Raw genomic sequence first — 288,358 nt, 5'->3', positions numbered from 1 at the left:
TCTAAACTTCCATGCTTGGAAGTTGTTCTTGTCAAGCTTTTCAGTGACAATCTGTGAAAGAGAATCAGACACCATTACAGAACACTGCAAACAATTCTGTCACTGCAAAAAACATAGCTTCACCCTCACAAGGGCAAATCTGCAAAACTGGCGAAAGTGGTATTTGACTACACAGTCACTTCCTAGTGAAGATTTTTCTTAAATAGGAAACAAGGATGATTCTGTAACTCCCAATGTCTCTGCGCACAGGCATACGATGTAATTTCTATAGTAACTTTTCACCGACCTATAGAACAGTGGTCGCATAGCATAAAATTGGGCCTTTTCTTGAGTGCCTGCAGAAAACTTCCGCCTCCAAAACGGGCCCCAAAATGGCCTCAAATAAAAAAAACAGAGCAACCAAAGGCTAAAGCCCTTTCCTGCAGCATATAGTGCCCTCCTGCTACACCGCGAAGGGTGTCTCAATCTGAGACAATGCACTCTTGCACCCTCCGGCTATGCTACCTGCAGAGATTTGCTCCCAAAACAGAAAAATGAAAGCAACACTGGTCCTCTTACCAGAACACCACAAACTGGGCTTGCTTTCTTGATCTCCTTACCACGAACAAGGCTCTGATACCATGTCAAGATTGTGGGAGAGAAGGAAGGAGTCTCACTTGTAGCTTTCTTGCTTGCACAATGGGGGAATACACACAGAGGTGGAGGCTGAAAACAGTTTTCTTCTTCTTAGTTGTGTAAGCCAAAAGAACTCTAGTACATAGAAATAGAAGAACCATATATATGGGTCTCAAACCAAACTCAACTGACTAAGGTGGCATACTAACTGAGCCACGAACTAGAGTAGATAATGATAGCTGTCATCTAGCTATTATTCATGGGCGGTGTACCAACCGCATCTGCAACTGACAAGTCAGTGACATGAATGCACAACGGTCACCCTGGCATATCACGAGTGGAGCTCGATATCTCAACAAGGTGCGGTGTGTGTAGCTTAGGGTGACAGGTCTAACCATAGGCGAGTGTTACCTCCCTAGGTATGTTCTGCCCTTGAGGTGCCCTAAGCATGAAGTGGGGAGTCCAAAAGGGCTAGGGGGTTAGGAAGGGAGCCGGCTGATCGAGGCCACCGAACATGCCTAACTTGAGGACCCCTAGGTGTAGTGACTGTGAACTATGTGCTGCGAATTGTGTTTGGACATGTCGTGTGTTCCTTTCATTGTTATTTGTTTGTTGTCTTTGTGTTTGGCCTTCTCTTTTCTTTTTTCTTTTTTTTTTTGGTTACTAAGTTACATAATTTGGGCAATAGCTAATTGCTAGTTATCATCATCATAATGTGGTGGGGAAGGGGATTTAATAGAGTGACTCAAAACTTTCCAGCTCTGCATGTAACCCTTAAGGTTTAAGTGGACATGGAGAGAGGTGGTGGAGAGGAATGGGTGGTTACATCGGGTGAATTGGCCATCACTCCTATCCTCGAGAATATCTAGGCAGAAGGAAGGTAGAAGGATGGCTCACATCATTAGGCGGGTCATTGCCCAACGATCTATGGTGTTAGGATAAAAAAAGAGTGGGGGGATACCACGTTCTACTGAGGTGGGATCCTGCTTAAGTAAGATTTTTAATAGCCTAAGGTAGTTGCATGTGGTAATGAAGGCGAGATTGGGACGATAGGAGGAGAAGTCAGCAATGAAGCATTCATGGTAGCATCTAGGTTGTCTAAGGTGAAAGTGACGGCTTGTGCTAAGGTAGTAGTACAGGGGTTATATATGATGGGAAAGTCGTAGTGACCATGGGTGTTTGTATCAATATCTAATCCTACCTTACGAGGATACGCAATGAAGGTGGGTTTGTTTCTCTCAGAGGGGAGGGTATTACAAAAAGTCATCTAGGAGAACACATTGTCATTGCAAATGTGTCTCCGCCACAGTGGTTGGCACTCGTATCTGGGCACAGACTGAGGCACTTCAAAAACCTTATTTTTCCAATACTTTGCATCCTCGATGTCCCAGAGAGTGGGATTTTTCTCTCTTTCTTCCAGCCATTGTTGGCCTAACCAGCTTCCAAGGCCAATTATCTCTTCCACTACTTTAAGGGGAAGGACTCAGCACAAGCCGTTGAGGAGGAGGAAGCTGAATTTAAAAGGCAATTTCTCTTCTTCTTGTCTCTCCCAGACTACGAGTTTTGCATGTAAGCTGACTGATAGGTCACCTAGGCATGGTGAAAGAGGTGCGAATGGTTGTGCCATAGGTTTGTCCCTCAATCTATGTCTGGATTCTTCCACCATTTTTTTTCTCTTTTCTCTTAGGGTGGTTTTTCTTTCCGTAGATGTGTCTATTGTGACTGCTACTATTCTTCAAAGTGGGGTGAAGGGGGTTATGGGATCACTTCTTCTTCGAATCTGCCCCTGTCAAATTGTAGTTCAGCTTCACCCCTTTGTGATCTTCTTGTTGTACCTCCTCTACAAACCCCAGTGCATCAGTCTCCTCAAGGGTTAGGCTAGCCAATAATAGGTACTTGTGTTGTTCATCAAAGCTCAAACCAACTGCAATGGGTTGTGGTGGCATGTGTAGCTCAGCTTGCAGAGCTCTACATGCTATGCTCAGCTTCTTCTTTACCACCTCAAGGGACTTCCCTTCCTCCGTGTGAGTGGCATCCATCAGAGTATTTAAGAAATCTTGTTGTTGAGTATTGAAGCCCACTTGGGCTGCCTCTGCTCTGCTTTCTTCTAGGACTTTCTCTTTTTCCATGAGAGCTAGGCAATGTGCCAAGGAGTTCACTCTTCATTCATTTTGGCCTGCCCACTCTTCGGCTCTCTTTTTAATCTCCTCCATACTTTCTCATTGTCTTTCTACCAGGGCCATGAGTCTTTTCTCCTCCTGGTTTTCCAATTTCCTATTCGTTCTCCCCTGATCTTTTCTTTCAAGGCTCAACTTTTCGGTCATGGTTTCCATCTCTTTGTGGTGTTGCTCCTCTTCTTGCTTCCTTTTTTCTTCCCTTGCAGTAAACTCTTCCATGCCTCATTCGATCCGATCTGTTTTTGCTGCTAAATCCTCATGTTGCATGATTAAAAGTTTATATCCTCTCTGCATTTTCACTAGCTCTTGATTTTCATCTTTGAGCCGTTGCCGCCTGTTTTCCTCCTTGTCATCTTTGGCCTTTAGTTCCTGTTTTAGATAAAAGATCTCCTTTTGTTGCATAGCTATTTGCCTTGTCTTTTCAAGCTGGAAGGTTGCCACCAACTCCTTTTCTGCGCTTCCAACTCAGCCACTGCTATCTTTCTTTCCTCCTTTGCCTTCTCTAGCTAAAAGAGAAGTTCAACAACATATTCATCATAGTTTGCTAGTGGCATCAAAGTAGTAGGGTTTGGAGAGGTTGAAGATTCCACCTTTTGGCATTTTGGATCCTACCTAGACTCGGCATCTGTGGCCGATCTTTTCTGCCTAGTGGCCATAGTCTCCACACTCTTTCCTTGGGCGAGTTCCTTATTAATGAAGTACTGCATCCAGGCCACAAAATTGTTTACATTGGCACTGGCCAGGATATTGGAGTGAGAGTGGTTGTTTCGCTGGTGGGCACCAAGAGGGGCGAGATGGGATGGATGGGAGCCTTGCCCTTGCCTTCCTCGTCCCCAGGTGGATTTAAAGCCCCTAGGTCATCGAGTCAACTTTGTCATTCTATGGATCGGCAAGTTGCTTCGGCCATGTCTTCCTCCTTTCTCCTCAACTCCTCCTTTTCCATAGCTCTTGTCTCTCTCTCTTCCTCTGTTTTCATTGATTCTTCTGCCAACTTTTCAGCTTCTTCCTCTCTTCACCCTCTTTTTTCAACTTCTTCTTGGCTTTTTTGGCTTCCTCTTTCAACTCCTCTGCCTCTTACTTTTTCTTCTTCTCCCTCTCTTTAGCCTCTCTTGGGGATCCCCTTTTGGCTCTCTTTAGATCTTCTTTTTCCTTCTTCCTTTCCTCATCCCGTTTCTTCTTCTGAGTCGTCTTTTTAGTGGACTTCTTTTCTTTTTTCCTTCTGATTTGAGCCTCTTGATCCTCCTTCTCTATCTCAATTTCTATCTTGTCATTCCATGGTCTTTCTCCTAGTGGATCGGTGACCTACTTGGAGTCTCATCCTCTCCTTCTCCTTGTTGAGCTTCTTTAACAGCCTCTTGGATTATGGCTATCAACACACTTCCATATCCGATGAAAGAGACTTTCGAGGAAGGTTTCTTTCTCTCGGTACTTTTAGAGACTCTGGGGACTCTCCGCCTGCTATCTACTGCCCCCAGAGCTAGTGCTTTGGCTGCTTGGTCTATAGTCTTGCGCACGTAGCCGTTCTAGTCTACCTCATCCAAGGTGTGGGTTGCCACATTCTGTAGCACAGGCACATTGATTCGGTGCATGAGGGAGTTAAAGCGCTGGCTGGAGAAGAGTGTGTATCAATTTTGCATACATGCAAACCTTAGCATCGGGGATATCCTATATGTTGATGCCTTCATTTGTCCAAACAACCTCTCTCTTTATCTTTAACATAGCATACACATCTCTCTTATGTTTCTTCTCCACCTTAGGTTCCAACACCATTGTCTTATCCACCAAGGCCTAGTTCAATGGCACCTGCACCTGTTTTAGCGTTCTCCTCTCTTTCCATAGTCACTGTTCCGCATTCTTGATCGGGGTTGTAGGCTCTCAGAAATTCCACACACTTTGTGTGGTCAAGCTCCTGTGCAAACTTCTCTAGGTACCTTGAGAGGTTACACTGTTCCACCACTCTCCTTGTGGTAGGGGATGGGGTAGAGGCCTAGGAGGGCAGGCCCAAGAACCAATCATATGTTGGACTTGCAGTCACCTAGGACACATCTCATCATGCTGTCCTGAAAGGGAGCAACAAAATAGAGACAAGGCTTGTTAGATATGCTCAATGCCCCACCCTCATAAGGTGCCACCAATGATCCATGGTGCTCAAAGTTGAAAGGCCCCCATTATGAGGAGAAGCCAAATGTGAGCCTGGACATTGGTTGAGTCCTAACTTGTATATCAGATGAGGTGTTAACCCTCAAACGAACAAGGTGGAAAAGTTAAAAAAATCTAAAGCAAAAAACAAGGCCAAGGCAAAAGTGAAATAGAAGATGAAGGCGCACTAAGAAGAATCTAGAAACACAAGAAGTGCAGAGAAGTCCTAAATCAAGGAAAAAGGTGCATGAGAAAAAGGCGAGTCTATACTATTGTAAAAAAGAACAAGGTGCACCATGATTTATTTAGAGTGCCGGGCTCTCACTCGTGCAATTTGTAAATGTAGATGGGTGGTGGAAAGTAAGCTAGGAAGATAGAAGGAAAATGGGAAAAAGGGCCTAGGCTATGGCCGGCCATGTAAAAAAAGGGACAAGGGGATGGCCGCCCAAAAGGGATTTAGGATTTTGTATATAAAGTTGAAAAGTGAATGAGAAGCTCATTCTTGTGTGTGGCCAAAAGGGGCTCTCTTCTTCTTCTCCTTCTTCTTGTTCTTGCTTGCTTGAGCTTGTGCTTGAGAGAGGGAGTGTGAGAGTGTGAGGGAGTGAGTGTGTAAGGGTGAGGGACCAGGGAGGAGAAGCTCTCCATCTTCTCCTCTCTTTTTCTCTTCTCTTCTCTTCTCTTGCTCGCAGCAATGGAGCTTGGAGCATGGAGCTTGAGGATGGAGCTTGCTTGAAGCTTGCACTTGGATCGTGTAGCTACCGGAGTGCACGGGAGAGGAGGTAACTCAATCGGCATGGAGGTAAGCTCACTACACCTGTAGATATGGATGGTTCGCCACAGCTATGTGAGAGGTAGCCATTAGTGCTTGGCTTGGAACGTTTGAAGCAATGAGCGGTCCGTGGGTCTTGGCAATTGAGCGAAGGCTCTAACATTTTGGTTCCATTGCATCGGGACCAATGGATTCAAGCTTGAGCCCTCACACGCCTCATATTGAGCATGAAGTAAGGGATCCATCCCCGAACCAAAGCTTGAGGTAGCTAGGAAGTTGGGCTTTTGATCTTTGAAACAAGTAAGTAATTTGGGTTATTTTGTTGGTTTGATGATTGGAAAAGATGGAGAAATCATTTTAGTTTTTTGCCTTCGATTATTGTTGCATTTAGAGTAAGTTAGGATTCGAAAATCGGATAGGAAAAGCGTAGGGTTTGTTGCTGTAAAATAGGGTAAAATAGAGCACAAGTCATGCAAAAATGGGAAAAAAAGAGCATTTGGGATGTTAATGTCGGTAAGTGAGTGATTGGGGACATTGAAAACTTACCCGAGAAGGGATTTAAGAGCCAAGGTGACAGGGAAGAGCTTATTTCATGCCCTGACATTGAGAGAGAGTGAGAGAGAGCAAGAGTGTATTTCCAACATTGATTTGATTTGATCTTGCCATTGAGGAGTTCGCCGCACGATTTAGGTACGTTAGGACCTCCTTGCTATGTATTTGTTGTGATCTAGAAGGAGGCATGCTACAACATCAGCAGAGAATCCACATTTGGTCGTGTAGTTGGGGACTCAAGGGCATTTGTTTGAAGGCTTAAATTTATAATCCAAGACACGGAAGATGAAGACATAGTACCTCTTGCTTATCTTAGGGTCAAACTCATTGCGAAAAGAGAGTACACTATCGATGCTCTGATTGATGAAGGAGAAGATTTTAATATCTTGACCTATGAAGCATGGACCCTACTAGGCCAACCAGAGCTCACACCAACTAATGCAACTCTTAGTCCTTACGGGGGACACCCACAAGCACTTATAGGGAAGTGCAAAATCTTGGTGACAATTGAAACTGAAAGCTTGCCTAACCTATTTCATGTTTCTCCAAATAGTGCTGATTGTGGAAAGGAAACCCTCCTAGGAAGACCCTTCAAAAGGGCGACTAAGTGTGAGGCTGACTATATAGCATAGAGAATACACTTGACACTACCAGGTGTGAGGATAATCACAATCTTTAGCAAGGGTGATCTCATCAAACCTCGAGGGAAAGGCAAGGAAGGTGCTGACATAACGGGCAAGCCTAGTAACGAGAGCAAGGACCTGTTAAAAGAGTTGATAAAAGCACATGTCGAACAAAGAGAACCAGTGAGCGAGGCCATGCTTGAAATAAGAAGGTCAGGAGGCAATGCCAAGGATAGGCTTTGGACTTACAAATATTGTAGAAGACCACAAAAGAATCCCAAGCCTTATAGACAAAGGTATCGATGGAGAGCCAGCACAACGTTGCGATGGATATCCAAAGCATTGCTATGTGCTCAAGGGTATTACACAGGTAATCGTTGGATTTGGGTACCAAAACCCCCTGCTAAACCTCCTTTGTCAGTCAAAGGCCAGGACGTATCAAAAGAAAAGAAGCGTAGAAGGAAGTCTAAATGAAAAACCAAGTCTCGAGTCAAGAATATTGGAGTGATCAGGCCCCTCATGATCAAAATCATGAAACCAAATGGGAATAATAGATCCTCAACCTAGCGTGCTTGATAAGTAGATATCAGATGTAATCATTGAGGATACTCAAAAGCCACAAGTGCCCAAGAAGCCTTTGATTTCCCAAGTGGATAACAAGCATCATAGGGACAACATTGCTCAAGGCAAGGCTAAATGCTCAACAAAGCAAATGGAAGAACCATCCAACAGACCACGAGCAAAGCTTCCAGCCAATGTCAAAGCCACTTAGGAGTCCCAAGTCTCCTACAGCCTCTTTCCCAAAAACGGACACAGGAAGCACAACAACAGCTGTCAAACCAAGTGCAGTTGCTCAATCCCAACCTCTATCTCCATTTAAGCTTCTAGATGTCCAAGAGGTGAGACATGACACCACTTGTAGCTCTCGGCCCAAGGATATGCCTGTGCAACCTAATGTGACTAGATCGGCTGATGTTCAATCCACACAAGTGAATGCTCAAAGAGCAACGAAAGACATGACCACTTTTGATTTGTCTAAGGACTTGACATCGAAATCCACCAATAGTAGCCAGCCCATTGAACTAGATGCTACTACTCCCAATCAGGCATCATAGCAGTCACAACCCTTGGCTGTGACAACGCCCCTTGCAGAACATATCCTTAGCAGTTCACCTATGGAGGAGGTGCTGAAACCAGATCCTTGACAACTCCAGCATTTCCAAAGCACCTAAAGCTTAGGCTTGAGGAGCTAAACAGAGGGAAATTAGCTGAAGAGATAGACTCTCTAAAAAGAGAGGCAGTTGTACCCTCACAACCTAGCATGGTTGTTTAGCAGGCCGCAGCTATGTCCCATGAGGACACACTAGAGAAAGAGAATGCTGAGGCCCAACCAAGCACATCAACGATTGACCTAGTTCAAGGTCCCAAGTCTTCTAGGGATACACCTCAATTGCCTAAGAAAGAGAAGAGAAAACAACGAAAACAACAACGGCAGTTGCAAGTGATTGTAGACTCCAAGAAGATTGAGATCAAGAGTGTTGAAGAGCCAAGGAATAAAGCAACGAGTCCACCCATGAATGAACCCACTACCATACTCCTAACAGCGGTGAAACCTCAGACACATCCATGTGCTCTGAAAAATCAAAGCAACCATTACCATCAATGGCTGCTTGCAACACTCAATCCACCAACAACAGAACTCACATTGACCAATCAAGAGTGGATACAACATTGTCACAATAGGATGACAAGACTATACCGGTCACATCCAAGGAGAACCATGACACAAAAGCAGCAAGGCCTCAAGAGAAACATGGAAACTCTGAGAGCATAAGCAATCCTAGCGTTGACCAATCTTGCTCATCTAGGCTCAAGCCCCGAGCTATGCTAAAGCCTAGGAAACTCCTAGAACCTTGCATGAGATAGCAACTGAGCAAGCCCTCATTGAACATAGAAGTGTCACAAAATGCTTAACTGAGTTGGATGCTAAACTCAAAGTATTCACATGTGTTTACATCCTTGCAGACATGGGCGCATTCCCTAGGGAGTAGCTTGAAGAATACTTGCCATTTCCCCTATCCTGAGAAGAGCAAGAACATCTTGACAAGCACTATGATAGCCTCCTGCATGAACGCATGCGACTCACCTCTGACAAGGAAGCCGACGAACTACACTTAACTGTAACATTCAATTATGTGTTCTGCCAACCAAATCTCTTAGAGATAGAGCAACTAAAGCGACAATCAGAGGGTCGAAGCTGATTTGAAAAACGTTGGTTTGAAAACCACGTTGCAATGGCCGAAGTAGGAGCCCAAATTATGATAGTCTCAAAGGAGTGATTCGCTAAATGGCGGTCTCAAAGAGACCCAATCTATGTGGCGTCAACTTCCTTTTGAGTACTGATTGCCATTCAGGGTATGGACTTAGCAGGAACTAGCCAAGAGAACTCTCTAGCTGATAAGGTTCTCGTTGAGGAGGAGTTACATGTTGCCAGTAGGCTCAGACAAGGTACCATGCTACTCAATGTTGCAAAATATCTATAGTTATTGAGCAAGCTGTCGTGAGTACTGGATGCATGTCCCACACTCCTTGAGTTCTACAATTGGTTTTTATCCTCGCGAAGTGACTTGGATTTGTAAATATGTACATAAATAAACAATGAGTTTTGTGGCCTTGTATAGATAATATCAACACACACAAGTAATGATTGTCAAGCGCAAGGAGAAGAGTTGAGTTTCACAGGTTGAGCTCCCCAAGCCCTCCTCTTACCACACATCTAGAGGACCATTTTGGCCTCTAGGTGGAGGGTATACAATTCTCAATACCACCATAGGAAGCCTTGACCAACACCTCTGCGGGCATAGACAGGGCACCGTCCCTTTCTATAGGCCTTTCCCCTGTTTTCAATTTGTCCTTCTCCAGGGACGAGTTTTGCTCCACTCCATGACAACCAATCCATGTAACTTAGCATAAGCTAGGATCTGCTAATGGCTGGAATACACCCTTTAGTCCAAGAAAGACAAATATCATCATGGGGGCCATCCCTCTACAACAAACATTGCATGCCTCACCTCGCCCCTCCTCCTCCTATACGCTTGATAAACCACTGTTTAATCCCTCACATGCAAATAATTCTACCCTGCCTCAAAGCCTAACCTTGGTTCACATTTTGCAAGTTCCTCTATAGTAGTCATCATGGAGCACCCAGTACAGCTGGCTTGCAAGGACGCTATCCGCCATCGGAGGGAGCATGTGGCACTAGCGCCTCCACCAAAATGCTATGTGCCTACTCTATAGAGGTACATGCCGAAAAGAGGCCCCAAATGACACCACCCAGGACATAGGACAAAAACTCCCCAAGCCAAGAGGACGGAGGCTCAGGGGAGCACATGGGGTGTGGCAACACCGGCCATGCAGGCCTCCACCAAACGCTCGGGTACCAGGTACTTGAAAGACGAGAAGGCAGCTATAGACAAGCGGGAATTTGATGAATTATTCAAAAGCATTCTTGAAATAGCTGCAGCCAGGCAGTGCATAAGCGACTACACTAATCGACTAGCACTACATCTTTGCTAGTTGTAGGTAGGTGTAACAAACTGAATATAATAAGTGATAAATTAGTGGCCATGTGAGTATCATAATGACCACCAACGTGCTAAGTGTAGACATGCGGACTCATCTAGCTAGGCGGTCCATCATCAATGTCCGCACATTTTGAGCTTGCCGTCTCAACAGTGCTTAGGCAGCATCCGACACTATGGAAAGACTTGAAGTAGTGGGTTGAAGGATCATGAGAGCAAGTTGCTGCAGACCTAAAAGAATATGATGCAAATATGCAAATACCAAGGTTGACATTGCACTCCGTGCCTAAGTCCTTGCACGTTAATAATTTTTGGGAAGGCATCAAGATGCATTTGGTCTTACCGGTCTTAGCCCTAGGCGACACAATGAGGAAAGGGATTGTAGACACAGGGGTGGGAGTTAGTGTATTGAGCCACACAATGCTCCAGACTTGGGGCAACCCACCTGTTGAGACTGCTAGGTTCAATGTCACATTAGCTAACGGAATGAAAGTGAAACCATTTGGGGTGCTAAAAATTTGGCCAATGAAAATCGCAGGAGTCCAAATCTCGGTTGACTTTATAGTCATGAAGGGAGTGGACTATGATATCCTATTGGGCCGACCCTAGATGCACAATGCCAGAGTGATCAAAGATTGGGGGAATGGTCTCATCTTCCTAGGCAATAAAACAGAAGTTGTAAGGGTAGAAATGGACTCCTAAAAGACTACACCACTCGACCTTGACATCATTTATGCAATGCTTAAGGGTGATGCTCATATCAAGAATTCCTACGGGCCCCTGACTAAGTATATCCCATGTCCTAAAGACGAGTGAGATTGGATGTATGTCCTTGCTGCCATCGACCTATTGTTCTTGGACAATGAGAAGTACGAACAGACCATTAAAATGATCAGTAAGCCCAAGGGTACACCCTCGGTACCAGTCTACATGATGGCAGGAAATCTTTGCAGAAGACCCAACCCTGTCACTTTCCAAGTGCCAAACAACAACAGGGTACTCCAGAAGATTTTAGAGTATTTTATCAGCAAGCTAGCTGGCAATCCAGCAACAATTTCAAGCCACTCCAAGATCTCTTAGATGAACCAAGGTGGCAATGGACTAGGGTGCATGACCTAAACCTCATGTACAATTGGACCCTAGTCCCCGACCAAAGACACAAGACATACCAAGACCTAGGAGACAACGAGCAGTTAGACGAAGATGCTTCCAATGACGAATACAAAGATTGTCGCTCCTTCAGTGACAAGAGTGAGGGTAAGATAGATACCTTAGAATATGACACTAAAGGACAAGAGATAGAAAAAATACTAGAGAAATAACACCTTCAGGATAGAGCGAGGGGTCATGCACGTGGAGGATTGTGACCGCGCTTGGTTAGAACATATAGGAGGCATAAACTTTGAAGAAGTAGGCCTAATCCAACCAGGTGCCATGCCAGTGCTTAGAACAGAGTCACCCTCTGAGCTGCGACCACTGGGAGAGACTACCTCTTCTAATGAGGATGGGGAATTTGATTCTGAGTAGGAAGTGAGTTTAGAGAGCAACCCAAAAATACCTAGGCCTTCCAAGACTAGACGTACCAAAGGGGACCTACCCATCCACTTGAGGCATAGACGGTTAAAGGAAAAAAGGGAAAAATAGTCTAAGGGCACACGAGCAGAAGAAAAACAAAAACCATAAGACCTTGCTAAGAGATTTACAAAGTTCAAGAAGGGTGATAGGGTAGTGATCCTACTAGGTGCCAAACATCAAGGGCAAGCAAGTGAACCCATCGAGGGACCTACCAAAATCAAGGACATGAACCTAGCCTAGGAAGGGGAGACACCCCGGCCTATTTTTATTGCTGATGACTTGACGGAGGAAGAGGAGACAAGTCTTGTTTCTCTCTTGTGAGAGAGAAACAAGACTTGCGAGAGTATATAGGCGTATTCGCTTGGTCCTTAGAAGAGCTTAAGGGGGTAGATCCAAGTGTAGTGACTCATAACAATACATCTATATAGTCTTGCGAGAGTATATAGACGTATTCGCTTGGTCCTTGGAAGAGCTTAAGGGGATAGATCCAAGTGTAGTGACTCATAACATGCCCATAACGCTAGACGCAATGCTTATCAAGCAGCGATCATACCCTATGAATCCAAAACACGCTCATGCGGTCAAGGAAGAGATTGACAAGCTAATGAGAGAAAGATTCATCTACGAAATTGAGCACACAGACTGGGTGTCACCCATAGTGATTGTAATGAAGAAAAATGAAAAGATTAGAGTGTGCATCAATTACAAGAAGGTGAATGTTGCCACTAAGAGGGACAACTACCCATTGCCATACATTGAGCACATGCTCAAGAGAGAGGTGGGCAAAGAGGCCTACAATTTTCTAGAGGGCTTCTCTGGATACAATCAGGTGCAGGTGCATCCTAATGATAGACATAAGACTACATTCGCCACCACTGATTCGCCACCGAGTGGGGTGTCTTTGCCTACATAGTCATGCCCTTTGGGTTAACTAATGCTCTAGCCACCTTTCAATGCCTTATGTGCACTATATTTAAAGACGTGCTCAGGAAAGAGTTAGAAGTCTTCATAGATGACTTGTGTGTTCACTCAATCTGGAGAGAACACTTAAACTCTGAGCAATCTTTGAATAGTGTCACCTATATCGTGTCTCTCTGAATCCCTTAGTGCAAGTTTTGGGGGTAAAGCATGGATGCATCCTAGGGCACGTGATGTCAAAGAATGGCATTGCTGTGGACTTTTCGAAATTCAAGGTCATTGTTGATCTTCCACCCCCAACCAACTATAAGGGAGTTCAATGCTTCTTAGGTCATACACGGTATTATCGGTAGTTTGTGCTGAATTATGCATCGATTGCTAGACCTCTATACAAACTGTTGATTATATTCGAATGGACTGAAGAATGCCAACATGCATATAAGAAATTGAAAAAGGCTTTGACCACATCACCGATTCTATGAGCCCCAAATTGGACCATTATCTTCCACATGCATATTAATGCTTCGAAATTCGATGTGGAGCAGTGTTGTGCCAACTTGGTGAACACAATCTTGACTATATAGTGAGCTTTGCTAGCAGACAACTCATTGAGACCAAGATGAACTACTCGACGATAGAAAGAGAAGGTCTCGCATGGTATTTGTCGTGAAGAAATTTTGGCATTATTTATTAGCCAAACCTTTCACTTTCTTTGTAGACCATCAAGTCTTGCTATATTTAGTAAAAAAACCTTATACTACATGATGCATAGCTCAATGGATCCTTTTGCTTTTAGAATTCGACTTCTCCGTGGTTGTATGAAAGGAAAAGCAGCACTACATGGCCGATCACATGTCACGTATTCCCATGGGAGAGGCCGCCGGACAAGCCATCGCCGATGAGTTGCCAGATGTGCACTTGTTTAGTCTATCCAATGAGAGATTTATTTCGAGCCAACTTAACACCATATTGGGCAGATGACATAGTCTAAGTGCTTGAGCATGGACTACCTGAACGACCGATGGAGAAAGCCTAGACTAATGCAACTTATCCTCAAGATCCAACCCTATCGATTGATAGCATGTGAGCTATATAGGCTAGGGCAAGACAGATTGTTGGCTAGATGTGTATGCGAGCATGAGATGCATGATGCGCTCTCAGAGGTGCACAACGGAATTGTTGGAGGACACTTTAGCAGAGATACGACAGCCTGCAAGGTGCTACAACCTCAATTGTGGTGGCCCATGCTTTTTCATGATGTGGCACAATTAGTTAAGCATTGTGACGAGTGTCAATGGACAAAGGTCCCAATTCACAAGGATCAAATGGAGCTAACACAATAATTGCACGACAACCCTTCAAAAAAATGGGTAATTGACTTCATAGGATCCATTAGTCCTGTGGCACAATACTCCCAAGCCAAGTACATCATTGTAGCCACCACTAACTATCTAACGAAATGGGAAAAAGCAAGAGCTACGAGAAAGAATGATTGCCAAGTTCCTATGGGAGTAGATAATCTCACGATTTGGTTGCCCCATCGAACTGGTTAGTGACTAGGGCACACACTTCATTAATGAAGTGATTGCGAATCTTCTATCCACCTTTCTAATTATCCATCGAAAATCCTCGCCATACTATCCTCAAGAAAATGGCTAGGAAAAATCCACAAAGAAAATTTTAGTAAACGTCCTCACCAAGGTAGTCTCTACTTCACGCAATGACTAGGATAACAAGTTGATGTCAGCCTTATGGGCTTATCGCACAGCCTATAAAATGGTTGTAGACCAGACGCCTTTTAGATTAACCTATGGAATTGAGAAAATTCTACCTATAGAGTTCTTCGTTCCTAGCCTGAGGATCGCACTTCACAAACGATGGGAAGGGAAGGAGGCATGGATGGAATGTCTAGTTGAACTCGAACACCTCTCGAAAACTTGACTTCTAGCTACCCATGTGCTCATATGCGAGAAAGCACAACACAAAAGCTGGTTTGACAAGCATATCAAGTAGTGCAAATTTGGACAGGGAGACATAGTGCTCTTGTACTTCATTAAGGGGCATAAATAGAAAATGAAGTTTAAAGGTCTAGGGCCTTTCAAGGTTCATGCCATCAACAGAACTGGTAATGTCAAACTCGAGACTCTAGAAGGAGAGGGCATAGGCTGTTGAGATATCGAGCTCCACTCGTGATACGCCAGGGTGACCGTTGTGTATTTATGTCACCGACTTGTCAGTTGCAGATGCGGTTGGTACACCGCCCATGAATAATAGCTACATGATAGCTATCCTTATCTACTCTAGTTCGTGGCTCAGTTAGTATGCCACCTTAGTTAGTTGAGTTTGGTTTGAGACCCATATATAGGGTTCTTCTATTTCTTTGTACTAGAGTTCTTTTGGCTTACACAACTAAGAAGAGGAAAACTGTTTTCAGCCTCCACCCTTGTGTGTCTTCCCCCATTGTGCAAGCAAGAAAGCTTCAAGCGAGACTCCTTCCTTCTCTCCCACAATCTTGACATGGTATCAGAGCCTTGTTCGTGGTAAGGAGCTCAAGAAAGCAAGCCAAGCTCGCGGTGTTCTGGTAAGAGGAGCAGTGTTGCTTTCATTTTCTATTTTGAGAGCAGATCTTTGCAGGTAGCACAGTCGGAAAGTGCAGGAGTGCATTGTCTCAGGTTGAGACGCCCTTCGCGGTGAAGCAAGAGGGCAGTATATGCTGCGGTATAAGGGCTTTAGCCCTTGGCGACCTTATTTTTTTGATTTGACGCCATTTCGGGGCCTGTTTTGGAGGCGGAAGTTTTCTGCACGCACTCAGGAAAAGGCCCAGTTTTATGCTGTGCAGCCACTGTTCTACAGGTCGGTGAAAAGTTACTGTAGAAATTGCATCGTATGCTTGTGCGCAGAGATATTAGGAGTTACAGAATCATCCCTGTTGCCTGTTGATGCAAAATCGTCACTAGGAAGTGACTGTGTGGTCAAATACCACTTTCGCCAGTTTTGCAGATTTTCCCTTGTGAGGGTGAAGCTGTGTTTTTTGCAGTGACAGAATTTTTTGCAGTGTTCTATAATGGCATCTGATTCTCTTTCACAGATTGTCACTGAAAAGCTTGACAAGAACAACTTCCAAGCATGGAAGTTTAGAATGACGAATTTCCTTATGGGAAAAGGATATTGGGAATTTGTTGCAGGAAATGAAGAAGAACTAGTTCTTCCTGATGTTCCCAATCAACAGCAAATGCAGGCATTTAAAGCATGGCATGAGAGAGCCAGGAAAGTTATGTACTGGCTGTCTATCAGCATTTCAGACTCTATGATTGTGCATATTCAGGATGCAAGTACGCCAAAGGAGGCATGGGATACTTTGTCAAAAATGTATAGCACAAATACGCAAGCTAGGAAAATGCAGCTCAAGCAAGAGTTACATAATGTGCAAAGAGAAAATATGAGCATCAATGACTACCACATGAAGGTGAAGAAGATTGCAAATGCACTTGCTTCCATTGGGTCGCCAGTGGAAGATGATGATTTAGTTTCTGTGACCTTGAATGGTCTAGGAAAGGATTATGCACAGTTTCGGACATCCATTTCAGTTCGTGAAAGATTTCCTGATTTTGAGGAGCAAAGAAATGGTGGTGCATCTTCTTCAGGAGGAACTTCAAAAGAAGCTGTCTTCTACTCAAATGCTGGAAGAGGTAGAGGCAGAGGTAGAGGAGGCCGATTTGGAGGCCGTGGTAGAAATCAGAATATGCAGCAAACTCAAGAAAACCAGTCCTATGCGTGGTAACTCTAGAGGCAGGGGGAGCCAAAGAGGTCGTGGTGGATGACAAAGAGGCCAAAATGCAAACAGTAATGTTGAATGCTACTATTGTGGTAAAATGGGTCATATGGCTAAAGACTGCTATAAAAAGCAGAATGACATCATGCATGGAAAACTGCAACAAGAAAATTATGCATCTTCTAGTAGACAGGGTGATGACAGAAATGAGCATCTGTTTATGGTGCAGCACATAAACAATTCTGTGACAAGTGTAGAAGAAAGCAACGATGTATGGTATGTTGACTCAGGTGCATCAAACCACATGACAGGTCATGCAAAATGGATGGAGGATGCAAGGAAAATGGAAAAACCAGGATTTGTGGAGACTGGTGATGATACTGCACATCCTATTGTGCAGATTGGAAAAATTCCTTTGTCTATGCAAGATGGGAAAAAGAAATACCTGTCCGATGTATTTCATGTTCCCAATATCACCAAGAATCTAGTTTCTGTTGGTCAAATGGTTGAGCAGGGCTTGCAGGTCAGATTTAATCCTCATGGATGCTTTGTTGAGGATATGAAAAATAAAGGTCGCTTGATAGCAAAAGGAAAGAAGAAGGGCAGAATGTTTACATTGGATGCAGACATGCCTGAATTGAGTGCAGCAATGTTTGCACATGGGACTGGTGTAGTTGCAGATATTGATATCTGGCATAAACGCATTGGTCATGTTAATGTACAGCGACTTAAATCAATGTAGGCCCAAAATATTGTTGCAGGATTGCCCAAATTCAAGGTTGCAAAAATGCATAAGGTATGTGAAGCCTGTCAGTTTGGAAAACAGGCAAGGAAACCATTTCCTAGACATGTTCAAGAGAGTAAGAAGCCATTGGAATTAATCCACTCTGATGTGTGGACTACTAAAGCTACATCTCTTGGAGGCTGTCATTATTTTGTCAGTTTTATTGATGACTATAGCAAAAAAGTTTGGGTGTATTTTATGAAAAAGAAAAGTGAAGTTTTTGGGCATTTCAAAACTCTTAAAGCTATGGTTGAAAAAGAAATAGGCCTGCAAATAAAATGCCTAAGGTCAGATGGAGGGGGAAAGTACCTCTCAAATGAGTTTGCAAGGTTCCTGTAGGAGCATGGCATAAAGCAGCAATATTCATGCAGTCATACCCCACAACAAAATGGAATTGCAGAAAGGAAAAACAGGTATATTGGAGAGGTATCTCGTGCCATGCTCAATGAAAAAGACTTGCCAGATTTTTATTGGGCTGAAGTAGTTGCTACAGCAGTCTACATAATGAACAGGACTCCCACTGCAGCAATACATGGAATGACTCCAGAGGAGAGGTATACTGGTAGGAAACCAGATATTTCTCATTTTAAATTTTTTGGTTGCATTGCCTATGTACATGTGCCAGATGAGTTGAGATCCAAGTTGGATCCAAAAGCTGAGAAGTGCATCTTTATTGGTTACTCTCTGCAGCAAAAAGGGTATAGATGCTATAACCCTTCTACTTGTAAGTTTACAGTGAGCAGAGATGTTGTTTTTGATGAGATGAGTAGCTGGTATAAACCAGTAAATGTGATTGATGATGTAGATGCACAAAATGGTAATGCTGCACAGAATTCACAGCAGCAGTCACAAAAAATTAGTGGACCTGGAGCGTCCTCTAGTAGTGGTTCACATTTTTCGCCATGGACAGGCAGATTGAATCAGGAGAATCTTCTCAAAGTAATGCAGATAGTGGTATGCAGGTATCACGAAAAGGAAAAGAGAAGGTTGATCAGCCCATGTTTGATGTGAATGCAGGTCACTCTTATGTGGATGGTGAATCTAGTGGCTCAGAACAGAGCATTGATGATGAGTTGGGTATTCCTTCTATTGTTACACCTGGAGTAAGGAAGACCAGGGATGTTTTGAGAGCACCTGGGAGTGAACCTACTTTGCGCAGGTCTACGAGAGCTAGGTATCCCGTGTATAGGCTGAAATATGATGGATTTAAAGCCATTCACTATGCATATATGGTTAAAGTGATACAGGAACCAGAACCCACTTCTTTTGAGGAAGCCATGGGAAAAGAAAAATGGGAGAAAGCCATGGATGAAGAAATGGATGCCTTGGAAACAAATGCTACATGGGAATTGGTACCTTTGCCTAAAGGTAAAAATGCAATAGGCTGTAAGTGGGTTTATAAGGTGAAGGACAATGCAGATGGTTCTGTGAATAGATACAAGGCAAGATTAGTAGTCAAGGGGTATGCACAAACATATGGCATTGACTATGAAGAAACATTCGGTCCGGTTGCAAGGATGGCAACCGTAAGAGCAGTCATTGCTATGGCTGCATCAAAGGGATGGTCTTTACATCAGATGGATGTAAAGAATGCCTTCTTGCATGGTGATTTGCAAGAAGAGGTCTATATGGAGCAGCCACCATGTTATGTGCATGCTGTTCATCCTGAGTTTGTTTGCAGGTTGAAGAAAGCCTTGTATGGCTTGAAGCAAGCACCTAGAGCATGGTCTGACAAGATAGGACAGTATCTTGTCACTATTGGCTTTCAGATTTCCAAGGCAGATTTCTCACTTTATGTGAGAAAAACAGAGAAAGGTATTATGCTACTTGTCATTTATGTTGATGATTTGATTATGACAGGTGACAGTGATGAAGATATCCTTCATGTGAAAATGCTATTGAAGCAGAAGTTTGAGATGAAGGATTTGGGAGAGCTGCGTTATTTCTTGGGCATTGAGGTGATTAGATCACCAAGTGGGATACAGCTCTTGCAGAGGCAGTATGGATTGGACATGCTGTCCAAATATGGGATGAGAGGCTGTAAGCCTATTTCAGTTCCTTTGGAGCATAATGTGAAGCTGAGCACAGATGCAGGTGAGCTTCTAGAAGACCCTACTATGTACAGACGCATAGTAGGAAGTTTGATTTATATGACTATTACCAGGCCAGATTTGAGCTATGCTGTTGGATTGGTAAGTCAGTTTATGCAGGCTCTAAGGAAACCACATTTGGATGCGGCTAGACGCATACTCAGGTATGTGAAGTCCACATTGCAGTATGGACTATTTTATGAGACTGGGGTTCAGATACAGTTGCATGGATACACTAATGCTGATTGGGTTGGTAGTATTTCTGATAGACGATCTACCAGTGGATATATATTCTCTTTTGGGAGTGCTGCAGTCACTTGGAGCAGCAAGAAACAGCCTACAGTTGCCTTGTCGAGCACAGAGACTGAGTACAGGGGTGCAGCAATGGCTGCATGTGAGGTAGCTTGGTTGCATAAGCTACTTTATGATATGCATCAGTCTACAGATGGGCCAGTTGTCATTTATTGTGACAACATGAGTAGTATACACTTGGCAAATAACCCAGTCTATCATGCTAGAACAAAGCACATTGAGGTGCATTATCACTATGTGCGAGAGAGGGTTTTACTAGGTCTTATTGATCTAGTTTATGTCAGCACAGAGGATCAGGTAGCTGACATATTCACGAATGCATTAGGCACAGAGAAGCTGCGCAAGTTTAGAGACCTGCTTGGTGTGCAAGAATTGGGATTGAGCTCGAGGGGGAGTGTTGAGATATCGAGCTCCACTCGTGATACGCTAGGGTGACCGTTGTGTATTTATGTCACTGACTTGTTAGTTTGCAGACGCGGTTGGTACACTGCCCATGAATAATAGCTACATGATAGCTATCCTTATCTACTCTAGTTCGTGGCTCAGTTAGTATGCCACCTTAGTTAGTTGAGTTTGGTTTGAGACCCATATATAGGGTTCTTCTATTTCTTTGTACTAGAGTTCTTTTGGCTTACACAACTAAGAAGAGGAAAACTGTTTTCAGCCTCCACCCTTGTGTGTCTTCCCCCATTGTGCAAGCAAGAAAGCTTCAAGCGAGACTCCTTCCTTCTCTCCCACAACGCTTCTTCAATGGTAGTCGAATTATATTGCGGAATTTCAGCTGATTATAAGCACGGTTTTCTAAGATGATGCCATATTGCGTCCTCTTCTCCTCCATGAAAGGGAGTCGATGGAGCACGATCTTGTTGCGACATCTTTCATTCCTGTCATAAACCATGATTCCCATTAGTGCTTTCAAAACAATTATTTGCTGAAAAGAAAGACTTCATGTTTGTTGAATGAAAACATTTAAGCTCCAAAATAAACTTTCCTTTCAAAAATTTCACCCTTTATTTCAAAAATTTTGTGACATTTTTCCTCAATCACAAGTTAACATGTTTCTTTCCTTTCTTTGTTTAAGTGTAGACTGAGGCTTTCATGATGATGTGCTTTTTCTTATATGTTTATGCATTTGCTTGATTTTGATTGGTTCTGATTTGACTCACCTTACCCCCTCCGATTCAGTGTATGGGTCGAGTGTTTACCTTCGCATGAGCCAAGCATAGAAATCTGGATTGTACTCCAACTGAGCTTTGCAGTCCAGATTGAAGGGTTGCCTACGTGTGTGATGTTAGTAAGGACATCTGTTAGGAAGTCACCAGAATCAACATGGCTAGCAATATGTAACCCTTTCTCGGTTAGGAGGCGATCAAGGTAAGGGTGTCCTTTGATGTGCTCTTCCATGGGTCAGCCATAAATAGTTGTTAACACCCTATATGAGGTTGGAGAGACATAAGTTGGGTCATACTCCGATGTCTTGATTGCATGTCCCTGCTCAACATTGGTCATTATTTGGCATCCTTTGAGTTTCCATTGCAATTGAAGAGCGTACCAGCTCCGTAAGAACGAGTATTTGGTTTCAGCAAGCTGTTTCAACTCCTCAATTTCTTGGTTAGTGATAGCAGAAGTAGCTCGCTTATCGTATGATGTAATGAGATGTTGTTTGATGGATTGCTTTCTAGATATCTCAGTGTTCAGCAACTCTGCAGGCTGAGTGGGGTGCTTTGACAAATGTGAATTCGAATGTGTCCCATGAATAATGCATCGTACAAAATTAAGTTGCTAAGGGATTTTGCAATAGGTCCAAGTCCAAGTGGTCATAGCTCAGCCCATCGACATGAATGTGGCATCTAAGCATCTAAGGCAAGGAATCACATCATCCCCTATGTCTTTGGCTAGATCTGTAGTGGCCAATGTCAATAATGATTTCGCTCATAGGAGGGTCTAAGGCATGTGGATGGTTGGGGTTTGATAGAACTAGAGAATTGGCAGTAGATGGTTACGGTTTTGGTTGTTCTTGAGATTGCGATTGGGTCCCTTGCACAATGGGTTGGGATTGGACTACTAATGGGGCACTGCTACTTGAAGATGTGGCTTCTTGAGTCTTGGTAGAGTTACAGGTTTGGAATTAGCAAGCTGAGATTTTGGTTGATAGACTTGGTCCATCTTCATGGGCATAATCAGTTGTGAGTCTATGGGCTTGGTGTCTTGAGGCTTATGCAGCTTTAGGCCTTGACACGTTGTATGGTTGGGTATGGTTAAGCGTGAGGGTAGCATTTGATCAGTGCCTTTGGCTATTTTGGACGTAGGATCCATATCTAGGCATTACCCTCATAATAGCCTTGCGCTTGCAATAGGGTCTTAGGAACCCATCGTGGTGTGACCGTACGTTGATGTCTGTAGCTTTGTCTTGGCCTCCTAGGTTTTGAGGTTGCATTCTTAGCCTTGCAAAGGTGTGGCCGATTGCTTCTCGGTGGCAAGCTCTAATGTTTAGGTACCCATCTAAATTGGGATTTATGAGCATTGGCTTTGGCCTTAACGGGTTGCTGGCGTAGAGGCTTGACAGGTTGTAACAAGTCACAACCCCTCTCCTTAGACTTGGCTATAGATGTTTCTACCAGTGGCTTTGTGGATCTCATAGGAGTTGCGTAGCCCTTGTTGAAAGTTGCTACTATGCAGACATTGCCAATGGCTAGGTGGATATGCTGTGACTCATAATCGACGTTGCAGTGAGCTTGCTTTTTAAATGTTCAACCTAGTAGTGACTCTGTGCCTACATCTTTAGTGTTTGGCAACACATAAAAGATCATTGGTATGCTCTCAGACGCAATAGAAGTTGCGGCCCTACACTTCCCTAGGAGTGCTTATGATTCGCTTCCATATGGGCTTAGTTTGGCGGCAGTGGGCTATAATTGTGGTTTTCCAATGTGGGTCCAATGATCGTGGGTTAAGACATTGAAGTCTACTCCCTCATCGATCAAGGCATTGAAAGTGCATGTTTGCTTGGCAGTGACCATGATGTAGATGTAAGCAGGTTCTACAGCTTCCTCATTTTCATTGTCAATCTCTGTGATTGTGGCTACTTGTATCTTGACAAGGGGTTCTAACATTGGTGGTTTATGCAGAGGATGCGTGGGCCCTTGAGGAGGTGGTATCCAAGGAGCAAGATAAATTTATGTGTACAGCTTAAATATTTTGTGTAAGTAGAAAACTAAAATTGCCCAACCGAGGGAAGCAAGCGGGCATGATTCTTGATGAACTCACCCTAAGGAAAGTTGGTTTCAGTAAGCCAAGAGCTTCTTTACAAATTTGACACATTAGAATATAGGAAATATTAACCCATAAAATCAATTAGAACCTTGACTCCGTATCATTTTAGGAGAATGGAGTGAGACTATGCCTTACCGGTTGAGGACTCAACGTACTCATACTTTCCATCATTTCTCATTCTCTTTGAACCATGTGATGTTATTTGGCTTTGATTTTGGAAAATCTAGAACAAGTAGTTGCTCGAAGACCGATGGTAGTTAACATAAATAGGAGACCTTAGTTTACTTAGAAACCAAAAATTCAGGTCGATTCTCATGGGAATGGCCAAGACCTTTCATTGAGAACTTCCATTGTAAAGTGGGCTTGAGAGAGTCTAGGCAGCAAACCTCCTATTATTTGAAAGAGTACCCATTAACATCACCTAGAAAATCATCTCGGTGGACTACTAAATCCTACTACTAAGGATGTCTCAAGCGAGCAAGTTGTAGAACCATAAGTATGTCTTGATCTAAGAGGCACGTGTAGTGCTAATTTGGACGTGGATATGTTGCAAAGTGCACATTATAAAGCATTTATGGAAGCAGAGCACCTTGCCAACATTGCGAAGACTAGAAGGAAATTTTTTATATGGAGGGACAAGCAGCTCTAGTCAAAAGTTGATTGATCTGACACATGTAGTGCTCTTGCGGAGGTAGGTGTGCAATCACGAAAGATGTTCAAATCACAACAAGAAACATAAAGCATTATAAGGAAAAGGGGTAATGTAGACCCAAGAGCGATTTTGCCGATAGATAGCCATAGACCTGCATATGTCTGATGTTTTCCTACCTTTTTCCTTCTTCTACTCTCTGTTGGCTTTTTCTCTTCCTCCTCTTTGGAGTCAAATTCTTCACTACTGGATTCTATTTCCAGGTCAGAATCAAAAGTAGAATCACTACTATCCTCATTTTGATACTTTGGAGTGGATTTACTAGATTTCTTCCCTTTGCCTGATTTTTCTTTTGATAGAAACTATCTAACCAAAGAGTTTACTTATAGAATGGATCAATGTTGTTACCTAATAAATCATGAGAAGCAAATGATTTTTGAATGGGTTTATTTAAACCTTGAGTGCATAGAGGCTGTTCAATATTTCATCTTTTGGTTGAGCATTGGGATCAATTCAACTACTATAAGAATAGTGATTTGGTTGTGCACGCTTGGACAAATCAATCACCCTGCCTAATTTGGTGGAGTATTTCAAGTTTCTAGATATCTGTTTGATCTAGTTGAAATTGGATATGGAAAGTGGTGAGTGAGTTATTCCATGATGGCCAACCATCTTCTACCGCTAGCCAACTCATAGCCATTTTTTGCATCAAGGATTGGAATACAGTGATCTTATGAGCCTCATTGACTTGGCCAACGTAGTTGATTGTGGATGGCACATCAAATTGGTGGATAAAGGCATCTAATATTTATTAGAAGATCTAGAGAGATTTGGAAAGAAGATAGTGTGTGAGTGAGCCATTGAGATCAAAAGAGATGGTGGGTTTTGGGCTATTGAGAAGATACCAACTTGGTTGAGTGAAGCCAAGAAATGGCTTGTTAGGTTCAATGGGGTAGTGGGAGGAATTATGCAAAGATTAGATTTGTTACCAATTGGAGGAGTGGAATGAAAATGAAACTTTTGGAGTTCTAAAGAAGATTCTTACACTTTGGTGGACAACATGTCACTGAGGATTGAGAAAGCCTCAAGAGGTGGTATTATTTGGCACTTTCTAGAGGACTGTGTGAATGCGTATTATTAATGCAAGGATAAAAAATGATTGTGGTTGCCATGCATAATAGGGTTTGAGCACTACCACCATAGGATAGAGGATGGACATACTTAGAACCGATCCAAGTGGACACAAACAACACACTCGATAGTTAGCATTCTAGAGTGCAGAGCTAGGCATATTCATAGTATTGGGATCAAATACCAAGTATACTCAAAAGATCACCAACATATATTGCTAAAATAAGAATAATACATCTATTTGATACATGAAATAGTAGCAACACAAGACTTGGGAATGGATAATGCCGAATCATAGAATCATCATGAATACAAGACAAGTGCAAGATATAAGACAATGGCAATACTATTGCTTGATGTGGAGACCGTGAACAATACAAGAGTAGCTTTGTTGTGATAGAGAGTACTCATGATACTAATCAAGAGAGAATAGCTAAAGGGACTCACGAAAGGTTTAATAGTCCCTACTAGAAACAAATCTGCATCATAGAGGTCTAGATTATCTTGTATCTTTTCTTCACTTTGAGGAATCTATGATAGATGGTTAATCAAGACATATGAATGACAAGGTTTAGCAACCACTTCAAGATAAAATCCTAGAGTAGAAAGAGCCATCTCATCATTCTACCTTTCACAACTATCTTATTAATCAGGAAGGATAGAGGTTTATGATCCATATAAAACCTGAAATGTCTTGACAAAAGGTAATATGAAAACTTCTCTAGAGTAAAAATCATCTCCAAGCACTCTAATTCTATCACTGTACAGTTTCTCTCTTGATTAGTGGCTTTTTGGCACTTGTATAATAAATGGGATGGCCTAGCTTTAAGGAGCCATTTTGACACAGAACTGTTCCTAGCCATGAGGGGAGCTTTGAGGTCTTGAAAATGCCCTGTAAGCAATCCTAGAGACAGAAAACATTTGAGGAAATAAAATCGTTTTCTATATTTTAAAAACTTTTATATTTTGATAAGTATATCAAAAATTGTTAATAAGTCATTGTCGTAATATTCTTGTGGTTTGTGATGTGCATACGTAGTCATTTAGTGCTATGTTCACTTTAGAAACATTGGAGGTAGTCCTCAATAAGATGGCTAATGGAAAATCATGTGATACTTTGCAGTTGAATGCGGAGATGTTGAAATGGACAACAAAGTAGACAAGATTGTTTATGTTGCATGTGATACATCATACTTTTGCATATCGTTTTCCCCAAGAATGGCAGGAGAATTGGATACAACCATTGTATAAGGGAGGAGATCGCAATTTGCTCACAAACTACCGCATGATTATGGTCAATTCAACCATTGCAAAGCTATTCCTGGAAATGCAATTGAGTAAATGGACAGAAAGTAATAAAAAATGATCTTATGGACAATAACATTTTTGCCTTGGTCAAAACACCATATACCATTTGGTTACTTTGCGTGTGCTTATGGATGAGAGTTGGCTTGATTGAGCAACCTTGTATTACTGTTTTGTGGATTTTAAAGAAGGCTTTTGACACCGTACCAAGGGTTGGCTTATGGCAACAAATGCAAAAATTAGGGGTCCCAAATGATCCATGCATGGGAATTTACAAGATATATCAATGAGTGGTGTGCCACCTTAGAGGTTGCAACAGGCTGTCACAAGTATTTGAGAGTAATATGTGAGTCCACTCTCCCCTACATTTATTTGCTTTATGCATTGATAAGCTAGAGGAAATACTTCTCACAGCAATGAATGAAGAGGAAGCCAAAAGCCTGCATATTGGTATGCTTTCCATCTTGCTTTTGCTTTATGCAGATAATGTGGTCTTCTTTACATATAATGGGGAACATATGTAGTAGTTAATGGGGATTCTTGAATGGTTTTGTCAAGATAGTGGTTTGACGGTGAATGTATAAAAAACAAAGCTAATGGCTATGCACACCAAGAAATCAAAGACCCTACCAAAAGTACATTATGTGGGACATTCTATAGAGGTAGTCTACTTTCAAATACTTGGGGATTGAGATACCTGCAGACCACAGATGGCATTGATGGGGCCAAATACGGGTTGGCACTGGCTATGGCACTAGTCGGACCTCATGCATACAACAGACACCCCCACCACCACCCAGCCTCGTGGGCCAGGAGTGTCTGTAATAATTAAATGCACACTAGATACATCTAATATTGTGTTTGTAGCTGAATAAGAGTCCAACAGCACCTTCCCCAAAACCCCTCAAAGGGGATATCCCACACACATATTGGCAATAAGTACCACATATCACAGACACAGGAGGAACCCCACCAGCTGATTGTCGTGACCTCATTGCAACTCTTCTACATCTTGGGGATTGGCCCCTTGATGTGCTGCTTTTACATATAAACACATTCGCACAAGACTCCTCTCTTTGTTAGCGAGATCCAAGAGATACCACGTTTCCTCACCAATAATCTTCCCCAAAAAAGGAACGGCTAACCTACGGCAAGGGGAATCTCACCCTCTCAAGCATGGGGCAACTATAATTCAAACAATTGCTATGCATTTCCAAGAGTTGATACAACATGTATGATAAATGCAATAGTGGATGTCTCATCATGCACAAATAGTTATGTTTCAAAATCAGCCTACGTGCTAGTAAGCAAACAATCTTTCCATGAATTTCAACTAGTATGTATATGCTTCGTTGCATAGGTGTACAGAGATTATTTTGTCATGGTTGAACATATAAAGTGATAAATCACACATTGTGACAAAAAGATAAGGCAAAATAAGGCCAAACCTCATGCTTTGCCCCACCATACATCCACAATCACTTATTATATTTTTATGTATTTTTCTAAGGCATATTGTTATTTTTCTCTTATTTTCTTCCAATTTTCTCTATTTTTCTCTATTTTTCCAATTGAAAATTGATATATTTTTAGATCTATGGCTCTTGATTCTTAGAACAATAGAAATATAGATTTTATTAGCATTTTATCCCATGTGTATTGGTTTATCCCACCCAAAAACACCAAAAATCCCATTTTTCTCATAAAAACCATGTTTTACGGGTTTCTAAAAATTCTTTTCAGCATTTTGACTTTATTTTTTTAATTTTTTCATCATGCAAGCATAGAAAAAATAGTTTAAAAAATTTCTACTAATTTTTACTCCATAAGAATAACATTGGCTCAATCAAATGTAAAAAGCAAGCAATTTTCCTTTGTAAAATAGAATTACCTGTTTTTTTCCTTCTTTGCAGGTTTTAAAATCTGATGCAGGACTATAGATCAGCCCTCATTCAAGGCTCAACCCACCTCCAAACATCAAAATCTAGCCCTCCACCAATCCGGGAGTGATCCAGTACCATGTTGGACAAGCGGTCTTTAATTGGTCTTCAATCCTCTTCATGGGCATGAACTGCCTCTTAATTAGGGGAGAGAGAGGGAGGAGAGAGAAATATTGGTTTTCTATCGTAGAAATTGGGCAGCCATTGGAGGAGTGGAGACAAATGATAGGAAGCAGGAAAGTCATGCATCAGGTTAGTTGGGGGGGTTGCTTTTAAGCTCTCCAACCCCCCTCCTCATCAAAACAATTCCATGGCACCTTCATGTCTGCACGTGATCGAGAAAAACTGCCCCCCCATGAAAATCAAGAAGTTAGGGGCCCCCCAAAAGGCACACCCCTTTGGACCTCTCAAGTCTATTTCCACTTGGCCATTTTGGCCTTGGCCTCCCGAGCACTCCCAATCGATTGTCCAGCCTTCGATTCGACTATTGAAAAATCCTAGGCATTCGTCTTGAAGTCCCACACAGTTGAGCATCTCCCAGAGTCTCATTCGACATGCCAAAAAATTATGAAAATTCACCAAACACCGTCCAGTGGGTCTTTAAAGCACTTTTGGGCATTGCTGCTTAAAATCGTACCGATTGCAGCTGCCGCCTTCAACAAAGTCTATTTTCCCTTTGAAATTCAAAAATTTTGGCTATTTGTAATCACTTCTCGATGTCAAATATCATCTGTCATTGGAGACCACGGGATTGGACGACTTAGCCCGTCGAATCCCACAAACAGATCTACACATACACAACCAAAGGAAGCATCAAGATGATACAAAAGAGAGACACATCAAAACACATCACAGCTCTCACCCTATCCCCTGAAAAAACCAAGGCATGAAGTCCATGAGGAGTAGGTCTAGCAGAATCTGACAAAAAGCCCAAAGCTAGTCACTAACCGACTGCTCCAACATAGCCAAGCTAAAAAGAACTATCAGAGAGCTCATCCTAAGTGGTGGTCTAAACTACCTACCTAACTAAGGACAACTCAACTAGGAGCTCCTACTAGGTGAGAACTCCTATAGCCCGATCAACAAATATTATCTGTTTGCACATTGGTCCTTTACCTTCTAATTTTCCATACTTGGGCGTGTAAAAAGGAGGGAGCTGAGTGTAGTGACCCAAGGAGAACAAGGCATTGGCCTCAGGTCCTGTCTTGGTACCCAAGAACATACCAAGCCCTCGTGAGGTGACATCTAATCCTTTTCTAATGCTCACTTTTATTTTCACTCCAACCTTATGTTATTTTTATTTTTCTAGATAGATGCCACCCCTAGGAAGACAAGGCATTGGCCCTGGGGAGACTCGTTCCTAGGAACCTACAAAGCCTTTGCAAGGTGATCAACAATTACTCAAGGATTTTTCTTTCTTCTTTACTGATATAGGGGTTAGAACTCCTTTTTACACACCTCTGTATATTCATATATTTTCTTTCAGATATTGAGGGTTTTCCCTTATTTTGGTTATTGTTAGCAGGCTTCTCTAAGTGCCTCACAACTAACAGGAACTCCTAGAAAAGCTGCCTAGCAGGTCGGTAGAACAGGGTCACTGGGACTCCCATCTAAAATAGGCCTTTCTAAGCCTTACAATGCCTTTACAGGAGCCAATGACTACTCAGACCTCCCACGGACATATCAAACCTAAACCTAAGACTTCATGCCTTGATCATCAGTCCCCAACAACCAAAAAGAAAGTAACCCCTACAACACATATATCATTATTTTCTTTAAGGAAAAAAACTTGGAAAGGGGACGAAACCACTTAGAATGGCCACAAGAAGCTCCTCCATAGCAAAGATGACTTTCTGTCACACACGACGACATCTTTCCTTCAATGGAATTGTATGGACAGCGAGGCTGAGAGGAATGCCCTTAAGTTCATTGTAACTCCAAGCAAAAATATCACGGAACTCTTGGATCAAACTGACATAATCCTCTTAATCCTTCGCACTAAGCATGGAACCTAGCTTTATTGGCCACTCATCATCTGGCGTACCAAGGTCTAGCTCGATAACATCAGCGTCGCTTATTCTAGCTTGAGCTTCTAATGGCTCATTCAGCTTTACTTGATAGACGTCTTCTGTGGTCGATCCCTCTTTGGATTCTTGAATCGACGATGCCTCACTTGCAGACACATCTTCCATTGTCTCTAACTCTGTAGAAGATAGGGGAGCTTGCTCACTTTGAGATGATTCAGGATATGCATCAACTAGCACACGTCTAGCATCTCTGCCAAATATCAATCTACCAGCGGGTATATCTACTTGACAATTTGCTTGTAAAATCCAAGGTTGACCAAGTAGTACTTGGTAACTCAGACGTCCTGCAAATCAGATTACCCTAAAGTCCAATAGGAATTCTACATTGGCAACTGTCATGTGGACTTAGTAATGTAGCCCTCCGGCTGTCTCAGACTATCATCCCATTTGAAGGATTGATCTTTTTGAATCGCAAGACCCAACCACTCCATTAATTCAGATGTCATAATATTATCTGAGGATCCTGTGTCGACGATAGCATTATCCACTAGAATCCTATCAACATAGGCTGCAACCCTTGGGCAGTGCTTTTTGGCATGTTCAAACCAGTCATCCCCTACCCGCGCTATTCCCAACGGTTCTACGATATAACCCGTACGCAAGATCTTTTTAAATTCTTTGTGTACTCCTGGGGACAACTTGATTAGCTGCAAGAGATTCACGTCTTGTTTAACATCACAAAGGGAGCTAGCTTAATCAAATTCGTGATAATTCGCTAAAGCTCGCTTCTCGCGCCAAACCATCTGCTCTTTAGAATGCTACACTGGCTTTATTGCCTCTTTTTTAACTCTCACCTTCTTTCTTGATACCTCTTAATCTCTTTTAGCATCAACCTTACTTTCTATGGGCTTCAGAGGTCCCCCTTCCTTGTCAAAATTTAGAACTTGCATTCCTTTATCATCCTACCTAGGGTTTTCGTCGACAAGTTTTACATTATCTCTGTCGCCTTCTCTATATTTTTGACCTCTTGTTATGGCACGTAGCTAGAAGCTTTAGTGCCATTAACCTGCATAGCCATCCTCGATGAGACTCACCCCATTTTCGCCTAGTAGTTCCTCGATAGTAGCCTTACCTCTTTGGAGTATTTGCTTTGGCCCATCATCATGCTGAATTTTTTTTCCTTGCGCATGATGATTAACAGGCCCTGGTTGCCGACTACCTTGCTGGAGGAAACTGATCTTGCTCCAACATGTGGTTGCTAAATGACCAGACTTCCCACAAATGTTGCACTTGACATTTGGGTAATTACGTGGATAATGTTGCCCACCACACCATTTGTAGCTGAATCTAGAGGGTGCACCCTCTTCGGGGCATTGACTCCCTATCAGATTCTGTTGTTTCTTTGGGAAATTAACATCAACGGCTATTTGCCGATATTGTTCAGAGATCATATCTGAGTAATGCTTCATCATGTCCTTGACTTTGCTAAGGACATTCAACGAACTCGACTCATAGCCCTGATCATCTACCCGTCGGTCCCTTGGACACACAATTTGATTAGGCATTGGTTGCATTGGTTGCTGACCCACAGGAACGATGTTAGGGTTTGCTGCTTGGCCTCCCACATTTGGACGCATCTGACTAGCCATTGGTATAGTCACACTAGGTGGAGCTGGCAATAAAGGCACATTTAACACCACATTCCCTCTCTCGTTAGGTTTGGCCATCCCCATCCCTTGGCTTCCACTACCATTGATCAGTTGGCGACACTAGACTCATGTTGGGATTGATTCAAGAAGCATACGCCACTTGCAGTCGGGATTTTGTTTCTTGTGCTCACCTAATGGCAGTGTCTATATCCGCCAAGATGACACTACTTAGCTACACCTGGATGTTAAAATCAAGACCATGCAAGAAGTATTGTAACTAGGCAGCAGGTGGGATCCGGATAAAGGTATCCAATTTATGGAAAACCTCTTTTATCTTCTTGGCATATGCTCGTATATCCTCATGCAGTTCTTGGCATGTCAAATTCAACACACGTAGCCAATATTGGCTACCTCTCTCAGGGGCCAACTCCCTTTAGAAGGCTTCATAAAATAAATCCACGGTGGTTATGGTTCCGATCTCAAGGCCCCTTCCCTTCAGGGTCATATTAAAGAACATCATTAGATGCCTGTCCTCTTGGGTGCAACAATTAAACATCAATTTTGGAACTCCCTTATATGAAGCTCTGCATCCTCTTCCACTAACCCATTAAAAATGGGTAGGGGGAAACCTAAGGCTGGAAAATCCGCCATTCCCGCAAGGATTGTGATAGGTTGCGGCATGGAAATGATTGGATTTGCTAACGGAATCGGGACAAGCAAAGTTGTCATACCACTTAAAGTGGGAAAATTAATTAGGGGGGGAAGTACTAGAACTTCCACCTCTTGACGGACTTTGATTCAGGCTAAGGTTACTAAGACCCCGCCCTTGAATAGGTTTAGGGGGGGGGGGGGAAGTACTAGAACTTCCACCTCTTGACGGACTTTGATTCAGGCTAAGGTTACTAAGACCCTGCCCTTGAATAGGTTTAGAACTACACCTTTTAGGAGAATAACACCTATTGATTTCAGCCCTCCGTCTAGCCCTCTTGGTTCTCTCCTGTTTTTGGAGTTCGCCTTGATGGATCTCTTCAAAGGACATCAACTAACAAGTAGGTTCCAAGAGACCCTAGATTTGAAAACCACCACTTTGAGGCAGCTCTCGGCAGATGTACCACTGATGGGACCAAAAATGGGCCGGCACTGGCTATGACACTAGCTGGACGTCATGCATACAATAGACACCTCCACTACCACCCGGCCTCACGGGCCAGGAGCATCTGTAATAATTAAATGCACACTAGATACATCTGATATTGCATTTGTAGCTGAATAAGAGTCCAACGGCACCTTCCCCGAAACCCCTCAAAAGGGGTATCCCACACATATTGTCAATAAGTACCATGTATCACAGACACAGGAGGCACCCCACCGACGACTGATTGCCATGACCCCACTGGAGCTCTCCTACATCTTGGGGATTGGCCCCTCGATGCACTGCTTTTATATAGAAATACATTCGCATAAAACTCCTCTCTTTGTCAGTGAGATCTAGGGATACCACGTTTCCTCACCAATAATCTTCCCTGGGAAACAAACGGCTAACCTATGGCAAGGGGAATCTCACCCTCTCAAGCGTGGGTCAACTATAATTCAAACAATTGCTATGCATTTCCAGGAGTTGATACCACATGTATGATCAATGCAATAGTGGATGTCTCATCGTGCACAAATAGTTATGTTTTGAAATCAGCCTACGTGCTAGTAGGCAAACAATCTTTCCATGAATTCCAACTAATACGTATATGCTTTGTTGCATAGGTGTACAGAGATTATTTTATCATGGTTGAACATATAAAAAGTGATAAATCACATACTATGGCAAAACGATAACACAAACTGAGGCCAAACCTCATGCTTTGCCCCACCATACATCCACAACCACTTATTATATTTTTTCGTATTTTTCTAAGGCATATTCTTATTTTTCCTCTTATTTTCTCTCATTTTTCTCTATTTTCCTCTATTTTCCAATTGAAATTGATATAATTTCAGAGCTATGGCTCTTGATTCTTAGAACAATAGAAATATGGATTTTATTAGCATTTTATCCCATGTGTATTGGTTTATCCCACCCAAAAACACCAAAAACCCCATTTTCATCATAAAAATCGTGTTTTACGGGTTTCTAAAAATTATTTCCAGCATTTTGACTTTATATTTTCTAATTTTCTCATCATGTAAGCATAGAACAAATAGTAAACAACATTTCTACCAATTTTCACTCCATAAGAATAACATTGGCTCAATCAAATGTAAAAAAACAAGGAATTTTCCTTTGTAAAATAGAATTACTTGTTTTTTCCCTTCTTTGTGGGTTTTAAAATCTGATGCGAGACTATAGATCAGCCCTCATTCAAGGCTCATCCCACCTCCGAACAGCAAACTCTAGCCCTCCACCAATCCGGGAGTGATCCGGTACCATGTTGGACAAGCGGTCTTCAATCCTCTTCATGGGCATGAATTGCCAGAGAGGAGGAGAGAGAAACACTGGTTTTCTATCTCAGCAATCGGGCAGCCATTGGAGGAGTGGAGACAAGCGATAGGAAGTGTAAGAAGCAGGAAGATCATGCATCAGATCAGTTGGGGGGTTGCTTTTAAGCTCTCCAACCCCCCTCCTCATCAAAATGATTCCATGGTGCCTTCATGTCTACACATGGCCAAAAAAAACGCCCCCCCCCCCCCCCCCCCCAATGAAAATAAAGAAGTTAGGGGGGCCCAAAGGGAGCCCCCAAAAGGCACACCCCTTTGGACCTCTCAAGTCTATTTCCACTTGGCCATTTTGGCTTGGCCTCCCGAGCACTCCCAATCAATCGTCTGGCCTTTGATTCAGCCCACTGAAAAATCTTGGGCATTCATCTTGAAGTCCCGCACTACCGAGCATCTCCCAAAGTCTCATTTGACATGCCAAAAAATTATGAAAATTCACCAACTGCCATCCAGTGGGTCTTAAAGCACTTTTGGGCATTGCCGCTTAAAATTGTACCAATTGCAGCTGCCGCCTTCAATGAAGTCTATTTTTCCCCAGAAATTCAAAAATTTTTGCTATTTTTAAGCACTTCTCAATGTCAAAAATCATGTGTTAGACATACATGTGTGGAGCGGCAATTAGCGCAGGGAAAAACAAGTATTATCACTTTGAAAACAACTGCAACCATACTGATACTAAATGCTGGAAAATACGGTGTATGATTTTTGATGCATATGTTCTACAGATGGTATTATATGGAGTGGAAGTGTGGGGGGGGGGGGGGGGAGAGAATCTCCTCATTTGCATGGAACGACATTGAGAAGCTGCAAAAGCTTTTATTCATAGACATTCAAGCATCAAAAGCACCACACCATATGTACTTATGCTTTTGGAAATTGGCTGTCAGCCAATTGAAGTACATGCTATGATCCGAGTACTGAGATATGCCACCTGAGTATGTCAAATGGAAGATATTATGCTCTCCAAACGGGCATGAGATGCTAGCACACACTTACAAAAACGTGAAAAAGTAAAGTGCTTTCAACAAGATGGGTGTTGGATATGCGAAAATGGTTTAAAGGGTGGGGAGTGGATAGATATCTAGATATGGCATTCGAAGATATATGCATGGACACATTTCAATCAGAACTCTTACGAGCGTATAAAGAAAAACATCAAAGCAAGGGAGAAAATGGCAAACTTGCTTACTACAGTATTCATATCTATCCTTCATGTTGGGAATCATACATGCAGGCAGAGGCACACACACAACCATACATAGACAACCCGCTCTCAGTGGTATTTAGACAGAGTATTTCATAACTTCGAACTCGATCACACACTTTATTGATCAAGACATGTGCATGGAGTGGACATGCAAGAGAGACGAGGTTATGCAAGCTATATAGACTACAGAGCGTAGAATCAGAGGAGCACATGATTATGGCATGCCCACCATATGCACACATATGGGCTGACTTTGACATCCCTTTATAGGCCTCTCATCACCCACATGTTGCACTTTTGAGAGAACCACGCTACATAGATTGTTCTTTCACCATAGCTACCCTTTCCTACCATGGGGGAGGATAATCATTGTATATTTGGAAAGGTCCCATGGGTCATAATTTGGCCTTTCGTGGGACAATAATAAACTACTCTACTCTACTCTCTTTCTCTCTCTCTCTCTCTCTCATTATTGTCAAAGGTATGATGCAAATAAACATATATAGTTTTGGAATGAAGAATCAAATCCATTTTTGTCACATTGAAGTTTGCGTTGTCAATTATGATACTAATGGTGATATGAGATGTGAGCCATAGGAGGTGCAAGTTTGAAAATATCCTTTACCTTTGTTTCTTTATTAGGTGTAGGTCATGAAGGTAAAATATGAAGGTTGAATAAATATGAGAGAGAGAGAGAGAGAGAGAGAGAGAGAGAGAGAGAGAGAGAGAGAGAGAGAGAGAGAGAGAGAGAGAGAGAGAGAGAGAGCTATGTAATCAAGAGCACACATGTGCATGCTATTTTTTCTATAAATAATGTACTAAGATATGATGGTAGAGGTGCCCTAAAGGTGCGGATTGGTGCTTCAATGATTACCTTAGGTTTCACGAGAAATGATTGATCGTGAGTGAAGTGAAACCAACATATATGTGCATGATATATTACTTCACTTACGAAAATCCCTTACAAAGTTCCAATGTTTAAACAAATCCACTAATGAATAAGCTACTTACATGCACACTCCCACCAAGGAGTTGTATCCAGTGAGCACTAAGGAAGTGATACTGGAAACCTTGATCATATGGTTGGATGTGTATGTACTTAGGCTCCTTGATCATAGCACCCTTGATTTTCATACATATCTGATTGACTCAAATTCTTGCTAACTAATGTGGCAGTCATGGTGTGAGGAAGTGATGTTGGAGTGAGCAATCAAGCATCTTGGTTATTTTGTCCCTAGGGCATGGTAATTGTGAAACCATTTTTCTGGCACTTAAACATGAAACACCTAAAATAGTTGAAATGTTTCATTGAAATGTGAAATGACATAAGTGAAATGACTGACTGAAACATGATTTTTAAATGGGAAATTTTGGGTTTTTCTTGCTTTTCTTAGGGTTTTTGCACATGATGTTTATAGAATATTGTTCTTATTGATCTTGTGTATCCAAAAAACGACACCATTTGTTCAAAGATATAACTCCTTTATGCTGAATAGTATGTTGGATGTCATCCCCAATACAAACATGTCCATATGAACTTGCAACCATCTCATCAAACCATTCTCCATGGGGTGTCATATGATTTGAAGCCTCTGAATCAATGTGCCATCTCTCATCTCTGTTCTGCCTAGATGCATTCTTAGAGACATGGTGCATGGCAAACAACTTTTAACCCTAATCATCAAGAACTCCGCTAGATGAAGCATAATTTTCATGATGTCTACCCTTGGCTTTCATGTTAGCATGCTTCTTATGACAATCTTTGGCTATATGACCATATCTACCGCAATAATGACAGTCCTTGTCCCTATTGGATTGATAATTTGATTGCCACAATCCTTCTCTACCTCTAGGGAATCTCCCCCTGCCTCAAAAATTGCAAGATCCACATTGGCCATGTGTATTTGTGCCATGCCATGCATTCTGCTACTGCTGTCCATAAATGTTTTGATTGTCTCCTCGACCTCGAAAAGAGCCACGGTCTCTGCCGCCTCTGCCATGCTGGCTAGAGTAAAGAACAGTGTCTCTCCTTTGAGACATACTAGAACCTGTATTCAGCCCAAGCTTAACTTCCTCATGCAGTAGCAAAGCAATCAGCTCATCCCAATCAAGGGATTCAGCTCTCACAGAAATAGACATATCAAATGTTTTATACTCTTTACCAAGTCCATTCAATGTCATTGCAATCATATCATCCTCAGACACTGAAGATCCAATGGTGGCAAGCTGAACCGCTATGTTCTTGGTCTCTATAGTGTAGGCTTGAATGCTTCTTCCATTCCTAGACATGTTATTAAATTGTTGCTTCAGCTGAATCTTTCTTGCATGTGTTACATTTCCATAATTCTTCATGAGAATGTCCCATACATCCTTTGGGGAACTACATCCAGTAATCTGTATTATCATAGCATCTAATACACATAAGGAAAACCAATATAACACCTTGTATGATCTCTCATTCCATAGCTTATGAGCCCTTTTCTGATCATTTTCCAAATTCCTTTCAGGCATTTTGGATTTACCCTCACCTCCTGTACATAAGTCCCAATAACCTTTGCCAACCAAAAACATTCTTTATACGGAACTTCTATAAAGCAAAATTTTTGTTGTCCAGCTTTTCTCCCACAATTTGAGTGATATTGTCAGTGCCTTGAGCATTTGTCATAGTTGCATCTTAGGTATTCAGTGATGTATACAATCTGTAAGTATCTGAATCATTTTCCTACAATTTAGAACCAATTTCCTGCTATTCATGATAGTTTTCTGCAATTAAGGACAGTTTCTTGCATATCATGACAATTTTCTGAAATTCAAGATAGTTTCATGCAATAATTTTATATATCAAAGAAACAAGGTATTTCATCCCTTTACAACCTCAGAAACATCCACAAGCATGTGGGATAACCCATAGGTATTTTAGTCAATACATAGACTTTGCAAGTACTGTATCTCTGTCTCATGTATTCTTATTGTAGTGAAGAGGATATGCAGTCTAAAACCTGCAACCCGACATTCAGGTACCTTCCTGACATTTAGGAAATCAACTCCTTTGAGATCCTGAGTGATAAATGATGCTATTTTCTTCAAGAGTGTAGAGAGGCAATGTCATACACTACAATTACTATAAATGACCAGCCAAGTAGATGTCAAGGCATTTGTTTCATCTTCATATTTCAATCCTCAATTGCATCCGAATTCTATCATCCCATGGACAGCTTTCCATTTGATCTGGGTAGCACTCATGATTCTCATTCTTATCTGGGTAGCACTCATGATTCTCATTCTTATGGATGGATTTCCATTTGATCTGGGTAGCACTCATGATTCTCATTCTTATTTATGTGCTATTTCACATTATGCATGGATGGGATGCAAAGAAAAAAGTACACTTAGACTCAACAGTTTCGTTAATGGTAAGGTTGTACATGTTTTAGTAGATCGGGGTAGCACTCATAGCTTCATTAACACCAAATATTTGAATGGGATGAAGTTGCTACCCATTGACATGGAATCATCCTTGCGGGTAATACAAGTTGCCAATGGTGCATATGAGTCAAATAAAGAAGTGTGTCCATGTACTTTGATTAAATTGTCACCTTCTTGCACAATACAAGTGGATTTGATCACTTTGGACATGGGGCCTATCGACATTGTTATTAATCGTAATTGGTTGAAAACCCTTGGAAAATTTACTTTAGATTTTTGAAACAAATGCAAATGGAATTTAATTAGCAAGGACAACACATAGAATTGAAAGGCATAGACCACAAGCATATAGAACACATCTCCATGAAGAAATTGTAAAAGGAAATCAATGTCAAGTCATGCATTTTCACTCTTTTTCTTTGTGAAAGTAGATGAAGAGCAGTCATCAAATCAGCCATCTTCTTCTATAAAGAAAAGGGGTCCAATATTGTAATGTGTCCCCCTGTCCACTTGTAGGACACATCTTAGCAGCCCATCGGGAAGAGAGTCCAGAAGGCGCCGCCTGGCACTCCCATGGAATTTCACGGGGTTTGCGATCTAGGTCTTCTCGAGTCTGCCACATGAAGTGGAAGCATTCGAGCCGTCCCCACTTAGGACCGACCTGAATCAGGGTTTTCCTAATGGTCAAGCTCTTAGAAGGTAACTAGCATCAAGCCCCAGACAAACTACTTTACGCAAAAACATCAGGGTCGAAGCGGATTTATACTGCACTTGGTTCAAGGAGAATGGGAAATGAGAGGGATGCAAAGCACGATCTCTCTGCCCATAAGGCATAGTCCCATTCCATTCCCCTAAAACAACAAAATCGGGACTCTAGCTCTAAAGATTCTAGGCCATCGTTTACCTTGCTATCAATTTCTTTGATAAAATTTCCCGGCCAACCGGGACCACCCTTCTGTAGGATGGACCCAGTGTCACATCCACTGCACTTTCCTCATGTTGCTTTAGTTATCTAATTACCTACCACATTTAGTTTGACAAGCAAAAACAGCTTCTTTAATTAGCCAATAAGTCACCGGTTCCTTCACGTAACTTAGGCACTGACATAGAAAAACAATGTCAAACAAGTTTCTTTTCAACATTTGATCTTTATTTATCAGTCTTTGGAATACATCATATAATCTGCCCGAAGGCTAATCCATAATCCGCCCGAAGGCAATTCCAGCAATCCTCAGGGATCGCTATTTCAAGTTTTCGCCCCCGTTGACTAGTATGCGGGCCTCGAGATCCAATCTCGAGTCACGTCAGCCTCTTTTGCATGACTTGGAGGCAAGGGATTTATGGCCAGAGCCCCCCTGGCACCCAAGCATCCTCCTACTCCAAGTAGCACCCACGGAGAGACCTCTCGCAGCGGGTTTGGTTCACGTACCCAGCACGGCTAACAACCCCCTTGGATAGGGTCAGGCAGACATTTGAGAGTAACTGATGCTGCCTCTCCCTCTAGGCTTTCAACCTGAAGCATTAGTTATTTTCCAGTATTAGTTCCTTAAGCAATGAAGAACAAATAGTGCTCCTAAGTGTACAAACACAAGCACTCCAGTAGTCGTTTATACGGCCAACTACTAAGGTATAATTCCTTCTCTCTGAATACATCTAGCATTCAATCCAGGATCAATTTCAACTTGGCAAGATCCCAAGGGTTTCGTAAGCTACGCTGCTTGTTTACCCTTTTATCCTTGGGTTAGGGTTTATGCCCTGTTTGTCAAGATTGTGGGAGAGAAGGAAGGAGTCTCACTTGTAGCTTTATCGCTTGCATAATGGGGGAATACACACAAGGGTGGAGGCTGAAAATAGTTTTCCTCTTCTTAGTTGTGGAAGCCAAAAGAACTCAAGTACAAAGAAATAGAAGAACCCTATATATGGGTCTCAAACCAAACTCAACTAACTAAAGTAGCATACTAACTGAGCCACGAACTAGAGTAGATAAGGATAGCTGTCATGTAGCTATTATTCATGGGCGGTGTACCAACCGCGTCTGCAAGTGACAAGTCGGTGACATAAATACACAACGATCACCCTGGCGTATCACGAGTGGAGCTCGATATCTCAACACTCCCCCTCGAGCTCAATCCCAATTCCTGCACACCAAGCAGGTCTCTGAACTTGCGCAGCTTCTTTGCGCCCAATGCCTTCGTGAATATGTCAGCTACCTGATCCTCTGTGCTGACATAAACTAGATCAATAAGACCTAGTAAAACCCTCTCTCGCACATAGTGATAATGCACCTCAATGTGCTTTGTTCTAGCATGATAGACTAGGTTATTTGCCAAGTGTATACTACTCATGTTGTCACAATAAATGACAACTGGCCCATCTGTAGACTGATGCATATTATAAAGTAGCTTATGCAACCAAGCTACTTCACATGCAGCCATTGCTGCACCCCTGTACTCAGCCTTTGTGCTCGACAAGGCAACTGTAGGCTATTTCTTGCTGCTCCAAGTGACTGCAGCACTCCCAAAAGAGAACATATATCCACTGGTAGATCGTCTATCAGAAATACTACCAGGCCAATCAGCATCAGTGTATCCATGCAACTGTATCTGAACCCCAGTCTCATAAAATAGTCCATACTGCAATGTGGACTTCACATACTTAAGTATGCATCTAGCCGCATCCAAATGTGGCTTCCTTGGAGCCTGCATAAACTGACTTACCAATCAAACAGCATAGCTCAAATCTGGCCTGGTAATAGTCATATAAATCAAACTTCCTACTATGCGTCTGTACATAGTAGGGTCTTCTAGAAGCTCACCTGCATCTGTGCTCAGCTTCACATTCTGCTCCAAAGGAAGTGAAATAGGCTTATAGCCTCTCATCCCACATTTGGACAGCATGTCCAATCCATACTACCTCTGCAAGAGCTGTATCCCACTTGGTGATCTAATCACCTCAATGCCCAAGAAATAACGCAGCTCTCCCAAATCCTTCATCTCAAACTTCTGCTTCAATAGCATTTTCACATGAAGGATATCTTCATCACTGTCACCTGTCATAATCAAATCATCAACATAAATGACAAGTAGCATAATACCTTTCTCTGTTTTTCTCACATAAAGTGAGAAATCTGCCTTGGAAATCTGAAAGCCAATAGTGACACGATACTGTCCTATCTTGTCAGACCATGCTCTAGGTGCTTGCTTCAAGCCATACAAGGCTTTCTTCAACCTGCAAACAAACTCAGGATGAACAGCATACACATAACCTGGTGGCTGCTCCATATAGACCTCTTCTTGCAAATCACCATGCAAGAAGGCATTCTTTACATCCATCTGATGTAAAGACCATCCCTTTGATGCAGCCATAATAATGACTGCTCTTACGGTTGCCATCCTTGCAACCGGACTGAATGTTTCTTCATAGTCAATGCCATATGTTTGTGCATACCCCTTGACTACTAATCTTGCCTTGTATCTATTCACAGAACCATCTGCATTGTGCTTCACCTTATAAACCCACTTACAGCCAATTGCATTTTTACCTTTAGGCAAAGGTACCAATTCCCATGTAGCATTTGCTTCCAAGGCATCCATTTCTTCATCCATGGCTTTCTCCCATTTTTCTTTTCCCATGGCTTGCTCAAAAGAAGTGGGTTCTGGTTCCTGTATCACTTTGACCATATATGCATAGTGAATGGCTGTAAATCCATCATATTTCAGCCTATCCACAGGATACCTAGCTCTCGTAGACCTGCGCAAAGTAGGTTCACTCCCAGGTGCTCTCAAAACATCCCTGGTCTTCCTTACTCCAGGTGTAACAATAGAAGGAATACCCAACTCATCATCAATGCTCTGTTCTGAGCCACTGGATTCACCATCCACATAAGAGTGACCTGCATTCACATCAAACATGGGCTGATCAACCTTCTCTTTTCCTTTTTGTGATACCTGCATACCACTATCTGTATTACTTTGAGAAGATTCTCCTGATCTCAATCTGCCTGTCCATGGCGAAGAATGTGAACCACTGCTAGAGGACGCTCCAGGTCCACTAATATTTTGTGACTGCTGCTGTGAATTCTGTGCAGCATTACCATTTTGTGCATCTACATCATCAATCACATTTACTGGTTTATACCAGCTACTCATCTCATAAAAAACAACATCTCTGCTCACTGTAAACTTACGAGTAGAAGGGTTATAGCATCTATACCCTTTTTGCTGCAGAGAGTAACCAATAAAGATGCGCTTCTCAGCTTTTGGATCCAACTTGGATCTCAACTCATCTGGCACATGTACATAGGCAATGCAACCAAAAATTTTCAAATGAGAAATATCTGGTTTCTTACCAGTATACCTCTTCTCTGGAGTCATTCCATGTATTGCTGCAGTGGGAGTCCTGTTCATTATGTAGACTGTTGTAGCAACTGCTTCAGCACAATAAAAATATGGCAAGTCTTTTTCATTGAGCATGGCACGAGATACCTCTCCAATATGCATGTTTTTCCTTTCTGCAATTCCATTTTGTTGTGGGGTATGACTGCATGAATATTGCTGCTTTGTGCCATGCTCCTGCAGGAACCTTGCAAACTCATTTGAGAGGTACTCTCCCCCTCCATCTGACCTTAGGCATTTTATCTGCAGGCCTGTTTCTTTTTCAACCATAGCTTTAAGAGTTTTGAAATGCCCAAAAACTTCACTTTTTTTTTCATAAAATACACCCAAACTTTTCTGCTATAGTCATCAACAAAAGTGACAAAATAATGACAGCCTCCAAGAGATACAGCTTTAGTAGTCCACACATCAGAGTGGATTAATTCCAATGGCTTCTCACTCTCTTGAACATGTCTAGGAAATGGTTTCCTTGCCTGTTTTCCAAACTGACAGGCTTCACATACCTTATGCATTTTTACAACCTTGAATTTAGGCAAACCTGCAACAATATTTTGGGCCTGCATTGATTTAAGTCGCTGTACATTAACATGACCAATGCGTTTATGCCAGATATCAATATCTGCAACTACACCGGTCCCATGTGCAAACATTGCTGCACTCAATTCAGACATGTCTGCATCCAATGTAAACATTCTGCCCTTCTTCTTTTCTTTTGCTATCAAGTGGCCTTTATTTTTCATATCCTCAACAAAGCATCCATGAGGATTAAATCTGACCTGCAAGCCCTGCTCAACCATTTGACCAACAGAAACCAGATTCTTAGTGATATTCGGGACATGAAATACATCGGACAGGTATTTCGTTTTCCCATCCTGCATAGACAAATGAATTTTTCAAATCTGCACAATAGGATGTGCAGTATCATCACCAGTCTCCACAAATCCTGGTTTTTCCATTTTCCTTGCATCCTCCATCCATTCTGCATGACCTGTCATGTGGTTTGATGCACCTGAGTCAACATACCATACATCATTGCTTTCTACTGCACTTGTCACAGAATTGTTCATGTGCTACACCATAAACAAGTGCTCATTTCTGTCATCACCCTGTCTACTAGAAGATGCATAATTTCCTTGTTGCACTTTTCCATTCATGATGTCATTCTGCTTTTTATAGCAGTCTTTAGCCATATGACCCATTTTACCATAGTAGTAGCATTCAACATTACTGTTTGCATTTTGGCCTCTTTGCGATCCACCACGACCTCTTTGTCTCCCCCTGCCTCTAGAGTTACCACATCCTCCTCCATAGGACTGGTTTTCTTGAGTTTGCTGCATATTCTGATTTCTACCACGGCCTCCAAATTGGCCTCCTCTACCTCTGCCTCTACCTCTTCCAGCATTTGAATAGAAGACAACTTCTTTTGAAGTTCCTCCTGAAGAATATGCACCACCATTTCTCTATTCCTCAGAAATTAGAAGAGCAATCAACTCCTCAAAATCAGGAAATCTTTCACGAACTGAAACGAATGTCCGAAACTGTGCATAATCCTTTCCTAGACCATTCAAGGTCACAGAAACTAAATCATCATCTTCCACTGGCGACCCAATGGAAGCAAGTGCATCTGCAATCTTCTTCACCTTCATGTGGTAGTCATTGATACTCATACTTTCTCTTTGCACATTATGCAACTCTTGCTTGAGCTGCATTTTCCTGGCTTGCGTATTTGTGCTATACATTTTTGACAAAGTGTTCCATGCCTCCTTTGGTGTACTTGCATCCTGAATATGCACAATCATAGAGTCTGAAATGCTGATAGACAGCCAGTACATAACTTTCCTGGCTCTCTCATGCCATGCTTTAAATGCCTGCATTTGCTGTTGATTGGGAACATCGGGAAGAACTGGTTCTTCTTCATTTCCTGCAACAAATTCCCAATATCCTTTTCCCATAAGGAAATTCGTCATTCTAAACTTCCATGCTTGGAAGTTGTTCTTGTCAAGCTTTTCAGTGACAATCTGTGAAAGAGAATCAGATGCCATTACAGAACACTACAAAAAAATTATGTCACTGCAAAAAACACAGCTTCACCCTCACAAGGGAAAATCTGCAAAACTGGCGAAAGTGGTATTTGACCACACAGTCACTTCCTAGTGAAGATTTTGCATCAACATGCAACAGGGATGATTCTGTAACTCCCAATGTCTGTGCGCACAAGCATACGATGCAATTTCTACAGTAACTTTTCACCGACCTGTAGAACAGTGGTTGCACAGCATAAAACTGGGCCTTTTCCTGAGTGCGTGCAGAAAACTTCCACCTCCAAAACAGGCCCCGAAATGGCCTCAAATCAAAAAAATAAGGTCTCCAAGGGCTAAAGCCCTTTACCGCAGCATATACTGTCCTCTTGCTTCACCACGAAGGGCGTCTCAACCTGAGACAATGCACTCTTGCAATTTCGGGCTGTGCTACCTGCAGAGATCTGCTCCCAAAACGGAAAATGAAAGCAACACTGCTCCTCTTACCAGAACACCGCGAGCTTGGCTTGCTTCCTTAAGCTCCTTACCACGAACAAGGCTCTGATACCATGTCAAGATTGTGGGAGAGAAGGAAGGAGTCTCACTTGTAGCTTTCTTGCTTGCACAATGGGGGAATACACACAAGGGTGGAGGCTGAAAATAGTTTTTCTCTTCTTAGTTGTGGAAGCCAAAAGAACTCAAGTACAAAGAAATAAAAGAACCCTATATATGGGTCTCAAACCAAACTCAACTAACTAAGGTGGCATACTAACTGAGCCACGAACTAGAGTAGATAAGGATAGCTGTCATGTAGCTATTATTCATGGGCGGTGTACCAACCGCGTCTGCAACTGATAAGTCAGTGACATAAATACACAACGGTCACCCTGGTGTATCACGAGTGGAGCTCGATATCTCAACACTGTTAACCCAAATTGTCAATACCTTAGTTTTCCTTAGATTAAGGTCAATACATCCTGGGCAACCTCATCGCCCTATCTTTGTTGGTCAACTGCTTCCTTGGCAAATTCATAACTTCCCTAACTTGGCAAATCAGCCCAAGGAAGGGTGATGTAGCAGGATGACTACTCATCCTCTGGAAAATTAGACTTGTACTTAGAACTCGCCAAACTTGTTCTAAGGAGTGGCAATACTACTTTGTGAATTAGACACAAAACCATGCGACATTGCAACTCGTGGCATGAGATAGGCATCAGTGCCTAACTTGTGGGGATTATATCTTTCTTTGTATGGTCTTCCTTGATCAAGAATACCCTTGATCAAGATGAGGGCTTGGGAGTCTTCTTGACCCAACCCAACCCTAACCCTACTAGTCTGATAATGTCTTGGCCCTAGGGTTCCTAATTCCCTTGCGGAAGTCTAGACTTTGGTGAATTGACCCTTAGGGTGGGAACCCTAGATCATTCTTGCATGGACGTTTAGCTAACCCTAACATTCCGTGAATGTGGGTAGGATCTTTGGGATTGAAAGTCTTAAATCGGCATCCCAAGTGCAATACTAGGCAGAATTTTAGCGTAACTCAACCCTACCTAGCACTTTGAGGTGATCATCATATACAATCTAATCGTACCTTTATGATTTTCATGTGAGCTACTTAACTATACGTGAATTACTTAGTCGATCCAACCAACCCATGATTTAAGATGATCTTTACTTTTAAAGATGCAAATACTTCATTCCAAACTTGCAAGTGCTTTCCCCTGAAAGATGTAGGTAACTAGGTGATGCATCATTCCATGCGAGTATGCAACTTCTAAAGATGCAAATACTTCATTCCAAACTTGCAAGTTCTTTCCCCTAAAAGATGATTTAGTTGCATGATGTGAATTTGAAATTGCTTGCACTTCCAAGTTGCAATCCTAAACGCATATTGCATAGGCTAAAAATATGGATTGGTCTAAATGCATCCTTGATTGCCTCGCGAAAAGAATAGTGCATAATGCACTTAGGTAATAATTTCCTAGCTGTGATTCGCATATAAAATCATCGTAGATGCACATTAAATGATGTTCGAATAGTTACAATGCATGGAAATGATTTATCTACCTTGCAAATTGCATGCGATGATTGTTCATTTTGGGTCCGGATAAGTGCTAGAGGAAGGATTAATTTAATGATGGACTCATGGTATTCGCTCATCCACGGAGTCCTTTTATCAAAAAATTTGAATGCATCTTCATTAAAAATATTAAAGCTTTGATTTCATTGCATCAACATAGTATAGGGCAAGGAAAAGAATGATCTCTAAGTTGCATCAAAACCGAAGGTCTATGGGTTGAAGTTGCATACTCGCATGGAATGATGCATCTCACCTAGATTAAAATTTCCAAATGTGATTAAACTTGCCTACGAGAATTGGACATGCCTAGTGCATTCTTTTCATGTGGAATCAATTTTTAAGAACCTGGGCGTTGAGGTTCGGGGTGTTATCCACACGCGAACTCGGAGTGGAAGCTTCCACATGTGCACTCGCGTCTTTAGCTTCGTAGCCATTTATGCAGTATCTTTTGTCACAACAACTTCCCCTTGGATTACTCGTGTGTCCCAAAGTCTCACAGTCTGCGATCTCCCTCTCCCGCGTAGGACATGGTCCTTGGAGACTTGGGTTTAAAATCTCAGGAAAGGCATGCAGGAACAGGGCTTAAGGAAGCTTAAAATTAGAAGCTTCCAAAGAAGCTTCTAAGCTTCTGTCAGGAGCTTACGTGGAGAGAGAAGATGATTGGGAGAGGGGGGGAAGATGACGATGAGCACAAAGATGATGATGATAATGATTATGATGATGATGGTGCAGGTGAAGGCGAGGCGGCCTGGCGCAGTAGCATCCCGTGATGTGGTGGTCCTGGCGATGATGGCGGCAGTGGCTTGCACAATCCTCCCTCTCTCTCTCCCCTCCCTCTAGCTTGGGGGGGATTCTTATCGGCTTTGAAGGGGGGGGTTAGCCACACACGTGGAGGGTGGCACGATCCCCTCCCCATGCTCCTCTCTACTCCACTTAGCTTATACTCCCTCTCACACTCCTCTCCCTCGCCATGCAATGGTGGAAGGGGAGGGGAGTTTTAAAAAATTTTGCTCTAATTTATTATCTTTTTGCCCCAAGAAGGGTGTTCCCGCGTGGAACTTTGGGTCTTTAGCCATGGTCTCTTATGCGCAACGCGGGCTAGAGTTTGATTGATGCACGTGGAGGGAGCACTTCGCCATCGACTTTTATCATTGCAGGAGATTGCTTTAAGTTGCTCTTGTGCGGGATGTGTGGGGTCTAGGATCATTAATATTTCATGTGAAAATATTACACTAATCGAGATGTCCTCATCTCGAGAAGAACTGGGGGTATTGTTGGATGAGAGTACTTTCATCCATCCAAGTGGCATCCTCTTTGGGATAATCTTTCCACTGGACAAGGTATTCTCTCAAGGTCCTGGATCTCAATTGCCTCTCCCTAACATCTAAGATCCTGTCAGGCCGTAGCTCAAGGACTCCTTGGCTAGGCATCACAACTTGTTGATCATCAAGCACGTGACTAGGGTTAGGTACATACTTTTTCAATAGACTGATATGAAATACATTATGAACTTTTAGGTTCTCAGGGAGTTGAAGTCTGTAAGCATTAGGCCCTAGGCACTTGAGAATCTTGTAGGGTCCACAATACCTTAGACTTAGCTTTTTGCATTCACCCAAGGATAGGGAACTCTTCTTTGGGCGTACGCGAATGAAGACCATATTACCTTCAACGAAGGATATGTCCTTACACTTCAAGTCTGCATAAACCTTCTGTCTGTCCTTGGCAGCTTGGATGTCCTGTCTTATTGACTTGATTTGGTCATCCATGTCTTCCAGCATCTGCCTTGAAGCTTCAACCCTCAAGGTTGGATTCAAAAAGTTTAAAGGACTATGACAATCGTGCCCATACAATGCTTGAAAACAGGTCATTGAAATGCTTTGTTGGTAAGAAGAATTGTAGGCAAAGTCAACCAGTGGCAAATATTGAATCCACTTTTTGGGTTTGCAACAGCAGTGTGCCCTAAGCATATCCTCAATGACTTGGTTGACTCACTCCGTTTGACCATCGGTTTGGGGATGGTAAGCTGTATTGAAACAGAGTTGAGTCCCAATGGACTCAAAGATAGCCCTCCAGAAGTGTGATGTGAAGAGAGAGTCATGATCACTAATGATTCTTCTGGGTAACCCATGTAATTTGAAAATCTCCTTGATGAATAACCTTGTGATGTCTAAGGCTTTATAGTTTGTCTTAATAGGGATAAGATGTGCAGCCTTGGTAAGCATATCTACCACAACCATAATGGAGTTGTATCCTCCCTGAACTTGGGGCAAGCCAATAACAAAATCCATACTAATGAGTTCCCATTTCATTTGGGGAATGTCAAGTGGTTGCAATTTTCCTGGCATTTTAACATGTTCTGCCTTAATACATTGTCAAGACAAAAATTCCGTGACATATTTGAGAACATCACCTTTGAGCCTCTCCCAATAATAGCTCTTCCTGACTGCATTAAGGGTCTTGGCATAGCTAGGATGTCTTATGAAAGGGGAGTCATGGGCTTCCCAAAGTATCTTTTATTTGAGTGACTGGCTTGCCGGTATACATAATCTCGTCCTATAGTAGACAAGTCCACTATTGATAGAGAATTCTTGATACTTTGTTTGTAGCTTTGGGTCTTGATCCTTGATGGGGATCTCCCTTAGCATCTTCTGATAGGTTGGGCCATGGCATGCCTCTGCTCTAGCTAGCTCAAGAATTGGTTTGTTTGGCATGGATACCTTTGTGGCTAGAGATCTTGCTGTTGATGGATCTTGCAAAATTAGAGATTTCAGAAATGCCTTGCGACTGAGTGCATCGGCAACTACATTCTCCTTTTCGGGCCGGTATTTGATTTCAAAGTCATATTCTTCCAGCACTTCAATCCATCGAGGTTGCCTGACATTCTGGGTAAAAATCTATTTAAGAATCTTGTGGTCCGTTACTAAGGTAAATTTGTTACAGAACAAGTAGTGTCTCCAAAGTTTGAGAGCATGGATGATAGCTAATAGCTCCAGATCATGGTGGGTAGCATAGTTCCTTTCATGGCTCTTTAGTTTCCTCGAAGAGTATGCTATAGGATGACCTTCTTGCATAAGCACACATCCTAAGGCAAGTGTGGTAGCATCAGTTATCACTTCAAACTTCTTACTAAGATCTAGAAGTTTCAGGATGGGTGTTGATACCAAGCTTTGCTTTAGTTTGTCAAAGCTGGACTGTTCAGCAAAAGTGACCATACAATTGATGCTTGCTTCTTCAGTAGGTTCGTCAAAGGTGCTGCAATCAAAGTATAGTTTTTGATAAAAACCCTGTACCATCCTATCAATCCAAGAAAACTACGTATTTCTTTGACAGTTGTTGGAGTTGGCCATTCTAGAACGTCTCTGACCTTGGCCGGGATCTACTAAAATTCCTTCCACTGATACAATGAATCCCAGATATTCAATCTGTCGCTTGAAAAATGCACACTTCTTCTTCTTGGCATAAAGCTTGTGTGCCCTCATTATCTCAAGGACAATGTGAAGTTGGGGTTCATGATCTTCTTCCTGTTTGGAGAAGACTAAGGTATCGTCGAACAAGACGAGTACGAAGTCATGAAGATATGGTCTAAAGATATCTTGCATTAGCCTGTTGAAGGTAGCATGAGCATTTGTCAGCCCGAATGACATGACTAGGAATTCAAAGTGTCCATACCTTGTACTGAATGCCATCTTTGGGATATCTTCTTCCTTGATCCTTATCTGATAATACCCAGACCTGAGATCAATCTTGGAGAAGATCTTCACACCTTGAAGACGGTCAAGAAGTTCATCTATTCTTGGAATGGGATATTTGTTCTTAATGGTTGATTGATTCAACCCTCTGTAGTCAATACATAACTGAAGTGTTCCATCTTTCTTCTTCTGGAACAGCACTGGAGCTCCCCATGGCGAACTGCTGGGATGAATGTAGCCTTGGTCTAACAGTTGCCTGAGTTGCTCCTTCAGCTGAATCGCTTCTGGGATGGACATCCTATATGGTCTCTTTGCGATTGGTGCAACTCCTGGCGCTAGCTTGATTTCGTGATCGACTTTCCTTTGAGAAGAAAATTTTGTTAGCTCTTCAGGAAATATATATGCGTATTCCTTTAGCCATGAGGGTTCTTCTCTAGACTCCTGATTCTGATCTAGCTTATTTAGCTTAATCACATAGACAGGTAGCCCCTTTCTAACTCCTTTTATTATCCAAGATGATTTGGCCAGTTGAATTTTTGGAATACCAACCTCTCCTTGACTTGTAACTAGTTCCACAATGAATTTTGAAAGGAGACTTGGCCCTTTCCACAATGAATGTGGGCATCATTGGGTATTAGCCAATCCATACCGAGCAAACATTCGTAAACACCTAGGTTCATTACCTTGAATCTGACCGAAGTTGACTTTCCACCTAGTAAGAATTTCACCTTAGTAGTTTGCCTAGTACAAGAGATGTCACGACCATTTGCTAATTCCACAAGTAAGGTAGGTGCATCATTTGTGGCTATTCCTAATCTTCTTGCACATAGTGGTGAAATGAAGGAATGTGTACTGCCACAATCAATCAAGGTTTTGAAGCTTTTACCTTGGTAATTCGATGGAGTTTGAATTATCGAGAATTGGTGATTCGGGCCTCTCATATGAAGAGCGGCATGTATTGTTGCCCTCTCAAAGTTAGCTTCCATGGTTGGATCTTGTTCATCACAGAGCTCCTTGTTGGCAACACTAGCAGTTCTTCCTCTGGCCCAGGTGGTGGCTCCTTGGCCACAGACGGTCCTTGGAATGGTCCTTGATGTTGTCCTCCGTTAAGCTTGGGACACTGCCTTTTAAAGTGACCAGGCTCATTGCAATGGAAGCAACAGAGATTTCGGCCATTACCTTGGGTAGGAATGAAATTATTGACAGTCTTGGTCCAAGCTTTCTTCCTTAGTTCCTGACTTTGGCCATGAGTTCTCTTGGCCTGAGACCTATACACTCCCTTGTTCTTACCCTTGTAAGACCAAGTCCTGTTATTTCTTGGCTTGGTCCGCACCTCCTGTATTATCAGTGCAACTCGAATGAGTGCATCCTGTAGATCTGTTGGGCGCATTGATTCTAGGCGGGTGTTTATGGGCGGATTTAATCTGGCACAAAACTTTGACACCTGTTGTGTCATATCCATTTGTGGCGTGTACTTCAAAAGAGAGATGAACTTTGAATAGTATTCATCAAGGGATAGACCAAGCTACTTCAGTTCATAGAATTCATTCATCTTCTGCGTGCGGTAGGCAGGTGGTAGATATCTCCCTCGCATAGCTCTTTTAAGCTTCTCCCAAGTAACTGACCCTTCCAAGATCCCTTGGTCTCTGCACCATTGCTTCCATCAAAGCCTTGCTTCGCTGGTAACCTTCAGTTTGGCGAGCATCGCTTGGTTAGCGGGTGCAGTACCTACTGCTTCAAAATAATCCTCCATGGATTCGATCCAGATCTCGGCATCAGTTTGGACGGTCCTCCCCTTACCATCGAATTCAGGTGGTTTGATCTGCTTGAGAAGAAACTTCTTCTCTTGAATTACAACCATACTTGGTGTAGGGGTTGGACTAGGAATCTGCACTTGAGGTTGTGCCTGGGCATGAAAATTCTTTACGTTAAAAATTTGCTAAACGTTTCTCACATTACATTTACATGCCTAGTTCAGCTTCTAGCCAAGTGACCTAATCACTTAACTCTGTACCAACACTTACAGCCAAGACAGTCATTGATTAAAAAAAGTCTATTTCATTCATATGGGCATAGCCCTTCTAAGTACAATTATTTGGGAAGGTAGAGTAAGCTGATACATTAATTTGGGGAGAATAAGATTGTGTTACATTCGGCTACGGGAACTAAGTAATAATATGGATTGGGCTCATGGATTTTCAGGAATCGATAGGTCATAGGAAGCTTGGGGTATCCTTTCCTTTGATACCCATTCTTCTCATAACGTCCCAACACCTTGATTCTATCAGTAGGGATTATTTGAGTCACTTCCTCATACACATACTTGTTCTACTTGACCTTTCGACCACCAACATGTAGGGTTGCATTTGCATGAGCCTCAACAAAGATGAATAGCTTTACGATCTTTAAGTCCTCCATCCACTTGATTATCTTCAAGTTGGTCCGAAGGTATGCAAGTTGGTGGGAAGCTATGTAATAGATTCCTGAATCACCCATCCATCTCCGTTCCACATACAGGGGTGAAGGATTGTAGATGCGGTCTAGGATATTCATCATACCTAGCCTCTACCAATAATCTGAAGCACGCATTACAATCATAAACATAACCTGGAACACCAAGAATTTGTTCCATGCTTCGCAACTGTGCAGGCCAGCATTGACAAGTAAGTAAGAAAATGTTCTTAACAACAACATTTTCTCTATTTCCCCTCATTAAGTTTCCTTGTAAATATTATATTCCATTGGTTCGCTCTGATACCAACTGTAACATGACACGTCTTAGCAGCCCATCGGGAAGAGAGTCCAGAAGGCACCACCCTGCACTCCATGGAATGTCACGGGGTTTGCGATCTAGGTCTTCCCGAGTTTGCCACAAAGCGGAAGCATTCCGGCCATTTCCACTTAGGACTGACCTAAATCAAGGTTTTCCTAATGGTCAAGCTCCTAGAAGGTAACTACCGTCGAGCCCCAGACTACTTTACACAGAAACATCAGGGTCGAAGTGGATTTATACTACACTTGGTTCAAGGAGAATGGGAAATGAGAGGGATGCCCCACTCAACCTCTCTACCCGTAAGGCGTAGTCCCATTCCGTTCCCCTAAAATAGCACAAATCGGGACTCTAGCTCTAAAGATTCTAGGTCATCGTTTACCTTGCTGTCAATTTCTTTGAGAAAAGTTCCCGGCCAATCGAGAACATCCTTCTGTAGGACGGACCCAAGGTCACATCCACCACACTTTCCTCAGGTTGCTTTAGTTATCTAGCTACCTACCACATTTAGTTTAACAAGCAAAAACAACTTCCTTAATTACCCAATTAGTCACCGCTTCCTTCATGTAACTTAAACACTGACATAGAAAAACAATGTCAAACAAGTTCCTTTTCAACATTTGATATTTATTTATCAGTCTTTGGAATACATCATATAATCTGCCCGAAGGCTAATCCATAATCCGCCCGAAGGCAATTCCATAATCTGCCCGAAGGCAATTCTAGCAAACCTCAGGGATTGCTATTCCAAGTTTTCGCCTGTTTACTAGTATGCGGGCCTCGAGATCCAATCTCGAGTCACGTTGGCCTCTTGTGTGGGACCCGGAGGAAAGGGATTTAGGCCAGAGCCCCCCTGGCACCCAAGCGTCCTCCTACTCCAAGTAGCACCCACGGAGAGACCTCTCGCAGTGGGTTCGGTCCACGTACCCGACGCGGCTAACAACCCCCTTGGAGATAGGGTCAGGCAGACAGCCGGGGGTAACTGATGCTGCCTCTTCCTCTAGGATTTCAACCTAAAGCATTAGTTATTTTCTAGTATTAGTTCCTTGAGCAAAGAAGAACAAACAGTGCTCCTAAGTATACAAACACAAGCACTCTAGTGGTCGTTTATACGGCCAACTACTAAGGTATAATTCCTTCTCTTCGAATACATCTAGCATTCGATCCAAGATCAATTTCAACTTGGCAAGATCCCAAGGGTTTTGTAAGCTAAGCTGCTTGTGTACCCTTTTATCCTTGGGTTAGGGTTTATACCCTGTTAACCCAAATTATCAATACCTTAGTTTTCCTTGGATTAAGGTCAATACATCATGGGCAACCTCGTCGCCCTATCTTGGTTGGTTAACTGCTTCCTTGGCAAATTCATAACTCCCCTAACTTGGAAAATCAGCCCAAGGAATGGTGATATTGTAGGATGACTACTCATCCTCTAGAAAATTAGACTTGTACTTAGAACTCGCCAACCTTGTTCTAAGGAGTGGCAATACTACTTTGTGAATTAGACATAACCATGCGACATTGCAACTTGTGGCATGAGATAGGCGTCAGCGCCTAACTTGTGGGGATTATATCTTTCTTCGTACGGTCTTCCTTGATCAAGAATACCCTTGATCAAGACGAGGGCTTGGGAGTCTTCTTGACCCAACCTAACCCTAACCCTACTAGGCTGATAATGTCTTGGCCCTAGGGTTCCTAATTCCCTTGCAGAAGTCTAGCCTTTGGTCAATTGACCCTTAGGGTGGGAACCCTAGATCATTCTTTCATGGGTGTTTAGCTAACCCTAACATTCCGTGAATGTGGGTAGGATCTTTGAGATTGAAAGTCTTAAATCGGCATCCCAAGTGCGATACTAGGCAGAATTTTAGCGTAACTTAACCCTACCTAGCACTTTGAGGTGATCGTCATATACAATCTAATCATACCTTTATGATTTTCATGTGAGCTACTTAACTATACGCGAATTACTTAGTTGATCCAACCAACCCATGATTTAAGATGATCTTTACTTTTAAAGATGCAAATACTTCATTCCAAACTTTCAAGTGCTTTCCCCTAAAAGATGTAGGTAACTAGGTGAGATGCATCATTCCATGCGAGTATGCAACTTCAACCCATAGACCTTCGGTTTTAATGCAACTTAGAGATCATTCTTTTCCTTGCCCTATACTACGTTGATGCAACGAAATCAAAGCTTTAATATTTTTAGTGAAGATGCATTCAAACTTTTTGATAAAAGGACTCCATGGATGAGCGATCACCATGAGTCCATCATTAAATTAATCCTTCCTCTAGCACTTAAACCGATCCAAAATGAACTATCATCTCATGCGATTTGCAAGGTACATAAATCATTTCCATGCATTGTAACTATTCAGACATCATTTAATGGGTGTCTACGATGATTTTATATACGAATCACAGCTAGGAAGTTATTACCTAAGTGCATTATGCGATGTTCTTTTCGTGAGGCAATCAAGGATGCATTTAGACCAATCCATCTTTTTAGCCTATGCAATATGCGTTTAGGATTGTAACTTGGAAGTGCAAGCAATTTCAAATGCACATCATGAAGATAAATCTTATAAATCGGCGAGCAATTAAAATTTCCAAATGTGATTAAACTTGCCTACGAGAATTGGACATGCCTAGTGCATTCTTTTCATGCCGAATCAATTTTTAAGAACCTGGGCATTGAGGTTCGGGGTATTATCCAAACGCGAACTCGGAGTGGAAGCCCCCGCATATGTGCCTCACATCTTTAGCTTTGGAGCCATTTATGCAGTGTCTTTTGTTGCAGCAACTTCCCCTTGGATTAGTCACGTGTCCCGAAGTCTCACAGTCTACGATCTCCCTCTCCCGTGCAGGACATGGTCCTTGGAGACTTGGGTTTAAAATCCCGGGAAAGGCACGGGGGAACAAGGCTTAAGGAAGCTTAAAGTTAGAAGCTTCCAAAGAAGCTTCTAAGCTTCTGTCAGGAGCTTACATGGAGAGAGAAGATGATTGGGAGAGGGGGGAAGATGACGATGATCATGAAGATGATGATGATAATGATTATGATGATGATGATGCAGGTGGAGGTGAGATGGCTTGCGCAGCAGCATCCCGTGATGTGGCGGTCTTGGCAATGATGGCGGCAGCGGCCTGCACGATCCTCCCTCTCTCTCCCCCCTCCCTCTAGCTTGGGGGGGATTCTTATAGGCTTTGAAGGGGGGGGGGGGGGGGGGGTAGCCACACACGTGGAGGGTGGCATGATCCCCTCCCCATGCTCGTCTCTACTCCACTTAGCTTTTATTCCCTCTCACACTCCTCTCCCCCACCATGCAATGGTTGAAGGGGAGGGGAGTTTTAAAAAAAATTTGCACTAATTTATTATCTTTTTGCCCCAAGAAGGGTGTTCCCGCGTGGAACTTTGGGTCTTTAGCCATGGTCTCTTATGCACAACGCGGGCTGGAGTTTGATTGATGCACGCGGAGGGAGCACTTAGCCATCGACTTTTATCGTTGCGGGAGATTGCTTTAAGTTGCTCTTGCGCAGGATGTGCAGGGTCTGGGATCATTAATATTTCGTGCGGAAATATTACAAAGATTGAAAGAGTTATTAGAGGAATACAAGGAATTATTTTAGACACCATCATCTTTGCCTCCAAAGCGAGAGGTTGACCATCCTATCAACTTGTTGCCCAATACAAAGCCTATAAAAAAAACTCCCTATTTCTTGTCCAAGTTTGATAGGGAAGAGGTGGAGCGACAAGTGAAACAATTTTTGCAAATGGTTTTAATTCAACCTAGCCAATCACCATTTATTTCTCTTGTGCTCTTAGTCAAGAAGAAGGATGGATCATTTTGTATGTGTGGGATTTGAAAAAGTTAATGGTCAAGAATAGGTATCCTATTCCCCGAATTGATGATATTTTAGATGAACTTAAAGATGCAAAGGTCTTTACCAAAATAGATCTTAGTTTGGGTTATCATAAAATTTGAATGAAGGAAGGAGATGAGCTCAAAACATCTTTTAGGATTGAAAGGGGATTATATCACTTCTTGGTTATGCCATTTGGGCTTTCCAATGCGCTCGCTACTTTTCAAGCTCTCATGAATAAAATATTAGAACACTTGTTCAAAACAATTCTTGTTTTCTTTGATGTTATCCTTATTTATAGCAAGTCCAAGGATGAGCATTTGAAGCATATACAAGAGGTCTTTGATACATTACAAAGACACACGCTCTTTGTGCCAAGATGAAAAAGTGTTCATTCATGGAAGATGAAGTGGAATACTTAGGTCATATTGTGGAAGAGCAAGGCATTCAAGTGGATTCCAACAAGATGAAATTTGTTAAATAATGGCCTACTCCTACAAATGTGACCTCTTTAAGAGGATTCCTTGGGTTATCATCATTCTATAGGAGGTTCATCAAGAATTATGCTCATGTGGTGGCTCCATTGATGGATAGACTTAAAAAAGAGACTTTCTTTTAGGACTCTATGTAGCTGATAAAAGTTTCAATGTGCTGAAATCTCTCTTAATTTTAGCCCCTATCCTTGTATGCCCAAATTTCTCTAAGGAGTTTTTCATATGTGCGGATGCTAGTGGAAAAGGAATTGGGGCTGTTTTATATCAAGATCATGGGTTCACAACTTATGAAAGCTGAAATATTGATTATGAAAAGGAGTATCAATTACATGTTTATGAGCAAGAGATATTGGCAATATTGCATGCTATTAAAAAGTGGCATCATTACATCTATGGCAGTCATTTCAAGGTCAAAAGCAATCATTGTGTGTTGAAATACTTCCTTTCATAACCAAATTTATCCCCCAAGCAAAAAAGATGGTTAGCTACTCTTCAAGGATATGACTTTGAGATATATTATATGGCTGGAAAAGATAATGTGGTAGTGAATGCCTTATCAAGAATGTGGGCATGTTCCATTTATACCATTTCAAGTGTGCATAAGGATTTGATCCATGACATTCAAAGAAGAGTATTTGCTTGATGAGCAAGCATCCAAAAGGATGAAGGAATTGCAGCAAGTCAGAGGAGAAGAGTATCCAAATTATAAATGATACAATGGTCTGTTATGGTATCAAGGACAAGTTTTCTTGACTCCTCAATCATCTTTCAAAGACTAGATTTGGCAAGAGATGCACTCTTCACATATAGTGGGACATCATGGTTTGCTCAAAACATTTGATAATATCCATAAGAGCTTTTATTGGAAGGGTATTTGGAGAGATGTTAAAGACTATGTCATGAGTTGTCTTTCATGTCAACAAAATAAGGATTCCGCACTTCTATCCAATGGTTTGCTTCAGCCACTACCTATTCCTCATGGAAAATATACTGACATTAGCATGGATTTCATAACGGGATTTCCTACAATAAAACAGGAGTGGAAGAGCATTTATGTGGTAGATCGGTAGACTAAATTAGCCCATTGCATTGCAAAGCAAGTGGTTGATCAATTTATGGAATGTGTCTTTAAGCTTCATGAAATGCTAATGAAGATTGTGTCGAATTGTGATACTAAATTTATGAGCGGCTTCTTTTGGAGGAGTTTGTTCTCTTCTATGGGGACTATTTTGACTCCTAGTATGGCTTATCATCCACAAATGGATGGGCAAACTAAAAGGGTCAACAAATGGCTAGAGGTTTACTTGTGTCATTTTTGCCATGATACACAAAATGCATGGGACCATTGGCTGCATCTTGCATAATTTTGTTATAATAACACTCATCACATGAGTATTGGAATGTCTCCGTTTGAAGCATTATATGGCTATAAGGTTCAAGTGCCTTCTACATTGTTTCATGATAATGTGAATCCTAATGCTCATGAAGAGTTAGAGAAGATGGAGCCTCTTATAAAGCAATGCAAGGATAACATTGGAAAAGCTCAAGAGACAATGAAGGCCTATGCGGATGAGAAAAGAAGACGTGGAGTTTGTCAAAGGTGAATGGGTTTTCTTGAAGGTTCCAAAATCCCGGTATGCTTCTCTTAAGGGAGGACATAATAAAGATGCTCATGTATGGAAGAGTCCTCTTGGCAACATGCTTTGTATTTGGAACAATTTCCATGGCTTCTTCAAGAGGATAGTTCACTCACTAAACAGTAACCAAGTTGCTGTAATAAATTTATGTACTGAAGCTAATTGCTTTATCTTCATCAAAATTTGATATTGATAGCATGGCTTGATACTACATATTTTCCTCTACATTTCTATAGCTTGCATATAGAAATTGGAATACTTCTTGGCTAAATTTATAGTGTAGCCTATTTTAGATAACTGTGAGAGCAATTTCTAGAGACCTGTCAAGCGCAGATTATTGCAAATTTTATGCAGGAATTTAAAGTCGATGGAAGTAGAACCTGAAGATTCAACAATTTTAGAGACCAAGAAAGACAGAAATGCAAAATTTTGGCTGTTGCAATGGTTGCGAATTTTTAGTAATTTTTTTGATTAGCCAGATGGAAGAAAGGGTACTTCCTAGCCGTTTGAGATGTTGAGTCAGTTGTCAGATAGGATTTTTCAGATCTGAATTCGGGCGTTGATCGAATTCAAATCTAAATTTGAACGAGATGTGCATAGCCAAACATTGGAAATGTTAAAATGTTAAGAGATTTGAAAATTTAGGCATGGCCCTTTGAAGGGGCCAATGGCCCCTTTAAAAATTGTAATTTGGGGGGAGGGGGGCATCGTTTTGAAACAACGCCATTCAAAACATGCCGCCCCCCTTGTGCTGATTTGATGGACGAGATGGCTATGGGGGCTAAAAAGCAAGCACTCAATCAGAGCAAGGCAATGGATTCTTCCAATTTTTCACTTCCCGTTTGCCAGTTACTGATTGAGAAATGGCTGCCTAGCGATGGATGTGTAAATCTAGTCTCTCTCTCCTCCCTCCTCTCTCCTCTTAAGACCTGGTCATACGCATGAATCTATGGAAGAACGGGAAGGAGTTGGATGCGAGATGCTGATGGAATAATTGTACACACGAGTGGAGTAGATCGTAGATCAGAGGTGGAGAGAGCATCAGCGCCTCCAAACCGGATTTCTATGTGTAAGTAATAGATTTATTTGTTTCATTATAAATGTTTGATGAAATTGTTTGTAAATGGATTCCTTTGATTGAAAATGTTGAAATTTATCAGAAATCTTAAAGAAAACCAAAAAATTTAGTCGTTTAATAACTTGCATCAAAACATGCAAAACCCACAACTATGAGATTTTTATGAAAATGATAAATTTTGGGGGTTTTGTTGTGTTTTTGGGATTCATATGGAGTAGAAATGAATATAAAAACAATATTTAGTAATTGTGATCTATCCTCCCAACCCATAAATCAAAAATATCATAATTTTCATTTAAGAAAATGGAAAAAATAGTGAAAAACCTAAAAAAATAGTTTTTTGCTCTAGAAAATTAAGGAAAAATATGCTTTATGTTCGTGAGTGTATGGCATGGCTATATCATGAGGGATAATCCTCATTTTAATTGTTTCTTCATGTTAAAGTTTGTTTTTACCACTTTTTCCAAGAAAAACACATGAAAACCCACTCTTTACACCTATCAACATCGCATAACCTAAACGATAGGGGGAAGAGGGGTTTTGATGCTGATTATTTACTGAGAAAATTGAAAATTATAATCTATTTGTTTATGCATATCATATAAGACGTTTATAGATTAAGTTTAAAGGGGTTAAGCAATACGAGGATGCTCAAGGCGGTGGACCCTTAGCAATGAAGCATGACGTGTAGGCTGAAATCATGGAAAGATATGTTTGTTGCACTTCACAATGTTGATTTATGAATCATAAAATATTTGAGTACTATGGCATTCACAATTGCATTGCGCATATCACATGGTAACTCCTAGATGCATTACAATTGGTTTCTTATACTTAGGACCCACATTGAGTTATGAGACACCTAAGAAAGCTGTAGGTTTAGGCATTCGGGTTCTTTGGAAAATTGTCAAGTGAGAAAATATCTCCTAGATCATTCTAAAATAAGAGTGGAGTTTGTGATGCTTGTGTTATTTGTGTTAGCGACGCACAAGGGGCCACAAGGGGCCAATCCCCGAGGTGTAGGAGAGCCATAGTGGGACCACGGCATTCAGTCGGAGGGGTGCCTTCTTTTGTTTGTGCTTACAAGGTATTTTATACTGATCTATGTGTAGGGACTCCCTCTGAGGACTATGGGGCTTAATTGTTGGACAACAATTCAAAAAAAATGTAAAATTTACGATAGAAGTTAGGTGAGGGCAGTGTGTCCCCATACACTCCTGGCTCCCATGAGGCCAAGGGGTTATGTTCTTTGAGCATTCAGAGGCCCGCCTAGTGCTTAGAGCCAGTGTCGGTGGACCTGTTTTAGGTCTCGATAGGTGGTGTATTTGCCAAGAGCTGCTAATAAGTGGCAGTTTTTGAATCTCAATCAATTGGGACCAATTCATTAATGTATGTCAAAAATAAGTGAGATAGACTCACAAGACCTTCAAGCCGAGCTTCAAAAGTAAGAAAGAGCTAATTGAGCTAGATAGCAGGCCAAAATAAATAGAAGATATTCTCCGCAAAGGAGTGTTCCAATATCCTTACAAGGGTGGGGTCTTAGTAACCCTAGCTCAACGCATAGTCCATTAAGGGGAAGGAAGCTCTAGTACTTTTCCCCTTTTTCAAATTGTCTATCCACTTCGAGTGGAGCGATAGTTCTAATTGTTCGATCTCCTTTAGCAAATTGGGTTGTTACCACGGCGGTGCAACCCATTGCAATTCCTGCTGGAATGACAGATTTGCTAGCCTTAGGGTTTTCTCTACCCATTTTTAATGGGTTAGCAAAGGAAGATGCAAATTCGCATATCAATGAATTCCAAAAGTTAATGTTTAACTGTTGAAATCAAGATGAGGGACACTTTATGATGTTCTTCAACATGACTCTAAAAGGATGAGCTGTAGTGTGGTATCATAACTTAGACTCTGGAACCATAACCATGATCAACTTATTCTTTGCGGCCTTTTGAAGAGAGTTTGTTGCTGAAAGGGGAGGTTTGTATTGGCTATGTGTCCTCAATGTTACACATCAAGAACCTCACGAGAATTTTCGTGGGTATGCCAAGAAACTGAAGGAGGTATTTCAGAAGTTGCAAACCTATATTCCTATTCTAGCTATGCTACTCAGTTGCAATATTTTCTGAATGGGCTCGACTTTAACATTCGAGTGCAATTGAGCATTGTTGCTCTTGTTGACATTGATATGACTATTACACTTGCAAAAGAGGTAGAATGACGATTACAATTGGCATGCCTCTAGGTCAAACTAGAATCTATGTTTAGGATTTGGAAATACTTTAGTGCTAACAAATGGAGGTTAGGGGATGTGCATGAGTCCTCCTAATGGGAGAGGAAGCATAATTCCAAATGTGCCCATGTTGCTAGCTCCTCCTTGTGTGACCATGCCTATGGCTAGTCAAATGGCTCCACTGACTATTGGAAGCCCAATGATAAATCCTATTGTTGTTCCAGGGAATCAACATCCGATCCCTAATTAAGTTGTTAGGCCAATAGAATGACACGTAGATGATCATGGCTCTTAGTCAAGTGCCTCAAATTTCCTTGCAAATTTACGGATATGATGAAGCACTATACTAATATGATTAGCAAACAATATAGACAAATAGACAGTTGATGTGAATTTCCTTAAGAAGCGGCAGACAAATACCCGTTGATGTGAATTTCCTTAAGAAACAACATGATTTGATAGTAGGGAGTCGACACCTTGAAGAAGGTGGCCCCTCAAGATTCAGCTATAAGTGGTGTGGTGGCCAACATTTCCCTAAGAATTATCCAAATGTTAAATGTGACATATGTGGGAAGTTCGACCATTTAGCTAGTACCTATTGGAGTAAGATTAGCTCTCTCCAACAAGGAAGTAAATAGCCAGGTTCAGTTAATCATCGAGTACAAGGGAACAATCTCCAACAACATGAAGGACCAAAGCAAATATTACAAAGAGGGAAAGTTATGGTAGAGGAGCTACCTAGTGGCAGTGGAGTTAGCCTTATAGAAGTTGTTTGTGTCAATGGTGGCACTAAAGCTTCTAATCTACATGTTATTACAAGAGGTCAAAAAGGTAAAGAGGTCGACGAAGCCAAGGCAAAACCTGTCAACAAGGGAAACCCCAAGCAAGATGATAAGGGGATGCAAGCCCTTAATCCCAACATGGAAGGTGGACCTCTCAAGGCCATAGATGATAGAGTCAACCCCAAGAAGGATAAGGAGTCACCAAAGAAGAAGGCAAAAGCCAAGAAAGAAGCACCAAAGCTGATTCAAAGACCAAGCAAGAGAATGGTTTGGTGAGAAAAGTGAGCTTTTGCTAGCTATCATGAATTTGATTTAGTGTGTTCTCTTTGTGATGCTAAGCCAGATGTAAATCTTCTACAACTGATTAAGTTATCTCCAGGAGTGCACAAGGAATTTAAGAAGATTCTACGCATAGTGTATATCATTGAGCCCTTGGGAATAGCGCGAGTAAAAGATGATTTGTTTGAGCATGCTGAAAAGCATTGCCCAAGGGTAGCAGTATATACTAATGGAATATTAGAGGACCACACTATTGTGGACACAGGATCCTCTGTCAACATTATGAGTTTGGAATTGATGGAGAGACTAGGATTAGAAATAAAAAAAGATGCATCCACGATCCTCTGAATGGCTCATGACAGTTTAAGGCAACCTGAAGGTTGCATTACTAAAGTCCATGTGCCCATTGCCAATGTAGAATGCATTCTAGACTTTAGGGTCATTAGGTTTGCAGGGCAGCCTAGCTATCAAGTATTGCTAGGCAGGCCATGGATCTTAGAAAAAGCAAATTGTCAAGTTGATATACATGTTGGGCGATTAATCTTTGGTCAAGGTGCTAGATGTGTAGTAGTAGATGCTTATCCTAAATTTCCTTAGAGTGAGAGAGTTCCTTTATCTTCGTCAAAGCTTGATATGCTAGATGCTCCAACTGCTAGTGAGACGTCCTCAAGTGACAAATCCAATGAGGGGTCCACTACAAAGGATATCTATCGAGTGACTTTGAATGAGCTAATAGAGGCTCACAAGGATAAGGGATGCGGATGTAATCCAGCTTGACCTTGGTACGATGAATGATTCACGGCTAATTAAATTAGGGTCCATGCTCAGTTTGGAAGAAAGGAAGGACTATGTGTCCTTAATGCAAGAATTTCGTATATCTTTGCTTGGATTTATGATGAGCTGAGAAGCATTCCTCACAACCTTGGTTGTTCATACAATTCCTTTGAAGTAAGGTAGCCACCCTCAGCAGAAAGTAAGGCGTATTCCTTTCAAATTAAGGGATGGACTATTCGAAGAATTGACAAAGCTACGAAAGGCTAGTATGATATTTCTAGTTCGACATATAGAATGGTGTTGACCATTTGTTATCAAGAAGAAGAAGAAGAAGAAATTCGGCTTTGCATAGATTTCAAAGAGCTTAATAAGTAGACGGTCAAGGATTTCTACCAGTTGCCATTCATTAACCAAATTTTGGATCAATTAGCGGGTAGGGAAATCTATTTGTTTATGGATTGCTTTGCTGGATATAACGAGATGGCTATTGAGGAGGAAGACAAATGGAAAATGACATTTATTATTATCTTTGGTACATTTGCATATCATGTGATGGCCTTTGGTCTATGCAATGTGCCTGGGTCTTGGCAACAAACAATTGATAAGACCTTTGGTGATATTTCCCTAGAGGAGTTAAAAGTCTTTATTGACAATCTAGGAGCAACCACCATAAGGAAGCGATAATTGATTATTCTTAGGAAATGTTTTGAGCATTGTAGACAATTTTGCATTGCTCTTAACCCTAAAAGTGAGTATTTGGAGTACCCTATGGGTTATTACTCAACCATGTGGTTAGTTCAGTTGGTATTGTGATTGACCTTGAAAAGATAAAGGTTATCATCTCTATGGGGTCACCCCGTACTCCAAACGAGGTGCATATCTTTCTGTCTCATCAGTGGGGTATTATCAAAGATTTATCAATGCATTGGCGAAAAGAGCATTGCCATTGACAAATCTCCTATCTTTTAATTGTATGTTTGAGTGGAATGAAGCCTCTCAAGTATTCTTTGAGGATGTGAAGCAGGAATTAGCAAAAGTGCCAATCCTAAAAGCACCTGAAAGGGGTGAAGTTTTTTATATATTTTTAGCAGCCACAATGCATAGTATCAATTGTTGTTGTTTAGCTCAAATTTGGGAGGAGAAATGGTATCATCCAATTGTGCATTTTTGTCATGAAGGAAAAATACAACATTAATATTTGCACCTTGGATTAATTCCAGCCTTTGTAAATTCAGCCCTAGCCTATGTGTACATGTGTGAACAACCCTTTAAGTTTGGAAAGAGGGTTAGAATAAAAGAGACTAGAGGCCAAAGGCAAGACATCTTTTGATCATTCAATGATCTTGGCTTTTCCATCTTCTTGAAGATAGCTTCTTCTTAGCCTATGAAGCACTCAGCCATGGCCGTCATGTATTCTTGAATTCCCAACCATTAATACATGATGAGGATGTCTTGGTGCAATAGATTTGTTAATTCTTTGTTGTAGCTTAGTTAATTTTCAATTTCAGTTAGATTTCATTCCATGGTTGATTGTTTTCATTACATTGGTATCAGAGCCTTGCTTTGATCCAAGGCAGGCTTTAATTCCATCATTTTCATGATTATGATTTGGCTGGGGAGGTCATTTTCATGGAATATCTAGTTACAGGAATCATTTCTGTGTAACTGGAGTTGAAGGCATAGTTCTTGGACTTGATTTCTTCTTGACAGTGACTAGTCAGGCTTTACTACTTCAACTGTGATTATGTTAGAGCTTTTTGACAGAGACATGGTGGCAAGATGGAGATCAAGCTACACCAAAATCCACAGTCGAACGAAGAGCTTCTCAGGCATTTGGCGTTGAGAAACGCGGAACGTTCACGAGGGGAGCTGATCTTCAGCAGATTCAAGAGGAACCGAACGAAGAGCTTCTCGTGCGTTTGGCGTTGAGAAACGCGGAATGTTCATGAGGGGAGCTGATCTTCAGCAGATTCAGGAGGAACTGGCCAAGACCAAAGAGCAGCTGGCTATAGCAGAGAAGTCGAAATCCAATCTGATGCACGACCTGTATCGGTCCAAGAAAAATGTGGAGGAGTTGACTGCCAAGCTCCATGAGGCTAATGAGACTTGCAAGAAGGACAGGATGCGTGCCGAACAGATGGAACATGCCACCTTCACTGCCGCTGAAGTAGGAACCAATAATGGAGGTAGGACATCTAAACGAGGACTAATTGCCCATACTCCATGACCAAATGTTCAAAACCAGTCTGCAGACCACCAGGTCTAGCAATGGGCCTTTGAGCCTTCTTCTTTCCCTCTTGGCTATGGCAGTTTGGGACAGCATCAAAGATTCCTGAAAATTTTGAAGCAAATCATGGGGCTTTTGTGGGCAAAGCATCTCTGAAGCTTCCTCAACCGTTTCCCCTCAAGAATTCATCAACATTGGACCGACATTGAAGGAGATTGAAGCCAATGGAGGTCTAGGTATTCAATGGACAGCATGAAGCTTTTATGCCATTAAATTTTTGCATTCCCTCTCAAATTTCAGGATCTCTTGGACACATTGAAGCCCTCTCTATTACCTATTGCAACCTACTTTAAGTAGAGAAGGTAATCGGTCTTCATCAACCCTCATTTGGAGCATTCATGGAGTCATGGAGCTTTCATGGGATTAATGAAGCTGAAGCTTTTCAAGGAATGGATTATTCTTGAAGATTGAAGATCTCTTGGACTAATTTTAGAAGGATTATCAAGCTGAACTCACCTATGTCAAGCATTATGGATTGAAGGTCATTCCATCATCAATGCTCTTCTCCAATCAATCAAATGAGGTACTCTAATCACTCTTAATTTCTCTTTACATCCAATGGCTGATCTCATTTCCAATTGTTGAAGAGAAATAAGAGGATTAATGAAGCTTTCATTCTAAGCTTAATGCATTACATGAAGCCTATAGGTTATGTCAGTCATTGTCTTTACTAAACCTCTTCAATTTACTGAAATGGCCATCTCTAAATGTCTCAAACTCTTCCATAATGAATGAGCATTACCCATCTACTTTCATTTACTGAAATCAGTAATTTCTTGATCTTCATTACTCAATCTTTATTGCCTAACCCTGACATGAAATTGATTGCCTATTTTGCCTCTTGATCATAAGAAAATCGTTACCCAATTGGTAAGTGAGAAAATCTTTGTAAGCAGTGAGTCACTGCTGAGGTAAATACCTCTCCATTTCTTATTTACATTTCAGCCTTTTCAATTCCAATCTTGCATACCATGAAAGGGCAAATGAAAGGCAATTGTATTTCCTTCCTATTCCATGCATATCATACTGATTTTTAGAGCTAGAATTCACTTGCCATGTACATTCCCACGAGGAAAAGTGGATGCCGGGCGAGTCGATAGGACAAAAGAGAGGTGACCCTCCCCTACCGATGAGGACCCTGAAGGGGAGCGCAACCCAGCTCGAGAGGGAACTTTACAAACCCCTCGGATCTCGGATCCCACGCATTTTCAAGTTTAGGTGTAGGTACAACTCTCAAAGGTACTTGAAATCAGCCTACAGCATGAGTTTATGGGTAGTGAGTTCTTGAGATATTGGCAAATGTATGGTACTCATGAATCTATGGCAAATGTATGAAGATATATGGCTATAGTAAAATGTATGCATCCTATGGTAAAGACACTATGGTTCAGCATTAAAGTTTGGGACAGAGTATGTATGCATACCCTCATTAAAGATTGCAGTCTACATTGAGTTAGACAGCCATTTTACTGGTTACAGAGGTCATTTTCAGTATGGCAGATGTATGAGACTCTCCTATAGGGTTATGAAGTTGGTACATGCTTGGTATTGATGGTACAAGCCATTAATTGACTAGAACAGGGTATTCACTGCCTACAGGAACTTTCAGACAGTAACAGAAAATCCCTTACAGAAATTTCTATACTCATCCATTTTCTGCACTTGATAGATCGTTGGATAGAGGGCTCTTCAAGCTTCGAACAGAGCCAAAGACCTTGTAATTTGGAGCTCTAGAAGTGAAGATAATCAAGTTTTTCTACTGCAGGAAATTCAGGACAGAAATCAACCCATGGCTAGGAATAAGAAGAGAGACCCTGCTTTGGATACTATCAATGAAGAATTGAAGGAATATCAACAGGAAAGGGGTGAACATCAACAGGAAAGGGGTAAACATGACGCTTCTCAAGATGCCATTTACCGAATGCATTATGAGAACGAAGAGGTCGATGCAAGTTCCACCCACTCCCCTACCAATCAACCCATAGAGATGTCTCATATCTCAATGAATTCAAACAGTTTTCAACAATTGTCAAATGACATAAAGGATATGAAATTAGGTTTTGAGGGTATGAGGTTGGGTATTGACAAGCTTGTAGCACTTCTTGGTGAGAAAATGTTGCCTACAGCTGGTCTTAATGTCCCATATTCTCATAGGGCTGAAGAACCACCTAAACCACCTACTCCTAAGGTGGTAGGTCAATTTGAAGTTGGAGAGTCATCTAAAGCTAAGGATTTTGTTTAGCCCACTTCACTTCAGCCACAATTCCATCAACAAAAGGGTCACTTTCAGCCACATGGGCAGGATCCTCAAGAGAGAGTGCAAACAAACTCAAAGCATGATGAAGACATCCATGGGTGCAATTCTTTCTACAAGCAATTTTACCCTCAAGCAAATGTTGGTGGCTATGAGCAAGGGCAAGTTAATTCAGCCCCAAACTCTTATGGGCAGCCACATGGACATGTGAATTTAGCCCCAAATGCTTTTGGACAGCCACAACATAATTTCTCTACTCAAGTGCAGCCCAATAGGCCAAGTCCCATGTCAAATCATGGTTGGAATCGGCAAAATAATGGGCAGCAACCACCTTTCAACTCACTTATGCATGGACAACCTCAAGGGAACCATGGACAACCTCCCAATGTGAGCAACACATACTTTCAGCCTCAAGGACATTGTTTCCAGCCACAAAGTCATGGTATGCATTATGGACAGCAAACTCCTTATGCACAAGGGCATGGAAATAATGAATATCCTAGGCAAGGACCTTTTGGCAATTCTTTTGGGCCACAACACCATAGTAGGCAGCAGCACCATAATGGACAACCTCCTCAATACGAGAGAGAGTACAAGGAGAAAATAATTATCTCAAACTTCAAGGGAGAGAACCCTTCACCCACGGAGTTGGAGGAGTGGTTTGACAAGTTAGAGATGTATTTTTCCCTTTACCCAAGGCCCGAGAATGCCAAAGTAAAATTTGCAGCCCTTCATCTAGAAGGCTATGCTCACACTTGGTGGAGATATATGGCGAGGATGGGACATGACTTCTTGTCTTGGGATGCATTGAAAAATGCTATGATTGAAGTCTTTGTTTCCCCTATTGAAAAAGAGCGGTTAGAGAAGAAGTGGTATGCACTTGAGCAACGTGGTCTCTCAGTTAGAGAGTACTCAAATCAGTTTTTGAACCTTTCGATGTATGTTCATGGGGTCTCCGATAGTGCCAAGTTGAATAAATACATATTTGGTTTGGAACCTACTCTTTCTTCCGAAGTTGGAGCCATGAATCCTACATCTCTACAAGCTGCTATTCAATTGGCTGAACGTTATGGGCAGAAATACAAGGGTTTTCAGCCAAAAATAGGGCATTCTTTTCAGCCTACGCAGTTCCCAAGGACATCAGGCCATTATGGGCATGCTAAAACTGATTTTCAGCATATTGGGAAGCCATCAAATACTTTCAGCAATACCTACAGCAAGATACCCACTTTTCCTATTGCTTTTGGGTCAAAACAAAGCAGTAATTTCAAACCTAATGCTGAAAATAGATTTGATGGAAAGAGAACTGATATAAGTTCCAAAACTTCAGCCCCTACTCAAGGCAAACATGTATCGAATGACAAGCTCAAAGATATGTATGCTAAAGAACTATGCTTCAAATGTGGAGAGAAATGGTCACCCGATCATAAGTCCAAATGCAAGGCCAAAAATATGAAGATTAGCATGATCATCGAGGATGATTCCGATGTTGAATCTATTGAAGGAAGCTTGGCTCAGCTTGATGTCACAACAACTCAAGAAGAGGCACATGAAAATGAAGAGAATGTCCATGATGAGTTCTATGATCCGATGGATGGGTTTCCTTTCAACCCGGGCGGTCATTATTTGGATGATTCATGGACTGATTTACATCCATCGCTATGTGCCATATCAAATGATGCATGGAGTGGTTCAAGAGGGGATAATACCCTATGCCTTAAAGGTCAAATCAAGGGAAGGACTGCTCATATACTCATTGATACGGGAAGTACACATAGCTTCATTAATGCTAAGTCACTCAATGGGCTGAAATTGAATACGCATGTAATGGCTACATCACTCAAAATCCAAGTGGCAAATGGAAAATTTGAGAAGAGCAATCAATGCTGTCCAAATGTACCTATCACCCTTTCCCCATTGTGCACTGCATCGGTGAGCCTAATTGCATTAGAAATGGGTCCCATTGATATAATACTTGGCTGCAATTGGCTGAAATCTTTGGGCAGATTTACCATGGATCTCAACAACATGGAAATGGAGTTTAAATGGTGTGGACAACAAGTAACACTACATGGAGTTGAAAAGAAAAGAATGGAGATGATCAGCCCCAAGAAGGTTAAGAAAGAGATAAATGCAAAGGCATGTATGTTCACCATTCTTCTTTCCAAGATTGAAGAGAATCAGCCCTCTTCTCCTACCAACAATATGGACCCATGTCTTTGTAAATTGCTGAAAGAATATGATGATATTTTTCAGCCACCTACCTCTCTTCCTCCCAAAAGAGAAGTGGATCATCCCATTGACTTGCTGCCCAATACAAAGCCCATCAACAAACCACCATATCGCCTCTCCAAAGTGGAAAGAGAAGAGGTAGAATGCCAAGTCAAAGAGCTTTTGGAAATGGGTCTCATCAAGGCAAGCCAATCACCTTTTGCTTCTCCAGTCCTTCTTGTGAAGAAGAAAGATGGCTCCTTTCGAATGTGCATTGATTACCGCGATCTCAACAAGGTCACTATCAAAAATAGGTATCCAATACCTAGAATAGATGATCTCTTAGATGAATTGAAGGATGCCAAGGTGTTCTCCAAAATTGACTTGAGATCGGGATATCATCAAATACGCATGAAGGAAGGGGATGAATTTAAAACATCCTTCAGGACGGAGAGGGGTCTTTACCAGTTTATGGTTATGCCTTTTGGGTTATCAAATGCTCCAGCCACATTCCAGTCTCTCATGAATAAGATACTTCAGCCATTGCTCTTTAAAACAGTTTTGGTATTCTTTGATGACATTTTGATCTATAGCAAGAATAAAGAAGACCATTTGCACATGTAAAAGAAGTCTTTGACATATTGAGGATACACAAACTGTTTGCCAAGGCCACTAAATGCTCTTTTATGACAAATGAAGTTGAGTACTTGGGTCATATAGTGGGAGAAGATGGAATCAAAGTGGATCCTAAGAAGGTTCAGTGCGTCAAAGAATGGCCTACGCCAACCAATGCCACTTCATTAAGAGGTTTCCTTGGTTTGTCATCCTTTTACCGAAGGTTTATGAAGAACTATGCTCATGTTGCAGCTCCTCTTACCAATCGGCTGAAAAAGAAGGCCTTCTTCTGGGATGAGATCGCTAACAAGAGCTTTAATGAGCTGAAGCAATTGCTTGTTTCAACACCCATACTAGTTTGCCCTGACTTCTCCAAGACTTTTACCATTTATGCAGATGCTAGTGGTAGAGGTTTGGGGGCAGTTTTGGTACAGGAGCATGGTGTCATTGCACTTGAGAGCAGAAAATTTGATGACAAAGAGAGAGAGATGCATGTTTATGAGCAGGAGATGCTTGCTATCTTACATGCAATCAAGAAATGGCACCACTACCTCTGTGGGACACACTTAAAAGTCAAAAGCGATCATAGGGTCTTGAGATATTTTCTCTCGCAGCCCAATCTTTCTCCCAAGCAAAAGAGATGGTTGGCCACTTTGCAATCATATGATTTTGAAATATCATACATGACTGGCAAGGATAATGTGGTGGCTGATGCGTTATCAAGAATGTGGGCATGTAGTCTATCTACTGTGTCTACCATCTATAAGGATTGGATTGAAGACATTCAAGAGGAATATGTGCTTGATGAGCATGCTACCCATATTTTACAGAAATTACAGCAAGGGTCTGATGCTGAATTTCCTAATTTTAAAGTGCATAATGGCCTCTTATGGTTTAAGGGTAAAGTGTACTTGATTCCCAGCAGTAAATTCAAGCTGAAGGTGCTTCAAGAGATGCATTCATCGCCAATGGCTGGTCACTTGGGCCTTTTCAAGACGTTTGATAGAGTTCATCAAAGCTTCTATTGGAAAGGTCTATGGAAAGAAGTTAAAGAGTATGTATCTCAGTGCTTGGAGTGTCAGCAAAATAAGGATTCCACTCTATTACCAGCCGGCTTACTTCAGCCTTTACCATACCTACGGGCAAATGGATAGATATTTCCATGGATTTCATAACGGGATTTCCTACTACCAGTCATGGATGGAACAGTATCTATGTGGTAGTTGATAGATTGACCAAATCAGCCCACTTTATCCCAACTAAAGTCCAATTTTCAGCAAGGCAAGTCACCGAGCAATTTATGGAAGGTGTGTTCAAACTACATGGTATGCCTATGAGAATAGTATCAGATCGTGATTCGAAGTTTATGGGCAAATTCTGAAAAAGTCTATTCTCATCTATGGGTACTTTCCTCACTCCTAGCACGGCCTATCACCCTCAGACTGATGGGCAAACGGAGAGAGTTAATCATTGGGTGGAAGTGTACCTTAGGCATTATTGTCATGACACACAAGCTTCATGGGATCGTTGGATCCACCTTGCTGAATTTTGCTATAATAACACGCACCACATGAGCATTGGGATGTCTCCGTTTGAAGCTCTTTATGGGTATAAAGTCCAACTTCCATCAGTTTTATTCCACGAAGATATCAACCCACAAGCAAAGGAAGAGTTGGAAAGAATGGAGTTGCTCATGAGGCAATGCAAGGATGGCATAAGGAAAGCACAAGAGGTAATGAAGGTCTATGCAGATGAGAAAAGAAGACATTTAGACTTCAAGGTTGGAGATTGGGTATTTCTCAAAGTGCCCAAGACGCATTATGCTTCATTAAAGGGTGGGAACAATAAGCTTGCTCATAGGTTTTATGGGCCATATTTGATCTTGGACAAAATTGGAGAGCTTGTTTATAAACTTCAGCTACCATCTTCTACTAGAATACATGATGTATTCCATGTTTCACAGCTGAAGAAGTATGTTGGGCCCGATGTACAAGTATTGGAAGAGTTACCACCATTGGATGAGGCAAGACTGATCATATATGAACCTGAAAGCATTATTGGAAAGAGAGAGAAAGTTCTCAGAAATCGTACTCTCATTGAGTATCTCATTAAGTGGAAGAATTTGCCCATTGAAGAGTCTTCTTGGCAACCATCCACTTATGTCAGTAACTTTCCTTGGTTATTACAGGATGATATATGATGCAGTATGCAGTGACTGTGCAGAGATAGCTTGCTGTATGAAATTTTTGCAAACAATAAAATTGTCATGACTTCATTAGAATTCGATTTTGATGTTATGGGGTGATGCTTGGGAGTGTATACTTCGTTTCTACACCTCATACACCTCATTTGGATCAATATATCAGAAGTTATGGCAGTTTTAGTGAATCAGCCCTGTTTGGACAGCAACCAGTTTTCTCACAGTTTGGCATGCAAAAAGGTCTTCTTTTCATGGACAGTGCTTTCTTATCACTTGGAAGATGAATGGGCATGATTACTATCATCCTTGACTTGGATTTAGTCCATTACTTCTTGGTTTTGAGGACAAAACCATCTTCAGGACGGGATGGTTTGTCATGAAGGAAAAATACAACATTAATATTTGCACCTTGGATTAATTCCAGCCTTTGTAAATTCAGCCCTAGCCTATGTGTACATGTGTGAATAGCCCTTTAAGTTTGGAAAGAGGGTTAGAATAAAAGGGACTAGAGGCCAAAGGCAAGACATCTTTTGATCATTCAATAATCTTGGCTTTTCCATCTTCTTGAAGTTAGCTTCTTCTTAGCCTATGAAGCACTCAGCCATGGCCGTCATGTATTCTTGAATTCCCAACCATTAATACATGATGAGGATGTCTTGGTGCAATAGATTTGTTAATTCTTTGTTGTAGTTTAGTTAATTTTCAATTTCAGTTAGATTTCATTCCATGGTTGATTGCTTTCATTACATTTTTCTAGTAGGAAATTGGCTCGAAATTGGGGATATTTGAAGTTAATTATACATACATGGAGAAATTGTGACTTGGAATAGTCTTTGCAACAAAGAAATTTAGGCATTATATTCTCTATGAGAAGGTGGTACTCTTTATGAAGGCCAAAGGACTCAGATTTTTGCTGAAAAAGTTGTGGCCACCTGACCGTTTAAGCAAAGTGGTTAATCACTTTGTAGGAGTTTGATTATGAGATTAGGAGTAAGCCACCAAAGCTATAAGGTATTGTGGGATATCTTGTGGATTTTGGGGAGCCAAAGGAAATTCTGGCTGAGGGAAGTGATATTGAAGGTCTATTTAAAATCGATACATCTTCCATCCCTTCGTGGTATGCAGCTATGATGCATTATTTATCTACAAGAGGATTCGGGGCTGCTTTATCAAAGTTTGAAAAGAGAAAGATCAAGCAACAAGCATTATGATTTTTTATTATGGCAGGTGTCTTGTATCGGAGAGGAGTAGATGATATCTATCATCATTGTGTAGTACTTGATGAGGTACCATTTATTCTTGAGGAGTGCCATGATTCAGCATGTGAGGGACATTTTGCTGGCTGACTGACCACCCAAAAAGCTCTCCGTGTTGGATATTGGTGGCCATTGATTTTCCAAGATGCTTTCAATTATGTTAATCCATGTGATGTCTATCAAAGACATGATGCAAGATAGAATTGTAGGTGACCTCTAAATCCCATTTTGGTTACATTACCCTTTGAAAAATGGGGTATTGATTTTGTGGGAACAATATACCCTTCATCAACTATGCAAAAGTAGTATATTATTGTTGAAAGGGAAGTGGAACCCAAGAGGAAGAAGCTTGGCGGTGAGAGCTATAGCGGATGGAGAGCAAGAGCAAGAGAGAGTGTGTGAAACTCAAAGTGGGAACTCCAACAACCACAATGTGTGGCCAGACCTTTCTTTATTCAAACTGTCACTAAAAGAATAAAAAATAAGTGACTGTGACTGGTACTCGCCACTTGCAGTGTGCAGTGGTAGGTACTGTCAGTGTAATAATACACGGGTGGCTAGGTGGAGGCTCCTTTACCCCTAACAATCTCCCACTTAAAGGTGAATCTTCCCCAGTGAGAGATAAAAAAGAAAAGATAGTACAACATGTACACATGTACAACACGATGAGGAAAAAGATGTCATATCATCCAATGCCCATAAATCTCCTGAGGAAGGCAAAGCACTCGGTAGTGAGGCTCAAGTCTGCAGGATTTTGCTCAGTCAGAATCTTGACAAGGTCAACATACATGTCCTCAATGACCTCACGAATGAAGTGATACCTCATCTCAATATGTTTTGCCTTCACATGGAAGACCATATTCTTGGCCAATTGAATGGCACTCATAGAATTCGAATGCAGTGTAAGCATAGTATCTATCATAGCAAGGTCTGCAATCAAACGGCCCAACCAAATAGTCTCCTTGCAAGCCTATGTGGCTGCATATACTCGGCCTCTATAGTAGAAAGGGCCATACACTTCTACGCCTTGGACATCCAAGAGATGGCCCCTCCAGCATAAGTGAACACATAGCCAGAAGTGGACTTCCTACTATCTGCACGTCCTGCATAATCAGAGTCAATGTACCCCACGACTTTTGTATCTTGGATGTCATAGCAAAGACGCATATATCTGTTGTGCCTTTCATGTACCTAATGATACTTCACGACATCCCAATGTTCCTTGCCAGGTGTAGCCATATAACGTGCCACAACCCCAACTGCAAAAGTAATATCTAGACGGGTGGCTATCATGGCATACATAAGACTGCCCACGGCTGATGCATAGGGAATCTTGGCCATCTCGGCCCTCTACTCATCTGTCTATGGACATTCGGCCTGTGAAACCTTCACATGAGAAGGTAATGGATAGCCAATAGGCTTAACATCCTGTATATGGAAGTGCTCAAGGACTTTATGAATGTACTCCCTCTATGACAGTTAGAGTAGTCCCTAAGATCTATCATGCGTAATGCACATACCAAGTATATGATAGGCCTATCCTAGATCTTTCATCTCAAATCTCTTCTTGATTTGAGCCTTAAGGGCATCTAGCTCCTCATGAGCTGTCCCTGCTAAAAGCATGTAGCCCTGTGACTACATGAATGCATCAAACTTATGGTACCATTCCCTAGGTGCCTACTTCAAGCCATATAGACTCTTCTTTAGCTTGCACACTAGGTGTTTCCTACCAGGGTCTACAATGCCCTTAGGCTGCCCCATGTAAATCTCATCATGCAAGTCCCCATGTAAAAAAGCCGTTTCAACATCCATCTAGTACAAGTCCAGGTCAAGATGTGCAACCAAGGCCAAGACTAAGCGTAGGGTGTTCATCTTGACCATAGGAGAAAAGACTTCATCAAAGTCAACACCATGCTCCTGCTTAAAACCCTTAGCAACCAATCAAGCCTTGTATGCTAGCTTGGGGTATCCAGCGGTACTTTTCAGCTTGTACACCCAATTGCATGGCAAAGCCTTCTTACCCTGAGGCAAGGAAACCAAATCCCAAGTCTGATTCTTATGCAATGAGTCAATCTCAGACTACATAGCCCTCTCCTAAGAGTGACAATCACCCATGTGCATAGCCTCATCATAAGTGAGAGGCTTTCCTACATCTGTAACCAGTGCATAATCCATAGAGGGTGCAAAATGGTCAGGAGGTCGTCTATCTCTAGTAGAACGCCTCAACCTAGGCTTTGATGCCTGACCGACATCCTGTCTAACATCAGCATATCTAACATCTGGGCTATGAGCATCAGGTGATGTTGCACGCTGTCTAGCTGGCCTTAGAGCGGGCTGAATGGGAGCAGGAGGCTCCTCCTAAAAGATAACTCTACGTACCTCAACCACTTTCTCAAGCTGTACATGCATTTTCTCCTCATGAAAGATGACATCATGGCTGCAGATCACTTTCTGTGCCTACAGATCCCATAGACAGTAACCCATCTCTCTTGCATCTCCATAGCCAATGAAAATGCATTTGACACTTTTAGGATCCAGCTTATTTTGTTTGTCCTTGGGCACATGGCAGAATGCCTCACATCCAAAAACAACAACCCTTGCATTTATTACCAGAGTTTTTATGTGTATTTTTAGTCTGCCTACCATACAAGCAATGATGACAAGAATCAAAATGTGAAGAGTCAAAAGGTGGAAGATATTGCAAAGCACCGAGCATTTTCATTCCTTTAAGAGAAATATGCCCCAAATGAGCATGCCAAAGGGATACATTGGGAATAGAACCCATAGACAAAACATAATCCAATGTAGCTCCAGATACAAGTAAGGGATAGAGGCTGCCAAACTTGGCACCTCTTGCAAGCACAAGCCTGCAACGAGTAATCCTCCATGCACAGTCTCCAAAAGACACAAAATATCCTACATCATCAAGCTGTCCAGAGGACATAAGGCTGCAAGTCAACGCAGGTACATGGCGTACATCATGCAAAATAAAAGAACTGCCAGAAGGAAACTGCAGCTTAACATCTCCAATGCCCACAATGTCAAGAGACCTGTCATCACCAAGATGCACAGAACCAGACATGGTATGATAGGTATGAAACCAATCTCTATAGGGTGTCACATGAAATGATGCACCCGAATCCAAGAGCCAGCACTGTGCAGACATAGAATGTATCTCATAAGCCTGTAAGGTATCGCATGAAGAAGTTGCACGTATGTAATCATCATCTAAATTAGTGGCGTGCATGACATTAACCTCTTCTATCTTCACACTGGACTTTGCAAGTACAATACCACGCTCAAAAGACTTTCCCGCACTTTCTCTTTTCCCTTTTCCTTGCTCTTGTCATCGCGTATCTTATGGAAATCCGGCCTAATATGTCCTAATTTCCCGCAATAATGACAGGTAAGATCAGACTTCCGTCCACGGGACTTATTGCGACCACATGACTTTGACCTGGACTTCTGAGAGTCCCTGCCCTTATGATCATTATCATACCTGCCATGTTTGCCACCTCTAACGGTCAATGCATGTGAAGAGCGGGAAGCATCATTGTTTCTCCTGTTGATTTCCTTAGTCAATAAAGCACTCTCAGCATCTTTGATTTTTAGTTCATCAAGCTTGTTCGTGAATATGTCAGTACGGAAGACATCCCACGATTCAGGCAAGGTGCCAAGCAGAAACAATGAGTGCAAGTTGTCTTTGAACTCAATACCCTGTGACAACAGACTCTTCATGATAGCATGAAACTAACTGAAATGAGATGAAAGGGAGGTCCCCTTCTTCATGCAAAGTTTATTAACTACTTTAGCCAATACATCTGTGATGTAGGACTCTACTGCGCATAAAGCTCCTGAATCTTCTCCCATAAATCCCATGCACTCTTATTTTCATCTTCAGCAACATTATGATGGACCTGTTTTGAGAGTGACAAGATAATGGCAAACCTGCATAGCTCATCAACTTCCATCTAAACATCATAATCCATATCATCGAGTTTACCACCCCTGAAATGCAAGAGTTTAATCTGCAACTTCTGGACCAAAACCTGCCATATTTGGGACTTCCAATACCAATAGTTGGTACCATCCAACTTGGCAATGTTAAAGAGAGTTGTGTCTTTTAAATGACCAGCCCCATATTGTCCCAAATCAAAGCAAAAAAAGTAAAATTGCAGGTTGCTGTAATTAGCAGAAAATGCACTAAAACCACTCCTAAAACAGGCTGAAAGAGTGGTGACAATAGGCATAGACCGGTCCAAAGCATGCCAACTAAAGCCAAATACCAGTGAATAATGACCAAGTCAAAGCCTAATCCAAGCTCAAAAGCATTCTGGAACCAAAAAGAAGCATTTGATAATCTCAAAATACATCAATATGATCATTCAAACCTCCAGTAAGCACCCTGTATCCAAGAACCAATGTATACACCAAGTAAATGAGCTTCAGTCCACTGTATTATAACAACATATTTACTATTAAATGAATCTCAAACAGTGCCCAAATTTGCTTGAAATCAATCTCAAAGCATAGACATAGCATCCCATAACATCTGCTCATCGTCGGGCATCAATAGGCATCAAACGGGCAAGTATCAAACAGTAAATGCCAAGTGCTGCCATGTTTTAACAGTCCTGGGATTGTGTATACAGCAATGGCTGAAGGGCGAAACACTCAAATCAATCACCGAGAGGCAAGCACTAATGTTGGGGAGTCCAACAATGATCAGGAAGGTTGCCAAGAGTGCCAGGAAGCCGGCGGGGAAGAGGCGGGAAATGCCAGGAGCAGGTTAGCGCAGCCCCCTTAAAATGCGCCACATTTTGTGCTGGCTATTCTTAGGGGTTGGGGTATTTAACAGTGCTCAGGAGCACTTGGCAATGTCGAGGGGGCTCCAATGCAGCTGTGGAAGATGCCAATGAAGGTCCGGAAGCTCGGGGAGGAGGCGGGAGATCAAAACATACCTGCAAATGAAGGTGCCATGGCTTCCATTGAAGCTCGAGTTAAAGCTCTTCAAATCCGAGCTTAAGAGAATGCCGAGCAAGCTCCAATGTCTTTTCTTTGATACCACTTGAAAGGGAAGTGGAACCGAGGAGGAAGAAGCTTGGCAGTGAGAGCTATGGTGGATGGAGAGCAAGAGCAAGAGAGAGAGAGTGAAACTCAAAGTGGGAACTCCAAAACCACAATATGTGGCTGGGCCTTCTTTTATTCAAACTATCACTAAGAGAATAAAGAATAAGTGATTGTGACGGGCACCCACCACCTGCAGTGTGCAATGGCGAGTACTGTCAGTGTAGTAATATGCGGGCGGCTAGGCGAAGGCATCTTTACCCCCAATAATTGTAGCAACAGAATACTTTATAAAGTGGTTTGAAGCTTGAGCAACGGTGAAGGACAATGCTGAGGAGACAGCAAGTTTCATTATGGAGAAAATCATTTGCCATTTTGATCCACTGAAGGAGAATGTGTCTGATCAAGGGACACACTTCTTGAACAAGGTTATAGTGGCTCTAACTGAAGCTTTTAAGATTAAGCACAACAAGACTACCCCATATAATCCTCAAGAAAACGGTCATGTTGAGAGTACAAATAAACAATTGGTGGGAATCTTGTCTAAGATCATATTAGAAAGTAAGCATGATTGGGATAAGAAATTATACGTGGAAATCTGGGCTTACAACACGACATTCAAGAGAGACACATGCCACACCCTGTTCAAGCTAGTGTATGGGGAGGAGTGCATTTTGTCATTAGAAATCAAGATCCCAACTGTGCATTTTTCCCTCAATCATTTGTTGGGAGAGGAACAAGCATTACAGGAACGGTATACTTCTCTGGCACATCTTAATGAGATTCAGTTTGCAGACTTTACTACATCAAGAAGTAGAAAAGAGGAGAATGAAAGCCCTTCATGATCTTCGGGCTAAGAAGTACAAATTTGCGAAAGTTCAGTTAGTGTTGTATTACGATGCTTATCGAGAGATCTTTCTAAGAAAATTAGAACCCAAATGGGATGGACCATACAAGATTGTATGTTTAGGAAAGAATGGCTGTACGAACCTTCTAGTAGATTTGCAAGGGGTAAAGTTTAAGACTAAAGTTAACTTTAATAAACTGAAGCCTTACCATATGTAAGGGCTGATGTTGGGCTTGGTGCTTGTGCAGGTCCTTCAGGATTTAGCTTTAACGTGCAATAAGTACCAAGACGAGCAGATGAGATGCATCATTCCCTATTAAGAGCATCCGTACCTTGTACAATGTTACCACCAAGGTTGAGTGATCTGGTGGAGCAAAGGGTATCAAGTTACTGAGTGGCAAGAGGATCCTTTACATGGGAAATTAAGGTCTACTACCACCATTGTCAATGACTTCTAACTAGCATTCCTATCGAGTTTAGAGAGGAAGGAGGGATTGTGCATGTTATACATCCTCTCTCTCGGCTTGATTTCGATTATCATAAGTATGAGTGAGCTGATTATTATGGCATGGCCTATCAATGAAGCCCAAGTTTATACTCTATATTTTGATGGAGCTTCTAGAGGGCCTACTAAACATGCGAGCATTGGTGTGGTCATTAAAGATCCATGACATAGGGTTTTCATGAATATGGGAGTCTATTTAGGACCCTCTTTTACTAATAATATTGCAAAATACAAGGCCTTGAGCATGGGTTTGAATGTAGCCTGATGTGGTCGGATCCATCGATTATTGGTTAAACATGACTCAAAGTTAGTAATCAATTAGCTAAATGGGACTTAGAGTGTGCGTGATCCCATCTTACGGATGTATCGTCGTGCAACCTTGGATATGTTGCATATCTTTGAGATGGTGACTTGTCATTTAGTTCCTTGACAATGGAATCGCTTTGCAGATTTCATGGCTAACTATGCTTTTGCGGAAGATGTTTTTTTCAATTGTGGTCCAAGGAGCTATTACAATTACCTCCTAACATTAGCCCAAGACTACTTTGGGGTCTTCTTGTGCTGACACGTTATATTTCGGCCCACCAATGGTTAGTTTGGGTTATGAGTCAGGTGTAGCAAGTGAGCACCTTCCTACTTTGTCATGGACACATAGAATTGTGTATCGTCATATTCGTCAGACACCCCTTGCTATTTATGCATATGGCGGGTTAGCTAATAACCTAATGCACTTAGTGTAGGGCTGAAGAGGCCTTATCCTTGGTCGGTTTTTTGCTTTAGTCAGTAATGAAAAGACCAAGGGATTGTTTTCCGCAGTACACTGTGTTGAATGATATTAAATTTTTTTATTTCATAAGGCCAAGAGGGCTGTTTATGTCGAGTTCTAATGTTTTATTTCATAAGGCCAAGAGGGCTAGTTTTGTTGGTTGTGAAATGTTATATCTCTTTAGGCCAAGAGGGCCAAATGTCTATTTGGTGTAGGTACGTTTAATGGTTTCTTGTCTTAGTGATTGCATCACACTGGTTGGAGGAAGTGCTTGGAGGGAGCCTTTGTTGCATCGCGGGAGCTTCTTGTGGCTGTTCCAAGTGGTGTCATCACCTTTCGGAGTCTTTCCCTTAAGAGAATAATGTTATATGTGTATGTGGGGGTTGTTTTCTTTTTGTTCATGGGGATCGGCAATCAAGGCATGAAGTCCTAGGGTTTGGTTAGGTATATCTGGGGGAGATTTTAGTAGCCGTCTACCTCCTATTAGAATATTGTCAAGCCTTAAAGATCTATGATAGAGGGTAGTTATTATGACCCTGTCCTTCTTGTTTGCTAGGTGGCTATCCTAGGAATCCCTGCTAGTGTGAGGCAGTTAGAGAAGCTTGCCAAAATATCAAAGAAGAGCAAGTACTGATTATATCTAAAGATAGAAGTTATAGAGGTGTGTAAAAAGGGGTTCTAATCCCTCAAAAGTTAAAGAAAATGAAAAAAAAAGAAGAAACTTCCTACAAGCAGTTGATTATCACCTTGCGAAGACCTAGTAGGTTCCTAGGGACGAGTATGCCTTGTCTTTCTAGGGGCAGCAACTACGCAAAAAGAAAAGAAAGGAAGGTTAGAGCAAAAATAGAAGTGAGTGAAACAAAAAATGATTAAGTGTCACCTCGCGAGAGCTTGGTAGGTTCTTGAGTACCGAGTCAGGAGTTGAGGTCGATGCCTTGTTCTCCTTGGGTCACTCTACGCTCAACTCTCTCCTTTTTACATGCCCTAGTATGAAACCTTGAAAGAAAATGTGCTATAAGAAGAACATATGATGACTAGGCTATAGGAGTCCTCGCCTAAGGAGGGTCCTGATCCAATTGTCCTAAGTTGGGTAGGCAATTCAGACCACCACTAAGATGACCTCTTTGTTAGGCTTTTTAGCCAATCTGTGTTAGAGTAGTTGATTAGCAACTTGCTTTGGACTTTTGTCAAATTATGCTAGGCCCATCCCTTGTGGATTTTCATGCCTTGGTTCTATCATGAGGTAGGGTGAGAGTTGTTCTTGTGCTTTGTTGAGTAAATTTCTTGTGGCAGCTTGATGCTTTCTTTGGTTGTTATTTGTGCATATCAGTTCATGGGATTTGACGAGCTGAGTTGCCCTATCCCTTGGTCGCCAATGAGAGTTGTTTTTAGAGACATGTAAAGTGCAGATTAGGAGCAAATTAGTGTAAATTTTAGGCAGAAATTTAAAGTTGACAAAAGCGGAACCTAAAGATATGACAAATTTAGAGACCAAGGAAGACATAAATGCAAAATTTCTATTGTTACGGTGGTTGCAGATTTTTAATATTTTTTTCAATAGCTGGATTGAATAGAGAGTGCTTCCCAAACATTTGAGATGTCAAGTCGGTCAGGCAGGATTTTTCGGATCTGAATTCGAGCATTGGACGGACGAGATGCGTGCAGCTAGACATTAGCAAGGTTAAAATGGCAAGAGATTTGAAAATTTGGGCATGGCCCTTTGGAGGGGTCAATGGCCCCTTAAAAAATCATGATTTGAGGGGGAGGGGGGGGGGGGGGGGATGCCATTTTGAAACGATGCCTTTCATAGCATGCTGCCCCCCTTTGCGCCGATTTGATGGAGGAGATGGCTATGGGGGCTAAAATGCAAGCACTCAATTAGAGCAGGGCAATGGATTCCTCCAATTTTTCACTTACTATCATTGGTTTACTGATCGACAATGGCTGCCTAGTGATGGATCTACAAATCTAGTATTTCTCTCTCCTCTCTCCTCTCTTCTCTTGAGGATTGTTCACATGCATTAATCTATGGAAGAAAGGGAAGGAGTTGGATGCGAGATGTTGATGGAATAATTGCATCAGAGCAAAGTAGATCGTAGATCAGATTTGGAGAGAGTGTCAGCGGCTATAAATGAGCATCATCGGCCTCCCAACCATTAAATACACGCCTTTAAAACCGGGTTTCTATGGGTAAGTAATAGATTTATTTGTTTCATGATAAATGTTCGATGAATTTTTTTGTAAATGGATTCCTTTGATTGAAAATGCTGAAATTTATTAAAAATATTGAAGAAAACCAAAAAAAATATTCATTTAATAACTTACTTAAAAACCCGCAATTATGCAACTTTTATGAAAATGATAAATTTTGGGGTTTTGTTGTGATTTTGAGGTTCATATGGAGTAGAAATGAATATAAAAATAATATTCAATAATTGTAATATAAAATCAAAAATATTATAATTTTCATTTAAATAAATAAAGAAAAATAGTTTAAAATGAGAAAATTTAGTTTTTTGCACTAGAAAATTAAGGAAATATATGCTTTATGTCCGTGACTATATGGCATGGTTGTAGCATGAAGGATAAGCCTCATTTTAGTCATGTCTTCATGTTAAAGATTGTTTTTACCATATTTTACAAGAAAAATACATGAAAGGCTGCTCTTTACACCTATCAACAACACATAATCTAAACGGTAGGGGGAAGAGGGGTTTTGATGCTAATTAGTTACTAAGAACATTAGAAATTATAATCTATTTGTTTTTGCATATCATATAAGACATTTATAAATTAAGTTTAAAGGGGTTAAGTAGCATGAGGATGCTCGAGGCTGACCCTTAGCAATGAAGCATGATGTGTAGGCTGAAATCATGGAAAGGAATGTTTGTTGCACTTCACAATGTTGATTTATGAATCATAAAATGTTTGAGCACTGTGGCATTCACAGTTGCATTGCACATATCACATGGTAACTCTTGGATGCATTGCAATTGGTTTCTTATGCTTATGACCTATGCTAAGTTGTGAGACACCTAAGTTGTAGGTTTAGGCATTTGGGTTCTTTGGGAAACTATTAAGTGAGGAAATATTTTATCTCTTAGATGATTCTAAAATAAGAGTGGATTTTGGAACGTTTGTGTCATTTGTGTTAGTGATGCACGAGGAGCCAATCCTCGAGGTGCAAGAGAGCCATAGTGGGTTCACATCATTCAGCCAGATGGGTGCCTCCTTTTGTTTGTGCTTATGAGGTATTTTATACTGATCTATGTGTAGGAACTCCCTCTGAGGAGTGTGGGGCTTAATCGTTGGACTAAAATTCAAAACAAACACAAAATTTACAATAGAAGTTAGGTGAGGGTAGTGTGTCCCTTATACGCTCTTGGTGGGAGGCCGAGGGGTTGTGTTCTTTGAGGGTAGAGAGGCATGGCTAGTGCTTAGAGCTGGTGTCAGGCCCGTTTTAGGTCCCGACAATAGCTTACAGTAGTGTGTTCCACTTACATGGTCCTTCTTCATCGACTTATTTGGTATTTTTCAGTATGATTTCATCTATTTCAAGCTATCCTTATACTTATCCTTGTATCTTGTCCGAAATTCAGCTTTGAGGACAAAGCTTTTCTAGGCCAAGATGGATTGTAATAGAGTAAAAATGGCTTAATGTCTTAGCCAATATTTAACCTACTAGGGTTAAGTATAAAAGGCTAAGTTGTAAATAGCAAGGATGTTTTTGCCATTTTTAATATTTCATATTTGAGGTCTCAACCTCCCACCATCTAAAAGGGTGCATACTCTTGGCCACCATAGCTTGGGGTTTATATCATGCTGTAGCTTCTCATCGACTGATTCTTAGCCATTAATGGTAATATAATTTCATCCTAGCCACCTTGGCTATGGTTTCTTGGAAAATTGGTCTATTTCTTTGTATTTCTACTTTAATTATTTCATGTGGGAATTAGCTTCTTTACATCCTCAAAGATTGAAGGCCTTCTCATGTATGTTATCATAGTTAGAATAAAATCCAAATTAGAATGGCTAACCACTTTGAGCTCTTAGATCATGAACACTCAAGGTATGAGCCTTAAGCCTCATTCTAATTCTTGTAGCCATTGTGACCAAAACAATAGAGAATACAAACATTGTCTCCCCACAAGAGTCAAATAGGTTGAGCTCAAAGACAAAATATAGTACAAACATTGACCCTAAGATTCATCAACATGTCAATGTGCAATGATGAATGAACAAAGATATTTTGGTCCACCTATAAAGCTGTCAATTGAAAAGTACTCAAAAAGAAAAACTTTAACATGAAAAGCCAAAAGAAATCATAGGATCCTTGAAGTACTTCATTGAGCTCAAGATGGGAGATTGGATCATTATGATGCTTGGCACAAAGAGGCAAAGTTAATCCAACAAAACCATCAATGGATCTGCAAGGGTCGAGGAGATGAACTTTGCTGAAGAAGGAAAGACATCGAGGCACATGTATATCGATAAGGACCTCACAAAGAATGATTAACACAATCTCATACCATGCTCAAGGAGTTTTGAGATGGTTTTGTTGACAACTACACTATTCTCAAAGTAGTTCCATCTCACGTAATAACCTAGATTGCATTAATATGAATATGAGATTCATATAATTTGGAAAATACAAGACTACTATACAATGACTCCCAGAAATATGGAGTATAGTACAATAGAGACATGTCAACAAAAATAATTCTTTCATCCAAGATATTATTTTTCTACAAAATATTAATTTATGAAAAAATAATTTCATACAAAAAGATATTTCCCTACAAAAATGCAAATTACATCATTCATGCCATGTCTGATTGTCTTTGTAATCAAGGAACTATGAAAACATAGTTAAAGAATAACTTACTTATTCATTTACTTAAGTTATTTATCAAAACATATTTTCTAAGAGGTCCTTAAGCTAAATTGTATACTTAAAATATTAAAGCAACTTATAATTAGCTTTAAATAGTTAAGTAAAATAAATTTAAGTTATATTTTAACTAAACTACATAAATTTAGTTTAATAGTTTTAAAACAATCAATCTTTGCATGGAGAAGCAAGGGAATAAAGATCGACTACCATTTCCCTTCAACACCTCTTTCCTAGTGGAGGAGAGATTCAAGTAGCACCTAAAAGAGATGGGTAGAAGCCTCCAAAAGAGATGTCTAGAGTGCAATGGGGATGCAATATCATAGTTAGAGATGACAATATTTTGTTTGTGGCTCTTGCTAATAATCCTAATGATTTGTTTTGGGATCAGCTTCTCAAAGGAGTTGAGTGTTTCATTGAGGATCAATAAAGATATAAAGTTGAAGCTACAAAAGTCTTAGAGAAGGAAATATGGCATTTTTTGGGAGATACCCTAACAAGTTTCTTTTTTAGTTCCTTGAAGAAAAAAATAAAGTGGGAGTTCATCCCATTGATAAAAGATAAGGGTGATAATGGGAATCAATTGATGAGAGGTTGCAACATGGTATGCACCCTCTTAGATGGTGGGAGGTTGAGACCTCAAATATGAAATGTTAGAAATGGCAAAAAGATCCTTGGCTAGTTACAACTTATCCTTTTATACTTAACCCTAGTAGGTTAAATATTGGCTAAGACATTAAGCCATTTTTACTCTATTATAGAGGGAGTTGGCTTTGTATTTTCTCAATGGCTCTTCCATGTATATCATAGTCAATGGATTGAGTCAACACTCATATTTCAATAACTCATCATTTGATTTGCTACATTCTTCTATATTAGAGTCTTCTACAGTGTTTAAGGATGCTACAATGTTGATTTGATAATCAAATAGCATCTTGTGCCACTTGGTCCACTGCCAATTGGGTCTCTCTAACAAGTTTTTGAAAATCAACAGATTCACTTGGGATTAGCCTTGGCACATCATTACCATTATGTGAGAATATTTCAGAGCTCGAGTTTATAGAGGGCATGCAAAACCCTTTCATTTTAGATTGCTATGCTAGTTTGGGATATATTGTGAATATCAGTACTAAGAATGTATCCATGCTAGGTTTGATAATGTGTATAATGATCTGTTTCATCCTCATTTGACTCATTCTCTTGTGACCCTCTCGATAATCTCTCTCTTCTATGAATGGAAGGTTCACAATTGCAAAGATGTGCATCCAATCATACTCATTCTTAGGGCCAGGGATGTATTTATTAAGTGGTTGAGATAGAGGAGCACAATTTGAATGTCATCTCAACATGCTCAAAATTGTATCTAAATTGACCAATACAGTTTCCTAGCTCTTCATATTTATGCACATTGCTTCCTCTAGTTGCCTAAGAAAATTAGATTGTTACCTCTATCTTTAATCAATATTGTGTTCTATATCCAAGGACTTCCAAGCAAGCTGATCATAGTCTACTTTTTTCTTAAGCACAAAATTGATAGAAAACTTCACACCCACAATCTTAATCTGTCAATATTTTAACATGCCTAATGGGTGGACTTTAAATCCATTAGCTACTATCAAATTGAAGTGCATTGTCAGTGGGTGGGTTCCTAAGCTTTAAGAACTCATGATACTAACTCTTGCTCTAGCATCAATTATTCATCTTTGTATGAAGTCTCTAGAGCTTCCACTAGGAGGACAACATGACACTCATCTCCTTCCAAAAACATGTTAATATCTAGTGCCCCTAATGTTAGAGTTGGGATCAAGATTGCACCCATTCTCATGAGTAGTGTATTGATCACATGCATTTGTACTTATAGCTTTGATTGCTACTTGGTTCAATCTATGACATTGATTCTTGTGAGTACTTTGTTGGCCACATATTCCTACTTGTAGCATACTGAAGTTATTGAGCAACTTCCTTGCACCAAATTTGTCAAGGAATTGTTAGAAAAATAATGCCAATCTTGTGTTTAGGATGAGTCTCTAATGTCATTCACTTCCTATTGCATCACATCTCTCTCTTGTTGTGCAGCTATATCTAAATCCATAAGTTTGTTTGAGACTAATTTTTCTTTAATCCTCAAGCATTGATATCATTGTCCTAGATCTAGTTTGCATCAATTGACTAGGGTATAATTTCATTACAACATGGAAGTTGTATAGGTACTAGTGCAATTCTTGAGGGGCATTTCCAAAGTATTTTTCCTTCTCCATGATGTGGACTTTATATATTAAGTGTGTTCTATTCCACGAGTCAAATAACTCTTTTAATGAGAGACATTGGAGTGTTCTCAATATTGAGTTATCTTAAAGTATGCTTGGGCTTTGGAGATTTGTCACCCTTGGGAGTTAAAATTTCCACATCATTGCACAAGTGCATACACTTGAACATTGAGTAGCCTAATCAATTGCTATCACCCATTTGTAAGTTCCAAGCAAGTTCTCAAGGTGCATGCTGGTTTTTTCAAGTTTGTTTAGATTCTTAAGAGCTTGATTATGTTTCTTGTTTTGGTAGGTGTAGTGTATCTATATCATCTTTCCTTCTTTTGTTTCTTTGTTGCTTGATTCTTGTGTGTCTATAGTTTGTTGTCTCATTTAGTTAACATGGTTTCTTGGGTGTTGGTCCAAATGAGTTTGCTTTTAGGATTTGTTATTCTTGCACCTATCATTATTGAATTATGATTTGTAGGCATGGTCTAATAGTTTTTGTGTTTTGGGTCATTGCTTTGGCTTGGAATATTTGTTACATTTGGGTAAATAAATGTAATATAGTTTGGCACTTATCATTTCAATGACTTTATAACTCAATTTGAAGTGTTGTTCAAGTTTCTCTAAAGCCCTAATTTAAATGTTGACATGTGCACTACATAGACAACTATAACAACATTTCAACAATGGCAACACATTGTGAAAATTTTGATCATATGGATCACATGACCAACATGGTTAAAATTGGTTCAAACGCTCAAATGTGCCTAACTTGTCTGTTGGGCAAGCTCTTAATAAAATTTAAAGGGCAAAAAGATTAGTAAGAGGGAGAATCAAGCCCTCCATTGCAAGTTGGTTTGTAGAGGGAATAAACTTCATATCCATATCCTTGAAAAGATAAGGAATTTGAAAATAAGAGATTAATTTTTTCATTTTAGAATCATGTATTGAAAGGATCCTTTGTATTTTCGGCAAGCATGTTATTTAATAGAGAACCACTTATCACTTCTATCTCATCACCATAAAATCTCCCACTCTAAGTGTTGAAATAAGTGACATGCCTATTTATCATGAAGAATCTACCACATTTGCAAGTGCCAAGAAGATGAGAGGGCATCCAAGTATTAATTGAGAATGTAAGAGAATGATATTTTCAAGAAGAACAAGATGGGAGCAATTCCACAAAGCTGCATGGACATTGAATATTTCTATGGACAACCCTTTGAGCTAAACTTCTGATTGTAATCCAATCTTGTACTAAAGATATGAGTCAATAACATCTCTTGAGTTGTGGGTTTTGTTCTAAGAAATCTTTGTATGTATTCGTTAATCTCAAATTTCTTATCACTTTATAGAAGTTAGAGCTACTAGTCCCTCACAAACTAGTAAGACATCTCCATTAGTCATGGAAAGCTCAAGTGTAGATGTCATAGAATATTTGTAGACTTTTAAAATGTGCATCAAGGTTTGAGGATTATGCCACTCAAATAAATTTTATTTCTTTGGAGGTTTTGGTGAGTGCATTCTTAGTTTGTGATGATTATTTATGCATCGTATGTGTGTACATGCACATATGGGTGCATGTAAGTGCATATATGTAAACATACACACACATGTGCATACACACATGAATGAATGAATGGACTTATGAATGCATGTGTGTGTGCACATGCACATGCATCTGTGCTCTTGTATTTACACATCTATATTAATATGTCCTTCCATGTATGTGCATTTCACATTTTGGACCTAGTTTTCACTTATTAGCCCCACCATAAAGAGTGTCTAGAGAGCTCTTAGAAGTGTAATATAATTGAATGCCATACAAGGCTACTTAAGAACATGTGGTTTTGCAAGTGGTGGCTTAGCAATAGGTCTCAGCTTTGACCTTTCCCCCTCCTTTGTAAGGTGACTATTGACCCAAATAATAGTTGGGTCGCAGTAACTCTAGAAGACGAAGAGGTATGGGTAGTTGCCTTAGTCTATGCTCCTCTTGCAAGGCCTCAGCTTCAGGGGCTGACACCTGGAGATTGCTTAAATCAATTCACTACCCTTTGATACTCACAAGGGACTTCAATATGGTTGAAATAATCTTAAATAGATTCGAGACTAGAGGGACCATTCTAGGGGGGCAGAGAGAAAGGAATGGGATAGCCTTTTAGGGTTCCATGACCTAGTGGACACAAGCCAACATACCTGGTTTACTTGGTCCAACAAGACACCCCCTCTATATCAGGAAAGCCAGGTTGGATAGTTGCTATGCCTTGTCAGGACTCCTAGCATCTCTTATGAACTTTCAGTAAAAGGTTTCCACACTCTAGTCATGTTAGACCACAAACCCTTGACGACCACCTTCTCACAAGAACTCTCATCCTCTTCCAAGGCAGGGTGGTTCCATGCTAATCCAAAATTGTTCAATTTTCGGTATGTCCAATAGGGAATTAAGAACATGTGGGATAGAAACTTCCCCTTGAGGGGGATATCCCTACTAAATAATGGTCTGTAGCCACCAAGGAGATCCAAAAAATTCTAAGCAAGGCAAAACAAACCTTGATGAGAGTTAGGTAGGAGCATAGAGCCCATATCTATCAAGAAATCACCTTGATGGAAGTCAAAATTAATAAGAAAGAATCTGAGCTTCTAAGTCGATTGCTTTTCAAAAAATCCTCTCTAAGAAAGGAAGAGGAAATCAAAGCCCATAGCCTCCACATCTATTACCGTGATTGGTGGATGAACAAATCCGACTCCCCTAGCAAAGACAATTTCAAAATCCTTAAAGCCAAGCAAGCTAAATATATAGTTCCCCTCATCACATAAGCAAATGGAACCCTAGCTTCCAACCAAGAGGAGAATCTGTGTATCACTTGTGAACACTTCTTTAACATCTTTGGTAGCATCAAATAGGCATTTGAAGAAGAGATAACATCTAAGGCTGGAGTTTCATAGTGTAGAAAGAGAGTACTTCCTCCCGAGCTAGTACAACTGTTCGATATGGACTTCTCTCTAGTAGAAATCTCAAACACAAAAGAATCCTTAGCTAAAGGCAAATCCCTTGGGTTGATGGTCTCCCAAACAAATTCTTCCATCACTTCAAAACTGCATGATCTCCCTAGTTCTTATAGTTTGGAAAGTCCAAAGAGCTGTCCACTATTGTGTCCTCCCCCTCTCCATAAATGAGGGAGTGGTAAAAATGATACACAAAAAAGGAGATAGAGACCTTCTCTATAACTGGTGACCTAGCACCTATGTTAACTCAACCTATAAAATATTTGCCAAAGCCCTATCTTGTAGGCTAACCCATCATCTCCACTCCTAGATTAGAAGGGAATAGAAAGGCTTCATCAAAGAAAGATATATACTAGATGCAATCATAAGCTTGTGGAAAGGTTTTGAATATGTTGAGAAGCACAACCAAGACTTTGTATTTCTTAAGATTGACTTTGACAAAGCATATGATAAACTAGAATGGTATTTTATTTTACAATATCTAGTTGATATGGGGTTGGGAAGGAGATTTGTCAAACTTATCTCTCTTCTCTTTGGGAACACCACTACCTCAATTGTAGTCACTAGGAACTCACTACCCCATTCAAACTAAGGAGGTCCATAAGACAAGGCTACCTCTTGGCCCCCCTCCTATTCACAATCATGGCGCACGAAAAGACTAGGATGGTTGGTAGATGACCAAATCCAGTAGGGCAAAATTAGAGGCATAAGACTCCCCAATGCTATAGACATGATCCTTAACCTCTTCGTGGATGACACTAATGGCACACTAAATAATGGCAATGAGTCCTTAGAAACATTTTGGGAATGTCTAAAAACCTTCTATCTAGCATCTTGCTCCCAAATCAACCATGCGAAAATGGGCATTAGAACCATGGTTCAAGACCCACCCCAATGGATCCTTGAGGTAGGGTGCAAGTCATCCTGGAGAGGGGAAAGCCTTCAAGATACTTGGTATTCCAATGGGCTTTGGAGTTACCCTTAAACAGAGATGGTGCTAGATAATTGAAAAATTCCAAAGCAAGTTGGAAAGATGGAAGGGATTCCATAAAAGTATGGCATATCATTCCATGGTAATAAAGCACATCCTCATCCCTATTTGCATCTACCTCCTTGCATGCTAGAGATCACCCAAAGGGGCTCTCAAACAACTAGAAACTCTATACATGAATTTTATATTTGGGGGGGGGGGGGGGGGGGGGACCCCAAGAATTTTAAATCCCCCAAGGTATCCTGGTCTACTTGCACACTTCCTAAAGATAAAGGTGGACTAGGGATTATTCATTTGAGCTCTATGGCGGATGAGCTGGCAGCAAAATGGATCATCATGTGCTTGCTAAATGAGGAAGAAGATTGGGCCATTCTCATCCTCGCACAAATCAAGACATTCAGAGTGGAAGGCCACTCATGTTTTGGCAATGTCCCCATCCACCATAATTCTCTTTGACACCAAGTTTAAACCAATACAAGCCTCTCTGATTTTAAGGTAGATGTGGGAAGCCTAGCAAAACTATAAACCCCTCGTCTCTCTACACAAAACCTAAATGTGCTTTGTATTGGATGAGCAAGGACTTAGTGTGGTTGAGCGATTCCCTCCCCCCCATTGATAAGACCCACTTTGAAGCTAGAGCCAAATGCAACTAAAAGGGAGTACGAGTTTGGGTAGATCTATGGGACAAGACTAGTAAAATATGGTTAGGTTATGATGAATTGAAAATTTCCTTTAAGCTCAACCAAGATGACTTAAGGCTAATTCAGGAAAGGAAAAATGAGTGGTCTAACACTAACCCTTTTATGACTCCACATGATGGAGTCTAGATCTTAGACTATGGTTGGGAAGATAAACCCTCCCTCACCCTATTGCCTACTCTCCTCTTGAGAGACACAACACTAATGTTATTGCTAACCTGAACTGCAGATTGCTACTTAGTGGGAACCCTTATCAATGGGAATATCTATTTCAACAGGTTTGGGCCTATTACATCCCCCCAAAATATCAGTCCTTCTTTGGTTGATCTTACACAAGGTGGTTTGGATATATATACAAGCACAGGCACTTGGACTAGTGTAACGTGTCCACTTGTTATCTTTAGGAACGCGTCTTAGCAGTCCATCGGAAAGGATGTCTAGAAAGCTCCGCCTAGCACTCCCATGGAATGTTACGGGGTTTGTGATCTAGGACTTTCCATGTCTGCCACGTAGCAGAAGTATTCTGACTGTTCCCACTTAGGATCGACCTGAATTAGGGTTTTTCCTATTGGTCATTTCCTAATTGCAACTAGCATCGAACCCGAGCGAACTACTTTACGCGAAAATGCCAGGTCCGAAGCGGATTCACGCTGCAGTTGGTTCAAGGAGAATGGGAAACGAGAGGGATGCAAAGCTCAACCTCTCTACCATAAGGCATAGTCACATTCCGTTCCCCTAAAACAGCGTAAATCAAGATCATTTCTAACTTAGACTCTAGGTCAACGCTCTTGCTGTTCATGTTCTTTGAACGATCTTCCTGCTGTTCATTTTAATTGAGAAAAGTTCCCCGCCAACTGGGACCACCCATCTGTAGGACGGACCTATGGCCACATCCTCCACACTTTCCTCAGGTTGTTTTAGTTATTTAATTACCTAACACATTTAGTTGTACATGTAACAATCAGCTTCCTTAATTAGCCCGTTAGGCACTGGTTCCTTCACGTAATAATGGCACTTGACATAGAAAGGCGATGTCAAACAAGTTCCTTTTCAACAGGTTATCATATTTATCTTTCAAATACATAAAGTTCAGCCCATAGGCTTATCCATAATCCCCCCCCCCCCCCCCCCGAAGGCTATCCAGCAATCCACAGGGATCACTAATCTAAGATTCCGCCGGTAGACTAGTATGCGGGCCTCGAGATCCAATCCCGAGTCATGTTTGCCTCTTGTGAAAGGCCCGGAAGGCGAGGGATTTATGACCAGAGCCCCCTCTGGCACCCAAGCATCCTCCTGCTCCAAGAAGCCCTCAACAGAGAGACCTCTCGCGGCGGGTTCGGTCCACCTTCCCAGCGCGGTTAACAACCCCCTTGATTAGGGTCAGGTAGGTAGTCGGGGCTAACTGAAGCTACCTCTCCCTTCAGGCCTTAAACCTGAAGCATTAGATATCTATTTATCCTTTAATTCTTTGAGCAAACAAAGCAAAACAGTGCTCTTAAAACTGTTACAAGCACAAACAATTCCATTGCTCGTTATTTTTGGCCAACTGCTAAGGAGTGAATCCTTCTTTTTGAATGCATCCAGCACTCGATCCGAGATCAATTGCAACTTGGCAAGATCCCCTATATCCTGGGTTAGGGTCGTACCCTATTAACCCGACTTGATCAATACCTTAAGTTCATATGTTATTCCAATTTATTGATTGGTCTTTTGCTTCCAAGCAATTATCTTTACCCAAGAAAGGTACTAAATCAGGACGATTATTCATCCTCTTGCAAGATAAACTTGCGTAAGAATCTGCCAATCTCATTCCGAGGAATTGGCCATTCCCTTGTGATCAAATCACAAGATCATGCGACTCTGCAACTTGTTGCAGAAGTATCGCATCAAATTATGGGACTATTCTACCCATCAACGGTGTCTTCTAATTACGATATCATGATTAGATATAACAATCCGTTCCTGATTGCATTAGGCTGACATTGTCTGTCCTAGGGTCCTGAGTTTCATCTTTTTTTTTTTCAGTGAGAGTTCTTAGGAAAACCCTAGATCACTTCTCGCAAGTATGTTCCAATGTCCCTACATTACGTGAATGTGGGCAAGTCTTTAGGGTATTGGAGTTTTAGCTTTGGTAAAACAAGCGACTAGGTAATGTCCCCAATGTGCTAACCCTAGTTAGCTCTTTGGGATATGTTGCATTGAATTAACCCTTCCTAAACGAGTACCTCGCGGTTTTAGGTGTTCAGGTTTAAACTAATTTAACCTGACAATTCTCGAAGATAATTATGTTACATGATTCATTACCTATGTATAAGTTAATTTACAACCCTAACTTTTCGAGTTTAGATCAAAGCATAGATTAAGTTATAGGATAATTCCAATTTATCATCCTATAACATGCAAACAAGATTCATGCTACTAGGCTTTAGGGATTTATGTTTAAACATGCAGCCTTTTTCTACTTTCATTTCCAAATGAATTAGTCGTATGCATAACTTACACAACCTTTCGTTGATTTGAGTTTTAGGTCACTTGTCTAGAGTTAAATCTTTCTCATGCAGCCCTAGCAATTTCCTATGGTTGCTAGAAACTTTCCTTAAGAATCATCTCGACAAAAATGTTCAATAATGCGATAAATGGTTTATTCCTTCCATGCTTAATTGAAGTGTACTATCATAATTCTGTTTTGTAAAAATGGACATTAATCTTATTTCAATTCATTGCAATGCCTAAAAACTACTTGCTAAAAATGCATAGGAATCTTATGCTCACTTTATTTTGTTTGTTTTATTGAAAATACTACGAACGGAATTCTTCCGTCATGAGCTACTTCTTTAAAATTAGTCAAAGTATTTAAAACAAAAGATGCATCCTATCTCCAAAAATGATCCATGCACGATTGGATTATAACGACGTAAATCAAAAATTAGGAAGGAAAAAACCTTGACTTGTGGTGAAAGGTCCACATGGATGTTGGGAGACAATCCTCCTGCGGTTGCGCCTTGTGCTTTCTTAGGAGCCATCGCGAATGTGGCCTTATGGTCTTGGATGCAGAGTTATGACCTTGGCCGTCTCCTTTGCACACGAAACTCCCTTTGTGGTTCCACCGTTCTTCAAAAACGAACCTTAGAAATGGAACTTATTAATTTCTCCTTCCTTTCGTAGAAGCTCCGAGGTGCAAATTGTCTACACGGGAAGGGGTTTAGTGCTTGGGCTAATTGGGAGATTGTAGGAAATCCAAGAGGGAAAAAGGGCTTGATGAGGCTTTTTAAAGGCCTTGGATAGGACTCCATGGAAATAGGGTGCTAAATGGACTTTAGCGGATTGGGAAAAGGGCAAAGGGTGAAAAAGACCTTAGGAGAAGAATTTTTGCGGAGGGGGGAAAACCCACGGGAATGGGGTTTAAAGCCCAGGGAAGGGGTTTTAAAATCTTTCGAGGATAAGGCTTAGTAAAGCCATGGGAAAGGGCTTAATGGCCTTTAAAAGACCCACAAGAAAGGGAAAAAAAAGTGTAAAAGACCCTTACAAGGGGATTTTGTATGGGGGAAAAGGGCTTAAAGAGTCCAATAGGGCTTTGGATTTTTGTGTGGGAGGGGATTTTTGTGTGGGGGGAGAAAAAGGAGTATGAGGACCCCAATAGGGCTTTGGATTCGGGGTGGGGGGTTACCAAGCCCACATGGACAAGGGCTAAGAGGACACACAAAGAGGAATGGGGTGTAATGTGGAAGGGGGCTTAGGAGGCCCACCCTTGGAAGCTTCCAAGAAGCTTCTAAAGCTTCTGGAGATTTGCAGAAGCCCATGTGGAATGAGGCCAAGTGGGATTCAACTGGCGGCAGCGACAGCGTGCTGCACAACTAGCGATCAATGCCCCCTCCTCTCTCCTCTTGACACAACGTGTCGGCTCCTCCTCTATCTCTCGAAAGTAGTTTCGGCAGTGTCTCTACTCCTCCCTCTATTCTCAATGGCGGGTGACACGATGCATCACAGTGACGGCCTTCCTCTCCTCTCACGACCACCCTCTCCTTCTACGGCAACGTGTAGACAATCCAACAGCTTCCTACTCTCACTCCATGGCAGCAAACACCTCCCTGGCTATGTCCCCTACCACTTATATAGGTGAGGGGTATTGAGAATCAGCAATCACACTCACTAAACAGCCTCTTTGTATGGAGCTTCAGGGTCAAGGATATGCAAGCTAACTTATCCCATATGCACAATGGTGCCTACCGCAGTTTCCTACTTTTATATAAAGCATTGTACTTGATTTCTTTTCTTAATGCAATGATAGTACTCTTTTCTTTTCAGTGAAGTGTCAATGTCATTGTCCACATACACAAGATTGTGTTTATGAGTCCAAGTCTCAATCTTGGAAGCTAATTCACTTGTGTAACAAATAGTGTCTTTGTCTTCTCCATCATGAGTCCACACTTCTCATTTCATCCTCCATAGCTTTCGATTTTGCCATGCTCTAGATCCCGCATTTGTCACATGGTATCAGAGCCCAGTTGGGCATGGCATTTCTTCTCTAGCCTCTCTTGATTCCTCTCAACCTCAGTCTAGCTCAATGTCAGCTCATGACTTCATCTCCCAACTCTACTCTCACTAAAGCTTTCATGGCAGCCATAGCCAGCAGCACCCTGTCAGATTGAGCTGCTTATATCTCACTCCACAGGTCAAATCTCTTGGAGCTTCCTTCTAGAAAAATATTCTCCAACTCACAAAGCTTCCCTGTATCACATCAATCCAGGACATTGGACCATCTGGAGCTCAGCATTGTGAAAATCCTCAATCTCTGCTCTGTGTCTGCCATGGCCAGACAGGACCTACCTTATTTGGAGCTTCAATAACTCCTCAACCAGGCCATTTCAATCCACGATTTCTTCTAGGGAGTTGTTCCTCTACTCAAGGCGATTCATCATGGCACAAAAATCGACTGCATTACTGCGCCCTGACTCCAGCATTGCGGAAATTGTGGAAATCTGTCAGAATTGCGCCTGCTTATGTTCAAGCTGCCTGCATGCTGCATACAGTCCACGATGTTGACGATTATCATGGGGCTTTGATAGCCCATGAAGTAAGCTTCCTAGGCATATAAAAATTTTTGAAAATGATCCACTGTGCTCCTGCAATCAGCAAAAAACCAGGCTGCCCCCAGAAACCCTAATGCAAAAGCCATAGCCAAAGCTTCAAATTTCTGACATTTTTCACTGTTTCTCTCACTGAAGTTATCAACAGTGATTTTAATAATTGAGCAATACTCTCTGAAGTTCATTAAAGTACTGTCACTCAGATTTGAAGGTATCAGCATCAAATTAAGGAGGGGAAGAACTTGAGAAGATTTGAAGAACGACCGAACGATCCCAAGCTCAAACATCAACACTGGCATAGTGTATTGTCACACTGTGATTAACTGTGTCTCTTGACACACTGCATTCTGCTCTTCTATTGATAAAATCTCAGAATTCTGGTATTGATTTGCTGCTGCTCTTGCAACCTCAACATGGAAAAAGATTCTCCAAATGCTTGATTCAAAGGAGTCGGGTTTCACACCTGGCAAACCCGCATCAAGCTCATCTTGATGAAAAAGGGTCTCTGGGCCATCACAAATGGCAAAGAGAAGAAACCTCGCGACGCGGACCTTGCAACTACTTGGCAAAAGAATGATGACAGAGCCCAAGCCATTATCAAACTGGAGCTAGACGACAGTTATATCCATCATGTGGATAACTGTGAGACCTCACAGGATACATGGAAAAGACTTGACACCCTGTTCGGTGCACAATCTAAATCATCAAAGTATGGTCTCCTGATTGAGTTCTTTAGGCTTGAAATGAAGTCCAGCACATCACTTGCCAAACATCTTAATTACATGGAAGGACTCCTAACCCAACTTGCAGGAATCAACATTAAAATGGATGAAGATGTTTGCATCGGTGTTCTACTTAAGAGTTTGCCTCCTGAATATAATAATGTATCAACAACTTTAATCAACATGCCAAATCCTGAACTTGTTGATATCCAGGCATCACTGTTAGAAGAAGAAAAGAAGCTAAAAACTAAAGAAGAACCAAGTATCTCTAGAGATGAGCATGCATTATATGTTGGCAACAGGTACAAAGGCAAGAAGGATCAGCTCTTATGTGACTTCTGCAAAAGGACCGGACACACCGAGAAGTTCTGCCACACAAGAAAGAGATCCCAAAAGGCCTATCTAGTCGCAGTCAAAGAAGAAGAAGAAAATGGATCAAAGGAAGAAGAAGATGAAGATGAAGACCACCAGGATCGAAAGGACAAGACTCATCAGTCCTTGTACTCTCATAATTCTGATAGACTGTTTTAATAGCCTTGTATTTTCCTTGCCCTAATGCTTCCTGTCATAAGCTTTGTAAACTCCTTATGTAACTTGGCATTACAGTCCCTGTACACTTTGTGAGGCCCCTGTTACAGCCTCTGGATGTCCACCATGTTTATGGTACCCACACTTAGCTTTTTCTGCGACAGCCTCTGGTGTTTTGCCATGTCTGTGGTATGCCCACACTTTGCAGGTGGTTCTCATTATAGCCTCTACACACTTTGTGCCTTTTCTAGTTGTGATTGAGGAGGGGTGTTGAGAATCAGCAATCACACTCACTAAACAGCCTCTTTGTATGGAGCTTCAGGGTCAAGGATATGTAGGCTAACTTATCCCATATGCACAATGGTGCCTACTGCAGTTTCCTACTTTCCTATAAAGCATTGTACTTTCTTTCTTTTCTTAATGCAATTATAGTACTCTTTTCTTTTCAGTGAAGTGTCAATGTCATTGTCCACATACACAAGATTGTGTTTATGAGTCCAAGTCTCAATCTTGGAACCTAATTCACTTGTGTAACAAACAATGTCTTTGTCTTCTCCATCATGAGTCCACACTTCTCATTTCATCCTCCATAGCTTCTGGTTTTGCCATGCTCTAGATCCCGCATTTGTCACAAGGGGAGGGGGATCCTCCCTCCCCCATGCGGCATCTCACATGCTTTCTTCCTTCTGCAAGCTCCAGCAAGGAGCTTGCTCACCCCTTGCTATTCCCTTCTTTTCCAGCCGACGAGAGGGATTATTTAAAAAAAAATCCATTAATCATTTAATTATCCTCATGACCTCCTATTAAGAGGAGGTTCATGCGAAGAACGCGTACTTAGAATCGGAAATGTTACAACTAGGCAATGGGCTATGCACTCGATGCCACAAAGACAAGCAAAGGTGCTTGGACTAGGCAATGGGCTATGCACTCAATGCCACAAAGACAAGGAAACTTTACTGCATTTGTTCATCAACTACCCTTGTAATTAGAAATATCTCAGTTGGCTCCAATGCTTCATCCTCCTCAGCCACCCCCATAAACTTAACTGGAAGAAACTTCTATTAGGAGACGCCAATGGCCTCCCCCCATCTCTTTGGACTCTCCTTCGAGGCCTCTATCTATGGATGGTCTAGTGTGCTTGTAATGAACATGTATTTAAATAAAAATCATGTGGATCTTCTTCACTATCTCAAAGTTGATTGTTTCCTATAGGTGGCAAGAAGTTCCTGAACACTCACCATGGTGGAAGTTCAAAATATCATCAAGAAAAATAGGAAAAGAGTTTCCAAATAGGAAAAAGAAGAGCTAATTAAGAAGTGAATTGTTGAAATGTTTAGGTCAATCCTGGCTATAGTCACATCTCGAGACTACACCATCCATATCCTAGCAAATATTGTCCCACCCAACATGACCACAAACAAGTCAGAGAATGCACTCCCACTTGTACCTTGTACAATAGCTAATTCCCCCAAGCCTACCGACACACCAAATGAGTAGGCCAAGACTAAACATTGAGAAATGTGAAAGCAGATATGGGAAGAGGACCCTCCAAAGTAGGTGTCTTCCCTACTCTCACACCTAAATTTGCATCTTGGCCCTCTACTAGGTCCCACACCACCTCTATTTGATTGTACTTATAAAGCCTACTTATGACTAAGCTCTCTATGTAAATTCTCCTTGTAACTCCTCTAAGTCCCAACCAATGGACTAAGCCTGCTCCACTATGCAAACTCTATCTTTTTGCAATACAATTAATGCTTTTAACGAGAAAAAAAAAGAAATATGGTAAAAGATGCATGGGCTTATACACATTGCACAAAGATGTGGACCAACCAAACACCCACATGGGTGATCAAACATAATCTAACTAGTGATTAACTTATCAAACCCTTTGTTCATATGTTTCTTGATCAACCTTGAAGCTAGAGCTTCCATATATGTCTATAAACAAATAGAAATCACTCAGCCTAGAAATCAACTCATAATGGAAGAAGCCACGCTTGCACTTTCTTCTCAATTTTGAGATATGGTCCAAACCGCCACCTCATTATAGTATTATTTTCTTTGCTACCTACAACCCCTTACGCACAATGCATCACACAAAAAAAAGAAATACATTGGAGAACACATGATTGCACAATGAAGAAATAATAATGTAATCTAGCTCCTTGTCTTAGCTAGAAACTACAATTATGAGACAAGTTACAAATCTACACACAATTCAATAACACTAAAATGATATCTAACCCTTTGTGATGTGTCCATGTCCATGTTTTCAAAGAGCGTCTTGGTCATGTCCATGTGGACATTTATAATTTTACAATATAGTGTGATTAAGAAACTTAATCGACCAATGATGTCACTTTACATGTTTCCTTGTTGTGCCAATTGGTCTTTATCTTTGTGTGATAACCTTAGTATTATGGATTATGAAAAATTGTCCAATAACCCAGACTCATTTGTAGAAATGCAAATGAATGTCACTTTGCTTCTCTAATTACACTAACATTTCAACATTAAATGATTTTTTTGTAATGTGCAATTCTTAGATCCATTACTTAATTAGCAAAAGCACAAGGAATGTGGCATTCAAAACCTATCACAACAATTTATTCATTTTTTTCTCAAACTTGTTCTACCACAACAACCTATTAAGAGGTCATGATATTGTCAAATGTTTCAAACTATTGATTGTCTTGAGGAATACCCATTTATGAGTCAAATTTTCTCCTACCTAAATGTTCATTTTTAAAGAAATTATCACACCATACAATGCAAGTGTTGTGTTCCAATGAAATAGAGTCAATCTTGATATAAATGATTCAACTCTCGAGGTACCCCAAAAAATGAGCAAGGTGGAACGAGCAGGGAAAAGAACGAGCAAAAACATTTTCTTTTCGATAGTTCAGACATAATAATGGGATAAATTAGATCCTATCTACCATAAACAAGAGCTCATTCTATATCTCCTCTCACTTTGTAAATACACAATAAGAACGGAGACACATGTACATACACAAGAATAGTATCTAAGAGAAATTATACATAGCATTACAATGGGCCATTACAAAAATAATAAAATGATAGAAGCACTACAATAATCATCAATTACAAGTAGAAAATGCCATTATATTATTAGTAGATTATGCACTATTTGTCACATATGATTAGCAAAATATCTCAATATCATCCTTAGAAAAGCCAAACAAACTTCTTAGGAAGCAAGTTGAAAGGAGTGGAGCAATGATCTGGAAGCTCTAAGTAGCAACCTACAAAGGTGTTACTCCAATGCATGCTCCCCCTCTAATCATCTCTATCAATATTGTGTGCCCTACTATTGGGAGACAAGTGATGATACACAATGGAATCCATGGGCCAAAGTTCAAGTGAGTGAAAAGGAGATAAATAGAATCCAAATGAAAAGGGGGGTTCCTTCCTTTTACACACAAGTTATAAAGGGACATGGAAAACCTTGCCTTATGTGACCTCAAAAGACATCACATGCAAAAGGGTATTTACATGTGAGCCTATAAGATATTGTAATAGATTTATGGAATGCCATATAAGGTAAGGTCTCTCTGTCCTCCTTCCAAGTATCTCTCTTTACTTGGCTTCCACTCTCTTTCTATCCCTCTCTCTCTCTCTCTCTCTCTCTCTCTCTCTCTCTCTCTCTCTCTCTCTCTCTCTCTCTCTCTCTCTCTCTCTCTCTCTCTCTCTCTCTCTCTCTCTCTCTCTCTCTCTCTCTCTCTCTCTCTCTCTCTCTCTCTCTCTCTCTCTAACACACACACACACAATTTTGACTATTTGTCTCTTCTACCTTTCTCTATCCATTTAACTTTCACTTGCTTTTTTAAATCTCTCCTTCTCTCTCAAAAAAGCCAAAACTATGTCCTTTGGAGTAGCACATATATTGTCTCAAGTTGAGCTTGTTATATGTTAGGACACCATCTTAACTCTCATTTCAACAAAGCTTATATAAGTGGAGGATAGTCTTGATCATTGCTAGAGACTCAAAGAGAAAGAGTAGTTAACAATATAGAACTTATAAATTAAGAATTTGAAGGGATTGAAAGCATGTTGTATATGAGTTAATCCTTGAGTGATACAAATGTGATAGGCTATGAAAGACTTTTAAGACAAATAATAACGAAGAATAATGTAAGATGCACAATTTTTTAATGCCATGTGTTAATTATTTTGAGACATGATTTCTTTTTTTGAAATAGAAATAGTAGAAATTTATGTGGAAGACCAAAACAAAGAAAATATATCCAAAAAAGAATACAACTGAATAACACAACCCAACATTAGAATTGGACTACCAAGAATTATGATGGGAATTGTGGACTTAGTATACTCTTTGAAAAGTCTTTTAGATTTGTTAGACAACCACATCATTTGATGAAAGCATACAACTCAATACACAACACAACATTAGAATTGGACTGCAAGATTTATGAGGGGCATTATGCACTCAATATACTCTTTGAAAAGTTTTTTAGATGTGATATACAACTACACCATTTGATGAAGCAAAAAGTTGCAAAACAAAAATGTAGGCATAGCAAAACTTCCTTCAATACCTTCCTCTAGGGAGTTGAGAAAAAAGGTAATTAGATATTTGGCTCAATATTTCCACTTAAAAGTATTTTCGTGCACATATGTTGAAAGGTGCTCAATGATGTTAAACTTAGCCTCCAATCCTTATAATGCACTTTTGCTCAAGAAATATGGTACTAAATGGTACCTAAGATTTTTTAAGTTACAGTATGGTAAAAATACATTACTCTATCCTAAAAGTAACTTATGTTTAAATCTTTTTTACGAAATAAGGTAGACAAATTTTTGAATCTCAAATAGTCTAATCCCATGGGAGAATCATGTTAGTTGAAGGAGAATTTATCTCATCCCAAAGTGCAGTTTGGATAAGAAGAGAAGTATCCATTGGGTTGGTACCTTATGGTAACATGGGATATACACAACACAAATCCCATAGTATGCATAAGGTCTACAATGAAGAACCAATCAAGATGATTAAATGCATTTTCCAAGTCTATGTGTAGTAAGACCACTTTCTAATTAGAAGGCTTGGCATAGTCAATCCTCGTCTATACATTCAATACCCCCCCTTGATAAATCCACACTATTTCGGATGCACAACATTAGAGAGACACTTGTGGAGGCAATTGGCCAGACTTTGTGAAAGATTCTATACATTAACCCCATTAGGGAGACGGGTTTCTAATGTTTCACCATGAAGGGAAAATGTACTTTTAGAATCAATTTAATGACTCCCTCCTTCCACAATGCGAGCATAAATCCTATTTCCCAGACCTATTGGCACATGATAGTCAAGAGTTTCACCAAACTAGTGGCATAAGTGTCAAAAAACTCATTAGTGAGGCCATCCCAACCAAGACTTTTATCCATGGGTAAATGCAAGAATACATCCATCACCTCATCCTCATAAATGCCACTTTTTCCAAGGCATCATGGATATTGAGTGAAACATGATCCTTGACCAAGTAAAAAAAGGTCACACGAGCATCACATATATGTGCAAAAGGGGTTTGAACTAAGCCAAGAAGATCTAGAAAATAGTCTCATCACATTTAAACACTGGCCTATAGATCCGTGACCTTGTTTTCCTCCCAGGTTTGGAGTCTAACCATATTCTCTTGCATAGGGGAAGGGTGTTGCACCCTAAAATAATTTATGGGTCCTACAAGACGCATCTTGCAAATTTTTAATCAAAAATTTTATTTTTTCTTGTTGGTAAGTTCTTAACTAGAATTGCTAAATAAGATCAACTAATGTTGTGGCCAATGGGGCAAAAAAAATTGTCTAATAACTCAAGAAGCAACAAATGAACCAAGGCTAGGAGTTCCTCTACTGCCTCTCGGTGCTATGTACAAAGGGATGCATGATGAATACCATACTATCTAGCAACCCATTTCACATTACTAATCAATTCTTAAAAGGATCAATTGCTGCTCCTGGAAAGTCTAACAAGAAGCAGGTCAAGCAATTATCCCATGTAGCCATTAAAAATCGAGTGTTTCAAATAAGAGGAACGAAAGTGCAAAGGAAGCTTTTCCAAGAATTGTCAAAAGGCACAATAGCCTATGCAAGCATATTAAATTGTAGAGAAAAATGATCTAATAAGGCATATTGATTTAGGATTTGCATATCTAGGATCTTTGGGAGAAATATATCATCGTGCATGGCATGTGATCCAATATAGACCATGTAATGGAATACTACACCAAATGAAATGTGAATCCCATATCTAATAGACATAGCTAGGACCCTTGAGGAATCCACCTATAAGAAATAATCTATATAATGTGCATTCAAAGGATATTAAGAATACCCTTTCTTTACATGCTATAATTCCTTAAAATGACCCATTTTACTTTACAAAACTTATAGGATTTTTTTTCAAATTGTAATTAAAAAACCATTTCGTAAATATAATCTTGTAATTTTCCCAAATATAATATCCTTTCTTTTGAACACACTCTTGCTCAAGGGAGAAAATGCCCTAGCTACTTGAAAGAGAAATAATGACTAGTAAAGGTGCCCCATTTCAAATGGTAATGTAAGGATAGCATTATAGGATAGTTTAGCTACCTTAACTAGTTAGGTTGCTTGTGAGAAGTATCCCATAGCATACAATTGTGATTGCAATTGGTGGCTATGCCAATGGCTACCATAGCTTCCTTAAGTAAAGTCCAATACATAGCAGAGCAAGCCTCCACTTCTACCCAAACTGGGCATTCCTATTGGTGTAGGCACTAAAATTCATCCCATCGATCTCCACAGTACCACATGAACAAGGCATTGATCAAAAAATAGAGGAACTATCCTACTAAAAGGTTGTCATAGATCAATGTTGATTTGAGCATTACTTCATGGAAGCCCCGTGATCCCACAGAAATTTCATCCACATAGTCACTCAATAGCATTGAGTTGAGCCATTTTCAAATCCATGAAAGCATTGGGATTGTACACGTGAAAAAAAGGATGAACCCTCTTTCATAAAATGTCAAGAAAGAATGCATCACAGTCTCAGTATCAATGGTTGCATCTAAAACATAATCTTGATCCTAAAATTAGAAAACACTTCATGATTGTGTTGAATGTAATCACCTAGCAAAGTATTAGCAAACTCCAATAAGTGTTCCCAATCAAGGTCTTAAGAATCTATAGTGACAAACATGACCTACGCATAGGAGCACACATGATTATCAGATAGCATTTCATCAATTTCCTCCCTCAAAGCATCAAAGGCATGTTTATTGCATTTCATCAATGGTTGCACATCAGGGCCAAGTAGAACCTTGGAACAAGGGACCTCAATACTTTTACAGGGAACCATGCCTTCCCTTTCCTTAGCATTTGAATCAGGGCCCAAAGAATCCACAAATTGGTCAATAAAAACTATGTTTAACTCACACGTTTCTGCTACAAATCACATACACACACACTCTATTGTGTGTGTGTGTGTTTTTGTGTGTAAAACTCATAATAAGTGATTGTATTAATTACAAAAAAGGTACAATAAGCTGTAGGATGACTCTAAGACATCATGCATAAACTTACCTTTGTCTTCGAAAAAGCTCAAAAGTCACATAAGAACTAGAAAAGAATACAAAAATCAAGGCAAGGTCACTAAGGAGACCGCTCAACACCAAGGTACTTAATCCTTTGCGAACAAAGTATGACCATGTTGAATAAGATCAAGGTGCATAAGAGCAGATGAGGCACTACTAGAATTTTCATTTGTAAAGAACTGGTAGCCAATTTGTCATTGGCTAGGTCCCATTTGACCTTGCAAAGCACCAATTTCCACAAACATACCAAGTGATTAAGAAGAATTGAAGAAAATGTAGAGAATTAAACCTCAATATTAAGGACATGCCACCATGAGCCCAAAATATTCATATTGCCTTGACAAAGGCTGCAATCTTCAAGAAAAAAATGGGCAATAACTATCTAGGGTTGGTACCAATATAGATGACCTATAAAAGTGACCAACAAAGGGCTATCATGTGGGTCTCCACATCCAAAATAGCTCCACCCCCAATGGATTTCAATGTGCAAACACGATTCCAGGATATCCATGATATACTAGCATGCACAAAGTCTTTTTTGTAGAGCATAAAATGGAAGTGACAAGTGAGATCCTTCAAAGAAACTTTAGGCCATAGTAGTAATGGAAAAAAGTAAGTGAGAATGGGGAGCATATTGGTGGTCTATGACACTTTAAGGCATACATGAAAGGGTCAAGCTTGAGATTTCCAATAAACAAATTTAGCATAGTTTTTGCAAGATCCAATTTAGCAAGTGTTTGGATTGCATGTCCACTCCTAAGGGATATCCAAGTTGCCTCACGATGTCTCCCTGCTAAAACAACCACACCCTACCATCCCAAATTTGAAAAATTAGAGCTCGCAGAAGAATAATGCATGTTCAAAAAAACATCCAAAGCTTTGTGAAGATTAGAAACATTGGCTTTCAGAACCATGAGGGTGTCATCAACCAATGCTTGACTCATAAAATGTTGGGATGAAGAAAGAGATAAACGAGCCAGTTATCCCATATCAGCAAGATGCAACAACATAGAAAGAATGGGGTGAGTAGCAACCCAGGGGATCCACTGGGGTTTGTTGTATGGTACCACGTGAGTGTAAGGGAGGGGGTTTCTTTCAGGGAAGGAAGGTACATTTTATAAGGTAAGGTCCCATAAATAGGGGGTAGATAAGTGGTATTTTCATATATTTCTTGCACGCAGGTGACGTCTCCTTATTACTCTAGTGAATCCCCCATGAGTAGCAAGTGCAAAAAGAAGAGGTCTTAGAGGCCAACTGCCCTAAAAAAATAAGCATGCAAGGGGAAACAACTGACTAACTCCATCATTGAGCATAACATAGGATGTAGCCCCACATTGATAATATAAATCAACCTAGACATATAAGGCAACCCAAAACCTGTGGCTTGCATGAGATCCACAAGAAAAGACCATTCTAGGAAATCAAATGCCTTTTCCAAGTCCAATTTTATTAGGACCGCCTCTTTTTGCATATGTCGCACATAATCAATGGCCATTTGGGGATTCAAGATCTTGTTCAAAATGTTCTTGTCCCCTTTGATGAAGCCATACTAATGAGGATGCACCAAACTAGGAAGTTTCTTATGAAGATGAGTGGCCAATACCTTGGCAAAGATCTTATACCTTGTGCCTATTAAGGCTATGGATCTCCAATGTGCAAGTTTCAAATGGGAGGGTACTTTAGGAATCAGCTTGATGACCCCTTCTTTCCATGATGAAGGCATGTAGCCCGAATCCCACACCTACTGGCAAATGGCTATGAATGGCTTGGCCAAGAGGGATGAATGAGTTTCAAAGAATTCATTGGTGATACCATCCCATCTTGGGCTTTTATCGCAAGGCAAATATAGGAAATCACCCATAACCTCACCCTCTTGAATATCTTCCTCTAAAGTATCATGTATATCCTGTGGAACTAGATTTTTGACCAAGGTACAAAAGACTACATGGGCATGAGCAACTCAAGAAGAGTATGCCTACTAGGAGACCAAGAGATTTTCAAAGTAGTCCCTACACCTACATACAATAGATGGGGTCAGTAACCATATGACCCTCTACATTTTCCAATCTCATGATATTTTCCCGTGCATGAGAAGCATGCAAATCTCAAAAGAATTTATGAATCTAGTGGGAATTATCGTGAAGGCCATTAGTCAAATCTCAAAGCTTAGCTTATTGATAAGATCACAACAGAAAACATGATCTAAGTTTAGGTATTTCTTTCAATAATGAGACCAAGAAAGTATCATCTGGAGAATCAAGCAAGTGTAGATGAACTAGGCCTAAGATGTCCTCTGTAGCATGCAAATGATTCCTTGTGAGAGAAGAATGGTAAATCCCATATTGCCACTACCTTCACCCATTAAGAAGCAATCTGTCAAACGAGGCCAAGCCTTCCATTGGAAAATCACATAAAACCTTTACAACAATTTTCTCATATATCCTTTAAAGGCAACATGACTTAGAAAGGAGGACTTGAAACACAAGGGGAAACCTACCCAAAGGGCCCTAAAAAGCATTCATAGGCTGCCTAATCATATCAATCTGCAATGGAAAATGATCGGATCAATCATATCACTGCAACACTTGCATTTCCAAAATGCTTGGTAAAAAGGAATCCTCATGCATGGCATAGATATGGTCCGAGTGAGAGACCATGTGGCCGAATATTGTGCCAATTAGAATGTATACCCTAGAGCTAATGGAGAAAGCCATGATCAAAGATCCTACTTTAAAACATCCATTGCAAAGGCATTCCAAACTCAGTTTCTAGCATATCCATTAGAGAATGCTACCAAGTAGATTGGGAAGGGTCAATGCACATGTTAAAGTCACCCATGGGTAGGCCCTTAGTCTACCCAGAAACAAAGAATCACGAAGTTGATTTCACAAGGCCTCATGATGCACCAAGGTCTTGTACACATAGAGTCAAACCAACCATGAAACCTCTCCTTCAAAAATAATTTTCACTATTATAAAGCAACCATGGGCATCATTCTTAAAAACTAGTGTGGCTAGAGCTTCTCATGCACCACCATGAGGATACTTTAGTGAATCACTTTGCTACTAGCATAGAAAAGCCAAAAACCTCTCCTTCAAAAATAATTTTCACTACTATCAAGTGACCATGGGCATCATTCTTAAAAACTACTATGGTTGGAGCTTCTCATACACCACCATGAGCACACTCCAATAGTGCATCAATTTGCTACATAGAAAATCCAAAAACCATGACAATCCAAAATGCAAACCCTCATCATCATGACTTTTATGTTCAGCACCACACAAGGTGATGGCCTTACCTAAATGATCAAAGAAGGCAAGACATGCTAGTGGGTCCTTGGGACATTTAGTAGATACAATAGCAACACCTCCCAATCTACGTGGAGTGGAGGGACAAATATTCAAAGGAACATAAGCAAAAGGGGAAGCACCCTTCCTTTGCACATATGTATGCAAGGAGTTTGGGGGACTAGAGTGTTGAGCTTGGGATGGCTATATGTCTATGATTTTGCTCTTTTTGGAACAAACCTTTGTTTAAGTAAGTGCTGATTGATCACATGGGTACATATGTTGTTTACTCTTATCCATATTCATGTGTGGATGGGTTTCTGTATCCTTTGGCTCATCAGTTAACATACCTACATCCCCCATAGTCTCAATAGTTCTATCCACTTTTTCCATACACTCAAACATAAAATGACCCATCTACCCACAAGGAAAGTGGTGACTTGCAAAGGTGCCCCATTTGAGCTTATTAGGAGCATGCAAGGTCAATGGTACCAAAATCAATGGCAACCATTGCATCTTGCGACAGATGCCAATATACTAATGGGTAGCCTTCACCTCAACACAGATGGGATGTTCACATTGAAGCGAACATTGGAAATCTTTCATGGGCCTCTAGGGCACCACATGGACCAAAAGACTATCAAAAAACAAAGGAAACTTTGCCAATAGAGCATCACAGAAATTTGAGAAGAATGTAACAACACCTCATAGAAGCCTTATGGCCTACAAAGGTTTTGTCCACATACTTAGCTTGCATTAAACTTACCAACCATTGACGAATCCAAGTAAGCATGAGAATTTTGCCCATAAAAACAATATGAGATCCTTTTCATAGAAGCCAAAAAAGGAGGATAATGCAGCCTTAATATCCTCATTTGTATCCACAACATCCTCTTTGACCTTATTTGATGCATTGGAAATATTTTGGTGAACACAATCACCCAATAAAGTGTTCACAAATTCAAGCAAGTGTGTCCTTAGAGATGGTCGATACTTGCATATAGGAGCAAATGGGAGTATGGACCAAAGTAGAAGCCTCCATAGATACCATAGCTTCATCTCGGGCATGTTTAGGACATTTTCATATGGGTTGATTATCCAAACAAGGTACCATTTCTTTAGAACAAGGAAGCATTTCCTCTTCATCACTCATCAGACACAAGATCTGCAGTAAGGGTAGCATCTGTTTGATCTAGGAATATAGCTCAGGACAAGCCATGATTGGTGATTCCCGCTCTCTATGTTAGCATGTTTATCTTTGTGCAGTAAACGAGCTATCTTTTCTCTATGGCAAGGATATCTAGTGTATTTGTCACAATAAGTTCTTTACAAGTCATAGTAGGTGCGAGGGTGGGTGGAAAAATAGGTCATGTTCTAGGTAGGAGGATTGTGGGCACAAGGTTACAATTGCTAGGTAGGACAAGCAACTCATGATGGGCTATAGACTATAGACTCCAAAGGCACGGCAGGGACAAAAGGGGTGCACCCTAGAACAAGGCAGCATGTGGCGCATAAGGATATATATATATATATATATATATATATATATATCTCTCTCTCTCTCTAAATCCCCCCAAAAATTAAAAAACAAAGAAAAAAACCCACCGAGCATGGGAAGAGTAGCAAATTAAAATTTAATTATATGTTTTATGGGCCTACCTGCGTAGAAGCTGGAATGAGATTTCATGAGGGAGGCTAAACTGGTGTAGAATAGATAAACTCCAACATGAAGTTGCTAGTTGTCATAGAATAAGACCAACTGAAACCACTTTCCATAGCAACTGACTGGGCAGCTGTTGCAACAAAGGAAAAAAATGGATTCCTAAGAAGCAAGTGATCTATTACGAGAGATTCTTGGCTTTTATCCTATGGTATTGTCTTGGGAATTGATAAAGGTCAACTACCCAATTCACCTAGGGGAGAGAGTTAAGTAACCCAAGAGCATACACACAAAAGCAATGGAGACTTGAGCACATAGAGAGGTGGGGTTGAAATCTTCTTCTTCTTCCACACAAAAGAACTAAGTCTATAACATTATAAAAGATTAATTTGAAAGTACCACAATGTATATACACATGGTCACTAAGTGTGAGCATACTAAAAAAAGAAAAGGTAGCACAATGAATGTGCCATAACAAAGGATGGACTACATGGGTGTAGTCAAGCTGTAGAACAAGTGTATCCTCATGTCGATCGCATAATAAGCTAGTGAATAATATCTTGTCAAATTACCAAGGCACATAGTGGATGCCCACTCATGTAGAGCTCAACACTTTCCCTCAAGCTCAGCATGAGCTTGTGAACTCCAAGCATAGTCCTAAAGCATTGAAGCTTCTCAACTTCCAAGGCCTAGCTGAAAATTTCAACAACTTGACCCTCTGTGCTGACATAAACCAAGTCAATATGACCTTCCACCAAACCTACTCCCAAATGAAATGGTAATGGATCTTTATGTGTTTGGTCTACACATGATACACCACTAGGTTCCTAGCAAATTGAATGCTACTAATATTATCACAATAGATTATAACCTTCTTGTCCATGTACAATGTAACCAAGCTAACTCACATGCTACAATTGTAGCACCTCTATAATTTTCCTCTGTACTAGATAAGGCAACTATCAATTGTTTATTGCTACTCCAAGTAAATAGTAGCATTGCCAAAGGAAAACATAAAACCACATATAGATCTCATGTTTGAAATATCACTAGCCCTGCATCTATGTAACCATGCAAGTCCAATGGTACATCAACACCTTAGAATAAGGCATAGTCTAATGTGGACTTGACATAGCACAATGGGTGCCATACTACATCCAAATGTGGCCTCTTTGGAAGCTACATAAATTGACTCTCTAGACCAACTATGTCGTTTAGGTTTGGCCTAGTGATCGTCAAATAGATAAAACTGACCGTCTGATACGTACTGACATCCTCAATCAAGTCACCCTTATGTGCACTAATCTTAGCACTAACATCCAAAGGTATAGAAATAGACTTGCAATAAGCCATACCATACTTTTTTTACATATCCAATGCATCTTGTCTCTGTGGTGATAACCATATACCCTCTAGAGTCCCAATTATCTCTATGCCGAGAAAATAGCTCAATTCTCCCAAATCCTTCATCTCAAATCCAGTCTTGAGGAGACCCTTAACATGGTTAACCTCTGTCTCACTATCACCACAACGATCAAATCATCCATATATATAGTAATAACCACAATACTTGTATCACTCTCATAGTAGACATAGAGTGAGTGATGAGTTTGTGCTCTACGAAATCCAATGCTAACAAGGTATTTTGCAATCATGTCATGTTGTGCCATTGGTACTTACTTTAGCCCATGCAAGGCCTCATGAAGTATGCGTACGGGCTGCTCCACATAAAATTTCTCTTGCAACTCCCCTTGCAAGAATGTATTCTTAACATCTGCTTGATGTATGATCCAACCTTTTGATGTAGCCATTACTATGAGAGCCCTTATATTGGCCATTTTAACCACTAAAGCAAAAGTCTCCTCATAATCAATACCATGAGTCTATGCATACCCTTTGGCAACCAGTCATACCTTATAGCACTCAATAGATCCATCTTACCTATACTTGACCTTGTAAATCCATTTGCAATCAATAGCTCTCTTGCCTTCAGGTAAAGGCACCAACTCCTATGTGTCATTATCCATAAGTGCCATTTCTTCATCCATAGCACAATCCCAATACTCAGTACCCATTGCATCCTCAAAAAAAGTGGGTTCCACATCCTACACAACCTTAGCCATGTATGCATAATGATAAGCTACATAGCTATTATATGTCAATCATTGCATTGGCTTTCTTACTCTACTTAACATGTGTAGACTTGGGTCACTACATGTGCTTTCCTCTTGTGCCTTTTTTGCACACCAGGTGTTTTGATAGAGGGAATCCCAAACTCCTCATCAAAGCTCTGCTCAAATCCATCTGAGAATCAACATCAACATGAGAGAAACCTGATAATACATTTGTCATAATACATGATTCTTAACTTTCTCTTTACATTTTCTTGGCATCTATGATGTGCATGGTGGAGTAGCATGTGACCTCAATCAACCACTCCAAGGTCTATCAAAACAAAACCATGATTAGGAGACTCTTGCAGCCCACTCAATGTCTGTGACTACTAACTTGTTTTCTTCATAGCCATACTCTCATGCTTATTAATCCCAACCGCATTCTGCACATTACTGTACCAGTTACTCATTTCATAAAAAACAACATATGTGCTAACTCTAAGCTCACATATAACAAGGTTATAACTATTGAGATTCAAGCTCATCACAATACTTATGATCAACACTAGATATTTGTAGCCTATTGGATTATACATGTGTGTGCATTCAGTAAGTCAGGTAGGTTAACTATAACTAGTTAACTATGGTCAGTGACTATGGTCAGCTGATAGATCTAGCTCTTTATACTATTGTTATTCAATTAGTGTGATGGAATAATGAAGGATATAGAGAGTACACTACTCTCTCATTTTTAGCTCCATGTCTTTATCTATCCCTTCGTCCTTGTTCTTCTGACATGGTATTAGAGCAGGAGAGCTCGAGTTCATGGTGCACAAGAGCTTAGTCTTGAAGGAGCTAGAAATTGGAGGGTCACTCAAACCTGTAGCACGTGGAAAAGATTGGCCTGCAACACTGGCAACCATAGCTTGACATGAATGGTATGCATCTGTGTGTTTTCAACGCTTGTAACATGAGTTAGAGGCTATCTAGGCTTGAAAAGAGGGTTTATCGGTTGCCATTGGAGCTATGGTTGAGCTCATCTAGACCAACATTCTGTTAGTAAGATAGCATGACCAACAAACATTTGTGGCTAGTTTTTAAAGACCAAAGGGGGGCAACAGCACCAAGTTGAAAAGGGCAACCATCTTTAGCTCTTGTGGTTGAGGAGTACATAACTCTTATTATGGAGCTATCCAACACTTGTTAAGTGCTCATTGAAGAGCCATAGGAAGTTGCCACATAGCCTCCAGGAATTAGTGTGGACCTGGAAATCTATGTCTATTTTATGCCTACAATGATTATAGGATTCCAACCCACACATTGGCATATCCAACATTAGTGGGATAGTTAGCAACAAATAGGTAATCACTCTCATACATTTGGAGCATGGTTACGAGGAGCTAAATCTAAAAACTAAAGGTATTTGATAGGCAAGGTGTTGTCCTAAATTTGTGACAGTTGTGTGTGATGGATGGACTACTAAAGCATGTATTAATGCTCATTAATGGTTGGATATTACCACATAGTTATGGGATAGTGTGTGGAATTCTATGAGCATTGAATGCCCAATTTTGGACTAATTTATAGGTTGATAAATAGGCCATTGAGGTGACTAGTTAGTGTATGTACAAGGACTTTTCTTCATGTTTATTTGGTGTATGTGTAATCAATGATGCTTAATCATGTATCAGCTCTCAGATGTTGTGGCAAGTATCTAATATGTATTGAGGGGTTGTTGGGTTGAAAATACCCTAGTTATTACAGAGCTCTTTGCTACTGGTCATAACAAGATGCTTGCATATAATAAATGATGGAAGAGATTCAATGCATGCTAGCATGCACCCACGGATGCCTACATGTACATACTTGGTGCTAGAATGGTGTGATGATGTTATGTGACATTTATGAGTAGATTTGAGCTTGGTTTATGCTCAGTTTGATTGTGTTTTCACTGCTATAATATAGTTTACAGCCTACAGGCATCTGGACAAGGATCCCATAAAGCGGTTTGCTACCAAAATTGAGTACTTTAGCTGAATTGTATTGACTCTATAAAGGTCATGTACTTGCATGAGGACATTTGTGGGATGTTTTAAATTGTGAATCTGAATTGCAACTATTATTTGAGCAGTTGATGATATTTGCAGCTACAATCTACAAATTGTGACAAGTTCTTGACCACACTCTTGTTGCCTAACTGAAAAGCTACTACATTGCCTTAAACTATTGAGTATTGCACTATGGATAATGCAACAATAATTGATATTATTACTAAGATTGTGGGGAAGAATCTTCACAACAAGAACTTTGCTTTATGGAAATTTTAGAATGCAAAACTTCCTGATAGGAAGAGGCTCACAAAAAGATGAACCGAGAACCGAGACTCCCAAAAAGGGATTTGATTGCAAAGCAAATGAGAGCTCATAGGTAGTGGTTAGAAACAGCTAGCAAATGTACATAGGGTGATATTTCAAGAGGAGCCTCCTGCTCCTATATAGCTAGCTAAACAGCTTAGAGGTGATGCTCCAATGGCCCATGACCATGATGTTAGATAAGGTGTACAAGCCCCACAACTTTATTTGAGACGTTCTACTAGCATTGATAGACATCCTCCTAACAGTTTGAGCCTCTATGGACTATATTATAGTCACAAATACTAGTGTGTTTTTTATTTATAATGAGGCCATATGTAGAGCTTATAATCACTCTTAGGAGAGGGCCATCTAGTCAAAGTATGACTCATTGTAGGAAAATCATATATGGGATTTGGTTTCTTTGCCTAACAGAAAGTGTGATTTGCCATGCAAGTGGGTGTACCCCTAGACATCCCAAGCTAGTGTATAAGGCCAGATTGGTTGCTAAGGGTTTTAAGCAATAGGAGCATGGTCTTGAGTTTGATGAAGTCTTCTTTCATGCAGTCAAGATGACTACCCTATGATTGATTTTGCATTGATTGTATAGGTATGAGATGAATGTAAAGACATCTTTCTTACATGGGGACTTGCATGCTGAGATTTATATGCAGTAGCCTAAGGGCTTCGAGGAAAAAGACAATAAACACTAGTGTGTAAGTTGAGAAAGAGCCTATATGGCCTTAAGTAGACACCTAGGGAATGGTGCCACAATTTTAATACTTTCATGCATTCATAGGGATATATCAACAGTGATATGGATCTCTGTTTATGCACAAAGAAGACCCGTAATGGCAACCTTATGATTTTGGTGCTCTATGTGGATGATATGTTGATTGCTAAGAGAGCTCGTGATGATGAGCTACATGTCTTGAAAATTCACCTCAAGAAGAGCTTTGAGATGAAGGACATGGAAAAAGCCTCATATATTCTTGGGATGTGCATCACGTACAATCGCTCTAAGAGACTCCGTTACTTGTCACAAAAGGAGTACAATTAGAAGGTTCTTGAGCTATTTCATATGTAGGATGTTAAGCCTATTGGATGTCTTTTACCTTCTCATATGAAGGTTAGTCAAGCCTATTTTTTAGAGTCGAATGAGGAGAACAATAAAATGGCTAATATTCCTTATGTATCCGTAGTGGATAATTTGATGTATACCATAATAGCCACTTGTCCTGACATAGCATTTGTAGTGGGAGTTGTGGCACCCTATATGGCTACACCTTGTAGGCGGCATTGGGATACTATGAAGGGTATCATGAGGTGCCTTAAGGGCATTGTAGATATGTATATATGTTATAGTGGCCAAGATATAGGAGACATGGGATACACTAACTTTAATTATATAGGACATGCAAACAATTGGAAGTCCACCTCTGGCTACATCTTCATCTTTACTAAAGGTGATGTTTCTTGGATGTCCAGGGTATAGAAATGCACTACCCTATCTACTACAAAGGAAAATAATACTACATCCACTAAGGCTTTCAAGGAGGCTCTATGGTTAGGTCATTTGTTGGTGGTAGACCTTGGTAAAATTGATGTGGCTCCTACACTACATTCAAATTCCATGAGTGTTATTTAGTTGGCCAAGAAGAAGACAAAGCACATTAAAGTGCATTACCACTTTTTATTAGAGAGGTCATTGAGGATAAGTTCATTGAGGTTGTCAAGTTCTCAACTGACCAAAATCTTGTGGGAATCTTGTAGATCTGCTCACTAGAAGTCTCTTAATAGAATGTTTTAAATGACGTCTTTCCTCATCATGTTGTACGTTATCTACATTTGTACTTTGTCACTTTTTTCTTATTCTCTCCTCACTAGGGGCATTTTTACTTTTAAGCAAGAGGTTGTTGGAGGTAAAGGTACTTATGCTTATGCCACATGTGTATTTATTACACTTCAGTACACTTATAGTACCTGCATACCTATATATATGATAGGTGGCAAGTGCCCATCATGTCACTTCATTCTTTATTCTTTTAGTGACCAATGAATAAAGAAAGACCAATCACACATTGTGACTATTGGAGTTACCACACCATGTGCCTTTCTCTCTTACTCCTTTGCTCATTTTTCCATGGCTCGTCTCTATCTTACTTTCACTTGCTCGTGCTCCCACTCAAGCTTCTTTTTTACTTGCTTGTTATACTTCTTGAGCCATGGGATACTTTACATATAGCCATGTGTGTAAATACTCCTAAAGATGGCTAAAAACTCCAAGATGTTAAGAGTGCTTTACTCACAAAGAAAATAAATATAGGAATGTGAATGTCTTCCATATTTCTCATGGATTTACTATTAGGTACAAACATGATAGTAAGAGCATAATGACCACCATGGTAGAGACTCACATAGTTCTCATGGATTGACTATTAGGTACAAACATGATAGTAAGAGCATAATGACCACCATGGTAGAGACTCACAGAGGACTCAATCTCACCGTGAGAAATCTCACAGCAAGTCTCGTTGTCATAAGTCCTCTTTGACATGTCATTAACCTTGAAAAGATAGGAAATTTGAAATAAGAGATTAGGTTTTTCATTTCAAAATGATGTATTGATATGATTATTTCTGTTTTGAAGAGCATGTCATTTAAGAGAGAATCACTTATTGTTTCTATCACATCACCATCAGAGCTCTCACTCTTAAGTGTTGAGATAAGTGGCGTGCCTATTATTATGAAGAATCTACCACATTTGCAAAGTGCCAAGCAAATGAGGTGACATCCAAGTATTCATTGAGAATGTAAGATAAGGATATTTTCAAGAAAAACAAGGTGAAAGCAATGCCACAAGGATGCATGGACACTATGTATCTTTATGGACAAGCTTTGAAATAAACTTCTAATTAAAATTCAATCTTGCACTAAAGATGTGAGTTAATAAGATCTCTTGAGTTGATGTATTCTACTCGAAGAAATATGTGTGTGTCTTCTTTCATCTTGGTTTTTTATCACTTTATAAGAAGTTAGAGTTGCTAGTCCCTTACAAACCAATAAGTTACCTCCATTATCCATGGCAAGTTCAAGTACAAATGCCATAGAATATTTATAGACTTTTAAAATGTGCACCATGGTTTGATGATTATGCCACTCAAATAAATTTGATTTCTTTGGAGCTTTTGGTGAGTGCATTCTTAGTTTGTGACTTGATGATTACACATTGTATATAATGTACATACACACATGGGGGCACATGAGCATACACACATGCATGCATGTGCGCGTGCGCGCGCACGTGCGCGCACACATGAATGTATGTATGTATTATATATGCATGCATGCATATGTATATGTATATGTATGCACATGTACTTTTGCATTCACACATCTATACTAATGTGACCTTCCATGTATGTGCACTTCACATTTTGGACTTATTTTCAATTATTAGCCATCATAAATTGTCTAAAGAGGTCTTGCAAGTGTATTACATTTGCATGTTATACAAGGCTAATTAAGAAAATGCAATTTTTAGTTGCTTTGTCTTGACCACTTTTAGAATGTGGCATTACTAATTATCAAGAACAGGATGTGGTTGTAGTGTATGCCACATGTACATCAAGAGTAAGAACTAAGAAGTTTACATGTTAACTTGTATGCTTAAATAAAGGTCATTAAGGCAATGACTACTTTCCTCCAAACCTATTCTTGATGCAACAACAAATACACTCTCATTTTTGGGAAAGTAGTTATGGTCTCCATCATTCAACCTAGAGTTGTTGACTTGGAGAGGCCAATGAACAAGTTCAAACTAGATAAATAATTGATCCAACATGTCAATTTTCATCAAAACAAGAAACCATCTCATTCTTACATGAAAAGGATGCAAGTGTAATCTCTCTCTCTCTCTCTCTCTCTCTCTCTCTCTCTCTCTCTCTCTCTCTCTCTCTCTCTCTCTCTCTCTCTCTCTCTCTCTCTCTCTCTCTCTCTCTCTCTCTCTCTCTCTCTCTCCATGTGTGTGCGCGTGCGTGCGGGCGCGTGTGCGTGCGTGCGTGCGGGTGTGTGTGTGTGTGTGTGTCCCCTACTTGACTCTCTACCCTAAACTATATCTTGAAATTGTGTGTGTGTGTGTGTGTGTCCCCTACTTGACTCTCTACCCTAAACTATATCTTGAAATTTATATCCAAAACCCAATACAATGAGCTATATGTAGTAGAACCTTAGGATTTCATAAAAATAAATGTGTAGTTATATTTTAATGACAAATTTAATGTTGTAAAAAATGGATTAGATTGGGGAAATATCTCAACTAACATGTTGTTCATTATTCATGGGTCCTCAAAAACAATATTATACAAAATCTATAGTGTTTTAGCATCCACTCAAAGGTTTTCTCCAAGTCTCAACATTAGATTTTAATTAGGTGCCTTTTCATCTTGCATTGATATTGCAAGTTTATCGAACTTGACCAATCTACATGTCAATAGTTTGGGCCTTATAAGTATGAAGAATTCATTTACAAGGACTACTGTTTCTTCTTGACAATTTGGAGAAGACTTGGGTTTGTAGTATTTTGTAGTTTAACATAGAAGTATATGGCAATATTACACTTACCATCACTTAATCAAATTACTTCAATATGTGAGTGGATCTCAAAAGTAGAAAGCATAAAAGATATTGAATTAATTGAACTAATGGATCTCAAACAACAAAAAAGGATAGAGATCATGCTTGGCATGAAGATGTAGCATCAAACAAGCCTTCACTATCAAAAAGTTTAAGTGATAAATGTCAAAAAAGGCTAGAGATCATGCTTGGCATGAAGATGTAGCATCAAGCAAGCCTTCACTTATTAAAAAGTTTAAGTGATAAATGTTAAAAAAGGCTAAAGCTCACTAGTTCCACCGTTATGAGCCACTTATTAAAGAACTGTTTGCATGCTTATAAGGCAATTTGAGCACTACCAATTTTTATTTCATCTTGTAGTGTACTTCAAAAGGAAAATAATGAATAGGAGTTCATCATAGGTATGCAACTTTCACAATGGTATTTGAGTAAACTATTGGTACAACAAAATAGTCAGAATGAAATTTTTAGAATGACAAGCCACTAGCATGTTTGCTAGGGGGGGCATTTTTGTTATTTACACTATCATAACGAAAGTGCCCAATTGTCTTTGTAAGGAAAGGTTGAAATCAAGAGTTCTTGTCAAGAAACATTATTCTCAATGAACAAGGAACAAACTTTTCACGCTTTTACAATGAAAAATCTTGCATTTGTATCTTCAAAGAAAAGCATACATCATGGCAAGTAAGACGATGTGATATTTAGGAGTGCAATTTGAAGTTGTCATCACTTGTTGTTAATGTATAACTTTTCAACTATAAAGTTATGAAAATAATCATCCCCTTGCACAAACACATTCTCTCTCTCTCTCTCTCTCTCTCTCTCTCTCTCTCTCTCTCTCTCTCTCTCTCTCTCTCTCTCTCTCTCTCTCTCTCTCTCTCTCTCTCTCTCTCTCTCTCTCTCTCTCTCTCTCTCTCTCTCTCTCTCTCTCTCTCTCTCTCTCTGTGTGTGTGTGTGTGTGTGTGTGTGTGTGTGTGTGTGTGTGCGTGCGTGCGTGCGTGCGTGCGTGCGTGTGTGTGTGTGTGCGCGCGTGTGTGTGTGTGCGTGTGCATGCGTGCGTGCCACCATATGATTATATATTACAATTCTACCCAAGGAATATCATGTAAGAAAATGTGTATCATGTGATGTCTCTAGAATGTAAGTACTCTATACCTCTCCACTATGTATAATGCTTTGTATAGTTACACATATACTCGTTATTGCATGTTACAAATTTTCCCTTCAAGTCAAAGCTAACTTGAAGTGAACCTTTTCCAAGGGCACACATTGTCTTTGTTTCACTTAATTGAAAAGTCACAATAAATGTAAATTTACAACCCACAAAATTAATGCAAGAGAGACACTTGCTAACCCCCATGCCATGCAAGAAATTATAAAATCATATATTTGTTTCAGTACATTATGCTTATACTCTTTTTGGATGACACAAATGAAGATGTTATGGATGTTGATCATGTGAATGCTATAGTCCTATTCCATCATCTCCATGTACAAAAGGATGTAACAATCTCTTTTTCTTCTCACTTTGCATGCAAAAACTCAAGTGGAGCTAAAAAGAAAATTGTAATGGGCCCTCTTATTGGAATTTGCAAAATACATCAAGTAATGACAAGTATAATACTAAATAAGGACGATACCATGGCTTGGCTATAATAACAATGTAGTGACTCCGTCTTTTTAAATCAACCACATCAACTCTATGTTGGGAAATATTAAGAATAATTTCTTACAAGTCCCTTTAAATCCCTCAATGATGGATATTGATTCACCATCAACTAAGACAACTCCTTGTTTAGAGGATCTCTTTCATGGGAACATTACCTCTCAATAATATTCTTGCAATCTTAAAACAAGTGTGAAAGCTTGTTTTTGGTTTTTGAAAGATACCTTATCTAGGTGATGATCTAACACAACATCAATTTGGTTATAATGATGTAGACTTTACTTTTAAGGAATTTCTTTCTACCTTAAAAATCCTTCTCTTAGTATGACAATACATGACTTTGGTAAGTGAGTTCAAACAATGAAATTTTCTTTCCAAAAAGTGGTACATTGAGTTTATGAAGATCCCTATGTTTTTTTTTTTCTGATTCTTCCAATTTTGTTAAGGTTCTCCCAATTGTTTCACTAAATCTTCTTGTCTTCTTCCTTGATTTTCCATGTGGGTATGGAGAGTGCTCCTATAAAATCAATGAAAGAAAACAAAAAGTCACTTTTAGCCAATGTAAAAACATGTGTTACGTTATATTAGTTAGATAAAAAGTATTAAAGTTCACATGGGGTTATACGCTTTACCCAAAGACCAAGCACTCACTTATGTACTTAAACATAATCTAAAATTTCCCAAATTTATAACCAACCATTCATGTGGGTATGGGGGATGCTCCTACAAACTAAAATGCAGTAACAAAAAGATGACTTTTTAAAAATGGAAAGATGCATGTTACATCATGGTAGTTACATGAAATATGTTAAAAGCTACATGGGGTTATACACATTGCACAAAGATGTGGAACAACCAAACACCCACATGTATGCTCAAATATAATCTATTTAGTGATAACTTATCGAGCCCTTTGTCCATATGTTGCCTGGTTAACCCCCTAAAGCTAGAACTTCCATATACGTCTAAGAACAAATAGAAATCATTCTTAGCCTAGAAATAAACTCATAATGGAAGAAATCTCACATGCACTTTCTTCTCAACTCTGAGATATGATCCAAGCCACCACCTCATTTTAATATTATTTTCTTTGTTTCCTACAACCCCTTATGCACATAGAAAAAAAAAGACAGCACATGATTGCATAATGACTAAATAATAGTGCTATCTAGCTTCTTATCTTAGATAGTAACTACAATTATGAGATAAGTTACAAATTTAGACACATTTCAGCAACACCAAAATGCTATTTAACCCTTCATTATGTGTTTTTGATAATACTTTCAAAGTGCTTCTTAGTCATGTCGATCTGTTGAAATGATCTTAGTCTTTATTATTGAGTTCTAATAACTTAATGAAACCTTTGAGTGGATCTAAACACATGCAAGGACTTATCTTGAGTATTGCAAGCTATTTGATTCTAACAATACAAGCAAAGAACTTTTTAACAGAGTTGCATTTATGACTATTTTGAGAGAATTTTCACAATTCTGCCCATGTTGGCTTGTGCATTAGATGTACAAACTTTGAAACTAAGAATATATCTAGCATTTAGTGCATTGGCCTTTGAGGCCTTTGTTGTGGTTTAAGTTTTTTTTTAAAATCTAACACCATGTTATAATATAATATGATAAGTGCTGACAACGTGTCGGCAACGTGTCGGCACCTTTATCGAGGGGCCTACTCGATTTTAAAAAGCACTATTGTTCTCTTTGATTTAAGTACCTAGATGACTCTATTCAAGGTTTTAATATGAAAGTTATAGTAGAAAGATGTTGTAGCCAGACTCACGAAAACAAGTTGCTATCTTAAAGAATTTGTGACAATTAGATAGTCTTCTTGGATGTATAGTGATCGAAAGATCGAGGAATGTTTTGTGATGTTTCTAGAGGTATGATATTTCTCTTATACAAGGTATTTGATGTATGTGGATTGTTTTGGTACCAGACAGGGCATGATTTTGGGCTATAAATACATTGTTTTATGCTTGTATTCTTGTATAGTAAACAATAAACCTTTTGGCCTACAAATTCGATTTCTTCTAAGACAAGTCTTAGAAAATTGGGATTTCACTAATCTATAATCTCAATACGTGGCTTTCCTATGAGCCCCATAGTCTTAAAAATATAATCTAAAAGTGGTTGTATATGCTATGTAGGGATTGTGCCAAAGCTTTTTTTGCAAAAAATATAGTTTACAATTGGATTTCTTCTATTTTTTGTGGATTTATAAATTTTCCTTCATCTTTTACATCATTTCTTGTCTCTCTTCTATAAAATCTTCTTACTAAGACCCTAGCGGTTTTAGGCCAAACATGATAAATCTCTTGACAAGGCGATTGGGATATATGACACCCTTAATTGGTAATACTAAGATCATCATGAAGATAGATACCAATTTGGGACAACAAGGAAACATATAAAAACAACATCAGAAAGTCAACTAAATTACTTAATCACATGACACTATAAGTGAGCATTCCATAAGCATATATTTGAAATATTTATATAGATATATTTCCCTTGATTTTCCTTCATCAAACGTATAGCCACATGATATCCACCCCCTCAAAACCTATACATCCTTCAACATGTGCCGCCAGACTATTTAGCGTGCCTGGGTCAAAAGGCCAAATACTCATCTCCCAAACAATCCTACTTAATCAACATACAAATGCCTCTTGGATCAAAAGTCCAAACACTTGCGTTGCATAAGTCATGAATTACGTAGCTTCCTCTTGGATTGTAAACCCAAATACGCAACATCCACAAAAGTGTACAGCTAACCCAAGCACTCTCTCGAATCTTAGACATCACAAGCTCACGAAGTCCAAATCACATGTAGCCATCTACATCTTGCTCCAGAAATTCATAATCCACCAAGATCAAATGGTAGTGGTACCGTATTAAAACTTTATAGCATCCCATAGCTTGCAATTCCTCTCAAATCATATGGTAGCATTGAGGCTTCCCACATCCCTTTTGCAATTATCTTGAATGGTTTTGGTCTATAAAACATATCCCCAACTTGCCTCGACATCATGCATAGAAAATTATACATCCGTGTATGCCCCATCATCATGTACATAAAAGCATACGATCCAAATCAAGCATCCATAAAAAAGCAACTACATGAAAGATATCTATTTTGTGCTAGGAAAACACATTTAAAAGCATGTTTAAAAGCTTACAAAAATTGAATAACATTTACATCCTTCACAGATGCATCATCAATCCAAGCATAATTTGCATTCTTTGTCAAGATGTCATTTGCACTCCTAGTGAAAACATCATCCGCATGCACTACCACTATCTCCATTACATTCATTGTCACCACAACATTTGCACTTTTAAACAAAGCATATGTATCCACTATCTCGATGTTTTCTACATATATCATCGTTATATGATATTTTGATATGTTTAGATTTTTTTTTTTCCATCAAATTCATCTAGTTCATTAACTACTTGCACTTTTGTCATTGAAATAACTGCATTACATCATCTAAAGGACTTGTAGCATCCCCCATTTTTCAAAACTCTTCTACATGCCTTTCATGTCAAGTTCACCAAATATGTCAAGAGATTTTTCATGTATGGCCTAAAACCACCAAGGTCCTATCAAGAAGAGTTTGCAGAAGAGAAATGAGAAATAATGTAGATGATGAAGGAAAAATCCAATGAATTCACAAAAAATAGAAGAAATCCAACTGTAAGCAATGTTTTTGGCAAAGAAGCTTTGACTCAATCCCTATACAACATATACATCCACTTTGGTTCAATCCTTGTACAACATATGCATCCACTTTTAGATGATATTTATGAGAGTATGGCTCGAAGAAACCCAATTGCTCAGACTATGGCTTAGTGAAATTCCAATTACTAACACTATGGCTCAGTCAAGTCTTGATTTCTAAGACTATGGCTTAGAAAAAATCAAATTTAAATCATCTCAAAAGATTCAATGCTTGCTATACAAGAATACAAGCATAAAACAATGTGTACGTAGCCCAAAATCAAGCCCAGAATAAGCATGTAGTAGTCTACTACCGAAATAGCCCAAATACATCAAAATACTCTATATCAGAGTAAGATTATCCCTCTAAAACATCACTCTTTCCCTTATCTTCATGTCATTATACATTGAAGAAGACCATATAACTATATTCATGTCATGAGCTTGACTATAACATGTTTCGACTATAACTTTCACATACAAATTCTAAGTAGAGCCATACAAGTACTCAATTCGAAGCAAACAGACTTGGTTCATAGGTTTACATGAGTAGAATTGTGAAAATCCTCTCAAAATAGCTGTAAACGCCACTGTTTGGAAAATGCAACGATTTTTAGGCTTATGTGATCTTTTTAAGCTTACATGACTTGTAGCACTCAAGATAAATTCTTGAATATATTTGGATTCACCCAAAATTCTCAAGTTATTAGAACTTAGTAATGAAAACTTAGACTATTTTAGTGGACAAATTTTGATCCTAGAAAAACCTATTAGGATCATGAGGAACGACCCCATAAGAATATATTCAAAATACTTGTATAGATGTATTTTCCTTGTTTTTCTTTCACTAAATGTGTAGTCACATGACATAGTTTACAAAAAAGGAGATAAACGTCACTCTCTTTTTGTGAGTACACACACTAACATTCCAACATCAAATGATTTTAGTGTAATGAGATATTCTTAGATCCATAATTTAATGTCACAACTCTATAGAAACAGAATTTGTATCCTTTTTCATTAATTTGTCTATATAATGATTTATTAAATTTATTTCCTTTGCACTAATTAGATATAAAGAAAAGTGCATTGGAGCTGGCCACTGATGAGTGGTTCAGGTTATGGTGGACCCACGTGGTGGGTTAGAGAAAAGATAGTTCACACTTCCACCTATATGGCCCGATTGGGTGCCTGTGACCAGAACTCACGCATATCAGGGTTAGACTCGCACACAGAAAAGATTGATGCCTTGAAGTGTGGGCTAGATCCACCAGAACAGACAGTTACAATCAACAAGATGGCATGATCATGAAATGCTTGTATAATGTGCATGTGTGGGCTGAAAGCTTGAAATGTGCATTTCTTTGCATAGAAAATTCACATGAAGATTCCGATACCATTTTTGCGATGTACACGGAAAAAGCTTTCATATGAAACCCATATTGGGGGGATCCCTAAATTTTAGATCATACCACTGTAAACGCCCCAAACAACGTAGTATGCTTAACAATTATGATATTCTTTTGTTTTCGAGATTTAACATAAAAGAGAATGAACACTTAAAGTTGAAAATAAAAATTACTTACAAAATTACAGCCATGAAAATGTAAAAGTAACGGAGACAAGATTGAGGGTTGAAGATGGGCAACCACGCCCCCCCCCCCCCCCCCCCCCCGGAAGAAATGTATTTCTGCTCAACCCAAGTCCCTTAGGGAAGAGCTCAATTACAATCAACCTGAGAGTGAGGAGAAGTAATTCTCACTCTCACAAGATCATGCAAAGATGTACAAACACATATGCATCATCTATTATGCAATGATAAGAACTGATTTCTTTACAATATGAGAGAAGAAAGAGGAGAAATCAGCCTTTCTTCATCGTTGAACAGTAGTACATGGATAAGGCTTGCTTCTTGTTGCTAAAATGGAAGAAAGAGCTTGAGGAGAAGGTGCTGTAATGAATTTACAGGCTTGTTGTCCTATAAAACAGCAGTGATAGAAGAGGGAATATGGAGGAATTTGATAATGGAGAAGTGGGGGATGATGATGGGGATGGATGGGGCCAGTTTCTGGCTATTTGTGGGTGCTGTACATGAGTTTACAGCAAAGAAAAATGATGCTGAATGAAGAAAAACGAGCTCTTATTTATAGGAGAGGGAAGAGCTAGTACAAAAGGGAAAAGTGGAGCAGCACAAGACAAGTGTCCAACCACATGTCATGAGATGTGACAAGTGGTGGGACACTTGGAAACTTGTGTGACAAGTGTCTTGACACTTGTCTCTTCTCTATGGCCTTCCTTTTTGGGTTGAATACTGACAAGAATAGAAACAACCAAATTTAGTAAACACAGTCAGAGTACAGAACTTACTATTTTTAGAATGACATCCCTATTTTATAGGACGTATTTTTAGGCTAATTTGAGGCTCCTAAAATTTAGGGACCTCCTGAAATTTAGGGATCTCCTAAAATTTAGGGATCCCCCCTCCCCCCAATATGGGTGTCATATGAAAGCTTTTTCCGTGTACATCGCAAAAACGGTATCAGAATCTTCATGTGACTTTCCTATGCAAAGAAATGCGCATTTCAAGCTTTCAGCCCACACATACACATTATACAAGCATTTCATGATCATGCCATCTTGTTGATTGTAACTGTCTGTTCTGGTGGATCTAGCCCACACCTCAAGGCATCAACCTTTTCTGTGTGCGAGTCTAACCCTGATATGCGTGAGTTCTGGTCACAGGCGCCCAATCGGGCCATATAGGTGGAAGTGTGAACTATCTTTTCTCTAACCCACCGTGTGGGTCCATCATAACCTGTGACCACTCATCAGTGGCCAGCTCCAATGCGCTTTTCTTTATATCTAATTAGTGCAAAGAAAATAAATTTAATAAATCATTATATAGACAAATTAATGAAGAAGAATACAAATTCTATTTCTATAGAGTTGTGACATTTAATTAGCACAATAAAGAGGAATGTGGCATTCAAAACCTATCACAACAATTGATTCAATATTTTCTCAAATATAGTATTGCTTGTGACTTGTTCTACCATAATAACCTATTGAGAGATCACACTACTATCAAATCTTTTAAACTATTAACCTATTCTGAACAACTTTTTTAATAATGTTAAGTGATTGTCTTCAAAAATGGGATTTGGAAGGGCCACTCATCAGTCAAATTTTGACCTAGCTAAATATTCATTTTTTGAAGAAAATATTACACCATACAATGCAAGTGTTGTGTGCTAATGAAATAAAGTCATCCTTTATATAAGAGCTTCAAGTTTCATGTTCCCTAATTATACAAGGGGATGGTTGTTTTAGTTGCTAAGGCTAGGATCTACTGCTGAGTGAACCAAAGGAGGTGTTACATGGGTGCTAATATATAAGAGAGACAATTTGCAGTTTAAAAGTGGGTAAATTTAGTGAACTATAGGGAAGAATTTCCTAAGAGGAAATGTCTTTTGTCTTGACCAAAGATGCGAACCTAAAATGGGCATGGAAGCCAAAGGCCTTGGTAAAGACAATGCATATTGTAAAGCTTGGTAATAGGAAGAGGGATTGTTTGAATGATCTTCTGATCACTAAGATGGTTATGTCATTGGATTGAATCATAAGAAGACCCTAATGAGTGAGTACACTTGTTGTATGGGATGGTAGATCTAAACATTATGTGGCGACTATTGACATGAGTATTGAAAGGGGGTTCCAATTTGGTTGCAAATTTGGACACAATGGTGTTAGTCATGTTACTCCTCTTCAAGAAGACTTGGCAAGTCCCATGGACTCAAAAAATTTGCGGTGAGATTTCAACAAGCTAGACCTCCATGTCATAGCTTAAAAGATAGGATAGTGGCATATAAAAGCTACACAAAGTGAGTTGCTCTCATATTTATTCCCTAGTTTGACTTTTAGTCTTCAGGTTCATTATTACTTTCATCTACACACAAAACCAAGGTAGATTAATTATATTGTGAACCAATGACCTTTTGACATGCTACAATCAACCAAAATATTATTGTGTTTTGTAATGGAGGTTCAAATGAAGCTTCACTAAGAATAAGAATGTGGCACAACTATGGAGTCGATTCCAAAAATAATAATATTTATCAATGCTTGCTCCAAGATGACCAACCTTGAGTGAAATCCTTAGCATGTACCTAGGTGCCCAAAAGAGCTTGTGAGGTGATGTCTTGGTAGTTGCAATGTGGAAAAATGAAAAAATGAACTTGTCACCTTGTCAATTCGTTGATAGGTGCCCATCTGTCAAAAGGAACTAAGTTGATGCCCTGGCCTCCTTGAGGTAGGATAAGTTTAAGGAACAATGTTTTCGAAGAAGAAAAAGAATATGAACCTTAGGTGAAAAAAGGAAGAGCCTTGGGCACAAAATGTCACTATTCCAACACATTAATGTATGCATCAAGCCACTCTAGTTCCATATCCATAAAATCTCATACAACATAAATTCAATATTTTGGACATTTTGCTTCAACTTTTCTTTCATTTATTAGCTTTGTCTATATCAAGGGCATACATGGGATGTAATGTCTCCACATTATTTATCAATACCATGATATCTTTTTCAATTGGATTTATCTGCATGGACATGGACCCCTAGAATTTAATAATAATCAATATGAAAAAATCCATTCTCATAATTTGAACATTTCTATCCTTGGTTTATCTCATGTCGCCCTACTAGTTAGAAAACCATATCTATCTTGCATGAAATTATATAGCTTTTTCTCTAATGCACGCACCATGGAAAGCGCCCTTATACCATTAGTTAGGCCATCAAGTAAAAATACTCTCCAAATTTTTAAGCACAAAAGGTTGCAATTTGTGTTTGAAACATTGGCAAAAGGAACCAATAAAATAGGCCAAGAGCGATGGTAAGAAAGCTAGATAAATTCGAGTAAATGATATGCAACTTCAACTCTCCATATCCTCCTCTTCCTCATCAATCCATGGCATCATTATTAGGACCCTAATTCATTATTTCATTTAGTGTTGCATATAGTCTAGCCTTCCCACCCAAATGTTTGTTCACGCAACCATTGTATGTATAATGTACTTAGGAGTCCCTAATAGAACATTGTATTTTACCTCAAGGGTCTTTTTGAGGCATTACTATTAGAATATATTTTCCTTGCCTAAGATTGACATTCCATTCGTTAATTGAATTGTTTACGAAAACATAAGACTTAAGGAATGTCATGTCTATACCAAATGAGGTCAATTGCTTGATACTAAAATGTTGCAATATAAAGTTTTGATGCATGAAATTTATAATGAGAGCAAAAGTTTGGAGTCCCCATTACATGTGATTTATGATTCACGACATTGAAGACTTCATATTGAAGCAATTTTCTTATTCTATATTTTATTGTCACTAAGGGTTGATGCTAAAAACATTCTCTATGACCATTACTAGATAAATGTTGCTAAACCAATATGTGCCAAATTTTTGGCTTATGCTCTACCTTTTGATAAATTAAGAATCGCAAGTGGATATTAAAAGATGTCCACTTGGGTTTTATATGTAAGACGCACATCCAATTCTTTATCCTCCTAATTGTACTGACAATAGTTAACATTGATGCTTTTGCGTATGAATCTAAAATATCTTTAAAAACTTACTTTAAACAAGCAACGTTTTTCATAATTCACACAAGATGGAGACCTTAATTCATTGTTCTAGGTTAGCTCAAAAAGTACAAAAAATCCCTATGTGACGATTATCTCAAATTGCAATGTTACTACTTTGTGCACAAATCCATATACATATACTTTTAAGAGATGGCCATTCTACAAGTTGCAAATCAAAACACACCATACATGCACACCCTATGTTACACTCTTCAAACATACATGAAGGTAATATTGATGCATAATAAAGATAATTAGCCTAGAGTTCCCATGCTCCCATTTGCTTTTAGAGCACATTTCAATTTTTGTGATGTTATTATATATAAGCTCATTCATCATATGCAGCTGCCTCTAAACATCATTTTCCTTTCCACTCTAGCATACTATGGATCTTTGCGTGTGAGACAATAATGCTAAAGGTTTCTTTGTACTTTTAGAGCCCCTTCACAAAATAACAAAATTTTAACACTACAACCTCAAATGGCTAAACTTCTTTAAAAGGTGATTGTATCAATCTCTCTTTGACAACCTTCACTAATGGATTAAATAAGCCTCATTATGGCTTATTTTATCAAGTGGTCTATGGCTTTAACTATTCAAAATTTCTAGTAATTTGTGTGTTGATTTTTAAGTTGTCCCCTTTTGAGGGGCAAGTTCTTCTGTATTACCCATCTCTTTTCCACAAAATGTCCACAACTCAACTTTTGTATCCTAGGCGTGCATTAATAAAGCACACGACAAGGCCAAAAAACATTTGCAATAGTTTCAATCAATTTCCTCTTCAAATCATAAAAACTACCTTTCTCAACACTTACTGATCTGGTTTATCACTACATCAATCATGTGTGGATTCGGGAGTATACCAAAACCTTGGCATATTCTTAAATAATTGGAGTGGCGGAAGATGAGCCTTTGGTGGACGTGGCAAACAAGCTTTCTCAAATCCATGATCTCATCAAGATGTCTAGTTCATGCTTTGCCCAAGAACACCTTTCTGGTCAAATGAGGCAAGTGATAAGTTCACTTTGTGTATATTGTCATGCTCCATATGACATATTCTCTAACACTTCCTTGCTGCTTGGAGCTTCTTGGATTGACTGCCAACTTACTTGAAAATTGTGAGCCAGGCTTTTCACTTTGGGAAAACTTCTAGATATTTGGAATCATTCCCTTGCCTTGAGACCGTATTTATATTTCTTCAAATGGGTAAGATTGATTGGGGCATTGTGAGTTGTATGAGAATCGCACAATTATATACTTTGGAACTTATTCCATTGATATTACACCTTTTTGTGGGGAGCACACGCACGCATGCGTGCACATTATCTAAGTGGGCATGCATGTGAGTGTGCACTATGCAAACATGCGTGCATGTGAGAGACCAATGCATTGTATAAATGAACATGAATTGGCTGTGTTCATGATCAACTTCCAAAATATATGGCGCATTTTCAATTGGCGCATGTCAATATCCATTACTTTCTCTGCCTGCAAGATTAGGCTTTTACCCATCTAAGCTGTGACTATATTGGACTTTTTGCCGACCTATTGGACTTTCTATAGTGACAACCCAGTTGACAAGAAAGGGCTGCAAAAGCTCCATACCACATTTCTCAACAAGAAAACTGAACTCTAGCACAATTCTGAACCTTTTCTTACATACCCCATTTACAGGAAGGCTGCCCTTCCAAACTTTTGAATATTTACATTCCCCTTGTAGGCTCAATAAAGCACGTTGCTGCTTGAAACTGGAGAGAAAAAACTACCTAACCTGTGCCACAAGGTCCGGGACATCCACATCATTGTCTGAAGCATCAGAGCATGATAGGGAGAGAACAATCCTGTTTTCTGATGTGGGTATTGTCACTTTCCCAACAACACTGATCAGTTCCAGGATTGTCAATGGCATCCTCTCTTGAAGCTTCTTTCTGTGTACAAACTCCGCATAAAGTAGGCTCTTACCGTACGATAGCATTGTAATCTGCGTAAGTCTGATCCATTAGAAAACTCTCATTTCAACATGAGCCATTTTATAAATTAACCAGAATTCTGAAGTTCCGTTCAACTAAAACTAGCAGAGCTGAACATAAGAGCTTAGGGAAAGCAATGTACCTCCAATCCATGCTCCTGCTTGAATTCTCTAAGCAAAGTTTCCAAAGACATCCCTACACAGTTCATTTCAAACTTGTCCCAGAGAGTCCACAATAAAGGAGGGTGGTCACTTCTTTCCACCTGTGCCACAGCCAAAAATCTTGAGAACTGATGCACACTTCAGAAGAAAAAATGTTGCTCCTCAGAAATGAAATCTTGATGAACAAGTAGAACAGACCCTGTTTACAACAGCCTTGATTGGTTCAGCTGCTGAAAAAAAAGGTAAAGCTAAATTGAAAAATGTATGTCTGTGGCAATTCAATGGTTTTCCCAGAAGCAGTTTGTATAGCTCTAGACACATCAAGCCTCCGACAACAGCTGTTGAAGTAACTATCGATGGCACAGCTCTACCCCCAACAAGCCTAGCCTGCAAATTCACAGTTGGTTGTTATTGCAACGAACACAAAAAAAGAACATTTTATTAAGAAAAGAGAAACAGAAACACAGCCTTTGGCATGTCAAGGATGCACCTGGGGTGTGGAGATGCACTTAACATCATAAAATCTTTAGTCTGGATCATTGCTATTTGGGACTCCATTTTTTTTGTTTTTGTTGCAGCACCTAGCCAGCGGGTTGCTATGGAAAGTGGTTCAATGGTTTCAGCTGGTCTCATTCTATCGAGAACTAGCAGCTCCATGATGGAGATTATCTGTTCTACACTAGCTCAGCCTCCTCCATGAAGTCTCACCTAGTAGCTTCATGGGCGGTTTTCTAGGTCCTTTTGGCTCCAGCAGTTCGAAGGCAGCTAGGCCCATAAAGCATATCATTACTTTTTGATTCATGGCTCTTTGCGGACCAGGCAGTTGTTCTTGTTTTTTCGGCGTGTTAATTTTGGATTTTTTCTTTAGGGGGGCACGCAAGCACGCGCGCGCGCGCGCGCGTGTGTGTGTGTGTGTGTGTGTGTGTGTGTGAGAGAGAGAGAGAGAGAGAGAGAGAGAGAGAGAGAGAGAGAGAGAGAGAGAGAGATGTGATTTACGAAAAAAAAAAGAGAGAGAGATGTGAGTATTAACCTTTGGTGAGGCTGAAAATGGACTACGCGTTAGAACCATGCACAATAACAATCCCTATATAGTGATAGATACAATCTGTGATATGCAGTGCAAGGTAAAGGAATAAAAACTGGTGTACAACACAATCCCCATATAGTGATAGATACAATCTGAAGGTAGGGTGGGCGTATGGAGCAATACATGGTCAGGTATGACTGAATAATGCTACACTGATGACTAGCTCCATCCAGTCAAGATCAGTGGGTATAGTATATCGTACATCCTTGATGAGAGAGTGTCAGTAGCATCTGGATTGATCCTTCAGCTCTATCATGTACTGCCCGTGCTAGTGGATCTCCCTCATCTCTCCAGTGTAACCTTTGTGTCTCATACCCTGCACACCCTCGAATGACATGTCACTTTAATCTCCTCAGCCTCTGGACGATCACCCCTCTCTGTTAAGGTGTGGTTGCTATTTGGAAAAAATTGGTGAGCTCTGTCCTACCCCTCTCCATAAGCCACCAACCTAGAATAGTGATGTGGGGTGCTTTTGAATCTCAAGTAGGAAGTGACCCAAGCATTGCTAGTCTAGAGACTCCGTGACTAGTAGTTTTAAGGGGGGTGTCTTCTCTAAATAATGTGGCGACTTTAGCCCGGACTGTATTGTAGGTCCTGCTAGCCCGGACTGTATTGTAGGTCCTGCAACTACAAAAGTGGTGCTCCTCACTCTCCACCTCATCCTGGCACAATTTGCAGATCCTCTTGACTCTAGGGATGTGGGATGCACTCCTTGTCTCAATTTGGAGCTGATGAGTGGAGACCTTGGGTTGGCCAATCGCTACTCACATCTCATGCAGCATTTATATATTTAGGTATCTAGATCTCTTAATGAAGCCATCTGCTGTAGTCCTCACAAAGTGGTTCCTAAAATAAGACATCCTTGGGGAAAGGGGTTGTTGGAGTGAGATCCATATATGTTGTGTGCAACTAGTAGAGGTTCTGTCAAATGACCATGTTCTCTCAATGCAAGAGGTGTATGAAGGGGAAGTCTAGATCATACTAGACGGGTGGAGTACTCCATGTCAATCCCATAACTTGTGAGCCACTTCTACACCTATGCATACAAGAGCTCTCGTATCCTAGTTGTGCTAGTTGCATGGAAGCCTCAAGAACTCTACTAGAGAATCTATCTTGCACCCCATGCACTTTGTTTATAAAGCTGATGGTCTCGAAGAAAGCCTCTGCTATCATGGATGTTGTAGGAAACTCTCCTCTAATCATCTCATGTGGTGCTGATGGTTTGCTGCATTTGTGAGAGCATGATGATCTGTGGTCTCTTAATCTTATCCCTAGGTATGTACCAAGCCAAAGGGTCCAAACAAGTGCTCCACACATCATGGTTGGTGTGACCAATGTGTCAAATAACCACCTCTGTGTGGGGCTCAGCCGCTCATGGAAGTACATTTATCCATTGTCATTGTCTCTACAGCATGGCTAACGTTCTATATCCTCATGTAAGTTGATCTTTGGCTGCCCATGCCATGGTAAATCTCATAGTGGATGCAATAAATGTGACCCCCAAGTAAACACACGAGTCCACCACCTCCACTTGTCTTGCCCCTAGGGTGAAGACTAATCTCCTCTGTACAGGGCTGGATATATGGAAGATCACGATCTTGGTTTTCCGAAAATTAACTATCAACCCACATTGTGAAGATGTAGTTGTAGACCCCCTTCTAACTCAACGACCACAAAAATATTGTCCACCTAAAGCACAATAGAGACGAATGTATCTCCTATGTCTACCCTATCCCCTCCCCATCTGATGTAGTCGTCTTATCCTATAGATATATATCCAAAGAGTGTAGGGAAGAGAGGGCATCCTTGCTTCACACTAATGGTGCTAGAGACAATACCTGAAAGTCCTGGGTATCTGACTTGGCCTATCACCCTCTCGTACAATGCATAGATGCCCAAAATCATGTCTGATGGGATCCCGATTATTTGCAGCCTCTAGAGTAGTTTAACTCATGGGATTATATCAAAGGCCTTCCAAAAATCCACAAAGTAGTACTAAAGCCTCTTCCTAGATTTCTGATGCTCGATCATGTCCCTCAAAGTGGAGATGTGGTCTCTTAATCTTTGTCCCTAGATATGTACCAAGCCAAAGGGGCCAAACAAGCGCTCCACACATTATCACTGCCATGACCAATGTGCCAAATACCCACCTCCGTGTGTGGGAATCATAGAAGTACGTCTAATGGCATTGTCTTTCCAACATGGCTAATTTTGTATATCCTAGTGTAAGTTGATCTTTGGCTGCCCATGACATGGTAAATCTCCTAGTGGATGCAATAAATGTGGCCTCCAAGTAGACATAGGTCCAATACCTCCACCTGTTTGGCCCCTAGCGTGAAGACTAATCTCCTCCATATTGGGCCTGATGTATGTAGGATCACGATCTTGGTTTTCCCAAAATTAAGTTTCAACCCACACTGTGCACAAAAGTCTTGTAGAGCATGGAGATGTAGTTGTAGACTTCCCTATGACTCAACGACAACAAAAATGTTGTCCACATAAAGCACAATAGAATGTATCTCCTATGTCTACCCTATCCCCCCCTCCTCGATCCTTTATCTTGTAGATATATAGTCCAAAGAGTGTAGGGAAGAGTGGGCATCCTTGCTTCACATTGATGGTGCTAGAGACAATATCTGAAAGTCCTATTGGGCATTTAACTTGGACTATCACCCTCTTGTACAATGCATAGATACCCCAAATCATGTCTGATGGGATCCCAGTTGTTTGCAACCTCTAGAATAGTCCAACTCATAGGATTATATCAAAGGGCTTATGAAAATCCATAAAGCAGCACTAAAGCCTCTTCCTACCTTTCAAGTGCTCAATCATGTCCTTAAAAGTGGAGATGTGGTCAAGTGTAGAGAGCCCCCCACCACCACACCCAACCCTTGCCCTGAGTCTAAATCCAACCCATGAGTCGAGTGTAGAGAAACCCCCCCCCCCCCCCCCAAAAAAAAAAACATGCCCTCAGGTATGCGACAACGTGATGATGTATGGTCTTAATCTTTGTCCTTAGATATGTACCACGAGAAAACGGTCTAAACAAGTGCTCCACACATCATGGTTGGTGTGAGTAATGTGTCAAATAACCACCTCTCTGTGTGGGGATCATGCAGTATGTCTAATGGCATTGTCTTTCTAGCACGACTAATTGTATATATGCTCATGTAAGTTGATCTTTGGCTGCTTGTGCCATGGTGAATGTCCTAGTGGATATAGTAAATGTGACCCCCAAGTAGTCACATGAGTCCACTACCTCCACTTGTCTTGCCCCTAAGGTGAAGACTAATCTCCTCCATACTAGGCCTAATGTATGCAGATGTAGTTGTAGAGTCCCCTGTGACTCAACGACCAAAAAATATTATCCACACAAAGCTCAATAGAGACGAATGTATCTCCTATGCCTACCCTATCCCCCCCATCTTCGTCTGATTGCGGTCCTCTTATCTTGTAGATGTGTAGTCTAAAGAGTGCAGGGAAGAGAGGGCATCCTTGCTTCACACTGATGGTGCTAGAGACAATACTTGAAAGTCCTCTTGGAAAACTGACTTGGCCTATACCCCTCTCGTACAATGCATAGATGCCCCAAATCATGTATGATGGAATCCCAATTATTTGCAATCTCTAGAGTAGTCTAGCTCATGGGATTATATCAAAGGCCTTGGGAAAATCCACAAAGCAGTACTAAAGCCTCTTCCTAGCTTTCAAGTGCTCAATCATGTCCCTCAAACTAGAGATGTGGTCAAGTGTAGAGAACCCCTGTCCCCCACCACACCCAGTCCCCCACCTTGAGTCTAAACCCAATTCCTGAGTCGAGTGTCAAGTATTTCTTTACACACTCATTTAGAATACCTTCCACCAATGCCCTATTAAACATGAAAACAAGAAGAGGATCCAAAATGTCCACTATATAAATTAAGTGCTCACCCTATATACCTATGTGATCCATCAATCATCCATGTAGCTGCTCTATTACCCTCACCATATCATATGTGAGGGTGGATATGGCAAGGCAAGGCTCGAGAGGGTGTGGTTTACGGTTGGTTTCGTATATCATAGAGCCTCTCCACATATGAGTGCCACATCTCTAGGTTTCACATGGGTGTAGAGCAACGTGGCTCACATAATCTGCACCATGCTATGGTCACATTTGTGCTCATAAATAGGGGGTATAGATCCCAAACTAGTGCCTCCTCATATGCTCACCATTTACGACAAGTGAGAATCCTCATCTACCTCAAAGTCTTTCTTTCTATAATACATCCTAGGGTAAAGGGGCCAATAGAGTGTCATCTAACAATCCTCCATTATTAAAAAAAAATCCAAGTGAGTTGCATAAATGTTTTTTAATGGTTAAACTATTTATATTATATAGAGCTCAAAGAAAAAATATTGAGATATTTTGAAATTTTTATCAAGTAGCCTTAGCTACAAATGAAAGGTTTATAAAAGAGGGATAGTGAGGGGCCAATAGAGTGACACTTGAGGATGCATTGCTTTAGGGTTTCACAAAATCTAAAATATAAAAATTTTTACATGGCTCAATTGTTTGACTTAAGTTAAGCTCATTTGTAATATTAAAAAATTCATATTATATTGTTAAGTGGCTAAAAAAGCCACATCTTTCTTGTAAAATTGTCACACAATTGGGGTGGGGTGTGTTTTCCTTTTGGAGGGCGCTACTTTATTGGCCCCTTTACCCTAGCCCTCATCATACCATCCATTCAAGGGCATGGTCCTAGGTCAAGTGTATCCCTATGTGTGTGTGGAGTATGGAAAGCTCTAGAAGGCAATTAAGTGTAGGATGGAGGTGAAGTTGGGAGATGAGTGTTGCTAGGGGAGTACTGTGCTCGAATTGTGAGAGCATTATAGATGTAGTGACTATATACATCAGCTAGTTCATGTGTCTAGTGGAAGGTGGTGGGCAAGATATTGGTAGTGGCAAGAATTTGTGGATATGCAAAGTTGAATATGGTGAGGGATTAGTGGTTATGATCCACTCTGATGAAGGATCTAACAAACTCCATTGTCTAAACAAAGTCTAGGACATAGTCCACCATGCTAGAAGCAAGGGCCTAGAAACATGTCAACGCTCTAAACTTGGGTCACTTCCTCATCCCATTACAAATAACAAGGTAATCACTATTGATTATTGATTCTATTTTAATCCTTAGTAAGTTAATACATGCCTACCAAATCACCAACTTACTTGGCCTTAGCCTCTTTTCGCTACTGGAAACACCACATTTTTGGCATTTCATTGTTTTTGTTTTCGTTTCCATTCTCATTTCCGTTTCTACCTTTCTCATCCCTATAGTTATTGGAAACTCTACAAAACTCTAAATTTATGCCGTTTTTGTTTCCATTTCCATTTCTCTTTCAATTTCCCAAAACTATGCTTAAAGCCCATAATTGTTCCACCTTGGCTTGTGTTCACATGAATACCTTGCGTGCATGCAATAGACACGACCTTGAACCTCTATGTGCATAATTCAATACACAAATGGTCACTAATTTCTAGTGTTTCATTGTCGTGTCACATTAATCAATGTGACAACTCCTCCCCCTTTAAGACTAAGTATCCAAGGATACTTATACCAAATATGGAGATCTAACATCCTCATGTTCTTTTTATTGTGATTATCTACTTTCAACTAGTTGATTTTGCTTTGCAATAGTAATGAGAGCAAAGCAAGATTTTTTCTTGTTCCCAAATCTCGATAGGCTCTCATACTAATGATTAAAGGCTGATTGTTGTTATGAGCAAAAATTAGGGAAGCGCATGAAATTCAGATAGCAGAAAAGTGGATGAAAGCTGTCTTGATTCACTTCCCAGCCTCACACAACTACTATATTGATTATCACATTATCCATAGTAAAGTAACATATGCCTTAGTCCATGCACACATATTCATTGCCTTAAAGACCATAACTACTTTGCTGTGGCCAATGTTCACATTAACAACTTAAATGTGTGTAATAGTCGTGCCCCCTAAACCTTGTGCATGCAGAATTAAATGCATGGATGGTCACAACTTTCTGTTATTTTTCTTAATGTCACTTTTAACCTATGTGATAGGCTCTCTACATCAGAATCCAGCTAACGGAATCATTTCCTATTTTGCTCCTTCCCCACCATGAAATATATCTAGGAATGATGTGCCAATCACTCTTACCATAGTGTAAATATGTAACATCTCTAAAGCTAGGGCATAGAGACATGGAATGCAGGACAAGAAAGGGGACCAGGACTAGGACAGCCACACCCGAGGAGTGATGATGGTGGGTGGAACCGCATGGAAGAATATGTAAAAATTTGTAAGCTACAGTAATTAATAAATATTCCGAAAATCCATATCAAAGAGACATAAGTATTTTGCATAGCAACACTGAGTTTAGGCCACATGGTGGCATATGCTTAATATTGATCCGTCCATATGGTAAAATCCTCCCCACTGTCGACTCATCTCCTAGAAAATTGACTATCAATCAATTCCTTGCCAGCTGAAATCTTGGCTGCTTCTGGAATTGTTTTTCAGGAAGCATCATCCAAAATAAGCTCACCCAAAATGAATAGGATGGCCAAACTTGCCCTAGTTTCTATTTCTGATGCACTAGACTCAAGCACTACTCTGCAGTTATTCCATTCAGTGAGAAGGAGCTTTCATGCATCTTGAGGTTAAGATGATCTATGTTGAATAATTTCAGACTCTTTGCTTGTTCAACAATCCTTCCCTTCACAAGACTTGGAACACCCCAAGCAAGATTGGAAAATGAATAATCGCCTGATCTTAGCACAAGCATCAACAAACCAAATATATCATTTGTTTATCGAATGAACAGGATGGCTAGACTTGGCCTAGTCTCTATTGTCGATGCATTTGCTTATTAAGTCCTGCATGGTTAATGGAAAAGAGTAATTATATATGGTTCTCTGCACAAGCAAAGCTTCGTAGAAATCTACAGTGTTCATGAGTTGGCTCAATACAAATCCCTTTAAAATCAAAAGCCTTTACTTGAAGAATGGTGGAAAATGCTAAGAAGTTAAAACATACATTTGGAATTGACAAAGCTCAGCAAGATTACACATATCTTGGATAATGGTCTCCCTTGAACGTCTGGTCTACAAAAGTGCATTGCGTAATATGGACGACAATCGATTGAAGAATTCTTCACATGACTATGTGATGTTTACAGGAGGACAAGCTCTAACTACTTGCAATGTTCATCAACCATGTGGAGAATCAATTAGTTAAAAATGATATTGAAAAATTATCATGCAAGGATGCTATCATCATGTAGTCCTTTATTTTTTTTGGCACACTTTTTCATCTATCCAATACATTGTGTCAAAATACTTTTACTGGCATAACTCTTGCATTCATGTAATGAGCCTCCTCTCATCATTCACGAGCATAGCACTAATGGCCTTGTCCACCAAGTATTGCATGTTGGGAATAGTCCAACGTCGATTCTCTACCACCTAGAAGTACACTACCTAGCATATCTAAGAGAACCCTAGACATTAGCTATAATTGCAGAGTGCCACCTAGAGATAGTTGAGCAAAACTAGGTGTCACATGGAGATATTGCCTATGGGTGTTACCAATTTGAGGGAGATTGTAAGCGTTGCACACTGCACCCTCTGGAAACCCCAAAGCACTACCTTTGGTCATGTGAGGCGACGCAACTCATGTGGAGAGGAGCATGCCGCATCCTTCACCGTATACCACCCAACCTTGGATGTATCTCATAGGGAGCTTTCTATTGGCAAGCAGTTAACCAGGGCCGTCACCTTCAGTATGAGGCAGGGATGTAGGACATGATATTCATCATTGAGGCAGGGTCGTGCGTAGTGGTTGGTCTGGAGGCTCTACCCATCCGCCAGGTACTAGAGCCCACAGCAGACCGCTCTAAGGTATGGGAGATCATAGGGAGTCTTACGGGATGGCATATCTGGAAGGCACGGTGTCAAGAGGCTTTTGGCAGAGAGAGACTTTCACTACACGCGACCCTAGCGGAGCTCTAAACCTCCATTATCCACTCCCTCTGCAGGCGATGGGACCAAGTGCAAGGTGAGTCCAGGGCTCGTCAGGAACTCTGTTGTCATTTCATGCATACTTGAGGCAACCAGGACCTGTTTTTCGTGATGTAGGCAAGCAACCCCAGATGGCAAGCAACGAGGACCTGTTATGGTCACAGAAAATGCTTTCCTAAAAGGGATGTTGTTCTGGTCATGCTATAACGTCCTTATGCAGCTGGGATTTACTCAGAAAAGATGAAAACCAACTGTTCACAGGTTAAGTATTTTGGAACATTTCATTTTTGTCACTTTCCATCTTTTAATTACTAAAGAAATATCGAGAGGGGCAGCGGTGTTGAGCAAGGGAGTGAGGTCTCTGTTTGTGTGTGTGTGAGAAAAGACCAGGTATTAATTGAAGGAGCTACCGCTTTATGTGGGTCATAGACCGGTTTCATACAATGTGGAACTGCTTTGAAAGTACTATCATCCTAAGATATCTCTTATGGGTCTATCTAGGATAGAGAGGCTGAAGCAGTATGGACCAGCTAGGCATGGATGACAAGCTCTGCATCTCCCAATGGCTGTGTCTAGGGTGACTCCCAAGGATGGGGCCACTAGTCAGTCCAATGGGAGCTGTGTGACACACACACACAAATATACATACATATACATATATATATATATATATATATATATATATATATATATATATATATATATATAGAGAGAGAGAGAGAGAGAGAGAGAGCTGCTGCTGTTGTACTAAAACTGTATTACTGATTGCAAAAGGCCGAAATGGCCTATGAAACTTCTAACAAATACATCACATCCACATCATTATGGAGAGAAAAAATGTTAATACAACTAAAAGTGAAATGTACTTCCATGAGCAGGGGTGTGCAAAGAGAGACTAACTACAGCTAATTTGACATCAAGGCCCTTTGTTTGTGAGAACACTAGAAGAAACAAAAGGAGACTAATAAGTTATGTTTCCCAACAACATTAACAATGGGTTTACAAAAAATAGTGAATCTCAAGAAAGTAGATATTGATGATTATCCATACCTGTAGTTTATCTGAAAGGGGTATTCCATAATTTTGTGCCCGTAAATTTGAAGCTGCTGCCACAAATTCCACATGAAAATTTTGTTCATCATCCTTCTCAAACTCTATAGGTGACAATCTGTACCCCTGGCATGGACAGTTTCATTGTTGACATGTATAAATATATATATATATATATATATATATATATATATAATACCTTTCACAAACAGCATGTATTCAATAACAAACACACCCAAAAAAAAAAACCTTTGCATATCCACACCAATAGATTCTCCTGTTTTATGTAAAATATGTATTAACCCTTCATCACTCTAGATTTTCATTTAATAGAGATAAGTTCACAGTTACAAAAAATAACATATGTCATTTATACCCTTTATTAGTAGTCATATTTCAAGAACTTTATTAGCAGTCATATGTCATAATGCCCTACTATGGGAGTGCAGGACTTTCAATCATAACCTTGACCCTCAACTGCTTTGTGACATATCATCGGCAAAGCATTATAAGAAAGCCCTCTCTAAGAGTATGGTGCTCATGGTGCTCACCATCTGATAACACATCATAGGATCCAGCCGAGTCCTCATCGTCTGCACATTGTGTCTACCATAGAAGTGGGAAATGCACCAAGCCTGTTGGAGGTGCCCAAAACTCTGAAATTGACAGCTTGGAAAATCTCGAAACATGTTTCCCTTTGTCTGAAACAATGCTATGCAGTGTTTTCCCTTGCATTCCCCTAGTGTTTCCTTCTTCTGCTGGGATTCCATATGCCAAATGGAAAATTTGTAGAAATGGACATGGGTCTAAGTTATAGTCACTTGCGGAATCTCGTAGATAGCCCTCTCAGGATTACTTATAGTCACTTGCAGCATTTGGAACGACTGGTCCAATTGCAACCACAACATCTGAGACCCAGGCTCAAGATCTCTAGCAAGTCTCAAGATAAGCCCTACATGAGCAACAAAGACTCTCCAAACAGCCAGGCTACCAGAGTTGTTAGACATATGCTCACTCTACTTCTAAGTGGTCTGACAGTACCCTGCAGAAAGTCAAACAGGAGATCATCAATACTCTTGCCCTAGAATGCAAGATGCAGATAAATGTAATGCACCTTCTAGCAGGAACAATTTCATTTATATGGTTTGCCATCAGCCACTTCCTAAGAGGCCATTGCATAAAGCTGCAGGGAGACTAAAACAAGATGAAGGAGAATGGAAAGGCAAGTTGAAAGGCAGGATGTTTCTTTCTTTTCAGAGTTCAGAGGACGTAATATTCAGCTGGCACCAATTTGTCACACCCCATCGGGGGCAGGAGTGGGGGGAAGGCAGTGGATGATCTACAGTATAAGATAGCAAACTGTTAGAGCCCACCAGCCTTCCCATGTTTTCACCTTTTGATGTCCTCTTACAGGGTAGTTTCCAACCCTTTAGGCCTTATTAATATAAGAAAGGTCGCCTGAAACTTTTTTGCTTCATCAATGATGAAACTCAGTGGTTGAAACACTTGTCCTGAAATGTTGTACTCTTACAGACAAGGCCCCTCCAAGAAAAAAAGGGTAAAGGAAATTTGTGAAACAAAGAGTAGTAATTACCACAAGACTTGCAGGAGTTGGAAGTTCCCTCATGATGGCTTCGCACTTTTCTGTGGCATTACTGTCATCCGAATTAACCAAGCCCTTCTGCTGATTGCCACTCCTCACCTCTGTATCAGAAACAGCTATCTTGATACCTTCCTGAAAATGCCACATACTTTTCATCAATGAGCAGTGTCTAAGACCAGAAATTGGTTAAAAAAGAAGTTAGTGCCTTCAGAACACCCACATCAAAACTAGGCATCATTTATAAAGCTTAAAAGGAGGTGCAAGTAGGCCAATGTATTTAGAATTTGATGCCAAGTCATTTAGGTTGCTTTACATTAGAATGTGATCATTGGTGGCAATATTCATTGTTCCTCTTAACAGCTCAAGAATGAAAGGAACTACATCCAATAAAACAGCTTCATTTTTTTCTAAACTACAAATAATTTTGCAGCTACTTCACATCATTGCTTCAGATGCACAGGATGTTTAATAGTTTTTGTACCTGCATATCAGTAGACACATAATTGCCCTACTAATAACAGACTAATACTCTACAACCATTTTTGCCATTAAGATCAGAAACACTCACTTTGGGCTGAAAAGCTGGAACTTGTATGCCTCGTAAGACGTTTAAAAATAAAGCCCTATCCTGGCAACCCTTCAAACCATAAACTGTTGCCTGAAGATTGGCAGCTGCAACAATAAAGTCATAATGCAGTGGTTCCATAACATCGAATGTGATGGCAACAGGTACACGTTTTGTTCCACTCCAGAATGGAGCACCTGCTGTAGTTATCATGCCTTCTGGAAAATTAAATGACAGCTGCAAATCAAAACATGACCATAGTACAGTAAGTACATGCACAAGACTAAAAGTCCTGTCCTTCTCTTGTTTGAGTGGTAATGATTCTGCTCAGTACAAGAAAACAATCGTTAACAAGCCATGCATTCAAATCTTAAGAAAATAAAATGAGGTCTTGCTAGGTCATATAATATATGGTGGTGTCAAGATTTTTCAAAACTAGTTACAACACTCATGAGAGCATAGAGTATTTCCTTTGTGCAGATATACATAATATAAGATGCAAAACAATGCATGCAAAAGGAATGTCAAATGGCTAAACCACGCATAAGAGTTATGTTTTAAACATCCACCTCATAAACCTTGAATTTGAAAAGCACCACCCAACAAGTGATCCAAACTTTCTTTTATTGACCAGCTTTGAGACATGATGTAAAGGATTTTGTGCACACATGCATTCTATGTTAAAAAGCCAAGTACAATAGACAAAAGATTCTAGGGCTGTTGCACACTGCCTATTCCTAATAGGCCCTAGGAGATCATTGCAATTGTTTAGCCTGTCACAATAACAGCTCTTGCCGATGGTCAAGCTCATAGTTGTCTCCGTATGCAGTACGGTACAATTTTGTACGAAAAAATAGGGTACTTTTGGCCACACACACACACACTCTCTCTCTCTCTCTCTCTCTCTCTCTCATAATCAAGCTTCTTGCACCCCTCTTTCTCTCTCTGCCCCAAGCCTACACTTCTCTTATTTGTATGATCATTTATGCATGATGTATTCAGATTCCAATCCCATCTATATACTTGTTACTTGTATATTATAGCGCATATTGTGCATATGGCATATATCACAGAAGTCTTGGCACGTTACCCTCAAGCAATCATCTTGTATACTCTAATAGCATTGCTCTTTAGACTTTACGCACTTATTCTATCATCTTTAGTCCAAAATACCCAACATGAGTTTTTTTCCATACTACTATCGTACTGTACCTTGTCAAATCTTAAGGTACCATTTAGTACCGTGTTTTATCATACCATATGATATCATACCTTTCATACCTAACAACTATGGTTAAGTTTGTCAATACCAATACAATATATAGTTCCATTAGTAAGGCTCCCTTTGAGATTGTGAAAGGTGGAAAGAAAATTCCACCTATCACCGAGACGTGAAATTTTGAGATGCTTTAATCTTGCTAATAACATTTCATTTAGCTATTAATCAAATGTGCAAGGTTATTTAGAATATGTGACACACATGGCACTTATTTCATAGCAACAACCCAAGGGATGCAATGGATGTCAAAGCCGAAAGTTGTGATAAGGTTTTGCCAACTAGATTTTGGTGGTCAGTCGGTGTCAATTTTGACCCTAAGACAATTGTTTGGCCAATAAGTGTTAATGGTGACACTAGGGACTAGTATTAATCAATTAATTAATGCCAATCTAAGGGTCATTTGAGGTTGGGGATCACTCCAGATTGCAAATGGCCTACCCAAACCAATTATCGATAGACACATTTAATTTTGGGCAAGCTCAGAAGGATTGAAACTAATTTTCAAAATTATTAATTCAGAAAATTAATTTAATGGTTGAATAATGCTAAAAAATGGGTTTAGAAGGCTACCACTTAGCAAAAATTGCCCATGCCAACTGAGAAAACGTTTTTTGGGTTGAATCTCAGCCATTCAGTTAGTTTGGAGCCTATGCGAAAGAGAGAGAGAGAGAGAGAGAGAGAGGAAGTTGTTGATCAACAAGCTACCAATTGCTATAGAAGACCCTAGTGATGCAAGCAATAGCATTTAATATAGGTGACAGCAGCTAGGCACTTCCCCTAGCAATAGGCAACAACAATCTCAGCTTATCAAAGGGCACATCAGTCAATTTCATCCATTTTCTATGTGGAAATCAAGAATTCCTCTTCTCCAGAATTCTCTTGTCTTCTCTAGTCAATTCTCAGAAGATCTTAGCATTTCCCAACTATTTGGAGCATATCTCAACCATATTTCATGGACACGAAAGGGATTTCTATTGTAAACCCTAACTTTCTACAAAAATTAGGGTTTAGCAATCACCTCGAGACTTGTGCCAATAGGAGAGGACATCATACACTAAAATCAGCACCTACAATTTGTTGTATTGTCAAGGATTTCAAATGCCTAGCCATCCATTGTAGATTTGGGGCAACATTTGGCCAATTTTAGGGTCTGGCTAGAGCAAGTCCTAGGTGAAAATCAAGGGGCGAATTCCCCATTTGTTTGCTGATTATTGGATCAGCAAGGGGATTTTGGATTAGCCAAGGAGATCATGGAATCTCAGCTTTAATCGATCCATTGGCAATTGAAGTTAAAGAAATACTGAAAGGTACACAAGTTTTAGGGCCAACAGGGTCTCAAAAGTCCAAGATTATTAAGGTAAACTGTGCATTTCAATTTATATTTATTTGTTGATTGCTACAATTGAGTGCTTGATCAGGGAAACCCACCCTATCTGAGAAGAAAGATTGGTTTCATCGTTCCATTGTCAAGATACCACTCAATCTCTTGATTTGGTGGGCCCATTGATTTTTTCTCACCTGAAAAATTACCACAATATGTCTTCATACAATGAGATAGAATCAAGGAGTGAAGATGCCTCTCAGTATGGACACTCACATGGGGAAGAAGGAAATGCAATATCTGATCTTGGACAAGACTCAAACCATGGACAGCAAGCTATTGTTGTTAGGCAAGATGCAGGGCCCTCAAGGCATAATGAGGCTGGTGGCTAGCAAAGTGAAGAGAAATTTGAAAACCAATTCAAGAATCAGATGGGGAAGCAACCAATCTCTTTGAGTTGGCTCCTGTGAAAGAACAATATGTTGTGAATTCAAACTTTGCTAATGTTTATGATCAGCTTTGCAAAGGCCAGAGACATGAGCACTTTGTACTGATGCACATGGACAACTGTGTGCACAAAGCAATTGAGGCCTAGAATTATCACTCAAAGTCATGCTCCTCCAAATGAAAGACCCAAAGGTATTGATACCAGAGTCAAAGCGGTGAAGCATTTCTTTTATTGGCCGGCTTTGAGACATGATGTAAAACAATTTGTCAAGACATGCATCGTAAGTCAGAAGGTAAAGCATGAGTAAAAAAAAGATATCAAGCTTATTACAACCCTTGCCCATTCTAGTTAGATCTTGATAGAGCATTGCAATGGATTTTATTTTCGAACTTCCTAGGATACCTACATGGAATGATGGGATATGCACTATCATTTGCAAGTTTAGCAAACAAGCCCTTCTTATTTTGGTGAGGAAGAAAATAAAGGCTGATCATATGGAGCGATTGTTTTTATAGCATATCTTTAAGTATCATGGTATGCTAAAGTCAATTGTCAGCAAGATCGAGACCCTCGGATGACCATTTATCTTGGAATGGGTTGTTTGAGAATATGGATATCACGTTGAAATTCTCATCATCCTTTCATCCACAAACAAATGATCAATCTGAGGAAGCAGATTCCATAGTGGTAGATCTTTTGAGATGCTATGTTTCAAACCACAAGATAAAGTGGAAGTAATATTTGCCATTGGTTGAGTTTGCATACAACAACATAGTGCATAGTTCCACTAGCAAAGCTCCATTTGAGGTGCTTAGGGATGGCAAGAAGATACCACCTATCTTGCAAACTAAAGATAAGATCTTTAAGGTTGATCGTTACGTGGAAAACTTGGATGTAGCCTATGCAAAAGATAAAGTGTACACTTCAAAGATCATAGAAAAAGCTAAAGAAGGCAATTGATCACCATAGACGTGCTTTGCAGTTTGCAAAGGGCAATTATGTATTGCTGCATTTTGAAAAGGGCAAAGGAAGAGAGAGACGCTATGGGCCCTTCCAAGTGTTGAAAAAGATGAACAATGTGGCATATCGGCTGAAATTTCCTCCACATTAGCTGATACACAATGCCTTTCATATCAGTTTGTTATGGCCTTTTCATAGTGATATGCCCGAGAATGTATCTACTCAAACTCGGTCTAAGGTTGAGGAGCTTGATGAGATCTTGGTACCCGAGCAGATCTTAGCATATAAGGAAAGAAAGATCGAAGGTTAAGTTTCCAAGAAATATTGGGTGAAGTCTCAGAATTATTCATCAATGGATGCTAAATGGATGGAAGAGGATGACTTGCAAATCATCTTCAATTGTTACAACTTTACCTAGATGCCTTTCAGTAGAGCTGACTTCAGTTAACCTCAATAAGGTTCGGCAAAGCAAGGATCCAAAGTATTGTCCAGTGCTTGTGGAAGGGGGGGGGTTGGGGGTTGGGTTGTGACACTTTCACTCCACCAATTTTGGACAGTTCTCGTATATAGTGAATCTCAGATGTATTCAACATGCATCCAAGGTATTCTGTTGACAATATGTTTGCCATGAGGTCACTATTTTGGTGTCCTAACCACTATGTAGATGAGTATGGTTGTTACCATGCCTTTGAGTATACTTTTGCATCAACTTGGCATCTGTTCATGATCAGTTGGGCATGAGCCTTTGCCTCAATGTTAAGATCAAATTCTAAATTAGTTTAGCTTAGTTTTTTATCTCTTTCAGAATTGTTTATGGGCACTTTTAGGATAAGTTTTTGCATCAGTTACTTATCAGTCTTTGCAATAAGTTTGTAATCACTTTGGGGTCACATTTGAAGTAGTTTGTGATCAATTCTCAAATCGGCAAGCAATCAGTTTAAGCATAGTTTTCAATGGTTTACAGCTGGATCCATGGACAACAGCACGTTAATAAATGCCATGACAGTTTCTGCCATGGTTTATGCTGAGAATATGCTTTACTATGGTTGTGAAGTTAGAACAACTAAGAAACATGAGTTATGGATGCAGGCAAAGGGTTTCTAACAACAATTCATGACTATTTTTTAGATATTTTAGCAACGTTTGGGACATGTCGCATGGTTAGATGACACTGGCCAATGTTGTAACTATGATGCCTTATGGAAAATTCTAGTGCAATATACTTTTCCTTGGCACTATGCAGTGCAATCGAGGATGATTGCAGACACTTCAAGGGGAAAGTTTGTCTCCCACGAGGATGTGAAATTTTGAGATGCTTTAATCTTGCCAGTAACATTTGATTTAGTTATTAATCAAATGTGCAAGGTTGTTTAGCACATGTAATGCAAATGGCAGTTATTTCAAGGTAACAAGTCAAGGACCCAGAGGATGCAGTGGGTGTCAATGGCAAAAGTTATGATAAATTATGCCAACTAGGTTTTGACACTAGGGGCTAGCATTAATTAATTAATTAATTTCAATCTAAGAGTCATTTGAGGTTGGGAACTACTCCAGGTTGCAAATGGCCTAGCCAATTTAATTATTGATGGGAATATTTAATTTTGGACGGGGTCAAAAAGACTCAAATTAATTTTGAAAATTATTTAATTCTAAAAATCAATTTGCCTAGATAATACTGAAAAATGGATTTAGAAGGCTGCCACTTGGCAAAAAATGCCCATACAAATTGAGAAAACGTTTTTTAGGTTGGATCTCAACCGTTCAGCTAGTTTCGAGTCTGTGGAAGAGAGAGAGAGAGAGAGAGAGAGAGAGGCAATGGCGAACCTGTCCGTGACCTGACTGCGGCAGCGATTTCTCCTGCCTCTCCTGCTCATCTAGGGCAGCCCGTCGCCTACTGCAGGTGCGAGAGAGAGAGAGAGAGAGGTCGCCATGACGCCGCCTGCGTGTCCCGCCTTGCCGTCGACCGGCTGACTGTCGACCCTGCCCGCCATCGTTCCTGCTCGCTGTCGATTGTCACACCAGTGGGTCCTGCTCGTCGTCGGTGCCCATCCGTCCTATCCGCCATCTACCCTACTCGCCATCAGGCCTGCGCATCGGTCCTGTTCACTGTCAGACACGCCCGTCGCCTGCCCCGTCACCTGTCCTCTCGCCCGCCTCTGACGACTGCCTGCCCTGTCGCCTGTCAGACGCCATCGCCTGCCAAACCTGTCTGCCCTCGCCTATCGAACGCCGCCCTCGCCTATCAGACACTGCCCTCGCCAGTCAGCCGCCGTCGTGGTCGCCCCAAGTAACACATCGTTTGTAGCAGCGTCTCGCAGGGCGCACTGATCTTTTCTTCCTCTCAGCGAGAGGCAGTATCCTCTGTTCGTGCCTGAGCCTGCGCCTCTGGGTTCTGCGACCTGCTTACGGAGACAGTGCAGCCTTGCCTTTCCACAGACACCGAGAGAGAGAGAGAGAGAGAGAGAGAGAGAGAGAGAAGACAGCAGTATGGCTGGCCTGGATATGGATTTTCTAGACCGGACGGTGGCAGCCCTTGGCCCTGATTCCGATACAGAGGAGCCGGAGAATATGGTGCCGTGCACGGAGAAGATGCCTCCGGGTTCTGAACTGCTGCCTGCGGGCAAACGCTCCAAGCATACTTCTGACGAGCCAATGGGTCCTCAGGAACGTTCCTATCAGCAGGTTGCCTCTGATCCTGTGGATTCGCAGGAGATTGACTGGGAGCATTTGCTGGACTTTGCCAATACTCTGCTTGCCGATTATGTCCAGCATAATAATGAAACTTTTTCTGACGCGGGAACTGATGATGTGCTTGAAGCCAGGGTGGACCGGAAATCACTCTTGCGGTCCCTCTCGGTGCTTTATGACTGTGCAGTTATACTTTTCTTCACTGGCAGGATCCCAGTGCTTTCACATATTCGCCAGTGGATGCACCATTTATTGCAAGGGGAGTGTGTTGAGGAGATCTTCCTTGGACCTCGCGGCTTTTATGAGGTGCTGTTGAAATCGGAAACACATCGAGCTAAGCTCCTGTCCAAGTTGCCATTATTATTTGATCGCCGCTTAGTCCATGTTGTACCATGGCGCCCTATGGGCGACTTCCAGCGTCTGCTTCAACGAGAATGCCCGGTATGGGTGGAAGTGGAAAATTGTCCGGCAGTCTATGGGCCATTGTTGAAGGATGCGATGGCAGTTGTGGGAACAGTGCTGGTTCCCCCAAGCCTCAGGGCTATGAATCGAAACCGTTTATGCATGTTATGGGACACGGCCAGGAAAAGGCCTGCGTGGCTTCGCCTCAATTGTTCTGGCATGCATCCTTTGCATTTTCGCTTGAAATGGAGCAACTTTGCAGGCCACTGCTTTTCATGTGGTAAATTGGGGCATTTTATGGCCGAATGCCTTGAAAGGCAACCGTCTTCCGAGGATGCGCAGGTTGTGCTGCCTAAGGATAACATGGTGCTTGATGCCCCGACACAAGCGGCCCTTCAGCCACCTAATGTCGTGGATAAAGGCAAACAACAGGTCCTGGGTTTGGATTCCCGTAGCACTGATTGGATTGAGGCACGTAAAAAAAAAGGTAAAAAGTTGGATGCAGGCTTGGCGGATCCTGGGCCTAATGCTTCACAGGATTCCGTGTGCACGTATATGCGCAGGAAAGAAATGTTCACTTCACAACAGGCTGCGCGTACTATGGCTCCGTCTGCCCCCCGTAATCAGTCTACAAGGAAAGTCTATACAGACGGCCCCAAGGGTCCACCTGCTAAGCTGGCATTTGATACAAAAGGTAATGTGATTACACCCTGGGATCGGCGTTATCCCCGCCCCACTTCCAAGGCAGTGGATTTTCCTTCTACCTCTAAAGCAGGTCACCAGAATTCGTTTGCAGTATTGGCTGATTTTCTGGATGAGGGTGTCCTAGATGCTCTCGCAGGAAAGGTGAAATCGAGGCAACAGGCGCCTCGTTCCTGACTTCCTTTTTTTGAAGATATATGAAGATAACCACGTGGAATGTGCGAGGCATTTGCTCTCGCCATAAGCAACATGCCATGTGGACTGTCTTGCATGAGAACCAGTGGGATGTATTGTGTGCAGTTGAGCACAAAAGTCACGGTGAAGCAAGAAAAGTTGTGGATTGTCATGGATTCCATCTATTTTATGCAGGGACACATGCTACGCACTATTCGAGCGTGCTGATGATTGTCCATAAGAAATACCAGCCTGTTCTTGTTAAAAATGATGTGCAGGGCCGCTTTCTGGTAATCGAAGTCTTATTTGAAGGAGAGATTTTATGGTTGCTGGGCCTCTATGCTCCGAATGATCCCGCATCCCGACGGGATCTTTGGTCGACGTTGCAGGGCTCCATGTCACTTGGCCGAAGGGGGTTTTTGATGGGAGATTTCAATATGTGTGTTGACTCTTCTCAGTCCACTTCAGGGCATTCGGTAATGGATACGCCGAAAAGCCGGGTGTGGAGTTCCTTTGCTTTGTGCGTACTTAAGCAAGATCTTTGGTCGTGGCTTCACTCTTCTTTTTCAGGGTTTACTTTTCATTCCGCACAATATGCAACTACTTGGTCGCGGTTGGACCGAATGTATATCATGCAGGGGAATGATTTTCTTCCCGAGATGCTGGAAATGAAGGTCTTGCAGCAATATGCGTTGTCGGACCATTTTCCCCTCCAGCTTGAGATGCGGGCACAATCTATTGCACCTTTTATGCAGTTGCTGGATAGGCTCCCTTTACGTTTCAACTCCTCTTATTTGAAGCATCCAATTTTTCAGGGCTATATACAACAATTGATTGAGAGGTTCTTATTGGACTTCGCCTCTGAGGGCTTGGCTTCATTTGCACGGCTGCTCTCTAATGTGCAGCGGGTTGCTCGGCAGTATGGGATTCATCATGCCTCTCTTTGTCGCCGACGTCGACATGCAGCAGAGGACTTACTGGCTTTGGTTCGTTCCTTGCTCGTGGATTCCCCAAATGATGATTTTCTGCTGTCACTGGAGAGGCATTCGGCCCATCTTATTCAAGTATTTCAGTTGAAATCTTATCAGCAGGCCAAGCTGCATAACTTGACTGACACATTCCAAGATAGTGCCTGCCAGTCTCATAAGTTCTTTCGCGCCTTGCATGCTTCTCCGGCTCGCGAAAATATGACTAGACTCCAGGATTCGGAAGGTCGCATGGTCATTGATCCGCAAACCATTGTCAATATGTGCAGAAATTATTTTATGCAACTTCTTGGTTCTTCTCCCTCGCCTTCTAGCCAGGTTACGCATGCCCGCTCGGTCTTCTATCATCTGGTCCGCCAACAGGTTCCACTTGATATGCAAGCCACTTTGGAGGCGGATATTTGCGAGGAGGAGGTTATGGATGTTTTGTTGCACCTGCCTAAGAATAAAAGTCCTGGTTAGGATGGTCTCACTAATGAATTCTTTGAGAACTCGGCCACACAGTTGGTAAAGCCATTGGCGGTCATGTTTCAGCAGGTTTGGGAAACAGGGGTCATGCCTTCCTCATGGAAAGAAGGCCTTATCAAACTAATTCCAAAGGTCCCTTCGCCGTCAAAGCTGCAACACTGGAGACCAATTTCTTTGATGGGCTCGATGTATAAAATCTTCTCCAAAGTGCTAGCGAATCGGCTTCACAAGCACCTTCCAGCTATTGTGCATCCTCTCCAATATGGTTTCATTAAGGGCCGCAACATTCTGCATAATATCTTAAATGTGCAAATGGCTATTGACTATGCGCGCCACTCCAGTCAGGAAGTGATATTGATTCAATTGGACTTGGAAAAGGTGTTTGACTATGTGGACTGGTCTTTCATTGCAGATCTCATGTCTGCTATAGGCTTTGGTACCCGGATGTCCCAATTGATCTACACCATTAGTGCTGCGGCTTCTTCAAGAGTTATGCTCAATGGTGGGTTACAGAGCCATTTGTCCTTGCACGCTCGGTCAGACAGGGTTGCCCTTTGAGTCCTCTCTTCTTTGCCCTAGAGACTCACCCGGTCCTTTCAATGTTATCCTCAATGGCGGCTTCTGCTCAGCTGGCAGTATTGTCTCTTCCTTTGGGGCAGCACTTCATTAGCCAATCTTTGGCTGATGACACCTTCATGATTTTGCGGGCGAACAGGGACAACATTCGAAAGGCATTAGATGTTTGGACGCTCTTTGGTCAGGTCTCTGGTCTTTGCATCAATGCCTTTAAGTCAGCCATTCTCAATTGCACGGAGCCTGGTTTACGGTCATTAGGCTGGCAGGGCCAGGTGGTTTCCCGTGGCTCCATTGACAGGCATCTTGGATACCCATTGGGGGTGGATGTACGGCCAAAGGACCTAGTGGAGTGGATTTCACAAAAATTGGCGGCGAAGTTTATGTATTGGAAGTCGCAAGCGTGGCCATTCCATGTCCGCCTCAAAGTGGCTCAGACAATTATGCTACCAATGCTAACGTATTTCCTGTCATTGCTACCGTGGACGCCTACTACTTTGAAGGCTCTCACTCATCCCATTCGTTTCATGCTATGGAAGAAGGATTCACTGCAGGCAGGCATTTCGTGGATTTCATGGTCACATACATGTACCCCTAAACCCATGGGTGGTGGCGCTATTTTGGATGCAGAAACTCATATGCTGGCTCTTCGTTGGTCTCTTTTTCGTGCCATGTGTGTGGATCATCACCCGTGGACCATCATAGCCCGTTATTTTCTTGAGGACAGCGGGCTACGCCATGGTAACACACGGCTTCGGACCTCCTGGTGGCATGTCCTTACTGCTGACTCTCAATTTTCCAGTCCCTCTTCCTCTTTGTTACTGCACTTGGTCGGCTCTTGGAAAGTGGTGCTCCAAAAGGCCCGTTGGCATCCAGTAGGGGACCGCTTGCAGACTAACTCCTTTCAGCTGGAATTGTTGGCAGTATCGAGATTACTTTCATGGGAAGACAAACATCAGCTCAGACCGACATTTAACCGCATGGCCCGTTTAGGTGTGACTTCGATTGCGGATGCTACCCTTGCCACTCGCAATGTCCTCGCATCGTTTCAGACTGCTAGGAGACTTTTCACGATTCCCCACGGATACCGTGGTTTATGGGGAAAGCTTTTGTTGGAGCTTTAGGGTAGGCAACCCTTTCCTGCCCTGGCTATGGATCGTCCTTGGCAGGATTGGGACCTTGCAGGCCGGTTGAGTCTGGAAAAGGCCTCTACTAATCAAGTGTATCATCTTCTCATTCAAGATCACCAATGGCTGGGTGTGAAAGCTAATACTGTTTGGGGACTGCGGAAATCGCTATCATGGTGGCAGGCAACGCTGATGGAGGGCTGGCTGAATAAGGCACCTTTCAAATGCAAGGTCTTTCTTTGGCGGGTAATGATTGGTGGTCTTCCTCTTGCCTCGGCCCTTTCCAAGAGTCGAATCTCGAATGGCAATTGTTTCTTCTGTACCACTACTGCGGAATCGGCCCGACATCGTTTTCTTTCTTGCCCGCTCGCCAAGAATATATGGTCACTCTTGTCGCAAATATGGCGCGCAGTGGTGGGGTCCTCACTAACTCCTTTTGATTGGGTTTTTGTGCGCCCAAAGTACCCCACACCGCCACAGTTACATATGAAGATCTTATTTCACTTTTTCAGATACTGGGGATGTTGGCACATTTGGACCACGCGCAATGCTTTTCTCTTTGATTCGGCCTCTAATGTACCGAGACATATTGCCAGGCTTAAAAGGCTCTTGCATTGGCAGCTAGATCTCATTCGGCACTCCGACTTGCTCCCTCGGGAGGATTTGCATCCCTGGCATATGATAATTGCCTCTGGGTCGTTGCCATGATTGGTGTAACCTTTTTAGTGCATTAGTACGGGGATTTCCCACACGTTGGCCTAGGGCCCTCGTGTCTCTTGTAATCATGTAATCTTGTACCTTTTTTCCGTAATTAATACAATTACCTTTTACGAAAAGAGAGAGAGAGAGAGAGAGAGAGAGAGAGCTACTTGTCTAATTTTCCTACTTTGGGGACATTTAGTAGACTGCCAATTGTTGTAGGACACCCTGATGATACAAGCGACACCATTTATGATGTCTACAAATGCAAGCAACACAATTTAATGCAGGCGATAGCAATTAGACACTTTCCTTGGCAATAGGCGACAACAATCTGGGCTGATCCAAGCAAGCAACAATCAAATTCAGTCGTTTCCTATGTGGAAATCAAGAATTCTCTCTTCTCTCGCACTCTCTCACATTCTCCAATCAATTCTCAAAAGACCTCTGCATTTCTCAACCATTTGGAGTAGATAGCAATAATATTTTGTAGATAGCACAGGGATTTCCACTATAAACCCTAAATTTATGCAAAATTTAGGGTTTAGGAGCCACCTCGAGACCCGTGCCAACAAGAGAAGCCATCATGCACTAAAATCGGCACCTGCAATTTCTTCTATTATCAAGGATTTCAGAGCCTAGCCATCCATTGTGTATTCGAGGTAGCATTTGACCAGCAAGGGGCTATTGGATCAGCCAAGGAGATCATGGAATCTCGGCTTGTAATCAAAACCAAGGGGCAAATCGCCCACTTTGTTTTTTAATTGTTGGACCAGCAAGGGGCTATTGGATCAGCCAAGGAGATCGTGGAATCTCAGCTTGTAATCAATCCATTGGCTATTCAATCCAAGAGGAAAGGCTGGTTTCACCACCTATTTTGCAGACAAAAGCTAAGATCTTTAAGGTTGATAAGTATGTACAAAGCATGGATGTGGCTTATTTGAAGGTCAAAATAGTACCAAAGGACTCAAGGGAAGCAAAAGACTGTAACTGATCGCCATATACATGTATTTAAGTTTGCAAAATGCGATTGGGGATTGCTCGTTTTGAGAAAGCAAGGCTGAAAAATATGAAAGGCAAAGAGAATTTCTATCCTAAGGTAGACATGTGTTACTATGGACCTTTCCACGCATTGGAAAAGTTAAGCAATGTGGCGTAGAAGCTAAAATTGCCTCCACATTGAAAGTTACACAATGCCTTTCATGTAAGCTTGTTAAGACCTTTTCATAGGGATGTGCCAAACAATGTATCTACTAGAATTTAACCAAAGGTTGGGGAGCTAGATGAGATGTTAGTAACCGAGTAAATCTTGGCATATAAGGAAAGAAATATAAGAGGTAAAGTTTCCAAACACTACTTGGTGAAATTCCTAGAATTACTCATCAATAAAAACAAAATTGATGGAATAGGTTAAATTGGCAAACCATCCTGAATTGTAGCAGTTTAATCACGAAGCATTTCACCTTGAGCCAACTTTAGATTGGACTCCTTTAGGTTTAGCAAAGCAAGAGGTCTAGAGGATTGCCACATGTCAAAAAAGGGGGGGAAGCACTTCCACTCCTCCAATGATGGATAGCTCATGTATTTAGTGGACCTAGGATGTACTCAGTTTGCCTACTATTTGCTAACAAGATGTCTTCAATGATGTCACTATTCAATGTACTAGTCATTGTGGTTGATATGCAAATAGGTATCGTTTTTACCAGGCTCTGAAACTATACATTTGGATTGGTTATCAGTGGTTCTCAACTTATGTACATTGCACATGAATGTAATGCGATGTTGCCGAGGGAACAAGCATGGTTTATGCTAAATCATTAAATGGACCTTAGAAATGACTTGTAGTGTCATTTGGGCTAGAGAAAATTAAATGTGGATGGGCGATGACCAACTTATGGGCAGGAATAAGACAAGTTTAATTCACATAATTATTAATTCATGGAAATTACATCTAGAGGCTGAATCTTGCACCACTTGTCAGAAGAAGAGAGAATCCACCATGCAAGCCTGTTTGAGGCTGACGGGGGCTTGGTCAGGCTGAGGAGGAGCCATTCTGGAGTTGACACTGCTGCATAGGCTATTTCCAGCTAGAAAGAAACTGTCAGTACTAGGCACTAGCCATTAGGGGACTTCCAATCTTCCAGACTACATGCACCAGCAGATCTGAGGCATTTTTGGTGACAGATTAATCATTTTTCTGTCAACATCATATCTTCTCTCCTCTAATAGATTCTCAGCGCATCTCAGCAGATCTGAAGTGGACCACATTGCATCTGCCGTCAAAAACCCTAATTTTTACTGAATTCAGCATTTCTGTGCCTTGTTGGGAAGCATGCATGCGAACTGGAATCCTGGTAATAAAAGCAGCTGCTAGAATTCAAGAGATTTATACCCCCCCCCCCCCCCCCAACCCCCCAAAAAAAAACATACATACAAAAAAATCACTTCTCTCTCAACAAGTACTGGGCCTCCCTTTCAACAAATACTGGGTTAGAGGTACCCATTCCAGATCTAAGACAGCCTTTCAGGACATCATTGCTTTTTGAAAAACCAGGAAAGAGCTTGATCTTCTCTTTCAACAAATACTGGGCCTCCCTTTCAACAAATACTGGGCTAGAGGTACCCATTCCAGATGTAAGACAGCCTTTCAGGACATCATTTCTTTTTGAAAAACCAGGAAAGAGCTTGATCTTCTCTACAACACCTTAACAGTTTAAATATAAGCTCTTCATCAACAGCAAGATTGATCTTCTTGTTTCACAATATAGATTACCTAGGGACATAAGTTACTAACAGACCAGCAATGAAGAGGTGAAGACTTGCAGAAAAGCAAAACTTTAAGCTTCTACACATGAAGCCAAAGGGGACTTCCCTCTTCTTATTGGTAAAATTTTGAGAAACTTCAGTCAGATTACAGCTCTGCTCTATTATGCAAACTGGCAAGAATAATGGAGCATTTGATGAACTGAAAAAAGGGGCAAGCATCGGGGTGGTGTTATCTATTCCGGATCTAAGAAAAGCTTTTAAGCACACTCATACTTCATGATGGCAATGGAAAAACACTGAATAGAGAAGGCCAATGAGAATAAGACAATCAACTGAACAAGAAATTGAAAATATTTGAGAAAGAATTACCTGCTACAGCTGGTATTCAATAAATGTCAAGAGTTCATTGTACCGATTCTCACAGTTGAGTAATTCTTTTTAAAAAGAACCAAAAATAAAGTTGACTATTGTAGGACTTAGTTCACATGAAAAACCAAAAGCCTGATACCTTTGAAAACATTTACAAAATCAGATACGAAATTTTTCAGCAACATGCACTTCAAAGCGCAAAATGATCAAAAATTTTGAATCAGTCCTAAGCACTCTGTTATGCATAGGGAGATGGATAAGAGCAGTCCACTGCAAGCTAGTATTAAACACTGATTGGCTACGGAGGAAAAAAAGCTACCTGCTTTATGTTATTTGAAAAGAGATCCTCGAACTGCAACCTCGCCCAATGAATGCAAGCTACAAAGCTAGCCATAACAGCAAACAAAAGCACAATTAGATCATAGATAGCAAAAATCTATCTGGTCTGCTTAGATACTACTACAAACATTACATCCTCAGCAGCCAATACGATAGGATGTGCTAACATGAGTGGTTTAATTCAAAAATATTAAGGTAAAGTTATAGCCAAACAAATCATATAGCATATGCAACTGAGCACAAATTCCCCCTGCTGCTCAGCAAGGATATACACAATGAAAGAGGGGAATATCCAGATTCCAGAGAACGGCTAACATCAATAAACAAAATGAGAAACGGGCCAGCTAAGCTTGTGATGAGGAACTAGAAACACAAATACAGTATGTAGATCACCTGAATTGAAGCCGTACCTGATCTCAAAGTCTCTTTGAATCTAATTCATCCCTGCACTCTCCATAGCAGATCCATTCCCCAAAACGGGACATGGAGCTGAAAAGAGCACTATAGGTTCACTAACCCATCCTAGCAAGACATTACATATAGAGCTTAAGATTATTAGACAGGAAAAATCATCATTCCTATGTTTTGTCCCCATCCATTCCTCCCCTCCCCTCCATAAAAGAGCAGTAGGTTTTGCAAGGACAAACACAGTGTGTATGGCAAACACTAAGACACAGAACTCAGAAACAAAGAAAGTGAATGAAACAATGAATCATGTACAATGTTGCTACAATGGAGTCTTAGGGTTCCATGTCTTTGGGGCCATCACTAAGGTGAGCACAGCCGAGTCAATGACACCAATTAAAGCTAAAAGATGATTGCACAATCCTGGCTCATCAGGCAACAGCACCTATGGATGAGAATGCTCTGCGAAGCTGGTGAAACACAATCACAAGGGATGTTGGAGAAGACACCCAACGATGATGGACTGCATTAGAGGGAGTAAAATGCAGCCCTCACGAGCTGTAGGTGCTGAATATGATGTCATAAACTCTCTGACTGGCGGTTGCTATCAACATGACTGCTCAACAGCCAATCTAGAGGAGAAAACGTAAAGGATGCTGAAGACATATCTTTGAAAATGTGGCTAAAATCATGCAACTTTTCGGCAGCCCTTCTGTAAGGGAAAACACAGAAACACGTGAAGAACCCGGCCTGCTACAATTATTTAGAGATACTGATGATGCCATGGCAGCTAGCTGAAATCATCTGAATGCTGGGCAGCCACATAGGACTGTAAAATGCAGGGTTGGAGATTATGTTGAAGACCATAGGCAGCAGGGCAGCCTGTCTGCAGACTGAACAGAGGAGCTGAAAGCAGGGCAAGCACTCGGGAATCCTCAAGAGATGCTGGGTGTCAACATACAGCAGTAAACACAACGTTGGAGAAGTCGCCTGCAGCACCTGAATAGGTTGTGTCAGGCTCAGCAGCACTTGGATAGACTCCACAACCTGAGATGTCCTCCTTGTAGGGATGTGGACAGCAGTGGAGAACATGTGTGTTTCTACATTTGGTATGCACATTTGCTTGGTTTTTATTATACCTACAGCTGTTTGAGCTTACTCTCAATTTTTGGTTTGGGTGAGCTATTGGGAACTTTGGACCATCTCAATGACTCAAAATTGTGAACTATTCACTCACTTTTAACTTGATCCATTTACTTCTTTAGAAAATCTCTATGGTCATCGTATAATTGCTTTTTGGTTCCTCATATTGGTCTTAATCAGTATACTCTTTTTGAACAGTGTTTTTCATGGCATCTATGTTTTCCAAACATATTTCATTTGTTCATTGAATGTTTTCAAAATGCTTCTAAGTTCGCATACTTCTTTTCTAGTGCTCCATTCTTCGTAGCACCACATCTTGTAAATTAACTTAACTCAAACATTGGTTTCACAAGAAAAATGTACCTACATGCATGCATGCGTGTGTCTATCTTTGGGAGGAGTGGGTAGGGGGTGGATCTGGGTATCCTAGACAATAATGGTCTTTTTTGTCTATGCAAATACTCATTTATGTATGTATGATTCTATCAGATATCCTAGATAATGATTAATGTTTTCTATGTATCTATATTTATCTATGTGCATATATGGTCTATAATTAGTTGCTAACTCTCTCCAATAACATCAAATATTATTCACTTGATAGCAAACCAGGTTTAGTTTTAACCAAGGACTTCAAGTAATGAACTCACCTGGAATAGCTTGATCTACATGATGTATACCTAAGTGGGCCAAAAGATGGTCGAGAAATCACAAACTAGAAGAATTGACATACTCAACGCCATGGCTCATGGCTTTGTAGGTGGTTTGAAGCAGTGGTGGGTTTCAATACACCCACAAGTAAAAATGGCTATACTTTAACATGCAGACCCTGTACAAATCTCTTTTGAGTTACTACTAGGAGAATAAGTCGATAACAAACTTGATGTTTTGGAAGCAAGAGAGGCTTTTTTCAAATCCAAACTATGTGACCCAAGAATGTATAAGGAATACTTAATCTACATGAGAGACCTTTTGTATGAAGGACTTGGTGCTCATAATAATTCTACCAAGGAACATCTAGTATGTTCTTTTCCCAAGCCCATTCCATTCTACTACAAGCGAAAAATGAAGAAAAATCATCCAGACAATTGAGCAAACCATCAAGGAAGTATGAGATCACCAAAAGATGACAACTAAATCAGAAGTTCCTGTAATGTATCTGCAAGACTGCTTCTAAGTTTGAAGCCAATTTTGGTTACAAAAACTGTAGTTGTGATACTACATACAAATATGGACATTCCGACCAACAATATCGACATTCCTCCACGTATCACAGAAATTCCTCTCATTCCAAATCTTTTTTTAACAGACAAGACAATGGTCACAGGTTTTCCAAGCACTCAAGAAAATCATATAGATACAGAAAAGGAAAATCCCACTACAAAAATGATAAAAATAGAGACAATGAAAAAAGTTCAAAGAAAAATGAACTCAAATGTTTCATTTGTGGAAGTTCATCACATTTGGCGAACAAATGCCCTAAAAAAGGCAACGATCCTAACCATTCCACCAAAGTGAATATGCATCATTTTGAAACTGACTCTTCAGAAGACTTCTCACATTACTCTTCAAATACTGAAAGTTGCTATTTTTATGATAGCTTAACTCACAATGAAAGTGCGGAAGAATCCACTGGATCTTCTGAGTCAGTAACTGAATCAACTTCTAGCAAACTTTCTTGGCATACTGCAGATGAATCTAAAGATAAAGGCACAACTTCAAATATTACTGAAGAATCAGATAATGATATCATCAATCCTTCAAGCTTTCATCCGGTAAATGCTCATAAATCATACTTCCCAAGAAAAAAAGACAAGTTCATGGCATCTACTTCTACCTCATACTTTAAAAATGATTTTTCCAGAAAAGTAAAAGAAAGCAAGTAAAGCTCAGTTCATCAAAAATGATTCTAACACCTCATCAACCTCTTCATCAAAAAACAAAAAGCATAAGAACAAAATCAAGTAATAATTTTTTTCGTCATGATCTGCCAAAACCCGAAATCCTCGGTCCAGAAACTAAGGGCCAAGCCAACATGTTTGTACCCCACAAATTGGAGAATATTCATTAACCAAGAACTGCATCTCAGTTACTTCCATCATTTTCTTCAGTGACTACAGAATGCATAATTGACTATATTAATTGATTGACATTATAAGTATGCTAGCTATAGGTAGGTATAACTAACCAAATATAATAAATGATAAGTTAGTGGCCATATGAGTCATAATGACCACCTGCTAAGTATAGACATGAGGACACATCAAACCAAGCAGTCCAACATCAATGTCTGCACATATTGAGCTTGCCATCTCAATATCCCCCCTCAAGCTCACTACATCTTTGCAACTACAAGTAAGCTTTGAAATCCTTGAAGCTTCTCTACACCCAATGCTTTTATGAAAATGCCAACTACTTCATTCTTTGTGTTGACCGCATCTTGGGGCCAATCCCTGAGGTGTAGGAAAGCTGCAGTGGGGCCATGACATTTAGCTGGAGGGGTGCCTCCTTTATGTTTGGCCGATTCCACACTGGTGGTACAAAAGAAACAATCGCCGTTGGAGATTCGACGCTTGGAAAGGGCTGAAGCAAGAGGAAGACCACCAATCATCACCCTCCAAAGACAGACCTTGCATTTGAAAGGTATCTTGTTCAACCAGCCCTCCATCACAGTTACCTTCCACCATGACTGAGATTTACGCAATCCCCATCATTTCATTTCTCTCTCTCTCTCTCTCTCTCTCTCTCTCTCTCTCTCTCTCTCTCACACACACACACACTCAAGCCTACTCCTATTTGTATGATCCTTCATGTATGATGTATGCACTCTCATTTATGTACTTGTAACTTGTAGGTAATAGTAGTGCACATTGAGTATGCGGCAAGAGGTTTTGGCATGTTACCCTTAAATATTCATCTTATATACTCTCATAGCATTGCTATTTAGACTTTAAACATCTATTCTATTATCTTTAGTCCAAAATTATCAAGTTTTTTAAAAAAGTCGTACTAATATCACACCGTACCTTATATCGTACTATACTTTTTTTTAAAAAATCGTACTAATATCGCTGTGGACAAGCAAAAAAAAGCACTTTGAACTAGAAGAAGAAGAAGAAGTAAACTCGGAGATTCTTGAACAGGCATCCTAGGGTTTTACCCCCCTCTTGGAGCCAATGGAGCCATCACATTTGGGTTTTGGGCAACAGAGAAGTAGCTGTTGTTTTGATGCACGTTTTAGGTCTACGAGGGAGCTCCAGGGGATCTAATGCATGGAGATTGCTTCTAAGTAGTGCCAGTCAAGGGATTTCACATTCTGTCAATACATATTGATTCAATTCATTATGCTTTGTCTTTATCATCTTTATCTCTTATCTATTCTTTTTCTTATCTTCCATCTCCTATCTCTACTTCCTTCTATCTCTGATCCCCGGTACATAGCAGCTAAGAAACGTGTTTCTTTGAATTTGAAACTCACGAAACGTTTCTTAAAGTACGAAACGTTTCTCAGATTAAAAAACGTGGGCATTTTTTTTTTTATGAGTTGAAACCCAAAACATGGTTTTTTTGACAAAAACTATTGGGCAATATTAAACATGATGATGATGATGTGTAATGACTCATCAGGACTCAAGATATTGAATGAGCGGCTGATTTTTTTGTGATTTTGTTTAATTATTGGATTTTTTCAATCTAGTATCTATTCTTCTCTTGAAATTTAAATATTATACGACTTTAGTCTAATTTATGAGTTATTTATGATATATTATGATTCATTCTCGATTTTCACATTTCGTCAGTTTCTTTTGAAATGAGAATCATGATGTTACAACTTGACTTAGCCCATATAATAGATAGGCTATTTACATGTTAATTTCAATTTTCTTTGTATGATATGTATGAATCATAATCTTTTAAGTTCTAAACCATAGTATAGCTTATCCAAAGACTAACTTTGACATAAGTGACAAGTTAATAATGGATCATGGATATATAACGTATAATGTATTATTCTTAATTGACTCAATTATCACTCAAGCTCTATTATAATGTATCTTATCCGTGAAGGCATTCTTGGCCATTGCCACAGAAGTGGTAGTGCTCGGAGATGGATAGTGTGAAAAAGTGTAGTGTGGATAGAATTGGGGAGTGGAGTACACTTGAAAATGGGCCCCAGAGTGCCCACGAGGCATGTGTAGTGTGCAAGGTGGATCCATAGGTAGGGATGCGTTGACTGAGCATGGGCATGGTAGCCACATGAGGAACCCAAGGAGGTGGGACGGGAACACGATGAGCAGAAGATGGGAATCCCTATGTAGGTGTAACCCAAGGAGAGTGTGAAGACGCACCATAAGCTGAGGATGGAAATCCCTGCATATCAGTGGTCATGCGAGATGTGAAGCTGGGGATAGTGAAGGGAATGCCCATCACAGTCATCCCTAGAGTTATGGGTGTGCTCATGTGCTAAAAGGTGAGAGGCACTGTGTTAAAGGGTGGCATTCCCCCTAACGAAGTACCATGGTGCAAAGAGGTAGAGGATGGGGTGAAGAAAAAGGTGCTAGGAGCACAGATGGATCGCCAGACGTTCCGAATGTCGTATCTCCTCCATGATCGAAGAGGTGGCCAGCCTCACCAACAGGTCCGGATGTGGTAGCAAAACTGATAGAAGGGATATAAACGTCACCATACTTGTTGCGATAGTACTCCTCAAAGTCCTTCTCTGTCATGTTAGTGAAATCTGATGAAGGTGGAGTGTCGTCCTCCTCACCGAGTCCATAATGTCGTCTCAGGGCCTCTAATGATGGAGAAGCCTGACAAGATATCATAGGAACTGGAGAAGAAGGTGTCTGGGACATTGTGATTCGGTTACGAGTCGTATTGTGTGCCTCGCACAAAGACTAGCTCTCCACAATATCCGCAGGATACTCTTTACAAGAGCATCAGCTCTGATACCATGTGAAGGAAACTGCTAGGGTTTGCACTGAGAACACACAGAGTGTACGACCACGACAAAAACACAAAGAGACAGACACAGACACACTCAAAACTCAAACCCTAAACGCAAACTCAAAACTCAAACACAAACAGAAGAAGGAAGAGAGAAAACACAACTCTAAAGTGAATGAATATTGTAAATGAATGTAAGAGTGTACAGTGTGCTCAAGGGCAGAGCAATATCGGAGTGTGACCTCCACCGAAGATGGATCCCAAGTCTGTGACCACCAGTCTGAGTGTAGGAGTACTAAGTAGTCAATGGCAGCAGGATGGTCACCAAAACGCAACGGTCTGGAGGCTGGAATTGGGTAAACACACCAATGTACCACCGACAGTCTATTGTAAACAACAGGCTGAAACAGTGTCTGAGAGTGTCAAGGCCTGCAATGCTGAAAATGCAAGCTGACTAACCCTGGAGATGATGGACAGCAAGCTAAACAACAATCTGGGACAATCTGGAGCAGCTGCCAACAACTAAAAGCTGTCGCCTACAGCAATGGACAGGCTGAAGATAATGTGGCTGCAGTCGATGATGGCTCAACAGCAGATGGAGACGAGTTGCAGGCTGGAAACTGGGTGTTAACAACAGCAGAGGATGTGTGGGCTGGTGTAGCCTACAAACAAGGATAATGGTTGAATGGGGGCAGCCTGTCTATTTATAGATATGGAAGGGCACCCCAAAAATTAGGGTTTCCACTAAACTCTCTCAAACCGCTCCCCGTTTTAGGGTTTTCACTAAACTCTCTCAAACCGCTCCCCGCTTTAAGGTTTTACTCTAAAAGAGCATATTTAGTGTATTTTGGGCTATTTAAAAGGCTAATTAGCAAGTAATGCATATTTTAGCTCAACACTCCCTCTCGGGCCCAAAACTGAGCTAAAAGGTTAGGCTAGCCATTGTGATGTTTATATACCCTAAGGCGTCCCACCCCAAAGTAGCCAAGGCATTGAACAAAGGGTGCACGTCGGCTGCCCAATGGCCTACCAAGACTACAGAGGCAATGGTTATCTTACCAAGGAAATCCAAGTAGTCACCCCAGAGAGGACAGGGCATCAAACAGGGTGCACGTCGGCTGCCCAATGGCCTACCAAGCCCTACAAAGACGGATGGAACTACATGGATTTTTTTTTGGGAATAAGTGAAGTAAATTTGATGGGATGCGGCCAATTGAGTAAAAGTGATCCAAAAGATGGGAGTAGGGAGGGTACACCAAACACATCACAAAATAGTACAGGCTAACCCATCCACTCAGGGTGTCGATGACGAGGAAAAATAGGTGATGACGTATCCATGTGATGAAGGATGGTGGTGTGGTAACAACAGCCACCAGTGGAAACAGCTTAGGATCCGTACAAGTGGAACATTCCACAATGAGATGCAAAGTACGCTACATGCTGAAGAATGCTCATGTAGCAGATGTCACTTGGACAGTGTCCCTCGTGGAGAAATTGTTCACTTGCCCAAGCGCCCTAGTACAAGGATGATGTAATCATGCAATGCAAGGGTAAGGTACAACAAGGGAAAGAAGCCGATGTCGAAGACAAAGTGCTGGAGCCTGTAGAATACCAAGAAGGATAGGAACCCCCTCTCAACCTGGATGTAGATGCCGAAAAAGGAAGAGGAGCCTGATATTAGTCTTCATATGGTGCCGAGAACCATAAGGAATTAAAGAAGATGAAGTGGATGAAGCACCCCGCTAGAAGAGCAAGGCAGAAGTCACTGCCATGATAGCATCGAGAGAGATGTTGCACAATCCGCCTCGGGAGGGGAAACCGCCATGCTGGAATAAGAACAAGCACTCCTAGGATGATGAAACCATGAAAGGAACGGTGCGCATCCCCACGTCTCTAGCCCAAGGAGAACCAAAGCCATCTACAAGTTAGCCCTATACTGAAAGACAAAACCCTACAAAAGAGATGAGAATCTGCAAACATAGAGGTTAGTGGTGAGATGCTCCAAAGAAAAACAGAACAAAAAGAAAATCTAAATCAAAATAAATGCAATGAATGTGTATGTGTGTGAGTAAATGCAGCGGAAGACCAAAAAATGAAAAAACTAAGGATAATGAATCTTATGGGTCTCAGAGTGCAAAAACTGAATGCTAAACTAACCTAGGGTATCCGAAAGAACCTAGAGGCATGCGAGTCGGAGAAGGTGGCTACCATCGCATATGTCCAGTAGCAAGGCTATGCCAAGGGAACGACTAATGAGGTAAAGTGGAAGGTGAGATGGATGTATAAAGTGCAACAGGATCGGGACCTGTAGACCAATCAGCCAATCCCTCAGGGGTACTGAAAGAGATGGCCAGTTGAGACTGTACTCAAGCCACATGTCCAATAGCAACAACAACGGATGCTAAAGAAGCAAATCAAGCAAGAGCGGAGGGCGTAGCCCCACAGGATTATGCAGTCACAACGGTCTGCTGAGGCTTTTTAGGTGTAAGACCTTTGACCTTGGAGCGCCACTCCTCGTCCACATGGCCTGCTCTCTAGCAATGCGTGCAAAACCGGTTTTTCTTAGGAAGTTGTTGCCAGATAGGTCTAGATTCTTTGGTTCCATCTAAGGAAGAGGAGTCACCCTTTGATTGGCTTGCCTTCGCATCTAGTGAGTTCTTGCCACTAGTGGTTGTCTCTCCCGAAGAAGAGGCAACCAACCCCCTCTGCTCTGAATAAGACTGTGATGAGGATTTTTTGTAGACATGATCATACGCCTCACGTAATGGAAGAACTGGCACTCAAACTCGTAGAAGGTTGGCAATCTAGGTTGGAAGATGATGTGTTGAATGAAATTACAGTACTTGTTGGGCAACTTATTCAAGAAGAATGTAACCTGATCGTCATCTGACTTTGGAGAGCCAGTAGTGGCAAACTCGGCAAGTAACTGCCTATATTCAACCAGCTTGACTTTGAGATTATCCCCTTCCTTAATAGAGAACTCTTGAAGCTCAAAGTCAAGTTTGATGCGCCGAGTACGATCACGAGCCGCATAGCGGTCGAGAAGGTAACTCCAACGCTCTGACGCGACTGGGAAGTGCTGCAACTGAGAGTGAAACTCAAGAAGCAATCCCTAAATCAGCTTAACATTGGATGTGGCATTGCGGACTCTCCATTGACGGATGTAATCAGCATGAGCTAGTCGAGGGTCCGGCATAGGCTCTAGACCAATGACGAGGTCCCAAAGACCCTGAGACTCAAGCACTTGTTGCATGAAATTAGACGAAGTGGTGAAATTTGACCCGTTAAAACACGTCTTATCCGTGAAGGCATTCTTGGCCATTGCAAAAGGAGTGGTAGTGCTCAGAGATGGATAGTGTGAAAAAGAGTAGTGTGGATAGAATGGGGAAGTGAAGTACACTTGAAAATGGGCCCCAGAGTGCCCACTAGGCATGCGTGTAGTGTGCAAGGTGAATCCATAGATAGGGATAGGTTGACTAAGCATGGGCATGGTAGCCACATGCAGAACCCAAGGAGGTGGGACGGAAACACGATGAGCAGAAGATGGGAATCCCTATGTAGGTGTAACCCAAGGAGAGTGTGAAGACGCACCATAAGCTGAGGATGGAAACCCCTGCGTATGAGTGATCATAAGAGATGTGAAGCTGGGGATAGTGAGGGGGATGCCCATCATAGTCGTCCCACGAGTTATGGGTGTGCTCATGTGCTAAAAGGTGAGAGGCATTGTGTTAAAGGGTGGCATTCCCCCTAACGAAGTACCATGGTGCAAAGAGGTAGAGAATGGAGCGGAGAAGGAAAAGGTGCTAGGAGCGGAGACGGATCGCCAGATGTTTTGAATGCCATATGTCCTCCATGATCGGAGAGGTGGCCAACCTCACCAACCGGTCTGGATGTGGTAGCAAAATTAGTAGAAGGGATATAAACATCACCATACTTATTGCGATAGTACTCCTTAAAGTCCTCCTCTGTCATGTTAGTGAAATCTAGTGAAGGTGAAGTGTCGTCCTCCTCACCGAGTCCATAATGTTGTCTCAAAGCCTCCAATGATGGAAAAGCCTAATAAGATATCATAGGAACTTGAAAAGAAGGTGTCTAGGACATCGTGATTCGGTTACGAGTCGTATTGTATGCCTCGCACAAAGACTAGCTCTCCACAATATCCATAGGATACTCTTTACAAGAGCACCAGCTCTGATACTATGTGAAGGAAACTGCTAGGATTTGCACTGAGGACACACAGAGTGTACGACCACAATAGAAACACAAAGAGACAGACACAGACACACTCAAAAACTTAAACCCTAAATGCAAAACTCTAAACTCAAACACAAACAAAGAAGGGAGAGAGAGAACACAACTCTGAAGTGAATGAATGTTGTAAATGAATGTAAGAGTGTACAATGTGCTCAAGGGCAGAGCAATGTTCGAGTGTGACATCCACCGAAGACGGATCCCAAGTCTGTGACCACCAATCGGAGTGTAGGAGTGATGAATAGTGAATGGCAGTAGGATGGTCACCAAAAAGCAGTAGTCTGGAGGCTGGAAACTTGTAAACATAGCAATGTACCACCAATCAGAGGCTGGAAGCTGTGCACAGGCTAATGGAACCAACAGGCTGAAAAAGAATCTGAGAGTGTTAGGGCTTGGAATGCTGAAAACGAAGGCTGGCTGACCCTGGAGGTGATGGAAGCGAGAATTTCATGATAAAATCATTGACATAATTAAAAGAAAGCATCAGTTTCTTGGTAATACCACTAGTGTATTGCTGCAATTTGAAGAGGAAACTGGTTTGTTGGGTATTCGGGCTAAATATGGGTATGAAGTAAGTATTTGATTATCTATGCAAGATGCTACTAATCAATGGACAGCATGTGGAAAAGATAAGAAAGTGGCTGAAAATGCATTGTCTTGTAGCAATATGTATGGTGGAGTAAGGCAGATGCAACAATATGGAGAAGAGACTCTAGGAATTATTCCTCGAATTCATTACACAAGAAATCATTGGGCTAGGGCTACCACTGAAACAGTAGTGAAAATAGGGAAATGTGAAACTCCTTGTGTTGGTTTGCTTGACCATGGGTTTGAGATTAATATCATTGAGCGTAGATTGTATAAGAATGAGGCATGGCCTATGGACACTGATCATGGTTGGCGTATGAGGGCTGCAAATAATTCTTCAAGAGAGCTCTATGCTGCATATCCTAATGTAAAAGTGACAATTGGTAATGTACAAGAAGAGCAACACTTCTTTGTGCAAGATAATTCCTCATATGCAGTGATTTTGAAACAGCCCTATATCACAGGACTGCATATGGAAACAAAGGTGCTTAATGATGGTTCTGCTTATGCAAGAGTCAAAAGCAAGGATGGGAGGAAAGCAATCCAATTTCTTATTGTTTCTGTTAATCATCCTAGAAATCAAGATACGCTTCGAGAGTCTCCTTTGCCTCCAAATGCAAGGAAATTCAAAGACCTAGATTTTCATTAAGCACTGTTGTAATGCAGGGCTACAATAGTGCTATTCAAAGGATGTACTCACGTCTTGATGGAATGAATCATGTATTTACTATTGGTTATTCTCAGTTTACAACAAACAGTTCATGTTGGTTTAAGCCTACAGAAGCTATGTGCAAGGCTGCACACATATCTATGAAACGGGTTACTAAGGAACTAAGAGCATTGGGACTTAGCTGAAAATGAAGGCATTTCAGGCATCTTTTATGGGCTAAATATTAATGACACTATGGCTGAAATTTCAGCAACTATACATGCAAAAAATGAGGTTGAAAACAAAGTGTTGTCAGTATGTTCTTTGGACATGTATGATGTTATAGCATTGTTTGCTCAACAGGAAGGATTACAATGGGCTGAAGCACTTGTAGAGACAATGTATAAGACAATTGACAAAAAGGTGAAACCAATTGCTTTGCCGCTTCCACCAGAAAGTGAGGACCTATATGAAAAAGTGTCAAGGCAGTCAAGCTTACGGGATCCTAAAGATATAGGTCACCAGTTTACATCTGACACAATACAATAATTGAAAAATGGTGCAAAAGGGTTTCTTTTGCCTACTGAAAGAGACTGTTTTATGAAGATGTTGGCTAGGCATGGAAAGGCATTTGCATTTCAGCCAACTGAAATAGGTTGTGTGGATCCAAATGTTCTCTCTTCTATGGTAATATTTATTGTGCCACATGTACCATGGAACTTGAGGCCTATTCTAGTGCCTAAAGCTTACTTGCCAAAACCCACGGATTTGCTAAATGAAAAGATTCGCATGAAGATCTTGGAGCCCTCTTCAGCCCTGTACTCAAATCGTTAATTTACTATGCCCAAAAAGAACGGGGCTTTGAGATTTATTCAAGACATGCAACAGGTCAATGAAGTGACCATAAGAAATGTGGGTGCACGTCCTATGGTTGATGAATTTGTAGAGGCTTTTGCAGACAAAGCAATCTATTCATTGGGTGATCTTTACTCGGGGTATGATCAGTTTCAGCTTGCAGTTCGAAAACAAAGATATCACAACCATGAAGACTCCCTTGGGGTTAGTATAGATGTGTACTCTCCCGCAAGGTGCAACAAACTCAATGGAACACATGACAAATGCCATGAATAGAGTACTCAGGGATTTTATACCACAATTGACAATGCCCTTCTTGTTCCAATCAAAGGGTGTGCAATGGATGAAAAGAATGAAGAGATGGATACTCATGGGTATAGACAGTTTGTTGCAGACCATGTTGTGGATTGTGAAAGGATTTTGATGCGTCTAGAAGATGTGCATTTAACTATTTCTGGACAAAAGTCTGTCTTTGGAGTTGACAAGGTTTTGATTGTTGGGCATATGTGAGGGCCCTATGGTCAAAGACCATCACCAGCAAAAATAGATGGGATTAATAGAATGCAAGATATATGCACGAATGTATCAGACCTGCATAGATTCTTAGGAGCATGTGTGTTCTATTTAATTTAGATCCCTCACTTTGCACGTGTAACTGACGCTCTATATCAGCTCTTAAGGAAAGGTCAAAGGTTTCACTGGAAAAGGAAGCATCAGAAAGCAATGAAGAAATTGAAGCAACTCTTGAAATATGCTTCTACGTTGAGAAAAGCTGATTATTCACATGGAAAGCCTATCATTATTATTGTTGATACAAGCCCAATTGGGATTGAATGAGCAATTGGGCAAGACTATAAGGGCAAAGATATGCAATTCGCTTTGGTGCTCAAGTATTGACTAAACGACAAAGAAGGTATCCACAGATAAAAAGAGAATTATGGGAAATTGTGATAACACTTAAATGTGATAAGCAATATTTTATGGGTGCTTGTGTAGTCATTGAGACCAATTGTTTGCCGGTATTAGGTATGATATCTAGTTGCACTACCTCGAACATTGCTATGCTCCAGTGGATTGCATACATCAAATCTTTGAACCCTGAATTTCAGAATATTGCAAGAAGAGATAACCGGCAGACATATTATCTCGAACACGCTATGAGAATTAAGATGGGATGATGGATGAGGAGGAAGAAGATGACTTTCTTGCAGCTGAAAATGATATTATAAGAGTGAATTTAGCAATGCAAGGAGTTGCCACAACACTAATAAAAGCTTATACAGCAAAGAGAAGACACTTTAGATGTTTGGTATCTTGTATAGAAGTGTTTTTGAAAGACAAATATGTAGGAGAATGGCTGAGAATTGGTCAATAACTTAGTACATCAACAAAGAGAGACAAATGGTCAGATGAAGAGTTTAAGAAGATCAAGAGGAAAGCCTATGGGTTTTTCTTAAAAGATAGATACTTATGGAAACATGCTAAAAATAAACAGGGTATAACATTGCGAGTTTTGAATGACAGAGCTTCACAAGTAAATGTTATGCAAGAATTTCATGAAAGCTTGTGGACTGGCTATAGAGGTGTTTGGGGTACTTTTGCAAAGATTGAAAAAAAGATATTGGTGGTAGGATATATATAAGGATGTTGCTCACTTTGTGGAAACATGTAGGACATGTCAAATGTATTCATCTGTGAGACATCGAAATGGATTGCAGCCCACATATCCAATGTCTCTTCATTTTAAGTGGGTGGTGGATTTAGTCACGATGCCTACAAGTCTTTGGCAAATGAGATATCTTGTACTTACTCGTGAAGTCTTGACTAATCAAGTAGAAGAGAGAGCTCTACGTACTAAGACAACAAATGCAGTGTGTACTTTTTTCTTAGAAGAGATCTTTTGTCGGTATGGTTGTGTGGGAAAACTTAAAGCAGATACGGGTCAGCTGGATGCAAATAAAGCTCATGATTTCTTTGCATAGTTAAGGATAAAGCTTGCTTTAACTTCAGCTTATAATCCTGAAGGAAATGGCAAAAGTGAAAGAGGTCATCCACCTATTGTGAAGGCATTGGCAAAAGCATATGGAGAGAAGGTAAAAGAGTAGCTACGATTGCTCCCTTATACTTTGTGGGTTGACAGAACTCATAGTGCCATTACAAGATATGCCTGTTGAATTGATGTATGGTCAAAAACCTATCATGCCGATAGAAGAGATGACACTCACATGGAGTGTGCTACCTTGGGAAGAGGAGTTGAATCCAGAGTTGTTGGCCTTGCACATTAGACAATTGGAAAGAAAGTCAAAAGGCATAGAGACAACAGTTGCAAAATTAAAGGCAGCAAGGATACAGAACAAGAAACTGTTTGACAAAAAACATAGATTGAGGCCACGAACCATACAAGATGGGGATTGGTTATTGGTTTATGATAGCAGTTTAGACAACCAGCATAGTGCTAGGCGTAAAGTTTCCAAAAAATGGTTTGGACCCTATGTGGTAAGACAGGTGTTTGATAATGCTACTTACGCATTAAATGAGTTGGATGGGACAGCCATAAAACTTCCAGTAGCAGGGAAAAGAATCAAATTATTCAAGAGACGGAAATCTACTGCCTATGAGTTGCCAAAATTGGAAGAAAATAGTAGCCATGATACAAGGGCTAGCCACAAAGATATGAAAGATGAAGTAGCAAAGGATATGGTTGTAGATGATGAGGAGAACTTAAAATCTGGTGACAACTAGGATTTTGGTACATACCAAAGGACGTGCAATTTCAGAGGGGATGGATGTCGTGCCACTACGCGGACACGGTGTGAAAAACTCTGAAGTGCATCATCATCCGACTTTCTTATTGATCTAGAGATTCAATGTTATCTTAGTCATTAGTGCTAGTGTGCGTAGCATGGATGGCCCAAAAATACTAGATTTTTGAAAACAATTAGCCTATTTTTTATATTTTGGATATTAATTTTTGTAAATATCCTAAAAAGCTAAGAAAACATCTAGATTAGGATGGCATGCAAAAAGCAAATTGCTTTTTCCATCAGTTTTGGATTTTTCATAAAAAAGCAAAATGGGCGAAATCGTGTACGCGATCGCAATGGACAAGCAAAAAACAGTAATTTGAACTAGAAGAAAAAGGTGTGAACTCGGAGATTCTTGACCGGCCGTCCTTGGAGTTTTACCCTCTTTTCGGAGCCAACGGAGCCATCAAATTTGGGTTTTGGGCAGCAGAGAAGAAGCCAAGTTTTTTGTCTACGAAGGAGCTCCAAGAGATCTAATACATGGAGATTGCTTCTGAGTAGTGCCAGACAAGGGATTTCATATTCTGTCAATACATATTGATTCGACTCATTGTGCTTTGTCTTTACCGTGTTTACCTCATGTCTATTCTTTTTTTTCTCTTCCATCTCCTATCTCTACTTTCTTCTATCTCTGATCCCCGGTGGATACAACCTTTCGACAAAAACCCCTCCAACAACGTGTCCGATCAGATTGCACAAAACATACTATATGGATCCGTCTACTAAAGGAATGCAACCATGCTTGGTGATAATATTTGTGATAGCCATATCCAAGAATTTTTGTCATAGAAACATGACAGCATCTAACTTGACTACTCACCTGCCACATATTTCTAGGTATGTAACATGAAGCAATGGCATAGATCGTGAAGCATAAGGTCTTGTATTACATAAATGAGGATCAATTCTACAACGTAATCGCCAACACTCATCAACTATGCATGAAAATACTTCAAGATGTTATTGGTATTTTTCTGGTTTCATAAATGTAGATCCCTTCACATTTTTCCATAAAAACAGGGGATTGGCTCCAGCCTCTCTCCACCAACCATCTGTGTACACATTCGGCTCTATATCTCCCATCTCTCAAGCTTCTCCTTCCACTTCTACCTTTGGGCTAGTCTTTTGCTCTTCCCCCTAAACATGCAGCAATAATCTCTATCCTATGCTCTTGCATGCACTATGTTCCATGTGCGGATTGTATGTGAATGATAAATAAATAGGATCCCACAGTTGGAATCAAAGCCTGAGCTTGGACCTGGGAGACGGTGAAATGCATTCAACATTTGCACTGACTGCTACCCAATGTTGACAATTAAAATTGATGACAACAAAGCAAACAAGAGGACTCTGGCTTTCTCTGCTCCATCAATGGGTGAACTCTCAACACAGTCCACATGATCATGGAGATCATCCAGAGAATTCTTGTATCAAGTGACTACATTCATGCTCTTTGATAGAAGTCAACAAAGCTGAGCCATGATATATTCATACTCCTAGCAGTGGTCTGGACTTCTGTATGCAATTGAGTCCTCTATGCAGCAGTTGCAACACATTGGTGCTCAAGGAAGATGGAGATCACTACTTAGAAGGTGACCCTGCTTCTCTGTGCAGCAGTTGCAAGCACAATAGCGCTCCAAAAAAATGGAAACCGCTGCTTAGAAGTGATAATTCCATTTACATTCCTATTGCTTTTTTTCTCCTGTTTTTGCTTTTTTATAGATTTAACAGAAAGAGGGGTCTATGTTGGATGCATGCATGTGTGCATGAAATAAGTAACATAAGACGCAGACAATCATACATAGAATCATGCATTAAAAGTCTTCCAAATCACAGAAGTCGCAAACTAATTCTAGACAAGCTGTAAGGTATACCTTAGTGGTTTATGTTGTACAAGAGCATCATGAAGAGTCTCAAGGATAGGGAGGCGTGTAGAAGGAATGCCCTTCTTGATTGACTCTTGAAAGTCCCTATTTGACAAATAGGCATTGACATCCTCAGGTCTTTGCTTGAAAAGGGATTCAAAAGTTTCAACAGCCCATCGCAAAGTGTGCTCCATTGTGTAGGGAAAATTCCTTAGCGTGCATATTGGACTGTCCTTGAATTCAGGGGGATCACGAGAAGAGGCATACATTTCTGATTGGAAAGGAACAAAAACCTTCACCCAAAACAAAAAACATGTATCAGTTTATGACCTTAACTTTGTCAAAATAGTAGCCAGCAAGCTTGCAGTAGATAAATTTCACCTGGACACTTCCCTTCGTACCATATTTCCCGCCATCAATCAAGGGCCTACGAAATGTCACACAACGCATATCTATATAAAGACGAGCAGACGCACTATCAACAGCTGAAAAAACACCTGCAAGAAGTAGTAAACATTTCAAGTCAGTACCAACATGTTTATGGCTTATGTCCATATACTTTCAATTTCTCATGTGTATATGTGCATAAGGAACAGATGTTGCTACCTATAAAATGTGTACTAATAAGAAGAAAGAATGGACTAACTTTCCACAAAATGACCAACATTCAATAGGGATTGAAGAAAATGCATAGCATAATCAGAAAATGCATAACTGGGATCAGTTATATTTTGTTTGCAAGATAAGGTACTGAAGAAAGACACTGTTACCACTACAAGTTTATCAGAGGGCTATTTAGGATTCAAGATTTTAATGCAGACCCTGTTTACAATCAGTTTGTAAGCATCTGGTTAAGCCGTAGCTAGAAAAAGAAAATACAAGACAGTCACATTTTTTGAAAAACCTTGAATACAAAGAAGTGCTCCTGCTCAACAGACTAGCTGGAGCTGATACAGAGTCACAGAAATATCAAATATACAGGCCTCTCAAGGCGGTCTAGGGGGGATGGGGGCAAGAAGCCATGTAGGGGGGTGTATCGCCATTTGGGCTGCCTGCCTACATCACGAAAAACAAGTCCCGACAGCCCCAAGTGCGCATGAAGTGAAGATGGAGCTCCTGACCAGCTCAAGACTTGCCCTCCTGGTCCCATCGGCCGCAAAGGGAGTGAATGACGGAGCTCTTGACGAGCTCGAGTCTCGCCTTGCCCCTCATCCCATCGGCCGAGAGGGGAGTGGATGATGGAGGTCCAAAGCTCTTCCAAAGTCGCATGTACAGAAAGTCTCTCTCCTCCGAAAACCTCCTGACACCGTGCCTTCCAAATATGCCATCTAGTGAGACTCCCTACGATCTCCCACACCTCAGAGCGGTCTGCTGTGGGCTCCAGTACCTAGCGGGTGGGTAGAGCCTCCAAGCCGGCTACTATGCACGACCTAGCCTCAATAAGGAAGATCGTGTCATGCATCCCAGCCCCATACAAAAGGTGGTGGCCCTAGCTGACTGCTTGCCAGCTGAAAGCTCCCCATGAGATACATCCAAGGCTGGGTGCTATGCAGCGGAGGATGTGGCATGCTCCTCTCCACACTAGCTGCGCCGCCTCACACAACCAGAGGCAATGCTTTGGAGTTTCCAGAAGCTGTTGTGTGCAGCGTTTACATCCTCCATCCTTCTGCATCTGGGCTAACCAACTCCCTACCGCCAGGCCTCCATGTGCCACCAGCCATACGAAATATGATACCCTCCTCGACCTCCAGCTGTCCCATAGGCAACGCAAGAAAGTCCATCAAAAAGCATCCGTGATGTTGTGCTCCCCCCAGTACCTGCTACGTGATGGCGCCCAGTCCATGTCCTCCTGCATCAACACGTGCCTGCCAATCCTAGCTGTGTACTCCACGAACCTCGATGGCTTCTTGGTGACTGCAATGGCCGGCCATAGCCACTCTCTTGGATCCCACTCCAGCTCATCAAGTGGTATGCCCTCCCAAATCCAGAGGCACCACTCCTAGAGCTCCTCGTAGAAAACATAGGGTCCAATCGCCATGTCTTCCCCTGAAGACCCAACACCCAAATCCTCCTCCACGAAAGGACAGCTATCCCCTCATCATAATGCACTCTGTCAAGGGCCAAACGCCCCCCTCCTGAACAATGAAGAAAGTCCCATGCGGAGTGTTGCCCACTCTACCGGCCACCTATAGGGGGGTACCTGTCTGTGAAAGCTTAGCGGCCCATACCTCCCCGAGCTCTACCGGCTCTCGTACCGAGGGGCCAAGCCACTCTTGAGGTATTGTTACATCAATCTCCCTTCTCCTCAACTCGACCCCTCTCTAACAATCTAACGCTCGCTGCAACACCTCCTCCTCCATCAACCTGTATACCTCCCGTCAAGTCCTGAAGGTGCAAGCCGGCAGGCTGGCCTCCCAACCAGCCCACTGGATGTGGGGACACTCGCTGATCTATACACCCTGCTAATCTCTGACATGGGCATTTCAGATCACCGGTTGACGATCTATCTTCTCCTAGCAACCTTACGAAGGTCCTACCACCATGAAGTAAGCTACATAGGAAGGGGGATCTGGGGGGCGTGATTTGGGCCGTCATGAAGATCCATCTCAAGGACAGTCTCCAATCCCCGCCAAGCCTCGGTCTGCACTCCTGAAGACCCTCCTACAGTAGGACCTTCCAAGTCTACCCTCCAAGTGTGAGACCGCAGACTACAAGCTTGCCCAAAAGGACCATACTCTAATACTCTGGGTCAATGATCCCAAGTCCTCCCTCTGACCGATGCCGGATGATGGTCGCCCACGCCACCTCGGCTCGAGAGTCCCTAAAACCATCTGACCTGACCCAGAGGAAATTCCACACTAGGCGGAGAAGCTGAGCAACACAGGACAAGGAGAAGCACCAACATGAGGCGATGTACCAAGCCATCGCTAGGAGGACCTAGTTGACCACCAGGGCTCGGCCCGCTAGGGAGAGGCGAGCAATACTCCAATAGGTCAACTTCCTCCAAACAGAGTCGAGGACTGGGCAAAACTGCTGGGCGGAGGTGATGTCGAGTCCCACCTGGAACCCTAGGTAGCAAACAGTCTGCCCGCTGCACACCCATCTAAATCCCAAGTGGACGCCCCTCCGTACTAGAGCTTGGGCCTGTAAGGAAACAAACAACTTCTGCCAATTGATTTTCACTCCTGCTACAATACAAAACACCTCGAGAGCTAGTCTCACTCTCTCCAGTATCAACTCATTGTCCTCTATGCAAAGTGTTGTATCATCTGCATACTCTGAGACTAATAGCTCCGTCTCCTCTCTCACTGGAAGTCAAAGGCCGCGTAACCCACTCACTTGTGATCTGAGGAAGTGAGACATCGCCTCTGCAAAGAGTAGGAACAAATACAGGGCTAGTCACCTCTGCAAAGAGTAGGAACAAATACAGGGCTAGTGGGCAACCTTGCCGTACCGATCTCTCCAGCCGAAACTCCTTCCCTCTCCTACCACCTATGAGAACCTTGCTGGTAGCCAATCTGTAGAGTGCAGAGACCCCATGGATCCATGCCTCGGAGAAGCCCAACCTCTCCATGGTGCCCTCCAAAAAGTCCTAGTCCACCCTGTCATAGGCTTTCTCAAATTCCAGTAGTACAGCCAATCCCTGCCCACTGTGTTGGGCCCACTCTATCGCCTCAAAGAAGGTAAAGACATTGTCTAGGATGCTCCTATCCTAGACAAAGCCTGTCTATGTGTCATGAATGATGCCTGGAAGCACGAGGCGGAGTTGCCTACCAATCATCTTTCTCAGTGCCTTGTAGACAACTGGCAACAAGGTGATTGGTCTCCACTGGGATAACTCCAACCGGTCTCCCCCTTTGGGGAGGAGATTGATTAGACCTGCCGATAAACTCCCTGGCATCCAACCTGAAGTGAAAATCTCCTAGAAGACCAGCAGTAAGGGGTCCTTCACTACCTTTCAAAAGGTGGTGACGAAGGCCTTAGAGATGCCATCCTCTCCCGAGCATTTCTGCTCGTCCTGTGTGTGGAAAGCCTTCTCTAATTCCTTCTCTGTGAAGAGGCTAGGAGGGAGTGTCCGATCTCCTCTATGACGAGGGACACGATGTGATCCTGAACCTCCTGTGTCTGAAACGTTGTCCTCTGACTAAGGCTATCTCCTGTTGAAAAAGACGTCTGTAGTAGTCGGTGGCAATCTCCATCGCCTCGTCTAGGCTAGAGTAAATCCTCCTATACTAATCCCGACGGCAATGTATCTGCTCTCAAAAGGCTACTGAGGTGCAGAATGAGAACTCTGAGCGCTTGTCCTCTAGTCCGACAATGGCTGCTCGTGCGCGCGCACCTCCTGTGCGTGGAGAATGGGATCCCCTAATGCCTCCTGTAATAATCTCTATGTGGCTGCTAGGTCTCGCCGGAGTGCTCTCTCCTCCTCCCAGCACTGATGCATGGCCTGTGGGGCTGCCTTCTGGCAGATACTGCTCAACTTGACTAGGACCTCTACAATCTCCTTTGCGATCCGGTCCCTCCTGCTCCACTCCCTAGTCCAAATCTGCTCAATCTGTCTCTTCGCCTCCTCTCTCCTATAGATCGTGTCAGGGATCCAACAGGATTGTGTACCTAGGGAAGATGCTGGGGGATCAAGTGTCAGGACGACCAAGCAGTGATCGAACAGAGTGGTGCCAGCCAACTGCCCTATCGGGCCTCTGCGAGAGCATCCCCACTCCCCCACACAGAACCTGTCCAACCGCCCCAACAAGACTCCGCCTAGCCGCCTGTATCCCCACAAGAAGTCCAATGACCTTTCCCTCTTGTCGAAAGCTAGGTCTCTCCAAGCATCCTGAGCTCCTATTGCAAGTAGCAAGACCTCCCATAACTCTTGCTCCTCCCTAGCCATACCCTGGTAGTTTCTGCCTCTACCCTACTGGTCCTCTAAGGCCTCCAAGTTGTTGAAGTCTCCTTTAACAATCCAGGAGTCCACCTTTGGGAGTCCTACTGCAATCTCCATCCAAAACTGTTGTGCACCCTAACCTCAATGAGGGCATAGACATTAAGGACTCCGAGGCACGAAACCCCAATATCCAACCTGGCCCATAGAACCCTCCCTGCCACAATCGCCCCATGATCCCATACGCAGGCGGTAAGGCTCAGGCCAATAGAGGGGCATACGCCTTCACTCTTGTCCTGGGCACTGATGGCATACTCCCAATAGGTATGTGACCTACCTAGAAAAACCTTTCCTACCCGATGGGCCTGGGCGGGGGTAAGCTTATGTTCCTGCAAAAGTAGGATGTCTATCCGTCCCGCAAGGGCTAGCTGCAACTCCTACCAAACAATCAACTTCCTAGGACCTCTTGCCCCACTGTAGTGGAGACTATTCACATTCCAGGACGCTAGGTGTAAACTCATGGGGAAACCTGTGATTGATCGACCAAGCATATGTTCCGTGTGGAAGCTCCTAATGAAGACGCTTTGCCGCACGCCTGGACGACGAACTCCAGTGCCACATGGTGGAACTCGAGCAGACCATAGGGATGATAGATGCTCCACGTGGTACTACCAATGCATCTATCAACCATACTAGGAGTCATGACTCTGTACACTAGTAGAAACGGGCCACCCGTGCTGCCAGGGGCCCCTCGATCACATCCATCGGAGCTCTCCACTGTGGAGGGACTCCAAAGATAATGCTCAAGTGTGGGACCTCGGCACCAACCCACCATTTAATGTCCATCATGCAACCTGGTCACTACTGTGCAAACAGTGCTAGTAGTCCTCCTCCCATCCATTGGGAGATGTGGTCCGCCACACCTGACTCTTCACATTCTCCTCTATCTGTGTCGTCGTCCAATCCCCTGAGTGAGAGGATTGAAGGAAAAAGGCGTAGTTTGGTCTATCTGGTGGTGCTACTAGATGGACCTTGCCCCTCCTTGACTTAGGAACCACAAAGATCCCCACATCCAGAGGTAGTGGAAACTCTCCACCCTCCGTAACTCTCAGGTAGGGCCACGGGCCCTTGCGCAAAAACTCCTATGGTAACAACTACACCTATCTCGGGAAAGTGTGACACGCGGAAGGGGCAGATGAGCTGGTGGCTGTGTGGGGAGGGCAAGGCTGCTAGTGCGAGGAGGATGTGGGCGAGTGTGACTCATCACCTCCTGTGGGAGAAGGGGAGGTGGGTCTAGAGGGGAATCACCTATACCAGGTGCAGATTAGAGGGGGTGCTCGACAAGGGAGGTGGTGGGGGGGAAGAAAATCGAGGGATGGTGGGGTGGTTGGAGGTACGTAGCGGGTGTTTTGTGGTTTGGGGGGGGGGGGGGAATCTCAAGTGAGATAGTCCGTGGCGCGGGTGGTGGATGTGGGGGATTGCGGTTCTGCCAGGTAGGGCGGGCAAGGGGGGCAAGGGGTGCTTTGTCGAGGGGCCGTCGCTCGCTCTCCTGCTCTCTGTTGCCGTGACAGTGGGGGCTGTGGCCCCCCATTGTCTCCCTCTCTATCATCTCTGGACCCGTGTAAAACCATCACCGTCCACTTGATGGTACTCTACCGCCAATCCAGGGAAAAGTAAAGTGACTTGATGTCTGAGAAAACTGTGATGGAGCACAAATAACTCCGTTGTGAAGCCGCTGTACCAGGAAACCATGTAAATGACCCCCTTCGTGGAGGCATAGGGTGAGCGCTCCGCTAACTCATGAGTTGCGTCCGCAAAGGTGAGTCAAACCATAAAGATCCCTTGAACCATGAGGATTGCCTCCGAGATCTGCACTCTGCCAATGCACAGCATGGAGTGGAGCCAATCCCACAGCTGGGCCCTCGATGGGGACTATCCAACGACCTGACCAAAGATCGTTGTTTCTTTCAACTCCACCTCTGTGGCACGGACGGCTAAGAGTTGTTCCTTAGAGAGGATGATGCTCAAGGTGTTTGATTGGGGGACATTCGCAAAATGCACCGGCGTCTAACCAGAAGTTTCCATTGCGTGTCCCTGCTGAGAACCTACCTATCACGCAATTGTGCTACCAAAGGGGGGTGTTGCAGCAAGGGGAAAAGGCAAGAGGGCAAGGGGGGAGGGAAAGAGGGAAGTTGTTGTTTTCGAAAACGGTGGTATGTCTCAAGGTGGAGGAGGAGGAGGCAGCTCGCAGGGGGAGCAGCAGCCAAGGGGGTAAAGAGGGCAGGACCGCATAGATGCAAGGGGCCAACATGGCGGGGTGGCCACATACGTGCCAGGCAGGAGGGGGCCTAGGCGACAGTACGACGGAGGTGGCGGCAACTTTCGCAATGCGACGCCAGCCGTGTTGCGGACGGCAAGGGCAGGAGCGGAGCAAGGTCAGTCGCAAGCAAGAGGGCTACAGTAGGTACGGCAGGGACTGGCGCAAGAGAAACAGATACGACGCAACTGGCAGGGAATCTAAGACAGAGGCAACAGATACGACGCAATTGGCAGGGAATCTAAGACAGCCACACTTGCAAGTAGCAACGTACAGATGAGGCGATAATTGTAAACATATTGAGCATGCCACTTAAAATCAAAGAGATATAGAGACTAGCCTTCCAGAGGGAAGTACGAAAATGCTAAATAGTTAAGAGATGATTTGGCTAAGACTTAAGTCCAATATTTTACCTCTTCATTTGACTTTCAAAACCTAAGACAAGTTTACAGTGGCCAGTGTTTCAAATTTGAGAGAAACTTTGACCAATGCATTGCCCACACAGAAACGGGAGAAAAATATGCTTTTGCAAAATCAATTCATACATACTTTCATCTAGGGCCTCCTTATATGAATGGGCATTATACGACAAGACAAACTATATGACAGCTCCTACGCATGAGATCCTCTTGGAGAGTATTAGCAATACATAGGTATGTCATCTCCTAGTTGTGGGCCTATCATTGAGTCGATGAGGGACTCTATGGAGCTCTCACAATTTTAGTCCATTTACAATCACTTTGATCATACTAAGTTGTGTCTAGTGTTGTTGTGGCCAAATGACTCTTATCCACTCAATCACATTACTAAACACTTAAGGCTTCTAGATATACACTCTAGTGCTACTGCCTTTCTTCTTTTTTGGCCCCATTTGGTGGGTGTATGACCCCTCTCCTAGCACCACCCTCCTCGTAAGGTGCCACTGATAATCCATGGTGCTCTAAGTTCTAAGGTCCCCCATTAAAAGGAGAAGTCGTGTGTGTGTGTGGACATTGGTTGGGTTGTGACTTGTATATGAGATGAGATCTATGTGACCAGATGGAAAAAATGTGACCTTTGTGGATCTTACCTTTGGATTAAATAAAGTAGTTATACTGGTAGCAACTCAAGGCACAATACATCGAGTTACAAGGGACAATAAAGGAAATATTCCTTGGCCAACTAGCGAAGGCTCATAATATGGTAGGACAAGCAGACTAGCCTACCTTTTCGGGCTATAAAAGAAAGACCTCTACAAAGCCATCGTCAATGTATCTTTCACCCAATCGGAGTTCTTCCAACAACCTTTTAGCTCTTCGCCTATCGTTTGTCTAGATTGCCATCTAAGCTTCACTGTGGAAGCGCACAGATAGACAAAGACATATTTGTATCGATTCGTTTGAAATAAAAGAAGTTTCTATTCTTCTCATATTTGTTGTGTATTGTCTACTCCTTGCTCAAATTCTGTACATTGCACCCTGTCATTTCTACATGGTATCAAATCCCAACAGGCTCTGAGGAGTGAAGAGTACATGAGAGGCAAGGGCTTCAACAGCAAAGAGGAGAAATGTCATCTGTTGCATTAGGTAGCAACATTGGAGAATTGAGTGGTGGTGGTGTTGTTAGATATGATCAATGTCCCACCCTCATTAGGTGCTACCAATGATCCATGGTGCTCAAAGTTGTAAGGCCCCCATTATGAGGAGAAGCCAAGTGTGCGCCCGGACATTGGTGGAGTCCTGACTTGTATATCAGATTAGGTCTATGTGACCGGATGGCAAAAAGGTGACTGTTGTGGGTCTAATCTTTGGGTTAGACGGAGTGGTTAAGCTGGTAGCAACTCGAGGCGCATTGCATCGAGTTGCAGTGTAAGGGAGTTAAAAGGGGTCCCTATTGTGGGGTCGCTGGCCTCCCTAGCGGGGGTCCGGGGGCAGCGCCCCCGGCCCGATGGTAAAGGGAATACTCCCTGGAATATTCCCTGGCCGACTAGTGGGGTTTTGCTTTTGGCGAGCTATAAAAGCAAAACCCCTTCGCAGCCATCACTTACTTATCTTTCACCCAGTCAAAGTTCTTATTCTAGCTAGCCTTAAGCTCTTCACCTATCTTCTGTCTAGATCGCCATCTAAGCTTCACACAGTGGAAGCGCACAGGTGGACATAGCTATCTTTGTATCAGTTGTTTGGAGTTAAAGAATTTACTGATTCTCCACTTATCTGTTGTGTACTCTCTATCTCTTTCTCCGATTCTGTTCGTTGCGCCGTGTAATATTTTACATGGTATCAGAGCCCGGGGGCTCTAGAGATCGGAGAGCCTGCAAGAGGCAAAGGCTTCAACAGCAAAGAGAAACTATGTCGACTCCGGGAAGCCGTTCTGGCGCATCAGGAAGCGGTGCAGGAGGTGGTACTGCTGTACCGGCTATTCAAACACTGAGGATTCCTCCACCAACCTTCAATGAAGGCAAGTTAGATGGTACAAAATACACCTTGTGGAAGTTCAAAATTACAACTATCCTTGATTCGTATGAGCTTCTAGAGACTATGCTGGGGACTGACGCAGAACCACAGCCTACCCCCGACCCATCAAATCCTAGTGTAATGATTCCTCCGAATGCACATCTTCTACGAGCTTGGAAACGAAGGAATGCAGATGCGTTGTGTGCCTTAGTTACAAGCTGTTCTGACAGTGTTTTGACTCTGATTCAGCATACAACCAAAGCGTCAGATGCTTGGAATGTACTAAGGAGTCAGTATGAAACATGAAACCAAACAAGGATTCAACTCTTGGAGAATCAACTACCAGCGGAGAAGTTTGCTGAAGGAGAGACGGTTGAAACATTCATCACTCGGATTAAGAATCTGCACGACCAGATGGCTGGCGCTGGGATACAAAAGACTAGCGAAGAGCTAGCTCGGAGGTATCTTCGGATTTGTCCACAAAAGTTTGATCGACTAGTAACTGCCCTTAATACTCAGGTGAGACCTCAAGCTTTGACTTTTGAGGAGTTTTGTGCATTATTAATGGAGGAGGAGTTGAGGCTGAAAGCCCGAGAAGGAAGCAACAATGGAGATGCTGCATTCTCTGCCAATGCAAAAGACAAAGGTGTTTCCTCCACCAAAAATGATGGTGACAAAAAGAAGAAGGGCGGCAAAAAGAAGTTTCAAGGAGAGTGCTTCTACTGTAAGAAGAAAGGACATGCAATTGCAGATTGTCGTGTCAAGAAGACAGATGAAAAGAATGGTACCCTTAAAAGTAAAGAGAAAGAGACAGCCAATACGGCTGAAGCAGAGTTGGAATTATTCATGGCGACCATTGAGGAAGTGTGCTCCTCAGCGCAAGAAGAATCTACGACTGACTCTTGGGTGTTGGATAGTGGGGCCTCCCGTCACATGACCAACAAGAAAGGTCTATACAGTTCTATGCAGCCTCTACAAGAATCCATCACTGTGATAGTTGGAAATGATGCTAAATGCCCTGTTGCGGGCACAGGTACTATTTCTTTTGTTACTGCAAATGGTGAAGTCAAAAAGCTTTCAAATGTGTTGTATGTTCCCGAAATCAAGAGAAATCTCTTATCAGTTGCTGCCATAACTGATCTTGGTCATGAAGTGAGGTTTAAGAAGACAGGTGCAGAAATTACTGATAGTGCTGGCACAATTGTTGGTAAAGGAGAAAAAAGGAACAACCTGTATGAGCTAAGTGCTCTTACAGCCACCGCTGGAGTGGGCACAAGTAAGCTTTGGCATGAAAGGTTTGGACACATCGGATTTGCAGTATTGAAGGAGATGCAAAAGCAAGGTATGGTTGCTCACCTACCTACAATAACTGAATTGAAGGAACCATGTGAAGCTTGTATGATGGGCAAGCAACAAAGAAAGGCATTTCCACAAGAAAGCAAGAATAGAGCACAGGCTCCTCTAGAGTTGGTGCATACTGACTTGTGTGGTAAGATGCCTACACAGGCCTTGGGGAGATCTTCTTATTTTATGTTGATTGTCGACGACTACAGTAGGAAGATGTGGGTGTACTTCCTTCGTGATAAGGCTCAAGCTTTTGGTAAGTTTAAAGAATGGCTAATACTTGTTGAGAATGAAACAGGGAAAAATGTGAAGAAATTTAGAACAGATGGTGGTGGTGAGTTCAACTCAAAGGAGTTTGCAGGCTTTTGCAAGAGCAAAGGGATCAAGCGTCAATTGACGAAGCCTCACACACCTCAGCAAAACGGTGTTGTGGAACGTAGGAATCGCACCATTGTGGAGATGGTAAGATGCATGCTACAGGGCAAGGGATTGCCTAACCATTTTTGGGCTGAAGCTGTTAATACTGCAGTCTACATTCTAAATCGAAGCTATACAAAGGCTCTCAAGGGAAAAACACCTCATGAGGCTTACACTGGTAAGAAACCATCTGTCTCACATTTCAAAATTTTTGGATGTGAATGTTATGCACATATTCTAGATGAGAAAAGAAACAAGTTACAACCAAAAAGCACAAAATGTATCTTCTTGGATTATAGTGATAATCAGAAGGCTTACAAATTATATGACCAAGAGGCAAAGAAGATCATCTCGAGCCGTGATGTGGTGTTCAAGGAGCAGCCGCATACAGTGGAGGAGGAGAAGGCAAGTTCTTCCACTTTATCATCAAGCGAAGTAGTCCACTATGAAACTGTCCCGAGAGCTATCCCTATCCTTAAGGAGGAGGAAGCATCATCTTCAGATGATGAGGAAAAAGTTCACCAACCTGATATCACCCCACCGGAAAAGCCATTGCCGCGCTGGGTGAAGCAGCTCTATGACCACAATAATCCTATGCATGCATCTGTTGAGGAGAAGGCAGACGGACCAAGGAGGTCTCAAAGAATAGAGGAGCAAAGGAGGGCTTCTGCTCACATAGTCAATATGGCCTTGATGGTTGAGATTATAAGAGAAGTAAAGGAGCCAACTGACTTAGAAGAAGCACTTGCAGATCCATCATGGAAGGCTGCTATGCAGACGGAGTATGACAGCATAATGAAGAATGACACTTGGAAGCTAGTGGATTGACCAACAAAGCGGAAGATTATTGGCACCAAGTGGATCTGGAAGATAATGTGCAAGGCTGATGGTACCTTAGAAAAGTACAAAGCTAGACTGGTTGCCCAAGGATTTTCACAAGTTGAAGGGTTTGATTTTCAAGAGTCATTTGCCCCAACTACCAAAATGACCACTATTCGCACGGTACTTGCAGTGGCTGCCCACAAGAAGTGGCCAGTGTACCAAATGGATGTTAAGTCAACGTTCTTAAATGGTGACCTCAAGGAGGAGGTGTACGTGGCTCAGCCACCAAGGTTTGAGGCCCCCCATTCTGAGAACAAAGTGTGTAAACTGAAGAAGGCATTGTATGGGCTGAAACAAGCCCCCAGAGCATGGTACCAGCGGATAGATAGGTTCTTTTTAAACCTAAACTTCAAAAGATGTGCCTCAGATGCTAACTTGTATGTTTACAGGGATGGTAAAAAGTCTGTAGTGATTGTCCTATATGTGGACGACCTTCTTATTACAGGTGACTATGAAGATATGATCAACCAAACTCGAAAGGCTTTGAGTTCTGAGTTTGAAATGACAGACTTGGGCTTGCTGCACTATTATTTGGAATTGAAGTCTGGCAAGAGCCAGGAAAGATCTTCATCTCTCAGAAGAAGTATGCATGGGAGATCTTGAAGGCATTTGGCATGACCGAGTGCAAGGAGATAGCTACACCTATGGAGGTGAATGCAAAGTTATCCGTCGAGGATACATAAGCACTAGCAGACATTGGGAGGTATAGGAGGTTGGTCGACAGTCTGATCTACTTGTGTAACACCAGACCAGATATCAGTTTTGTTGTTGGTGTTTTGAGCAGGTTCTCAAACAAACCTCATGAGAGTCATTGGAAGGCTGGGATGCGGGTGCTCAGATACTTGAAGAAAACTCTTTACTATGGTATCACATACAGTTTCAGAACCTCTCTTGTGGGGAACTATGACTCAGATTGGACAGGAGACATTGATTCCAAGAAGTCAGTTTCTGGTTATTGTTTCTCTTTGGGTTCAAGAATTTTCTCTTAGATTAGTAAGAAGCAACCAACAGTGGCATTATCTTCTACCGAAGCAGAGTACAAGGCAGCTTGTTTTGCTGCATGTGAGGCCGTATGGTTGAGAAGGATTCTATGGCATATGGGAGTGCAGGATGAAGAACCAACTGTGCTGAGATGTGATAATCAGAGTTGCATCGCCATTGCCAAAAATCCAGTGTTTCATGCACGCACCAAACATATAGAGATCCAATATCACTATGTGCGTGATTTGATGGAGGATGGGATAGTGGAATTGGTCTACTGTCCAACAGAGAAGAATGGAGCAGATATCTTCACCAAAGCACTTACGAAGGATCTGCTTCAAGTTCATCTTCAGAGACTCGGCATTGGGACGAGGAGATAGTTCACCTATGGGTGGACATTGAGGGGGGGTGTTAGATATGATCAATGCCCCACCCTCATTAGGTGCTACCAATGATCCATGGTGCTCAAAGTTGTAAGGCCCCCATTATGAGGAGAAGCCAAGTGTGAGCCCGGACATTGGTGGAGTCCTGACTTGAATATCAGATGAGGTCTATGTGACCGGATGGCAAAAAGGTGACCATTGTGGGTCTAATCTTTGGGTTAGACGGAGAGGTTAAGTTGGTAGCAACTCGAGGCACATTGCATTGAGTTGCGTGGTAAGGGAGTTAAAAGGGGCCCCTTATTGTGGAGGCTCATATGGTAGGTCGGCCGACCTAACGACCTTCGCGAGCTATAAAAGCAAAACCCCTTCGCAACCATCACCTACTTATCTTTCACCTAGTCAGAGTTGTTATTCCAGCTAGCCTTAAGCTCTTCACCTATCTTCTGTCTAGATCGCCATCTAAGCTTCACACAGTGGAAGCGCACGGGTGGACAGAGCCATCTTTGTATCAGTTGTTTGGAGTTAAAGAATTTACTGATTCTCCTCTTATCTGTTGTGTACTCTCTATCTCTTTCTCAGATTCTGTTCGCTGCAACGTGTAATATTTTACAGGTGTTTCATCAAATGATGCAGTTTTCAGCAATCTGAGCTGGTCTGCACACGTACCTGTGACCACACAGCATGCTCAGCACTTTTCTTTTCCTCCCAGAGCAGCATCATCATCAACTAGGTAACTTTCTACTATGTGTGTTGGTACTAGACAACTGGGTGTTGAGCAAAACAGAAGCTGCTGTCTGTGAGTTTGGTAGACAGCACGTAGAGGTGGTTCAGATGACAGATGGGCCACAATCCTGGAGAATTCTCTCACATCCACAGGAGATGCATTTACAAAGTAGGATGCAGGCACTTTGATGCTGCCCAACAGGCACGCCTGCATTTTGTCATGGAGAGCAGTCTTGCACCACTGTTGGACCTTGCACAGCAGGTTGCAAGGTGACATTTTGCTGCCACCTGAGAAGACAGGCCTATGTTCTGCCTCAGAGCACCAGAGTTGCATTTTCAGCCTCAACTTGGTACCCCAACAGGCTGGACCCCCATCCTCTTCCCTCTGCAGCTTTGTCATCACCATCGGCATCAACCAAGGTGGTCAAGTACAATTCATCCACAATGTTCAGTTCACTAAAATGTACAATATGGAAAGCATAACAAGATTTTGTGAATACCATAGGTTGTTTCGTGCATTCACTAAGAATTACATATACAATCAGCTTTACTAATAACATGCGTTACACATACACAAAAACATGTAAATTAAAGATAGAAAGTCTAAATATCATGAACTAGAAAACAGTTACAAGTATAACAGTCCAATCTCAAGAGTCATATTCTATTTCAGATAGTGTCAAAAAGAAGGGCCATGCAAAAAGCAAGTTTCAACTTCCATGTCAAGGGTAACAACCTCCTCTTGAGCCCAGGCCATGCTTGAAGATATGTTGCCGCTTCGACTTGGATATGGGAGAGTGTTTCATTATCTCATCAGCTAGTTTCTGAGGGATTTCAGGACATGGGTCAGATTGTCCACCCATCTTGGACAAGTGAATAAGAAGCCTCCTCTCATTCCTTGTGTCCATCTTGGACAAGTGAATAAGAAGCCTCCTCTCATTCCTTGTGTAGGATTTTTCATCGAACTTGCAAGTCTATTGGAACAATTAGACTTGAGACTTTCCCAAGGCATTCTCAAGATTTGTGGGGTACTCTCCAAAAGCTTCATGAAGAGGCTTAGGCATTGTGGTAGAGAGAGAGTCAGTAACGGTAGGGGTATAGATAGCCGTAGAGGTAGAAGGGGAAGAGAAAGAGCAAGAGATGGAAGTACATGTTTGAGGCAAATGAGGGGAGAAGAAAGGAGAAGAGGAGGCAGTGGGAGTGGGAGTGGGAGTGGAGTGGGAAGAGGGATAATAGGGGTAGGAAGGAAGATGTAGATGTAGATGTAGATGTAGATATAGATTAAATAAGAGAGGGGGGAGAGGGAGACATGCACACACACACACACAGAGCGAGCGAGAGAGAGAGACTCAAGATGAAGAAGAGATAAGTGGTGTAGGTCGATTCAAGAAGCAAGGGATAGATTAAAAGAAGTGTGAGTACCCCTCAAGCCTCTTCCTATGGCTACTAGTGTTGAGCTTAAAAGTGCTTTATAAACTGATTAGCTCTTTACTACAGCCCTAAAAACCCAAATTACCAAACTTTCATTAAAAAAGATGTGTTCCTAGAGAGTGTGTGTCCCATACGCCAAACCCTACTTTGGGAGGATCCACTCATCTATAAATAGACAGATTTCCCACCACTTAGCCGTATCTTGTTTTGCAAATTGTTGGCACGAGTTCTTTGCTGTCCACACCCCTTCTGGCAAATATCTCAATTCGAGGCTGCTTTCCTTCAGCTGGCACCTACTTCCAAGCCATCCTCCATTAGATGGTGACTCATTACATGTGTGGTTGATATATAATGAGAGTAAGCTGTTGTTTTGTGGATGGAGAAAGAGATTTTCAAAGAGGCTAGGTGCTATTTTTGCAGGATTCAAAGGGGCCGTTTTGCAGGAGGAGGAGAAAGAAAAAGATAATAAGGTGAAGAGGGAAGGAGAAGAATTATCATGCCTACTACTAGAGTAGACAGAACAACTCAACAACAAAACACCGTGCCTTAAACGGTGTTCAGGTGTGCACCCGCCCTTACACACGTGCTACACACACACACACACACACACACACACACACATACATACATGTATGTACACACACACACACATATATATATGTATGTATGTATGTAAAACCTAACGTGATACTTGGAGATTGTACCCACATCGACTCTCTCTCTCTCTCTCTCTCTCTCTCTCTCTCTCTCTCTCACGTGAAGATAATTGAATTAAGCAATAAATATTTATATCACACCATCAGGTCAACATTCTCTCTGTATCTCTTACTTTCTATTACATCAGACCATCAGGTCAGCATACTCTCTCTCTCACATTCTCTCTTTGTCTAATATTTACATGAGGCCTGTAGGCTCTCATCAGAACAACCTATTACATGAACAACACAAATAAATCACACAAAAGGAACAGCTGGAGTAGAGCGAACAATCGCCAGCCAAGAAGCAGCAATATCCGGAAGAACCAAGTCCACTAACATTATAGAAGAGATTTTCCATAACATTAATCCATGCACACGGGCCACATGCCCATGGATGCCCGATGCTGAATCAAAAATAAAGGCATTGCGAGTACGCCATATATGCCACACGGATGTCCATCTAAGGAAATGGAATAGGCAAGAACAATATGAACGCAAAGAAGGCATAGAGGACATGTTTCCCATAATCCATGAACGAACTAGTATGCAGTGGGGAGTTACTGAGGACCACACACGGAAAATCAAATTCCAGATCTGTCACGCAACAGGGCAAGAGACAAAGAGGTAAAGCAATGTCTCATCACATGTAGTACAGACCGAGGAGCTCACCTGTATCAAAGAGAAAGTACAACTACTCCAAAAAAAGGAGGAGGAGACAACGAAGGAGGTTGTTACTTGGGCAGAGATGCTCAAGAAAACCCAATAGCAAGTAGAGGATGCGGAGCAATGGATTCAAATTGCAAAGAAGGGGAAACACCTAGCACACGCACCTACAACAACCATAATCAATGACACATTGGAGGAGGAACAAAAAAGGAAAATGAGAGCAATCCCTGTTCAGGTAACAGGGCTGAAGATACATGAAAAAGTGGATGAGGACACCGAGGCGCTATACACGTTAATGAATATTAAGAAAGATACACATGTCTCTGCTTGGAGAGTGGGCAAGAAAAGCACAGAAGGGGAGAGCTCAAAAGAGCGTGCACTCATTCTCCGCTTCCCCACCATGGAGGCTAGGAGAGACTTCCCAGCTCAACGTTGTATATTGAAGGGGACCAATGTGTTCCTGGGTGACGATCTCACACCAACCCAACTAGCCCACATGAGGGAGTGCATGCCAAAAATTAAGATAGCCAAGGAGGAGGGCAAACTCACCTTCTACAGAGGAGGGAGAGTGGTAGTCGTAGAGAGACGCCACAAATGACGGTGTGAGACCTATGGGACCAGCCTTGCAATAGCAGTTTGGAACTGTAATGGAACCCTCCGATTGGATGTGGGAGCTTTTGAGGAGACATTCATCGGGAGAGATATAGTGTTCTACTCAGAGACACATCAGGGACCACATACTACACTTCCACGGGTGACAGGCTATAGGTGGGAGTCAGCTTGCAGGAAGGAGACGCGCACAAACCACGGTAATTGTGGGTCGGGAGGAGTGGCAGTGTTATTCAAGGAGGAGCTACAGTAGATGATCTAGGTAGTTCGCAGAGATGAGCAGGCCAGATACATGCGGGTGAGAGTGCGTGGTGAGGAACGCAACTTTGTATGTTGCCATATGCTATTCCCCCCCTATGACGTCCCGATACGCCCCACCCAAGGGGCAATCACCATATGTGGCTTTGGATGAGGATATTTGGGAGTTCTCGAAGGAGGGAGAGGTTATCCTACTAGGAGACTTTAATGCCAAGATAGCCTCCCATCAGGTGTCTTTCTTTAATGCATCTGAGGAGATACTACAAGAGCAAGATGTGTCACAGCTACAGCTGGAGAGAACATCTTAGGATATGGGGGAAGTCACCGAATATGGGAGATACCTTGTGGAGATGGGCACAACACACATGTTGGCCATTCTCAATGGCCTGGCTAGATACCCCCTATCCGGCGCCTTCACATGTTATCCTCACCGACACGGTGCCAGCACAATAGACTATGTTTTTGCCCATCGATGCTGATATCTCACATCCACGACCTCTTAGTGTCCCCACGCCTTCTCAAAGTTGCAGTGGATCATGCCTTCCTATCATTCACCATCGACTTCCAATTCACTAACACACAGACCCATCATGCAGCTCCCCGACATCCGATATACTTCTTTTCAAAGAGACAAAGGATATCTATGAGGCGGAGATCCTTAGATTGTTACATGATGCAGACCCTGACGTTCCATTACGGGAGCTGACTCAGCAGTTCAGTGAGGCCCTACACATCGCTGCAAGTGTAGCCTTCCCACACTCACGACCCACACAAAGAGCCTCCACCGGGGTGACACCTCGAAAAAGCTGGTATGATGATGAGTGCCGTGAGACCAGAGCACGGCTACAAAGAGAGATAGCACTAGGATCCACTACCCACAGACAGGCACATACTCTTTAGATGCTTCACACAGTGATAGAAGAGAGCATTCTTGGCCCAGCTGGAGTGAGACCTATATCAGTTATTCTTAAGCCAAGACTCTAGAGAGGCTTGGAGGCTTTTTAGAGAGCATTGCCCAACCACACCTATTACGTCCACCGTTGTATGGGAGTATGCACCTAGTCTTTATACTATGGAGGGTCGACCACCTCTTCCTGACCCACTTGACCCTTGTCCAGAGACCACTACTTTCTTTACAAAAAGTAGGGTTCGAGAGGCCATTGACAGACTTGGCAAAGGAAAGGCACAAGATCATGATGGATTAGTAGCTGAGCACTTGATCCATGCTAGAGATTTGGTGGCAGGATTCCTAGCTTACATGTTTAACAAAGCCATATGTGAAGGCCTACCAAAAAACTGGAGCACGAACACTATTGTGCCTATCCTCAAGTCAGGGGACCCTACTCTACCCAGTAACTATCGGACTATCATGGCTGGACATACATTGGCTAAGTTATATACTTCCATCCTTGAGCATGAGTTAAGCAGGTGGGCAGAGAGGTGGGGTCTTAGAGCACAGGGACATGCTGGCTCTAGCAGAGGCTTCTCCACATTGGGTCACATTCTCACACTCAAAGCAATCATTGAGGAGGAAAGGACCCATGGCCAACGGACCTACTGCTGCTTTGTGAACTTCCGCAAAGCCCTTGACACAGTACTGAGAGATAGGCTAATACATAGATAGGCTCATACATAGATTGCATGCCATGGGAAAACCGGAAGAGCTCGGTTGGGCTGTTTTGGCACTATATGAGAGAGTTGTGGGCAGAGTCCAGACACTTGAGGGCCTTTCGGCACCTATTTACTCCACCATTGGGGTGAAGCAGGAATGCCCCCTCTCTTCGCCATTATTTGGCTTGTACAATGATGGGATTGCTAATAATATTTCACAGAAAGGAGATAGAGAAACTCCACTAGCTGGCACTTGGATACCTCTCCTATTGTATGCAGATGACATTGTATTGATAGCTGACTCTCCAGAGGGTCTACAGAGACACTTGGATGCATTACACTCCTATACTTTGGACAATGGGCTTTCATGAACCTTGGTAAAACCAAGGTGATGGTATTTAATACTACACCACAGTGGGTCAAGAGATCAGCACCTAAATTCACATATGGATCTAAGGAGCTGGAGTGTGTGAATTCTTATACATACCTAGGAGTGTTATTCATAGGACCCACCTTTTCTATGCAAGAGACAGCAGACACTAGATTGACTCGCGGATACACATCACTAGGTGGTTTGGAGAGGATGTGCTCACAGGTGCAATTCCAAGAACTCTGCACCAAGCTATGGCTCTTCGATACACTAGTCACGTCCACACTACTTTATCGAGTACAGATATGGGGGCCCAGTCTTGACCACCGTAGCAGATCAAGGCGCATTTATGACGGATGGAGGTCGATGGAGAAACCCCTAGTGTCCATGATATCTAGGATGATCAGATGTAAGGCTTCAATGCCACATGAGATCATCAGAGCCGAGCTAGCAGCTACACCGATTGTGGTAGAGGCCCTCACCCGATCAGTCACATACATACATAGCCTATGGGACTTACCAAAACACAGATATGCACGGTTGGCCCTTGAGTCCTCCAAGCAGCTTGCCAGAGAGGGTGACACTTCATGTTGGTATGCACAAATGTCGGCCTAGTTTGAGCTGCATGGCTTTAGCATGGACAAGTTACCCCCCTTCTAGTACTCCCTTGATATACCATCTCTTGATCTGAGCAGGTTAGAGATTCACAAGATCATCGGGATGGATCTTACCCAATTGGATATCAAGCGGACATGGTTGATACCAAGGCAAGATCTGACAAAGATGGATTTCTACCGCGAGTATTTCCTTCATACTACAAATAATGGATTTATTGTTCACCCGAGAGACATGGACACCCACCTTTCCCATGGGATCAGATGTACTATTGGCTAGTTGCGCACCTCCTCACATCAACTAGAGATTGAGACTGGCAGATATAGATCCACCCACCAAAGGAGCACATATGCCAGATATGCCAATTAGAGTCAAAGACAGAGGAGTATTATATCTGCCGTTGCCCAGCGTATTATGAGGTCTGTGGTCGTTTCCACTATCTCTTTAGAGACGGAATCGGACCACTATCCAAAGTCATGGATTTTACCGATCAGCGATGCCTTGGCCTCTTTCTTCTTGAGATACGACGGCTTCATGACATGCGCCTCAAGAGTACAGCTGATCCAAGACACCGAGGCCCTTCATAGAGACAGCTCACAGACTTCTTTGCAAAGGAGACTCAAAAGACTTCAATACAATTACAGCCATAGTCCACACGAGAGCCTCTCTCACCGCCACAGTCCACACACAAACAAGGAGTATTGATTGATCGAGCCGTTTAGCTTAGCCAATCTAGACGTCCTAGGCCTCGACACAGACATCGACGATACCTTCATAGGCGGATACAAGGGATTATTGCTCGGGCTAGAGCTAGGCCTTCCATACCCACATGAGATTGTACCATTTGGAGCTCGTTGTTACTAGATAGAGCTCTATGTTTTACACATAGCCATAGTTAGTTTCCTTTCTTATTTTGCTTTGTGCTACATATTTTGCCAAGACAGTTTGTACCGGCATACACATGATTGTAACTCATGGTCTCATAGGTCATTTTGGCATTTTGTAGACGTTAATATATCATTTCCTCTCTCTCTCTCTCCCTCTCTCTCTCTCTCTCTCTCTCTCTCTCTCTCTCTCTCTCTCTTTTGCACTCACTCACTCTCACTATGCCAACCACAGCATCGTGTTGTCTCAATCCTCACGCACTCCATTGACAAACTAGTATCAAAGCTTAGGTTGCTCGAGCTCTATCAAGACAATTGTTAGAGATGTGTCAAGATAGTCATCAGGACAATCCGTCAAACTGTAGTAGTCCATCAAGCTATGTCCGATAGTTTGTCAAATTGCATCAGTCCGTTCAAGTAGCTCAATCTCAAACAACAGTCTAATCAAGATAACACGATAGATTTTTCATTATTTTTCAAAGTTTCAAAGGTTTTGTCAATTAAACCTTTGGCCCACTAACAAGCGTTCGCATGCATAAGCATAATGTGAAATTTTGAGCCGAAAAATTAGGGTTTTTCCCGCATTTGGGGATTTTGATGCACAACAAGACAATTTCAAAATTTGCAAAATTGGTGCATCTTTGTCTCGAGAATTTGGGCCTTTTCACATTTTAGTGAAACTTTGTAAGTTTCACTGAAATTTGAGCATGCCGGACCGAGAAAAGAATTTCATCAAATTGTGCAAGAATTGCTTGGTATATGCACTTGGGTACATATATTGATGCAATTTGGGCAGATTTGTCTTTGAAAATTTAGGGCTTTTGATTGCAATCATCAAATTTGTGCCCGAGAATGCATTTGGAGCAAAAATTACAGTAGAATTTTGGGATTTCACATGCAATAGGTGCATTGGCCTATAAATCTAGCTGTAATTGATTGTGGAGTGCAGCAACTAACATTCTCTAATTCTGGAAATCAATTTGCAGATCTGAAATTTCTGCAATTTCTTGATTTTCATTGCTGATCAGTAGTTCTGCATACTATGGTCATTTGCGTGACATTTGAGCTTTGCATTTGCTGACGCTTAAGTCAATTTAGTGCTGCAAATCATGGCTGGAAATAGTGACAGCAACAACCTTTTGCACATCAAAATGCTTAAGGGTGCACACAATTTTGCAATAATCATGGCTGGAAATAGTGACAGTAGCAACCTTTTGCACATGAAGATGCTTGAGGGTGCACACAATTTTGCAGTATGACAAAAACAATGCTACAATGTCCTGGTGCAGAAGAAACAGGTGAAGCCCATCAAAGTGAAGGAAATAAGACCAGTAGGTACGGAACAAGAAGAGTGAGATGATTTGGATGAGCTTGCATACTCTACCATAGAGCTCTCAGTGTCAAACAACTTGCTCTTTAACATTGAGAAGCTGAATTTTGCATATGAAATATGGCGAAGACTTGAGGAATAGTATGCTTAGAAAAGTGCAGCCAACAAGGTTTATTAGCTGAAAAAGTTAATGGACCTTCCCATGAAGGAAGGTACAGCCATGTCTATACATTTGAATGAGTTCAACTCAATTTTCAATTAGTTGATTGCTTTGGATTTCCACATTGATGATGAGTTCAAGGCTACTTTCTTGCTATGCACTTTTTCTAAAAAATGGGATACTTTCAATAACTCAAATGCTCAGTAGTTATATTCTGATGTGGAGAGTTCTTTGGTGATGGAACAACTCAACAAGCAAAATAACTCAGCAAACAAGTCTTCTAATGCATTGCAAACTAGGGGTAGACTTCAGCAAAAGGGCAGTTCTGAAAATAGAAATACATTTCAAGTGCCTTGGTTATGGCAAAAATACCACGATGAGCCATGCAAGGAGCTACATGACATTCTTCCATTACTTAAAACCTGAAATCTTTGGTAACACAACTTATTGTCCATCAAAAGAATCCATCTTTGATAACATGAGAGTTTGCCATTTTACCAAGTCCTAAACTCTCCCAAATAATTTTAAAATCTTCATCAAAAGCATACATGTCCCTCATACTAGTGAAATCCGTATCATGAATCATAGACATGCACGAATATGAGATCTTCTTGACAGGGCATCAACTACCTTGTTTTGCTTCCCAAGAATATCCAATATTTTAAAGTCTGATTGAGCTAAATAATTGGCCCATCGAATATGCTTTTCAAAAATCTTTGGTTGGTTGAGAAAATGTCTCAAACTCTCATGGTCCGTCTTGATGAGAAATTCTCCATCTAAAAGACAGTGTCTCCGATCTTTTAAAGCTTAAATGATGACCAATAAATATTTTTCATAGGTAGTAGTATTCTTTTCTACATTTTGCAACCTTCTACTTGCATAAGCAACTGCATATCCATCCTGGTTTAAGATTGCATCAATGCAATCTCTTGAAGAATCGCATTCCACAAAGAAAGGTTTCAATAAATTAGGTGTAATAAAAGCAGTTCCTTTGTTGATATAGAACTTTAGAGTTTCAAAAGCTTCCTTCTCTATTTTGGTCCATCGGAATGTAAATGCTTTCTTGGTTTAATCATGTAATGGTCCAACAACCACTGCAAACCATTTAATGAATCTCCTGTCATAAGAGTATAATCCTAAGAAACTTCGAACTTCATAAACACTAGTCAATCTTGGCCATTGTACAATAGCCTTGACTTTTTCTAGATCCATCTAAATCCCATCTTTGGATACAAGATGACCAAGTAGTGAATCTCTTCTAGGAAAATTTCACTCTTTTTGCCATTCACATAAAGTTTGTGTTTGCAAAGTTCTTAAAACACTATTTTCAAGTGCTATTTATGCTCTTCATCATCTTTTGAATGACCCAAAATATCATTAAAGAAAGTACATGTAAACTTCCAATATGCTCTAAAGATCTTTCCATCATTCTAGTAAAGGTTGCAGGAGCATTAGTGAGACCAAATGATTGCATAAGAAACTCATACAAACCAAAAGTTGTTTTGAATATTGTTTTATTAATATCTTGAGGAGTAATCTTGATCTGATGGTAGCTACTCTTCAAGTCAATCCAGCTAAATACGTTGGATCCATCCAATCAATCTAAGATATCATCAATTCTTGGAATGGGAAACCTATTCCCAATTGTAATTTTATTGAGGGCCACATAGTCTATACACATGCGCCAAGATCCATCTTTCTTCTGCACTAAGAGGACTGGAGTAGTCCATATCTTGAAGCATCTTCGAAAATCCTATCAAGGCCTCCAACAAAGCATCCGAAATATTTTCCAGTTGTGGAGCATTACATCTAACATCCTCTAAAGACATATCCTCAAGCTCATGAACTATCTCAGAGATGATAACTGTATCCTGCAAATCATGTGCATCCAACACTTCATCAATCTCCCTTTCAATCCCCACATCAAGTAAAACATGAGCTTTATAAATCTCTTCAAATACATTAAGAAAACTTGTAGATGCAATGGTTGACTCTTTCACTACATGATCTTCCAAGGAATCCGTGGTTGTCTCAACATCAAATTGCAACTTATTCGAGCATGTCAATGATAAGGGAAAGATGATGAAGTATCATGTGAAGAATAATGGTGGTGTAATCTGCTCGTTGAAACAACTTTGGATCTGTCTAGTGGCGCTTTCAATAATGGGATGCATAATATGCTATATGCTGAAGAATGCTCATGCAACAGGTGTCACTTGGACGGTGTTTCTCATGGGAAAATTTTTACTTGCCAAGCGTCCCAGTACAAAGATGATAAAATCATGCAATGCATAGGGGAAGGTACAACAAGGGGGAAAGATTGATGGTGAAGACAAGCGCCAAAACTTGTTGAAAACCAAGAAGGATAGAAACCCCCTCTCAACTTGGATGTCAATGCCGAGAAAGGAGGAGAAGCTTGAGGATGTCGATCTTCATGTGGTGTTAGGTAAGTTTGTACTATTTTATGATGTGTTAAGTGTACCATCCCTTCTCTCGTCTTCTGAGTCATTGTTACTTAATGGACCACGACCCCTAAAATTCACATTCCATGGAAAAAAAAATGTTCAATGTTGTTCCATCCGTCTTTGTAGAGCTTGGTAGCCCAGTGGGCAGCCAATGAGCATCCTTTCTCCGATGCCCTATCCTATCCAAGGTGACTACTTGGACTTCCTTTGAAAGATAACCATCGCCTCTATAGTCTTGGTAGGCCACTAGGCAGTTGACGTGCACCCTTTATCTGATGCCCTAGCTGCTTTGGGATGGAACGCCTCAACATGAATATTGCAAACCTTCCCTTATAGGCTCAATTTTGGGCCTGCGAGGGGGTATTGAGCTAAAACACACCTTAGAGCTTATTAGCATTTTTAAACAGCCCCAAAACACGATTAATTAATGAAAAGCACAAATTTGGTGCGTGGTTTGAGAGAGCTTCAATGGTCCCCCAAAACCCTAATTTCTTAGGGCACACTTCAACATCTATAAATAGATAGACTTCCCACCATTCAACCTCATCCTTTTGTGCAGATTTCTTACTCTACCGTACACAGTTCAGCAATCAACCACCTACCATCTATTGTCCAACCACCTGCACTGTTACATTCATAAAGGTAATTTATGGGAGACAGGCGTGAGAGATGACCGTCCGGGGGCCTTGGGCACCCGAACGGGGTCAAGGGGAGCCTAGAGAGTAAGAGAGTCTAAGGATAGTAGGACTCGCCTGAAGCGGACGGCTAGCAGAGGAAACAGGGAGAGAGGAGCCAGCACTTATCTAGGCGAGGTTGGGAGGTGAAAGAGGAAATCACTCGTGCCATTGGATTCACGAACAGATTGACCGTCATTGGAGTTTGGCTACTACTCGTCTACTTGTTATACTCGACATACATGCCATACTGGTATCAGAGCTGAAGAGCCACGGGTCCTGTTCTCACGACGAGCCACCGGGTCCTGTCCTCACCGGGTCACGTTAAGTAGCTATTTCGCGAGATTGGCAGCCGGGTCACGTCAGTCGTTATTTTTCGTGTTAATGATGGCGACTACGATGGACAGGGGCAAAAGGGATTACACTTATTGTTAACATTCCTCCGGGCGATTACGATGGAACTAAGTTATGTTTTAATCTTTAATCTTTTTGGTTCATAGCCTGTGTTCCCACGTGACCTGACAGGGGGTGATTAATTACACTCATACCCAGTGCTCTTGCCAACAAGCCGTGTTCCCAACTGCCTCGTTCTTCCCACCATCTCTACTTTGCAGAGATCATTGACTTCTGTTTTATTGTAATCAAGGAAGTACCCCAACTTTGTACTCATTTCTTATATTTGCTTTCCAATTCTAGTGTATAAATGGAGGGGAAAGGGAGAGTGGGGGTAATCGAGGGCTCTAGTTCTGGGGACCACCCTATGGTAGATCCCCATGAAACGGAAATACAAGAAGAACAATGGGAAGAATTTTTTGCCACATGAGAACAATTTGATGATCTCACTGCTCGTGTGCAAGCACAGGGGTTTCAAATGGAATTTCTAACTCAAACACTCACCGAAATAAAATCTCAATTAACCTTATTACTAGAAAATGATAAAAATAAGCTAGAAACCTCAAATATTCCATCTTCATCGAAAGATTTGGATGTGACTATGCAAGATCCTAGGGAACCCCACCAAAAGCCGAGGGATAACCCAGTGTTAAAAGATATGAAACCCCCTCAATTTCACAGGAAGGAAAAAGACAGAAATAAAGACATTATCTTTAATTTTCTCCAAAAGTGGGAGAATTTGCACAGTCGTTTAGTTTTTTATTTTTAATGACATATTAAAAATACTCCACCACATCTCCAAGCGCTAGAGGCCAATTTAACTTTGGGGCCAAAGGCATATAAATGGTGGCGAACTTTAAAGGAGGCAAATAAAATACCTGAAACTTGGGCTCAATTTGAATCGGTCTTTTTTAAAGAATTCCTTCCTGAAAATGAAATGGAAAGAAATTGGGAAGATTGGGATTATGTCAGATAAAAGGGAAGACCCCTGCTGACATATCTGGAGGAATATCGTGAGATAATCCTAAAATTGAAAGGAATAGATGAATTTCAAAAGACAAGAGGATTCATTAGGGGACTAGATAAGGCCTGTAAAAAGGAAGTGAAAAGAAGTTCACCTAAGACGCTTAAAGAGGCAATTAAATTTGCATTAATCAATGAAGATAGTACGCGTCCAGGTAGACTCACTAGTCTCACTGATACGGAGCCCAAGTCTAAGGAATTGGAAACCTCAAAATTTGTAGGCAAATTTAAAAGGAAAATGTCATTTTTTAAGGGCAAGAAACAACCCTTTGAAAAGAAACAATATATAAGGCCAAAGTTAAGTCAAGATGACTTTGATAAGGCCAAAAAAGAAAGGTTGTGTTTCAATTGCCTATCCCCTAACCATGCTGCCTAGAATTGCCCTCAAAGAAAAAGAGGGAAAGATAAAGGAAAGGATAAGGACAAGGGTAAGAGAAAAGAAAAACAAATCCATGTAGTGCAGACCTTGGAATTAAAGGGGCATGAAAGGTATAAATCTTTAGAGGTCTTGCACAAGGATGTACAATACAGGTGTTATATGTTAACTTCTATGTGGCAGCCTACCTTTGGGCCACATGATTTAGTTAGAGTGCATGGATTGATAGCTGGAAAGAGGGTTAGAGTCATGATTGATGACTCTGCTACCCACAATTTCATAAATTATGCACTTGTCAAAAAATTGAAACTTCCCCAACAAAAGAGTGTGCATCAATATGTTGTTCGTATGATGCAAGGTCAGGATTCAGGATAATAAAATATGGGATACAATGGTATCCAATTTGGAAATTGAGATCCAAGGATATAAAGATAAACTTGATTTCCAAATTATGAATATGGAAAGAGCCGATATTGCTTTAGGGAGGAAGTGGCTATCGGGATTGGAATCAACCTTAAAACGTAGTTATCATCATAATACACTGGAATTTGAAAGGGATGGTAAGACTTTTGTGATTCAAGGTGAACATGAAGTATCTGATAACCCTTTGTTGTGTTCCACTGAAGTTCAGAAGCTGATAAAGAAGGAAGCTTGTGAGGTATATATGTTATGGTCTCTTCCTGTACAAAACACTTTTACTTTCTGTAATATAAAGCAACAATTTTCTTATGTTTGTGAGTTGAATGTAAGTAATGAATTAAGTGGTTTGTTAGATGAATTTAAAGATGTGTTTCCTTCTGATTTACCAAGTGGCCTTCCACCAGATAGGGGTGATGTAAATCACCCAATTGACACAGATAGGGATACACACCCTGTTTCTAAATCACCTTATAAATTATAAATTAAGTGAAACACAGCACCAAGAAGTTGAAAGACAAATTAAGGATTACCTTGATAAAGGGTTTACACAACCCAGCAATTCACCTTGGGCTTCGCCAATTTTATTAGTAAAGAAAAAAGACGGTTCTATGCGACTTTGTGTTGATTATAGAGCACTTAATAAGATAACGGTGAAGAATAAATTTCCTATGCCCAGAATGGAAGAACTTTTTCATCAATTACAAGGGGAAATTTTCTTCACAAAAATAGACTTAAGATCAGGCTATCACCAACTAAGAATTAAAGCACAGGATGTTCCTAAGACAGCATTTTGTACTAGATATGGGCATTATGATTTTTTGGTGATGCCTTTTGGCCTCACTAATGCACCAGCTACTTTTATGAAGCTCATGAATAGTGTGTTACGGCCCTATCTAGAACATTTTGTAGTAGTCTTCTTGGATGATATCTTGATCTTTAGTAAATCAAAAGAAGAACATTTGAAGCACTTACGATTAGTATTCCAATTGTTAAGAACACATTCCCTTTATGCGAAGAAAACTAAATGTGAATTCTTCACACAAGAGGTCAAATATTTGGGGCATATTATCTCGAAAGAAGGAATCAAGATGGATCCAAAAAAAGTAAGGGCAATATTTGAATGGCCATCTCCAAGGAACCTGGAAGAGCTGCAGATCTTCCTAGGATTATCTGGATTTTATCGTAGATTCATTCGAGATTATGCCAAAATAGCTATTTCAATGACAGATCAACTTAAAGGGAAAGGGAAGAGCTTTAATTGGGGAACAGACCAAAATGAAAGTTTTCAAAAACTTAAGGTAGCTATTGCTACAACTCCAATACTATTAATTGTGGATCCCAATAAACCATTTGTGGTTGAAGCTGATGCCAGTGATAAGGCGATAGGCGCAGTCTTATTACAAGAAGGTCGACCAATTGCTTTTGAAAGCAAAAAATTAGACCGTGCAAAATAGAATTATTCTGTTTATGAGAGGGAGTTGTATGCAATAGTACATGCAATGAAGAAATGGAGACACTATCTGTACGGTGCCAAACTTTTGCTCTTATCGAATCATGAAAGCATTAAGTGGCTTAATGACCAACCGAATCTACAAGGGCGTAAAGCCAGATGGGCCGAACTCCTTCAAGAGTTCGACTATGAAATAAGGTAAAGAAAGGGGAAGTACAATATAGTGGCTGATACACTCAGTAGAATGCCCATCATAAATGAATTGAGTTTTACTCAGTTCACTTCCGATTTACTTAAATCTTTGAAAGCGAAATGCTAGGTTGATCCGGCATATTCCAACATATGGGAAGCAATAAATAATGGGGATCCAAATGGAAGAGCCTCCACAGAGGAAGGAATATCTGAGGATGTTCATCAAGAAAATGGAGCATTAGGGGTTGCTCAAATGAGATTCAAGTGGAAGAATTTTACCATTGATAATGGTTATTTACTCTACAAGGGTAGGGTATGTGTCCCGAAAGATGAAAAAATAAGACGCCAGATACTCTTTGAGTGTCATGATACCCCTAGCGCGAGACATCCAGGAGTTAATAAGACTTATAGTCTTATTAAAAGGCAGTTCTATTGGCCTGGAATGAATAAGGACGTCCTTGACTATGTGGTCAAATGTAATAAATGCCAGGACTTCACCCATTAGAGATTCCTTCGAGGTGGGAGAGTATCTCCATGGACTTTATTGTTGCGTTACCCAGAACACAGAGGGGGCACAACTCTGTGTGGGTGATTGTGGATAGGTTAACCAAAATGGCTAGGTTTATTCCAACTTCAACTGATGTTAAAACACCAGAATTGACTAGATTGTTCGTAGAGAACATATACCGATTTGTATGGCCTTCCGGCATATATAGTTTCTGATCAAGATAGAAAATTTGATAGTCAATTTTAGCGTGCTGTATTTAGGAAGTTGAATACTAAACTTAGCATGAGTACGGCGGACCATCCGCAAACTGATGGGCAAACTGAAAGGGTTAACCAAATCCTTGAAGATATGCTTAGGGCATATGTAAGTAAAAGGCAAACTAATTGGGAAGAGTATCTACCGATAGCAGAGTTTGCATATAATAGTGCCAAGTACTCTTCCACTGGATATAGTCCATTTATGTTAATGTATGGGTTTCAGCCCAGAGCTCCTCATGCAGCAGGACAGCATGAGGAAAAGATTCAGGCAGCCAATGACTTTTTGGAGGATATCAACAATATGTTAAAATTTGCTCAAGAAAATATTAAGAAAGCTCAAAATCGAGCTAGGGCTTAAGCAGATCCTCATCGAAGAGACATCTCCTTTGAAGAAGGGGAATTGGTCTATCTTAACGTGCCTGACAAACTAAAACCATGAAAACGGGACAATGTCCAAAGCTTTCACTCAGGTATTGTGGTCCTTTCACAATACTTAAAAGGGTGGGAGAACAGGCTTACAAGCTCCAACTACCTGCTAGTATTAAAACACATCCAGTTTTTCATGTAAGTAAGCTAAGGAAGAAGCTGGCTGATTTGGATAATCTAATCTTAAATGATAATATTAAGGGGCTATTAGATGACCAATCTAATCCACATGAACCAGAAAGAATATTAAATGTTCGTAACAGACGAACAAGAAATACTATTTATCAAGAATATTTGGTCAAATGGAAAGATTGTTCAAAAGAAAGCTCAACATGGGAGCGAGTAAGTACCCTAAGAAAAAGGTTTCCCAATTTACAGTGGGACCTTCCAAGTATCGTTTTCGAGGACGAAACCGATTCTTAAGGGGAAGAAAATGTTACATTAATAAAGGTAATTTATGGGAGACAGGCACGAGGGATGACCCCGGGGCCTTGGGCACCCGAACGGGGTCAAGGGAAGCCTAGAGAATAAGAGTGTCTAAGAATAGTAGGACTCACGTGAAGTGGACGGCTGGCAGAGGAAACTGGGAGAGAGAAGCCAGCACTTATCTAGGCGAGGTTGGGAGGTGAAAGAGGAAATCACTCGTGCCATTGGATTCACAAACAGATTGACCGTCATTGGAGTTTGGCTACTACTCATCTACTCGTCATACTAGACATACACGCCATATGCACCCCTCACTATCTAGCCCTACGCGGCTTGTTTTCAACCATTGCCCTGCTGTTTGGAGGTCTCCATCTGCTCCATCATTACAGCACCTCATCAGCCTGTGTTTTTAGCATCTAGTGCCAAGCGACGGGCTGCTGTCATCTCTCCCACCAGGCAACTACTATAGTACCTGCATTTTTGTTGTCCATCAAACTATCTACATCAGCAAACACCTCTCCTATTGTCACCTTAATTCCTTGACACTCTAGTGATCAACATTTGGTGTTTTCCAAACTCCAACACTCCGACTGGTGGTTACTGTACTTGGGAACCATCTCCAATGGACGTCACTCTTCAACACTACATTGCTCTACCCTTGGACATTCTGTACGCTCTTATATTCATTTACAGCATTCATTCACTTCACAATTTCTTCTCTCTATATCTATGTTTGAGTTTTGAGTTTTTACATTTTGCATTTTGTGTTTTGTGTTTAGGGTTTAAGTTTTACTTGTCCGTGTCCAAGTCTTCATATTTCAGTCTTGGTCATACATGCTATGTTTCCTCACTGCAAATCCTAGCATATCTTCACAATACCCCTTTCTCCGATGGAAACAAAGAAACAAAACCCATCTAGCAACAACTCCCTAAGAAATATAGGTTCTGCACACAATGCTAGAGATTGGGCCATGTGGATGAGTATTGTACCAAGGCTCAATGTCTTCCTTCTAAGAAACCTTCACAAACCGCTCCAACTACCTCCACTCCTGCTAGACAATCGAGTGAGGCTACGCCTCCTACTATCGCTCTTTACGCTTCTTTTGCCCTAGTGGCCGCTGGGTATGTGGCACACGAACAACTTCAGCAGCCTATCTTTTTCATACTCTTGAAGGATTATTTGATTGGTCTACTAGCTCTTCACCCATTGCACTCTTTGCATTCATTCCTACGTCATCCTCTCCATATCCATATAGAACCATTTCTCCACCCTGTGAGGCATTTTATTGGCAACAATCTACTGATGGACATATGCGATGTAACCACATCCTTAGTCCTTCCTCCTTTCATCTTTCACTGCATTCACTCAAACATACACACTCCTTGCATTATTTCTCCATTTAGATTTACTTTTTTGTTTTTGTTTTGCTTTGGAGCATCTCACTATTGACCTCTATTTTGCATATTCTAATCTCTCTTGCAAGGTTTTGTATTTCAGTGTAGGGCTAACATACAGATTCTAATCTCTCTTGCAAGGTTTTGTATTTAAGTATAGGGCTAACATACAGATTTATCATAGAGACAAGGAACGCTTGTTCCGGCACATCGGAACGGATTAACGCGTTCCGGGAGGTCTGAGTCCAGGAAACGTTGGCAAAACGTACCAGCCCGTTCCATGTCCCGTTTTGGGCTGTTCCCACGTTGTTCCCTATTTGGAACAGTCGTTCCAACAATGGGCTTGTTTTTTTTAATTCATTGACCATGTTTGTCCAACGTCCGCTTAGGGTCGCAACTCGCTGGCCCAACTCCCACCTCTCTCGCCTGCCTTACTCGAATGCCCCGCCTCTCTCGCCTACTACCGTCTGCCTCGCCTGCCTGCTCCTACTTGCCCCGCCTGCTTGCTCTTGCCTCTACCGCCTACTTGGCCCGCCTCTCCTACCTGCCTGGCCTGACTCCCGCTCGTGATTAGGTGAGGAATCTAGTGTAAAGCACCAACCAAAGTATTTATCTAGATACTGATTTTTGTTCAATGGGATCATTATTTACCCCAAATTTGAGGCATTTTGGATAAGTTGTTGGCAATTGCCCCAAAATTTTGGGCTTTTTCAAGGATTGGGGCCCAAATTTGGCTGCAATGTCCCCAAATCTGGGGCATTGGAATCCATCATCCCAAGTTTTGAAAGAGGCCCCAAATTTGGGGCATTTTGAATCAGTCATAGCCCCAAATTTGGAAGCTAAAATTGTGCCAAATTTTGGGGCATTTTCAGCAAGGGAATGCAGGCTGGAATGCCCCAAATTTGTGGCATTTTAAATCAGTCATTGCCCCTAATTTGGGAGCTGAAAATACACCAAATTTTGGGGCATCTTTGGCAAGGGAATGCAGGCTGAAATTCCCCAAATTTGTGGTATTTTCAGTAAGAGGAATGCAAGCTGAAGTAGCACCAAAGTTTGGGCATTTTTAGCAACATTTAGCACATGCATGTTGAAATTTTGGTTACAAATTTCTAGAATTTCATTGAACTTTACCGATTATTTGTCACTTTTATATAGATGGCAGCATTGACATCTATGGCATCTTCAACATCCTCAACAAGTACTTCGTCAACAACTCGACGAAGTCAAAGCACTACTTGGTTATGGTGGGATGAGCTAGACCAAGGGTGCCATTGAGAGGTGGAGGGGCTTGCCCTTGGAAATGCAAACTTTACTCTTATGCTTGCACTAGTGGGGCTGATAAAGTGAGAGCCCATCTTCTACATGAGGAGGGCAAAGAGGTGCGTTTTTGCACCAATGTATCAATTGAGAAAAGGCAAGAGTTACTTGACCGCATAGCCACTTCTATGGGGAATTCACATGCCAAGAGGACACCAAATATAGCAATGGATCCAACAACAAGGACTCCAAGGCCAGCAGGGCATGGTGCTCCATGCAAAAGACCACCAGGATTAGTGGCTACGCAGCCTTCTCATGGGCCATCAATGGCAACACATCATGGTGTTAGACAAAGCTCATTGCACACTTCATGGGAACCAAAGAAAAAAGAGGAAACAGATGCAGCAGCAGCACGCTTTTTTTACCATGACCGTATTGCATTCAAATCAGCCAAGTCACCTTATTTTTTAAATATGGTGACAAAGATTACAGAGTATGGACCCACATATAACTTCCCCTTCATCAGAAGCTATCACGACTACATTGCTTCAAAAGGAGAAAACAGCCATAGAGATTGCAACAGCAAATATTCGCAATCAATGGGCAAGAAATGGAGTAACATTGATAGCAGATGGATGGAGTGACACACGCCATAGGTCCATACATGGTATTGTCGCATATTCTCATGGGGATGTATACTTCATTGGTAGTCATGATGCTTCAACGACTAGAAAGAATGCAGATGTATTGGCATTCGAGTGGTGCGAGGCAGTGCAGGCTGTTGGGGCAGAAAATGTGGTGCAGTTTGTGGCAGATGGTGAACCTATAAACAAGGCGGTAGGAAACATTTTAATGGCAATGTATCCACATATCACCTTTAGTCCATGCATGGCGCATTGCTTGAATAACATGTTGAAGGATATTGGGAACTTGCCACGGATTGCATCTCTTGTTGTGAAAGGCAACAAGATTATCACATTTGTATGTCATCATCAGTACTTACATGTTGAGTTTCGCAAGAGAAGTGGTAAAGAACTTCTCAAATACTCGGATACACCATTTGCATATAACTTTCTTATGCTTCGCCGACTATGTACCCTGAAACGGCGTTTCGGAAGGTCCAAAACGGATCGGCCATTTTGGACTAGGACGGAAATGAGAGCACGCCATTTCAAAATCCTACGGCCCGGCCCTATTTCGCGTGGTTATCCAACACTGAATTTCACTCGTGATTCTCCTTCCCCACTTCGTATCGCTCGCACAGCTCTCTAGTCTCGCCTCAGCCCTCCTCCTCGGCCTACAGTAGGCAGCTCCGCCTCCTCTTTCTCTTCCTCTTCCTCTTCCCCTTCCCCTTTCCCTTCCCCTTCTTCTTCCTCCCGTTTCGCATGGTTATCCAACACCAAATTTCACTCGTGATTCTCCTTCCCCACTTCATGTCGCTCGCACAGCTCTCTAGTCTCGCCTCGGCCCTCCTCCTCGGACCTACAGCAGCCAACTCCCACCTCCTCTTCCTCTTACTCTTCCCCTTCCCCTTCCCCTTCACCTTCCCCTTCTTCCTCTAAGCTCTTCTTCTTCTCCTTCTCCTTCAAACTTCTCCTTCTTCTTCTTCTTCTTCTTCTTCTTCTTCTTCCTTCTCCTCCTCCTTCTTCATCATCTTCTTCTTCTTCTCCTTCTTCTTTTTCTTCTTTTTCTTCTTCTTCTTTCTTCTTCTCCTCCTCCTTTAATCCATTACCTAGGTCCTGACTCCTAAAGGCTAATCATATCATGGCGTTGGACCCATATTGTGTTAGATATGATCAATGCCCCACCCTCATTAGGTGCTACCAATGATCCATGGTGCTCAAAGTTGTAAGGCCCCCATTATGAGGAGAAGCCAAATGTGAGCCCGGACATTGGTTGAGTCCTGACTTGTATATCAGATTAGGTCTATGTGACCGGATGGCAAAAAGGTGACTGTTGTGGGTCTAATCTTTGGGTTAGACGGAGTGGTTAAGCTGGTAGCAACTCGAGGCGCATTGCATCGAGTTGCAGTGTAAGGGAGTTAAAAGGGGTCCCTATTGTGGGGTCCGGGGGCCGCAGAAGCGGCCCTGGGCTGGGGGGTCCCGAGGGGGCCAGCGGCCCTCCTAGCGGGGGTCCGGGGGCAGCGCCCCCGGCCCGATGGTAAAGGGAATATTCCCTAGCCGACTAGTGGAGGCTCATATGGGAGGTCGGTCAGCAGGCCGACCTAACGACCTTCGCGGGCTATAAAAGCTAAACCCCTTCGCAGCCATATTTCACCCAGTCAGAGTTGTTATTCCAGCTAGCCTTAAGCTCTTCACCTATCTTCTGTCTAGATCGCCATCTAAGCTTCACACAGTGGAAGCGCACGGATGGACAGAGCCATCTTTGTATCAGTTGTTTAAAGTTAAAGAATTTACTGATTATCCTCTTATCTGTTGTGTACTCTCTATCTCTTTCTCAAATTCTGTTCATTGCGCCGTGTAATATTTTACATGGTATCAAAGCCCAGGGGGCTCTAGAGATCGGAGAGCGTGCAAGAGGCAAAGGCTTCAAGAGCAAAGAGAAACTATGTCGACTCCGGGAAGCGGTTCTGGCACATCAGGAAGCGGTGCAGGAGGTGGTGCTGCTGTACCGGCTATTCAAACACTGAGGATTCGTCCACCAACCTTCAGCGAAGGCAAGTTCGATGGTACAAACTACACCTTGTGGAAGTTCAAAATTACAACTATCCTTGATTCTTCTGAGCTTCTGGAGACTGTGCTAGGGACTGACGCAGAACCACAGCCTACCTCCAACCCATCAAATCCTAGTGTGATGATTCCTCCGAATGCAGATCTTCTACGAGCTTGGAAACGAAGGAATGTAGATGCATTTTGTGCCTTAGTTACAAGCTGTTCTGACAGTGTTTTGACTCTGATTCAGCATACAACCAAAGCGTCAGATGCTTGGAATGTACTAAGGAGTCAGTATGAAACACGAAACCAAACAAGGATTCAAAACTTGGAGAATCAACTAGCAGCGGAGAAGTTTATTGAAGGAGAGACGGTTGAAGCATTCATCACTCGGATTAAGAATCTGCGCGACCAGATGGCTGGCGCTGGGATACAAAAGACTAGTGAAGAGCTAGCTCGGAGGTGTCTTCCGATTTGTCCACAAAAGTTTGATGGACTAGTAACTGCCCTTAATACTCAGGTGAGACCTCAAGCTTTGACTTTTGAGGAGTTTTGTGCATTATTAATGGAGGAGGAGTTGAGGCTGAAAGCCCGAGAAGGAAGCAACAATGGAGATGCTGCATTCTCTGCCAATACAAAAGGCAAAGGTGTTTCCTCCACCAAAAATGATGGTGACAAAAAGAAAAAGGGCGGCAAAAAGAAGTTTGAAGGAGAGTGCTTCTACTGTAAGAAGAAAGGACATGCAATTACAGATTGTCGTGTCAAGAAGGCAGATGAAAAGAATGGTACCCTTAAAAGTAAAGGGAAAGAGACAGCCAATACGGCTGAAGCAGAGTTGGAATTATTCATGGCGACCATTGAGGAAGTGTGCTCCTCAGCGCAAGAAGAATCTACGACTGACTCTTGGGTGTTGGATAGTGGGACCTCCCGTCACATGACCAACAAGAAAGGTCTATACAGTTCTATGCAGCCTCTACAAGAATCCATCACTGTGACGGTTGGAAATGATGCTAAATGCCCTGTTGCGGGCACAGGTACTATTTCTTTTGTTACTGCAAATGGTGAAGTCAAAAAGCTTTCAAATGTGTTGTATGTTCCCGAAATCAGGAGAAATCTCTTATCAGTTGCTGCCATAACTGATCTTGGTCATGAAGTGAGGTTCAAGAAGACAGGTGCAGAAATTACTGATAGTGCTGGCACAATTGTTGGTAAAGGAGAAAGAAGGAACAACCTGTATGAGCTAAGTGCTCTTACAGCCACCGCTGGAGTGGGCACAAGTAAGCTTTGGCATGAAAGGTTTGGACACATCGGATTTGCAGTATTGAAGGAGATGCAAAAGCAAGGTATGGTTGCTCACCTACCTACAATAACTGAATTGAAGGAACCATGTGAAGCTTATATGATGGGCAAGCAACAAAGAAAGGCATTTCCACAAGAAAGCAAGAATAGAGCACAGGCTCCTCTAGAGTTGGTGCATGCTGACTTGTGTGGTAAGATGCCTACACAGGCCTTGGGGGGATCTTCTTATTTTATGTTGATTGTCGACGACTACAGTAGGAAGATGTGGGTGTACTTCCTTCGTGATAAGGCTCAAGCTTTTGGTAAGTTTAAAGAATGGCTAATACTTGTTGAGAATGAAACAGGGAAAAGTGTGAAGAAATTTAGAACAGATGGTGGTGGTGAGTTCAACTCAAAGGAGTTTGCAGGCTTTTGCAAGAGCAAAGGGATCAAGCGTCAATTGACGAAGCCTCACACACCTCAGCAAAACGGTGTTGTGGAACGCAGGAATCGCACCATTGTGGAGATGGCAAGATGCATGCTAAAGGGCAAGGGATTGCCTAACCATTTTTGGGCTGAAGCTGTTAATACTGCAGTCTACATTCTAAATTGGAGCTATACAAAGGCTCTCAAGGGAAAAACACCTCATGAGGCTTACACTCGTAAGAAACCATCTGTCTCACATTTCAAAATTTTTGGATGTGATTGTTATGCACATGTTCCGGATGAGAAGAGAAACAAGTTACAACCAAAAAGCACAAAATGTATCTTCTTGGGTTATAGTGATGATCAGAAGGCTTACAAATTATATGACCAAGAGGCAAAGAAGATCATCGCGAGCCGTGATGTGGTGTTCAAGGAGCAGCCGCATACAGTGGAGGAGGAGAAGGCAAGTTCTTCCACTTTATCATCAAGCGAAAAAGTAGTCCACTATGAAACTGTCCCGAGAGCTATCCCTATCCTTAAGGAGGAGGAAGCATCATCTTCAGATGATGAGGAAAAAGTTCACCAACCTGATATCACCCCACCGGAAAAGCCATTGCCGCGCTGGGTGAAGCAGCTCTATGACCACAATAATCCTATGCATGCATCTGTTGAGGAGAAGGCAGACGGACCAAGGAGGTCTCAAAGAATAGAGGAGCAAAGGAGGGCTTCTGCTCACATAGTCAATATGGCCTTGATGGTTGAGATTATGAGAGAAGTAAAGGAGCCAACTGACTTAGAAGAAGCACTTGCAGATCCATCATGGAAGGCTGCTATGCAGGCGGAGTATGACAGCATAATGAAGAATGACACTTGGGAGCTAGTGGATTGACCAACAAAGCGGAAGATTATTGGCACCAAGTGGATCTGGAAGATAATGTGCAAGGCTGATGGTACCTTAGAAAAGTACAAAGCTAGACTGGTTGCCCAAGGATTTTCACAAGTTGAAGGGTTTGATTTTCAAGAGTCATTTGCCCCAACTGCCAGAATGACCACTATTCGCACGGTACTTGCAGTGGCTGCCCACAAGAAGTGGCCAGTGTACCAAATGGATGTTAAGTCAACGTTCTTAAATGGTGACCCCAAGGAGGAGGTGTACGTGGCTCAGCCACCAAGGTTTGAGGCCCCCCATTCTGAGAACAAAGTGTGTAAACTGAAGAAGGCATTGTATGGGCTGAAACAAGCCCCCAGAGCATGGTACCAGCGGATAGATAGGTTCTTTTTAAACCTGAACTTCAAAAGATGTGCCTCAGATGCTAACTTATATGTTTACGGGGATGGTAAAAAGTCTGTAGTGATTGTCCTATATGTGGACGACCTTCTTATTACAGGTGACTATGAAGATATGATCAACCAAACTCGAAAGGCTTTGAGTTCTGAGTTTGAAATGACAGACTTGGGCTTGCTGCACTATTATTTGGGATTGAAGTCTGGCAAGAGCCAGGAAAGATCTTCATCTCTCAAAAGAAGTATGCATGGGAGATCTTGAAGGCATTTGGCATGACCGAGTGCAAGGAGATAGCTACACCTATGGAGGTGAATGCAAAGTTATCCGTCGAGGATATATAAGCACTAGCAGACATTGGGAGGTATAGGAGGTTGGTCGACAGTCTGATCTACTTGTGTAACACCAGACCAGATATCAGTTTTGCTGTTGGTGTTTTGAGCAGGTTCTCAAACAAACCTCATGAGAGTCATTGGAAGGCTGGGATGCGGGTGCTCAGATACTTGAAGAAAACTCTTTACTATGGTATCACATACAGTTTCGGAACCTCTCTTGTGGAGAAGTGTGACTCAAATTGGGCAGGAGACATTGATTCCAAGAAGTCAGTTTCTGGTTATTGTTTCTCTTTGGGTTCAGGAATTTTCTCTTGGATTAGTAAGAAGCAACCAACAGTGGCATTGTCTTCTACCGAAGCAGAGTACAAGGCAGCTTGTTTTGCTGCATGTGAGGCCGTATGGCTGAGAAGGATTCTATGGCATATGGGAGTGCAGGATGAAGAACCAACTGTGCTGAGATGTGACAATCAGAGTTGCATCGCCATTGCCAAAAATCCAGTGTTTCATGCACGCACCAAACATATAGAGATCTAGTATCACTATGTGCGTTATTTAATGGAGAATGGGATAGTGGAATTGGTCTACTGTCCAACTGAGGAGAATGGAGCAGATATCTTCACCAAAGCACTTACGAAGGATCTGCTTCAAGTTCATCTTCAGAGACTCGGCATTGGGACGAGGAGATAGTTCACCTATGGGTGGACATTGAGGGGGGATGTTAGATATGATCAATGCCCCACCCTCATTAGGTGCTACCAATGATCCATGGTGCTCAAAGTTGTAAGGCCCCCATTATGAGGAGAAGCCAAATGTGAGCCCGGACATTGGTTGAGTCCTGACTTGTATATCAGATGAGGTCTATGTGACCGGATGGCAAAAAGGTGACTGTTGTGGGTCTAATCTTTGGGTTAGACGGAATGGTTAAGCTGGTAGCAACTCGAGGCACATTGCATCGGGTTGTGGTGTAAGGGAGTTAAAAGGGTCTCCTATTGTGGGGTCCGGGGGCTGCGGAAGTGGCCCCTTGCTGGGGGGTCCGAAGGGGGTTGGCGGGGGTTCGGGGGCAGCGCCCCCGGCCCGATGGTAAAGGGAATATTCCCTGACCGACTAGTGGAGGCTCATATTGTAGGTCGGTCAGCAAGCCGACCTAACGACCTTCGCGGGCTAGAAAAGCTAAACCCCTTCGCAGCCATCTTTCACTCATCTTTCACCCAGTCAGAGTTGTTATTCCAGCTAGCCTTAAGCTCTTCACCTATCTTCTGTCTAGATCGCCATCTAAGCTTCACACAGTGGAAGCGCACGGGTGGACAAAGCCATCTTTGGATTAGTTGTTTGGAGTTAAAGAATTTACTGATTCTCCTCTTATCTGTTGTGTACTCTCTATCTCTTTCTCAGATTCTGTTCGCTGCGCCGTGTAATATTTTACATATTGGAGGCACGTCACTCCAATCAAGGGATACGAGGGCTCCGACAAATCAAAGTAGTGGCGGTGCAACTATTATGGATCAGAGAAATCGGAGAGTATAACGCGCGTGAAAGACGACTTGGCTTGCATTCCCAATAAAGACATCGGGCCTTGCACAAATGTGTCGGCAAAAGTAACAGTAAGTCTCAATCTTTGGCGCCGAAAGCGTAAGGGTATTGAGCTAGAAGAGGATGAATCAACACCACATGGGGCTAATGAAGCACAAGTGGAGCAAAGAGAGGCTAGTGGGCCTAGTAGCACTAGCCAAATTGGAGATGCCAATGGCCCATCAAAAAGAAGTCCATCCATATCCGTATCGGATCCAAGTGCAAAAAGGACCTTGTTTCCATCTTCCAGTGGTGGTGGGCAAAAGGACTTCTTGCATGGTGCAAGTGTCCAGGCAAGACTTCAGAGGCAGGCAATTGTAGAGGCAACTAGGGAACTCACACGCTTATTTATTCAGTGTGCTATCCCTTTGAATGTGGCCACTACACATCAATGGAAGAAAACAATCAGGGTAGTAAGCCGCATAGGATGTGAGTGGGAAGCTCCATCTGCAGATGCATTACGCACACGGAAGCTTCAAAAGGAAAAAGCATCCATAGAGGCTCAATTGGAGCCCTTGAAGGAGACGTGGGTGAAATATGGATGCACAATATTATGCGACGGATGGTCAGTTATACGCCGAAGAAATGTTTACAATGTTTTAGCATCTTCATGTAAAGGCACCATGTTCATTAAGGCCATCGATACCTCTACCTCAGGTCTTACCATCACAGGATTTGGGAGCATGCGCGACAGGTCATCATGGACATAGGAGTCCAAAATGTGGTGCAGATGGTGACAGATAATGAAAGCAATTGTGTGTCTATGGGACGTATGCTTGAGGAGGAGTTTCCTAGCCTAGTATGGACTCCATGTGCAACCCATTCCCTTGACTTGCTTATTGAAGATGTTGGGAAAATATCTTTGGTGGATGACATTTTCAAGACGGCAACCAGCATTGTAAGATTTGTGAAAAAGAGGCCATTCGTCACAAGCATGTTTCGAGCCAATAGCACACTTGAGCTATTAAAGCCCGCCACCACTCAATTTGCTTATATGTTTATTGTATTGGAGAGGTTGATACAGGTCTGTCCAAATTTAATACGGACCATTGCATGCCAGAAATGACTCACATGGAGTGAGAGAGAGTCTTCAAAGGCTCTTGCTTTTAGGCGCAATATTTTAAATGAGAGTTGATGGGTTGAGACAGAGGCATTGGTGAAAAGAATCACTCCTATTTACACTGTATTGCGCATCATTGATATGGAGGGGAGTACTTTGGGGCTTCTATATGTGTATATGGATAAAATTGGTGAGGCCTTGCTTTGCAACACCTTTTTGCCCCAAGACAAGTAAGTTTTTATTTAACTTTTACACATGAAATTATTTAGTATTAACGACTCCTTGATGATTGATTATTATTCTAACTTCTAAGTTTTTAACATATTTTATCTATAGGGTTGATGAGATTCGTGCAGTGTGGAATGCACGATGGGATTGGTTCCATAAACCAATCCATGTTGTCGCACATATCTTGCATCCCCTTTGGTATAGCGAGGAGCAGTATACTAGCGAGAAGTTAAAGGAGAGCTTCATGGAGTACATGAGGCGCCTCACAGGGGATGATATAGATATGATGAGAAGAGTAGAGGATGATTTGCTAGCATTCCGCAACCATTCGCTTCATTTTGGCCGACCCACAGCTAGGCTTCGAGAGACACAGCTTCAGTCTGTCTCTTGGTGGGAGAAATACGGCAATTGTGCTCCTACTTTGGTATGTGACTCGTGACTTTTATATTTTGAATCTTGATTATCTAATGCATTATGCAACCTAGGTAACAAGTTCAGTAATCTATTGCCTACTCAAATGTTGATTTTACGGCATGCATATTAGCAATTGCCAATTACTTAACCTCAATCTCTTAAATTTGAATAGAAATGCATTGTCATTCGAGTCCTCTCGCAAGATTGTAGTTCAAGGCCTGTTGAGAGGAACTGGAGTACATGGGTCCTCTTCCACACCAAAAAGAGAAACAAGCTCACAATTGCCCGGTTGGAGTGTTTAGTGTTTTGCCATTGCAATCTCCAGCTTCTTGAGAGGACCACCTTGTCCCCTGAGCCTTCACAAGTAAATTGATAATGATTAGTATTATGTATAATTAACTTTTTAACCTTGAGTCCTTGACACTTGACATTGCTAATTTACTTGGAAGTTAGATTATAAATTGTGATATATATAAAGTTTGAACATTGAACATATTGAATCTCCTCTCATATAATATATATTTGTCTCATTCACCTTTACAGGCGAATGTTGACAAGATTAATATAGAGAAGGTGCGTGACATTCCACAAATACCACAGGAGGAGCAGAATATCTACTCCATGCTCTATGAGGAGCTATCAGCACCGGTGCATGAGACTCGTACACAGAGGAGGGTTAGAGTAAGGGCCATATGTAGTCGTGTATCACAGGCAGAGTCAGAACCAGAGTCTGACGATAAGGCTGAAGCTGCTTCATCAACTTCTCGATCAGGGACCTCAAAGTCGAACGAGGAGATAGTGCACAAATCCTCAGAGTCCGAATGACTCATGATATACATGAGTTAGTTTAGCAGTGCAAAGTCCAAACTAGAGTTATCGATTGTTCATTGATGTTGATACTTATAGCCTCCCTGAACTTTGGAATTTTAACAGATAATAGATTATTCACATAACATAGTTACTATCGTTGTGTCTTGATCCCACTTATTATATATCTTGATTCTTGTTCCATTGTAATTTGTTCTTAATGTCAGTCTACACTTCTCTTTAAAGTTTAGATCATATCATCATAGATTATTCATGAGTCATAAATTCTAATTCATTTTGTTGTCTTATATTTTGAAAATTGAGTCTTAATTGTGTTAAGTTGTCTTAAGTTTCAACCATTGAGTCCTCAGTCTTGACTCCTCAATCTTCACTCGTGAGTTGTGACTCGTGACTCGTGAAATGTGTAATGAATCATAATTTTAGTCATATGATATGAAGACTCAAAGTTTTGTATAAAATTTGAATACATATTCTTGTAGACATTGATATATTTACATACCTACATATTACTGTTTTTTTTTAAGTGAACAATCCAAAACGCCATTTCCCCGTTTCCAAAATTTGGCTGAAACTTCGAAACTTTGGTTTTTCCCGTTTTCGTTTCCCCCGTTTTCGAAACTCCCCCGTACTGTGTTCGTCAATCACACTATTGCAAAGGTGCACTTAGGGAGCTATTTACTAGCGATGAGTATGAAATAGCGTTGTCAGGTATGATACAGTACGATACGACAAATTACAGTACTAATTGGTACCTTATGATTTTATAAGGTATAGTACGATATTAGTACGAAAAAAGAAAAAAAAAACTTGGTTATTTTGGATTATAGATAGTAGAACACATTATTTTGGATTATAGATAGTAGAGCACATGTTTAGAGCTAAAATAGAAATGTCACTTGAGTTAATAGGATGAATACATGAGGATAACAAGGAAAAACCTTATGCACAACATGTGCAATGCGCTACTAGAAGATAGATGGGAGTGTATATGTAATATATCAAAAAATAAAGCAAAGTTTAGGGTGGATGGACAAACAAGCTCTTCATTCTTTTGTGTGTGTGTGTGTGTGTGTGTGTGTGTGTGTGTGTGACTTGAAATTATGATAATAAACATAAGGCTTAGGAGTTGGAAGATATTGTATGGTCTAGTCTTCAAAGGCCAAAATTAGCTCTCTTTTTTTACGAAATGGTACGAATACATACCGTACGATATGGAACAAACTAGTTCGTACGTAGTACGAATGCAACTATGGTATGAAAATTGGACTAGGGCTGCCACTGCTACTGCTATGTTATGTAATGCATGTCTCTAATAGAGATTTTTGGAATGAGGTAAATGGCACCAACCAAATGGTTGATCCTATTATGCACATATTGAGGCTTGTAGATGGCATGGATCCATGCATTAGGAAGATCTATGAAGGTATGGATCGCATGATTGAGATATTGGAGAGTTTAGAATCAAATGCAGACAGGTATGAGGAGATCAAGGAGTTATGCATCAACAAATGGAATGAGTATAACTCTCCTAGGCATGCTGCAGCATATGTGCTTGATCCTGAGTTTCAAGGAAAGATACAAGAAAGAGACCTTGAGGTAACAAAGAAGAGAAATTGTCTTGGTACAATGAAGACGAATCACCTAGTTTATGTGAGATCCAATCTTCACTTGCTAGCTCGTATATAGTTGCAAAGGCTAATTCTTTTATACGTTGGGAAAAAGATAACAATGATAATGATGATGATAGTGATGGTGATGGCCAGGATGTTATTCAACAGGATGAGCATTCAAGCACAGTGGAGCCATCTTCCATGAATCAGAGCACTCAGCAGCTAGCCTTTTGAAACTTTAGAGTATTGACTTGGAAATTGAACCTCTTGTAACTTGGATCTTTAGACTTTAAAGTTTAGTGCATATTTTGTGTCTTTGCAATGCACACTTATTGGACTTATGCAACATTATTGATTACAATGTTGAATCATGAATGCGATAATCCATTGTTGATTACAATGTTGTTGAAACTTGATTATTATGTCTCTAATTCCACGAATTATGGTTGATATGATATCTCTCTCTAGATTCTAAGACTTAGGTGTTGACTCTCTCTCTCTCTCTCTCTCTCTCTCTCTCTCTCTATCTATCTATCTATCTATCTATCTATCTATCTATCTATATATATATATATATATATATATATGCTATTCCCTCCATTCCCATTCCCTAACTTTGGGCATTCCCCCTGTTCCGAGGGGTTCTGTTCCTCGTTCCTAGTAACTATGAGATTTGTACCAATCCTTCCTAATCTAGAGACATGGAATGCACCCCATTCATTTCGTGGTTTCATCTTCCTAGGAGATTTGTCCTTCTACCAACATGGAGGCTAGGACTCCCAAGGCAAATTGTGCAACTTCTCTCTTCATGCTATCATGGTAGTGACTTCAACCTTGCTATTCCACTCAGGTTGCTTCATCCTCATCTTAATCATGGTTCTCAACTCCACATGAAGATTGACATCAAGCTCCTCTTTCTCCTCCGGCCCCGACATCCAAAGTTGAGAGGGGGTTCCTATCCTTTCAAGGTATTCTACAAGATTCAACACTTATCTTCAACATCCACCTTCTGCCCGTTTGTACCTTCTCCTTTACATTGCATGATTTCATCAACTTTGTGAAGGACATTCGGGCAAGTAAAATTTCCCTAGGAGGGACACTATCTAAGTGGCACCTGCTACATGCACATTCTCATCATGTAGCACACTTCTCTTTGCATCTCATTGTACTAAGCACCCCTGGGCAGATCCTGAGCTATCTCCACCAACGGTTCTTTACGACTACACCACCATTCTTCTTTATCCCTTTCTCTCATCATCAAAGACAGTCTCCAGTGGTTGGTTTAGCTTGTTTGTTTTGTGATGTGTTGGATCTCCAATCCCTTTTTCTTCTTCTCACAAGGCACGGTTACTTAAAAGGTTGCAAACCGTGTCTATTCTCCATCCCACACACAAAAAAGATCCCAAAAAAACCCAAAATAAAACCAAAAAACAAAAAATTTCAACCTAGTTCCATCTACCTTTGGAGGTCCTAGTAGACCACTAGGCAACAGACAAGCATCCTATGTACGTTGCTTTGGCCTCTCTGGGTTCATCACTTGTACTCCCTTGGTAAGATAATCATCACTTCTATAGTCTTGATAGGCCATTGGGCAGCTAACATGCACCCTTTGTCTAATGCCCTGGTTGCTTTGGAGTGATACGCCTTGAGGAAAAAATGGGCTTGAGATTTTCTTTCTGTTCCTTCTTGGTTCCAATTTTGGACCTAAGAGAGGATGTTGAGCTAAAAGATTCATGATTCACTGTTTAACTCTTTGAAACATCTCCAAAACATTAAATTACCAAAAGGTTCATTAAATAGGGAGCAATTCTAGACAGTTTCTGTGTCCCACATGCGAAACCCTAATTTGGGAGGATCCTTCCACATCTATAAATAGACAGGCTCAGCCCCATCCTTGTCCTATAGGTTTTCACCATCAACCCTCTTCCACTACTCTTTGAAACATCTCCAAAACATTAAATTACCAAAAGGTTCATTAAATAGGAAGCAATTCTAGAGAGTTTCTGTGTCCCACATGAGAAACCCTAATTTGGGAGGATCCTTCCACATCTATAAATAAACAAGCTCAGCCCCATCCTTGTCTTGTAGGTTTTAACCATCAGCCCTCTTCCACTAGTTGTCCAACCCCTAGCAACTACTACTACGTGGTCTACATCTGTTGTCTAGCCTCTCACTGCTACAAGTGATCAGTTCCCATCATCTTTAGATGTTACATTGCTGCATTTACCAGTTCCAACCCCAAAGACTCCTACACTTTGGTTTCCAACCTGCTGCCCTTTCATTTTCAGCATTGGCCTCATTTGCATTTGCATCTACATCAAGTCGTTTTAGTATGTTAAGCACTTTTCTTCATCAGCCTCTACTCTGATTGGTAGTTACTACGCTTGAGATTTGTATCTAGTGAACAATATACACCCACACATCCCTTAGCCCGCTCCCACAAGAGGCACTAGCTATTGGACAGCTTTGCCCGTTAGCATCTTGTACATTCTTTCTTTCATTTACAGCATTGATTCATTTACTTCAAAGTTCTCTTTCTTCTCTGTTTGTGTTTGGGTTTTACATTTTGCATTATGCATTTTGCATCTTCTCAACCTATCAAAGTGAGAATGAGGCTCTGAATGTCGATCTTCACATCACTCTTCACGACATTCTAAGTGATATAATTGCCTACAAGCACACTAGGAAATTTGTGTTTTAGTGTCAAGATGCCCGAACAGAGAGTATATCAGCTATACCTTGCAGAAGGAAATTGTAGTTGCCTCCCACACACTTCATAGAAGGCCCAAACAAGGTATAAAATGTGTGTTCTATGCAACAGATGTGCTCCAAACAGCAAGCTGAGTGCGATCTTCTCTCAAACCTCCAAGTCCTCACTTTCGCGAACGATGATACCATATGAGAGTGCATAATGGAAGCAGAAACAAGAACACAAAACGAGAACAGAAGAGAAAGACTACAATGACAGAAGAGAATGGAAGAACAAAATCGACATTGAACTGAATAAAAGCCAAATACAAAAGAGAACTGATCAGTCCCTGTACGCAAACCAAGGCATCATTGATGAGGGCACCAAATTAGACTGATGACAAAAGACAGCACCAAAAGACAGAGAAGAGTCCCGGCATATTGGAGTTAACGAAAACCTGCAAAGGAAAACCTATGAATGACCAACCAAGTATGGAGGCCAGCTATAAAGAGCTGAAATATGCCAATCTGACTGACTTGCTCCAGCTCCAATAGGCCCAAAATATGTTGGCCAACTCATCATCATGCATAAAATAATCAAGCAACTATTGATCACCATCATAAATGTTGGTCCCCCATTCTAGCCAGTGTGAACATAGTCTAGACCCACTGAAAAAGAAATGCACCAAGCTGGAAAATAACCAGCCAATGTAACCACTCCTAAATCCAACTGAAAAATAAATGCATGCTATAGAAAGAGCTACCTCCTCATCAAAACATGTGACATACTAAGTGTCAAGGCTCCTAACGTCCCCGTCTAACTCAGATTGAGGCTCACAAGCAAGAGATGACTGCTAACACAACTCATGGGTCACAAAAAAAGTGGTTAAACCGACCTCCCAAAAACCCACCCAAAAAAAAAAAAAAAAAAACATTACTCCTTTGAGAATCAAAAGGAAAGTAGTGTGAGAGTGCGCAACGGAAGAGAAACACCAACGCAGAGAGAAACACACAGAGAGAGAGAGAGAGAGAGAGAGAAAGAGGAAGCAGAAGATAAAGGACTGGTCGTCGTGTATTTTGCACTACATGTGATGAAACATTGCTTCATCTTTTTGCTCTTGTCCAATAGCGCGACAGATCTGGTGTTTTATTTCTAGCGCCTGGCTCTCGGCGACTCAGCTCCGGATAATAGCCTGGTCATGGATTATGGGAGAGCTGCCCTCTGTGACTTCTTTGCATTCTAATTATTCCTGCCTGTTCCAGTTCCTTAGATGGACTTATGGCATATTTGGCAAACTCAGAATGCCTTTCTTTTTGATTCGGTCTCGGGCATCCATGGTCATGTGGCCCGTATTCGAGGTTTAGTGCTATGGAAGATTTCTTCTATGATATCAACTGACCTAGTTCTTCCTAACATTGCTGCCCATTAGCTAGCCATTGTTCACTCTACACCAGCAATGTGATTTCCTCTTTGTGTCATAGTCCTATAGTCTTTCGTCACTTTCTGTGAGGACCTGATGGTTTGATGTAACAAAATGTAAACAGAGAGAGAGAGAGAAGAGAGAGTTTCATTACGAAAAAAAAAAGAGAAGAGAGAGTTTCTCGGATGACCTGATGGTCTGATGTAACAAAGAGTAAGAGATACAACGAGACTGCAGACCTAATGGTCTAGTATAAATATTTACTACTTAATTCAATTATCTTCACGAAAAAAAAAAGGAAGAATACTGCACTAATTGAAAAAGAATATTGATGCAATACAAATGGATTGATCAGTCCTTGCACACAGCCCAAAGCATCAATGAGGGCACCAGATCAAGCTAATGATGATGCCAACATGAAGCACGGAGAGTCAGAGAGAGTGTGCACTTGCAAATGGAAGACTGAAGACTAAAGAGTGTGTGTATTTGCCAAGTAAGAAGTGAGACTATAAATAGCCAAAACACCAAAAAAAATGGCTCACCTGCTCTTGTAGGGGCTATAAATGCTGGCCAACCAGCAATAATTGCTAGTCACTAAAGAGAAAAATGTCATAAAATTTGAGGAGACCCCAAAAAAATCCTAGATAACAAAGACAATGTCTGACAAGTGTAGGCAAACTGTGGAAAGCAGAAACTAGCTTAGGAATACACACAAGAAGCCGACAAATAAAGAAAATGCACCTAAACTACCAAAGCTCCAATGCCTCCATCAAACTTTGACATGATGACACAACCAAGGGATGACAAATTGACATGACTAACATAGACAAGCTAACACCCCCTCTCAGATCTTGGGAGTGTCTAAAGATCTAATAACCTCATATGATGAAGCATAGAAGCCTTGGGCAAAGGCTTTGTGAAGAGATCTACTATGTTGTCCTCTGTGGGACGGTAGGCCACCATTAACTCGAAAACCATGATCCACTCTAAACCTCAATGTGGTTCATGCAAACATGAAACACAAGATTATTTGCTAGAGCTAGAGCACTCTGGTTATCGACACACAACTCCATAAGTCAATGCTGTGAGCCAATCTCCCCCAACATGCCATGAAGCCAAACCACCTCCATAGTGGTAAAACATAATGCACAATACTCCGCCTTTATAGAAGAAAGGGCCACAATAGGTTACTTCTTCACAAGATGACTCCCAAGACAAGGTTGAAGGCATAACATGTATTGGACTGTCTTAAATCCACATCACCAACCCAATCAGAATCACTCCAACCAAAGAGAGTAACCCCCTCTCCATACATCATCCCATAGGATTGAATCTCCTATAAATAACAAAGAACGCATAAGGCCGCTTTCCAATGCTCCTGAGTGGGAGCCTTCATGAAAGAAGACAACAACGCCACCAAAAAAAAAAAGATCCAGCCAAGAGTGATAAGGGAGCCAACAAGACACCTATAACGGTTGGCATCTATAAGGGGAGATCCAACTAGAAAAACCTTGGACTCTAGGTCCATGGGGCAAGAAATAGGCCGCCAATCGGCCATACCAACCTTCGACAAAAGTTCACTAAGATACTTGTGCTACAAAATAAAATGCCATATGCCATCTAATAGATCTCCAATTCAAGGAAGAAATGTAGGATCCCAAGATCCATCACGTCAAACTCTTGTCACAAAATCTCCCGAGTACGATCAACCTCCTGAGTGAAGCTCCTTGTAATGATAAGATCATCCACATACAAGATAAGCAAAACACACCTGTCACCCTCAACCCTAAAGTATAGATTGGGGCCATGAGTTGATCAATGGAAGCCACTCTATAAAAAGAATCGATCAATCCTCTAGTACTAAGCACAAGGAGCCTACTTCAGGCCATAGAAGACCTTCCACAATTTGTAGATATAGTCCTCCCTCCCTAGAATAAGAAAAACTAGAGGCTGTGAAATGTAAATGTCCTCCTCAAGGACACCATTCAAGAGAGCAAATGAAACCAGCCTTCCTTCTTGGAATGGGTGGTGATAACCTGATTTAAGAGTTAATTACAGCAATAAATAAATGCACATAAAACGAAATACACACTTTACCATAACATTCTTGGACAGCAAACACCCTGTTGGCCCCAAAATTGGTGCCCCTTGCGGTATTTCTTTAGCTTTCATTCAATTGGAAGGAGTACAACTCGAGATTCTTCAATCTCCTCCTGCTAATGAGAGAATGCTGTAGAGAGAGAAAATTCTGAGATTTGTCACGAAGAACTGATCAAAATCAGCTGCTGCCCTGCTGTATCAGCCCCAAACAGATGCATCAACAACAATAGGACATCAGAGACTATGATCTTCAGGAGAAAGCGCATCAGCAGCAATTGCCAACTTCCCAAAGTCAAGAATACGCAATCTCCATCACCAAAATGATCTCCAATGGCTGGAAAATGGCCCCAAAAGCTGGCAGCAACTGTCCAACACCTCTTTCCAACAGCTCCAAAATGAAAAAACGAGATTTCCCTCTCCCTTCAGCCCTATTTAGCCTTTCCCCCACTTGCATGGGAAATTTTTGCCAAGTGGCAGCTTTCTTAATTCATTTTCAGCAATTTCCAGTCATTTAATTAATTTTCAGAATTAATTAATTCAAAAAGTTAATTCGGCCCTTAATCCATGCCCGAAAAATTGACCTTGCCCATCCAAAAATTAATTGGCTAGGCCATTTGCAGCCCAAAGGGGTCCCATGCATTAATTGACCCTTGGACATGTATTAATCCATTAATTAATGCCTAGGCCCTAGTGTCACCACTAACACTTAATGGCCAATAATGGTCCTAGGGACAAACTGACACCAAAATTCACCTAGAATCTAACAAGTGTAACTTGTTACAACTTTTGCCTTTGACAACTATCTTTTTCATAGGGTCCTTGGGCCTTTAACTATAAAAAAGTAGCTTGCACCTCACATGTGCATCTTTTAATTGCACATTTGATTAATCCTTTAATCAAATGTCAATTAAGCATAAGTAAAGCATCAAATTTTCACATCCTCGTGACAGCAGACTTGAAGTCCATCTGATAAACAGGCTAGCAATGGTTGCAAGATAGCCCAAATAGTAGACATTCGATCCATAGATGCAAAACTCTCAAAATAGTCCAACCCTACCCTCTGAGCAAAACCCTTGGCTACAAGCCTAGCCTAGTGCTTGTCCAAGGAACCATCTACAAGGAGCTCGATCTTATAGATCCACTTCACACCTATCACCTTCCACTTCGGGGACCCGAAACCAACTCCCAAGTTTGATTATGCTCGATAGAATCCAACTCTTCCGACATGGCCTGATGCCAAATATCCTATGCAAGATCCTTTCAACTATAGTAGGCTCATGAAGAATCTGTGACATAAGAGCATAGTTCACACAAAGTGAGCTATTCCGCTAGGTCTATAAGCGAGCTAATTTTGTGGGCTTGTAGGGGAAGCAAGAAAGTGAGAAATATCTGAATCCTACATGAGCTATTAGTACCAACGAGGAATCCGAATAGGCTCATCCTGCCGCAAGGGAGACTAAGTAGCCTTTGGTACCTATACTGCACTTGTCTGTGGTAGACACTCTCCCTTACCAAGAGAGGGTAAATCCTCCTCATCTGAAAAAGGCTTCCCCTCTGACTGCTAAGCAACCCTAGGGGACTCTAGAGCGGAGGCTAAAGGGTGGAAGTATGCAGCAAAGAAGAAGTAGTAGTCACATCTATCAAAGGTGATAGGGAAGCCAAAGTAGAGAGTGGAGAAGGAGGAGGAGGAGTGCAAAGAGACCACCTGGAAGGAAAAGAGGAATTGAGGGTGGGGGAGGGTCAACCGATGACAAAGAATCACCTGTAAGAAAACCATCAATAAGATCCTCAGAGGCTACAACCTCATCGAAAATCACATCCCTGCTCACCTCAAGCTTGCATGTCAATGGGTTGTAGAGTTGATAGCCCTTCCTGGTAGTGCTATAGCCTACGAAAATGAGCTTCCTGGACTTTGAGTCAAGCTTCGTCTTCCTCTTCTTCTTATTCACATACACGAATGCATCACATCCAAAGATGCGGAAGTGAGACATGGAGGGCTTTTGACCAAAGAACGTCTCATGGGGAGTCATGTCTTGTAACACAAAAGTCGGAGAACATATTCGATAGTGAATCATAGTAGCTAACGCCTCACCCCAAAGAATATGAGGAAGACCCCAATGCTTCAACATCAATCGAGCCATCTCTACCATGGTCCACTTCACATGCTCCACCACACCATTCTCCGACGATGTGTCCAGATTGGGTATACTCCACCCAAATGTTGTGATTCCTGCAAAACTGAGAAAAAAGATTAGAAATAAACTCTCCACCATGGTCTACTTGTATGCCACAAGCTTTAAAGTAGTTTGTCTCCATAAACATCTTTCACTCACAGAAACAAAAGTACACTTTGCTCTCGTACTCCAAAAAATAAGGCCATACATAACAACTGAAGTCATCTATAATCAACATCAAATACTTGGCCTTCCCAAGAAAGGTCACGCCCATAGGTCCACAAAGGTCAATATGAACAAACTCAAGTGGGATAGAGGCCCTCCTAGTGGCAACTTGGGGATGAGGCTGCCTATGCTACTTGCCCCTCAAATAGCTAGGGCACAAAGTGTGAGCAAGAGAGAAAGCTGGAAGTCCCTCCATCTTTTTCCAAGAAACCCGTTGTATAAAGTCAAAATTTAGATGACCATAACGAGCATGCCAAAGCATCCCAAGCTTATGGAAAGACCTCACAACTAAGGCTATGAGCGTGTAAAGCCCACACTCTTGGGATCCCAAATCGGATACATAGAGACCTTTGGTCGAAGAAGACTACTTGTCCAACAATAAAGGAATAGTCCCACTCCGCAAACAGGAACAATAGAATTGGCATCAATGGTAATGATGCCCCCTTTGGCACTCAGGTCCTGAAGCCAATCTTGTCTGTAGGTCATGTGGAAAGAGACCCCACTTTCAACAAGACAAGGCTTCTCCTAAGTGGAAGAAGCAAGAGTTGTTTCTCCCTCAACAAATACATGCACAAAGACAAACTATGTCATCGTGGGGGCAACCTTTGTATCCTTCGAATCCTTCTCCTTTGACTTCAAATGGGGATATTTTTACCAACATTTTTCCTCAGAATGAGTGCCCCTCCCAAAGTATAAACACTTGGGCTTCTTATTCTTCTTCTCATCCTTCTTATCCTCCTCATTCTTATCCTTGGTCTGCGCCTTCTTCTTCTTCCCTCCACATGTATCTACAATAAATGCCTTGGTAGAGCCAAGACCACTAGCTCCAAGCTCTCTAAGTCGATTGTTATACTCCAAAACAAGGGGTGAAAGCTCCTCCCATAAGAGTGTCTCGTGGGTCCTTGATGTGATAATGCTAGAGTAGAAGACATCAAACCGAAGAGATAGTTGAGTCAAAAAAAACCTAGCCATGTCTTTGGAGGATATTGTCCGACCAAGAGAGATAAGCTCGCCCCTCATGTCCTCCATCTTCGTGATGTGCTTCTTCAAAGAGAAGGAGTCATCAATACTAAGCATCCGCAACTTCTTCTCAAGGGAAATCTTGTGGCCAAACATCTTATGTTGATACAAAGACGCAAGCTTCTTCCACACTTCCACCACAATTTTCAACCTGTGAACATGCATGAGGACAAAATCCTACAAACTCATTAAAAGAAAGAAATGAGCTCGATCCCACTAGGTTGCACAGTCCATAGAAGTCCCATCTGCTAGATCCTCCTCAAGACCGAGGATAGAATCAAAAACAAAAGCCCAAAGATCAAAGGTGTTGAGAATACACTCCACCTTACACGATCACAACGAATAGTTGAAATCATCAAGTATGTCTTCTTTGGGTAATGAAGGTAAGACGAGCACCTGCACAAAGGGTATCAAGGATGGCATCACCACTGAGGATGGAGACTTCTATGATAAATGAATAAAAGGGGAACAAGTGGTAACGAGGGACTTCTCTTGCCGACTATAATTGCAATAATCGCGTCTCTATTCAGAAGAGTGTCTCGAAAGAAGCTCCTCCTTTGAGTCATCAAAGCGCCTGAACTGGTAAGACATTTTCCATCCTATAATCACCCAAAAAGTTGTGTTTTCATGGAGACAACGTGGGAGACACAAGGCAGTTAGCTACACAAACTATAGATGTGTCATCTATTAGGGAAAAGCTATCGACTGCCACCAAAAGGGGGTTGCCTACACCAAGAAGCTATCACCTCAGCCAAATTGATGCCACCTGCAAAACGCGGATTTGTGTTTGCTGCAAAATGCAGAAAATAGGGGCCCCTTAATGCTAGGATGTTGTTGCTACATCTTGGATGTTGTCGCTTGGTCTTCTAGAGAAGTCGCCTGGCTACCAGGGAGGCCAAATGGGCAATGGACCACCTCTATTGGCTGTAAACGCAATAAATTCAAGCTAAAAATCCGTGTTTAATAAATCTAGGCTGCTCCTCTACTATGAAAACTGCTCTTCTGCAAGAAATCTCCAAACTGTGTCCTCACCTAGGCAATGATACCATGTGAGAGTGCGCGATGAAAGAGAAACACGAACACAAAGAGAAGTAAAGAGAGAGAAAGAGGAAGCAGAAGATGAAGAATATTGCACTGACTAAGAAAGAATACAAGTCAATTCAGCCTTCTTGCATGGTGTATGGTGTACCAGACGCATCAAGTACAAAGGGTAAGGCTAGGCTTTGAACAGGCAAAAAAAGTATTATGTGGCCCAACTTGCAAAATTGGACCAACTAAAATCTTTATAGATCACAACGGAATTCCATCATTTCTTACGTTTTTGAAACGGCTAACCATTTGTAACATTTCCTGCATGCAAGAAACACATTTCTTAGTAACTATGCTCACCTTCAATGTTGACCTCCAACCAACTATAGAGTGTTCAAAGCTGCATATGAACACTTCTGTTTGCCAAACCCTAAAAATGACAACCCACATTTAAGCCCAATTTTCCAAAGCATATGGCTTGACAATTGTCCTCCATTATCCCCATGCAAACCCACTGTTTGACTCAAAAATAGAGGGATCAATTGCAATGGAACTATGAGAAAATCACGTTTTTGCGATAAAGTTGTTCAGAATTTGCATGAGGCTTTAAGATCCCAAAGGCGAACAGAGAATCTCAACCTATTGTGCCATAGTAACCCATTTTGATGAGATTTGGATCACAAACAAAAACCTACTAATAATGGAGTCATGGAGTTGCCTAGTTGATTCCCCAAGCACAAAGAAGAGAGGTTGCAGCTCTAACCTCCAAACAGGTTGTACTTATGTTCTCCATTGTAAAACCAAACCTGCTCCCAAGATTAGCACTCCAAAAGACTCCAGCAAAACATAAGGCAGCCATAGGGAACAATCGAACATCATGTTTCATCGCAATGCATTAAAGTTCGCATAGTGCGATTGGATTCCCTTGAGTGCTAAAAAGGTTTTGCAGAAGATCAGTGAAGTTGTTGTTTACAACTGACTTGGACATGAGACATTGCATAAAATATGCAAAACATGGGCAAGTTCGTCAATGGCAAAGGTTTATTGTAAAAAAGCAACAAATTAATAAATTATTTAATGTGGAAGTTTTACACTAACATTGAAATAATTTGGGGCTTTATGAAATATCGTGCCAAAGTTTCAACTAAAATATGAAATTCTGAGAGTAGGGCCAAATTTTGCATTAGGACACTGTAATGTACTATTTCTTGCATTCAAATATGCATTTTATGCAAAAAATGTGGAGGAAAAATCTGAAAAGAAGTGAGTAAATTGAGCGTGCAATTTTGGGGTAGCTCACGGAAACTTATGTCAAGTGCTAGCATGCTTTTATGGTGGTTGTGCTGATCAAGGAGAATCATGGCTATTTTCTCAGCATTGTGGACAGCTTTCTCTCTCTTCCCTCAAGTGTGCAAGCAAAAACAAGTTCTCTCCTCCTCCAAGCATGGTTAGGGCTGGAAAGCAGTGTGCAGTGTGCTAGTAACAGTTGTGGGCTGCCTTGGTAGCGTAGACTCACTATCTAGGGTTGTGCATAGGATGTCTGCAGCCTTCTCTCTCTCCAGATGGTTGTTGTTGACAGCTGTTGTGGACTGCATGCAGGTGTTTTTTCTAGTTTTGTGCAGAGATTGATACTTTTATGGAATATCTAGTTAAATCCGATGCCTAAGAGTCATGGTTGCTGAAAGGAACCGTGGCTAAGTCTTTTTTTATAATGCACATTTGTATTAAATACTAAATATTTACATGAAGAGGTGAAACCAGCGGCTAAGTTACAAAGTAGTGCAAAGCCAACCTGTGAGAGCAGTGATTGAAGAACAAAATATGGTGTTATGAACTGTTAGTGGCTGAAACTCTACTTTTTGGAGCAATCACAGATTATTTTCTTTCTAGTTGAAGCAACTCTCAGTAATCTGAAAGAAATGCTCAAAGGGAACTAAGCTTTGGGGGGAGAATATGTGCTTTGTGTCTCTGAAGCACGAGCACTCTAGCTCCTCTATACAGTGTTACTTGTTTTATTGTTTATGTCATAATTAAGGTTGAGTGCTCAACAAATTAAGTTTGTATTACTATCTTTTTGGGTCTGTAAAGTGCAGTTTCATGTAGCATTTTTTGTAATCTAAAATATTAAATTCCAATGTGTTTGCCCAAACTTTGGCCCTACTGCCCAAATTTAATATCTTAATTGAAACTTTGGCAATAAGGTTCATAAAGCCCTGAACTATTTCAATGTGCACATAAAATTTGCACATTAAACAATACACTTATTTTTGGCTTCTTTCCACTAAACCTTTGCCATGGATGGACCTCTCCATATCTTGCCAACTTATGCAATGTCTCACCTGCCCAAAGAGCTAGGTGTTAATCACATGTTAGTCCTCAACTTGGAAAGATACATCCTAGTGACAACTAAACACTCTTGAGGATGAGCACTTGGTGCTAAAGACAAAGATACCCACTTCCTTAGAGACAAAAGAATTGTGCACAGATTGATATCCATCTATTTCTATATCTAAAGACTTATTGTGATAAACCTATGAAAAGACTCCTTAATTTGCATGTCTGAGAGCCTACTTCCATGGATTTCTCTCACCTAGAAGGGATACTTCATAGGATGTTTGCAATAAGATTGTTGTTAGTTATTTTTGCATATGGGTATCATGAATCATCTTGGTACTTCATTGGCTTTGAACAATTATGATGTATGTGTGCTAGAGGATGCTCTCACTCATGATGATGTAGAGATTTTTTCAATGTCTCAAGTTGCTTGTATTAATAACATGATAAGAGGATGTCCTTTCTAATCGCGATGATGTTTGCTTTAAGTAATTGTAATTGTATTCTATGGCAGACATATTACTTGGTTCAAAGATTCAAGAAGTTACAAGTTTTGCAATTTTTGATGGGGGAATGTAAAGTCTCATTGGACCGGGTTCTTTCAGAGCCCATTTCAAACAATATCACAAGTTGGCATAATTCTACAAATAACAATTTGGTCAATCTCATAAGAAGGCATTTCAACTCCAAAGAGGTCATTTCTGTCCTTAAGGGAGAGATGCAAGTTATTGTAAGAGCTATCTATATCTAGGGTCCTAGAGAGAGGCATATAGTTTCGGGTCTCAAAGGGGACCATCTAGTTCCAGGCCCACAAGGGAACCATCCTAGTCCCAGATGGGGGTACCATCGTTTGGATGATTGCTTTAAAACTATATTTCTAGTATCTACACAATTCAGGCTCAAAAGATTGACATTCCATAAATCACTATGGACCACTACTTCATCTCTTTGGAGAAGTCACCACATATTCCAGGAGAGTTGTGGTTCCAAATCTAGATAGAGCTTGAGTTCCGAATTCGGGGCCTAAGGATCAGCACCAATTTCTTTGGTACTTAATTGGTATCAACACACATCTACAATACCTTCTAGGAGGGGTCGATTACCCTCACTCCTTCCATGCTCCACTACCCAAAGCATTTTATCATCGCACCTTAGCAAATTTGGCATACTTATAATTGTATACCCTCAAAATCTCTTCAAATCAAGAAGAAGAAAGTTAAGGGGTACTTTGGACTTGGCATGCTCAAAGGGCAGCAACTGATTGTGATTGTGGTTGGCCGCCACCTTGCTTCAAGGTGATTATTTCCTCTCTCAATGTCTATTAGCAACCATGACCACCAATAATAATGACTTATTTGGCATGCTTGGGGTCCATACAATGAGGTATATTCTCACAGGAAAGAACTTGTGGAATATCATTTTTGGCATTGAGGTGAGTACCACGTCTCCCACCACTTCCGGCTCTATGCCAAGCATGGTACTCATGATGCTGAATCATAATCTTCATCTTCTATTTTAGCTCCTCCTCAAGATCAGGCCTGTTGCGATAGTCCTAATGCCCAAGAACACTCATTAATTGCCTTAATGACGAGAGAGGTCATTCCTCATAGCAAATTAGCTAAGTAAGCTAGGGATCCGCTTGCTTCACTCTACCAAGTACGTGATGAGTCGCATGTTGCTTCACTCTACCAAGTACAAAACGAGTCACATGTTGCTTACCTCTATAAGCAACTTGAAGACCTTCACAAGGAAGGAGGAGAGGAGATAATGTTGATGCTTATCTCACCAATGGTAAGGATCCTAGGAGGCAATTACCCAATATTTTCAAGCCTTTTCTTTCTAATCGACTTGTATCTTATACTCCCTCATAGCACGTTATGCAAGTTAGCTAAGTAAGCTAGGGATCCTCTTGCTTCACTCCACAAAGTACACAACGAGTCACATGTTGCTTCACTCTACCAAGTACACAATGAGTCACATGTTGCTTACCTCTATAAGCAACTTGAAGACTTTCACATGGAAGGAGAAGGTAATGTTGATGCTTATCTCACCAATGGTAAGGATCTTAGGAGGCAATTACTCAATATTGTCAAGCCTTTTCTTTCTAATTGACTTGTATCTTATACTTTAAATTGTTTGCCCAAAACTTATCATAATTTACTACCACATTAAGCTTAGTGACGATTGACAACCAAGTTCAATATACCTTCAACCAGGTTGTTTCTCTGTTATTATAGGAAGAGCAAAGCCATGTGATTCACCGTGCCACAATGACTTCACAGCACGTCTTTCCACGCAGCACAAAGGAAAGGGCAAGGGCAAATCTAAGTATGCTGGTCTAAAACCAGCATCTACATATGCTGGTAATCACTCCACATGATGCTCCAAAATCAGCCTCTTCTCATGCTGATCACTCTTCCACCCATACCTAAACAAGTATGAATTCAAACAAAAAGAGATGTAACTATTGCAAGAAGCCACCAAACTGCATTCTTGAATGTCACAAGTGCATCTCTCCAAAAAAGAAGTGGGAGTCTGGTCTTGCAATCACAAATGCAACTCATGAGACCATCAACTTCACTTTGTATCAAGACCATGCTTTCTTTACATAACGTTAGTATAATCCAGCCACCCATGATGAATGCTTATCTATTTCTGACACTACAAATTCTTGATATTTGACATTCGTGCTTCCAAGCACATCACTTCATGCACAAGCACGTCCCTTCATGCACACAATTATTTCAATCTCTTTCTCATGTACCTCAAGGGGGCATTGTTGTGTAAGTCAATAATGCATAATATACTGTGAATGGCATTAGCTACATGCAAGTCATCATAGTCTCCAATATTCCTTTGCTCTTACAGGATGTTTTGTATCTTCCAAAGCATCAAGAAGATTTTGATTTCTATTTCAGCCACACGACTTCAAGCTTTTGGGTTGTCTTTGATGGCCTAAAGCATGCAGTTTATGATATCAGATATTGTTATACTAATTTGTTTGACCGGTACTTTGGCAAAATGTCTTTTTATCAGCTTGATACAGATGACAAGCAGCTTGCTGAAAATTATGTTAACCATGTACTTTCAGCCAATGACACTCTTACACCAGCCACTCGACTATAGTATTAGAGGTTCGGTCATCTCAACTACAGCTTATTGCCAAAACACATACTCAAAACATGGTCCATGATCTCCCACAATGCGCATGCTAGCTACTTACCTTTATGAAGAATGTCTCCTTGGAAAAGTATCAATTTCCTTTTCCCCAGGACGCTCGTTTTGGTGCCCAAAACCAGCCTTCCTTCTTGGATAGGGTGGTAGATCACTTGATTTAACACTTATTACAACAAAAAAATAATTCACAAATCTGAAATATAAACTTTATCACAATTATCTTGGTTGCTACTCTAACCATTGGGCCTTCAATTAATGGGCATGTGCTTTGAGGTAGCTAAGAAACCCTAATTTCTAATGTAAATTAGGGTTTTGACAGCAAATGCACTTCTGTCCACTTTCCATCTACTAGGAATGGCTGAGAATGGCCGACGGTTTATTAGAGAAAGGGAGAAATGGCTGGAGAGAGAGAATATTCCACATTTCCAGCCCTAGACAATAACAGTATTAAAATCCCCAAGTTTGCCCCTTGATTCTAGCACATGCAAGCACAAATTGGGTCTTCTACACTTGCATGCAAATCAGCTTTGCTGTAGATTAGCAATCCTTCTAAGATCTGCTGTGATTTCTCATCTTTCCAGCAAATCTCCTTTTTGCATGGCTGAAATTTGATAATACAATTCTTAAGACTACTAAAAAACCCTAATTTCTGCCAAAGATCAAAGCTATACCAGCAAATTAGAGCTGAGAAATATCAATTCTACTAAGAGAGAAGAGATGAGCAACAATTTAGAAAATTCTCCATCTTTCTCATGACAAAAATGCTACCACAACAATCACTCTGCTATTCCAGCTCTAGAAAGTGTTGTAGATTTGGTCTCTTTGATGTTCCTAATGGTTCTGTTGCTCTCTCTAAGCCCACCACTTAATTCTCCACCCTCACATCTGCCCCAAACAACCTAGAATGGGAGAGAAAGAACCCTACATGGAAGATACACTTGCATGCAGCCCAAACATTTGGCAAATTCCATTTCCATTGAAGTGTCCACATGCAAAAATGATCTACCTAACCATTTGGTCCTCATTTTTTATAACATTTAATACTTCAGCTTCAAATTGTCATGGTTGCTACGTGTTTTTGCCTACCAAAAGAAATTCGAACTCTTAACCATCAGCAGGTCAAACAAATAGATTGGCTAGGGTTGCTGAAAGCGAAAGTGCCTAGGTTTCATTTTGCTTGATAAAAAATAAAAATAAAAATCCGAATGTAAATAAGATTTGTCAGAATTAGAAGTTTACGTAAACCTTTTTTTTTGTTAGATTTGGTCCTCATTTTTAATAACATTTAATACTGCCCAACCTCAACTTTAAATTTCTAAACTCTTTGAACTTGAAAGTGTTAAAACTTTTCATAAACCTTAGTCTAGGACATTAAATCTTTTAAATCTCTAACCTCCATGTCACCAAAAGTAATCTGCAATGGCAAATTTAATGTCCCTAACCAAGTTTTGACCTAGGTACACCATTGGCATCTATCCCCAACAACTTTTACCAATGTCCCCCACTACCAAAGCTAGGATTGTTTGTCACTATGACACACATGTGCACCTCACACATGCACAACTGAAGTGTCCAAACAGCATCAAGTTAAAAAGTCACATCCGTGTGATAGTGCCTCCCATAAATTTCATCTTATTCACAATAATAGAGCAACATATATCAAAGGATTCTATTAGTTCATTATTTGAAATAATCAAAATATATTTGACAATTCTTACAATGCTTTCAATCAAAGGATCATAAGCCAATGTCCACACCCTTGGAACCTAGTTTTCATTTCTCTTTTGATGAAGGAAGAGTGTGAAAAACAATATCTTGATTGCATTCCATCTGCAAACGGATCCATATAGTATGATCCGTCCAATCTAATTGAATGTGTACGATCCATCCAATTTTCATTCCTTTTTCTGGGGGGTGAGTCGTTCTTCAAAAAAAAGTTTTTTTTTTGCTTTACGCTTTTCCTCTTTCTTCTCATTGACCTCTACCTATACATCACTTACAGTCTCTTGTTTTACCTCTCTTACAAAGCTCCTCTACTCTTCTCTCTCCATCCACTTCTCTCTACCTCTACATCCTCCTCTTCCTCTTGTGTCTCATCCCCTATGTGTAGCTCTATTCCTATTTTCTCTTCCTTTAACCCTTCTTTCCCTTTCCCTTCCCTTGCCTCTACCTATATCTCTATATTCTTTACTCCTATTAAATGCCTAAGCCTCTTCATGAAGCCTTCACATTACACAAAACACACCTTAAATCTCAGACTTTAGTTTTCTTTTGTATCTACTACTTTTGTACTTGCCACTTCACACTTGTGACTCGTTATACTATGATTCATGAATCACGATCCATCATTGCAGCTAGCTTCTATTTTTGATCCATTGTACATGTCTTCAATCTTATAAATGAAATTGGATCTTGAAAATTGCTTGTGACTAGAGTCTTGGATGTACATTTTGTCTCAATCTCTCATCATGTTTATCACTTCTTGCTGAAAATTGAAGCAAAGATATTTGTGATTTGTAAATTATATTAGTATTGAATGGATAATGCCTTTTGACACTATCTCATGGGTAGCCACTCTCATGTTAAAACAAGTAATATTTAATAGTCTAATCCATAATTTTCTATGTATTTTTTAATGACTCTACAAAATACCAAATTTTATTCAAGAGTTTTTTATGTACATTCGATATCGTACTAAGTCCATAGAGTGGATAAATTTGACAGATCGTACCTAACTACCCTAGAAAACATGCAAGCAATAGAGACGCTGCTGAATACTAAAAGAGATAAACCACAAAACAAGAACACAAATGCTCAATAAAAGAAAAAATGAGCCATGGAATCTATATATCAAAGCAAGAAATGATACATACAAACCACATATGCTATAGCAAAAACTAGAGTGCCTCCAATCACACCCTCTCCAATGGATACAGATGTGCAATAAACAAGGAGAGTGGAGAAAAGGCATCTACAAGGCGCAACACAACCAAGCTAGACATAAATAGTTGTTGAAAGGCCCACTCAAGAGCTTGCCCGAACGCCCAAATGGTTGAACACTAAAATCCATGAAATGTGCTAATGATAACAACATTTCTTCGATCCTAGGCGACAAGTACAAAACCCCTAAAAACCAACACCATAACCCATACCACAATAGAATCCACCACAAACATGTACCACCATAGTACATATAATGATGACAAGTAGAGAGCACCACGGATAAACAAGCACTGGGTAATCAAGCCAATGCTAAGGTGCCTTGAAAAGACACTCCTATCCATGTCAATCATACCAATCCTTAAAAACAGAGAATAGAAATAGTTAAATTTCAATGACCGTCACAAACTGACTCCGTAGAAAGCACATCACAACCATGAATTCCTTACCTTTAGCTACACCACCAAAGGGATCCCCTCATGCACGAATACAACAAAAGCAAACACAACTCTTTGTCTAACCTCCCATTGTGAGCTTAAAAGCAATCCCACTCCTAGATTTGCACCGCTAAATTGCATCAATGCATATACAAAGCCACACTCAAGGTCCAACACTCTTGAATATAGATGAGTCCAAAATGTGTCTATCACGAGGACGTGAATTTTTATTGCTTTGCTTAGCATTTGATTAAAAGTTAATCAAATGTGCTAATGTGACTTGCACATGTAATATGTAAGTCAATTATTTCACAGTGTGGAAATTGGGACCCCAAGATATCAATTGGTATCAAAGGCAAAAGTTGTTATAAGTTATATCTAACATGTACTAGGTGATACCCAGTGTCAGATTTTGGCCTAGACTAATTATTTAGCCACTAATGTCAATGGTGGCATTTGAGACTAGGCATTAATTATTAATTAATGTCGGTCTAAGGGCTAATAATCGCTCAAGAATACTTGAAAGACAAATTAGCCTAGCCAATTTTATTATTGGCTAGTGAAATTAACTTTTTGAGCACTAAAATAATTATTAAATTAATTTTCAAAATTAATCTTTTGAAATTTGATTTAATAAGTTGGATAATGTTAAAAAACGGGATAAGAAGGTTGCTACTTGTCAAAATTTGAATTTCAACAGGTAAAATTGAGAAATTTCAAGGAGATTCAAAAGGCAAAGCAGTCAATATCAAATTTAGGAATGAATTTGTCTTTCAAGGAGCAAGGTAAAGGCCAATCCCTAAGCAAACCAAGGCACAAATTGGTTTGGAGGCTTGCTAGTCAGTTTTAACAAAATGAGGCACTTCGATTAGCAGAGGAGATCAGAGGATCTCAATTATACTCTTTCCGTTTGCGATATAAGATAAAGAAATACCATAAGGGGCACTAGTTTTGGGTCCAACAAGGTGTCCAATGTCCAAAATTAAAGTGGTAAAGTGGGCATCTTCAGTTTACGTAAATTTTATATTTGCTGTAATTAGTGCTTGATCAAGTTATTTACCACCCTATCCGAGAAGGAAGGCTAGTTTCAATGCCACCTTCGAAACCCTCTCACACTCTCTAAAAAACTAGAGGTAAGGAGTGATAGTACACGAGGGCTAAAAGATCAATTCTTAGTCACAATGGCATTGGCCAAGGCAACCACAATCTAAGGAGAGAGAGGAATAAAGTGCAGAGTGAGTAGTGCGCACCACAACAACCAGCACATGAACCATCTCTTAAGCACCCAAATAATAGTGGTAATAATAATAATGAAGGCAATGGAGAATGAGCCAATCTTAGGTGGCAAGCGATGACTACGGCAAGGTTAACAACTGAAAGGTAAAGTGACATGGATGACTATAAGAGGTGTGTGAAACAAAGGGTGATGTGTTGCAATCATCGAGCTGACAACCAGAAGTCAAAGTGCAAAGGTGACAGGACTGGAAACAGGTAAGTGGCAGCAGCAGCTGGAAGAACGTGCACGGTAAGCAGCTAGAAACACAGGGTTGGCAGCACACGCATCAAGCAGAAAATTGGCCTGCGGCTCACCCAGTTCAGTCATGAACAGCCAGCAATCCAACTATGAAGTGCACCATTCAGCAGCCCATTGACCAAGCAACGCAGCCTATTGCAGACCTGTTACACCAGGAACAGTAAAAGCAACACACCGAGACCAACTGCTTCATCATCGGATACCACACGAGAAAGAGATACAGTGCACAAGCAATAGAAATAACTCTTGAACACTGAAGAATGAACAAGAAAGCAAGAAAACAAGAACTCGGTGAATGAAGAAACACGCCATGAAATCCATTTACTAAAGCATGAGAAAATCTGTACAAACCATGCAGGCTATGGTGACCACGGGAGTGCCTCCAATCACACTCTCGAATGGATGGAGATGTGCAATAAATAAGGAGAGTCAAGGGGAAGCACCTATAAATAGGCCATAGGGTGAGGTCCAAGACAACTTAGCCAAATTAAATGGCCAGCCAAATGCCCACTCAAGCACCTGCCTAAATGCCCAAATGTAATCACTTAACATGTAAAGTAATCCATTTGAATGCACTTGTGAAACCATGAACAAAATATGGGGCCACGTTGGAAATGCTAATTGTTGAGCCAGTAGATAGCTTTTAAAAGTGTTCTATGGGGGTTTTGGTCCCCTTTTTTTACTGTGATCGTGGGTGGTGGTGATGGTGTGGTGTGTGAAAGAGATGGGTGAAAAAGCTGAGCCAAGGGAACAGCATTGGTAAGGTCAGCACATCACCCATTGATCCCAACGCCAAGCAATGATCCTAAGACTAGAGTTTAATATAAGAATTTGAAGGATCTCCTTTCTAGTCTTTTGAGGTTACATACCCTCCAAATTCCCATTTAAGCAACCTAGTACTAATTCTTTCAAATAACATCGGCTGACAAAAATAGAAGAAGAAAACTCCAATCCATTTTTTTTATTAAAAATGTACAGATCCACTGAAGATACTCACCAGATACGGACTCGAAAAATGAGGAATCAAATATGCCATCAGTGTCAGCCTCAAACTTTTCCTGAAAAGTACAGATTTGTGCTTCAGGATTTAATTTGCGCAAGGCCCTTCCAGCAGTTGGTGACTTTGGCCTCCCTAGATCATCTATATGATACAACAACTGATCAGTATAATTAGGTTTAGTAATGTGGTCCATATCTGTTATTGTAATGCTCCCGTTTGGGCTGCATCCTACGCCCATAAGAACCAAGTTCTTCAAGACCTCACAGCCGATTCCACCTGCACCAACAACCAGCCACTGATGCCAGGGGAGAATCTTGTCAAAATATAGGTGTGCAATGTAGTCAAGATAAGATGCGTGACCTTAACAATGGACAGACCAAGTACAAAACGATTTACCTGGCACTTGTTAATTTATTTCACAAAAATCTTATTTATAGTAGATCATTGCATACAGTTTGAAAATCTCTCAGAAGTCTTCTTTACAGTTTAATGGAAAAAGAGCACTAGGCATAGGTGAACTTAAAATGATCTACACTTGAAAATGTGCTTGAAAGCATGGCAACAATAAACACAATTTTTTACATCAGAACTAGAATGTCTGACAGTTAAAAACCGGACAACCAATAAGATATTGAAAAATTGGAGACTACACAAATAAAAGGGCCCAAGATTAAATACTTAAACAGAAGTATCAGACACTGGAAATCCATAACAAAAAAATCTCACCACTCTTGAGTCTTAGCTTTTAAAATAGCACTCACACATGCTACCAAAAAAAAACAAATATTTGAGAAGTGAAAAAGTGCTATGCATTATTAGTTAGCGCAACAGTTTCCAAGATAACAAATTTAGTCCTCTGTTTGTTAACACCTTGATTGACATGAATCAAGATGAAGGAAGTGAGTCCTTGACACTACACAAGCACCAACCTGTACATATGCTGAAAAACATCTCATTACTCCTCCGTGCTTACACTCTGAACTAACCAGAGCTCTGAAGACTAAGCTACCCAATCTAATAATTATCCCCTCATATAGATCCTCTAGGCTGATATACATAAAGAATGACAATAAATCACTTCTAACTTTTATTCATGTACATTGTACAATGACCAATGGATACCTGCAGATCACCAAGCTTTTGTTGAAACTCCCTGCCAAACAATGCAATTTGAGAATCATATCGTGATTGCAATGGAGCTCTTTCCAAGCTATTTACAGACTGCAATGGCTCACACTCTACAGCATCGAAATAAATCCATTGATGTAGAGGTTTAAATGCTTTCCCTAACACCTGCAACCCTTTCAATTTTCAGAAGCATAAAAGAATGTGCAGACTGAAAGCAAGATCTGATTCCATAACCTAACATTCTGATAACTGGTACATCCACACTCTGCAAAAATAAAAACTGGCTGCCCTTTAAAGGAGTCATCCAACTGTCAGTAACAGGGACTACTGTTAACCTGACTTAAAATACAAGAACGGTTGCCACACTGACTAGAGTGTCCAAATGCACAATAAACATTACTGTAGCTTTTGATGAGATTGGAGGAAGAGAACAATAAAACTGCAGCGCGTGCAACCCCTATCATAAGACTAAGACTTAAGACATTATAAGAGTCATAGAAATGACTCCAATAACAAGGAATGCTTGTAACAAAATGAACCATGTCATTCTAACAGTAATCATCCATCATTCATAAGCTCTAATTTGAAAAACTCGTGAGGTTTAGAGAGTTCCTAATTCCATTCATAAGACTTGAGACATGACAGAGTCATAGAAGTGACTCCACTGACAAGGAATGCTTGTAACAGAATGAACCATGTCGTTCTTTTTTTCATGAATAAGTGTATATTAATATTGGGATATTTACATCCGGCCATCAAGCCAACCAAACATAAAGGATACAAGTCTCACCTTTTTACATCAGACCTTGAGGTCAGCAAACACATACAACTAAAAGTCTACAACAACACCTACACAAAAATGTCACTCAGAAAGAACAGCTGGAGTAGAGCGAACAATATCCAGCCAACGAGCAGCAATGTCAAGAAGAACCAGTTCAGCTGGGACCATAGAGGAGATCTACCATAACACTAAACCACGGACATGGGCCACATGACCATGGATACCTGATACCGAATCAAAAATGAAGGCATTCCGAGTGCACCAAATATGCCACAGGGTTGTCCATCTAAGGGAATGGAAAAGCCAGGAATAATCTAAATGCAAAGAAGACGAGGAAACCATCTTTCCCATGATCCACGAACAAACTGTTATCCGGTGCTGAGTTCCCACAAACCACACATGGGAAACAAAACTCCAAACTTGTCTAGCAACAGGGCAAGAGACAAAGAGATGTAGCACTGTTTCATTGCATGTAGCGCATAACACACAACCACCATCCGAGATCTTGCGAGCATACAACACATCGCCAGTTGGAAGACCCCCAATACGTAGCCTCCCCATGAACACTTTACCCTGATACGGAACCTTAGACTTCCAGAGCTGGATGAATCTTTCCTGCCACTTCTTTTTACAATCCCGAATATGCCATACTTTATTAGCCTTTTCCGTGACCCATCTCTTGGCCTGCACCATTTGATGATAAATCTGGTTGGCTGACCCTTTCTCAAAATCATCAAGAATCATGAACTTCCAATCACGCCAGGGAGAACACGGCTATAATACTGGCAAAGGGGAGAACCTCAAAAGCATGTCCTGTATAGACGACCAAATGTCATGATAACCTCGAGGCACCCGGAAGTACTGACGAATATACCGAAAAGAATAAAAATGGAGTTGTCCAGGAATGACACCATCAAGAATTGTCTACAACCCCAAACGAGCCATCCAATTAAACTTATCCCTCTACAAATCTTTATGAGGCCAATCCCTCTACAACATGGAAGTAGCCAACACTTCACCTCGCAAGGAATTCTCCTCCTTACGAGAGTTAGGAGGGCGCTAAACTACAAAACGTAACATTGCCTGCCAAGAGGCGATCAAATGAGAAAGGAGAAAAGACTGAGAGACCTTTACAGGTCTTGTGGAATTAAGCACATGCCACCAAGAAGCATGAATAACCATGCCGCCTTAAGAGATTCCAACCTTTTCTATGAAAAATTTTGCAATATCTGACCAGGGATGATTCTCCATATATAATGCCTACAAAAGTGCTAGCCTCAAGGCTATCATATGCAAGTTAGCATCCAACAAAGCTCCTTCCCCCATCCGTTTAGGAGTAATAATATGTTGCCACGAAATCCACACCTGACCCAAGCGATTCCCTTTCTTTTTCCACAACATGAATCGGATAGGTTGAACCAATTCCAAAAGAGACTTCTCGGTCCAAGGAAGAAGAGGCAGGAAAAACGAAATCATGCTGATCATGATGCATTGAGCAACCTTAAGTCGCACATGAAGAGGCCAGTCTTGAGACTTCCACTACATGAACCGATCACGAATATGGGATGACATCCAATCCAGCAATGTACGGGGAGCAACATCCACACCAATAGGATAGCTCAAATGTCTAGTTATGTTTCCCTCAGAAATCACAATTCCATGCTAGCCCAAGGCCTGCAAATCATTCTCCATGCAAGAAAGCAGTGTAGATTTCTAAGTGTTAATATGAAGTCTTGATGTGATAGCAAAAATATTCCATGCAACCATTGCTCGATTAACATTTGAGCGATCAGCCTTAAGAAACATCAAGGAATCATCAGCTAAAGATTGCCCCAAAAGTTGGGCCCCACTAGGAAGAGTCAGACCAACAATCTCCCCTTGATCAGCCAACTTGTCCAACAGTGAAAGCATCAAATGAGTGACTGAAGCGAACAGCATAGGACTGAGAGGGCAACCTTGTCGAAGAGACCGGGACAAGGCAATTTCATCCGTGATCCCACCATTAAGTGCAATGCGGGCTACAGAACCTTAACTAATAGTATCCACAAGAGAAATCATACAAGGCCCAAATCCCATGGTGGTCATTAGCTCCCATAAAAAGGACCAACTAACATGATCAAATGCCTTTTCAATATCAAGCTAAAGCATCACCATGCCATTCTAACAGCAATCATTCATCATTCATAAGCTCTAGGCTGAAAAACTTACTAGGTTTAGGGAGTCCTTGATTCCAAACAGAACAAAGCAAAGAAAAAAGCTCCAAGAATTGTGACACCAAGGAATGCCCAAATGCAAATCATATCCTTGTCACAGCTATTTGCCCTACGAATATAGATGTTTAATTAGTATTGTGTCTACATAAAGATATAGTAGGTTGTCAAACCCAATCTAGTCCAAACTACTATGGGAACTCGTGTCCAATCCTAAACGTACTCTAAAATCATGAAACGGGCCCCTTCAGTGACCCAAAGGGCAGTAACTATTAAATGTGAAATTTGCAAATACTAATTACAGCAAAATAGTAAAATTTTAGCAAATAAAATACTATTAGATGTATGCAATTATGCTCCTGCTCACCATGCGAACACTTGTTGGCCCAAAGCTTGGAGCCCCTTTCAGAATTTCTCTAGATTACTCAGAGATTGCTCCAAATTTCTAGCAGTTTCTTGCACTGTACCTATTCTATGGATGCTTAGTGGCTCTTGCACCTTCATTGTTGAACTTGACTCTACATCCTCCAAAAGCCCATCTGTAGACTTCAGTCTGCCAAGCCTAAAAATGACAGCATCCATTTGAGCTCAATCTCACCAAGCAAGCTCTCCCCAAGTTGTTCATCTCAGTCCTCTTGAACCACTTCATTGTTCCTTTCACGAACATAGTGGTTTCTCTCAACAAAACTGACCCAGAAGTACTCTCTTAAAGACAAATGCCTAGAAAGCCTCTGAGCAGAGGCGTAGATCTCAGCCCTAGAGCCTAGGCATACCAGTCCTGAAGATAAAGAGAAGAAAAACAGCAGCAAAAATCTGTTGGATAAGGCACTCCAGACCTGCCAAGTTGATTCCCAATGCACACGTAACTGATTTGGCTGTTGCCCTCACTTACATACATGCTGCACCTGTGAGAGTGCACAATGGAAGAGAATCACGCACATGGAGAGAGAGAGACAGAGACAGACAGACAGACAGAGACAGAGACAGACATGGCAAGAGATGAAGGAAAGAAATCTGCAATGATTGAAGAAGCATGTCGAATACAAAGGAGAGGACAGATCAGTCCCTGCACACAGCCTGAGGCATCAACAAGGGCACCCGATCAGGCTGAATAATGATGACAACACCATCAACAATGAAGGAGTTGGTGATGGAGACGATGACCAGGATAGAGAGTATGCAGCCTGCTATCCATGCCAAAGAAGGAGGAGACTGCAGCCACCTGACAGAGCACCTGTGCGGTAAAAGAATGAGTGATCTGCCCCAGCCAGTGGCCAGCTATAAACAGCTGGGAATCAGCCAAACTGGCTGACCAGCTGCTGGCCTTTTTTTTTTTTTTTTCTTAAAGCTGAAGTGGCAACTCATGCAGTCGCAAACTATTGGGAAGGCTGGATATTATCTGACAGGGTAGCATCGGCTGGAAGGATGAATCTGACTGACAAACTAAGAAATGCACATAAACTAGATAAGAGCTCCTATGTCTTCGTCAAACTCTTACAGAGCTCACAGCCAAGGGATGACTGACTGACTGACATGAAAGAAGGCAAGCTAACACCCCGTCTCAGATCCTGGGAGAGTTTGAACACCCAACAATCTCATGTGATGAAGCATAGAAGCCTTGGGCAAAGGCTTCGTGAAGAGATCCACTGCATTGTCTGCCATAGGATGATAGTAGGCCACCACTAACACAGAATCCACAATTTACTCTCGTATATAATAACCTTGAACCTCTATGTGCTTCGTACGAGCATGAAACAAGGGGTTCTTGGCCAAAGCTAAGGCAATCTGGTTATCCATGTGCAACTGAGTGGGAGCTATCTGTGAAAAGCCAATCTTGGCCAACATCCGAAGGAGCCAAATTGCCTCCATAGCAGTGGAACAAAGAGCACTGTACTCAACCTCTATAGAGGAAAGTTCCACATCAAGCTACTTCTTACTGCTCCATGAAATAGCTCCATAGTGATAGGGAACAATCAGAATAGTCCCCCCAAGATGCCGAAATGCCATTTTTCGGACCGAAATCTCTTCCAAACTGCATCCCTGTCAAGTGGGACATTCCCTATTAGGAACGTGACAAGGAACGCCACGTACCACAAACCTTACCTGTAGAGTGAGTTGACTGTCCCACTTTATCACCTGCCAAATCACGTGTCTATCTCCCGCCAACGTCGCCTCTGCAGCCTCCATGTCTCTCATTCGTGTGCCTATCTTGGCTCTGCCCACAACACCACATGAATTGATTGAAATATTAATGTCATTGTGGATTATACACCTTGCCTTTAGTACTCCACAAGAATTATGAATGAAATTTTATTTTTTTTAATGTTGTTCATGTTCCCATGTCCCCCTTCCCTAGGTTTGGCATCCCTATCCTCGTTCATGTTTCATGTTTCTATGGATAGCTCCCTATCTGAGGAAGAAAACATAACCTGCAATGGATTGTCTCAAATCCACATCACATGCCCAATCTAAGTCACTCCATCTAGAAAGAGTGGCCCCATCTCCATACATGATCCCATAGAATCAAGTTCCATGTAATTAGCACAAACCGTGCACAATGGCTCTTCAATGAGCCTAAGTAGGCGACTTCATAAAGGAACACAACAATGCCACCAACAAGAAAATATCCAGTCATATGTGAATAAGCCAAATCAACGAGCCAACAAGGCACTTGTACCAAGTAGCATCTAGAAGGGGATCACCAATCACCAAAAGCTTGGACTCTAGGTCCATGGGGCAAGAAATGGCCGACACTCGGCATGCTAAACTCCAAAAGTACCTTGGAAATATATCTATGTTGGGATATGAAGATGCCCTATGCCATCTTATATATATCTCCAAACCAAGGAAGAAGTGTAGGATCCCAAGATTCATCATGTTGAACTCCTGTGGTAATATCTCCGGAGTCCAATCAACCTCCTATGAGTCACTCCATGTGATAATAAGGTCATCAACATACAAAATGACCAAGACTCACCTGTCACCCTCAACCTTATAGTAAAGGTTGGTGTCATGATCCGATTGATGGAAGCCACTCTCTAAGAATAGTATCAAGCATGAAAAGCTCGCTTCAAGCCATAGAGGGCCTTCTACAACCTGTATAGATGGTTCTCCTTCTCTTGCATAAGAAAACAAGGACACTATGAGACATAAATCTCCTCCTCTAAGACACCATTCGGAAAGGCAAACTTAATACCCATCTGGAAAACAAACCAATGGTGATGAGCAGCAAGAGCCAAGATAGCTCTAATAGTGGACATTTGAGCTATAGGTGCAAGGGTCTCTGAGTAATCCAACCCTACTCACTCGTCAAATCCCTTGGTAACAAGCCATACCTTATGCTTCTCTAAGGATCCATCTACAAGATACTTGGTATTATAGACCCACTTCACTCCAATCACCTTTCACTTCAAGGGACGTGGAACCAACTCCCAAGTCTAATTCCGCTCAATAGAATAAAGCTAAGCCTACATAGCACCATAGCAAAAGTCTTGTGCAAGAGCCTCATCAACTATAGTAGGCTCATGGTTCTAAAGAATCTATGGCATAAGGGTATAATTCACACAGAGTGAATTATCCCGTCTAGCCTAGGCCTTGAATCCTAGTTGATCTACATGGGCTAATGGGTGTCTCAACCTAATCTCAAGGAAATGTGTAATCCTTGACTCTTGCATGAGCCACTAATACCACCGGGGAATGGTGATAGGCTCATCCTGCTACAAAAGAGATCACATAGCCTCCAGTACTACCTTCAATGCAACTGTCTATGTAAGGGATTCCCCTGCTAAGAGAAGATAAACCCCCCCTGTCTAATAAAGAAGGTTCTCCCTCTGATAGCTCAATCTGACCAAACGAAACCTAAGGAGATGGGAAAGGGGTAGAAATACTCGATGATAAGATAGAAGACGGAGCCATCAAGGATCAAAGGGGAGAAGGAGAGAGAGATGGGGTAGTAGAGAAAGAAGGGGGAGGAGTCGCAAACAAAGAAGGGTTGCCAATGGATAGCCTAGAATTCTTAACATGAAATACTAGCTTTCGTGCCAAAGCAATGCAACTCTCATTGTCACAATGAAGGGTCATAGGACTTGTCTAAGGATTGCCAAGCTCTCCTAGTAACCTCCGAAGCCACACTAACTCACATATAGTAGAAGATGCCTCTCTATACTCTGCCTGTGTGGAAGAAAGGACAACCATGGGCTGCTTTTTACTACAACATGAGATAACATCTACACCCAAAGTAAAGCAATATCCTATCATTGACCTACGTTGGTCAACATCTCTTGCCCAATCTAATTTCGTCGAGCCTGTAAAAACCAAAGGCAAATCTCTCGTATCCACTGGATAATGAATCCCAAGATTTGGGTTCCCCTCAAAAACCGCAAAATCCTTATAGCAACCTTCTAGTGTACCATCTTGAGTTCACTCATGAACCGGGTCAACAAACCTACAGGAAAGCACAAATCAACCCGAGTGTTAAGAAGACAAATCGAGGACCCAATCAATTGCCTATAGTGACAAGCATCTGTCGTCAATAAATCTGCATGGGTAGTTCAAATCCATAGGAGCAGAAATGGCCTTCTTCTTCTTGCTCTTCTTCTTCTTCCAATAACCTGTCTTACCACATATATGACAAGTAGACTCCTTGGCTTTGTCCTGTTTGGACTTTCGTCCTTGTTCTTCTTCCCCTTCTGTTGGAAAGGGGAAACCAGTCAAAGCCTCCGAGTTGGGAGCCTTCTAACCTTTGAGTTGCTCCTCTTGGTCCAAGACCATAGAAACCAGCTCCTCCCACTTAAGGTCTCTGTCTGCCCTGAAGCAATCAAGGTAGAGTAGAATGCACTGAATCAGGGTGGTAAATGAGAAAGAAGAGTTATCAACATGTCCTCCAAAGTAATTGCCTTCCTTAAATTCTGGACCTGCATCTACAATTGCCAAAGCTTAACGATATGCTCCCGTATAGAAGAAAACTTGTTAGGACTCAAAGTCCTCACCTAAACCTCTAGAGACACCTGCTTCATCACAGTTATCCAACTGTACATTTCATCTAGCTCCAACTAAATCTCCTGAGCCACACTCAAGTGCTCAATGTGAGCAATTACAGAAAGAGTGCGAAAGAGAAAGTGAAAAGAACGGATACATGCATTCAATTTGTCCCAATGTGCTCATACCTTCATCAACTCGGCTTTCTCATCTACAAAAAGCTTGGAGACATCACGGGCTGTAGAATGGTCTATAGCCTTGGTCACCACCTCGGCCAAATTATAAAACTCCAAGATGGCAAGAATCATTACACGCCAAATGCAGTAATTCTCTCCATCAATCTTTTGATCGAAAGGAAGAGTTGGAAACATAGGGAACTTATGGTCCATAATAGCCTGAAGCTCCACATCAATTTCAATCGATCTTGTAAATGGAATAACATGCACAAAAACAAGGGCAGCCCCGTCTGACTCCACACATAGCACCGGTGTCTGCCAAGGCTTCTTCTACTCATCCTCAAAGATTTTCGCACGTCAAAGGTGATGAAAACTCAAAATCTACACTAAAAGGCTGAAAATGCAGTCTTTCCTCCTTCACCAACAACAAGGACCTGCAAAAAACAGCAATGATGCTCCATCTCCACGTAGTATCTGTATACTTGAGCCTCCATAGCTTGTAAACACAAACTTTTGTCGCAAAGAATCCTCTCAATCATGTCTACCCACAATCAATCTATCCTACACTACTCTAATACCATGACAAAGTGCAACAAATGCAAAAGCGCACGAACAAGCCTAAAAGACAATGGACATAAGAGAAAGGGAGTGAGAAAAGAGACAAAAGAACGCAAAAATCTGCAGTCAATGAATGTTGAAATGAAGAGGGCAGATGTACAAGGGATGTCAATGTATCTCCTCAAGCCCCATATCTATCTCACCAACACTTGGAAGACAAGTAATGGGGGCAAACTTGTTAGAGATCATAGCCTGTTTAGGCAGCTGCACAGTCAGCAGCAGCAGTCAGACCAGCAGCTGCAGTCGGACTGTGCAGTCGGACTGCCACGTGGCAGTCCGACTGCCTGCAGCCGTTTTTACCAGGCTGCACCCTATTTCTGGGGCCCCGTTCTAGGTGGTTTTTCACCTATTTATTGTCGACGACTTCAGCAGTCTACACATTCTTCTCTGTCGCAGATTACAGACCGGTGCCGTGCAGATTTCTGTCTCTGTTCACAGATTTCAGACAGCAGACAGTGCAGACTGCAGCAGACTTCGAGGTGGACAGCAGGTCGCATCGTCGAGGTGGAGACACGCAGTCCAGCGCACTGCGCCCGTGTATATCTTTGTATTCAGCATTCTTTATACAGCAGATCTTCATTGTACACTGTCTCTTTCTCTCCCTTTTTCTCTCTGCGTTCTCTCTCTCTCAATCCTACGCTTCTGCACCGCTGCACTCTGACATGGTATCAGAGCAATGTTTGAGGGCTGAATGAGCGCAGAATCAACCTGAAAAGGAGTTTCCATCGCGACACAAATTTGCGTTTTTTGCGTTTAAGGGCAGACAGGAGGGCTGCGCCTTGGAACAAGGCTGAAACGAGTGTGGGCGCACAGGAAAGGAGTACAGGTGGTGGATTTGCTGCTGTTTACTGCTGTTTGACGCGGAGGAAGTTTGAGTTTTCAACCTAAAAGTGTAGGTTTTGCTTTTTCATCGCCTCCGGCGGGTGAAGAAGCTTCGGGACGAGGAAGAGCCTTAGCAGGCTGAGTTTACTCAGTCAGAGGGGGCTGCTTTTGCGTTTGAGAAGGCATTGCAGGTGAAGATGTCTACAGAGATGGACTCGGAGTTCCATGCGATTATGGACCGAAAGGTGCCTATCTTACCGGCTCTTCCTACAGATCAGAAGCTCGACGGCAACAACTACCGCATTTGGCGCGTTATGCTGTTGGCCATTCTTGAGTCCTATGATTTGGCGGAGTTGGTACAGGAAGATATTGACCGGCCTTCGGTAAGAGATGAGTCCAAACTCTCTTCCGATGCTCGTGCGGAGTTGGCCAAGGCCCAGTCTCATTGGGACAAACTGAATGCCAGGATTCGATCCTTTCTCTTTCTATCATGCACTACAGCCGTGATCGCTCACATTGAGCACTTGACGGTGGCTCGTGAGATATGGCTGGAGCTTGATCAAATGTACAATCGGATGACCCTGATGAAGAGGGTTTCTTTGGAGGTACAGATGCGGACCTTGTCCGTCAATAAGTCTTCTTCGCTAAGGGAACACATTAACAAGCTAAGGCAGCTACAGATGCAGGTTCAGAATGCGGGGAAGCCAATTTCCTCCAAAGACATGGCGATCACACTCTTGTCCCAGTTGCCGCCACGATTCGGTACATTTTACTCTGCCCTTATTGCTTCGGGGCGAGAGTCTACTCTTCGGTGGGAAGAGTTGGTTCCTATGGTCTTGGACCAAGAGGAACAGTTAAAGGGACAGAATGCTTCCAAGACGGAGGCGTTGACAGGTCAAGCCTCTCAGAAGAAGGGGAAGGACCAAAAGAAGAAGAAGGGGGATAACAAGTCCAAGAAGGACAAGGAGAAGGACAAGGACAAAGACTCCACATGCCATATTTGTGGAAAGACTGGCCATTGGAAGAAGGATTGCCCTAACAAAGACTCGAAGGACACCAAGAAGAAGGAAACCAAGGATTCTGGAGTGGTGGGTGCACCCTCATCAGCTGCATTTCTACATTTAGTTGTCATTGAGGACGCTTCACCGAATGCTTCTGATGCTGCGATGGCGGCTCCCCAATCTCGAGAGTGGATTATTGATAGTGGTGCCTCACGGCACATGACTCCTTCATCAGATGGTGTTGCCCAGCTGCGACCTTCGCGTGGGCAGGTTCTCATTGGAGACAGCTCTTCAATTTCTATTGCAGGTCGGGGTAAGATGCAGCTTATTCCGGATGGACGAGGTGGCACCCATACCTCAGAGGTTTTGCATGTACCAGGATTAGGGTACCATCTCCTTTCAGTTCATAAGATTTGCTCCCTTGGTCTTTTGGTGGAATTTGACAGTTCTACTGTGCGAGTCCTTGATCATGAATCGAGGAAGGTTCTATCATCTGGATATCATGAGAACGGCATTTACAAACTGAAGTCTTCCACTGCCCTCTCTTCTCTTCTTCTTACCTCACAGTCACAGTCTGAATTATGGCATGCTCGGTTTGGTCACCTAAACTATGACTATCTTCGGAAGGCATCACGTGGACAGCTTGTTCGAGGGTTTGCCGGATATAGTGGTGAGCCAGCATCCATGTGTCTCCTGCATACGGGGGAAGCAGCATCGGGATGCCATTCCCCACACAGCTTCGCGGCGGTCTACTTCACCGATGGAGCTAGTATCTACGGATCTATGTGGCCCTATGAGGAATGTGGCCCTATGAGGAATGAGTCCCTGCGTGGGAGCTCGTACTTCATGCTGATCGTGGATGACTATAGCAAGATGACATGGGCCTATTTTTTGACACTAAAATCAGAAGCTTTCTCGCACTTCAAGGATTGGCTTCTCTTTGAGGAGAACCGATCAGGCCGGAAGTTGAAGACCTTGCAATCCGACAAGGGAGGTGAATTTGTGTCTAATGAATTTGCTCAGTTTTGTGCAGATAGAGGAATTCACCAGGAGTTTGCCAATACCAATACTCCTCAAGAAAATGGTATTCTAGAACGGAAGAACCGCAGTGTGATCGAGATGACGCGCACCATGATGGAGCACCGACAGACCCCTCAGGTTCTGTGGGCCGAGGCTGTGGCTACTGCAGTCCACATCCTTAATCGATCCCCTACTTCGGCCGTGGAAGGGATGACTCCATTTGAGGCTTATTTTGGGACGAAGCCAGATGTTTCTTACTTTCGGGTCTTTGGGTGTGATGCCTATGTTCACATTCCCAAGGCTCACCGTGACAAATTTGAAGCGGTTTCCCGAAAACAGGTATTTGTTGGCTATATCTCTCAGTCCCAAGGCTACCGACTGTATGATCCCGTCAAGCGGGATGTATATACTAGCCGTGATATGCGGTTTGTGGAGGTTCCGGCTTCTTCAACGGGTGAGGAGCATCCCGTTCTTGGAGATCCAGGGGAGAGTTTGGCTCCTTCTACAGTTCCACTGGAGCCTGTGCCGTTTGATTATGATTCTGTTTCTGATACAGAGTCTACTGTTCCACCGGATCCTTCTGAGGAGTTAACACCGGTGGACATTCCAGAGTCTTCTACTGATGGAGAACGACGAGGGGAGGTTCGGCCTCCTCCTCGCTGGGCCCGTGACACACTCCGTGATTCAGGGATCGAGGGGGTTCCTGAGGAGTCGGGACCGCAGGATGGTCCGCGGCGGTCACGGAGGCACCAGGCGCATTCTTCGGAGCTTGTTTGCTCCAATTATTGTTTGATGTCCCGAGTTATGCAGGATCGAGAGCCCACCTCCGTGAAGAGGCTTTACAGTCCGCCCCATGGAAGAAAGCTATGGAAGCTGAGTTGGAGGCTATTGAGAGGAATGGCACTTGGTCACTTGTGCCACGCCCCCCGAAGAAGAAGGTGATTGGAGTCAAGTGGGTCTTCAAGACCAAATATCTCAGTGATGGTACTTTGGATAAGCACAAGGCTCGCCTTGTTGCTAAGGGTTTTGCCCAGCGCCCAGGGATTGACTGTCATAACACCTTTGCCCCTACAGCTCGTATGGCAACCATTAGAGTTGTTCTTGCTTTGGCTGGCCATAGGAGATGGCCTGTTTATCAGCTGGATGTGAAGTCGGCCTTCCTGAATGGTGATTTGAAGGAGGAGATCTACGTTGAGCAGCCTCCTGGCTTTGGTTCTTCAGATGGGAAAGTCTACAGGTTGAAGAAGGCCCTGTATGGTCTCAAGCAGGCCCCGCAAGCTTGGAACGAGAAGATTGATTCGTTCCTCCAGACTCAGTTGGGATATCGGCGGTCCAAGGCCGATCCGCAACTGTATGTTCACACTTCCGAGGATGGTTGTGTGCTGTTTGTATTATATGTTGATGATTTGATTGTCACAGGTGATGATGCACAGCAGGTCAAGGAGACAAAGTCAGCTTTACATCGGACGTTCGAGATGACGGATTTGGGGCTACTCCATTTCTTTTTAGGCCATGAGATTTATCAGTCTCAGAGGGGGATCTTTCTCTCCCAACAGAGATATGTACAGGAGCTCTTGGTGACTTTTGAGATGGAAGATTGTCGGGCCCTCTCTACACCTATGGATCCGAACTGGAAGGCCACTTCCCATTCAGCTTCTCCTTTGGCGGATGCTTCCCGCTATCGACAGTTGATAGGGTCTTTGATTTGGCTTCTCAACACAAGGGTTGATCTATGTTTTGCTGTTGGGCTCTTGGTAGGGTTCATGAGTGAACCTCAGACGGTGCATTGGCACGCTGCTCAGAGGATACTTCGGTATCTAAGGGGGACGTCTGATTTGGGGATTCATTACCCCGCAGGGACAGATGGGTCAGATCTTGTACTTGCAGGTTGGAGCGACTCGGATTGGGCTGGTGACGTGGACCACAGACGGTCTACAACAGGTTACTGCTTTACTTTGGGTGCAGGTGTTATTTCATGGAGTAGCAAGAAGCAGCCCACGGTAGCCCTTTCGTCTACTGAGGCGGAGTATCGGGCCGCATCTTCCACCACATGCGAGATTGTGTGGCTTCGGAGATTGTTGGAGGAGCTTGGGTGCCCCCAGACTCGTCCTACATTGCTGCGATGTGACAATGAGAGTTGCATTGCCTTGGCAAGGAATCCTATTTTTCATGCCCGGACGAAGCACATTGAGATCCAGTACCACTTCATCCGAGAAAAGCTTCTGGATGAGACCATCACTGTGGAGTATTGCAAGACGGAGGATAATCTTGCGGATTTGTTTACGAAGGCGCTTCCTCAGGCTCTACTTCGGCAACATTCCCGATCCCTCAGGCTTCTGCCCTGTCCAGGCTCTGAGACGGGGTGTTAGAGATCATAGCCTGTTTAGGCAGCTGCACAGTCAGCAGCAGCAGTCGAACCAGCAGCTGCAGTTGGACTGCCACGTGGCAGTCCGACTGCCTGCAGCCGTTTTTACCAGGCTGCGCCCTATTTCTGGCGCCCCGTTCTAGGTGGTTTTTCGCCTATTTATTGTCGACGACTTCAGCAGTCTACACATTCTTCTCTGTCGCAGATTACAGACCGGTGCCGTGCAGATTTCTGTCTCTGTTCACAGATTTCAGACAGCAGACAGTGCAGACTGCAGCAGACTTCGAGGTGGACAGCAGGTCGCATTGTCGAGGTGGAGACACGCAGTCCAGCGCACTGCGCCCGTGTATATCTTTGTATTCAGCATTCTTTATACATCAGATCTTCATTGTACACTGTCTCTTTCTCTCCCCTTTTCTCTCTGCGTTCTCTCTCTCTCAGTCCTACGCTTTTGCACCACTGCACTCTGACAAAACTACCACTCAAACATAAATGGCATGAAACAAAGCAATAAAATAATGCAGGCGACCAGCAAAACTGCTGTCCCCGATCATAAATGAATAAAATAATCAGTGATAACCAACCTAACTGCCATATGGCGTAATCCCCTACTTCATAGGGTGCCCGTACACTGATTGCTGAAAATGCCCACTAAATGACAAGGAAAATGCTTAAGTCCCTCCAAGAGAATTGATTGCACCAATTGTATCTTGAGAATGCTAGTCCTTTGCAAAGAAAGTTTGAATTTTCTCTCTCCTCAACATTCTCTCTCATCTCCCAACCTTTTTACAACCTTGCTCCGAAGAATACAACATTGAGATTACTAGAGGCTAAGAAATTTCAGATTTCTTTGCTATAAAACCTAATTTGCATCAAAAATTAGGTTTCAGCAACAACTTCAAGAAGCATGCCAAAAGTTGAAAGCTCCATGGCTTGGATTCAACAGGGCTGAAGCTGTTTTCGGTCAAATTCAAGTGGAGAGACCAGCAAATCTATGAATTTGGGGTATTTTTTATCTCCATCAAAACACGTGAAGGCCAATTGACTATTCGAACCAAGGGGCAAATCAAATTGAAGACTTGTTGGTCATTTTGGATAGCAAGGGAAGTTGGAATACCAATCAGAATAGGGATAGATCTAACTACATTACTTTGTCCAATCTAATGAGACATATCCTTGACTCACAGAACCTATGGTATATTGTACAAGGGTTGGGGTAGGGTTGAAAACCCAACCTAATCCCGCGCTTGATCCATAGAAAGTTATCCACTCATGGAAGGCTAAGAACACCCCTGCTATTATCAAGCTGAGGTAGGGCTTATTGCCTAAGTTTCATTCTCAACTTCAACACTTAGTGTCTTGAGTGTCGGAAACACTTGACCGACCGTTATGTGGCTTGGGATACAACTCATCTCATAAACTTGGACCATGAGGTTCAAAACTTCAAAATCACTACTAGGGATGACCTAAAGGTCAAGTTGGCAAAGTATTGGGGACTCCTCGCTGAATTCTCCACTATAGGGGCTCCTAAGTCCTCTAACACCAGGTCACTTTGTTCCTAAACAAGCTACCAAGGAATTATTTTAACTTTGTGTAGCAGGTGATCTCACAACCCAATATGTCCACAATCTATGAATTTGGCTATCAACTACTGAGTTACGCTCGACTATTTGATCAGTTTCATGTAGCATCTCTTGTAGAGGGGGCTCTTGTTGCTTCTTCCCAAAAGCCGCAACAAGGAAAGAACAAGAAATCTCAAAGTTCCACTCAATCTCAAAATCAATCTAGAGAGACCCAAGGGAACACCCAATCATCTCTCAAACCGGATGGCAAAATATACCTAAGTAAAATAGATATTATCAACATTGTCAAAGGGCTCGTTATTTTGATGACCAGTGTGGATTTTTCAAACCAAGCTAAAAGCTTATGGAACTATAGACAAATACAAGACTGGCCTTGTAGTGCAAGGATTTTAACAAAAGCAAGGCATTAACTCTATGAAGAAACCTTCGCTCCTATTGCATGGTTGACATCATTCTATTTGTTGGTTGCACTAGCCCCTCACCACAGTTGGCCAATCTATCAAATGGATCACAAAAATGCCTTTCTAAACAATTATCTAGCCACTTGCAAAAAGCTCTTTATGGACTGAAGCAAGCATTACGATCTCGGTTCCAAAGGATGGATGAGTTTCTTCGAACTCATGGATACCATTCTATCCCTTATGACCAGAACTTATATGTACATATTGCTTCAAAGGAGGCTAGGTCTATCCTGCTTTATGGGGGCTAACATGCTTTATATGGATGATTTGCTTATAACTAGCTCCAATTTTATTGTCATTGTAATAAAAATTAAGGCCCAAATTTGTACCATTTTTGAGATGACAAGCCTTAGTTTGTTGTCTTATTTCTTGGGAATAGAGGTAGTTCATTCTAAGGGTCATATTTTTGGGTCTCAATAGTAGTACGCTCTTAAGCTAATGGAACAATATTGCTCCCATCAAACACAGCCTATAGCCACACCACTTGATCCCAGTATCCACTTGTCTAAAGATACCCTAAGACCAGCCCTTTGATGAGCACACCTATAGATCTATAGTAGGGAAACTTCTTTGGTTAATTTATACCAGGTCAAATTCAGCTTACTCAATCTGTCTACTCAGTCAATATTTCACTACATCTTGCATGTCACATTGGATTGCTTGTTTGTGCGTTTAAAGATATGTTCGGTGTACCTATGCTTAGCTTATGGTTATAGTTTATGTATGCAAGGCTACATTGATTCCAATTGGGTAGGCAACACCCACATTGGCATTTCCATAGTGGCTATTTCTTTACCTTGGGAGCTCCCATTTCTAGGTCTAGCCATAAGCAGGAGATGGTGGCGGCTTCCACAGTCAAGGCCGAGTATCGAGCATTGTTTGATGGTACAACTAAGGCCATCTATATGAGAAGTCTAGACTCTACTCACAGCGCTTCATTTCCCATGCAACTCTCCTATTGTTGCCTACTGAGACAAGAGAGTGCCATTGCCCTTACAAGTGATCCAATCATCACACCATGGATGCAACATATAGGAGTCCACTTCCTCTTCACCAAAAAGCAGGTTGCGCTAAGCAATATATGCCTAGAGTTTGTGCCAGCATCTAGCTACTATACATACATATTAACCAAAGTGGTCAATCAGCCAATGTTGCACTATAGTCTATCCAAGATTGACTTGGGTACACCCTCCCTTACTTCTTTAGCTTGATAAGGAGAGCGTGCAGCCCTCCATCTTTCCCTTTTAGTTTAAAAGGGGAAAACGTTCTTCTCTTAGGTGGTGACAGGATGGTTTTACAGTCCTTGATTCAGACATTTGATATTTTGTACTCTTGTATTCTCACCCGCACTATCAGGATTATGTGATTGTAAAAAGAACATTGGACAAGTGAACAATTCCCCCGCAAGGGTACTAACCAATGGTACCATTTGCGTTGCACTTTGCTTGAGCATGCCATCCTTGCATTTCCCTTGCATTACCCCATGCATGACACTCTATTCTTGTGAACATGCATCTCTGCACATTTATCATTTTCGATCTTTTGAGTGGCCAACACCGGATCCACCATATTTGTGCACATCCTATGGCAATTCTCCAAGGCAATATCCCTTTGCTTGCTTAGCTTGTCTAACTTGCTTCCATCCTTTTTTGTTTGCCTCCACATGCCCCCCCATCTTTGCTACTCCCACCCTTAGCCCATCCCTTCATCATCAATACCCAATAATGGTAAAGATAGCTTCTTTGTTCTGTGAAGGTCTTGGGTCTCACCATCCTTTTTATTAGTCTCCCATTAGTTACCTAATCGACACAACCCATATTTTCTAAACAAACTCTCCAAAAAAAAAAGGAAGGTTCATTGTGATTGCACCCACCTTTGCAGGACTTGGTAGGCCATTGGACAACCGATGTGCACCCTTTGTCCAATGCCCTCGCCTCTCTAGGGTGACCACTTGGACTCCCTTGGTAAGATAACTATTGCCTCTATAGTCTTGGTAGGCTATTGAGCAACCAACATGCACCCTTCGTTTGATGCCCTAGCTACTTTGAGATGGGATGCCTTGGGATAAAAACAAAAATAAACAAACTTTGGGTTGGCCTTTTTTCTAGCTCAATTTGGAATTAAAACAAAAATAAACAAAGTTTGGGTTGGCTTGAGAGAGGGTATTGAGGTAAAATATGCATTACATGCTGATTAGCCTCTTAAAGATCCCCAAAATATGTTTAATTAATGTAAAAACCCTAAAATGGAGAGAAGTTTTAGACTTTTGAGGACCCAAACTTTCTATAAATAGGCACGCTGTTCTCCATTCAGCCTTAATCTCGTTTTTGCAGATTGCATGTGATAGAGCTTTGCTGTCTACAGCCCGTTTATGAAGGATATCTCAACTAGAGCTGCCTATCATCATCCTCCATCATCAAGCGTCTACTCGCTAGCCATTCCACATTGTTCGTGACTGTTTCCAGCCTTCTTTCTGCTGTTGTCAGTCAAGTGACCTGTGCAAATCACTTCCCAACTGTCGTACAGCCTACATGTAAGCCTACTACTACATTTTCAGGTCCCAGCTACTGCCCAACCATCAGTGTCTCTTCTCCAGCTATCATCATCAATTCAGCAGTTTGCATTTATTGCCTTCTTTCTCCTAACAGCTACATTTGCTGGATACTCTCTCTCTTCTTGTCTGGCATTAGATCTAATTGTCCTAGTCGCATTTGCTCGTCTGACACCATCAGAGGCTGCCTCTTGCATTTCAAGATCTGTTCAAGAGTACAACACACTCTTCAACTCAATATCTCTGCCTCAATCCTTAAGACATGGAAATCCATGGTTCAATATTTATTCCCTGCACATTTTGTTTGCAGCATGAGCATTGTATATTCAGTAAACATTCACTATGTTTATTGTCTATAAGTTACCTTAACCCTAACTGTATTCTGTGTTCAATTTGTACTTGTCGTACGATTATCTTGTGTTTTCTATATTTAGAGCACTTCTTCACAATGCAACCTACTATCCATGCCGAGAAGGAGAAGACTATAGCCACTTGACAGAGCATCTGTGAGGCAAAAGTATAAATTGCTGAAAATCAGCCAGACTGGCCGATCAGCACTAGCGGACCTGTACCAACCTGGCCAACTGCATTTGCAATCCGCAACACGTTAAAAATGCCCAAAAAAAAAAAGCTTACATAGCAGCTAATGCAAACGCAAACTCCTACAAAGGTTGGATATTGTCTAAGAGGTAGCACATGCTAGAAACTAATTGACAAACCTAAGAAACGCACACAAATTGGGTCAGAGCAGCTCCTATATCTCCGTTAGACTCTGACAAAGCTCACAACCAAGAGATGACATACCAACACACATGAAATAAGGTAGGCTAATTGTCATGAGGACATGTATTTATGAAACTTCACTTAACATATGGATTAATTTTTAATCACATGGTTAAGTAAATGTTGCACATGTGGGGTGTAATTGGGGTTGGAGTAAATTTACGAACACGCGACCCGAGGAAATCACAGGATATCAAAGGCAAAAGTTACTATAAGTTATCCTGCACAAGTACTTGGTGGTATCTGGTGCTAGTTGTTGACCTAGGTCATTCATTTGGCCATAAGTGTCAATTGGTGACACTAGAAAAGTTGTGTTTAATGGTACCTAACGCCAATTTGATAGTCAAAGATGACGCAAAGACACTCGAGAATGGAAGCTACCTAGCCAATTTAATTATTGGCCAATCAAATTATTTTTCAAGGAACCGAAATAATTATTAGATTATTTTTTAGTATTTAAAGGCTGAAAATTAATATTTAAATATGAATAATGCTAGAAAAACCATTTGGGAAGGCTACCACTTGTCAAAAATGCCCACTAAAAATAGTCTTTAGAGGCCAGAGAGGCATTTTAGTGTATTCAGCCTGCAAGAGAGAGCGAGGAGATGCTGCTGGTCTGATTTGCAACCATTGAAGGACCTTCTGAGGCAACCAAGGGCACGACAAGACCAATCAACAACAGGTGACAACATCCACATGCTGTTGAGACAAGGCAGCAGCAGTAAATGATAGATTTTCTTAAGTTCTTTATGAAGAAAGTCTAAATTTTCTCTCTCCTCAACATTCTCTCTCATCTCCCAACTTTTCTATAGCTTTGCTTCGAAGATTACAGCATTGAGATCACCAGAGGCTAAGAAATTTCAGATTTCTTTGCTATAAATGCTAATTTCCAAAATTAGAATTTACAACAACCTCACAAAGCGTGCCAGAAATTGGAAGCTCCAAGACGTGGATTCAATAAGGCTGAAGCTGTCTTTAGCCTATTCAAGTGGAGGGACCAGCAAAACATTGAATTTGGGACATTTTCCATCTCCATTAAAGCGGGTGAAGGCCAATTGATTGCCCAAATCAAGGGGCAAATCAGATTGAAAACTTGCTGGTCATTTTGGACAGCAAGGGGAATTGGAATATCAAAAGGGATTGGAAGAATCCCATTGTACATAAACTTCTTCTTCAATTAAGTTAAATAAATACCGAAAGAGATGCTAGTTTTGGGGCCAACAGGGTGTCCAATGTCCAAGATTATATGGTAAAGTGTGCACTTCAGTTTTGTGAATTTATTAATTGTTGTAAATAGTACTTAATCGGGATATTTACCACCCTATCCGAGAGGAAAGGCTGGTTACACTAACATCACCTTTAATCTTCATGCCTAGAACTGTCAATAACTAAAGCAAGCTGAGATAACAGCCAAGGATCAACTCGTGCTAATCCAAAACGAGAGAGAGAGAAGGGGGGGGGGGGGGGGGGGTGTGGTGTGGTGAGGGGGAGTCACAGAGAGAGAGAGAGAGAGAGAGACTCTATTGGATGTTAATTTGCATATGAAAGCCTTGAGGTTGGCCCTTTTGCAGGCGTTATGTGTACAGAGTCATCCTTGGTCGGACATTGCAAAATTTCTCATTGAAAAGACTGGTATCTCTCATGGTAATATGATTATTTGTGCCTCTTGATGGCATGTGCTCAACTCCTCGAGACCAATTAAGACCACCCAGTCTTTTCTCCTTTCTCATTTGATTGCATCCTCGTAGGAGATCTTACGTTTTTCAGTTTGGCGCCCTCCTCAGATTCGCAAGGAGGCGAATTCATTGCAAGGAGAGGTCTTAGACTCCTCCAGGTCGTTGAATTGGCCGGACAAAGATTTGCATAGACTCAAGTTTAATCGTATGGCTTGTTTGGGCAGACAAATTTCAATGGTGTTATTCCTGGGCAGTCCTGTCTTTACTCTTTTTGGCGTATTCGTCAATACTTTCGGGTACCCCGTGGATTTTGTGATATCTGATCATCCATACAGGTCACACTTCAGAGGTTCTCTCCTTTACCAGTGCTACAACCATTGTATCCATGGCATGACTAGAAGTTTGTGATTCCAGATGATTTTGAAAAGAGGTCTGCTAGCCAGATATACCATCAGATGGTGGAGGCCAAGAGATGGGTCACTACAAAGGTGAATAAATTATGGCATATTAGGGACGGCAAAAAAAGTGGCAGGAAAGATTCCTTTAGCTTTGGAAATCTAAGGTTCCCTATCAGGGAAAAGTCTTATTGTGGAGATTGTTGATTGGTGGTCTTCCAACTGGAGAGGTGCTGCGTGCCCGAAAGATCTCTGCTGGTCATTGTATATTTTGCACTACATGTGATAAAACATTGCTTCATCTTTTTGCCTCTCGTCCAGTAGCGCGACAGATTTGGTGTTTTATTTCTAGAGTCTAGCTCTCGGCGACTCAGCTCCGGATAACAGCCCGGTCATGGATTATGCAGAAGTTGCCCTCCGTGCCTTCTTTGCATTCTGATTATTTCTGCCTGTTCCAATTCCTTAGATGGACTGCCTTATGGCATATTTGGCGAACTCGGAATGCCTTTCTTTTTTATTTGATCTCGGGCATCCATGGTCATGTGGCCCGTATTCGAGGTTTAGTGCTATGGCAGATTTCTTCTATGATATCAGCTGACCTGGTTCTTCCTGACATTGCTGCCCATTGGCTGGCCATTGTTCGCTCTACACCAGTAGTGTGATTTTCTCTTTGTGTCATAGTCCTAATAGTCTTTCGACACTTTCTTTGAGGACCTAATGGTCCGATGTAACAAAATGTAAACACACACACACACAGAGAGAGAGAGGGAGAGAGAGAGTTTCTCGGATAACCTGATGGTTTGATGTAACAGAAAGTAAGAGATACAGAGAGATTGCTGACCTGATGGTCTGATGTAAATATTTACTACTTAATTCAATTATCTTCACAAAAGAAAAAAAAAAAGAGAGGGGGAAGGAGGGAGGGAGGGAGAAAACGAAAAGTAGCAACGATCAATTTGCCAAATGCATTGAAGCCATCAAAATCCATGAGGTGCATTAAATGACCTAGGCTGCCTAAATTGGCCAAACTTTAACTAAGAATAATTCTTGCTGCCCAAACTCGGCCAAACTTTCATCAAATGAAGTTTCACTCTTTTAACCTTAGAATTCACAATTTCAAAGATTCTGGACTCATTCTTTGGAACTACCCTTATACCATAAGGTCTATCTAGTGCCCATGTCCATCATTGATAATTCAATGGTCATTTGCCCAAACTTAGGGTACCAAAATTAATGTGTTTTAAGTGAAAATAATGTCCAATTAGTTAAAAATGCTAAATGTAAATTCACACGTCACATTATGGAGACAAAACATCAACGTTTTTTTACGTGGTGTTTAGTTGTTTCCTATGTTAAGACCACTACGAAGACTCGTGTCCAACACTAAATGTGCTCTTAAAACATGAAGGTTCCTTGGTGTGGTATTTTGTTGTTCTCTACATGTTAGGACTATTGTACAAAAGTTCCAATTGAAATCAAATTTTAATAAGCTTCAAAAAGGTATGCACTACACCAAAGGTTGGGTCTTGCTAAAGTATCGATAGTTCAAAGAGAGAGAGAGAGCAAAAAATTTAAGAGCTTTCTAACAAATATTATAAGCAATTCAAATTCACAAATTGATTTTGCAAAATATTGAGAGATTTATAATATTTCTTTATCAAGTCTTAATTTAGTAAATTTCTTTTTTAGCAATTTTAGCTATCCTAAGCACCCATATTTTAGGCCTAGCCACTCTCTTACTAGTTGTAGCCCCAATTTCCCTATATATAGGTGAACAGCCCTCCCACTCTCATTATCCATCATTGATCATTTATGCTCAGCCAACCCTCCTCATTCTCTCATCCCCCTACTGACATCTAGTGCCCACAATGATGTGTAGAGCTACATGTTGGGGCTGACAATTCCAACCTTGTATTTTCAGCCATTGCACTCACATCATTCCTTCTCTCACTTGCATCATCCCTCTATCGCCTCCTCTTCGTGTCCACTTTCCTTTCCATTGCAAACTCTCACACCTTCTCAAGTAGAGTGGTAAATAACCTGATCAAGCACTAATTACAATAAGCATAAAATTCACATAAACTCAAAATGCAAATTTACCACTTAATCTTGGACAATGGACAGCCGATTGGCCCCAAAATTAGCGCCCCTTGCAATATTTATTTATAATATATTGCACTTTGGATGAAATACACTAAGATTCCTTGAATCTTCTTCGCTCTCCAACTGCCTCTTGCTATCAGAAATGACCAACAAGCCTTCAAACCAATTTGCCCCTTGGTCTACTCAGGGAATTGGCCTTTACCATGCTCCTTGGTGACAAATTTGGCCCCAAATCACTCTTGGCTAGTTGTCAAACCCTAATTTCTGCTATAAATTAAGGCTTACAACAGAGATTCTTCAAAATTTCCACCTCCAATGGCCGAAACTGCTGGAATTTACCAAGGGAAGATAAGAAATGGCTGAAGGATGAGAGAGGATACTAAGGAGAGAGAAATTTCAAATGTTCATTCTGAAAAAAGACTGAGATCTACTGCTTTCCTATTCAAACATCCCCTAGAGCTCTCACCTATAGCCAAGGGGCTCAAGGGATACAATTCCCCCCTCCTAAATGTTGTCTCCTTCCTCAAGGCCTTGGGCTACTATTAACTCATCCTAGGGCTACTTCTATTGGTTGGAATAGCCCAGTTCAACTAGCACCTACTACTGGCAATAGCCACTCCATCAATTGTGTCATGGGGACGTGAAATTTTGAGATGCTTTAATCTTGCTGATAACATTTGATTAAGTCACTAATCAAATGTGCAAGGTTGTCTAGCACATGTGATGCACATGGCAGTTAAATTATGGTAATAGACCAAGGATCTTGAGAATGCAGTGGGTATCAAAGGCAAAAGTTATAATAAGTTATGCCAATTGGGCTTTGGTGGTCAAGTGGGGTCAGTTTTGACCATAGGATAGTTGTTTGGCTAATAAATGCCAATGGTGACACTAGGGACTAGCATTAATTAATTAATCAATGCCAGTCTAAGGGTCAATAGAGGTTGGGAACCACTCCAAGTTAAAAATGGCCAAGCCAATTTAATTATGGATAGGCACATTTAATTTTGGGTAGGGTCAAAAGGGCTCAAATTAATTTTCAGAATTATCTAGCTCTAAAAATTACTTTAATGCCTAGATAACACTAGAAATTGGGCATAGAAGGTTGCCACTTAGCAAAAAACTGAGAAAACGTTTTTAGGACATGGTTACAGCCATTCAGTGAGTTTCCAGCCTGTGGGAGAGAGAGAGAAGGTACTATAGATCAGAATTCAAACTAGTTTTCAGCCATTTTCCGTCCATCAATAGAAGGCATCATAAACTAATTTCAATACCTGAAATTTGTGGAATTATCAAGGAATTCAGATGCCAACCCATCCATTGTGAATCTGGGGTAGTATTTGGCCAATTAGGGTTTTCATTAGAGCAAGTCGTATGTGGAATTTAAGGGGCTATTTGCCCAATTCATATACCGATTACATCTACAACAAAGGGTTGTGGATTAGCCAAGCAGATTGTGGAATCTCACCTTGTACCCAATCCATTAGTCAATAAAGTTAAAGAAATACTAAAAGATACACCAATTTTGGGACCAACAAAGTTTCTATTATCCAAGATTATTAAGGTAAAGTATACATTTCCGTTTATACTTATTTATTGATTATTGTAATTAAGTATTTGATCAAGAATCACCACCTTATCCGAGAAGGAAGGTTAGTTTCATAGTTGGCGACCTTTGCAAAATGTACATGAGTTTCACAGCTTTTTGGGTTTATGTTCTTACTACAAGAAGTATATGCGTGGGTTTGTTGAAATTACATCTCCATTGCATGCTTCGCAGAAGGAGAATATGCCATTTAGGTGGACAACAATGGAAATTTCAACATTTAAAAGGTTAAAGAAAAAGAGGACTTTGGATCTTATGCTTGTGTTGCCCGATCTAAGGATGTCATTTGTGATTTAGTGTGATGCATATGGTAGCAACATTGGGGCTGTACTTACGCAAGATGACGGAATTGTGGCTTATGAGAGGAATTTAGATGCTAGCCCATCCATTGTGAATTTGGGATAGCATTTGGCCAATTGGAATTAGAGCAAGTCCTAGGTAAAATTTAAGGAGAAATTTCCCCAATTTGTAAACTGATTGCATCCAGAGCAAGGGGCTTTTGGATCAGCCAAGGAGATTGTGGAATCTCAGCTTGTGCTTAATCCATTAGTCAATAAAGTTAAAGAAATACCGAAAGGTGCGTCGATTTTGGGCCCAATAGGGTGTCTATTGTCTAAGATTATTAATGTAAAAGTATGCATTTCGGTTTATGCTTATTTATTGATTGGTGTAATTAATCACATGCATGGGTAAGTTTTGCCAAGTGGCAACCTCCTTAATCAATTTTCCACCATTGTTAAATCAATTTCAAAATATTAATTTTAAAAATTAAGTTAATATTTATTCTTGCTCGAAAAAAAATATAACCAACCAACAATTAAATTGGCTAGGCCAATTTATCACCGAAGTAGTCCTAAGTACTCATTAGCATCTCAACTGGCATTAGTTAAGTAATTAATGTCAAGTCCCTAAAGTCACTACCAACACTTATAGCTAATAAAGTGACCTAGACCAAAATCTGACATAAAGTACCACCTCGTAACTGTCAAGTACAACTTGCTACAACTAGCACCAACTAATATCTCAAGGTCCTAGGTTCCACATTGTGAAATTGTCAGAGTGCAGCGGTGCGGAAGCGTAGGACTGAGAGAGAGAGAAGAGAGAGAAAGAGACAGTGGAAGATGAAGATCTGCTGTATAAAGTGTGCTGAATACAAAGATATGCAAATATATACACGGGCGCAGTGCGCTGAACTGCGTGTCTCCACCTCGACGATGCAACCTGCTGTTCACCTCGAAGTCCGCTGCAGTCTGCACTGTCTCCTGTCTGAAATCTGCGAACAGAGACAAAATCTGTGCGTGCCACCAGTCTGTAATCTGCGAGCAGAGAAGTGTGCGAGACTGCTGAAGTCCTCGGCTACTTATAGCCAGGAAATTGGGCGAAAACCAGGGCAGGTTGGCTGCATTAAATGCAGTCGACTGGACTGCAGGCAGTCCGACTGTGCAGTCCCGTACAGGCGCTGATCTCTAACACCCCCTCTCAGAGCCTGGGCGGGGCAGAAGCCCGAGGGATATGGAATGCCTCCAAAGTAGAGCTGGGGAAGTGCCTTCGTAAACAAATCTGCAAGATTGTCCTCAGTCTTGCAATACTCCACAGTGATGGTCTCATCCAGAAGCTTCTCTCTAATGAAGTGGTACTGGATCTCTATGTGCTTTGTCCGGGCATGAAAAACAGGACTCCGTGCCAAGGCAATGCAACTCTCATTGTCACATTGCAGCAAAGTAGGACGAGTTTGGGGGCAGCCAAGCTCCTCCAACAATCTCCGAAGCCACACAGCCTCACATGTGGTGGAAGACACGGCCCAATACTCCGCCTCAGTAGACGAAAGGGCTACCGTGGGCTACTTCTTGCTACTCCATGAGATAACACCTGCACCCAAGGTAAAACAGTAACCTGTAGTAGGCCGCCTGTGGTCCACATCACCGGCCCAATCCGAGTCGCTCCAACCGGCAAGTACAAGATCTGAACCATCTATCCCTGCGGGATAATGAATCCCTAAATCAGACGTCCCCCTCAAATACCGAAGTATCCTCTGAGCAGCCTGCCAATGCACCGTCTTAGGTTCACTCATAAACCCTGCCAAGAGCCCAACAGCAAAACAAAGATCAACACGAATGTTGAGAAGCCAAATCAAGGATCCAATCAACTGACGATAGCGGGAAGCATCCGCCATAGGAGAAGCTGAATGGGAAGGGGCCTTCTAGTTCGGATCCATAGGAGTAGAAAGGGTCCGACAATCCTCCATCGCAAAAGACACCAAGAGGCTCCTGTACATATCTCTGCTAAGAGATGAAGATCCCCCTCTGAGACTGATAAATCTCATGGCCCAAAAAGAAATGGAGTAGACCCAAGTCCGTCATCTCGAACGTCCAATGTAAAGCTGACTTCGTCTCTTGGACCTACTGTGTATAATCACCTGTGACAATCAAATCATCAACATACAACACAAAAAGCACACAACCATCCTCGGAAGTGTGAACATAAAGCTGCAGATCGGCCTTAGAACGCCGATATCCCAACTGTGACTGAAGGAACGAATCAATCTTCTCGTTCCATGCACGCGGAGCCTGCTTGAGGCCATACAAGGCCTTCTTCAACCTGTAGACTTTCCCATCTGAAGATCCAAAGCCAGGAGGCTACTCAACATAGATCTCCTCCTTCAAATCACCATTGAGGAAGGCCGACTTCACATCCAACTAGTAAACAGGCCATCTCCTATGGCCAGCCAAGGCAAAAACAGCTCTAATGGTCGCCATACAAGCAGTGGGGGCAAAAGTATCATGACAATCAATCCCTGGGCGCTGTGCAAAACCTTTAGCAACAAGGCGAGCCATGTGCTTATCCAAAGAACCATCGCTAAGGTATTTGTTCTTGAAGACCCATTTGACGCCAATCACCTTCTTATTCGAGGAGCGGGGCACGAGTGACCAAGTGCTATTTCTCTCAATAGCCTCCAACTCGGCTTCCATAGCTTTCTTCCATAGTGCGGACTGTAAAGCCTCCTTCACGAAGGTGGGCTCTCGATCCTACATAACACGGGTCATCAAACAATAGTTAGAGCAAACAAGCTCCGTAGAATGTGCCTGGTGCCGTCGTGGACCATCTTGCGGTCCCCACTCCTCAGGAACCCCCTCGATCCTTGAATCACGGAGTGTGTCACGGGCCCATCGAGCAGGAGGCCGCACCTCCCCTCGTCTCTCTCCATCAGCTGAAGACTCTGAAATATCCACCGGTGGTAACTCCTCAGGGGTGACCGATGGAACAGTAGACTCTGTGTCAGAAACAGAATCATAATCAAAAGGCACGGGCTCCAATGGAACTGTAGCAGGAGCCCAACTCTCCCCTGGATCTCCAAGAACGGGATGCTCCTCGCCCGTTGATATGGCCGGAACCTCCACAAACCACACATCACGACTAGTGTACACATCCCGCTTGACGGGATCATACAATCGATAGCCTTGGGACTGGGAGCTGTAGCCAACAAATACCTGTCTTTGGGAAGCTGCTTCAAATTTATCACGGTGAGCCTTGGGAATGTGAACATAGGCATCACACCCAAAGACCCTAAAGTAAGAAACATCGGGCTTAGTCCCAAAGTAAGCCTCAAAAGGGTCATCCCATCAACGGCTGAAGTAGGGGATCGATTAAGGATGTGGACTGCAGTAGCCATAGCCTCGGCCCACAGAACCTGAGGGGTCTGTCAGTGCTCCATCATGGTGCGCGCCATCTCGATCACACTGCGGTTCTTCCGTTCAAGAATGCCATTTCCTTGAGGAGTGTTGGTATTAGCAAACTCCTGGTGAATACCTTTATCTGCACAAAACCGAGCAAACTCATTAGAAACAAATTCACCACCCCCTTGTCGGATCGCAAGGTCTTCAACTTCCGGCCTGATCGGTTCTCCTCAAAGAGAAACCAATCCTTGAAGTGGGAGAAAGCTTCTGACTTTAATGTTGAGAAATAGGCCCATGTCATCCTGCTGTAGTCATCTACGATCAACATGAAGTACGAGCTCCCACGCAAGGACTCGTACCTCATAGGGCCACATAGATCCGTAGATACAAGCTCCATCGGTGAAGTAGACCGCCGCGAAGCTGTGTGGAGAATGGCATCCCTATGCTGCTTCCCACAAATGCAGGAGACACATGGCTGCTGGCTCACCACTATATCCGGCAACCCTCGAACAAGCTGTCCACGTGACGAAAAAGAAAGGAACGAATCCTGGCATTCAGTTTGTCCCAATGAGACTGAGCCTTGGCCAACTCCGCACGAGCATCGGAAGAGAGTTTGGACTCATCTCTTACCGAGGGCCAGTCGATCTCCTCGTGTACAAGCTCCGCCAAATTGTAGGACTCAAGGATAGCCAACATCATGACGCACCAGATGCAGTAGTTGTCGCCATCGAGCTTCTGATCTGCGGGAAGAGCCGATAAGACAGGCACCTTCCGGTCCATAATCGTCTGGAATTCCAAGTCAATCTCTGTAGACATCTTCACCTATAATGCCTTCACAAACGCAAAAGCAGCCCCCTCTGACTGTGAAAACTCAGCCTGCTAAGGCTCTTCCGCGTCCTGTAACTTCTTCACCCACTAGAGGCGATGAAAAAGCAAAACCTACACTTGGAAGTTGAAAACTCAAACTTCCTCCTCATCAAACAGCAGTAAACAGCAGCAAATCCACCACCTGGACTCCTTTCCTGCACGCCCACACTCGCTTCAGCCTTGTTCCGAAGCACAGCCCTCCTGCCTGCCCTCAAACGCTGAAAACGCAAATTTGTGTCGCGATAGAAACTCCTCTTCAGGTTGATTCTACGCTCAGTCAACCCTCTAACACTGCTCTGATACCATGTCACAGTGCAGCGGTGCGGAAGCGTAGGACTGAGAGAGAGAGAACGCAAAGAGAGAAGAGAGAGAGACAGTGGAAGATGAAGATCTGCTGTATAAAGTGTGCTGAATACAAAGATATGCAGATATATACACGGGCGCAGTGCGCTGGACTACGTATCTCCACCTCGACGATGCAACCTGCTGTTCATCTCGATGTCTCCTGTCTGAAATCTACAAACAGAGACGGAATCTGCGCGTGCCACCAGTCTGTAATCTGCGAGCAGAGAAGTGTGTGAGACTGCTGAAGTCCTTGGCTATTTATAGCCAGGAAACTGGGCGAAAACCAGGGCAGGTCGTCTGCATTAAATGCAGCCGACTGGACTGCAGGCAGTCGGACTGCCACGTAGCAGTCCGACTGTGCAGTCGGCTGCACTGCACTGGACTGTGCAGTCCCGTACAGGCGCTGATCTCTAACAGAAATAACTAACTTGCACCTCAAACATGCAAGTCACGTTTGCACATTAAATTAACTTCTAATCAAATGCTAAGCAAAGCATCAAACTTCGCATCCTTGTGACACTTTGCACTTACTAGATGTAAAGAAAAGTGCAATAGAGCTAGCTGCTAATGAGTGCTCGCAGGTTATGATAAACCCAAACAATGGGCTAAAGAAAAGACAATACGCACTTCCATCTATATGATCCGACTGGACGCTTATGATTGAAACTCAAGCATACCATGGCCAAGCTCGCACACAAAGGAACAATATCCATGGTTTCTATACCAATAGATGACCAAACTACTGGGTGCTCCTACTGTGGCATCACCGAACACACCACCAATGCTTCCCAACTTCCACCATTGCTCCCCACCCCTCCGGAGTACATGCGTCTTCCACCAGGCACTCCTTGTGCCACCTCTCCTTTCTAGGCCACAGAGATCGTTCTACATCGGCTATCAAAGTACTATGCTCAAGGCAATAAGACGCATCCGATGCGCACTAAGTCCTTTCAAGCACATGGAGGATCAATTGGTGCTATGACCTCCTCGAGATCGTCCAAATTCCAACGGCTGTCTTTTCCCACTTATTTTCAAGTATAGTGGCTTCCACGACCTACAAATCTACAATTCGCTCCATCGAGGGACAGTGATTGTTTGATACCGTCTCCTCGTCAATGTGCTCCTTTGAGAGACAGTGGCTACTCAACTCCTTCCTCTTCTTCGGCTACCCAATCTGCTCCACTGAGAGACAGCGACTATTGCCCACCTCTTGCTCATTCTGAGCCCCACCCTTCTCCACCCTCGACTACTCAGGTTTGAGAGGCTACCTCTGGGAGCTCTTTGGCACCCCAGATACCTTCTTCAGCATGCACTTCCTTCTTAATCAGACATTTTAGAGTCCGTGATCCATGAGCTTTTGGATTCCCTCTCTACTTTAGAGGGGGATTCAGAGGGGAATGTTATTTCTTTGCCCTCAAAGGAGGCATCTACTTCTTTGACTTCAACGGGGGCCCCTCCACCTCCCACCTCAGAGGGGGAACCTACTCCACATGAAGTTTTTCACCCATCCTCTACTTTCTTGGGGTGGCTGTCTTCGACCAATCATCTCCTCTTAATACCCATGATCTTCAGGTACCACCTAGATCGGAACCTCGGAGGTCCAGCCACGACTTGGTGACGAGGCCTTCGTATTCCTTCCAGCATGGATGCACGGAGCTAGTGGCTTCTCTCCCGAGGTTGAGTTTCAGGTTTGCCAGTTCACTTCGTCTACTTTTCTTTACTGCAAGTTCCCTTTCCGGTGGAAATCTTGAATCTTAGGGATCCTCTACATCTTCTTCCTTCTCTTCTCTTCCTGCCTTCGTCACTTGGTTAGCATGGAGCCACCTCCTGAGATGGAGTATGGGCATATCCTTATGGTTCTCGACACCACACAAAGTCCGACGTTCCTCCTATGCATTGCATGTTTTCATCATCTTTGTACTAGGGCGCTTGGGCAAGTGAACAATTTCCTCACGAGGGACACTGTCCAAGTGGCACCTGCTGCATGAGCATTTTTTAACGTGTAGCATTGCATCTCCACCTCACTCTTCTCTTGTTCCCCTTTTTGGGCTTCAGAGGGGGTGTTGAGAAACCCTTCACCCACAGTTTGCATTTTTTGCGTTTATACGTTTTGTGTTTAAGGTTTGCGTTTAGGGTTTGCAGCCCCAAAAAGGAGCGCCTTCCTAGACTAACTGTGCCTATTTATAGGCCACTCTCTCATTCATTCCTTGCGGCTGGTTCATTCAGTCCATCACCACTTCTCTCCAGCCTCTCCACTACCCTCACACCCCTTCAAGAGGACATTGTGGTTCGTGGTTCGTGGCTGTCTTCATCATTTTCCTTGTGCTACGGCACCCTTGTTCCCTTGTATCACATTCACTCCATGATTCAGAACTTCATCATTCCATTCATCAGAGTTTCTTCTCTCTTATCTTCTCTTCTCCATGTTTGCCGAGTTCACTCCGTGTTCCTCCCCACCAACCCTACTGTCTCGCTGGTACATTATCTTTTGACATGGCCAAGGTGGAGCAAGAGCTAGCAAACACATGATAATGAGTTGGGGATAGACTAGGATAACCTGCAAAACAAGGAATGGAGCAAGTGGCCGAGCAGCCTCCTATTTATAGATGTGGATCCTCCCAAAGTTTGGATGTTTGCATGTGGGACATAGAAACTTTGGTAATTTTTGAGTTTTGAGCCTATTCGATGAGCTAATTAAGGTTTACTGAGAAATGCTCCTTTCTTTAGCTCAATGCACCCTGCCAAGGCAAGAAATGCCTGCCCAAAAACGAGGTAAACAGGCTGTCAGGTGTCAAATGTAGTAGTGGACCTCCACCTAAACTCTTTGGGATAAATGAACTGACAATCAAATTACACTATTAGAGCTCCTAACATCCTAATCTGATTCAAATTTCCTAATGAAGGACAAGGATGGCAAGTAAGAATAATCAAGCACTCATAAGCTGGCCAATGAAGAAAAAGATATCAAGCACTCACAAGCTGACCAGCTTGCTCTACCTCTGATCAACAAGCTCCTTGAATAGTTGGCAGCTGCAACCATTTTCAGCAACCTTGCATTGAAGTCAGGCCGCTATTAGGTTTGGATCTCTCTAGAGGACATGGACAAGATGGCATTCCAAACCCCCTCAGCTTGTTCAAGTTTCTGACCCTACAATTTGGATTAATGAATGCACAGCCACTTCTCACAGAAATCATAGCAATGATCTTCCAAGCCTTCTTTGAGAAGTCATTGAGATTTCGAACTGTAGCAGAACTCCAAAGGAGTATGAAAAGCACCTCCAGCTATGTCTCAATATATACAAATACATTGACTTTTTATAATTGGAAAATAAGTATGTTCTTCGTGCTAGTAATTGCTTGTTTGGGGCATGTCGTTTCAGCAAGCGGGCAGGGTATGGGTGTGCAGCAGCAAGGGCATTTGGCGGCCAATGAGAGCCACAATACTCCACAGACAAGCAGGAACTTCTAGCAGTTCCAAGCATCATGGACTAGATCCAATCCATCCTTCACTGAATGAGCTAGAACACAAGCTTGTGTATGTTGCTTACTTTCAGCCTACCACAGAACCAGAGTAGTGGATAAGGCTTACCTGCACCCTCTAATGGGAAAAAGACATATTCTCCTGCGGCATTGTAAACAGGGGTACCCACAGAAGAATTCCATTATATCATTAAGTTGAGTGAATCAGTGAATCAGCAGTCAATCAGGCATTGTGTCTAGATGGAGCCACATCACAAAAGCACACAGTGAGGTTTCTCTCTGTTACCGCAATGCAATGGCAAATGTAACTGAACAGCAGCAGCAAAAGGACAGTTGGGAGCAGCAGGACCAACAACAAGAACTGCTGAAGCCTGACCATCGGACAGCCAAGTTGCCAAGGACAATGGCCAGGCCCCAAACATAAAGGGCTCATGCAAAAAGATTTCCATGTCACACAAAAGGCTAGGACATCCAATGTCCACCCAGACTCACATCCAGATCAGATCGATAAAATATCAAGACCTCAAGCACTGCACTGGTTGACTTGTCATCTTCTTAGTACACCTATCAATACACATGCTGGTTGAGCCAGGTCTAGCCTTCAGCCTGGCCTGCACCTGCAAAGTCAGTATCCATGATAAGGCACGTTACACCTACAAAAGGAAATCAAGTCCTTTGGCAAAGAGAACTGTCACACAGTTAAGTCTTTTTGATTGCTTTTTTAATATATGCCAGAACCCGTCTTTTTTTCCAATAGTAACTGAACTTTACAAAGTATATCTGCTTCACAATCACTGTAAGGAATAGACGCTATATCTTTTATACCCTTGCCAGTGTGGCTGGTTTATTTCATTTACTTTCCCCAAAATAAAATTGTTTTTTTGCTTCTTTACAATCATCTACATTTTCACCAAGTAAGCAAATGTCTAGGAGACATTGGCAGAACAAGGTGAAGAGGAGAATCATATACACACTGTAAATGAAAATGTCGGAAAATATTTTTAAAAGCTGTAACCACTAACACTTATTATAATCACAACAACAACCCACTCCAAAGTGAAAGCCATGCACCTAAAGAAACTATAACTTTCTTCTGTTTGCTTACCGAGCAAAAAATACATGGCACTTTAATTCTACACGATGGCCTAGCACTATGTGTGTCAATTACAATTTTCTCACCGAGATAGGAATAATATCATGGTCCGAAGTATACCTTGATGACTTCTTGTGCAGCTAACCCTCCACATAATGAAATGATAGGGCACAGCTCAACATTTATAGCTTGAGCCAAGAGTCTCACAAGTTGTTCATCTAAACTCCTCACTTGGACAAATGAATCAGCTGTGGACATATGAGAATGTTTGCAACCTTTTGTAACATTGACATCTTCCACTTTGCCAATGCACGCATTTCCAGTAGTATCAGCATTCCCTGGAACAACTTCCTTACCCTCTGATGTGAATGAAGTCGTAGCATTATCATAAACCTTGCTACCTCTGAACATCGTCTGCAACCAAATTTCCTTGGCTCGTGTCACAATGTTATCAATATCTGCCTCACAGAAAGAGCCCAAAGAAACTGTTCTTGTATACTCATCAATGGCCTGTAAAGCCACATGAATATGAGGCTGCCGAGAAAACTCAAAGTTATCTGTAAGTTGGAATATCGGCATTTGTAGAGCTGTTTCAAAAGGAAAGTACTGCAAACTTTTCATCCGAGTGACCTTACGAACATACCCACCTGAAGTGTACCTACCAAATGACCGAGTATCTACAGGTACACTAAAGGTATGTGTGCCTGTAACAGTAACTCTAAAAGTTCCAAGATCATTCAACTCCTGCATCCCTTTAATTCCAATAAATTCTACTTCATCCCCATCATCTAAACCATGCCTCTGCTCCTCTACTATAGTAACAGTGGCTGGCGTGTCCTGTGTCACATTAGCCACTAAAAGCATGCCAGCAATTTCGCCAGACTCGTCTTTGAACCAATATGAATCTCCCAAGTCAGAAAAAGCAAAGCAGAAAAGCCCACGGGACTGTGCAGCAATGAAGGGAAGACCAAGTGTGCGACATAGACAGTTGAGGCGAACCAAATCTGGCAGGGTGCCTGACGTTGCAGTGACAAGCTGGTAGTTACCAAGAGATGCTTCAATAGAAGGCTCAGTTATCACATCCACATCTGCTGATGGGTTCAGCTCTCTTAGATTCTGGGCAATACAAACGGCTCGGTTACGGCCAACATCAGCCTCGCGGAGGCAGAAGTTTGAGCCAAGATCCCGGATGTTGACAACTTCGTCATCAACAAGGCCAATTCCACCTACACCACTGAGCAATAGGTTCTTAGCAATCTCTGCGCCCAGACCTTTGCAGCCCACTATGAGGACCCTACTCTTATGGAGAGCTTCTACTGCATCTTTGCCCAAAGTGAAGATGAGGCGCGAGTACTGGAGCTCATCCAGCGACGACGAGGCGGTTTGCCCATTCTCTCGATCCACTTCCATGGTCACCATAATTACCAGCTTCAGCCACTACCATGGGAATCTGATGCCCTGTGCCAATGATGGTGACAATTTGCTTGCAACAGACAGAGCAAAGCCTGCTCTGAGACTCTTAACCAAAGGTGACTTGAGAATACATTTTCTGGCAAATCGGTTCACATGAAAAGATTACTGCCTCTGCTGCACGGGGGGAGCTATTGAAAACCCCCGGGTATATGTAAAGGCGTCTAGGACGGGCAAGTCAAGAGAATGGGTAACGATCACGAGCTATGTCGCAGAGGGGAAAACAAAACCCCGGGTATATGTATAGGCGCCTAGGACGGGCAAGTCAAGAGAATGGGTAACGATCACGAGCTATGGTGCAGAGGGGAAAACAAAACCCCGTCGAGAACCCAAAAGCAGCAACCCGCTCGAGCCCCCGTACTTTCCTGTAAAAACGAGCAGTGAATTTTTCGAGGGCGGCGAGGCGTGAATAGACACAATCCCACATTAACAAGGCTCTCACAATGGATGGTATCTCTAATCCTGCCTTTTATACATTAGCTCGGAATGGATTATATCTCTAATCTTGTTTTTGTACATGATTTCCTTTGGAGCATGAAGCATGATCCAAAGGTATACTTTGTCGTATGGGCTCCCCTTAACATCATTCGATGCAAGGGTATCGAAATTTGGTGAATGGGCTTCTCTTCCTAGTAAGTACATGATGCTACATGTGGGCAACCCAACTCATGGGTGGGCTACCGCACATTTGTCACTTGTTTACGGTTTCCATTAGGGATTCCCCTTTCATTTCCTTCCCATTACCTGCTTTCTTGTGTCGAAAATGGAGCCCATCGCACCAAGAGAATATTGTATACACGTCTACTCTGTAGTTTCTAATGCAAGTGTGCCCTATGTTACATTCAAGGTTGAGAGAGTCTTGAGGTATTGCATTTGGCTTTCCCTTTCCTATTTGTAAAGTGGATAGTTAGCTATCATCTTGTTACATGATTCAAGATCATTTTGTGATGTGTCAATGAATCCATAGGCAAGGTGCTCATCCTAACTCCTTTACTTAGGCATGGCTTCCAACCTTATTACATGTCACCACCAAGTAATAGAAATGAGTCATAGTTGTGATTTACTATCACAATCATTGGCTCTACCAACTCCACCAATGCCCATTCGCCTTCCTCAATATAATGTCTTGGTAAGTGAAAAGATTCAACTCATAAATTATGACCTTAAATGTAGACATTATCACTATACTTATCTGTGAAATAGATAATGCACAATTTTACAAGCATTATCTTGTGCCTGATTATGTATGCTCACATTGCACACATATACAATCACACACATTGACTTGCACCTAATTGCATATCCACAAAGCATGTCATGTACCATCAATTCTTGCCTCGCTAATTATATATGCCATGAACACATGTATACATGCCTCCTTTATATATCTAAAAACAAACAATAAAAATGGGCACATTTGTACACACAAACCCATGTTTATAACTTTCATGACAAACAAATGAGCATTGGGATGTGAAAGAGCATTCTCATATTCTGTTATAAGAGAGAGTAGGAGGAGGAGGAGGAGGAAGAAGACAAAGAAGAAAAGGATGAGGAGGAGCATAACAAGAGCAATGGGTGGAGGAAGAGAGGAGGAGATGCAATGATGATAAGGATGAGAATGACGATTATCATTAAAAAAATATAAACTTTCTTTTGGGTCTTTTAATCCCCCTTCCCCCTCTCTCCTCCTTAAAACAAGGAAAAGTGTAGGGAATACTAAAAGAATCATCTTCTCTCTACACTATTCCAATCTTATCTTGCAAGGATTCGCTCAAATGATTAATCAAAAACAAGAAAAGTAAATTTTCGAGAAGTTTTCTTTTAAAATTGTTTGTGGATTTTTTATATGCTTGTTTTTGGTCAAGAAAC

At 41.6% G+C, this 288,358-nt stretch overlaps 2 protein-coding genes and 2 pseudogenes across 4 annotated transcripts; 3 read left to right on the top strand and 1 right to left on the bottom strand.

Annotated features, from left to right (window-relative positions):
• Positions 1 to 135,372: 135,372 nt before the first annotated feature.
• On the bottom strand, positions 135,373 to 286,926 carry LOC148037595 (uncharacterized). 3 transcript variants are annotated; one of them, XM_087676546.1, is made up of 12 exons: positions 285,137 to 286,925; positions 250,427 to 250,597; positions 249,502 to 249,599; positions 181,650 to 181,722; positions 181,278 to 181,561; positions 163,742 to 163,808; positions 148,464 to 148,697; positions 147,887 to 148,027; positions 146,293 to 146,418; positions 136,313 to 136,501; positions 136,096 to 136,215; positions 135,373 to 135,964 (listed from the first exon to the last, which is right to left on the bottom strand). In XM_087676546.1, the coding sequence occupies exons 1-12, from the start codon at positions 286,433 to 286,435 to the stop codon at positions 135,746 to 135,748; spliced, it is 3,021 nt and encodes a 1,006-aa protein (XP_087532672.1). In that variant the 5' UTR covers positions 286,436 to 286,925; the 3' UTR covers positions 135,373 to 135,745. The 3 variants fall into 3 exon arrangements, with proteins under 3 accessions (XP_087532672.1, XP_087532670.1, XP_087532671.1); XM_087676544.1 differs by having other exon boundaries at positions 181,650 to 181,765; positions 249,302 to 249,599; positions 285,137 to 286,924; XM_087676545.1 differs by having other exon boundaries at positions 135,801 to 135,974; positions 181,650 to 181,765; positions 249,302 to 249,599; positions 285,137 to 286,926.
• Positions 198,289 to 199,022, top strand: LOC148037598 (uncharacterized; annotated as a pseudogene).
• Positions 199,642 to 200,915, top strand: LOC148037597 (uncharacterized; annotated as a pseudogene).
• LOC148037596 (uncharacterized) lies at positions 223,373 to 225,612 on the top strand. Its single transcript, XM_087677021.1, has 4 exons — positions 223,373 to 224,375; positions 224,482 to 224,797; positions 224,960 to 225,151; positions 225,331 to 225,612. Exons 1-4 carry the CDS (start codon positions 224,287 to 224,289, stop codon positions 225,610 to 225,612), a joined length of 879 nt encoding a protein of 292 aa, XP_087533147.1. The 5' UTR covers positions 223,373 to 224,286.
• Positions 286,927 to 288,358: the final 1,432 nt, after the last annotated feature.

Source organism: Lygodium microphyllum, chromosome 4 (assembly GCF_053477565.2).
Source record: "Lygodium microphyllum isolate KBCC chromosome 4, Lygodium_microphyllum_v1.1.10, whole genome shotgun sequence".
Taxonomy (NCBI): Eukaryota; Viridiplantae; Streptophyta; class Polypodiopsida; order Schizaeales; family Lygodiaceae; genus Lygodium; species Lygodium microphyllum.
This window is presented reverse-complemented; position numbering and strand designations above follow the sequence as displayed.

What these genes read in the sequence shown, in the direction of transcription:
- LOC148037596 (XM_087677021.1), top strand. Translation starts at nt 224,287, where the DNA reads ATGGAGGGGAGTACTTTGGGGCTTCTATATGTGTATATGGATAAAATT. An exon ending in GCAATTGTGCTCCTACTTTG is followed by an intron (nt 224,798 to 224,959) that starts GTATGTGACTCG and finishes AAATTTGAATAG; the next exon opens with AAATGCATTGTCATTCGAGT. An exon ending in TGTCCCCTGAGCCTTCACAA is followed by an intron (nt 225,152 to 225,330) that starts GTAAATTGATAA and finishes TCACCTTTACAG; the next exon opens with GCGAATGTTGACAAGATTAA.
- LOC148037595 (XM_087676544.1), bottom strand. Translation starts at nt 286,435, where the DNA reads ATGGTGACCATGGAAGTGGATCGAGAGAATGGGCAAACCGCCTCGTCG. An exon ending in CCCTTTCAGATAAACTACAG is followed by an intron (nt 136,502 to 146,292) that starts GTATGGATAATC and finishes GTGAATTTGCAG; the next exon opens with GCTAGGCTTGTTGGGGGTAG. An exon ending in AGCAGGAGCATGGATTGGAG is followed by an intron (nt 135,965 to 136,095) that starts GTACATTGCTTT and finishes AGACTTACGCAG; the next exon opens with ATTACAATGCTATCGTACGG.